Raw genomic sequence first — 230405 nt, 5'->3', positions numbered from 1 at the left:
TTTTGTGAAAAACTAGTTTAGTTTTCTAAAATAAAATAATAATATAATAGAAATTAATTATTTTCTATATTGCAATCAAACGCGCATTGGCTGAAGCACTGGTAAATAAAATTAATTTTACTTCACAGATACTATCATGTGTATAATATATACAAATATATCAGTGGTCGACAAAAAATTTCAAACAACCGGTTTATGGATTATGTGAGTTATTTTACATGTAATGGATGGTTGATGTGTGTTATCAAAAGAATTCGTCTTTCGTTGGTGCAACGGTTTTTTTTTTTATAAGGTACATGCATCTTAAGTTGGCTACGACGTGCAGTCATCAGTTCGAACGGCTTAGTATAAAATATATTTTACAGAATTAATTCTGTAGTCTCTCTTCCTTGCCATCGTTTTGGCTCCTCACCGGAACAAATCCACTGGGAGTAAAGTTCACACACGATATAATTATCTTTTTAGGGAAGGGGTACAAGTGATGCACTCAACTTTACCCTCTCAAGTAATAAAGATATCAACAAAGACTTATGACGATCGTTTCGATAGGGGGAAAAAGGTGCACACGAATCCATTCGTCTGTACCGACTAAAACAGAATTAGTAATATATCTTCTAATATTGTATTAAATGCATATCGCATATTGTTTGTTTTCCGTGTACCTACTTACTTATTCGAGAAAAATAACAACAAAATATTTAACAATGTCGTTTGACGACAGATGCATCGATATGTATACAATAACGCAAAAAAAAAAAAAAAAAAAGTGTTTGGATTTTATGGTAAAAATAAATAAAAACGCGTACTCGTGAAACTATCAAAATGCCAAGAACAAAATATGGCAGTGCATATCAATTTATTTGAGTCGCTTTTTACGTCTGACGAAATTATTCGTGATACGGATCGTTATTAAAGAAAAATTAGAAAACCCGCGCTTGAGATACGCTTTTTGTGAAAGCAAGTAATTGCTTGTCTCGTTCTATCGCACGTACGTCGTACTAATTTAAGTAACTTGACTTGCCGAAATTTATCGTAAATTAATTTATACTGTGTTATTGTAAACGTTTTTATTTTATATTTTTCATAATATAGACGTTTTAACGACCGAACGCGTTTTGGAAACAGTCTGAACAAATAGAGATGTGATGAATTTTAAAAACTTCTGTCATGCGTTTAAATATTTTTTAATTGAAACTTTTCAAAATACCCACGTCTTGAGAATCATTTAGACTGTTTATTTAAATCTACCTGATAGAATTATGGAAGCCAATTTTAAGCAGTTGCCCATTAAACGCGACAAAATAAACATATATATATATATATATGTTGTTCTAAATTTTCAAATACGAACGACCGGCGATTTGAATGTAGAATAAATTTATATTGACTAAAACTCCTTTCCACATCATATGAGGTTATTGGAGCATATTTAAATGACGCTAATTGTCCTGGAATTAAATTAATATTAACATCTTCTTCTTCCTCTTTATATTCACCGTTTATAATGCTACGAATTTTTAAAAGTGTTTTGAATTCTTTATTTTTCTTTAGTATGAAATTCATTTTAGTCTTTACCAATTCTGCTACTCTTCCGTTACATTTATAAAGTTCATTTTTCACATTTAAAATAATTTTGAAGCCTTCATCGAGAGATAGTGTTCTTTTTTTCTAGATTAGTAATAGCTTGGGTGAGAAGATAAAAATTACTTTTTAAATATGCTAAATCATTTTGTAAATGTTTGTCTTCAAAGTATTATTTTGATTTTTTAATTGATTATGCTTCGTTATCTAAATGTGATATAATAGATTTTATTGAATCAAAATTATCTGAATAATATTCTACTGTATTTAACCATGACCTCATCTAGTGATAATTGGTTGGGGCGGAAAAGGTACATCCGGGAATAGTTTACGTAATTTGATAATTCGGCTGGGATCTTTTAAAAATAATTTTTAACCGTCGCTATTAATTTATCAACAGCAGAATATTAATTTCCGAAGCATTTGCTAATTCTATGAATCCCATGTGCCAAACATGTTAAATTCATTATATTAGGGAATAACATAGAAATCCGCGGATTTAACCATATATGGCGTCAGAAATAAAAAATAATACTTTATCATACTTCACTCTTGATGGCCATAATAGGTGCATCGCATTATTAAATATTTTACCGATAGTTTAGAAATTACATTTTTCAAGTTCTGCACACATTAATAGATACAGCTTTAAATAATAAATAATAATAATAATATTAAATAAATTATCTTTGTGGAGGAGACCAACTATGACGTTACAAATATGTCGACCATCAACGTCTGTTTTCGCATCTATTGAAACCCATATTGGGCTATCACCAATTTCCGAACGAATACGTGAAATAGTATTGTTATAAATTGTAAAAACATAATTTTTCCGAATTGTAGATTGGTCAAGAACACATTTACCAATATATTTTTCTAACAAATTTTTAAATGATGGATGATTTAACTTCCATAAAGGTATATCAGATTCTAACATTGCTTGACATAAATCTAGAGGAAAATTTGCTTCTTAATTTTGGTTTTATAAAATATATTTATTAAATATAAAATATAGAAATTTAGAAATTCAAAAAGAACGTGAACACCGACAACGAGACTTCCTGCAGCGATATAATGATGACCGAAAATGTTATTTATCAATGTATATATATATTTTCATTCTCTGTAAAAATAAAAACTATTTTATTCTGTAATCAATATATGACTACTACACTACCGGTTTAAAAAGTCAAATAGTACAGAATATCTATCAATATACCTAAGTTAATTTTAATTTTTTAAGTGCTCATTTTAAGAAAATTGTGTTGAAGATCCATTATTTCTAAAATAAAAAAACATAAGATTCTCGTTGATGAATTTATACGTGTCATAAAAAGCTGTACGGAAATTACCAATGCATCTTCCAATAATATAATACAAACACTTATGAATCTTATTTGGTACATATGTAAAATATTCGATGGGCATATGTTACATGCCTTTCAAGACCGAGTCAATTATTACAATACGGATAAATTAATATTTTTCATTTTATGCTTTATCATGTACAAGAATAAAAAAAACTTATAAAATGAAATAAAAGATAATAGATAGTAAATGTAAAAAATAATTGTTGATTAAATTAAAGTAATAATATGTTGTATAATAATTGTTTAAATTAAATAAATTACACATTGGTTAAATATATTGAACTATACTGTACATGTGAATTATTAATGAAAAATATTTAGCAATTCTTCTTGTAGATCAAATAGCACTAATATTTGATAAATTTAACGGTTAATTGAAATATAATGACCAAATAGTATTTATAAAAATCGATGCTTTTTGGAAAGCCGACATACACTGCAATCGTTATCATATCTACATATTTAGTTATAATATCAACAGTAGTCACATTGTCATATTAATTTTGTACAAATTATAATAATCGTTTATTTCAAATACATATTTCGACACATAAATACTATAAAAATACTTAAATAAATTAAATACCAAAGACAGTGATTTTTTTTTTTGTTGGCTTTCATATATAGATACATTTTTTTCTTTGTTAAATTTATAATAAAAATATTTTTTTTTATACATAACATATGTGATATAAGATTTATTCAAGGGCGGTAGAAATATTTTGGGTTCTTTAAGCGGAAAACCTATTGATTTACGTTTTTTCATGCACTGTTTTTTATGATTTATAATCGCCACCATTTGACGTTTTACAATGAGTGTCGGAAAAATCTACACGGTGTTTCTCGTTGATATGTAAAATGATTTGAAAAAAGTTTTCATAACAAGTACATAATATAGTATACATAAAATATTCTAATTTAATATTAGTGTATATTTAGGTACATCAAATGAATAAACAGAAATATCTAATATAAAACGAAAAACATTTTAAGAAAATTATAGCGCATAAAATCCCTACCACAAATACTAAATACTTAAATAATTATTCATTAATCGACTACTTTAATGAGTAGGTATCCAAAAGATATAACACACCTATACAGCAAAACCTTTGTAAACGTGTACATACATCCTTTGTCGGTTCACGTTTTATATATTGATTGAAAACACTCATCAATTAAAACATTACTACATAAAGCAACGTATAGTCGTAGGTATATGTTTTATACATATGAATTTTTATTATTTTTCCATTAGCCTATTTCTTGTGACGTTATCAGCTACAAGTTTAGTTTTCTTGGAATTAGTAAAGGCATTTTTTTTTCTATTTTTTTTTTTTAGTTGGTTACTTTATCTGTAAATGATTTTCATTTGGTGAATATTTATTTGAACACTATTATAACTATGATAAAAGACATATGTTAGTTTATGAAAATATAATTTTATTTTATCTCAAATGAATTATTAATTAAATATTCTCCAACGAATGCGATATAAGACTCAGATAAAAAAAAGCATAAAATAACACTTTACAAATACTCCAAGTGTTTAATATTTATTACGAATTGTGAACTACAGAAATTTTAAAGTCACCTCAAGAATTTTTTTAACTATAAATATTTATCAGAAGTAAAAAATGTATTGATCAGTAGGTCTGGGATTTATATGCAATAAAAAATTATATAATATGAATTTAATTTACCAAAATATGCAAACACAAATTTTTATTATTTATCATATCTTGTTATTATTACACTAAAAATTATTTTATACTAATATAGTTTATAATTCATACTAATGAAGTTAAGTACTTCTGTACTATCACACAATATAAATACTAGATACCTGCATGGGCCAGGCCCTTAAAATTTAAATTTAGGCCAAGTCGGGCTTTTTTAAACGAGACACAAACCCCGAGCCAGGCTTTTAAATTTTTAATCCAATACTGTCCGGGCCGGTTATTTTCAAAATGTAAAAAAAAAAAAATTTTACAAAAATTTAATTTTAGTGATAACACATTCATTAGGACCGAACCCGGTTTTAAAAAATATCTTTAAACCGGACCGGGCCAGGCTTTTATTCTTTAATCACAATTTCGGGCCCAGCCGGGCTTTGAAAATATCCATAAGTCTTTAGACCCGTTTCTTCACAGCCGAACGTTCAAACGCAGCGTTTTTCAACTTACATTGTTTAAGTTCATATACGCTGATCGCAAAAATCCATATGCACTCTCATCAGTTCAGCGCGTATGAACTTAAATAATGTAATTCAAAAACGTCGCGGACGATACACGCGGCTGTGAAACGGGTTTTATATGTTAGCAGAAATTCAGGACCGGGCCTAACATTTTTTACCCGTGCAGACTTTAAATAAATACATCGTTAAATAATTTGTAGATATTGGGTTGTCCGACCAAGATAAGATTAGATATGTAGTATATTTACGACGATTCGAAAAATAAACGTTCATTAAATAAATACCATTTAAAATTAATAATATTATAAAAACTTGAAAATTTAAGATTAAAAATTAACAAAACTAATAAGATTCTTAAAAATCTTTAAATATATAATTATATGTGATACGTTTAAAATATGCAAACATTTATAAGAAAAATGGTTCTATTTAATCGGAAGTATACCAAATCGTGAACGTACTGACAACCAATAAATTTGGTCTTAAGGAAAATACATATAAATGCATATAAATCCTATCCCTAGTGATCAGTATTTTGAATTAGATTTTAATATACTATTAATGATACTATATATAGTAGAAACTATAAGCATTATTAAACTATCATAATGTTTTTATAACTATTCGTGATTTATATGTTTATAATATGTATCGAAGATAAAATCAACATAGTCATCCCATTTCTAAAACAATCTTAGGAAACCACTGTATTCATTTACCTATATGTAGCTAATAAAAATAAAATGATAATATGTGGCTATTAAAATGGTATTATATTTTAATTTTTAAATATTAATGTTGACATGTTTTCTTAAAATATCTAATTATTTTTTTTTAATATACTAATCAATATATTTATCTGGTTCTCACGGTTTAAATTACTTATTGTTATGATAAATAAAAATAATGGGTAGAAATTAACCAGAAAAAACACATTTTTTGGATTATAATAAAAACTGAATGGAACACAATATTACAGTTGACAAAATACATTATGTTTCATATTTTATTGACATATAATAACGTTGAGTACCTACACAACTACTTTAAACCGTAACATTTTTCGACACCGTATTTTCAAAATAATTAAATTTGTTTCCAACTTGCGAAGGTTGCCCTCAAATATTATAATAACTGTTAACCGTGATTTATTTAAAAAAATTTGATACGTAAAGGAAAAATTTAATGTTCTGGAAAAATGAAAGCCGAATAATTCGATTATGACCGTTTTGTTAATTCGTTTCTGTATTATTATAGTTTAACATTATTATTCAGTGTGAAAAAATAACAGCTAACACCAAGACATCGTTAAAAGAATATGGCACGGACTGGAGGGACACCAATTCATGACGTATAAAGAGCGTACAATTACAGTAAAATGTATAGGCGTTGAAACCCTTTTCTATTATTTATGACAATATTATAGAGGAGACGTACAAATTAAAAACATTTAAAACGGCTTCCACATAATATGCACGGTTTCAACGAACAATTTTAATTTAATTTTCCCATCTATACTTAGAACTCGATAAAGCCCTGCAAATAGCATTCTCATATCCATATTATATTCATCATATACCGTGCGTGGTAAAATAATTGTTCGGCAATAATAATACAATATAAAGTCATATACGCACAGAATTCGACTGCAACGTTATTAACGGTGGCAAATTCTGTTTTCCATCATAGAGATATTGCATTATGTACACATGCTGGCAAAGTGTTTTGAACTTAGACGCACACGATTATCCATAATATAAACATTGTTGTATGTTGTTTATGTGTTCGTTCAATCGATATCATTGTACTCCGGTTATGAGACGGTATAATACTTGTATGTTATTATATTTCAGCGGTAAAAACGTCTGACACTCATAACGAAAAACAAATAATTGTATTCATTAGAAACAAAAAAAAAATAATAAATATAAAATGACGGTCGCTCGATAAATACAGTCGAAACCAATGACGATCCGAACATTTTTTGACTGTTCTTGTAATACTCTTTCCCACGCCCATTTCCGGTATCACTCCCGGGTACGTTGAATTTCGTGATTTCAAAGGCCCGCGGAAACGTTCTATTCCGACGGGCTCGGTTCAAATCGACGACATAGTAATTATTATGCGGATGTCACAAGACGACGATAACGAAAACCAACGTTCCGGGCCTATGTTAGTGTTCGCCAAACCGCCCGTGCGCGTTTCCGTATGAGCGTACAGCGATCACGTCGCGTTCGAAGAACATCGGTCGTCGTTATCGTCACACGATCATAAAATCATAAAATTGTATGACATGCACAAGACGACGTTATTATTGTTGCGCGCACGCACACGTTGGTATTACGTCCAACGCAGTTTTAAGCGAAGGCGGCGGAGAACGCGTAGCAGCGATACTTGGCGAGAGAGAGAGAGAGAGAGAGAGAGAAGAGAGAGTGTGTGTGTGTGAAAGAGAGCGAGAGAGAGCGAGAGGGAGTGGGAGAGAAAGAAAGAGAAAGAGAGAGAGTGAGAGAGAGCGATATGGAACGTCGAAAAAAAAAACACGCGTGGCGGTGAAAACGGCTACATCAACCGGTGCGCACCGGAGGCCCGTCGAGGAGAGCAGATGGAACGGAGATAGCGGTCTCGTCGAAAACTTCGTTCCCGTGAGTCGCGGCACAGAACTCGGTCGGATATGCCGGCAACACGACATCGTAACGTTTTTACTGCTGAATACAGCGGCTCGGGGATACATAATATCGTTGTATTTTAATACATTTTTTTATTTTTTTTTTTTATTTCCAGCAAGAGTGTATCGCGCAACGTTATACAATAGTATACGCGCGGCAATCGTCCGACGCCGCCGTTACCGATATCGGACGATCACCGCCGCCGCCGCCGCCGCCGTTGTAGGACCAATGAACGATCGCCGTCGGGTCCTCCCGTCGACGTCGTATCCCCGCCACCGGTTTTCCCGGCGAGACCCTTCGGTGGCGGCGACGACGGCGACGACAACGGCGATGACTACGCCGTACGAGCGGCGGACGAACATTCCGTCGACGGATCCCGAACGAACGCAACTGCATACGCTCGCGCGCACTTACCGACGCACATCGCCGCATTCTGTCCGCTGCATCACGACGACCGCGACGTCATGACCGACGAAGACGGACCACCCGCGCTTTCTGCCGCCGATGCCGAGCAGCTCGGCGAACAGCTGTTCCGCAATCAGGTCTCGCCGCGCACCGTCACCGAAGGCGGTCACGTGGGCCATCTGGTTCGCGGCTCGACCGGCAACGGACAAGTGGACTACAGCCCCCGGTGCCCTGCGTGCAACCCGTTGCTCTTCGACGGCGCAAGTGTAAGTAATCAAAACCGTTCTCGCCGTCCCCGTCGCTTGTCGACAACCCTATATTGTTATGGTGTACGAACACGGAGCTTTTTATTTCACGCTTATAACGATCGTATAGCGTTCTAGTCCTGTTCGTATTCAATACCATTATTATTACTATCATAACCAGGACTCATAACTTATAACTCTAAAAAAAGTAGTTATAAGCTCTATAATAAGCTATTAAAAATATTCATATTAGCGCTTGAATATGTAGTAAAAATATAAAAATGAGCAAAAATAAATATAACATAAAAATAAACAATTTTCATTTATTATTAAAAAAAACGTATGTATAAAAAAACAATTTTCACGTATCATGTATAAAAAAAAAAATTTAAACTTATATTGTTAAAGTTCTGATCGCGTCGCTATATGATACAAAGAAATATATAATTTAAACCAAAAGAAAAATAATTAGTTAATTAAAATTAATTAATTACAAATATAAAAAATAATACTACTATAATAATTATTACTTGTTATTATTAAGAAAAAAATGTTTTAAACGCTACAGAACTGGAAAGGACTTAAAAAAGCAAAATACACAGCAAATAACAATTTTCTAAATATGCAAAAATAAGTCTGGAAAATAAAAAAAAAGCAAAATAGCACTTATATTTTGAAATATGCAAAAATATGCAACATGAAATTTCATATTAAACTTCTTAGTTATATAAAACAAATTTATAACTGATAAAGGTATTTCTAGGATCTCTCAACAAAAATATGTAAATGCTATAAGTTATGAGCCCTGATTATAACCATCATAATTGTTGTTATAACTATTATTAATAGAGATGAGAAATTATAGAAATTCGATTATTTTGCTTGTGTTTTCTATGTATAGATAGGTTAGTTAAAAATCTGTTCTATAATCTTGTGAATTCGTATTTGTAGTTAATTTTTTGAATATTTTGGTAACTTTTTCAAGATTGCATATTAATGGTTTTCCATGCATATAAACATATTTTTAGTAAATTTATTTTTAATATGGGTTAATATCCTATAAAATAATTGATGACAAAACCTGTAGTTTCAATACAGCGTAAAAACCAAAAATCTATAACGTATATTTATAAATCGTTTATTATAGAATAGTATTTGAATTGAAATAAAATAAAATATAATTACTTATCAAGACATCGGTTATTTTTATCTTATCTGAATATTACGCAATTATTTTTTCTTTCACAACTTTCAAAAATAAAATTTAGTTTTTCCGTCGTATATGCTCTAGTTTTTATTGTGTTTTCGTTATTGAGTATTTAATACCGAAAGTACTTATCTAGTTAAAAGAAATACGCAGTAACCAAGTATTGCACCCGGGGTGAAACTTCAAAATTCTTCTATGTATTTTTCACTTAAAAATATTTTAATTATTCTATATTATTTTTAACAATTACTTAAAGGACATTATAGTTTATGTAAATAAAATATACAACATTGACGGTATAATTTTGAAAATAAAATGCAAATTTTTCATTTTCGCGCCAGGTGTTGTGTCCAGGGCGTAGGCGCTTCTCGTCCAAACAAGGGGGTTGTTACGGCCCCGGAAAGACGTAACAGAATTTGATGAAAATATTTTTGCGATATTTTATTTTGTAAAATTTGTGAGGTCAAAGTAGTAAAAGGTTTACGGCACTATAAAACAATCAGACATGAACGATTGGTGGTGATTCGTCAATATATTTCAAATTTTAAAAAACAACAATTGTTTAGTATGCCTATTTTGCAATATTACCTCCCATAACTTCTAATCTCTAATTATTAAAATTATTATTATTATTATTATTGTTGTTGTTGTTGTCACATTTTAATGCATTTAATACACGTTAGATTATTTCAGATATTTATCCCTGATATTTCAGTCGATAATTTGAACATTTTACTGTTGAAAAAAAAATTAAAAAATAAAAACAATAATTTCATATGTTTGGCAAAATAAACGAAAAATATTATCACAAAGAAAAACTGCAATATATTTTTAGTTTTTACCATCCATATTTATCGTTTATTCCCTCTGGTATACTTTAATTTAAATATGAAGTTGATATGTATACCTATATGGTGTTATAATTTATATTTTTTCGTTAATTCAGTCATTAATAAATAAAATTAGCTATAAGATTTTTTTTCCTTTAAAGATCAGTTTAAAAAATATTGAGATACTGCTTAATTAAATACATTTTAATAAAATAATTAAACGTAATAGTCCATTAGAGGATATGTATTAGGAAAAATTATATGTATTCTCCTGTAAAATATTTTTCATCGCAAGATGTTTACCGCAATTTTACAGCACTGTACGAAAATATTTTTCGTAATTTAACCATAACATTAATTAATCTTATTTCGATTAACTTTTTAGTTATTAATTCCTAAATAAATGTATACTAGTGATCGTATTTTACACACCCTAATCAGTTACAGATTTTGAATAACATAAAACTATTACACTCGTTGACAAAAAAAAAAAAAATAATAATAAAAACACATTTTTATACGTTAACATTATTTTTAAACTAATAGGCTTAAAATACGGTTGGTAATATATGAGTATAAAATGTTTTATATGTTACATGTATAATATCCCGCGAATAATACGTATAAAACGTATTATTCACTATTAGAAAATTAAAAATACTTCCTGTTTCAAATATTTAATTAGGTTTTTTATTTTTATACTTAATAATTTTATATATCATATAAATTATAAAATAAATATTTTTGTTCATAATTTTCTTCTCTCATTCTTTCTAATCTATCTGAATAGAAAATAATAAAAAAAATCCTACAGACACAGAATATATTATGCATATATTATTACATTGATATACTAAAATAAAATTTAAATGTTGCCAAAAATATTAATAGTGTTATAAATGTCACAAGTACAATGAATTTACTATAAATACGTCTGTAACAAGATAATGATAATTATTAATAATAAATCTTTAGCACCACGCTTGTCTATTTATAATTTATATTTCCTTTTTGAATAGTTAGTGTAAATTATTAATGTATTTTTGTTTATAACGGATTTTATTTTCTTACTATATAAAACGTATATAATTATGTGTAGTCATAAGCGTAACTAGGAGGGGCGACTTGGAGGGGCTGAAGCCCCCTAGAATTCCTTGGAGCCCCTCCAACATTTTTTGGACAAATTTACTTACAAACCGCTATAGTATATAATAGTATTAATTTTAAGTCTCCGGCAATGTAGAAATGTTTCATATGATAACGAATAATAGTTCGAAAGCAGTTTCAATAGTAAGGTTATCTGCACACTACAGACTTCTTATCGACCGATAGTTTAGTCGGGTTGGTGGTGACTGCGCACACCTACCAACAGTCGGCCGATCATTGCTATCGATAATTTTGTTATATAGTTATTATATTAAATGATATGTATTAGTTGCTATTGAAGAAAGTGGTCGCGTGAAAATGAATGACAAAATTTTTTCCAGGAATGTAATTATAGAATATATAATATATTAATATAATATAGTATATATAATATATTTGATAGAACGGAGAAGAAGGATTAAGAAGAAAAGAAACCTAGAATATTGGGTACTTCCTATCTACACTGATAGATTATTACAAAGAAAGTTCTATACAACACATTCAAAATTATTGAACGCTGCTCTTTTTTCGATTTCTTCTATTAAATTTTCAATAGATGATTCGATAAACAGCGACATATTTTAGCACAGCAGTAACTTCCTGTGTCGACTTACCTTCTATCGGTCTAGACGGCCAACTAATTAATCAGCATGTGTGCGGGCGATGGGAGAACGTCATACTGATTAAACAGTCGACCGATAGTTCGCCGACTGTTTAGTTTGAAGGCAATCGTACAGCCCATCAAACTTATTAATCGGCCGATACCAAATCGTTTTAATGTGGGCTCTTACATCAACCTTCATACAATTTAAAAGCCGACTAAACTATCGGCCGATAAAAAGTCTGTAGTTTGTGGGCTCTCTAACAATTAGTGATTTGTAATGTTATTTGATAATACATTTGGATCTATTTTTAAATATACTTATATTATCTAGTTGGCGGTAGAGAGATATTTATATTTGATTATAATCTAAGTCTATTTCAACCATAAAGTGTTTATTCTATTTATTATCTGTGATTCCAACTAAGAAAGTTCTTCGGCGGCTGCGAGTTTTCGCAGAAGTCTGTTGATAATAAATTTGAAATAGAATATGATAATAATTAGGGCAGAGGACTTGTAGATATGCTTTTAAAATACCTATGCATTTTAAAATGAATTTTTTTAAACAAAAAATAAGAATTTTTCTGTAGGTATTTAATATTATGAATACATTTTATTTACAACTTTATTTAACAATTTACAAGTTACAATTAATTAATTGGGTTTATTTTATGGGTTTTCTTATTTGGATACTTACTTTAGGCATTTTTTATAATTAATAGTAAATAGAACGTGTTTGGACTGTTGAGAAACGATTACTAAGCGATTACTGAAATATGAATATGTCTGATGTCGACGGTAGACGTCCCCGTGGCCCGTATCAATATTTTGTGCGTTGAACAATATTATCTCATCTGTCTATAAATAACATGAATAACCCGACAATCAATCTAATCGACAACTCTCGAGACGTGTTTTTAGTAAAACCGTGATGGGTCTGGGAAAAGTCAAAAACCATATTAATATTATGATCAAAATTTAAAATCATTTTAAATTCAACGTTATTTTGTTTGTATAAATAAATAAATAAAAATGTTGACAAAAAAATATTGATCAAATGATAAATTATTTAAAACATGTATCTAAAAGTATAAAACGGAAGAAATATGCCCTAAAACCAAAAAAATGCAAAATATGCATTTATATGCACAATAAAATTTCAAAACTAGTTTTATGGTAGCATGAAACGTATTTGTTTTGCACTCTGCTATTTTTGTTACTGTGCAAAAAAATATACAAATGCTACAAGTCCTCTGCTCTAATAATACTATATATAAAGACAATATCGTAGACACTTTGGACTGTATTTATAAAGGTAAAAAATCCCGGAAAAGCAATTTACACACATGCCAGTCGTACTAGTACACGGCAAACGTATCTGCATTCTACTCGTACACTCGGTACTTACATAATTACATATCTCTTTTTTTTATATTTTAATTTGTTTACGATACTTGTACTGTGTAATTTGTTTTGGTGTTCAAACTCCAAATATGTCTAAGTCTAACATCGATAAATAGTGTGCTTGTGGTAAAAATCGGCAAAATATAAACCCAACAAATTGGCAAAGATATCTGGATCATTGTTCAAAAATAAAACAAAACAATCCGTCATGCGAAAAATAAAAACCTAGATCAGATCTAGTATGGCCCAGGATAGATTTACAGATGTATCCATTTTACATATTGAAAGATATTTCAAATACTTTTAAGACGGAAAATATTTTAAATAAATTTGTTATGAAAAATAGACGTATGGATTTGTATTGTTTATAATTATATTATTAAATTTCTTATTTCATTTTGTGTACATTTGATGCTAAGTTTGTTTAAAAATATCTGAATGAAGAAATAAACTCATACATACAATTTTTGATACTGAGTATTATTGATTATTATTTTAGGTACCTACCCCATATTATACATTATTTATTTTTATGGAATTTAGGTGAATGTGCGAAACAAAAAAATATTATGCATTATTAATTATTAATCAAATTAAATGTTATATATTATATTATACAAATTCAGAAATGTTTTAATCGATTGATCTTGTCATGTTTTTAGGTAATTCATATAAATTAAGACTATGTGGACCGTGGGGGTAATTATTTTCTCATGCCTTATTTTGCTATAACATTTTATAGAACTCTAGACTCCCCTGATGTAAAGGCCTAGTTACGCCTATGTGTGTAATATATTATACGTTTTATACTTTGTATACATACATGTTTATCCCGTATTAAGGTCGATTCCCACTGGTCCGGGCCGGGTCCGAGCTTGGTTCATGACACATAATGGCACGTCCGGATTGACTCGGATCAGGCATTCACACTCGTCCGGGCCCCATCTGAATTAACAATTTTGTTTTATTTACAACTTATAATTTTACTTCAGTCATCAGTCTCGAACGAATGAAAAACCACGTGGTTTGTCTTTGTGCATTTTTCTAATATCTTAGTACTAAAATGTTTACCTGAATTAAATTTTTAATTATAAAACTAATACTCAAAGCAAATAAATTTTAAGTAAGTTCTAAACTCATAATATTTTTCTGAATCCATAGTTATAATTTAAAATATTTAATTATGAACCAACAGCTTTTTCGAAATTTGTATGACATATGACGAATGGTGATTAAATGAAAAACACAAAACATGGACACGGCTCGGTTCTTCATTCACATTTGTCATGACGTGTCCGGACCGGCGTCAACCTGTCCGGGAACCCAGATAGAGAATTGTTTTAAACAATTATTTTTTGACCCGGATCCCGCACGAACGCCCGGCCCGGGTTCGGTCCGGACAAGTGTGAATTGTCGGAATAAATTCAATATGATAATATTTTTCTAAAACCCGCTTGGGCTCCGGCCCGGACCAGTGTAAATCGACCTTTATACATTTCAATTCTGATTTAAAATAATTAAATTATTATAATAATATAATTACGAACTACCTATATTTTTTATTGTATTTAAATAATTATATTTAACTAATATCTATCTGCATATTTAATAATTGGTATGTACTACATTTCATAAAGCGTGAAATTATTTCATACCTTTTGCTGAAATTCATGACTTTGTAATCGTCTTTTACTGTCAATCATATAAACATTACAATATTAGGTACATATACGTAGTGCCGGATTACCCATTAGGCGGAGTAGGCGCCCGCCTTAGGGCTTCACTAATTTAAGAGGCCCTGTGAAAATGGAAAATTATATATTTTTTTATTTAATAATATCTGTATTTTATTTACGAATTTACGGGACAAAAGTCATAATGAAATATAATTTATATTAAGTTGTAGATGTTATATGCAGTAATAGTAATACAATTATTTTGAAAAAAATAGAAATAATATAATAATTAATTAATTTTTCTTTCAAATAAAAAAAATGTTATAAACATGATTTTATTTATTAATAATATTTAGTTATTATTAAAGCTGTTTATTTTAATCATTGAATAGTAATATTAAAGATGTATGTAAAAAATAATTTTACAGGGCCCAAAATTTGAATTGCCTAGTGGCCCACAAATGTTTAATCCGGCATTGCATATACGATACCTATTTAATATTTATTTATCAACTATCTCAGTAGCTTTCTTTTGAATTAAAGTTTAAGTTGTGTATTTTATTTAAGTATTTTTTTTTATTTTATGTAGTAATAAATAATGTTTTGATAAATTAAAAAAATAATAATCATTAACAGTATTAGACATTTTTAGAATAAACGAAGCATCTGAAAGTAAAATATTATTTATAATTATATGTAGTAAAATCAAAAATTAGAAATAAAATATTGAAATTTAAAATTGACAAGATGCTACAGTACATGAAAAACCCATATTAATGTTTTAAAATTGCTATGTTAATATACATAATTTATTTCAAAGGTTTGTTTAAATTATATTAATAGAGATTTCTATAAAATTACTGCATCAGTAAACTTTCTAATTTGATAAAATGAAAAAAACATCAATGCGTACACCTGCAATAATTGTATTAAAGTTAATTGTTTTTTATTAGGTACAAGTGACTTACATCGATGAATACGTAGGATCAGGATTCAATACTAGAATGTCATCGATGTTCATAGTTGGTGAACTGACTGGAATAGGAATGCTTGTTGCACCATGGGCAGTAGTGAAGTTGGGTAGGTCAAATTATAAAAGTTTGATCGAACTTTACCAAACAGTAACGTTTATTACTTATAAATATACAAAGTGATAGTGGCTTACAAGTTTAAATATTAGTAGGAAAATTGTGTGAAATAATAACACATTTTTAACATACTCGTATTGTAATAACATTTGTACAGGTTGGCTCGGTTTCGTAATGTTGGCGGCTTTCGCAGTCGCAACCGCTTATAGCAGTACTTGTCTTGGAACTTGTTGGTTGATACTCGAAGAACGTGCAATGGAAAATAGACATTATCCAGTTAGAGATCCGTATTCTACTATAGCATTTCATTCGTTTGGAAAGATAGCAAGGTGAATATTCAAATTCGAGTTAAAGTCAAAACGAGTAGAATAATTTAATATACAACTTAATCTCAATAAATATTTTAAATAATTATTATTTGTTTTCTAGTATAATATCTACAACATTAATCAACGTTACACTTTTTGGAGCCGCGACTGTATACCTGATGCTAACCGCCGAAGCTGCCCATCGGTTATTTTCAAGTTCTCATCCAGAGGCTACCTTTTGCACTTGGCTGGTTGTATTTTCCGTTTCTATGAGCTCATTAATGTTTGTAGAAAACCCAAAAGATTCTCGGTACTATATGTTTGTCTAACACGCATTTAAAACAAAAGAATGTAATATTCAGTTATGCATCAATGCACCGTTTTATATTTATATTGTTCATTATTTGTTTAAAATCATGATTATATGATAATAAACATAAAAATAATTATTGATCTATATATATATATATTGTTTATTTGTTTATTATAATAAAACGCAAAATATACTCGTTTAATACTAAATCGGTGGTTGAACAATAAAATATACAATAACAATTTTAACAGAATATTTTATCAATCTATTCTATTTTTATTTTCGTTTTGATACAATATTTGATAAAGTGGTTGCATTTATAACGTTCGCTTTGCTAGTTCTTACCAATTTAAATTCTCATTGGCTATATTTTATGTCTGAATATTCTAATAATGAATCTTAATTATTATTTGTTGATATAGCATTGTAGCCCTCACAGCATTATTGACCGCGTTGACCGCATGTTATTTAGTGATCATGCAAATATTATTGGACATCAGAAACCAAGAAGGAAATTTGCCAATGTTGCATGATTATGAATGGAACACAGATCAGTTCTTCTTGTCTTATGGTACAATATTGTTTTGTTATGGCGGAGCAGTCTCGTTTCCCGTTGTACAGAATGAAATGTTCAAAGTAAACCGATATTCACGCAGTCTTATCACGGTTTTCTCTAGTGAGTAGCACCTACAATTATATCTCCATCACAATCAGAATTAAGCATTTATTTATTTTATAAACGTTGACCAACAAAAACGTTTAACAATATAAAAATCAAAATTCACATTGATCGAGAATATAATAAATGTTAACTCTGATATTGAATTTATTTTTATTTAATAAATTTCAAACTTTAATCGTAATAAAAATTACTTTAGTGTAATAATTATCGTAATTGTGTTAAATCTTCTATATCTGCTATTTCAATTCTTATGTATGTTGAATAACTATTGAAAGAAGTTTGACTAATAATCATTTTATATAAATTTATTTTATTTTATATTTAGAAGAGCTATACAACTCTGTATACAACATAATAGATCTATCAATTTTACATTTAAAAATGAAAATTACTTGTTGTTTAATTAATTTATATGTTTTATTTAGTGATGGCTTTTATATTTGGAACAATTGTTGTCATTTCATACGTTGCCTATGATGTGAAAATTGAACCAAACCTCTTCATGTCCCTTGGTGACTCGTGGTGTTCCATCGCAGCCATTGGTTTAATGATTGCTCATCTCATTCTTGGATTCATAATTATTGCGAACCCATTATCTCAACAATTGGAGAACTTATTCAATACTCCCCAAGAATGTAAGTACAATTAATTATTTTAAGTTAAACGTGTTTAGATATAAGGAAATATTAATTATTACATTAACATTACTTTTATTTTAGCCTTCAGTTTTCAAAGATTCATTGTGCGCATGGGCATGTTGGTGGCTATGATCTTTCTTGGACAAATTGTACCAAATTTCAACTTTTTAGTATCTTTGATTGGCAGCTCGACTATTTCATTTACAACATTTGTGCTTCCATCACTATTCTACTTGAAATTATGCGTAATGCAACATCCCAATTGGCCTGATAGGTATGAAAGTATTTTATAATGTATTAAATTTATAAAATGTTTATTATGTAATTATAAATCACTCATTTTATGTAAAACTTTTTATTAAAAATAGATCTTTTAATACTTTTTTTATAATTGTTTATAATATTAATTTACAAGTACTCAAAATCAATTATATTTGTTTTTTACCTATTTTAGAAATGTAGACCTGTAAATTAAAAGAAAAAAAATTAAGTTTTTCTTTTTACTTTTGGATTTTTAGCAAAGAGCTGTTAGGCTTTTTTAACTTATACTTTTTGTGTAGTAAAAATGTTACAAATATTTAATATATTTCTATTAATCAATAAAAAAATTAGCCTTAGAAAATTTTTAAGAATCCCATTCTCTAAAACCAATTTTAAAATGTGAGTAAAATAATAATCTTAATTTAAATTATTATGAATTTTACTCAAAATTGTATTTCTATCCAAAAGAATAACAGTTTAAATCACTTTAAATTAAAGAGATTTATAGCCTTTAAACTGAAAGTATAAGGTTGAATAATTATATTTTATTCTTATATTAATATGCAATACTCTGTACAGAATTATAGACATTTAATAAATATAATTATAGATAGTCTAATTCCAATTATTTAGTACTGTACATTATTAATATTTTATTTATTTTCAGGTCACTGCCGTGGAAAGCTAGACTGTACTTTTATTTTGTTATTACTATTGGACTTATGGGAAGTATTCTATCCATAATTACGGCTATTTGTAGTCTTTTTAATTTACATTCCTATTACGCACCGTGCTTTTGGTCTTTGATGTTCCCTGCTAAGACTTTTATTAAATAAGACTTATGCTTCACAACATTATAAACTGAAAACAATTAAAATTTCAAATTTAATTAAGAATTTAAAGAATTTTTCAAATATTTTATTAAACTTTTAATTAAATTAAAAAATTAAAAATTAAAAACAATAGGTAATTTTATTGGGTAAATGTAAGTTCTCATACGAAATGAAACAGGTAAAAATCATTCATATGTAAATTCTGACAAAAAAAATACATCTAATACATGCACATTCTTTATAAATACAAATTGTTTTCTTCATACTTAAAATGTATAACTTAAATTTGTGTATTTTTGTGTTTCATAAAAAATATAAAATTTAGATTATAGAGTATGAATATTTAAAATAAAGATGAATAAAAATTATATAAATAATTAAATTTAATTTTAATTTTATAACAGAAAATCAAACACTTTAATTATTTAGTTGTTATCTAATATTTTATTCTAAATATATATATTTTAATTTTTCACTAATTTTTTTTGGGATTTATTACAATCTAATATTCTTTATTGATACATTATGTATTTGTTCAAAATATTTTTAAAACATTAATTATATATAATAATATATTAAGATTATTAGAAATGTTTTTATCTATATATCATCATCTTACATGTAAAACTAGATAAATATAGATAACAATTATTAAATATACTGCTATATTTCTATTACGCCATATTTAAATTTATATTCTTGTAGGAACATAAGAATTTTTATTTATTTTTTGTCATGTAAAAATTTACGTATCAGTGTTTTTTTTTTTGTCAAAATTTACACATGGAACTGTTTGTAATGATGTTTCGTATGACAGCTTACCAAACCACATCTCACCATTATATTTAAATATAATCCATATCCTAATAATGTTCTAGAGTGATCTTTTTCATTCCTATAAATAAAATGCCATAAATTATTAATAATTTGTTTATCCCGTAAATATTATAATTGATAGAATATGATCTCTTTGCATAATAAAAGACTTAAACACTATTAGTGAATAGTGTTAAAGATTGAGTTTTAATTGTTGCTCAATTTTAAAGCTATAATTTAAAATACAAAGTGTATGTTATGTATTTTACGTAAGATATTAAGCATTGTAACAAACAAAAATATTGAAAAACACTATGATTCACAGATAAATAATAAATAATTAATGAATAATATTGTCATCTTATGCTTGATTAAAAAAATATAGACACCAATAATTGTTCCATTAATTTAACATTTATTGTGTTTGTTATTAAATCATTATAATTATTATATTAAAAATAATTTATTATGAAAAAAATTTTTCTTTAATAATATTTTCCTAAACTTCATTTGTAAATGTTTTGGTTTTACGTTAAATACATTGTGACCATATATATTTTTTTTGTTTATACATGTTTTATTAATTTTTTTATGTATATTAATTTTAATAATATCTACATTATATTTTTTTTTGTTACACATTTTTTGTTTATAGTATACCATAAGGTATTCCTGTTGCATGTAAAAATATTATATCTATATTGTTTTATAAATATAATGTTATTTACTTTTAATTATTTTCAATATTAACTATACACTTTTAATATACAAAATTTGAATTTAAAACTTATTATAGTATGTATTACTTGTATATTTTTTTTTATCCATGTCATTAGTGTTTTCAAATAAATCAAGTAGAATTCAGTATAAAATCTATTCGTCTAGTTTCTATGAAATATTAATTAACATAATTTAAAAATCAATAGGTACCCATTGTTTAATGTTGATCTAAGCTTGAAATATATTAACTCAGTTGTTAATTCAGTAAAAAATAGTACTTGATGTAGTAACTCAATTGTGATTAGTACAAAACTCATCTCATACACCATACTAGCCCAACTATAGCTGCTATACTCATAAAAAATAAAAGCACATACACTCACAATTTCATTATTTTTAATAATTAATCATCTAGTTTATATTAAGTAAAATAGATAATTTATTATTTTTAATTTTATTGTCAATTATCTCAAATTATTTGCTATGTATATTAATTTCCAAAACTTATTACAAATTCATATTTTGTTTTACATGAGTTACTAAAGCATAATTAGTGACAACCAATTGTTCAGAATAACCATTTTTTATTTTTTGTTTCTATTTATCAAAAAAATGTTACTAAGAAAAAAATTAGCAATAGATTATAAAATATTATTTCATGACCAACTTTTTAACTGGTCAGAGTTGACAGTAATATATATGAAAACAATATCTTATTAATATTTGAAATGTTTATAGAAATATGATATTTTAGATAACACTTATGAATTATTTGATAAATTATTACTATAAGTTTTATCATTGATTATAAATACTAGTACTTATAATCAATGGTTTTATGTATTCATAACAGGTTAATTAATTTATTATAAAAATTATAATAACTAAATGTTCTAATAAGATATTTTTTTCATAATTTGTATTTAATATCTTAACATCTAGACAGTTAAAAAATATATGTAATATATAAAATATAATCTAATAAAAATAATAATTTGTACATTGTATTTATTCATCAATATTAATTAGAAATAATATCTATATCAATATACTCGTGTACATCAATTAATGGCATATGATGATAATATATACATGTGTAATGAGATGGCAAGTTAGTTATGTACTTTGTTGATATTGATGTTTGTTAATTTAATCAACATTTCATGTGCTATGTATAAAGAGTTGATAATATTTTTTTTTTTAAATAAATCATTTAATATTTTAAAAACTAAAGATGTTGTATATGAATATATACATATAAATATTTAAATTTTATATATGTAATCAATACTTATATGTCCCATCCACAAGTCAATATTTTCATTAACTAAATGTTCACAAAATGAAGACCTTCAATATCATGCTTTTAATGAACACTAAGTTTTATATTTATAATTAGAACTTACTTATAGTTTATTATTATATTAAAATATAATTAATCAGTTTACAAGTTGCCTAATTAAGGTGACGAGAATAATTACACATAAAATTATTATTGACTAGGAAAGGAATCATATGTACATAAAGATACACAATGAAGACAATATTTACTATGTGGATGCGATATATATACAAATTATGACATATATTATAAACTAATATATATTTAAAATTAGTTTTAATATTATCTTATTGCAAACAAATAATATAGGTAGTTTTAATTATATCTTAGTAAATCTCTACAAATTTGAAGTTAATATTATTAATTTCAATTGTAAACATACGATACCTAAATATACGAACATTGTAATTCAGTTTAAACTACTACAAAACATATATTTTTGTTATTATTTTTTTATATTTTTATCAAACAGAACTTTTGTTATAAAATCTAAGAGTCATAACTCACAAGCGTCATGTGGTCAGAGTCGTATTCAGTGTTGGACAAGAGAGCATGGGCCAAGGGCGAAATTCTAAAAAAAGGGCACAAATTTCAACATTACTTATGTAATATTTTTCACGAAATATGAAAAAGATGTAGTTAAAACAATTTCATTTGCTAATTTCATTGATAAATTTGCCTTTATAAAAGCCAGAAAAGTACCATTGTAATAGGTATTGTATTAAAATGAATTTAAAATCATCTAACACAATTGTATAACAGAATCATTTGAAGAAAATTACAAATTTTTATAATGTATTGATTGTTTATATTTAAAGTAATATAAATAGTTATTAAAGTTTATTAGTAATTATTAGGTACCTTTTTATACTAGGTAGATATGTTACATGATTTACATATCTCAAATGATTTTTTGTGAAAAAAATTCCCATTGGAGGGGGGGGAGGGGTGCAAATATAGTGATTTGCCAGGAGCGCCACCAGACCCCAATACGGCCCTGCATATGGTTCTTAACGTTTTAAAAATGAATAACATAACAAGTACAATAGTAAAAAGTTAAGTACCGGTGAATAGCCTAACAAATAAGTTAGAATGTACAAATGTACAATGGTTAATGTATTATTTCATTAAAACTGTACTACTTGTTAAATAGTTTTCATTTAATTTTATAGGTTGATGCATCCAATAATATTATTATTCACAATTGACTCAACAGTTAAATATTCATACCATGTAATAAATACTTTTAATAGATCTAAAAATAAATAAATGACACTTAGTTCTTTTATAATGCCTTAAATTATAATGTTTATTATAAAATTGCCAAAGTTGAGTAAAAAAAATGATACACTCCTTATATAAATACATACGTATATTATATATTATTACATATACATATTATACATATAGTACCACGTTTAATTAACACTTAAATAGATAATTTATCAAATTAAAATCTTCGTGCCCACTAGCTTTATAAACATAAACAATTTTGAAGTAGATTTAATAAATTGTAAAAATTAAAAAAAAAAATCGAATATGTAAGAGCTTATAAGAAAAATATGTGTACATAAATAACCAATTATATTCTATAGTTATATAGTTTAATGTTAATGTTAATTAAATTGTTTACAAATCTCTTAAATCAAAAAAAAAAAAATATGCTCTACAAATAATGATAATTTAGATTTACACTATACAAGATATAAAAAACATAAAAATAAATAAGTTTTTTAATTTCTAAGAATTTATAAATTATGTATTTAATTTAATTAAAAAACAAAAGAAATTTAATTTATAAAATACAACTTTTTAAGTAATAATATAGTCTGCGAAGTCATAGTATATATATAGTACCTAATTTGCACAAAATTATTATTTAAATAGGATTGATTGTGTCTTTTAAAAGATATTTGACCCAAACGAAATATATTCTTAAAATTTATTACAAAAAAAGTGTATTTTTTAATAATACTTTAATATCAAAAGATTTACAACCATTATCGTATTTTTCATCTAATTTTTAATAAAAAATACATTTCGATACATATATGTAGTCTAATTTAATTGGATTGTTAAACTAGGTAATAGAAATACAATTATTTATTAAAATTATTTTCCAATTTTCAAAATTTCCAATTGTTCTTTGATGTGTTTATGTAGCAAAATTGAATTGTTTAATATGTTAACAGTGAATTAATTAGAATTTATGAACGTCAAAAACCCTAAATGCTTAAATTTCATTATTTTCTTGTATCACTTCGATATTAAATTATGCATTTTATATTAAGATATTGAATTTAATCATCGAATGACAGTCGACTAAATCAAATAGAAAAAATAATAAAATTAATATATTTAATTAATAAATTTTTTTGTTATAGAATTTTTTATCTTCATAAATATTAATTTATCATATTCGCACTTAACATACATTACTTATGTTTTAGATTTACTACATAGTCTATCTAGGATAACATTTATTTATCAATTTAGGTTTTCCAAAGATTTTTAATTTGTTTTTTATATTTTTATTGTAATAAAATATAGATCTTTTTTAAAATAAATAGTATGGTCATTTATGTTTTCATATTTTATTTTATATTGTATTCATATCAAAAGTTTTATTATCATGAACGTTTTCTTCAGTTTTAATTTTAGCCCATGGTTGTCGTTCTCCTGATGCAAATGTGGCATAGAATATTGCTCCGAACAGATATATGCCACTAGCAATTAAAAACACCCAATGCCATTCTTCTGCACTCTAGAAGTATAATAAATATTTTAGTAAAAATTAATGGATCGAATAAAAATATTAAGACACTAACTTTATTTTTTACAATAGCACCAGCCAGCATAGGGCTTATAATTCCAGGTATTGTTGCAAATGTATTGGAGATTCCCAAAATTATGCTAGCGTATTGAGGTGCTATGTCCAAAGGATTAATGCTATAAAATACAATCAAATGGTAGATAGGTATTTAAAATATACTTTTGTATTTCGAGTCAAGAACTACCTGAATCCAGACCAAGCAAACGCCCCAAGTCCTACAGCCAATGTTAGACAAGTTATAGATGCGACTTCAGATGTAGAATTCGCTGCCAAGCACATGAAGATAGTTTGACTCACGAAAGCACCACAGTTAAAAATTTTTCTAACCTATGGAAGGAAATTTGACGCTAAAATATTGTATGTTCGAATTGTAGCGTAATTATTTATCGTTTAAATACATACTTGTGTAGTTGTAAAAACGTCGTGTTCCCTTAGCCAGTCTACAAAAAATCCACTGAATTGAAGAATAATAGACATAACTAAGTATGGTAAAGCTGACAGTAAACTTCCTTTTTCGATATCGAATTTCAATACATCTATGAAAAAAAAAGTGATAAAAGTTCATCATAATGTTCGAGTCTGATTTCTTATACTCGTAGTTACCGTTCATGAAGCTTGGAAGTTGCGTAAGTAAAGTGTAAAAGCCCCAGTTTTCACAAAAATGGGCACACGTTATTGCCCACACTGGCGTAGATGTAAGTATATCTTTCCATGGATAATTTAAAAAACCAACTGTAGACAAAATATTTGTAAATTATTTATACATTTTACTTGAAATCGAAAATGTTATCGAATAATAATGCGTTTACGTTTCTTGTCACCGGTTGGCCCAATCGAATCGATAATGTACATGAGTTCCTCTTTCGTAATGTATTTGTCTTCTATCGGAGATTCAGCGATGCACGTTAACCAAACAGAACACCATAATATGGCTACAAAACCTAAACATCCCAAATAAATATTTATCTTTTATTGAAACTCACTATGTATAAAAGATGCCTGTGTTCATTACCTGGCACATAAAACGTGGATGGCCAACCGTAATTTGCGGCTAACCATCCGCATATCGGGTAACCTATCACAGTGCCCACAAAACTACCAGAAAAAGCAAACGACCCCAACCGGGTACGTTCAGCGGGTGGGGCCCATCTGGACCACACGGCATGTATGCCAGGGTAAACGACTCCCTGGTTTGATAAAAAATAAAACAAGCTATAGCAGTTATCAATAATAAATGTGCGTAATGCAAACCTCAAACACTCCCTCGACAACTCTGAGGAAAATGACGAGATAAACTGAATACCTGGCAGCCATAGGGGTAAGGATGGTGAGGACTGATGTACCTAGAACGCCAATACCGATCAATTTCACGCCTCCTAATTTCGATCCAAGTAAGCCTCCAATAAGTTGAGTAGAAATGTACCCGTAAAAGAACGAACTCAGGATCGTACCACGAAGTTGTGGACTCCAATCAAATTCGCTCTTCTGTAAACAGAAGAAAATAAAACAATGATATACTACACATTGTTTTTTTTTTTTTTTTTTTTTTAATAACAAGCCCAATTAACTGATTTGACGGATTAAAGGTGGAAAAAGTGTACACAATAATTTGTATAAATTACCGACATAATTAATAAGTAGTCTGATAAGTTATATATAAAGAGATACATGATAAGAATATTCGGTTATAACATTATACTGCTGCTCTATTGCACAATGTGTTCGAAATTTTAAATAAGTTCTATAAAAACTGAAACAACGAACTAATAAACTTTGTATAGCGTTGATTCAATCTCCCATTGATAAATATCTTAGAAAAATTTGGGAATAGTAGTGATTTTTATCGATTTATTGGTTATAACTAGGCAAAATTAAAATTTGGGGGAAATGCATCACTTTCGTAACATGAAATCTTTTTAGTCATTACCGAGTGCTCAACACGGTTATTGTTAATAATAATAATTTATAATTACGATGTTACATAAGAACGTTGATTAAGTTGAATTTTCACTTAAAATATTTTGCTTTACAAAAAATTGTTTCTAGTTCCGGTATTATCTCATAATATATGAATTTATCTATACATTTTCAATACTTATTATTTAATCAGTTCTATCTGTAACACCTTTGTCTTTCCTATACCGACTTTGCATTTTTGCATGCCGAATCGTTTTTCTTTATCTGTGTTCGACGAAGACTGTATTATATGTTATAAGTCATATTTTACCTTTGATAAATATTACAAAATGAGTCAATTGACCTTTAAGACACACCACGTGTGATGAGTAAATTAATTTTGGATTGATTACAAAGAGATAGTTAAAATAATGATATAGATATCGATGTTTGGATAAGTACGAATGTATCAAACTAATATTCAAGGTGATGACGATTCATTTGAACGAGGAAATTCAAACACGAGTTTATTGACTTTTTAATTAAATTATTAGGAATAGTGTAAACAAAGGCGTGTGCACGAGAGAGGGAGAGTGCCTATTCATCCCCTCAAATTTTATGAATGGGGCCCTACAATTTAAGTTTAAGAGTATAGGACCTATATTTTAACTGATGTTGTCTAATTAAATGTAATTTATTCTAAAAAATTTGGTAAAACATAATTTTTATGTTTCGTCATAAAAAAATTAATACTACATTTGCTAAATTTTCGTGCAAACACCTATCTTCATAACAAAACAGCTACAATTTACTACAAAAGTACAAATCATAAATAATTGAAGCTTTCTGAAAAAAATATACGACATTCAAGAAGTACATATTAATTGGGACTAATATACAGCAATATTAAATAAAAAAAATAAAGTTATGTGTATTTAATTATTTATAATTATTCCTAAACGTTTTGTTTATATAGGGCTCAAAAATATTGTAGTTTGAAATACAGGTCTGTGCATGTCCATGATTGTAACTAATGTAAACAAAAACTACACAACCATTGATAAAAAATAAGAAAATTATTGAAAATAGCTTGAGGTAAATGGACACCACTGCTTAGAGCTTAGGCGAATAAAACCTATTGTATTTATTGAAAATATAATTTTATTTTATATACTTTAATTTAATTTATGTAAATTACTTTTTTAATATTTTAAGAAAACCAGTTCTGCCACGCTTAAAATCGATTTAGATTCCTCAATTTCAGTAATTCATTGTTGAGAAATAAAATAATGACATCGTAGAATAGAATTTAATATATTTAACCATTTTACACAAAAATAATTCATAACTTGTTTTTTACGTAAAAGTACTCTAATTAATATATTACATTTTTGAACATTAATTTAAGTAATATGTTATTGAACAAACAGAAAATAAAAAAAAGCCAACCGTAGCGCGTTGTATTTTTGAAACTACGAAATGTTCCCATACGTTAAAAATTTAATAAATTTCAATTTTTTTTTTATACTGCTTTATTGAAGTTTTTTAAAAAAATGTTCAAAAAAATTTAAAATTTAAATTAAAATTGTTTACGTTATTTGAATTTATTTTAATTCGTAAAATTTTAAATTTTACTCAAATATTGCATTAAAAATTACAATAATATTCACTGTTAATTATGAATTATAGTGACCGACTTTACAATTAATTAATGTACGTAATTAAAAACATATAAGTAATTTTTAATACATAATAACCAAATTTTTTTAGAATTAAAAAAAAAAAAAATTATTAATATAAGAATATATTTGTTATTTACCTACAAATTAAATTATAATTTTAATTTAACTTGTAATCTTACATTATAAGTAAATACTTTATATACCTATTCTAATATTAATGGTTTTTTTTTAGAATTCTGTTTATTATGTGTTACGAATTACTTAAATATTTTTTATTACGTATGTTAATTAATTGAAAAGTCAGTCACTATAGTTCATAATTTACTACGAACATTCTCTTGTGGAATTGTTTTTAATGCAATACTTAGGTAAAATTAAAATTTTTACGAATTAAAATAAATTAAAATACCGTAAACCAGAGGGCGGTATTTAGGTATATGATGGCCTTTGAACGAAATCCATTGTAGGAGTCTCTTATACATAAAGAAGAAAATATATTTTTTTTAATCTATTAAACAACATTAACTATTATATTTGGTAGTTGTAACAATTAATTTCTTCTTTAGTCATAAATATTCATAAAAACAATCAAATCGATTATAAGTAACATTATTATAATAATATAATTGCTTTATAAAAAGATGAATTACTTAAACTATGTAAACGTGTCATTAAATTATGAGTAACATATATGTTACTCATTATTTAATGACACATTATTTATAAATAATAATGTCAAGTGATTAAAATTAAACGCATGGAACTTTTATTTAGATTTTAAAACACTATCCTCGATAAACACAAATAAGATATATATTTTATAGGTTAGGTATATAAAAGTTTATATTTAAACGCCCAAATAAAATTCAATAATATTCAACTAAATATATGTAAACATGGATAAAATATTTTTTCTATATCCTAATTAAAATATTATAAAATTGTAGAGGCCTCTGAGTTGCAATACACTCAGCCATTTCCTAAATCGTACCCTGACGTAAACAATTTTTTTTTCAATACTTCGATAAGGTATTTAATTAAATATCAAAAAAATTTGAAATGTATTGAATTTTCAACGAATTAAAACATTTCGTAGTTTTAAAAATACAATGCCCAGTATGTAATACATACAATACAATATTAATGTTATCGAATTAATTAATTTTGATTACGTTATAGGATATAATACTATTATAAGCTATTGGAACATTGTTAGTTGCAATGTCTTTATCTTACCTACGTGATAATGAACATTTGCATGAATGCTTTCCGTAAATATACCAGTATTGAAACTGATCGAAAACTGTGTAAAATGACACGTTAAATATAGACAATTATTATTATGTAATTATAATTATCAGTATCCAAAATTACTCAAATATTTTCCACATATTTAAGTATAATGTGTTCATACATATTTTTTTTACATCTTATACTTGGGATTAGATAATATTATAAATTAACTATATTCTAAAATATATTTTATAAATTTATACCAAAAAATTATATTCTCCACTTAAATTTCATGATAGAAGCTAGAATTACAACTATCGTCTTTAATTTATTAAAAATTATTGTTAATATTTCGAAACAAAATATACATTTGCTTTGATTATTATTTACGTTTAGTTGTAGACTGTAAGACTTATTTTCATAGATATTTCTTCCATAACATTTTTAATGTTATACTTATTTGTTTTGTTAAAAAATTAATTTAAATTATTGTGATTTACTAACACATTGAAAAGTATCAGTTACAACTAATAAGTATAATAGTATGGTATACTAGTATGCATAATGCGAATACTGACGATAATGTGCATTAATACAATACATTATTTCGTTTATATTTTCATTAAAATATTTATGTAATTTAACTTTCATTTAGAGTGCATTATTTCAAATTGTATAATAGGAAGAAAGTGTAATAGTATCGGGTTCGAATTCTTAACCATATCGTTATGTTTCAGAGACAGAAAATAATTGCAAATTAAATACAGAAAATAATTGATTGTACCTTATCCTTATAATTAGCGGTTCGTATAGTATATTTATTGGTGCAAACGTACGTGCATGTACTGACCTTATGGCGATAACATTGTACACGTTTTCACTTTCATTTCCAGAGGTACTGAGCCCATTGACTACAATTTACATTTGATCTAATGTACCACGTGAAATGCGTTCATTTTATTACGATAGTCGATTACTGCTTTCAATATAACATCGAAAATATTTATGTATATCTATTGAAACTCAAAAATTCATGCGAGTTTTTTAAAATATTTTATAAATAAAACACATGGGCTGGAATATTGTTTAACTAATAATATTATAAATATATTTTAATTTAAAAAATAAATTATTGTCTCAGTGTATGGTTGGAGGAGTTAAATAAATATCCGTTAAATGTTAAACACTCACCTCGGTATCTGTCGACGAAGTCATGGCTACAATCCCTACACTTAAGTTTACCCGAAGGGTATAGACATTAAAGAATCCCAGAAAGGCAAAGAGCCCAACCATGTTACGGCGTTGTTTCCAAAATGAAGGTTGGCCATCGCTGCTAAAAAACAACACATAATAATCTGAGTTTGCACACTTTTTTTGTGTGGATAGTAAAGAGAAATAATACCTGAGGTTTTTGGGTGGCAGGTCCATGACAAACTGAACGTGCTACAGTGTCGAACGACCGGTTTAGAATGTTTGCCACTTCCTATAATGTTGATATGATTATGCTGTTGTATATATAGTTGATAAGTGAAACGTATTCTAATGTAATTATATGATTGGATCGTCGATATTATTGATAAATAAAAGACACGAAAAAAAAAACAATGATTCCGTTACATTTATTTATTATTATTAATAGCTTCTATAATAAAACAATGTCGTCCTGTGGTGCATCTAAATCCTGTGCCACAAAATATGGATATTGTTGCATGCAGACACAAATGTTACACGTACTGTGATATTTATTTTCTATATAACCGATTCCGAAATAGTTATTATTATTTAATTACTTTAATTATTTATTAATTAATTAACAGTTCTATATTTTAACTTATCGTCAAATCTGTAAACGCGAATAACTAAAATTAAAAAAGAACCGTACGTTACGTATAGTAAAATTGACAAAGAAATATAATTCATACTTAATAAATTTGCTAAATATAAAAAAATTATATTTTTATTTTTTACGTGTAATATATTTGTATTATATGGTAAAAATCATTTTTTCATAATATGAAGATTACATTTTCATACTCTCTTAGTAAACCCAGTATCACATTTATATATTTGTGTTGTGCAAGATCTGTTAAAAATGGTGCACACAAATTACGTACCAAAATAGGTAGGCGAACCTTTTTGAACAAATTGCGTCCCGGATGCAATTCATGTTACTTTTTCACTTAACCTTTTTTTATTTTTGAGGTTTCCAGTGGTTTAAAATTTAATTTTAATTTTGACGTTTTTAAATTTTTTTTTTTTAAAAAAATAATAATTAAATATTTATCATTAACATAATATTATTATACGAAAACTTGTTTTTAGTGATTTATACTTTTATGCCGGAGCTATACACGGCGTATTCGCCGTGTTTCGAACACGTATTCCGAGGCGTTTTCCATCTAACTAAAAGTAAACCAATACATTTTATACCTCATTTACATTCAGCCATTGCCGCTGTTCCTCGCGTTGTTGTATTTAATCTTCAAAATACTTCAGTGGCAGCATCGTAGGTAGTGAACGTGCTGCTAATGTGTGCTAATATCACGATATCGGTTAACCTGCTGCTGGGGCACTGCTCAATTTACCGCTCTTGACGATGATGCAGCGACAGTGCGAGGAGCGTGAACATCGTGAGTGACGTATTTACATACTCGTGCTGCCCACTTTCCAAAGGCGGGTTTAAGGAGGTGGCTAAGGGGGAATTAGCCCTTCCCCCTTGGGACTAAGCTAACTATTTTACAAAGCCAAGTATTATGATATGTTGATATATTTATAATTATTATAAAATATCGTCAATCGTCATTGATGAATTCGGTACTTATTTTATATATATTTTTTGCTGTTATATGTGTATACCTATATTTTTAAAATTATTTCAAATTAAAATCGATACCAATAATGTAACTATTTAAAATTTTATATGGATTGAAAAAACAACTAACTAAATTCTTGAACCTCCATTAGTCCCTCTCTTGGTGAGTGATAAAAATCGGCCATGCCACTTTCATGTCCGGTTCCCCGCTCACTGCTACGAAAATGGACTGAATACAAAATTTAATGAGGTATTAGTTTGACGGACAGCGCGATGGAATACAACGTGTACCTATAGCTCCGGCTTTATGGATATATATTTTCGATAAAAATATTAGGAACTATATGGACTACAACTATAACTATCGATTACAATCGAGACATTAAATTATAATAATATAAGTATACTAGTTACGGCATAATGCATCATGTTAACACCACAGCGATTAGGTGAATTCAGATATAACAAATAAATGTAATGCCACCAGAATTTAATGCCTACATTAACCAACCTGGCATATATTTATTGTAGCTATTTCGCTTTAGGAATCACTAAAAGTAATTAATTGTGGACGAAAAAGTAAAACAAATTGCGTCCGGGATGCAATTCGTTCAAAAAGTTTCGTTTACCCGTTTTGGTATGCAATTCGTGTGTACCCGTTAAAAAGGTCTGGACATGTCTATGCACATAGGCAATATTGCAATCTTAAGTGTAATAGTTTATTTTTTATTAAATAAAATTAATAATGTTATTAATTAAATACATACCAGTGGCGATGGTTTTGGGCGTGAGGAAAGTGAGGCACTGCCTCACTTGTAATTTTCAGGTAAATACAAAAAAAAACTGTTTCTTTATATTGGTTTCTTATACTATTTTCAATTTTAATCGTATACTTTAATTTTAATTATTATTTTATTTTCGTATGATCATAGGGAATGCAAATACAGTATTACATATACCATATAGTATAGATATTAAAAATTGTGTTAATCTTAAATCAGTAAAATTAAATGAATAGTTTAAAAAAAATGGTAACAATATGTCAGTTAATTATAATTTAAATTAATTTTTTCATCGTTGATGTTAAATGTTCACGTTCAGTCTATCTAGCCATAGTACTGCCTCGTCCATTGCTGCATGTAGATCTTCAAGAGTTCCAGTGAACCTCCTATTTCCGCATTCGCTGATTATGTGATGCATTATCTGGGCCTCCGCTCCGCGGTAACATCTTGGACCCTCTTTTAAGCGCCACTTGTACATCGGCCCTGGCCTGTATGTATTCGGTTCAGTCTAGTCCATAATCTGCGAAAAGGGACGAATCTGATTGTTCTGAGTAGATATTTTTGACTAAATTCCCGTTAATAGGGAGATTGCTTTTCCATTCTTCTTGCCACATAGAGGGTTTTAGACGAAGTTCTGCTTTTATTGATTTCACTCATTCTAAAGACGGATATCGTTATTTGAGTCTCGGATTCTCGACTCCATATTCATGGATTGATAGGTTTGTGTTACACGAAATTGTTTCAGCAATCCTCAGTATAGCGTTTTGTCTTCTGATATGTGGAGGTTCAATGTTAGCTTTAATTAAAATTAAAATTTATTTTAAGTTTTTAATTTAATTTAAAAATGTTAGTTTTAATAATTTTTATCTATACTATTTCGACATTAAACGCTTTGGAATTTAAGTTTAACAAGCAACAATATTGAATATTATTTTTTCGTATAGAACTTGTACGTACGCGAGAACGGCTGCGCGTCGCTGTAACGTTACTTTTGAGCTATTACAGCCGTTTCCTTTAAGGTACGTTTTCCAAGGCGCGACATATCGTCGCGACACGTTGTCAATATCTGTTTGCACAAAAATAGTATCAAATGTTTTGCAAGACGCGACAGGTCGCGACAACTGAACTTTGGGTCACCGCGACCGACGACACTACTGCCCCGGGAGCAGTGTTACGTGATAAGTCGCCGCGACACATCACAACGACTATTGAAACAATAATAAAAATGAAATAATATTGTTAATAGGAGGCGCTTTTTCCGGTTCATATTCATAAAATGGATTTTTATTTTCTCCAGATATCCTTTTCTAAGAATATTATTATTTTTTAAGTATCTATTAATTAATATTTCGTAAAAACCTTCAGTATCACGATATTTAACATATTAAACATAACTGTTTTCTTTTTTTTTTGACTTTAGATGGAAAAATATAAAATCTTCTTCATCTAATAACAATGTCAAATTATTATTATTATTATTATTGTATATTTCAATAAATGGATCCATAATAATTTAAACAAAACTGTATTAACTAAAATTATTTGTATAAACTACACGTTACACCTGAACACATCAGTACTTGGACAGGTTTTCAACCGAATTGAGAACATAACTACCAAAATCGCAGCGACATGTCGCATCTAGTAAAACACAAGTCTTGGTCGTCGGTTGCGGCGACATGTCGCGCCTTGGAAAACATACCTTAAGCGTTGCGCTATCACCGCTCAAGCGTTATGATCGACAGAGGCCGGTAGCCACCATCGCTTAGGATTGTACGTGCGAGGTGAGTTCACGTACACATGTGTAAGCTAGTAAAATAGTGTGAATAGCGTAAAATAGCGCATGCGTAGACAAAAGAGTTGGAGGCGACTAAAATCAACTGCACAGTTGTACCATAAACGTTGACCGCCGCCCGCCGGGTACGTATTATGTTACATATTATGTACTACATAAATTTGAAACCCTAATTTTAGTTTTTATAAAAGTGTTTATTCCCGTGCTATGAGACTAACAATAATACCTCGTTGTTGATATGATTGCCTATACCAATTATCACAATATAAAATACTCCTGTAACAATGCTAATTCAAAGGAACTTGAAAAAAATTTAATCCAACAAGGAATGAAATTTAATTCCATATTAATAATATGGCGAAAAATACTTGAAATTAATTGATCCGTTTCAATTCAAATAATATGAGTTAATTAGAATATTTAATACAATGCACCATAGTTTTAACCACACCTCAAAATCTGACATACCTATTTTAACAACGTCCATTTATACATATAAATATATATATATATATCTGTGTTAGTATGGATAGGTACACGAAACGCAAGTAATTTTTAACTCAATCTCTTTTAACTATCTAAACCACTGCAGTAAATAATAAATAATAATAATAATAAATGGTATTTTAAAACTAATTATTTTAATAATACATCTATATGTTTTACTATTCACTGTTACATATAGTATTCCAAATTTAAATTGATTTTATTTCTTCTTTGCAAGTACAGAGGTAGAGTTTTTTCCGCTACGTTTACCTACATTCAACTGTGTGAGTATTAAATATTTTATTTATGTTATTGTATATTAGACTGTCTGATATGTTGTTCAAGCTTTAATTTATTAAAATCCGGCCATGTACGAGTTTTACACTTGCATACCCAGGGTTCCGAATAAATATTTACGGTTTTCAGATTTTTGCCTATAGAAAGATGTGGTATAAAATATATGTACCTAGTTTTTGAAATGTTCGATAGTTTCTTTTGTAACTCTAACTTTTATCATCACAATTTTTTTTTATGTTAGCATCAAAAATTAAAAGAATAAAAGAAATTGGGGCGGAATAAGATAGTTATAAAAATATAAGTATCAATAAGTAGGTTCAATTACCTACTTAAAATTAGTGTTTACACTAAGGCATTGTTTCTCAACCTTTTTAGTGTCATAACCCCCAAAATAGGTATAAAATATTGTCAATCACTTCGCGACCCCCCCACCTTCATCTATATTAGGTAAAATTTGATTTGAATTTATATTTTGTAAATCAGCGGTTTATTATTTTTGACCTACGTGATCTCAATTCAAGGTGTTCATGACCCTCTTGGGGGTCACGACCCCCTGGTTGAGAAACACTGCACTAAGGTAATATATCTAGGAAGGGGGATACAGCCCTCCTATCAAAACTTTTTGTAATCTTTAGATCACCTCTACTCTTATATACCATATTAATATAGGTATTTTAGTCGGATTTTCTGCAATATAACACTACTGTGAATTAAGTATGCTGTTTGCAGTATGCCATGTATAACATGGAATATTTATGGGGGAGAGGCTAATCCCCCTAGCCAACTCCCCATAGTTGCACCTATGCCTTTGTACCTGTTATATCAATGGTTAAAGTAAGAATTTTGTATTAATATACGTGATTGTAAAACAAATACATTTTTTTTTTTTAATTTAACTTGTATAATTCAAAATAATGATGTCTGTTTTTGCCGAAAAGTTCTCTAGAATTAATGTATATAATGTATAGTATACATTAAATTGAAATACCTAATTAAGGGGGCGACAATATTGTCTTCCGCTCCGGGCAGCTGATATCCACGCTACGCCACTGTTACAATAGCTGATACTTATATATTATTTTTCTGTACAACTTTGATATAATTTAGGTTCGTACTTGATTGATCGAAAACAATATACAACATAAATTTAGAATCCATAGTTATAAAAGTAATAAACCAATAAACTAATAACTAATATCTAATCTTATAAAATATATTTACTCTTTGAAATAATCCTAATTTTGTTTTATATGCTCTACGAGTACTATAGTATACTAAAACGCTTTATCTCTTTTACGAAAATAATAACATAAAAAGTTATTTCACCAAACATAAAAATATAATTAAAATATGAATATTTAATGTAATATTTATCTCTGAGAGTCGTATAGAAAAACGGACTTTTAATTATTTTCGCTATCCCATTATCATAAGAGATATGTGCATATCTTCGTAGTACACTCAGTATAAGTATTATTGGTATAATTACAAATTTTTACTTAATAAACTTTGAGTTTGATACTTGGGTGTGTAGTGTAACTTTTAAACCATAAATAATTTGTACAGTATTAGTCAAGTTTGTGTATTAATTAATCCTTTAATAAAATATTTTAAAAACGAAAAATACAATTAACAGTTTTATTCATTTTGAATTAATTGTATTCTATAAATGTTACCTACATCATTTATCAATTACCAGACGAGAAATTGCTGAAATCAAAATAACCAATTATTCTAATATATGAAGAAATAAGTGTATTCATACTACTCAATACCCATAAAAATAAGTTTGATAAAAGGTTTAAATATCGATTTAAGTACCTACTGATTTTTTCGAATACAATTATTGTTTATATTTTAAAATCGGTTGTCCACTCATTATAAAATATTACTATACTAATTTATTTTGTTTAAAATGTTTATTTCAACTTACATAATGTATTGAACATTATTATTATTATTATCAACACCTATTTATGGTTAGATATTTTTAAAGTAAAAACGTTTTACTACCAACAAAACATTGAAAAAATGAAGTGTATGGTTTATAATAAGTTTTATAAGAATTGTTGAATAAAATGCTGTTTGAAATTAATTTTTCAAAATATTTGGAAGAATCAATGCTTCAGTTCGATATGTCATGACATCATACTCTGGAATCGCTAATGAGATATCATTTATGTTATCTATTTTTGTTCGGATCATTTTTACTAGAGTTCCGTTAACTAATTTTAAATTGAATCAGAATTAAAAAATGTACTTGGACTGATTTCTCAGCAATATAATTTTGTGTGATAACCATTAAAAGACTAAAGATAAGCAGACACGATATGATTGCATTTTACTATATTTTTATTAATAGGTCCTCTACTACAACTCATTCAATATTCATTTGAATGTAAACGGATCACATAATTTACGACAAACCTATTTGATTGTACACATTTGCGTTGACTGTTGGAATAGTTGTTTGTGTGATTTGTATCCTTTCAAAATCTGTTTTTACAAAAAAACATGAGCAAAAAAAATGTTTTAGAAAAAAAAAAGTAATAAAGGTACGCTTCAGTAACGGACGATTGGTGGGTACATATTATAATTTATACGCGGCCACTCGGTATTCCTGAACCCTCTCCCCTTCCATCAACGAAATTCGAACGATATCCGTATCAGGTACAACAATTAATGGTACGCCGTATTGTTTTCGGTGGATCGACCGGTATTGCCACGTCGTGTCATTATAAGTATGTACAATTATGCATAGTAAAGTGTACCTAATACTCAACCACGGCTTGAGTACAACAGTGAACGTGCGTGGTTCTGTTGCAATACCGAGGTGCCGATTAACAGTACGCATAAGTTGATAATTTTTTTTTTTTTTTTTTTTTTTTTTATAATCAAACGAAACAATAGAGAAAAAACGTGCAAAAAAAATAAATAATACGATCACCACAGCTGTGCACAATTACGACGTACCACAGGTGTCTTTCGCAATTAGTGTGTTTTTTTAAAATTTTTTTTTTTTCATTTTTCGTTGTTTTTCGGTCGGCGTGTTCACGTCTTGGCCGCACTGGTGGCCCCTCCGCGCACGGAACGCGAACAGCTCGACTCGCAGAACGCGTCAGATAGATCCGGCGGAAAGAAGGGCTCACGCGGACGCTTTTTTTCCTCGACAGCGGTGGCGGCAGCGGCGGCGGCAGCGGCGGTGGCGGCGGAGACGGAGCAGCTGCTGCAGCCGGTGCAGTAGTCCACAGGTACGCGACGCGTTTGGGTGGCTGCATGTGTTGTGTGTTCGTGCACGCGCGTACGTTATTCGCCCGCCGACGATCGATACCGGTTGTGTGACTGACTGCGTGACGACACGTTTACCGTCTTGTCCGACCTTCTCGATCGCGTTCGGTTATGTCGTCCGTGTCCCTCGTCGACGTTTGACCCGCGGTCCATGTGCAATCCCTCCGCGCGCGAAATCCGTCCGCGACAACGTCCCTACGTGCTGAACCCTATCGCGTCCGTCACGCGATCGGCGTCGTAGCATTAGGTGTGCCGCCGGTACGGACAAGCGGACACGCAGCGCCCGTGCCCGTTGTCCGCGCAGTACGCGCGCGTTCGCCAACAGGAATCTCTGCAGATCGACGCGCGGACGGACCACGGTTTGGACGGAGCAGCACTACCGAGGCGTTCCGTCACATGGTAAGCGAACACCGTCATCGGTAGAGAAACTATGATCGGGAAAAGAGAAGAAAAAAAAATAATTAACTTCGTTCGAAATCGATTATTGTGCGTTGCTGCACGTTTGGGGCCCGCACGTGCGGGGCCCGCGAACGTACGTTGGAAAACGAGTTTTTGTGTTTTTCGTTTAGTAATTTTTCCGCTGCCGATTAAATTTTACGACGTGTGCTGCCGCCTTATACTGATAGGTAGTAAATTTATGATTGTCGTTTTTTTTTTTTCGTAACCAGTAGAAAATTAAAGCGGTCCCCGGACGTGTTGCTGATCCGGATCATCGTCGACTCGCACGCGCGCAAATTATCGTTCGCTTTCGGAGCAAACGAGTAGTGATTGTAATTGTATACATTGCGCTTAGCGGTTAGGTTATAAATACATGGTACTCGGGAGTGATATTTCCGCGCAGACGGATACGGTTTGAGTTTGTGTTTCAATCGTTGTAGATCGAATAAAAAAATCATAAAGTTTAGCCAAAATTAATCGAATGAAATTGAATTTAGAATGAACAAAATATAACAAAAGGTATTTAAATGTATATAAATATTTTCCATAATCCATGGATAAAGTGTATAATTAAACAATTAATTAAAATATTAATATTTTATCATGTGGAAATATTTTGAAAACAATTTGATTTATTACAAACAGATCCAATTATGGACATAATATATTATGAAAAATAAGCTCTAGCTATTCTTATTTTACTTTATTTTTTATGTTTATAGGAACATTTTTTCTCAGTAGTTACTACAGAGTATACCTATATAATTAAAAAGTGAGTTTAAATAAAACGAATTCAAATTTTTACATTTCAAAAACGATATCCATATTTTTAATGAAGAATTTGATAATATATTTTTAACAATGCATTGGTTAAAAAATTAACAATTTTATTTTACTAAGTTAAATAATTTTAAATTTGTTTTGTTTTTTAACTTCATGAATATTGAAATATTTAGAAATTCTGAGTCAAAGTGTATGGTTAATTCAATTTATGATAAATGTAATTTCTGTATGTTATTCTCATTTAACGATTAATGACTTATTTTTGTCAGTCAACTAAAATACTTATACGATGAATACCACTTGTTTATACATAGAAAATATTTATAAAAAAAAAATGTATACGTACCTATATATATCTGGTAACACATTAATTTTAACTACCACAATGTTGCATAATTAATTGTACTTTAAAATAACATATTTGTACATAGTAATGATTATTATTAGGTGTAGGACATGGGTATTTAAATTTCAAATTTTTCAAATGTTATTAAATAATATTGTAAATATTTCAGTTTTAAATCCTTTCATAAGACCATCCTAATACAATATTTGATATATCAAAGTATTGAACTTTGTAATTGAAAGGTAAAACGATTTAAATGTGTTGTTATCATGTATATAAATAACCCTAACTATAGTAATTTGATTGTTTTATACTTCAATATAAGAAATATACATACTAATGACAAAGTACTTTTTTGAAATTATTAAGCCTTGTCATTCCAAAGTATTAGGCACTTACAATACTAATTCATTTTATAGTTTATACCATATTGATTGCTATCTAAGTCTTCCGGATTATAAATGGTTGATTATTTTCATAATTTATATTTTACACTTGGTTTTAGATTTCATCACAGAAAGCACATAAATTATGCATATTATTTTTGATTCTATAATGTAACAAAACTATTGAAAGGATAGTAAAGTATAGATTTTAAATAACTTTTAATACAAAAGTTTGTCAACAATTGTGCGCTCAACAATTTTTAGTTCCGCTCAATACAAATGTATTAAATGAAAGACGTAGCTGATTTTTACGAGTAAAAACAAATATAATTTCATTTGTTTCTTTTCCGTATCTATATACTTCAATTGTTACTATTTAGAATATGGTTCATTTGTCATAGAAACCACATAGACTTTCAAAGATATTATCTTAATATTCTTAACTGTCAAGTGGTAAAATTTGTACATCTATAAATATTACAAAACCATTTTTCATTACTATACTTTAATTTGCGGTTGGAATTAACAAATGAACAATGGATAGCTACATACACCTATATTTAATGTATTAAGAAAAATACAAATACACTTTGAACATAAATTTAACCAATTTTAAATTTTATTTTACATAAAATTAATCAATTTATTTAGATCATACAAATTGATTAACATTTGAATATATGTAGGTATTTACGCGTTTAAATTAATTATTCAATTATTATTGATTAATTGGATTATTAATTCAATATTTTTTCAAAATTAGGCTTTGGTATAGAAATTACTCAATTGGTATCAAAAAGATGCAGTCGACAGGATTTAGTTATTTTATTAGGACTCAACTTTCCCAATACATGAGAAGCCATACAATAAAAATAATACACTATAATCATTATTTATTATCTAATTAGGTACCTTTAACCTATATACTGTTATTATACTACTCAGTAGTATTAAATACTACTATTAGTTTTTCATAAGACATTTAATTAATGATAATTTTATTTTATTTTATATTTTTATTTAATATTATTGAGACAATGAAACGTATTGCTTATAAGTTATTAATGTTAAAATATTAATCAAATGTTATTTTAGTGAAATGCATTAAATCTATTTAAAAATTACCTAAAACTTTAATGAACTTCGTGTTGCTTGAAAATAAATTGTAATCATTATTAAATTGTTAAATAAAAATAAAAATTTCCAAGATTTAAATCTTTGGAACGTTTAATTTAGTAATAATGTTTTTATATATATTTTATATGTACATTATATTTCGTATGACAGCAATTTTGGTACAACATAACGACATAACATATTCTACGTGGTAAACAGGACATTTAACATATTTAATTTAATAATTTTCTTACAAAGACGAAAGAGAAGAATAAGAATTTTCTAATGCAATATCATGGTATTTTTAATATGAGATTTTTATTAAATTTTACTTATGTTTATCTAGATAATTATTATACTATAGTGAATAAGAAAAAACTGTTTAAAAATTACAAAAAAACTAAAAAAATCAAAAATCTAGTAATTGTAAAAATATATAAAATATTTTGTTACGTTTAAAATGTATCTATAATTATAATATTTTTTGTTATATTGTTTTAAATTGTTAATTTAAAAGACAATAAAAATAATATTTTAATAAGAAATAATACTTTTTTAATAATTTTCTCAACAGTTTACTTCATACATTTTTATTGTTCATCGATAATATGATTGCAAGCTTATTCTATGTGTGGGCTTTAAGTCCATGTACATTGTCCACAACATTTTTCAACACTTTTTTTTTAATTCTTTTATCTCTAGGTTAAGGTTGTTTTACGTTTTACATTCTTGTATCAATTATGCTCATTTGCCTATAATTTCCAATAAATTGTATAACAATTACGCTTATATTAGGAAGGAGGGATATTTGTGAGTGATATATAAAATAAAATATATAGACTTTATCGTAATTTGAAGTATTAAAAAGTTCAAAGGAAATTCCGCCCTTGGCTTGAATAAAATATGTTATTAATTTTATATTTTAACTAAGAAAAAAAATTAAAATATCTTTTACAACCATGCAATATCATCATCAATACTTACAAATTCAGACATTATTAATATATAACCAACTCTTATTTATTTATAAAATATAAACAAGAATGTGAATCAATTCAACTCATTCTTTTACATTGTAAGCATTTTAAAGTTTGACAAAACTGACAATATATTTGAAATATTGTTGATTTTGTACTAGTATTTTTTTGTTGTATTATACTAATATTTTTTATTGTATCATTATTTTAACCATTTTTCTTTCTAAAATCATGAATTTAGATGAAATATTTCAAAACTTTGGTGAGTCTATAAATAAAATATTTACATGCAAGTTTACTTACGAGTTATATGAATAAATAATAAATAAATTTGTTTTGTAGAATTAATATAATATTGAATTTAAATATATAATATATAATTGAATAGCAAATAATACATTAGTTGAAAATAAGTTTAAAAAAATCAAAATAACCAAAATAATAAATTTTTTGTCAAGGACTTAGAATATTATACGATTACTTATATGTTACAAAAACATTTTTTATATTTTTTGTTAACTTTACATTTTAATCAATAGATTTATTTATTACATCATAAAATAAAATTTAATTATTAATTATTATTTTTGTAATACTATTTACTTACGACATAACTAATGTAGTTAAACTTAAATTTTATTATAGGTAAACTGGGACTTGTAATTTATATTCATTATGATTATAAATATAATAATTTTTACTATTGTTTAATTTATTTATTTTTGAGTAGTTTTTAAACTGTACCATTTCTATTGTGAATTGAGATATTACAACTTCGATTTTTTGCATTGGTATTCAAAAGTATAATATAATTTAGTAGTAATTAAATATTAACTGCATCGAAATATCAAATATAATTAACTCGTTTAATATTTTAAAATTCAATATTTTGTCTTTATGTTTAATATGGTGACGTTTATTTTTTAAATATTTTCTTTATCTAGTTTTATTAAACATAATCAATTTTTAATTGCCATACATTTTATTTTCTCTAAACTGATGAACTTCATTCATACCTTTATTTACGATTTGAACTACATAGCTACGAACAACTATGATAAAATATATTTTTACGCATAAGCAAGTTGGTTGATAAAACGAATGTTATTATAGTTTGATTATATTTGTTTTAATAATTGCTACATCACTAGCAAATTTTGTATTAAATGCATATTTTAAACATTTTACAATAACTGCAGAAAACATATTTTATAATAAACTTAGTAATATTGATAACAAACACTTTAAGATGAATATTTATAGCAAAATTTCCCAACATCACATTTTAAAAATATTAATATAACTTCTAAATATCAATGCCTACGTCACGTAAGCACTCGATGCCAGTTTACGTTATGGCTTATTCCGTTGCATATGTATTGTGTTATTAACTTATTCAACAAAAGTATAATAAAATTCACTCACACGTAGCTATGTGTGTAGAAGTATAATTTCTAGAAAATTACTTATATAACATTTAAGCTTGTGTCAGGTCTTAAATTAGGATACACACGTGTGTATACAAATTGACTTTAGAGATGATCCAAGATATTAGTAATAATTTAAAAACAATAATGTTTTTTTTTCGCTTGGGTCAGAATACATTTGTATATTAACTTATATTTTTTTCTTCAATATAGGTACGTTTGAAAATCAGTAAATAATTCAGGAAATACAAAAAATTTAAAATTCCTCGTTTTAAAAATAACAAATCCAAACTGAACCATGATGAAACAATATTTGAAAAAAATTTTAAAGTAGGCAAATAATTATTTTGTTTTTAAATATATCCAATAATTATAATAAAGCTACATAATGATTGAAAATTTGAGTTCTAAGTTGTAATATAAATTGTTAAACGGGTCCCATCTATACTATACTACTACTCTTAAATAAGAATATTCGTAAATTTCACAATTTAATTTTATATATCAAAAAAACATAATTTAATGTCAATAATATCATTTTTCCAAACTAATTCTTTATTTTATGTATAGAAAATTTAATATGCCCGGACAACTCTCTGTGTGGCCCGTATGCCTTTTCAGTGTCAGTAAACCAGAAATTGGACGAATCAAGAATTCTCATTCTTCCTCAAAAAGGTATTTTTCAATTTATGTCATTAACTCATTGTTTTTGAAAATTCATTTTTATTTAAATCATCAATATAGATTAATGCTAATGCTTGGAAACCAATATAAATTATATTATTTGGGCTTTTTAAACAGTGCATGGTGTTTAAAAAATTAAAATGTATCAAAATACTAAAGTAAAACAATGCAGTAGTTACAATACTGAATTTTATACGCTTGATTAACTATCAAAATTTATTATTTCAATGTTATATAGAATCATTAAAATTCATGATTTTAGTTTTATAATTTACTTATAAGATAGGAAATATTTTCCTTTTTTTTTAAAGAGAACATAAAATGGTAGTATCAGTTATTCTTTTTTAAACTAATGAAAATTTAAGATCTAAGTGGTTCAAGTGGTGGATAATATATAAAATATTTAAGAGTAGAAACAATTTTTTAAGACAAATTACTTAAAAAAATTAAATTGTCTTTAAATTAAATAATTTGCTTGTACCTCAAATGTAATTGTAATTGTAATAAAACATCTAGATCTGATAACAAATGAACAAATTCTAAGTTTATAATTAATTAATGATTTGGGACGAAGGTAAAAGAAATTAATAACAAGATTGATGTCTAAAATGAATTCATGTTATTTTAGCTTTAAAATTATAAAATAAAAATATTAAGTGTTGCAGATATTTGAATTTTTATATACTGTAATTTTGAGTTGTTTCTTTCTGATATTTTTTTCTTAAATTATAGTTTGGTTCGTTTTTTAGAACAATATTAGTTATATTATTTATCTAGTAGCTGGTTAATGTATTAATGAAAAACACAAATTAAACATCATATCTAAAGAGTAATAATTTATGTATACGTATAATAGAATGCATCTATACCTAATTCTTCGAATTCGAACACATAATATTATATCCTATCGTTCCTACCATTTTTCTTTACATTTTACTTAATGTTTTATTTTTATCAACTTCACGCTTGAAGCAAAACATGATTTCAATGCAAATTTGAGTAGAATATTAAACACTATTCAACAGGCAAACGAGTATATAAATACAGAATATGCTAACGCATCCCGAGTATAAATCGTTTAAATTTGACATTACACAAAGTAATAAGTCTCATGAGTTAAGTTTACAGTTATCTCAAAGAGCACTGTGCAACAACAACCATTACACAGACTATACGATTAAAACATAAGCCAGATTTATTTGACTAATGATAGGTAAATGTATACCATACACCTTACATAAAAAACGTATGTTGGCACAATAATATCTAATCCCAGTTTTAATCTTGTACTTTTTGTGTTTTAGTAAAAGTAGTTTTTAGTAATTGACTGATATATTTTAAACTTAAATTGCCCATATTCATATGCCAAATTTGTGGTCATGATCTTAATGTTAAATAATATGGAATTTATAGGGTTATAATGTATAAGTACATTATTTGTGTATTTTTCTCAGTTCTTCTTCAATAATATAATACTTATATATTATCGAACACCTATTATAAACATTCAATGAATAATTGCATTATAAATTATATGTTATAGTAATATTTAAGTCAAGATAAAAATAGTTGTTGGGAATGTTTAACTTTTTTAATTAACAAAATATATACACAATTTAAAGTAATAAAAACCACCAATTTTGTAAAAATAAGGCATGTTCAAACATAATAGCGCTATTTAGACATTGATAAATGAGTTATTACAATAGCAAATTAACTACAGAGTACATCCAGAGCCGATACAAGGGTGAGAGGCGATCGTGGCATATGCCTCAGACGCCAATGCCAATACATTTTAACTTCATTTTAATTATCAAAATAAAATAAATCCGTTCTTTTGGCTACTTTCATTAATAAATAATCCAATTACTATACTTAAACTGTGACACTAAACCACCTAAAATATTTACATACAAACGTTTATTTTTTATTCGACATTGATTTGTTTATTAAACTTATTAGTTATTGATTAATAATCGGTTTTAATGTGCACTTTTTAATACACATCACTTGTGTAAATAGTAATTTTTCTTTCAACAAAATCCCCGAGGGGCGTATACAATGAAAATTAATCTAATATGTATAGAATGTATTTTTATTTTAAAATTTATAAAAACAAATAAATCAAATAAAATGAAACAATATTTTTATAAAAATAATAAATTACTTAAAATAAATTACTAAATGAGTGATCTAAGGAGGTATATCAAATTAAATTGATTTTTTAATACACCTGTAGTTTGTGTTGAACTTTTGACCGATACAATTAGTTGTTTGTACGAATTACAAAAAAAATAAAAGTTTTTACTTATTTTTTTCATTCATAAATTGTATTTTAAAATTCGATAGAAAAATTAACAATACATCCAAACATAATATTCTCTCTGATTCATTCAAAACTAGAAATTTTTTAGAATATAGAATGACATTTTTTAATTATACATTTTTGTATCATGTTTGATACCTACCTAATTTTTATAAAAACTAGAAACTATAAATGTAATATGTAATAATTTGTGTAAAATGTATATTGTATGTATATAAAGTATATTTTTTATATTTCAAGACATTTTTTTCTTTTTTTGTAACTTTTACAGCACATTCAGGGTCTTCGCTGCTTCCGTTATTTCCCGTCACCTCTCCCTATTTTCACTTTTGTTTAGCTCCGTGACAAATATTTAGTAATAAATTATTATAAATAGTCATATATATATATATATATAAAAGTGCTCTAACTTGGAATTACTGGAGGTTTGTACCTTTCCTCTGGAATTTCTTCCTTTTTTTTATGGGCACTTTTGTGTTTTTCCTAGCACTTATAAATGTATACTAATATATAGATTTAGACATAGAATCAACAGTAGATATTTTTGTTCACAGAAAAGAAAAACATTTAAATTTTAAATTGTACATTTAGAATATAATTTTAATAAAATTATCTTATATTAATTAGTTAATAATTATAAATCTGTAGTTTACAATAATATTAATATTATTGTTATGTTAAATGTATAGTGTATAGTATAGTTTCCAACAGTTGTACAGTTAATTAAAAAAAAAAAATTAGATACATGAACTTTTATTGTTTACAAACAATGGGGTCATATAAAATAATAAGGTGATAAGTATGTATTGCAAAACTAAAGAAAATAGTTAAATAAGTACCCCCACAAAAAAAAAGTGTTCGACTATGGCACTGGTATAGGTATATGTATATATATATAAGTTAATGTCTAATCACGTATCAAAATACAGTAAAACCTCGGTATCTCGAAGTCGTAAGGGACAAAAAAAAAAAAATTCGACATATCGAAACTTCGAGTTAGCGAAGGAATTTAAAACATAAATAAAATTTGAAATGATAATGTTTAATTATTGAGAAAAATGTGTATTTATAATATAGAATGTATTTATACATTGCATACATATTATGTATTAGTATTCGTCATTTGGATAAGTATACATCATTTTCTATGAAAGTAGAAAATCTGTCATTTTTGTTTGTTTTTATTTAGTATTAGAAGTATTTTCAATAAAACTACCTATAATATTAAGTGCAGAAAAAATGTTGTCAGAAACTTCTGACTATTATTGGACGTATCTCCGAAGTTCATGTAAATAGTTTTCAGCTTGGGCACCATATATGTAAGGTTTAATAACAATTTCTTCCTCGTCGACTGCTTCATAGACAGAATTTGTCTTTCTTTTTATTAAACTCATATTGCACAGGTAATGATTTCACGTTATTAAAACATCTAGGCTTTTGATATTTACCAATGACTAAAAGTTTATTTTTTTCTGTGCCAGCCATATTAGCACCTAATAAAACTGTGATTCTTTAGATTTTTTTCCACCACGGCATGGCTTATCTTTGAACATTAAAGTTCTGTCCGGTAAACATTTAAAAAAAAAGACCGAGTTCGTCAAAGTTAAAAATATCTTGCTCGCTATAATTTTGAATTAATCCTGATAAAATGTTGGTCACGTAATCTTCACAATCGATCTCCGATACTGCAGCACTTTTCCTGATTATTGTTTTTGAAATAATTCCATTTCGCATTTTAAATTTATGTAACCAACCTAAACTACCGTGAAACTCAAGTCCAAGTTCTTGAGCAAAATCTCTTGCTTTTTCTTGAATCTGGGGCTCTGATACAGGAAGGTTAAAATCTCTTGCTCTATGAATACACTTTAACATTGCATCCTCAATCTGAGGAAAATTTGAAACTTTCAATTTCTTTCTTTGTAGTGAACACGAATAATCTTCAATATTTTTTACAATTTTATCTTTATTTTTCAAAATTGATGACAAAGTGTTAGCAGGAATATTGAAATCTGCCGCAATATCTTTTTTTCTTTTCATACATTTTTCAACTTCTTTTATAATTTTTAATTTGTTACCAACATTTAAACACTTCAAAGATCGTTTATTTGATACTTTAAAGAAAAAACACACGTCTTAATAAAATATAATACAAAATGTATAGGTAATATAATCACGAACAAGTACAAACAACAGAATTACGACTAAATAAAATCAGAAAAAATAATATCCGTGTAACTTTATTGCCGTTATCGATCACTAGCTAAACTATATAAATATCAACGTTATTACTAAGGTCCGGAATTGTACGCATTTGCATATTTTTATATATTAAACTAAAAAGTAGCTAGATAAGACAGAAACTTGAATCTTGATCTAATGTGTTGGTATGTGAAATTAAATTTGGCATATTTTTGCATACTTGGAGCATTTCAAATTATTATGCATATTTTAGGATTTTTCGAGATATAATGCATATATAGAAAAAAAATATTATAAAGTTATTAATGTTATTTTTTATTATTTAGCGCATGTCCATCGTAAATTCCATGAATCGTGCAGTTATATAATTTGATTTTTGTGTTATAATAAGATAAGATAATGTTTGCTAAAAGTACCAATACGATAGTAACTCTCCAGGTAACTTTTAAAAATTATAAAAATCCGCTTGATTTTGTTTAAAATGATTTTTATTTGTGACTTTTTGTTTAGATGAGTGAGTGTTAAAAATACAAATTAAATTTAAATACAACATACAGTTCCATTCAGTACAATAAAATATATAAAATGCAGTTGATATATTTTAAAGTATTATATATTTTTTGTTGAATATTAATTATTTAATGAATTGTATACATTTTAAAATTAAATAAATTTAATAAATATAAACATGCATTTTTGTTTGCATATTTCCGTATATTTTTGCATATTTTGAGTGCATATTTGAATGATAACCATAGCATAAATGCATGCATATTTCGTGCGTTTTTAGTGGATATAATTCTGGGTCCTAGTTATTACATACAACGTTGTGTGTATTGGCCCTGTCTTATATTATTTTTATTGTTTATCTTATATTTAATAGTTTGGGCATTTTATGTGTTATCTAATCTATCATATATTTGAGTTAGTGAATCATAATAAGCGGTGGGTATCGGGTAATGACTTCGACTTTATAGAAATATTCGACATAATTCGATATACCGAAATAACTAAATACGTAAGTCCAATACTGAATGATCGGGACTGAAAAAAAATTCGACATACAGAAACTTCGTGATACCGGAGTTCGAGATACCGAGGTTTCATTGTAATAGGTTTTGAATTTTGGCCCGTATGATTGACCACTTCACGATTTATTCGATTCTCACAACTGACTATAGAATGACAAACATTTATAAAAATAGAAATAAGATATTATCATATTCATATCCAGTGTTCACATTTGTTCGTGCATGAATACATAATTAAATAAAGTTATATTTTTTAATCATACAATTAATAGACTCAGCACGTGTGGTTGAAAAATATCGTCGTGTCACCGCGAGTGCTGCGAATTTATAATGCACTAGCCGGGTAAATGTAAGCTTTACAATAAGTTTACAATCGCCCCACTAGGCAATACCGGTGTAGACCGCAGCACACGATTTGTGAATAATGTCATTCGATGCACGTGTGCGCAGAACCTAAAGGAATTATCTTTTTATCATCACGTTATTGGATTCGTTAAATTCACATACAAAGGTAACCGTCGTTTGCCCAACACTCCGTATAAACATGCATCTAATGCAATCGATTCCCGTTCGGTTAACCATATTGTTTGGCTACCGGCATCCACGAACATTTTATTTTTCGTAATTCCGGAAACATACGTGCGAGATGATGGAGACGACAGACCATCACCGAGAGACTGGCGTGAATTCGAGGGGAAAAAAAGTGGCGGAAACATTTCGATGATAACCGCTCGGCCGTTGACACATCGTAGTTTTATTATTATTATAATTGCATGATTTCATTGGTCAACCAGCGTCGGTGAAAGGGCAGGGCAGAATTGGCATCTACTCAGACACCACCGTTTCCGGGGCGCAATGCCCGAGTCTGCGCTTTTCATAGAATATAATCTTTTGTAAGACCATATTATTTTTTTAAAATTAAACAAAAGTTCCGCCGTCATGTGAAATGTATGGTAGTAAACCTACGTGAATCCTTCCGTTTTCCGCCGTATACTTAAGTTTTTTCTTACCGTACATGTTCCGTGTTGTCTTGTCATCGCGCAACGGGCAGCACAAGTAAACAATAAATGCAAATCATTCGACCAGCACGACAATATTATAATATAATATAATAATAATAATATTGTTGTAGTATTGAAATAACACCGGGTCGCGCAACAGAGCTGCTATATTGTTATCCTTTAAATCGATGCTCGGTAATTATAACAAAACAATATCAGTAACAATTATTATAATATTGGTCAGTAGGAGGTTAGTACAAGGTAGCGTACGAGAGAGACAGGCGCGCGCGAGCAATCCGCGACGTATTATTAATAATTAATATTGTTGTGTTGCAGTACGCGCGTGTAATTTTTTTTTTCTTCTCTCCCACTCGTTTCTGCATGCACGTTAAAACCGGCAATGTTTTTTTCCGATACCGTTGAACCCGGACCGCCTCTACCACGCGGTATGGAAAAAAAAAAAAAACAAAAAATCATCTCGTACACGCACCGGGATTACACACGTATGTACATGGATGTATGCGTACGCACGTATCAACAAACATTACGTGTATCGGAATAATAATAGTACAAAACTCTGACGAAACCCTTTACGTAACGTGTTTATAATTTTTTTCATAAAAACATCAAACGTTCGTTAAGAAACGTATTCGTTTAACCAATTAAATGTGTATTATTATTTTACGATTTCCACAGCACTCTTTTTTTTGTGCTTTGGAGATTTCGATAATATTTCAAAATAAAATCTCGTAAACAACAAGCTGCTTTCGATATTATTCGTCGTACGTTTCAGTGCACTGAAAATGTACTATGTACCGAATAATGTTCTTAATTCTTTGAATAATTACAAACAGTTCTAGGGTTTTATGACAAAAAAAAAATATATACGCTACGTATACACATTATAACGTATCTTCCTACTAACATATAATATAATCTATATTATTGATAATCTATTACTGAACAAAATTATTATCATTAGACATATTACAGTTTATCGCTCGCAAACATTCTATCTATTTCTTTTTTTCTTTTTTTTTTTAAAATTAAAACAATTACATTTCTGTCCAATAAAATTTATATTTAACAATTTTTTTTTCAAATAATCATCAAGTTAGATGATCCATCTCCGGGCGATCGAACTCGGACAACACCGACCTATACACCATCTCCAGTCATTAATCCTTACGATAATGATAATTATATGATATACTGCGGTACGGTGACGTACAATGGTCGAGTACAAACCGTGGCGGAGAGTGCGACCAGTACTCGTATAATATATACCTACTGTAATTTCTCGATACTAGGACGCTGCGAAAATCTCATTATTTAAAAAAACGTATAGAAATAAACATACCAAACCGGTCGGCATAATTATTTTGTTATTAGCGGCGACGACGGCGTGTAATATAATCCCATCGCTGTGCACACGCTCGTCGCTCTCTTTTATTTTCTGTTCCTCGTACACGTACGCGAATACACGCACGCACACACACACACACATATACATAAACACACACATGCGCGCGCGCACGATTTGCGATACCTCAAAACAATATAATAATAATTTTTCGGATACACCCGATCGTATGTTGTTTAGTATTTACGTATGCATCGCGCGCACTGCAGTCGCGGCACCTAATAATAATAATAATTATAGTTACGTATATTATTTAAATATATAAAATTGTACCAGCGAAATGTTCTACTTACAAGACCAAAGTATTATAATGTACGCGCGCGTTCACTGCCGGCAGCGCCGCTGTCCTTTTACCAACAATAATAATAATAATAATAACAAGTCTGCCGATGATCAATTAATTGTCATCAATTAATTTATCATTATTTAATCGTCATGGTCATCGTCTCTTTTAGCTCAAATTGATATTAAAACTTTATAATAATACCAGCGAATACATAGTATTTATTTTAATATACTTTATGTTGTGTACGCGTCAAGTTGTCGAAGACCGCTGGTGTGTTCGCGCCAGTTAAACTACCACTGCCGCAATCATTGCTACTAAATTAATGTTAAACTGATACATATATATTTATATTAGTTAATGTTAATGAAAATTTAACAAGAAGAACACGAAACATCTACTCGACTCGTTATATACGCTAAAAAAAAACTCAAAGAGTTGATGAATAATATTAAAAAAGAGATATAATATGTGTTCTTATTTCTCAAAGAGAAAATAATATTTTTAAAAACATGTTAATGTTTATTATAGTTTTAATAATTGTTTAAATTTGATCGAAGGAATAAATTTGAAAATATTAAATACGTAATTTTCTACAAAAACATGCAAAACATAAAACAAAATTTAAATGGTAGTATAAAAACTAAAATCTGTAAAAAAAATGTATTCTTTATTTGTTAACTATGCGCACAGTAAAAAAAAACATAAAAATGCAATAAAAAGTTATTTTTAAGTTATTGTTAAGTTCTCATTATGTATATATATTATTTTTATGAAAACATTTAGAACTTACCACCGGAAACGAATAATATATATAAAATATCATACCTAAATCGTATTTTTTTAAATCATTACTCATTTCTTATATTCCAACAATGCACTTCACTCCTCTCAAATTCCAAAACGGTTGTATTTTTTACTTTCATACATGAATTCTTGGACCATATGGTGAACTACACTTGAAGTCTAAGTACAATTTTTTACGTACCATTATGAGGTAACGACGAAAAACAAGCAAATGTTTTCATTATTATTCCATCGCAGAAATAAACAAACTTTTAATATCACGCCCGTGTTGTGAGCACTATTTTTGTATTCATGAAACGTTCTGGAGGCAACTACAAAATATTTGTTCGAATAATATTATTTATAAATTGACAAGGCGGAATAAACATGATTTATTTTAATGATCTCTGATTTTATTGACCAGAATTAAATGGCGTTATTTCTGTTGTAGCTAAATGGAATAACTGATAATGAAAAAAAAATCACGTTTTCGTATCAGCGTAGACACGCATAGAATTTTAGTAAATGAGCCACTATTACAAGATTTCCAGGTCACAAAAGTATGGCTACTTCTTATTCAGACCTACAGCAAAATTTTAATTTATGATAATATAATGTTGTACATCAGTTGCAGATAAATAGTAATCGAAAATTCGAAATCCATGAATCTGATTATGTACATTATTTCCAACAAGCATTTTCTTGCAGTTTTGAGAACATAATAATATTATGTTAATGTAAATTACACGACGGTCAATGCGATCTACACGAGCACTATACGACATCCGTGTACTGTTAAGATTTGTCAACGTAGGTGTGTCGAAGTGAGTATGTCTCCTATCGCGCAGTATAATCAAGCGCAACAGATTTCTCTTGCGCCAAAATTGAGTTTACTCTTGTCCATTCTGATGGACACATCAATTGATTGAATACAAATCTTACGACAGGATTAACGCTTTCTTCGTGCTGCAGATCATATCGATTGTTATTTATCGTTAGTCATTCGCGTGTACATAGCTGAGCAAAACGAACGAAATGTATTATACGCGCATTATTGTGCAGCTGTTGTTATTTTCTTATACGGGGCAGGTAAAACTGCCGAAATTAAAATGACGGTAAATATTTCATGCATACACAAAACGAGGCAAGGATACATTGTGATGTATACCAACGATAAATATTATATATGATACACAGACATTATAATATAGATAATGGCGGGAAGACGAGGTCATATAGGAGATATTTATACATTCTGTATATATACTTAGTATTTTTAGTACCCATTATAATATAAAGAATTACAAGTTCAAATTATTACGAAAGATTTATATCAAAAAGATAATTGTTTTCCGGATATATCATGTTGTAATATATGTTTACGGAACATCGCTGAAAAAAAGCCTCAGATGAAATAATATAAAACTAAAAATGTTTTATGCTAGCATGTGTATACATCTATCAATAATTAAAATTAACAAATCGCAATCATAATAATATATTTCTGTTTTTATTGAAAAACTTTTCACAGTTTAATACTTTATTGGAACCACTGTTTACAAGAAAATTTGACATAAACTCTAGGAAGGTATAATATTTTTAAAGTGATAAAAAATGTGTTATTAATATCGAAAATATATCGATTACAACCAACATAAGAGAACAAAAGTATGCATTATAAAATGAGTAAATTACTATGAAAACTTACGTTGTCACTAGAATGATAAAATTAAAAAATAATAGTATGGTTACCACACTTTAATAACATGAACGTAAGTACATGCTACTGTACGAAACTGTATCGTGGTTTTAATGTAATCGTGGTTTATGATAAATCAAAAATAAAATATATCAATAATAAATAGTTTTTATTTTTAAATTTTAAATAATGAAAATAATGTATTGATTTAAGTTCATTTTAATTATTTAGTAAACACTTTTCACGTTTTTCTAATTAGATAAAATTGCTATTTACATTTATTTCATGCAGCAATTATTTTAGAATCTTAAGTTTAGATGAAATTGATCGCAACAACATATATTACAATTTTATTAGTAACTAATAGTTTATCAAAGTGTAAAAAAAATGTAACACATATGTAATACGTTTCTGATTAGTATAATAAAACATTGAATACATTACATATTTTTAAAAGATTCAATTACCCTTAATATTGGAACTGTTATGATTTAAATAATAAAAATAAAAACCAATTTTAATAAACCAACTAATATAAATATGATTCATATTATATAGTTTTATTATACTTGTATAAATTCTAGTTTTTAATATTTATTTTATTTTATTAAATTTTGGTTTCATACAATGAAATACTGTTCTTAATAAGTTAACTGTATTCGTTAAATATTATTAAACATTTAATTCCTCAAAATGTGTCATTTGATTTATATTTTTGTGTACATAAATTATTGTAAATCTGTATGAATATTCAACAATAATATAATTAAATTAAATAATCAACAAGATTTCATGAAACACTTAAGTTACAATTATTTTTAGATAAATTATTCAATATGCATATTACTCTGACCTTCGCTCAAAATCATTTTTCGAATGTAACGATTTAACATTACTTTCAAATTTATACAAATAATACGACCTAGCATATTCATCCAGTTCACGACACAAGGTTTTGAAGTATGCATTATCCTGTGTATATACTTAACTACATCTACCATCAATATCCTGTGTGATAATCATATATTTAGACACAATTTATTTAAATTTTTTTATTCAACACGAATTTCAAAAAGTATAAATAACGAATCAATTCATATTATTTTTAATTTAAAAATAAAAAATCTCATTTGAAAAACAATGTTAAGCGTAACTTGGCTTATTCAAATAATCGTCAACAATTTGTTTTACCCTCTTTTTCACGACTTTCAGGGAGATTACTCAGAATATTTTCGAATTATAATTCTGCTTTTGTTTTATCTTGTTGAACATAATACATTTCAAATCCATTCTTTTAAAACCTTTAAATCAGTTATCTTCTACAATTGAGTATCTAAAAGTTATTAGATCAGTGCTTCCCAAACTTTTTCGACTCAAGGCGCCATTTTTGATCCAAGGTTTTTTCAGGGCACCCTTCTCTAAGTCATAGCATGACTAATTATAAGGAAAATGTTAGAACCGATAGTATTTCATGACGGCGTGGCGCCCTTATACATACATCACGGCGCACTAGGGAGCCACGGCGCACACTTTGGGAATCTATGTATTAGATTATTTATTGGAAGATTATATTTTTCCATTGATGCAAGTATTATATTATCTGTTTAGTATAAATTTATCATCACATAATGTAGAGTTTAAATTAATATTGACAATATTGACTAGTCTATTAAAAAAAAAAAAAAATTAATTTGATAGCAGCAATAAATTATTTTAAAATAAATATATACATATACACAGGAAGAACCTAATTATTATTTAAATTATAATTGATGTAAACGTTCCTAAAATTCTGATTATTGTTCACTACTATTCGGAAAATTTAAAACTAATTAAACTTCTAAAAATAATTTAAATACATTTCCAAAGAATCATATGATATTAATACATAAATTTAATATAATTTATTTAATTGTAATATTGTTAAAATAAAACATAAAACTATTAAATTTAGAAAACTAGTTATTTAAATTGTTTTAATTAATTCTCGGTTTAATTGGCCCAACATTCTAATTCTTCACAAGTAAGAAAATTAAAATAAATTTTAAAGGCGTTAAGAAATAGGCAAATTTAAAACTTTTATGTGAATTTAGTATAAAATAATAAATCTACGGACTAATAACTAGTAAATTGTAATTTAAATATTTTTGACAAAAAATTTAAATGCTTCTATAATTTTATAGTTTCAAATAAAATGAAACAATAATGCGATAAGTTATCACGAAAACGAAATCAAATTTTACTAATCTGCTGCCGATTTCATATCTGCTCCTGTTTTAAGCTCCTGTTTAAAACTTCAGATTAAGAACTGTTACTCACCTTCACTAAGATTGCTGGGGACCGTTGCCTTTCTGTAACTCTAGCATTCGTTGTCTGTGTTCCGCTTAATCCCCGTCTATTTACCAATTTTCACCTCGTATCCATGGTTCTAACATCATTGCCTATTTTGCATATCTCATGCTTAGGTTTCTCTCGTCTTCGTTCGATTTACCTGTCTTGGTTTCTACTCGGTTGCTGGGTATGACCTCATGTTTCTAGCCATGGCTTGAGCAGGGTAAGCTGATTTTGTAGCGATACCAGCATTTCCTGTATTTAGCATTGTTATTTTTCTTGCTTCTTTTTCATTGCTTCCATTGTATCTTTAATATGTTCCAGCTGTTCACGTTGTTATCAATGCAATTCTTTGTTCTTTGTATACTGTAGGACCCGCAGCCTTTGATCAATAGCGTCTGTGAGCTGCACTTTGCCAATTAACTAGTCCACTTTAAGAAGGTTCCTAAAATTCCTACCTAGGTCCTTTATGCCTTCTTTAATTTCCAATTTCGTTTTGGTTGCCAATGCTACTTCCTTTTCCACTTGCTCCAAATGTCTGGTTACCTTTTCCAAGGCTTTTCGGTAAGACTCTTCTGCCTGTGATCTGCTTATATTTGTATTTTGCCTGCCAGAACTTAACGCCAAATCGGCTGCTTTTAGTTTTATATATAGTACCCCTTATCTGCGTGCTGCATTGTCTCGGTCTGGCTGGGAATCAAATTCTATAAATCAGCTAGTTCTGCTACCTTTGTCATGCTTTGTCCATCATTAAGAGTTTCCAACGGTTTACAACTTGGGTGAATCACTGCAGTACTATGTATTCGTTGCGCATTTGACACTCTACGTATAGTCTCGATTTGGTGTGTGGAATGGCACGTGCCGTAGAAAATAGACCTTTCCCCGTTATCTATTAATGTTCGTGTATAGGAAGATAAGTTATGTTGCTTATGGCTTAATTACGGTCCACGAGGTGGTTAATAAGATAGCAATAGTAAAATTACCGATTTAGCCAGCAGAGCCTGGTAAAAAATGATTGCAATTTACATGTGCTCCCGAGGGTAGAATTTTAGTTAGGCTGACTCAAAATCGACAAAGGCTCGATCGTGCACTTTTTATCTGTTTTTTGTGGCTTCGAGAAAAATTAATCGGAATACGGTGTCTGCTTTAAAAGCGTTAAACAATACCTCAACGCGTAAACATGTCAGTCTACCTCGGATGCACGTACACGACTAGGTTATATTTACTTATATTAATTGATAAGTATAATTAAATTTAAAAAAATAATAAATAAAATTGATTATTACTTTTATATTTATTTTCACAAAAATCATGCCTAATGTATTTTATTGTTAGCTCTTGATCAGTATTTTTTATCTAATTTATTTTCTTTTAAATGACATATTCTATGATTAAAATTTATTTTGTATTTTTTTGGATTTAATTCCGATTAAAAATGCTTTATCCAATTAAATTAATGCAATTTGTTCATATAAACAATAAAAAGTTATCAAACTTTTAAGTAAATAATTATTAGTATAATTTTATGGTTCTTATAAAAAGTAATGTTCAATTTATGGACAGTATTTAGTGCAATATATAATGGTTTGAGATAAGTAATATAGCATTGTAATTTTAATGATTGTTTTCATTCAACCTAATCTTTAATTTTTTTTTTTTTATCTAATTCACTATCCGTAAAATCATATAACATTTTACAACTTACAATAATATTTTATGATATTATTTCATTATTTTGTCATAATTATTAGTTGAAACAAAAAATGTCACCTCATAATTCTTTAATTATATAAATTATGTAATTAATTTAGTGTTGTTTTATTTGATCATAAATATAATAAATAATAATGCTCCCAACATTTCCCTAGTCGTATAATATACGTATAAATTGGATATTATCCAATGATTTATAAAATAATAATGAACATTTATGTGTGAAAACATATTATATTATGTCTGTACAACTAAGTATGGTGTTTACATTTGCCTTTCATGATTCGTGTTCATTTCACACTTTTTCTACCTTACGACAAACGACGATTATTGGTAATTGCATGTGTCGAATGTGTGTTGGTAAATATTGTAATCTGAGCTGTTCACCATATTTTTTATTTTTCTCTCTTTCTCTCTCCGTCACGAAATAAATATGTTAATACTGTTAAGATGCGTTGATATGGTTTTTCTCACAAAATTGTATAAATATATGTATCTATAATATATATATATATATATATATATATATATATATAACATTTAAGAATGTTCTATAAAATAAAAGACAACCCGCCGATATCAATATATATATATATATATATATTGACCCAGAAAGTGCCTAGAGCGTGTATGTGAAATGTCATCTCCACTTTTGTCCACACATCGCACAACACAGCGTGCACAGCAAACGTTGTCAGTTGTTTTTTTTTTTCTTTGACCAGAAGATCAAAATGATTATGTCCAACTTAAAAACTAATTAATTACAGACTAAATGACCATACACGCCAACAGTGGGTGTCGCGACGACCGCGGTAATAACCGCACTGCGAATTATTTAAGCGGACACCGACCAAATCTTTCACCGGACGTTCATTTGCATTTACAATAATACAAAAAATAAATAAATAAATGATCCGTTCGTCCAATCTCTAGAAGCGGAAATTGATTTTCCCACTCGAACTCGGATCGTATTGAACAAAATACTCGGCGCCCCGAAGTCATCTCATCCCATTGTCGGGCGGCTAAACACGCGCTGCAGTCCACGTTAACAGTTGCGCAGTACTGACGTAACATCGGCGGGGAAAATAAAAGCTCGTACCGAACCGATGGCCGAACAACATATCGGCGGCGGTCTCGCGAACGCTGCCGCCGCCGCGTGTTGTCGTTGCGAATCGCGCGGTCACAGGCGACCGCGACCGAGCGGATGTGTGACCGACGATCGCGCGAAACGATCCGCCGTCGGTCGACTCGCGTGCACCCGCGTTCGGGCCGATGACGACTCTCACCGATTCCAACGCCGGTCGTACAACGCGCGCGCGAAACCGCGTCCACACACCTACGTACGCTCTGCGCCGGTCGCCACCGTGAATCCGTTATCGGCGCGCGGCTCGCCGATCCCTTTTCCTCCGGGTGGCCGGCAGCGCGTTTACACGTAATGATCGTTACTACTATTATCGTTGTTGTTGTTGTTGTTTTTGTTGTCGTTGTTGGGCCACGGTAGCGGTACACGTTTCCGTGCGACAATAGTGAACGAACGTGGCGAATCACCGCAGTGCAGTGCGTACCTCGAAACCGTAAACGCGGATTGCGTGCCAGAGCGCAAACGGTTTTCGTCTTTGAAACGTGTTCGGCTTTTATCTCTTTTTGAAACGCTCGTCGGCCACGTTTCGACCAGACGGCTGACCGGGGACTTACGGGTCCGGCCGGGACGATCGCACGACGTGCCCCCGCCGATGACGGAACCCGGCGACCATAGGTTGCCGCCGAGCAGCGACCACGTTGCCATCACCCGCGGTCATTCCGGTCGGTAAGTAGACGGTCTCTTCCAGGAGCGAATATAAATGTTTCCCGATTGTAGGCCTGTGGAAGATTGCCGCCCTTAAATAACTAGAATATTAGACTAGATTATCGTTTATTTACTATAAAATATACATTGATTAAGTAACGCATTTTATTTAAATAATAAATCATAATCCCTTAAGAGTTGAACATTTCTTATTGACAATTAATAACTGCATAAAATAAATTCTTCGAACTCGGATATGATAGTTATTAATTATATCGGTCTACGTCGACATCTGGTCGTAGCAAAAGTGTCGATTAAATCTTCGAAATTAAATTATTTTAATATTCTCTATTAGTAACAATGCTAAATTGTTAATTTTTCATCAGTTTGAGACGATCATAGATAGTCGAATAAAATATTAGTCAAATTACTTATTATATCACGTAGAATCACTAAATTAGTCACACAGTATTACTAAGTCGGTAGGAATTAGTCACTTCTGCCCATCACTAGTAGTCACTACAGTACTTTTACCACTACAAGTAGTAGAAGCTTTATTTTAAAAAAAAATCAGTCGATTTGTGTTTAATTTAAAACATTATGCAAATTATCACTCTTTAGTTTGGCAATTTTTTTAACAGTTTTCTACTCATTTTCACAAAAAAAAAAAAGGATAGTAAAAATAATCAATAAAAAGTTAGTGAAAAAATAAAAGGAAAACGATTTACGTACAAAATATTTACACACACGGAAAGCTAAAAATAGACCGAGTTCAGAATAATTGTATGTTGCTAGATATTTTTTTTTATAAAAATTATCGATGATTACTTTCATAAATATTCCCAAATCTTATATATATATATATATATATAGACGATGATAAGAAATTATGAAAATTGATATCTTGTTAACTGTTGATGGGGAAAGCTATTGTCTATTATTTTTTCATATAGCAGTATATATAACATATTTTACAATATTAGAAAACCTAAAAACGTATATAAATATAATAATATGTAATATCGTAAAACGTAAAATCTTCAAAAATTTGCCGTCCCTCAAAATGTTCCGCTATAGGCACGTTATAAGCACGCCTATAGTGCATGCATATTAATACACCACTGGTCTCTTCTACGACATTCCACGTCCAGCTAGTGAATACTTTAAGGAATTTTTTCTGTGCGAAAAAAAAATGTCCACACATATAATAACAAAATCGATAAAATGAACATCAACAAAGCATGAAAAACCCATAAGAAAAATAAATTTCAGTGCAAGAAAGTTTTTCAAACCGTAGAAACTCTAATAATATCATTCAAACTCGTAATGGTATATATCAATGGTCCATAACCTTTTCGACCCGCGACCCACTTTTCTTACCAAACAATTTTCACGACCCATGTTAACTTCGTTAGCCATGAAAATCAAATAAAAAAGTTAAAATTGCTTAATGTATACATTGTAGAAGTTCTTTTATAACTGAATAAATTAATATATTTTTTTTTCTAGGTATCTAGGTAATATTTATTTTTTTATTTTAAGTAATAATACAAAAAAAATGCATGTAATGATACAGAAAAAAGTATATGTTATTATATAAAAAAAAATTAGTGCGATATTTGTCCTGGACTGTTTACACATAAAATACCTCCACATCGGCTCAATTTCAAACAAAGCAGTTTATAGATACATGAAATGTAAATGAGTTTTATGGATTTAATCAAACTATCGCTATACGATTACTTCATTTAATTGTTCATTCTTTTTTTTTTTTTGTATTTAAAAATTAAGGCTTCAATAGCAAATATAATTAGCTATTAGATGTTACATATTATAGGTGTCAGGTTTAAAATTACAATATTACATATTTTATAGGTAAAGTTAGGTTTAAAATTAAGATTTACTAGTAATATTTGTGATACTTAAGAATGTGATAATTTTCAAAGTTTTACTATTGCAAAGTACTTTTACTATGTTGGATGACATGTTCAGGTTGGTGCGTGTTGAGTTATATTGTGTACACTATATGTGTACTCCTCCACTATGTGTTCGGCAGTTAATGATCAGTGGCATGTATCGCATATTGGTTGAAGCTTTTTTCTAATTAACTATGAGTGTGTGAGAAAAAAGTGTTCATTGTAATCTTCTACAAATATAAAATAATATAAAATAATACGGTTTCGGGTTTATGCGAAAATTGTTTTATTCGATATCATATGACATACATCGTATAGTTTATATCGGTTTTCCATTGAAGGTATTTTGATAATCAATATAATTTATGTTTCAATTAAAAATCGTTAAACGAAATGATAAACAAATAACATAATCAAACGTAATAAATGACTACTATCAAATAAAATTAGAAAATAACTAAAAATGTTTAAATTTTTGCCAAAACTTCGTTGTCGCCCTGTAATTAGAGATACCATTTTCTAGGCGACTATTGTGTCACTCAGTATATTAGTTAAAATATGTACCACGTTATTCTCGTATGGTCGCGAGGGGCACTCGGGAACTACTAATACTAAGGTACTGAAATGCGTGCTCAAGATATTTCACCCGCAGTGGACGAGAGATTTTTGCGGTTTCAAGTTTTTATTTCCTACTGCCCTACCGTTCCTGATGATAACGTTTAGCTACGCGTCGGGTTAGTACGACCATTGATTATAAATATTATAAATATTTATAATCAATGGTACGACGATGATATGTAACAGAAGGAACAGCATTCGACAACGTTAAGTTATTTCGCGAGAACGACGGGGCGCCCCTTGAATCCATCACTGTTCGAACGGCACATTCGTACGAAATCCGATTCCAAACGACCGTTTCGTATCGGTAAACGGTTAACTCGACACGCACGATTCCGCAACAACACACTGCTGTGCAACCATCATAAATTACACCGGCATTGTATTTATTTCGCAGAACTTCGTACGAAAAAAAAACAGCCACGGACGCGCATATTTATTTACACGTATTGTTCAGTGATACGTATTTGTATAGTGCGTACCTGTAGTAGTACTACTAACAGTATTGAACAAAATTACCCGTTTTCGGTTAAACACGCTATTGGACTTTGTCAACTATGAACACGTAAACAATCATAAGCTGATGTACATAATTGTACGTAGATTAATCGAACATACGTACTTGGCTTGAGTTCGAAATTCGAAAATTTCTGAAAACAATTTGATTTTGCCGCGTTGCCCGTAAGAGTTATCTTAACGTTACTACGGTAAAATGTTTTAACACACACGTCGGTATACAGTATAAACCATTATAATATTTGCTTGTTTGTTATTTGGATAATGAGCCGATCTACTTTACTATTATATTACTTTATTTTCTGTTTCGGTATATATTATTATCACGTAATGTTGAGTATTCAATAATCGTGATAAGTGTAATGTGTACTTACACAATCAAGCAAATTATTTATTTTTCGTTTTCAGTTTTCCATCATTTCAAAAGCATTTAAATGTTGAAGAATAATGTAGAAGACCTTAAACCATATCAACAAATTACCGTGCAATTTAAAAATTGATGTTTTTATAATATTTTTTCAAACATCCTGCACTCGAATAAATTAATTTCTAAAGATTTTTTTTACGAAACAGCTTTTATTATGTTTGGCGTGTTCAAGTACCATTGTTCTATTTAAACAGACGTAATATTCAACATGATATTACTATTATTTTTCCAGAACCAAACCGAGTTTTCACACGAGTTTTCATATTTTATAATAATTATTATATATGAGTATTTTGCAGATTGTCATAGCTCGAATCGTATTCACATTTGTAGAAAATTGCACCACATTTTTGTATACATATAGGCTACAATATATAGTTTTAATTTTGTATTCCTGATTTCTTGATTCATGATTCATTGCCAAAATCTTGTAATGCTATGTGAGTGTAACAAATACGAGTAACTATAATATGAAATAATGATCTGGTATTATCGCGTTTATAACTTTTCTTAAAAGTCTTGCACCTAACTCAATTATTTATACATTTATAAGCCTAATGTAAAATCTACTATTAAAAATAGTATTCACGTTAAAAGTATATCACAAGCCGTTTGAAGTATTCAACACGTGATAAAATTAATAATTATTATTAAGTTTATTATGTCAAATTAGTAATTATCCGTATATATATATATATATTTTATTATTTTTGTGGAGATGACAGTTAAAAAAAATAATAAATCATTTTAAATTGCTTTTCCTAATCAAAATTTCAATAACTGTACGAAAATAAAACTATTAAATTAGTTGAAACTAAAATAATTATTTTATTACGAGTATAGAATGATGGAGTTTATCAGGATATTAAGAATGATAGCAAGGATATTTGAGTTTTATTTATAATTGATTGATTTCTCAAAAATAACTCGAAAAATTAAAGCAAATAATTTCGATTCCACTTATTGTGACACATTTTATATGTATTTGGTAAAACAACTTACAGGAACTTCTCACATTTTTAGCAAATAAGTTTTTACTTATTTTAAAATTAATTTAAAATATTTTTTAGGCAAATATGAACTAAATTTAAATATCAGTTTTTACATACCTACGATAATTTACACAAACTTTAATGGATTTTAATAAAAATGGCTGAATTGTGTGAAAAATAATTTTTTCGCTTGAAGTTCTTGTATTATACTTGATGATGTATTTAGATAGTTTACCTTTAAATTATATTGTATAGATAAACCGAATGGGTAATATTATTTGATAACCTTGATGTTAAACACGGTTATTATATCTATTATAATTTTTACTACATGCGTATAGCATATTTAAAATACATACGTAATTACAATGGTTATACTTTTCGTTACACCAATCGTTTTGTTCTAATTAGGTCTAGACATTTTAGAAGTGTCAAAAAAAAAATTAATATACATATACATATTTTAATAATACCCGGTTTTGTGATTTATGTGTTGTGTGTATTTTTTTTTTTTTTACAAGACCTGTTTAGTAGTAAACTTACCAGTTAATATTTTTTTTAATGTATTTACTATCTAAAACTATCGAATGCATTGTTTTATCGTAATCGTGGTTTGTATTAATTTGAAAACAATGGTATTTTCTATAAAACTAATTTTCCACATCATATACGATCGATTTTAATGACTAAAATTTTATTATACATATTTTATATTTATATATACAGGCTAGAACATTAAAAACCATTAAAAACTTATATTATTAAACTGCAAACTGGCGATAACCACAACTCCCTATATATAAATACTTATTCAGGTATTTCAATATTTGACCTATTTAAAAAGCACTACAAATTAACTACTGAGATTTGCAAAATTTCATTTTTTTTTTACATATAAAATAAATTATTCGCTTAACACACGATGTTCTCTGAGTGTCAATTTTGAAACGCCTACTTAACACCAATAACAAATTCAACTTGGTACTTACGTCAATAATTCTTATTTTTATTTATTTATTTTTCCTGGTAAATATATCTCAATGATTTATATGGTTGGAAATACAAACATTGTCTAATTTGTACTTCTGTAAACGAGAAAGATAGTCGTATCTGTGGTTTGTCGTCAGCTTGTTTTTTTTACAATAAATTAATTTCAAAAAGAAAATTCGTACATTTTATGAATTGAATTATAATAAATTGATAAATTAATAAAAATGAATAAAGCCTTATATTTAAAATTGCTCAACTGTAAATTTCACTCTCGATTAAAATGTATTTTTAAATTAAAATTACAACCAACTCGCATTGACATTGTCTACTATTAAGTAGAAAAAAAACATTCAATGATCCGGTGTGAAGTGTTCAATTTTGACGCTGCTCATATGACTTGTCTACAACACATAGATGGAATTAGTATCTACTTATATATTATATGTAACATATTTTTAACCGTAAGTCAATTAACTAAACAAATATATTTTTAGTATTTATACGCTTACGTTGCCATAACTTAAATGTCCCAAAAAATTTCAATTTCAGTCATAAAAATCAATCTTTGTATTTCCCCATTAAAATAATGAAATATTGTAATTTTTATTTTTGGTTTAGAATAAGACTTAACGCTTACAAATATTTTCGCACATATTATTCGAATGCAAACAAAGTTCTATGTAATATTCGAGATATTTATCACATTTTTCATTACGTCATTACTGTATAAATTATTGCAACAATAAATATGATATCATTAAAATGAAAAATCACCTCATAAAATTATTTACTAAGTAAAAAATTGATAATATTATGCAACTTGCATCAGTTTTGCACTTGGTAATAATACGTGTACGTACAAGCATAATATGCTATTATAATTACGTTTTGACAAATTGTATTTTAAAAGTTGTTTTTTATTTATAGTTTATATACTAATGTATTTTATTTAAATCTTACAGTATAACAAAATTTGATTTATATATTTTTTTATGACCCATCACTTAATACTTTTTTAACATTGTGTGTATACGTCATCGATTTTGCAATACTATATTTCTCAGTAGTAACAATCGTTTTAGTTTGATAATCATACTACAATATAAAATATGGTTATTTTGCAATCTGTTTATCGGTTAGTCTATTGGAAAAAATGTCATGAAATCGATCAAATTGCTCCGAAACTTGAAAACTTGTTTATGTTTTCTTATGATATATTGTTTTCGAATACCGTTTTACGTATGTCCCAAAGTATAGCAAACGCACACAGACACATATACTCGTATATATATATATTACCAGCGAAATATTTTCAAATTTTTTGAGGAAAGGTTTTAAATTTTTCTTTAAATTAAATGATTTTATAAAAAATACATATAAGGTATGAATTAATAATTATACTATTGTATTATTATTATTAATTTATTACAAATGAAGAATTATATATAACCACATGATAAAAATTAATGTTCTTTTTTGGGTACCTTCGTATTAAGTCATTTATGACTTTTGGACCTTTTTTTTTTCTTCCGGGGAGGAGATCAAGACCCGATACCCCCTCAAAATACGCCACTGTATATAACAACATTATTAACAACATGTGCCGCCTACCAACATCATGTAATTTAATTCATAATTTTGATTTTTTTTTTCGACTCCTTAACTAAGTTAAAAAATTGTATTTATAATTTAAACATTGATGTTTAATTTGATTTAATTGTATACAATTTGTCTTAATTATTAATTTAGCGATATTTAGTTACACTCACTGTACTCTTACTCTTTGGGGTGTTAAAATATTTATTTATTTCAATAAATATTATTATTATTATAACGCGTCTACTTTTACATTTTTTCATCGATCCATCAACACTGTCATGATATTGTTTATGCGTAGGTATAAGAAAACGTTCAAGAATCGATTTTTTTTAAAAGATCGTTCGTTCCGAAAAATGTGTTTCGAGTCACTTCAATTTAAATCAATACACCCTATACGCATAATAGCTAAACTTTTACGGTCCCGACGACCTATTTAAAGCCAGTTGACAATACAAGCGTTGTAAGAAAAAATAAATAAAAATGTTGGAAACGTGTGATTTCTACGGAGCACGCGAAATCATGACACTGCTGTACTACAGCACGACGCTGCGTGCGACATAAACGATATAAAGACTTAAACCGCATTGTGTGCGCATTACCAACGGTCGTCGATCACACGGCTGCGAGTAGACGCGCGTGCGGCATTAGCTACGGGTACACCCGTGCATAAAATATTGCGGGACGACGCGCGAAGAACTGAAATCAATTGTTCGTGCAGTCTTATCGCCCCGAACATGAATATGAAATCAATGGAAAAATTATTAAAATAAACAGGAAATGTGTCTTTTAGATGTGCACGATTAGTTCACACGTAACGTTTTTTTTTTCCACGTCTGTATTATTTTCCTTTACAACTAGGTCACGTAATCTTCGAATGGAGCGCACTCGTCAAAGTTATGCGACATGATAGTATCGATTCACCCGCGTGTGCAGCCTCTATTTTTTAGTGAACCCCGACACATAGTGTGTAGGCCAAAATCGGAAATGTGCACTGCGGATTCGAGAAGTGTATGCCTACTAAATACTCGTAAGAAATAAGACGGGCGATGCCCGTTTCCACCAAAAGTTTATCATTCCTTTTTCCACCAATATCCGTTTCCACCAAATGAGATACTGACCACGTTTTTACCAAAACATTTGCATACTACGCTTAAATTAAAAGCTATAGCACAGAAATAACTTTATTTAAGACATACATACATAATTCAATAAATTTAAAAGCATTATAAAATATATACTATATAGATTGGAAAATGTTAAATTTTATTTAAAAAAATGGTCAGATATAAAAAGATAAAAAAATAATATATTATGATATACGATACCTTAGTTATGTAAATTGTAACTATATATATAATTAGTTGATATTTATTAATTAAACTGTGCCATCTTTTCATTTGTTCATAAAGTATTTGACTATTTAGATATTATAATGGTTAATGGACATAAAAGTACATGCATAAGTACGATAACAGTTTAACATACAATTAAATTAAATACAATAAATGTACAATATACATTGATTATATTGTGTGTATATTTATATATATTTTACATCAATCCAAAAAACTCATGAAAAGTATAGGTATTTTAACTTATTTGGTGGAAAAGAGAATGATACACTTTTGGTGGAAACGGGTATTGGAAAAGGGAAAGGTCTACTTTTGGTGGAAACGTGTAACGCCCAATAAGACTACTATGAAGTTGTTTTTCAAGAAGCCAGTTTAAGCAAGAAAGATGATGACTTAAATATATCTATTAAATTTTAAATTATACATCTCTCATATTAAAATAAATAATTTGTTAATAGTTTTCAGATTTATACCAGATATAAGTACATTTTCAGTTTAAAAAATATTAACAGATCGATAGTTACCTAATTATAATGTGCAATTCGATTAATAAAAAAAACTATTACTGACATTGTACTAAAAATTATAATCATATGGAAGTAGGGTAGAGTATCATATCATTTTACACTGAAAAATATGTAGTACGATTTTTTATGAAAAAAATAGGGGCTGCGCATGTGTATATGTACATTTTCGTATACGTATTGTACACCTAGTCATCTAATTTACTTTCAGTACCTATGTATACTACAACGTTACGGATCTAATTTTACTACATATTGCCTAAACGGAACGGTACGCAACAGCTCATGTGCAGCCGATAATGAAAATCACTAATACTCTATAATAGATATTTATCCTAATTCAAAAATGTACCAAAAAAGATTGAAATCGAACTTTTGTGCATTCATAATGTACATTTACATATCCGTTATTTGAACGTTTAATTTGTTCATTTAGTTTTCTAATACTAACAAGTCCGAATAGAAATACGTTTAATTCTTTCTGAATGGTATTCACTAATTATAACCAACAACGAATACATACAAAAAAAAATTCGGATCAGAATATTGCGTCAACAACATAAATACACAAATAATATGCATTTGTGGAACACGCATACATACACATATTAATCGACTTACTACAGTTGTCTTCGTTCATTTTTATTAGTGCGGCGACGTTAACGGCGCACTTTGCATGAATATAATAAATATAACCATGTATCTACCATCCACAAAACGATAAAATAACATCGATGCAACAGATATTATTATATGTAATATAGCTGACACCAATTGTGTTTGAATAATAATTAATGTTTGAGTTATGAAATGAGCGCATATGAATCATTTTCAATACTTCGTCTGCTTAAATTGTGCTAATAAAAAGTGATTGCTCTGGCGGACAATTTTTTTTTTTTAAGAGTAACTAATGACGTTTTAATTACTTTACACTTCATACATCGACGCGTAACCCAAGTACCTTGGATTTTATATAATGATTATATTATTAATTTTTCATATTATATTGCTTTTGACTAGATTATATATAAACGGTATAGTAAAATTATGCTGTACGAATATGACGACGATAAATATTAGTAATTAATTTCAAAAGTTCGCTCGTACTTGTGGTTAATGTGAAACAATTAATATCTATAGAGCAAAACGTGTTGTAACAACGCAATCACCAATTTGTTTGTGTACGATAAAATAATTTCGAATTACGATTGCATAATTCTACTAAAGTGCAATCAACATACTGGGCGTATTTCACATAATTTCAATTTAAAATACAACAAATACGTATGCGAAATAGGTGTTTCAAAAGTTTCGAGTACATAACATAACAGTCGACTGACAATCTCATCACGTTGGAACATATTACATTGGATTGGATTGTTCTTTGAACTTGCAATAGGTTTCAAAACAAATGTACCGAAGCATACATTGAAAAAAAAAACCCTGTTAGATTTAATCAATCAATAAATTTATCAAGTCGTGACGCCATTGTCGTTTTTACTAACCATGCGGGTGTTTCGTACGCAGGTGTAATGAAGCGCGGCGCATGTCCGAAGGTGGTCTCGTCATGCCTTCATGCTTGGCTGCCAACTTCAACAACAACAACACCACCAACAACAATAACCGATCGCAGCAAACTGGCGTTCTCAGACGAAAGTTCAGCTTCCCCGCGGTGCTGCAGTCGCAGGGCCTACATGCTGAGCTGGGTGGTATCGACTTCGGCGGCAGCGGCGGCAGTGGCGGTGGTGGCGGCCCGTCCATGGCAGTGGCCACGGCACGCCGGCGGTTCAGCAACGTCAGCGATGTGGTGTCCCGCAAACTATCGCACACGATCGGCTGGCGGACGGCCGTGCCGACGGAGCAGATAGCGCGACAGGGCAGGGCGCTGTGTGTGCAGTACGTGCGGTGGAAGTTGAAACGGGCCGGCGCATACACGAAGAAATGCGCGGCGGCGCTGCGTTGCGCGCGCGCCACGGCCATTGCGTCCACGGCCACGGCGGACGTTGCCGGCGGGTTCTTCATACCGCCGCTGCAGGTCGGCGGCTCGGCAGCGACGGGGACGGCGAACGATCGGGCGGCGGACGGGTTGCGCCGCGAAGTGTTCCCGGCCATGCTCCGGGTCGGGCTGCAACTGGAACGGCTCGACCCGAAACTGTACGCGACCGGCATGACCGCGAACGACACGCCGATGTCCACAGCCGCCGCAGCCGCGCTCTCGCACCGCCTGATGCAGCGGCCGGCGTTCAGGAGGAATGCCGCGGACACGGCCACCGCAGCCGTCGTCCTAGTGTCTGTTTCCCGGGAGCTGTTCCGGGCCGGCGCACAAGTCACCTGGGCCAAGGTCGTGTCGCTGGTATGTGTGGCCGCCGGACTGGCCGTCGAGTGCTCGCGCCGCGGCCGCGCCGAACAACTGCCCGGCCTGATCGAGGCCGTCGGCGAGGTGATCGAAGACGACTTGGCCGCCTGGATCCATTACAATGGTGGATGGGTCAGTATACCGTCAACGGACCACGATTAACGCGCGTACGATATATGCCACAAACGCGTTTCGCTCCATCGGTGTGCACGCCCGCAGGGGGAGGGGGCAAAAGGTCCATTGCCCTTATTGAAAATTTCTGTTTCAAAACTATTGTTAATTTAATACCACGCATATTAATTATAACATTATTTTATTAAGACCCATTTATAAAGATTAGTAAAATTTATTATATTTTTAGATAATCTAAAATGTATAATCTTGAACGAATTTATTAATTTACAATGTTTACGCTTGACTACATATCGCTTAAAATTATAAAGTCTCCTGAGTACCGATTTCTATGGTATTTGATTTTGTTCTCATCTATTTTTAAATACAGGTTGTTTTGGCTCTTAGAATTGTAATCTTGCCTCGGGTGGGATTTTATCCTGCGGGCGCATTCGCTCTATCGGTGTGCGTTTTGCGGGCAACGGTTAAGTGATCTGGGCTTATTGGGTATTGATAACAGTACATACGGTACGATCGAGATCTCGGTTTGGTTTTCGGGAAAAACTAGACGTTTTTGGATTGTCCCACGGATCGCTTTCGTTATAATGTTTTTCGGAATCTACTGCTAAATATTAGTTACATTCGAGCCGATTCGTACGCGAATGTGAATCACGCACGCACAGTTTTTCCAGATAGCAAAAACGTTCATAATAAAAACCCACTCGATCTTGATCGATTATAGGCGCGTTTACGTAACAATGTACGTTATTGCTGACATATATGCATGTAATAATATGATGGCACACGCATATTATGTCCATACGTTTTTAAGCGAATACGAATCTCCGTACGGTTTCCAAGCTCGATCCGGGTACTGAAAATAATAATTATACGATAGCATTTAAAAATTATATTAATACTCAGCAAACATCTGAAAAAATTAAGTAAACCATGTAAATTTCTCGTCGTGTTAAATATTAGCTCTGGGCCGTATAATCTTCCATCGGTATAAAAATAAGAAATTTTATGGTAAATGAATACATTATTAATTGTAGGTATATATTTACGTGAAATACTTTTTAATGCAATTTCGTTTTAATCGTACACTTATACACAACAATTTGCGTTGGTAATTTCGTGTATAATAACGGCAATAAATGTTATGAAAATAGTGATTAAACGCACGGTTGAATGTATGCATTAACACTATTCTCGATTACAAAAAACATTAATGAACTCATTACAAAACGTGATAATAACAAATCGTTTTACTAAAAATGTTATCGTGAACAGTGAAACTACCACTTCATCCGTGTATCGGGTTAAAGTTTTTCGAAATCAAATAAAACAATTCAACAAAACGTGTTTTGAAAAATGTTCTTGGTAGCAATAACTACTATTCGGTACGTAAAAGTCATAAAACCCGATGCTCATTTCTCATAAACAAATTGAACCGCACACATGAAACGAACTTGGTCAATATTATCTGAACAACTTTTAAAACTTTTTTTTTTAATACTTGTTATAATACCGATTAGAGAAAATGCATCATTTACACTTAAACCTTCGAATATAGTTCTAAAAAAAAGGTCATAATTCTCCGTAAATTTTTATTTATTATTACATAATGTAAAAATATATATGATAAAGTATGAAATAGGTAAAATATACATTTTTAAACGTACCTATATTTAGAGGTATTGTTCACAGCGTTCAATAAATTGTTTTAATTTTTTATTTCTTCAAAGAGATCCGAACTATGTGTATATGACTAACTCCGAATTATACGTTCAGTTATTTCTCATAACTAATTCGGCTTTAACCATATCACTACTAAACTACTATAACTACTAAACGATTGCGCTCTCCATCCACAAACTATTCACTTGGTTAAAAATGCGTTCAACAAATAAATTACTACACGGCATAGTATAAAATACATATACAAGTTTGAAGTCATTACGATTATACGATTAACTGACAGCAATATCTGATAATCAATTTCACAAAAACGATGAAATATTAATAAATTTAATCGAAACTCTCGATCAGATAGAAATATCGGCTTTCTATAATTCGGTGCACATGTGATAGGTTAATACCAGTAACCAGATTTTTAAGTCTAGGGAAGTGAAATACCGGCCGGTTCGCAATCATAATGGTAATGTAAAATAAAACAAAAATTAGTAAATGGTTTACTACTAGAGTAAATTATTTACTCGTAAATAATTATATAAACAAATTATTTATACGTAGAAATAAATAAATAAAACGCTGAACCTGGAGTATTAATATATGTGTATTGTAAAAAAATCATCACTCTGTGTTATGGTTATAGTTAACCGGGAACGAAACTCCCAAAAACCGGCACCCTCCACCCTCCAGGGACCAAAAATAATGGCATTAAATTTCCTACACAACAATGTATCCCACAAGGAAATTACAAACGTAATACGACTGATCTCGATAACCGTTTGGCCAAGAATCGGGTCATGTTATATACGCCACCGTTCTGGAATTTATAAGACTTAGTGGTCTCTGATTGATCTTTACGCGTGGCAAAGATGGTCTGTGAATTGCATTTTAAAGACCGGCATTATGTCGCATAAGCTCACTGCTTATCATCACGTCGTGCCATTCGACACAATAGTGTAATTTTATTTTCTTAATTCGAATATCCATCTTTAGCTCGCCATACACGAGCGGATTTCATGACGGATTTGGTCTGACGGACTCAATCCTTAGGTCCTCTACGTTTTCAGACGACTTAAGACGTTCTGAAAGATCTGCGGATTTATACGACGGACTACAGCTGGTTTATCAGTTATTATTGTTGGTATCACTATCATCTATAAATTTGTGTTAATTAAATGTTATTTTACAATCATACATTTTAAATATAGAATTGATATAACATACATTTATATCAATTATATTTATAATTTTTATTATAATTATTAGTATTATATAATATATTATAGTAATAAATAATCATAACAATATGCCTCCTTGATTATTGGGTACCATTATATCTCAAAAACAAAAATGAGACTTAAGTGGGTCAAAACCTGGCTTGCTATAAAATACTTGTTTAGTCACATGCCACTGAATGAAGAGTTGAATGAAAATGAACCAAATTATTTGAAAAACTATCAATAAAATAAAAATGTCTTATCAAGGTCCGTCGGACCTGGTCTTTTAATCTAATTTTAGCCAAAGTGACTTGATCCGTTGGACTAAATCCATCGGATCGTTCGATCTGCCAGATCGCATCCTTAAAACACCACACACAATAGGACTTTTTAGAGGATTTAATTCGCCACAGACCAAATCCGTCGAAAAATCCGCTCGTGTATGGTGAGCTAATCGCACGTGTTAAACACTTGTACACGAAACGTGATCAACGTACGTGTCGTCTCGTAATGATATGCGCAGCTTGTAACAGTATAAGTTATTCTGGTACGACCGGACTGTTCCCATATTTAAAAATTATGTTCCCTACGTGTAACATGTTTATTATGTTATAATTTATTGTGAACCCACCGCGATGCCCATATTTTACTTGTTATAATATCGACACGCATCTAATAACCGTCCATTAATTTGCATGCGCATACCTGCGAAAACAACAATTACACATGTACAATAATACTACCCCACCACCCGTATAAATGTACAATAATAATAGTACATGCAATTCGAATGAGCGCCCGCGTGCCTGTTTCCGGGAGAAAATTTATTGAAGGCTCTGTGCAACATGATGTGACGCATATAATATATATACACGTATATAATACCATTCGACCGGGTAAAAAAAAAAAAAAAAACATTTGATAATAATTTCTTTATCGTGGGGTATTATTTTATAATTCTTTATGGCTATTATTAATAATTATTGCCGTTGATTATAGTATTTCACTAGCTTCTAGATTATTTCATACGACCGCAGATTTTTTACGTGGTATTTATCGACCGTCATCAGTGCCTACTACTGTGTGAAACCAGTAAAACATATATATTGCAAGGGCGTTTGCATCACCTCATCTGAAAAATTCCAAGTGCGACTAATTACAACGTACAAACCTGAATAATCGATCGAATTCCGAATAAAAATAATGGTCCGTCGACTTTTTCCAGCTGCTCAATCATTTGATAATTATTTTAAAACAATGTCTTAGTACCTACATAAAACCAATCGTTCATATAAATGATCCAAATAATTATGTACTCTACACCGAAACGGAAATAAATTACGTAAAAAATCAAGAATTATTCAATTAATGTTTTGAATACAAGAGAACTAAAAAAATAAAATAAAACCGTACACTTAACAGAATTAAACAATTTCTGCAGTCGCATTATATTGCTCATTATAGAGAACATTGAGATTACATTATCGATGTTCTCCAAACATTGGAAATTATAATAAATCGGAACAATCGATATTATAAAATACGGAAAATATTAAAAACGTTTCCCGCAAACGTTACGGCCAAGTTTTCATAAAGTATGCGCCTATGATTTTATATCACCGAGTCTACTCGCTTAGCACACGCAATCGTTTTTTTTACTAATCCGCATGTTACCTACTAATAACTGATGACAAAAAGTTACCCGAATTCATAAGACTTGTTTATGAGACACTGCCATTATATTTTTTTAATTGTACGATGTTATTGCATTTCGTACCGTTTCCAAAAGTAGTAAGGAATTTTATTATTTTCATCCTGGTACACCGAAAAATTCGACAATTAATCTTCGTGAATTATATTTGTTAAAAAATTTAATCAAATTACTGAAATTCGACGAGTACATTGATTAAACTACAAATTATTATTCTTTTTTTTCACCCTTACACGTGCGCTGTGGTCTTAAACATTATGCAATATGCAAATAATTGAACGGCTCACTAATTTATCATTTGTTTTAGATGGGACTCCAGTCGTACTGTAAACCAATTGTCGTCAACGTCGAAAACCCCATTTCCACGCAGATCGTGTACCTGGTATCATGCCTTGTTGTCATTATATTTTTTTTGTTGATGTTGAGATGGTTTGACTTCATATCTATGTTCCGGTGAAGTAGATCGCGCATAACATATTAATTTACAGGTGTACAATGTACTTATAGAACCTATACAGCTTCAGACGATTGTTTTACCACGCATTAGATAATGAAATGTTAAGGCATAACGTAATACATGTAACTGTGTAAGTTGTATTATTATTTGTACCTATACCTATGCAATTATATTATTTTTATCTGTAAAACCGATTGTTTTCGAGAAAAAAAAATGTTAAAAAATAAATAATAATTGATCGATTATCATTCTTATTTTCTTATTAATATGCTCCACTTATCTATTTGTAGGTTTCAATGATAATTAAAAAATAAAAATATAAAGTAAATAGTGATGATTTTATTGTCCATGTGTAAATGTTCAAACATAATACACCGACTAAAATCTGTGTTTAAGTAAAATCTACTATTATTCAAAACCATTTGACTGAATCGAGCAAATAATTTATTACATTCAACTAATAATTATGCTATCGTAAAACTTAAAAAAATGAAAAATAAAATAATTAGCAAGAATAAGAAGTTATTTGATGTAAACGAATTAACGAATACCTACTTTAAGCATGTGTAAACTAATAAAAAGTGAACATAATTATTATTGTGGCGCGCAAATGTTCAACGAATTACATACCTACTATTTTACTTTTTGGTTTTATAAATCACCGTAGACTTAAATCAATAATAAATTAAATATTCAAAGTAGATTAAATAGTTAGATCGATACATTTTACCTGTATAACGTTGAGATGGACTCTCGCTCAACTGTTTAGTTCCGCATGGAATGTTTCTGACCTTAACTACCTAACCTAACTAAGAATTTGACTGAATATATTTCATTAAAAAGAAAAAATTATGGTCTCAGCTACATGTAGAAAAACCGATCAATTTAAAACAAAATTTACCCGATTACGTAATGATATGCGGCAACAGCAAACGGCATAATTAAAAATTGATTTGGTACCGCTTATAGGAAAATGCATTTTAATTGATATTTATACATAATAAATCAATGTAGTGGTGATTAAAATAAAAAGAAAAACACTATTTCAACACATTTATTCGATTAATTTTTGTAATCGTATATCGCAATGTCGTGGGTCGGATTGGTGGTCTATGATACGCGTGCCAAACATTGCACATTGACTGAATTTCAATGAAACGTGGGAAATAAGGAAATTAAATATAAATACCTTAAATACGGATTACACTAAAATAGTTTTTTAATAATATAAACAATCGTATACATATGTTCTGGCACGTGAAAAGTTTCCAAAATTTTAATCGCCATATATTAGTACAGTGGTTTTCAACCTTTTTAACAATGCGGTACAATTCATTTACAACAAAGTTTTCGCGGCACACTAATCCATATATTATGTGAACCATATTTATATATATACTGTTTACAGTCTACTCTACTAGAGGGTTATTTATTGAAAAATATATTAATACAATCGATCGATCGAGGCGGCTGCGACGGGCATACTTACAATAAATAATATTATATGTATCTACGATTAGTTCGATTAGTTTTCATCTCGAATATCAGTAATAAGCTGGTAAATACATACTTATAAAACAATTTATTGATTTATCACGGCACATTTAAAGGGCGCTCGCGGCACACCGGTTGGGAACCACTGTATTAGTACGTACTAAGGGATCGTAGTCATACACAGTTATAAGAATACACGTGTACACGTGATCCAGATACACGTCTCAAAAATATATTAAGATCCGTGTTTTTTATACACGATTATTTTTTACCGATAAACGTGTATTAACACTCGTTGGTCTTTACCTACCTATGTATTTATTATATGTATTATACATTCACGGTTTATTTGAAAATATAATGGCTCATCTCTATATTATTTTAATCTAATAACATTTACGATACTATAATTTGTCTATTTTTAGGAATGATTGCTCGGGAACTTTTTGAACAGACTTCGTTCACGGATGATGTCCGGTACAGGGGTAGTATGTACGTGTATTTTAATTGCATTGGCCTTAACCCTGTTTCAAATAGGAATACGCAAACTTGTGTAATGACAAGTACTAGTACGTATCGTGGGAAAATAACTGCCACCCCAAACACTGTCTAATCATGCCTAAAAAAGAATAATTTGTGTAAAACGTATAAGATCTTGTCGCAAATGACAATACAAACCGATTCTGATGCGGAAATGCCACTCGAATAACATTTATATTCTAGGTTGTGCATATTAATGTGTTGTACATCGCTATAATATTATTATGTAAAACATGTATTTAATATGTACACTGCAACAATTTCAAACGGAAACATGACATTATTATAATACAAGCGTATACGAATTTTCCCGTCATTATACATATATTGTATACAGCAGTCTTCTATTAATATTACGTCTTGTTTTTTTATTTCTTGTAAAATTATAACAATAAATTTTAAAAAAAAAACTTCCGCCTAGGTTTAATTTATTTTTTTGTTGTTTTTTCATCGTAACATTAACATAAGCTTATAAAAGAACAATAATATATTAACAGGAGGGAAAAACGTCATACTAAGGTTTAGTAGTAAGTGTTCGTTTACGAGCACATATTAAAGCAGTTAAAGTTAATGACTCATCGATTTCGATAACATATCCCCTAATAACGAGTACAGATACGTACGTATTGAGATTAATTCAGAACTTTCAAATCACGAGAGAGAGAAAAAGAAAGAAAAATGGACATAGAGACATGCGGTCTTATCATCCAATTTCATCAATCGAATCAAGGCTAGTTAAAATAACAATAACGTAAGCTCAACGTATATTGCGTCTATCGCCCATCACGTACTACTATTTTGTTAACGTAGTTAACGAGTACGATTCTTGTACACAAACGCCTTACTCTGTAGCGATAATTTTATTCAATTACATGTACGGTATGTACTACAGTATGTTGTATAATATGTTAAGATTATAGTTCGAACAAGACCGAACGCTGCCCTGAACGAACCAGTGGATGGATTTGTTCGCGTTCGGCAGAGTTCATAGAATGGTACGAATAAAGAAAACCATACTTGGGAATACTTAGAAGCAAATACGAACGATTAATTTATACGGTGCAGTCAGACGTCTAGGAAATCTAACAAATTTGTTTGATAGTGTTCGCGTTTGGACCATAGTCGAAATGCGCTTTTTTTTAATATTATCATCCGTCGTTGAAGCTGGTAATGTTGACTGTATTATTTTTCGAAAAACATATTCTTTTCAAAATTATTAAAATTATTGAAAACGCTAAGGGTGTTCGATAAAATAGCCAACTATATTATAGGTACAGACACTATTTGTAGTTAGGTAATAACAAGTTGAAAATATTTATGCTAAAATAGATGCCTATAAACTGTAGCGGACTCACTGGGTGTGGTGTGTTACTATTCCATAACACAGTGGGCTTCATCCGGCATTATAAGTTATGGTTCGCTAGCTAGATATATATTTATTATTAAGAATCACTTATAAAATATATACATAATGGCAGCCAATATTGATAATATTACATATCACCCCTATGCAAGGCCGTAACTGGGGGGTCTAGGGGTCCGGACAATGCATGCTTATCCGGCTCTGTATTTATCTTACAAACTACTTATAACATTTTCAATATCACAAGTAGGTTGTGAGCGTAGCTTTTCAAAATTAAAATATGTTAAAAATTATTTGAGAAACTCTATCACTCAAGACCATTTAGAAAGTTTCATCCTCATGAATGTAGAAAAAGAAATTTTAACTTCTATTTGCCCTGCTACCATAATCGATAAAGTTGCTTTAAATAGTGAAGCATTAAAAAAGTTACTACTGTATTAATTTAAATTAGTAAACAGTTATATATACCTATTCAATATGATTTTCATCATTAAAAACTCTAAATAATTAGTACTAATTAACTAGTAATTGCAAGTACTATGAGCAATTTGTAAATTATTATGTATTAAATTGTAATATAATATGGTGCGAGCGAAGCGAGCGGCTTATTTTTTATGGGGCCTAACCTTTTTAGGCCCTTCCAATTCCTTCCCAGTAAAAAAAATATATGCCTATCCGCAACTGATCATATGTGTAGATTTCACTTCCGGTGAAGTAGAGTAGAGCAACCAGAGCGATGACAGGCGAGATAACCTACAGAATAAATTTTGCAAAATGTTTTTTGCACTAAGCCGAGTTCGAACTGATGATTGCGCGCGTCGTAGCCAACTGTTTTATCACTGCACCTCACTTTTCCTCAATATTTATAAATATATTATAAATAAATACAATTTTATATAGTATTTCAGCATTTGAATTATTTTTTTTTTTCTGTCTTTCATAAATATATTGCTTGTAATGAATACATGAAGTAACTAATAATTTTACAAAATATGGATTATAAAATCGGAAATACATTATGTACTTAAAACTAAATTAGACCATTGTAATCAATGAAACAAATAACCATTTGACAATATATTTTAACATTTGCATCACTATATTTTTACAATATAAAAATTGTTTCATAGAAAAAACATGAAATTGTAAAAATTAGGCCCAGCAAATTTTTTAATAAAATTTTTGTTAATCCAATAAGTTTAATTTTTTGAAAGAAACCTACTGAGATAAATTAGCGTTAACTACCATTTATACAACATGCCATTTTTATTAGTTAAATACTTAAATATAATGTGTAATTTGAGTATGAATTATATAAATTATATCAAAAAAATATATTGGACTTTATATAAGACTAGAAAAATTAAACAAAATAATAATGTATAGAAATTATTAATAAATATTTTTTTTATATAGTTCGGTATACTATAAATGTTGAATTTCCTCGACAACCAACTTTGTTTAGTAAAATTTTGGTTTGACCAAAAGGCAGTTTCCATTCATCTCATTAACATCGTGACACTTACTTTTTAGTGATTTGTATACATTTAATTGTATCGTTGAAATATATTAGGAATTGCTTAGATTGATTTTCATCATGGTAAGTTTTTATAATTAACTGTAAATATTAAAGTTGATATTAATTAAATAGAAAATAATAGTTTACTAGAAATCATTTTTGGTTACGAATATTGTGATTCTCGATTTGATCGAACATAATATTATTATTGTATTTCATTTGATGCATTAGCGTGAATGTATTTCGGTACACATCGGTCAGGCTGGAGTGCAAATCGGTAACGCCTGTTGGGAACTTTACTGTTTGGAACATGGCATCCAACCGGATGGACAGATGCCTTCTGACAAATCAGTGGGTTGCGGGGATGACAGCTTCAATACGTTCTTTAGCGAAACTGGCGCCGGTAAACACGTGCCTAGAGCCGTGTTCGTCGATCTAGAACCTACTGTCGTGGGTAAGTTTAACCATTCATCCATTTCAGCACGTATGTATTCAAGACATGAAAGAGTTGGTTGAAATATATTAATGTTACATTTTTAGGGCACAACATTATTTGTGTCGTTTAATCACGGTAATGTTTTATTTTAAGTTTTTACTTTAAATTTAAAAATCCTATGACAAATATCTAGATGTACATTAAAAAACTTACTCGTTGTATATTATCAGAGCCGTGTCAAAAATTTCAGCGCCCCAGGGCAAAATTTTTTCTTCGGAGCCACTGGGTGCAGGTAGCATATTAAATGCAGATAAGGGCGCCCTCTTACTTTTACAAAACTACGGCGCCCGTGAGCAGTGGCGCACACAGGGAGGGTCAGGGGCGTCGTCTGACACCTCTCAAAGAATTGGTGGATGGCTAGTTCTGTGTGAACTTGTATGAATATTTGTTTAATTTAATACTAACCCATATTTCAGCTAACCAAATCAACATACTAATTATGTTTACCCAAGAACTAAATCGCCACATGAGAATAAGTAGTAGGGCTCAATCCCAAAAATTATACTATACAAACTTATAAATTAATACCCAGAAAATTGAAAAATAATTAATATTAGTTTTATTTTAAAAATTATTATTTTTAGTATCTTTGTTAGTAAGAAAAAAACCAAAAACACTTAAAAATAAGAGTTATACTATGCCTAAACTCAGATTTTACTGGTGGGGGTGGGTGGGTACCTCGAAATATATATTTTCGACACCCTTGACAAAAATCTTCTGTGCGCCACTGCCCGGGAGTAATTGCCCCCTTTGACCCCCCCCCCCCCCTTAACACAGTAACTGTAACAACAATAACTGATAGAAAATATATTTAAATTTTTAAAATAATAAAAAATGTTTTTTTATTATTTGCTTGACATAAAATAGGCATTTAATCATATTCCTAATCATTTAATTACATGACTAGGCATTTAACTTTATTTGATAAGACTATATACCTACCTACGACATATACACCATTTGATATTATTTTGGACGGATTCGAAATATTGAATCGAAAATTTTTTTTGCTCAAATCATTTGATGTGATAGTTATTTTAAAATATTTTTAAACATAAAATTATTCGTTTAATAGTGTTATCCAAAAATAGAATTAATTCTAACTTATAAGCTCAATTATCTCCACAGGCGATTCTAATCATTGAAATAGCTGCTGGTTTCATAAGTTCCTATCCAATGTTATGCTCTTTTTTTTAGTGTACGATTTTCCAATCTACGTCAAATAATGTGTTGGTAAATTTTTTAATAAAAAAACAGTAAGTGTATTGGATGGACAGTCAAGCCGCATTTTATTTTATATTGTTTTTCTTTACAAAGACAATGATTTATTAACCAATATGGGATAAACAGTGTCAAGATGTTTTTTGAGTTTATTAATTTTCATTGATTCGTTTGATAAAACTTTCAAATAGTAAACACATTGAGGCAGTGGCGTAACTTGGAGTTAATCCTGGGGGGGGCAAGCAGTAGTAAAACTAAAAACATGGTACCATGGGCCTTTAAACTTATAAATGGTAAAAATAAACACGATAATAATCTTAGTTCGCATTGTGCTATTGTGGTAGTAACTAATAACCCGCCATGCTATCACTGTCATCTTTCTACAATTCCTCGTATTACGATATGAAGGCACTCTATTTATAATGATACTATTAATAAATAATTAACTGAGGCACTCAAAAAGTCAAAACAATAAATCTATTATTATTAATTATTATATAATCCAGTATGCTGTTTAATATTTCCATGATAAAATAGAAATTGAATTATAAGTTATAACTTTTAAAGGGGGGCAAAACGATACTATTGCCCCCTCAATAAAATATCTGGAGGGGCAGTTTCCCCCTCTTACTAACCCCCCCCCCCCAGATTACGCCTATGCATTAAGGACGCACTATACCTGAACGATCTATAGTACTCGTAAAACCAAACTTCAAAAATTCGTCTTTCGATCAAATTCGTGTAGACCGTTGTTTTTCAAAACTAAAAATAATAAAAAGCTATTTACGGTCTACAATGACACAAGACCACAGTTCAATTTAAGTGGTCTTATCAATCGAAGCTGAAGTAACTGCTTCATTAGACTTTGAAAAAATTATCAATGATTTTGATACTTCCTAATCAAGAAAAAAAGTTTTACATTTTTTAGTTTATTAGTTTTTCCTTTATATTAATTTAAATTTCATACATTATAATATAATATTATGTATGAAATTTATATTTCTTATAATGTATATATAATGTACTATGATTTATATTGTACAGAAATCGTCAACGAAGTCTTAATAGTCACTTATAAATTATAATAAAAATGAAAACAGATTTCAAATCCTCAGTCTAGAGAAAAGATCTATATTGTATAACAATAGAAAAAAAATGGTTGATAATGATAGAAAGTACAGAGCCGAGAAGCTTAAATGTTTTTAAATTACCTCATATTGCTTAAGCGAAAACAAATTAAAACTATAGACATCATACGGTTTTAAAACGATATATATATATGCTCTCATTACGCAATAGTTATTAACAAAATTTAAAAGATTACGATTTTGAAAACGTCACTTGTGTCAATGAGTTGCATCTGATGATGTATCGATGTCCTCGCTGGGCCGGTAATCTGTTTTTCGGACTATTCCGAACTCACTTTGATATGGTCTGCGGATGTAATAGGGAAAATGAACAGCAAAACGACGACAACACATTATTGTTAAACTTATTGCAGACGAAGTGCGGACCGGCACGTACAGACAACTGTTTCACCCAGAACAATTGGTCACGGGCAAAGAGGACGCAGCTAACAATTACGCGCGTGGTCACTACACCATCGGCAAAGAGATCGTCGACCTGGTGCTAGACAGGATCAGAAAGCTCGCGGACCAGTGCACCGGGCTCCAAGGATTTTTGATATTCCACTCGTTCGGTGGCGGCACCGGTTCCGGTTTCGCTTCGCTGCTCATGGAACGGTTGACCGCGGACTACGGGAAAAAAAGCAAACTGCAGTTCGCCGTTTACCCGGCGCCCCAGGTGAGAAGAAAAAATATTTTGGCACTCGTGGGATTGCAGCACCGTCAGTCCGTTCCTGGCCCGAGACATAAGTGCGACCAGTACTGGTTTCGCAGTGACTACCGTTAAGCCTGACCCCGCTAGCCGTCGACGCATCATAACTTTCAATTATAATTCGTTGTCAACTATATTTCCTACGTACGTCCGAATAATATTGCACGAGTGCACGAATCGATTTACATACAACGCAAGGCTTTATTGATTACGATCTACGAACCTTGCGTACGACGTACATTCCAAGCTATGCTTGGATAACGGTAACGGACGATTCGATACTACAAATAACCATATAGCTGTCGAGTTAGTCGAGAAACGGATAAGATGACTGATCACCGTCTCGATTCGCATAGATAGGAGGTAAAAACAAAGTTTGGGGGGGGGAGCTCAGCCATAGACGTGGGCAATACATGTATTTTGTTGCATGCTGTCAGTTCAACCGTTGAAGAATGGATGTGATAGGATAAATTTATTAAATCACTAGACTTTGAATACTTACTATTTATCAACAAATTATTCTAAGTTCAAAAATATTTATTAACTGAAATCATTTTTAAGTACAATAAATCATTAATCTATCTAGCGTGAAGGTGCTTGCTGAACTTGGACTAAAACATATATAAATATTGGTCTGTTCGGGACTGTCTTAAAAACCCCATTTCTCATAGTTGACCCGGACCTAGTGAATGCTAATCCATTCGTCTTATACGATTCACCTTGGCATTTTAGATTGATGCTACTTGTATTATGTGCGCCTAATCCTAGTTTACCTATGTAATCAGTTGGCCTCGTGAATTCCGCATTTTGCATACATCATACTCATGCCTTTATATAGTAGTTGTTTTTAATATTTATTATGTACTATTTGTCTTCTCTACAATATAACTCGTAAGGATCTACATCTCCGTAACAATATATCATACTGATACCTTTCTATAATAGTTGTTTTTAATACTACACTTTGGAATGTAGCCATACAATTCATATATAATATATTATATATGAACTATATGGCTATATGGCATATATATGTGTTTGTGTTACCCTCTGATTTAAATCAATAATTTCTTTCTATTGTTATATTATTTATAATCATTTCCCGATTTCAATTATTTATGATTAATATGATCCCTCCTATTTAGTAAGAGTCATAAGGACCTAAATCTATCTATGTCCGTAACAAATTTCAGCGGTTGCCTATACAATACTTTTGGGCCCTGTATCAACAAAACGGGTAGGTATAACGTATAAATAATTGAATAAACATGGTGATAAACATTAATTTTGTATTTGATATTGTAGTGCATTAGTGCCAATAAGTATATATTTCTTGAATGTCGTTTATTTTTCTCAGATGGCTTCAATTGTTTATGATTTGTACTCTTGTAGTCAAACCGTTGTGTATTATCATAAGAAAAACATTTAAAACGCATTATGTTTTATTTTTTCTATTACGAAACATTGTTTATTTTTACCAAATATTTTAGAATAAATTTAAAAATTTAATTTAATTTGAGTAACTTCAGTTAAAATATAGGCCCCTTACTCTTAGACTTAAATTTGTAGGGCTCCATTCACAGTATTTTGGGGGGTGTCCGGGAACACTTAGCACGATATGGGTAACCGAACGATATGATGGTTGAAAAACTTATAACGAAACATAACATCATCAACAAAAATTGGGTCTTTATCGAACGGTAAAAAACGTGAACAGCATAGATAAGAAGTGCTGACGATTTATTTACTTTTGATTTTAAGCGAACGGAAATATGTAACAGACTAACTCACCCCTAAACTTATTCCACGCGCAGGTGTCCACGGCGGTGGTGGAGCCGTACAACTCGATCCTGACCACGCACACGACTCTGGAGAACTCGGACTGCGCGTTCATGGTGGACAACGAGGCGATCTACGACATATGCCGTCGGAACCTGGACATAGAGCGGCCCACGTACACGAACCTGAACCGGCTGATGGCGCAGATCGTGTCGTCCATCACGGCATCACTGCGGTTCGACGGCGCGCTGAACGTTGACCTGACCGAATTCCAAACGAACCTGGTGCCGTTCCCGCGGATCCACTTCCCGTTGGCCACGTACGCGCCGGTCATATCCGCGGAGAAGGCGTACCACGAGCAGCTGTCCGTGGCCGAGATCACGAATGCGTGCTTCGAACCGGCCAACCAAATGGTCAAGTGCGACCCGCGGCATGGCAAGTACATGGCGTGCTGTATGCTGTACCGCGGCGACGTGGTGCCCAAGGACGTGAACGCCGCGATCGCCACCATCAAGACGAAGCGCACCATCGTCTTCGTCGACTGGTGCCCGACCGGGTTCAAGGTGGGCATCAACTACCAGCCGCCCACCGTGGTGCCGGGTGGCGACCTGGCCAAGGTGCAGCGAGCCGTGTGCATGCTGTCCAACACGACGGCCATAGCCGAAGCGTGGGCTCGGCTCGACCACAAGTTCGACCTGATGTACTCGAAACGCGCGTTCGTCCACTGGTACGTGGGCGAGGGAATGGAAGAGGGCGAGTTCTCGGAGGCGCGCGAGGACCTGGCTGCCCTGGAGAAGGACTACGAGGAGGTGGGCGTGGAGATCAACGTGGAGGAGGGCGAGGGCGAGGGCGACGCATAACCGCCGCGCCGTTCTCATGCATTCGCGTACTGTTAAGACGAACTTACCAGTCCCGACGCATCGTATCGTGATCAACGAGTACCGAATGCATGCATCCGTTGCTGTAATATCTATATATTTATACATACGTAATACACGTTCAATCACTCTTTACCCAGATTGTGTTCGTTTTTTTCTTATTCATTATTGTACCACGATCAAAGGGTATGGCTGGGGCGTATACAAAAGGGGAGGGGTACAGATCCTCCCTTAGGCCTTTTTTTTTTTTTAAATTTTAAAACAGTCTTCTTAACATAATAAAAATATAATATGCAACCATAAATAAAAACCAAGACCATGAAAAACTTAACAGACAGAAAGTAAATCTCATGACGTATTGCATGAGCGACCAGCTGATTCGCCGTAAGTTAGCTAAATCCGGTATTGAAACCGTAGGTGCTCAAGATTTATGTAAAATTATAAAAAAATACACACTAGTCGGTGTAGTACAGCACCAATTTTGCACACAACATTGAGCCGAAACTCTTAAAAGATTAAAAAATTATAATTTAATAAATAATCGGGAAGAATTTTTTTTATTTAGCACAGAATCAAATTTTATTGGATTTTCATGAGATAGTGATTTGGAAGTACACATTACATTAAACGAAAACCGAGTTTATTGACAGTACTTTCAAGAGTTGTCTCAAGCTTTTTTACCATATTTTTCAATTCACTTTGTAAAAAAAAACTACTATGCCCTTCTGGTTTTCTTTTTACTTTCAAATGAAACTAGTGATACGTTTACAAAAGCTTTTTTTTTTTTTTTTTATTATTTTTGATTCAAAAGTATTAAAATCCGAATAAAATACATGTGGACTTTGAAAGAGCCATTTACGTAGCGATCTCTGAAGTATATCCTTTAGCTTAATTAAAAGTTTGTCGATTTCACTTTCAGCCAAGCATGGTTGAGAAATATATAAAAATTAGGGTATTTAAAAGAATTCAAAAGTAACGATCCTGAAATAGGAAGAACATTAAAATAGTTTTTTAGTTTATACTTATTATTGCCCGAAGAAGTGAACGACTGCTATACTTACTAATGTTTAGATGACATTAAAACTGATTTATGAAAAGCTTAAAGTATTTCTTGATTATATAGTAGAAAATTATTATACCGAAAAAGTTAACTCATATCCTCCAACAATGAAGACTGAACATAAAATTAGTACCTATAGAACGAACAACTGATTTCTGTGAATCGTTTCACAGCAAATTCAACCGTCGTTTCTATTCCGCACATCCAAACATCTTTCAGTTCTTCGATTTATTAAAATAAGTTCATCTTGAAACATATAAAATTGCAAAATACAATCAAGTTACAGAATTTTAAATCTATAAATAAGGAAATATTTATAAAAACAGAATTGAACAAATATAAAAACAATGAAATACACAGAATAGAACTTATTCAAAATATCTGCTATACATTATTACCTCAGTTATACATAGTATTTACATGCTTATACAAAAAAAAAAAAAAAAAAAATATTCGATTAAAAATAAAAATAACATGTTTTATGTAAAAAAAAAATAATTTTTAACCATACCTGCAAAATATGTAAACGTACTTAGATCAGGTTTGTATAAAATGGAAAAGGAATTTAAAAATGCTTTGACCCGGGAACCAATTCGTATATACCCGTGTTTTCAGTATACATTTATATCGAGAATACACTTTGAACAGTTTTATAAAAATAAATAAAAATATTAGGTACTTGCCTATAATAACTATTAACGACCTGTGGGTTTTTCATTGGATTTGCGTAAAAAGTGTGAAAAACGTAAAATGTTTAATTTAATTGTTTTCTATATACCATGAATCTCTTTCTAATGCGTTGCAAATTCAATCTGTTTCAATATATTTTTATCTCCAAAATATCACCAGACGCCAAGCAACGAAATATCTTCGAAACCTATCACCATCGTACGCGATGATCCAAAGCCGTAACTAGGGTGAGGCGAGCAAGGCACTGGCCTTGAGTGCCTGAAGCTGAGAGGCACAAAAATATTAAATGATTCACTTATTTTAAGAAATGCTATTTCTTGTTTTGCTAAAAACCTATTTACAATTTTTCAAATTTTTCCGAATCGTATTATACATATTAAAAGTTGTGAGTATGACAACCCTACAATCCAAGGAGCGCATTGCTTCAATTTTGCCTCAAGATAAAAAATGGCTTGGTATGGCTCTGCGATGATCCATTCCATGCACCACTTTATAAATAGGTTCTATACCAGTATCCACGAGAGAAAGATACCGTTTCACGCAAGTAGTCGCATAATCACGGTATCGGTCAGCGGCTGGTGTACCAGTTCTCTCGTGGAAACGTGTCCATGGTCCACGACGCGAAAACTAGCCGTCGACCACCCCCATTAGCCATAGTTTCCCGAACTTGCACCCAATGACGTATACATAACTTTTTTATGGGAGAGAGGGGTCATTTGCAAACGAATCATTATTTTTATTTTAAAATTCTTTTTTTTTTTTTGCGATTCTAACGCCCTTCTCGCACTGAGAACATTATTTTACAACATTATCCATCTATAACTGGTACCTATTTAGTTTCAGCAGGACAACTGGATTGTATTATGGATGGATCGTAACACGTGTATGAAGTACCTATACGGTTATTGATTTTATACATTATGCTACAGACATCTGTAACAAACATAGTGTGTTGCATCTACGTTTTTGAAATAGGTTCCCTGAATATTTGTGTATTTTCTCTTGTGCTTGAATTAATTTGTGTTCTCGGATGTATTAAAAATGACTTTTAACAATAGTGATACCCGCAGCCAGAGTAAACAAATTGTTTATAATGTTTATATATTTTTAAAACAACTGTTATCAAAATTGGACGAAACTGTCGATTTTTTCTCAAAAATGCTCAAATATGTACCGCTAAAGCTTGAGGGTTGTCAGAACACACCGTCAGACTTATTTTCTCTGAAGCAAAACATTCAAAAGATGAATCTGATGAATCAAAATTAGTAATGACATTCAAGTATCCACGCAAAAGCTACAAATATGCGAAAATTGTATCAGACCTTGAAGATTTTGATTCAGATGTCGTTAGGAGAACTGTGCACGAGTTCAACGATCGTGGTGAATACCCAACTGCGAATTTGATATTACATACTTTAAAACAGAAATTAAATTATTCTGGAAGCTTACGTTCTAGGCTGTTGAAAAATGAAATTTTTTTATAAAAAGTGTAATACGAGGAGTGACAATTAAATAACGAGAATTTTAAATTTTAAAACATTTATTTAATATTTACAACGATTTATGCATCCAAACCTTCACAGTACTCTCTTCCGAGTCTAACGCATTTGATCTAATATTCTTCCCATTTCTGGAAACACTCCTGGAAGTCTTCGGAAGTTAGGTTCTTCAATGTCGACGTTACGGCACGTTTAATGTTCTCCAAATCTTTATAGCCATATCCTTTCATTGATTCTTTCAACTTTGAAAATAGCCAGAAATCCAGTGGAGACAGATAAGTGCTATACGGCGGGTGGGAGAACGTTGTTAAGTTCCAACTGGTTAAAAACTATTGAACTTTTAATGATGTATGCGCATTATGAGCAGGCGCATTGTCATAGTGAAGGACTCAACCATTTTTGGCTAATTCCGGCCTCACACGAGACACTTTTTGACACAATCGAACTTCAATATAAAATACTGAAGTCACCGTTTGTCCTTGACAGTGGCGTAGCCAGGAACTTTTTATGTGGGAGGGGGAGGTTCAGAAAATTTATAACATATATATTTAATCTTATCACTATAATTTTGACTGCTATTTGTATTGATCTCGGCATTTTTAATTCTGGTTGACATTAGTTTTTTTAACTCGGGTAAAAAAAAAGAATACATTTTTCTAGTCTGCTTATTTGTTAGAGAATTTGCCTATAATAAATAATAATAACAATTTAGGAACTAGGAACTAACATAGGAACATAAATATTAGATTTTCTGTCCAATCACTTAAGTATACTAAAAATTAAATTTAAAAAATCTTACCATAATGGAATGTTTAGACATCTTAGAATGATGTCAAATTAAAATAAAACGAATATAATGGAATACAAATGTCAAATATAGACGAATAAACGAGTAGTAAGTAAAACAGTGAGACACCAACAGGCAACGACTAACTATTAACTAATAACTATTAGTTTTACACAAAACGTGCTTGTGTTAAATGATCGGCGAGCCGCGAATACAATAATTATACCCAAAATAAATTTTAAATACAGACAAGATATCGCTTTTATCTCAGTTATCGGGACCAGACGACCGATTTAGAATCAACTGTTGTAGAAAACCTAAATAATATGTACCCAATCAAAAATTATTAAAGTAAAGATAAAATATCTAAATATGATCATAATACTATGACTTATGTGTATGTGTATGTGTGTGGGCAATATGTGTTTAATATGTTTATAGTGTTCATACAAACTATTAATATGATTTCCTAGTCAAAATTCTAAAATATAAAAATTTTAAAGAAAAAACCGTGTTTCATGTGAAAATTAATTTATAATTTACCATCTCAGGTTCGTGAGAGGGTTCTGACTCCCAAACCCGCCCATGAATACGCCACTGGTCTAAGAAGAAGAAATTCAGCATCAACATTTTCAAACTTTGAAATTTTGCCTAGTGTGCACGATTTTAGGGGCACCTGACCTTGCATCGTCTTGCGTTGATTCTCGGCCTGATGCAAAACGTTTGGCCCATTCGTACATCCGTGGTTTTGATAAACAGTCATTACCGAACACACGTTACAGTTTACGAAAAATTTCGGCCGGTTTTTCGCCAGATTTCACTAGAAACTTGATGACGATTCGTTGCTAGTTTTTCATGTCACACTTTTTTATATGTCATGACACTACACTACTAACTTTGAAAAATCGCAGAGCACAAAATATTACACCGATCACTATCCTTAGGGTCGTCTTAATGAAACCAGTAGTTTTGTCCATATTGCCCGATGATAGCGATCGCAGTGATAATGAAGAATCAGATATAGAGCAATTCGAAAAATTAATATTGATTAGGATTTATTTTGATTTTATGCATATACTCGTATATATATTCGTAAAATATTTTGTTAAACATTATTGACAATAGTTAATAAATATATAATATTAGGTATCTACAGATATCAAAGTTATTTTTTTTTTTTTTTTTGACTGATTTCCAATTATTATAACTCCAGGCAAAAACTATTGTTTTTTTAGTTTTAATTTTCATTTATTTTAATATTATAAGAAATATTTAATTGATTGTTAAGTTTGTTGTACTACATGCAGTGGCGTACATTCGATCTTGCTCGGGGAGGGGGGTGTTAATTAAAATAATCGTTATCTTTTTTTTTTCGTTGCACAGATAAATAAGATAAATAACTGCTATAAATAGATATTTTATACAACTTTTTTCCCAATTTATAGTTTACTTTTACAATACAGTAAATTAATAGCTATTGGAATATAAAAACAGAATAGTTAACAAAACTTTTCAAATACCTATCAATATAATTATTTAATTATCATAATATTTGTATAGTTGTATATTTTAAGTTCTAAGCGTACTAATGAAACTACAAATATACTACATGTCATCAATAATAAAACAATTTTCTTTTTTTTTCGGCCCTGGGGGGGAGTATTTGAATCCGGAAACCGCTCCCATATGTACGCCTCTGACTACATGTAATTATTTTTAAAAAACACAAATTTAAATAATTTAAATAAAGTAAAATAATTATATATGTTATTATTTATATTTAAATTGTACATAAAAAATGTAATATGTTATACATAATTCACAAATAAGAACAGAAAAATGTATAAATCCTTTGTTCTGGATATACAAGTACTTTTATTAGTCAAAATTGTTACTTGAAAACTATGTATTTAAGAAAATGATGCAAGGAAAACAATATTTTTTTTTTAATTTTGAACCTATTATAAACATTGGAAGACTGTTACATCTAAAAATACATAAACTACTATTCTTCAATGAATAATTAAGAAAAATTAAAAAACAAATTTCGTGTCTTATATAATTTTATTGGTATGACTATTAATAGTTAAATTATGTCTTGTTACATATAATGTATAAATATTCAATAAGTATAAGAAAAAAATATTGTTAAAAAAAAAAGATTATACAGCGAATAATAATAAGTATAATCAGAACCCAAATTCTTCAATTTTGATTTATCAAAGTCATTAAATAGGAATTATTAACACCCAATGAAATGAGGTTATCATAAATATGTGCTGGGTAGGATAAGATATGAATGATATGAACAACTGGGTCATTGCTTCATTGCTGAAATACTTATCCATAGTTAATTTGACATTGGTAGTTAATAATAATAATGCAATTCAGATGTTTTGGCCTACACTTTAAATTCACAATAAAAGATACTTTTTAGAAAGCAAATATTACAGTAATAATATTATTATTATAAATATTAACATTAAAATTAATTTTAAATTTTAAAAAATTAACATTACGAATAATCATAAAAGAAAATTTCAATAAAATTATTAAAAAAAAATTATAAATGCTTAGAATTTTTTAAAAGAACCTTTTTAAAACTAGTAAAGTGATTGTTTAATACCACTGTTTGTTGAATAGAAAGATACTTGTTCAATCTTTCAACAATACTATCCAAGTTCGGAAGATTCTTGCATGATTCTATATTCAATAATGTTTTCAATATATCGCCCCACATAGTCTTGTCTATATATCTATAATATATAATTGTATTTAATTAAAATCAATGAAAATAACAATAAATATAATCACAATTTAGTTAAAAATAAAAATAAAAACAACAATAACAACAAAATGATCAGTAGAATAACTGATAAGTTTCACTTAACAATATTTTATCATGTAAAAGTAACATCATCGACTATCAAAACTTATTTTAGTTAACCAATATTGTTATAAATGGTTTTTACTGTATTATGCAAGGCTGTAAATCCCAAATTAATTCTTTTCGATTCAATTATTTTAACAGTTATTATTATACAAACTACTGCACTTATTTTGTCACACAGCAATACTCAATAGGTATTTTCTTTGTTAAGATTACGATTTATTATAGAAAATATATTAAATTAGAGACTTCTAGTTCTTATTTTATACCTAGATTAAAATAAATTATATTTTAACAATAATTTATAAATGTATAACTAATATAACAATATGATTCATAATAATTCATATTATTAACTTACAAGTGTACAATTATATTCCACTCTAAATTAATCCTTTTATTTATATTTAATATCCGAAAATGTATAGTTTAAATTCAATGAAACAAAATAATATATATACATAATTGATTTATATATAAAAAAAGCTTAATTTTTTTTTTTTTACTTCTATGTACAATTAACTTGAAGTTTACAAGTTATATACATTAAAAAGTAAATCATTGAATTAAAAATTAGCACCAAAATAAAGTAACAAAAAATTAATTTATTTTATATTAACTTAATTTTAATTTTTAATTCATAATGCCAAGCCTTGAATACATTAAATTAAAATAAAAAATGTAAATAGTAAAATGGATTTTCTTACTGGGCAACCTCCCCTTATGCTATTGTTATTGTCATTTGTTTGAAATTATAATAGGTCACACTAAACAGGTTCTAAACCGAAATAAAAAATTAAAATAAAACTTCTCTTTAAATTATACATGTTCTTTTTATAATTATTAAGTTATATATACAAAAAATATATATAGTAAATATTTAATTATAATTATGATTAATAACAAAAGTTAATTGAATTACTAATGTTTAAAGCTATTCTTCATCATCAGACAAAATAATTAAACTATTAAATTTTGACTTAAGAGTGTATATATAAATGTAAAATTTGCTACATCAACCTCACTGTTATTATCAGACATCAATTATCACTATGGTGCACAAAGGTCAGTGGTAAAATATAAATAGTATCTAATTCATTTTTTAGTATTTTATTATGGTGGAACTACTGTTCTTAGTATCTGGTGCACTTAGTACAGTAATTCCACCATAATAATAACTACCCAATAATAATTCGCAAAAGAATATTCTCTTATCGCATCACTAGATCCAACATTATAATGTAATTATTTAATAGATCACATTAGCTAATTAAACTTATTTTGTTATAGAATGTACATTTTCATATTTAAAATATTATAATAATAAAATAATATAAGATAATAGATTAATATTAATTACAACATACCACTACCATAAGTTATTAAATAAATATAACACACTAAAGTATAATTGTATAACATGGTTACCTTGGAAGTGCTTTAAGGATAACCCATTCTTTGTGTATTTTATGGGTCTTCATATAGTCAGCTTTGAGAATCATGTAAATTATTCCAGCTAATCCATAGTAATCAGTCTAAAATAAAAAATTGGTAAACTTAGTAAACTGGTGGAAAGGAAAAACAAGGAAACTACCTGATAAGTCCAAGGTAATTTTTCTCTCATTTCATGGCAAACAAAATCTACAGTTTTAACAGCATATGTAAAACTAGTGTCAGGAGGAAACAATGTCATGTCAATACTACGACCAAAATCGATTAATTGTACACAAGGTAGAAATGATTGATTTGGCCTTAATGAAAAAAATAAAATAATAATAAATTGATTAAATTAGTCTAAACCTTAAAAATCTGACTTACAATGATTTTAAAATAACATTGTCTGGTTTTAAATCTCCATGGATGATTTGACATTGGTGTAAGTATTTAACAGCTGATGTAATTTGTGAAACCAATAAAGCAGCTATTGGGACAGGGATGGATTGATTCTAAAATGCAAAAGTATTTTTATTATATAAAACCTAACAATATATGAAAAATTTATACATGATATAGATACATTAATATTTAATGACTTACAAATGCCGCTTTATGAGCTAGAACAACTGATAATATTGTTCCATATATAGAAAATTCCATAGAAATTATTGACCCATTTTTGAAAAGGTACATATTGTCCATATTTATAAAATAACATATCTAAAAAAAATTATAACAATTACTTTATATGAATATCAAACTATAATTTTTTTACTTTTTCAGAATCCTTAAGACGGTGTTGAATTTCTTTACTTATATACCATTCCCATGTACAAGAAGGTTTTTGAATTTTAAGCGCTCTTTGTTCAGAATTTTTGTCAGCTGTTCGAGTTCTTACCACTCGAGCATATGATCCTTTACCAATTTCACCAAGGAACAACATTTTACTATCACCTATGCAAAACATTATATTAATAATAAAATAATATTTCTAACTACAATTGAAATGACAGTATATAAATTAAAAACTATACCTAATTTGAATTCAGATCGCATACATGGCATATCTGATTTATATTCCCTATACCCAGATAAATGACGCTCATTAGGAAATTTAATAACTTTCCGTAATAATTTCGTTATTAATTCATCATCAAATGGATTGATGGAGTCCCCTGAAAAAATAAATAACATTCATTAAAAACAGGTATTACTAATTTCATAATTATATTCTAATATAAAATAAATAAATAAATCATTTTCTTCTTCTTCACCTTTCTCCCAACTATTTGGGATCGGTCACCCTTGTTCAAAATCTCCACTCGTCTCGATTTCTTACATTCTCTACGCGCAAATACAACAACGGCCCTCATATATAAAAATAAAGCTTCTCTTAAATGAAATAAATATTTTTTTTTTTTTTTTAATACAATGACGTTACGCGTTTTTTTTCAATTGCTCATTATTTATTGAATAATGTGAGTAGAAACGTATAACCTATACCATTATTCTTTAAATTGAACATTCTTTTAAATAAAAAAAAAAAAACATATTTTTTGTGTTATGTGCTCCTTTAATTATAAAACAATAATTTATAATTTAATCCTAATGATTGAGTGCATATTTACTTAATAATAAATATTCAAAATTAATTATATATTTAGTATACTATATATACTAATACAGTTAACTCGCTTAAGATGATTTCCCGCATAAAACGCTGTTTTCCGTCGATCCCTAGACATTTCCTATACTAGTCAATGTAAAAACTACTTGTTAAGACGCTTGTTTAGTTTTTCTCTAATCGAATTAGACGCTCTTTTGTTCGGTAAATAACAATAAAATTCAGTAATTAAGTGAAAACATAAATATAAATTTTACTCGTTTACATGCACTTCGTATTGATCAGTTTATTTTATCATACTACAGTATCATAACAAGCAGTTACGTATTTCATCATATTATGATGTTTACGACAATAAAGAAGAATGTTCCAGGGAAAATACAGAATTGATTCTTAAAATTACTGCTGATTAGCAATACTTATCATAAATTCGAAAAGTATTGTTCCTTGTAAAAAATGCCGAAGAAATGTCGGGTTATATAAATAAAATCGAAAACATTCTTGCTGAAACACATTTTCAGAATCTTAAGCAAACAAAAATAAATAATTTTATTAATATATAATAAAATAGAATAAATAATAATAATAAATATGTACATCGATAAAAACTCAATAGCAAAAATATATGTGGTTATAATTCATAAATATGTTACCTATTTAATAGTAAAAATTTCTGTATAAGACGCTCTAGTAAGATGGTTCCTTAAAGTGCATCTTAAGTGGGTTTTCATGTATATAATATAATATTGTATAATAATGTATAATATATAGTTAATATAATAATAATAATAATAATAATATTATACTATAAATATATTTATATAAAAATCAATATCAATATTTCTATATAAAAATGTTTTGTTATGGATTCATTTATTGCACATATACAATCGATCAATCGAGACGGCTGCGACGGACATACTTTCAATAAATAACATGATATGTATCTACGATTAGTTCGATCAGTTTTCATATCGAATATCAATAATAAGCTGGTAAATACATAACACTTATAAAACAATTTATAGATTTATCACGGCACATTTAAAGGGCGCTCACGGAAAACCGGTTGGGAATCACTGTAATAAATATTAATTTAAAATTAATACTTTACCAAAATCAATTGTAGAAGGGTGTTCCAGTTTTGATATAATTCCTGATGAAGAACTACTATTTCGTTCTTTGGATGCTTCTAATATCATACTCAAACTTTTCCCTGATTTAAATTCTTCATTTTCATCATTTTCTTTTTCTTCAACTAATCTATAAGAATTATAATAAAATATTATAATCAACCTAATATATATAAACAATATTTTCTTCTACAGTATTAAAAAAATAAAAACAACAATAAATTCTATAATACATACATGAGTGGTTGTTTTTTATTTTCAGGAACACAACTAGGTTTTGTTCTTCCAGGAGCTAATGGTGTTGAACTGGTCAAAATAAATGCAAATGCTTTAGTTGAACAAGTCATATCATCATTAACATCCTAAAAATTACACACATTATTCTATTAAAAACGTAAGTAAGCACGCATACACATATCCTATGAGCTATAAATAATTAAACAACAATTATAAAATCTTTAATTGTTCCTTTTGAAAATTCGTATTATACTAATTAAAAGTATCAATATTATGTAAAACATATGACAAAGTTTATAAAAATTACATTTAAGTTACAAAATCTTTAATAAAATGTATATTATATCCAGCAAAATAGTAAATGTATTGATAATAATTTTTTAATTTAAGTATTAACCAAAATTTATGAGCAGAAAATGTTAAAAACTAATAAAAAAAACCATCTTTTGAGAATAAAGCACATTTATATTAAAAATAAATTATTCATCTAAAACCATTTTCTTAAATATAAATTTCTATGAGACTTCAAATGTATGCTAGTTAAAGAAATACAGAACACATATGTATAAACATATTGTTAAATTACTTACATCTTGATTATTTTTTAAAGTTGACAAACTGTTGGACATGTTGTTAGTGATTTCTTTAATTTGATTCATTTTTATTTCATCATCATTTTCACTTTCATCTTCATAAACTTGATAATTTTGAGCTTTAATACATTGTTTATTTTTTTCATAATTTAAAATTTTTGATTTAGCAATATTGTTGCTGCCAGTATCTTTACTAACATGCATTATATCATTTTTTTTGGTATTTAATTTTTTTAACATTTTACTATTATTCATATTAACATCAGGTGTTTTAAAATTTTTAAATGAGTGTGCATTATTTTCATCATTATATACTTCTGGAAGTTTTACATTGTTTATTTGATTTTCATCATCATTATCAACATATACTTTTGGAATTTTTATATTTTTTAATTGATTTTCATCATTATCATCAACATATACTTCAGGAATTTTAATATTTTTTACTTGGTTTTCATCATCATCATCAATATATACTTCAGTAATTTTATTAGTTTTTACATGGTTTTCAATATTTTTATCAATATATACTTCTGGAATTCTTATATTTTTTATTTGGTTTTCATCATTATCATCAACATATACTTCAGGAATTTTAATATTTTTTACTTGATTTTGAACATTATTATCAACAAATGCATTTTGCTTATACATTTTTGCATTATCATCATCATCAGTATAAATATAAAAATCGTTTATAGTTTTTGCCTCTTTTGGAATTAATTTGTTTTCTTCATCTTTATCTATTAATAAAATAAATTAAAAATACATTTCACTTAAAATAAAATCTATAGTTTACCTGAACAAGGACTATTCCACATTTGCTGAACCAAATCAATTGCAGCTCTTGTGTTGACAGTAACAGATTGACTCAAAGGATCAGACTCTGTAAGTAATGGATGCGGAGCCTAAAAATATTTTAATTATTAAATTGAATTGATATAATCATATACTATATGCTGTTAAAATCATAATCAAGTCAAATTATATTAAGTTGTATAACATTGTTTTATTTTAAATGATGAGTTTGAACATTTCAACAATAAGTCAGTGAAAATGATGATGTCAGTCAACAATAAAAAGTAACACATCATATATTTGTACAATACGTTTTGATAAATAAAATAATTTTGTTTAATTTTAAAATAATAACAAAATTATATGAATATTTTACATGGGGCATATAAATATTTACATTAATTATTAAACATATATTTTTGGTAAGCATTTGCTACTTGAGTAAGCTAAAAAATATAACTAGTAGATAATTAATCTGTTTATTGTTATGTTACTAACAAATTTAATTACCTTAACATTATTTGCGTTTTTATTATCATCAGGTATAATTACTTTCTTCAAAGGTTTAATTGCATTTTCTTTTGTTGGTGATTTTATGACGCAATTAAATGAACATGCTCCTTTCTCTAAATTTAATATTTTGACACATTTGAGAACAACTCATATATTTTTAAATTTCCAGCTTAAATTGTTATACAAATAAATATACTAACGTTTATCTTTTTCTTGTTTGAGAAATACCTCGTACCTAATTTCTTCAAGCTGTACATCTCTCCCAGCAGCATAAACCTAAAAAATGTGTATGTTAAATCATAACAATAATATACATTTGTAATACCAACAGAATAATTAATATATTTTAGTTTGTAATTATATAAAAGAATTTGAAATATAGTTATCCTAATCAATGATGAACTACAGGACTATAGAAATAAAATATTACTGGAATCATGCAGTGGTAGTTGAATCGGATACACTATGTAAAACTGTATTAATATAAAGATTATAACTTTACAAATGGGTCATTCAAATGTAGATATCTTAGTGAGTCATGCACAAACACTTATACCACATTATCATATAACTTTTTTTTTTGTTAATTATAATCGGTTTCATGCATTTTGTAAGTTTAACTCTAAAATGTTTAGGCATTATTTAAAAAATAAATCATATACATTTATGAATAAATATTTTTTTATAAGCCATTAAGTTAGGTTAGCCGTTACCTTTTTTCTTCTGTTGTGCAAATATAATAATTTCAAAAAATAAAAATATAATTAGTTATAACAAATCTTATTATTACTAAAAATATTATTAATGTTCATTGAAAAAACTTACTTTATCTTTACAATACATGGGTTTTTTGGTAGGATCAGGAGGTTCAAATACTGCAACTGGACAGGAAATATTTGAACTTCCTTTGATACTACGTAAAGCATTTGGTACTGTAATACCAGGTAATTTGGTTACACGTTCCACATTGTTATCTTGATGCACTAAAACCATATAAACAATAGTAAATAAGAAATGATAATTCTATTTAATATTGTCTAAATCTTAAGTAAAATTTCAGTAAAGTATTTGTTCACTTTATAACTATCTAATTAAAAAAAAAAAAAAAATAAATAAATAAATAAACAAATCAATAATTTAACTCAAACCAATCACCTTTTATCATAAATAATTCATATTAAAAGTTTATCTTAAATATTGCATTCATCTAAAAAATTGAATACAGAAAATAAATGAATAAGAATTTAGTATGTATATGAAATAAAAAAAAAACTAGTACTGAGAGTCCAGAAGTATTAAATGAAATCCAGAGAACAATTAATTTTCATATAAATATTAATAACTAGTTATTATTAAAAGGTTTAATAAAAATTACAAAAATATTTATAAAGCAACTGATAATAAGATGTACCTATTGATATTATGTTTAATAATCTAGATTCAAATAATCAATAATTTATTTTTAATTTTATTAATCATAATAAAATTGTATGAAATTAAATTTATACTCATTGTTATGAAATTCCATGTAATATATTCAATTTATTGAAGTCCTCAACAAGTTTCACATAAATAAGTAATGTAATTTAATTGATTAAACTAGCTATGTCAAGATGCAAACAAATATGTTAATATGTTACAATTAAAATATAAATTTGATGCTTAATAATCATGACTTACCTTCAAAATTTATTGAAGACACGGGCTTAACAAATTTAGAACGGCTTTTTTTAGGTTTTGACCATGGTCCTGGTTTAACAGTATTTTCTTTGTTCAATCCATTTTGAGCAAGATCACAATTATTACCATCTATTCCAATCAATCCATTTTCATCATTGTCCTATATTTATAACACACAATAACAATTATATTAATTTTAATTTCAATATTTTACTTCTATAAAAAATATTAATACTTCGAAAATTCTAAGTGTAGATGATTTTCCATTAACATTATTAACTTGAGGTACTTTTCCAACTATACCACCTAAACCATGTCTAATGCCACTGCGTGTTTCTGATGATTTTAAAACACTGAATGCTTGTCTTTTTCCAAGTTCTGAATTTTTATCCTCATCATTTGATAACTGTCCATTTAGAAGTCGTCTAGCAACACTTAATTGAAATTGACTAAAAATAATTTTGAAACAATTAATATTTAAAATATTAAATATTTAAAATAAAATTACAGATGAGCTTGTTCTAATTCTTCAACAGGTTCAGCCTTAGCATTAATCCCCAGCAAAAATATTTGATCCACACGTTTGAAATCATTATATCGGTCCAATAAATCAGCCCATGCTCGATAAAATATTGCACACATTGTACCAATTCCTTGATTATAAACTGTCTGATATAACTCAATAGCATTTGTTTGATTTTCAATCTAAATTTAAGTTTTAAAATTACATTTATTTATTATATATTATGACATTAAATATAGGTGATATAAGTATCAATTATATGAAATAAAATATAATTACAAAATTGATTAAAATTTGAATAAATCTTGGATCTTGTTTGTATTTTGGATCATTTTTAAACCTTTGTACAGTTTCTTCAATTAGAGGCATTAAATTACTTTCAGGTCCATGTTTTAGATATATTTGTTCCAACCATTTGACATATTCAAAACGTGGAGCTAAGGGATCTTCACCTTCATATGTACGAATAGCATGTTCAAATTTTCTGCAAAAATAATACAAAAGTATTTTTATTATCATTAGTAAAAATAATATAAATTTTATTGCTATAAAAATATAAGAAATGTATTTGAGCATCAATTGATAATTTTATTTATCGATTAGATATTGTGTATGTTTACTAAATGCATAAATTATTTAAAAATATCAATTAGATTTACAATTTTTTTTAAATAAAATATGTATGAAATTCTATGAAGGGAAAAAAATATGGAATTTCATACATGTTAAAATTGTTAACTATTTTCTTCATAAATATAATTTAATTATAAATGTTCTACTTACTCTTTATCTTTATTCAACTGTTGTTGAATTTCTGAGTTAGATTGAGCTTGTAAAGCTGCTTCCAATTGTATTGGTTTTCTACCTTGTTTTAAAGGTCTAATATTTTCTTTGGTTAAATCCAAAGCATCAGAAGTATCTACTGTATTCATTTTAATCTAAACATAATAATACAACTTTGAATAAGTACATAGCAGGGGTCGGCAAGTAATTTACATTGGAATCCTAAAGTTTAAAATAATAAATCAATGAGGTCTAGAGAAAAAATTTTTTTTCAAATCTTCATATTTCAAAAATAGTAGCATAAAAATAAAAATAATTATTTGATTATTACAATTAATTTATATTGAAAATTACAATATTAGAAGTATGAAAATAAAAGTTGACAGGGTCCAGAGTATTACTTTCCGCGGTCCGGATCTGTACCGCGGTCCGCCAGTTTCCGACCCCTGGTATATATTGATTGCATAGATTGAGATGATATTTAAAATATATTAAAATTCAAAATCCAAATCGTTAAAAATATTTAAATATTTTAAAACAAAATGTATCTTTTAATTAAGTGAGTACATGCTACACTAGAATACATAATTTTGTTCTGGTAAATTATGTTAATGTCTAATTAATTAATTATGGCTTAATCACAAATATTTTCTAACTGTCCATTTAAGTCTATATCAATAATATTAAAGCTAGGTTAGATAATAATATTCTTGAATTAAATATTAGTAAATCTAAATATATTTTTTAATAAAAATAAATCAAAAATTCAAATACAGAATATCACATGGTTATTATACATGATTTTTAAATAATTTAGAAGTTTGTTATTATTATTTGAAAAAGTTATTAAATTAAAATATATAGGTATGTACAGGGACGCCCACAGAAATGTAGCTCAGGGGGGGCAAAAAAATTGTAAGTACCTAAATACTTATAGGAAGATTTACTGCTACATATTTCATCTACTCATATTTTGTATTACTATCATTAATAATTTTTTAAAAATCAAAACTCATTTAAGTTTATATAAAATTACATTATTAGTTATTAGTTTTAATATTTATAAGAAAAAATATAATAAAGTTTAAACAAATAACAACTTTATTTGATTGAATTCGCATCATATTTTATTATTTTATTCAAAAAATAATGACAATCTCCTTTTGTTTGAATCAAATAAATTAATTGAATCATCTTTTGTTGATTAAAAAAATGTTAGATACTTATTAGATACAAGGATTGTAGAATAGTCACTGAATACCCAAGATCAGCTTTATGTAAAATAACTTCCAATTTTGTAAGTGACGCGAAAATCTCAGGGGAGGCAATGGCCCCCACTGGCCCCCCCATCCGGGCGTCCCTGGGTATGTATTATACTTGAGTCTAGTTCTATTCACCGAAATCTGTTCATTTCACCAATGATGATCAAGATCATATTCGCCGATGTGTTTTTTTATTTTTTGTTTATGTATATCATTGACGTGAACCCGCACGGCAGCTGTTACCAAAACGGCCGTCGCCGACCGTACCCTTACCTCTCTCATTAACCACCAGTTCGCGGCACACGACGTCGCCGCGACACCTCGTCTTCCCATCCATCACCGGATAGGGGACGCGCGCGGTCGCGACAACGTTCGCAGGTACCACCATCTGAACATAGCTGTTTTTCCGAGATCGCGTACGGAGACACATCTCGTGGTCAATCTCAATCTCTTTTTTTTTTTTTTTATATACAACAATTGTTATACTTTGTGCACACTCATTTTTCTTTTATTATTAATATTATTAATTTCATTGTTCGCGTGTGTTGATTAATAATATCGTTTTATTATTATTTTTATTATAATATTTTCCACCACCGTGTTCACCGCACACACCACCATCACCCGTGTACCGCGTCAAAATGTCCAAGTAAAAATTATCCTATCAACAATTTTAAGGGTGGTTTTCGATAGCAAATGTTGTCTAGTGGATTCATTAGAAACTAGATAGGTAATATTTTCAATTAATCAACAGTTATTGCCATTGTAGCGTGCGATCTACCGCTTACATGTGCTCTATCCATTACTATACAGTTCTTTATCGGTAAAAAAGAAAGACGTACCTAACTATATGCTTCAATTACATTTAGATCTGTATTGTTGGAAGGTGTGGGAGAAAAGTGAACCAGATTTGTTCATTGCATTTTTTAGATTATATGCGTGCTACATTCATAAATAATGACTAAAACGAAACTTTTATTTTAAATATTTATTTAACGAAGCTTATATTATGTGGATGTGATTTTGAAATTGTGGTTTTTGAAATACGTGTGAGCCCACCTCCTCGTGGTGTATTTTGGGTAATGCTAAGCAACTCACAAATCGCGTTCACCAAAAACAGGCTGGTAGATCGCACTCTACACTAGAAACGAGCTGGTAGATCGCACACAACACTAGCACCTGACAGTTTTCCTAACAATTACGTAAACACCCAACTTCATCAAAATTTAATTTTCTAACGCTTATAACATATTTTGTGCTTCTCCGATAAACTTTTTTGACTCACTGGAAAGAGCAACATCCCTAGTATATTATATTACCTACATTTTCAAATCTTAAGTGTATATATTAAATTCATGGGTGTAGCGAGGGTGTGGCAGAGAGAGGGGCACTTGCCCACCTCTGTGCCTCAAACAGAATTATTTTTGTTTATACCAAACGTGTAAGTTTTACATTAAAATCTTAAATTAAATAAGATATGTCTAAAAATAATTTAGTGGGACCGAGTGTTATCACAAATGTAATCGTTTTGACGTTTTATGTGTTATCCAATGGTCTATCTGTAAATTATTTGAATAACGAGTTTAACACTAATCGCTTTGTTTTTGCCCCCCCCCCCTAATACAAATCTTAGCTACGCTAATGATTAAATTGTTTATCAACTTTTAGTTACTAAAAATAGGCAAATTTCGTGATTTTTATCAACATTTTAAATTCAAACGCTTATTTTTTAAAATAGTGACATCAGATTTTTGATATTTTTTTACACGAGTAAGAATAATGTAAGAGGAACATTGTACCAAAAGTTCAAAATTTTGTAGCTAACCAACATTTTATCATTAACGTCTTACGAAAAAAAAAAAGATAGAGGCGAAACGAACTAAACCCATTATTTTTACAAAGTATCATCATTATACAATTTCAAACTTTTGTGTTGAAAGTACAAATACCTTTTAAAACGTTTGGAAAATTACAAATTCTTACAGATTCACTTTTTTTACTAAAAAATTTGAAATTATTTTTACGTTACAAACATAATCCAATTAAAATTGGTAAGATTTATGTAAATTTAAATCATTTAAACACTTTAAAATAAATTTGAATTAATTTTTCCTTTATGAGTTTTTTGTGCTGTTCAAAATATTCATTATATTATTGTACTACAATTTTTAATTATAATTTATTATTATTATTATATTAAATGTTAATTACATTTTATTTTAGGTATTGTAGTTTTATATATATATATAGAACTATTCATATCACAGCCATAAGCTTTAGTGAATAAACTAATAATTTTATTGGTGATTTTTAGGGCTCGGATTTTAAAGCTTTATAAATAACAAAAATAGCACAAAATTGTTTTAGTAAAGCAAAAATGAAGAATATTTATTTTTAAAAAAATAATCAACAAAAGAAGAAAAAAAAAGCAATAACCAAAAATTAACATGGAAGTAGTTATAAAACTGAATAAAAAAAAGAATTAACTACCATATATTTTGCAAGATTCACAGTAGTATAACTGACTCTATTATCTGATTCTGATATGTTTGAAAAACTCATCACCAAATTTGAACACATTTGTTTTAACTTTTGGTATTTTTATAAATTATAACACTAAAATTTAAATTTTGAAATAGTCAATATTGATGTTATAGGAGCACTGACCATAGATTATACAGGCTATATGTAGATTGATAATTTATATGTTTAATATATTTAACAATTAAACTGATAACAATAACCGAGTTTTCACATTTCTTATTAATTAAATTAATTTTTTTTTATTACTATAGCATAATTAGCATTAATTCCACAGATGGAATAACTGAAAAAAAGCAATAAAAAAGCATTTACACAAAAAAAAGCCAAAAAAACAAAAATTAATTGTTTTAATTGGTATAAAAATAACATAAAACAAATTTATGTATAAAAATTGGATTTCTATCTCATATATATATATATATATATAAAAAAGAAGCATTTGATTTAAAATCCAAGCCATAGTCATTATATTTTTATTATTATAAGTTAGCAGAACCCAATCTGCAAACATGCCAAATTCCAAGTTTTTCGACATATTTGAAATAATAAACTATAATTTCATAAATAGTAAAAAATAATTTGACAACTATTAAATATTTATGTATAGAAATCTAAATAAACCTATAGAGTTTAAACTAGTTAAATATACTAATATCTTAAATACTTTTTTTAAATTTAGTTAATATGAATCTAAATTAAATACTCATATTTTAACTATGTACTAATAAATAACATACTGACGTACAGATACAACAGTAATATAAAGAGGTCTACATTTATGTTTAGAAACCTATAACTAGAGTAAAAAATTGTATTAAATATTTGATGACCTGTAGTTATTTGTTTAATGTACCAATATAAATGTAAACTTCAGAAATAACTCCAATATTTTATTAATTTTTAAAAAATAATTGGATTAATTATTTTATTATTTTCTTCAATTATTTTATTTAACACCAATCTATTTAAGAATTAATTGTCATTGGTAACTTATTACAAAATCATGAAAAATACATTTTAATTTAGACCAATTAATTTGATACAATAATAAATATGACAGTTTTAGGTTGATAACAAAAAATAATATATTCTACTTAGAACTCAAAATCAATGTAAACATTTTAAATAAGTAATGTTAATTATATTTAAATGAAGTAATCATAACTTAAAATAAAAAAAAAAATAATAGTATAATTTATTTATTCCATCAAATAACTACGAGTAAATATTAAACAATTTTTTTTATTAATATGATGAATTTCATCAAAAGCCAATGACTGTACATGAGAAGAAAGATTGATAACTAAGTTTACAAAATTAAAATTAATTTGATTGACTAGACTAAGTTAACAACAAGAAAAATTAAGGCATTCGTGAAGCAAGTGATCTATCGGGGGGTGGGTGATCTGCGAATTCAGGATGAGTGATCTACGTTTTAATAGTATAAAAACATTATATTTTTTACTACGAGTATGTCATATCATACAAATATTCGTCAAATATAAAAATAAAAAAATTATTAGACAAATATAACTATAATTTCAATTACAGTTAACATTTTATAAAATTCAGATGCATGCATTATAGACAAATTCTGAACAACGAACAATTTGAATCTAACCTATCCAGCAACATTGCTAACTCATAGTTATATTGAAAATGTCATTAATCGTTATCGTAATACTGTCCCAACGCGGTCTACGATAATGTGCGTATAATATTATAATTATTATAATGTATAGGTTATAATAATTGTAGATCACAAACTACACCTTGTATAATACAGTAGGTCACCTGCTACACGAGGTGACCCGTCATTTGATCCAATAAATTATATCCGACGACAAATGATCCGCGACATTTGGTCTAGTGAAAATATCCGATAATATTTTTTATTCTTATGCAAAATATGAACAGTTAAAACAAATAATGAAGTCTTATAATCAAACATTTTTTAAACTAAAACATGTTTTTTTTTGTAAAATATTATATATAATTCATAATATAAATATCTCTGTCTTTAAACTATAAAATTAAAAATTAAAATAATGAGCGATGCTTACCGCTGTGAGATTTGGTTTTCAAAACCAAAACATAACGGGTATCAAAACGACGCGAAATTAACCAATCGTGCGAAGGAAAACGCGAAGCAAACGGACACGACGTTCGGAATGACAAACACACGGAGAATGATGAATACACTGCGACGAATGGCAAATGAAAGAATGGCAGACGAAAGCAAACGGACACGAGGTTCGGATTGACAAACAAACTGAGAATAATGAATACACAGCGACGAATGGCGCCGAACGATAAGAATACGCCGCGTCCCGTTCAAAACGCGAGAAATTTTAACGTATTTTAACAGTTTCGAAGGTCTGTTACACCGTTGCGCACCGCGGCGCATCGGCGCTCCAGTCCAATCGAATGGTTTGGTGGTGCAGTAGTGGAGAGGAAAACGAAAGTACACCTTGGACCGAGAATGTAGGCAATATATACACACACGTTATGGATTATTTATTATTACTATTACTTTTTTTTTCACAGCGTCTTCCGCATAGCCGTAGGTGTAACACGCACATCATTATCATTATTATACAACTTTATTTTTTTTTTGTACTTTGCCACACATACAATTGATATGACAACATAAATTTAAATTGTAAATTAGACGACAGAATGGGAACGGAAAAACGGAATATTTAATAGCCGTCTCGTAAAAAGGGTCGTATAATACGCACGGATAAGGTTAAATGATTTTTATGCATTATTAATATTAACAATCGATGTTTCGATGTTTTTGGTGGGTAAACGAGCGTAGGTCACACCGCAATATCGATCTACAGTCAATTTTTAAGAACATACGTGTATATATGCGTGTTTTGCTTGCTTTCCACCTCCACCAACCACTACTCCGTTGCAAAATAATTAACGATTGCACTTCAACGAAAACGTTATCAAAAGTACATTAATCGCAACATCAGTTCACATTAACTCGTAGTCGTGCACGTAAAAAGTCGATGATTCGTACGAACCGGCCGGGAAACAAACACTCGTGGATATTGAGTTATTCCATACTACTATAATCACACGGAAGCTCTCCTACTAAACATTTTTTTTTTCGTGCTTCTCACGTTGTGCTATAGTTCGTACTTGTGAAATTTCGGTCAAATTTATTAATATTATTTATTTCTCCGTGTAACACACATTCCTTTTACCGCGAAGACAACTGATCGTATTTAACTCGGTTTTCGAATAATTAAAGTTGCTTATTTCACATCCGGTGTACATAATTGATTCGCGAATCGCTACAACAAGTTTTCGCGATAATGTCTTCGCCCCACGTTGACGACGGTGTGTCGGACATCGTGGACGACGTTTACACTATAAGTTTTTGGGCCAAGATATTGGTGAACTGTGGTCTCGTGGCCCTCATCACGTTTCTCCTGATGAAAATATATAAGAAACGCAATGAGCCTCAAGAAGAAGAATTGGAGGACATAGTGCTGCCAAAAATGAAAAAGCGAGATTTCACCATCCAGGAGTTACGGGAGTTTGATGGTACCAAGGGTGATGGGCGTATTTTAGTCGCAGTCAATGGCAAAGTGTTTGATGTGACCAAAGGGAAACACTTCTATGGACCTGGTACACACTACCTACATATAATAATTACATACCAAACACTTGGATTTACATTTGTTTGTCATGCTGTAAAAAATTGACATCTGATTCGTAGGAGGTGTATATTCTACATTCGGTGGACATGACGCTTCAAGAGGGCTAGCTACATTTTCTGTTAGTGGTAAAGATGAATATGATGACTTGAGTGATTTGAACTCATTGGAACTTGAGTCTATGTTGGAATGGGAGACTCAGTTTATGGGTAAATAAACTTTTTTTAAATCAATAGTTTTGTTTTAGCGTTTATTATTATGGTCTTATTTTGAATTTCAAGAAAATTAATGGCTGATTATTATATATATGTACATATTATAATAAAACAAAGATTTATAAATATGATAAAAATCTAGCAGGTTTAAGAATTCAACACTTCAATAGTAGATGAATATTAAAGATAAATTCAAATGATCAGAATAAAAATGATATTAAAATATTATATTAAGGAATCATTATAAGTACATATTATTGATTTATTTATTTATACCCTTCATATTAAATATTAATTATGAAAGCTAAAGCTATAATTTAGTAATTTAATACATAAGCCTTGTAATATATAATTAATAGGTAATAAGTAATGTATATATGATAAAAACCCTTTAAGTTAATGAAATTATAATGACATTAATTAACAGTAGAAATCATATAAACAACTTTTACTGATTCTTCTTTTCAATTAAATTACAATGAGTTTTCTAATGTAAATCAATTTTTTAAATCTTTATTAATCATAAGTATATATTTTATTTTCAACTAAGCAAAAATATAAACTTAGATGACAAATTATTTGTATATATAAAACATTAATTTTTTATAAATATGTATCTACTTGATTAAATTTACATTTTTAGAACTTTAATTTTTATAATTTATTTTTGTGTTTTTAAGTTTTGAAAGTTTAGAAAATTATATATTCTAATTGAGTACCTTTATATTGCATTTAATAGAAAATATTATAAGACACTTAAATAATAACTTATTGGTTGTAACTTTTTAACTAATAAATAAAAAAAAATAGGTCATTATGGGTCATACTGATAATAATAAAAAAAAAATTTATTTATATAATATACTCTGAATATTTACATGTTCAAAGGTACCTATGTTTGTTTGTATGTACATTTAAAGTGTATTTATTATATTCATTCATAGATAATATTTAATTTAACTTATCTTTACATTTTTTTTTAAATCATAAATTATTCATTGATTTTATAAAGAATATATTGACTGAATTATAAAAATATTTTATATTACAAAAATATACATTTGCATAACAGTGACATTTCGAATTTATATAATATATATTTGAGCTCTTCCTTTCAATGTAATACTTTTTATAACTGTTTTTAAAATTTAATAATAGAAGTCTACCTATATAATTTTTTATATTCTCAATTTTATGTTTCAGAGGTGTATTAAACCATAAAACCTTATAAACCATAAAAAAAAAAAAACAATAATATTTTACTCTGTGAATGTAATTATAAGCAATTACCCTCACCTATAAATTATAATACTGTATTCCATATGCTTTGCATATTATATTTTTATCATAAACAGTTACAAGGTTATAGGTATTTTATCATTTTATATTGCAATATTCATGTTATTACTTTAAAATTATCATGAGTTAAATTATTTAATAACGATTTTGCAGTTTGTATTAAAACTAAATTTTCCTGAAATTTTATTTTTAAAAAAAAAAAATTATTTTTATTGATACTTGATAGGGAGTATTTTAATTATTTATGAAATATTGTAATTTTGTGTTTAAAAATGTTAGCTTTTACTTGACCAACTTCTTATAAGCAAATAAATTAATGATAATTTTGAATATAATAATATATATTTTAATAATTTTTTTATATTTGGGCTTACAAATATCTTTGTTAATTATTGATTATAAAAAAAACTTATAACATTTTATATTGAATGTAAATTAAATATTGAATGCCTATAGGAGACAAGGAAAGTACAGATACCTTAGTCAATAGTAACTCTTAAATGTCTGGGACCTATTCTTCACTAATGTGTTGCCTCAAATATTTTTGTATATGTAATTTATTTACAATTAATTTTGTATGTTTTTTATTTAAAATAGAGAAATACGATTATGTTGGACGTCTTTTAAAACCAGGAGAATCTCACAGCTATTATACAGACGAAGAAGAAACTCCTACAAATAAACTTCATTTGGAAAATCCAAAACAATGTGAATCTGAAAAACCTAAAACTGAAACTGCAGACCAACCTTTAGATAATAGTAATGAAAAACAAGATGAAACCAAATCTTCAAATGGTTTAGTCAAACAAGATGATAATCAAACGCTTCAGAAATAGTACAAATTATTCAAATTAACATCCCAGTATTTTTTTCAACTATGGGGGACTGAAGAGTTACATTTGTAACGGTGATGGGATTCATAATATACTATAATGGTGTTAAAGTCTTTTGTATTTGTACTTAATTATATGACTGAATTCATTTGTTTTTGAATCATAATTGTTTTCTTTTTTGGATCTTCATAATACGAAGAAAAATGAAGGCAAAAATCAATAAATATTCAATATCTTTTAATGCATGGTATTTAAAAAGTTTAAATAAAGAAATGAATTTGGTTTTGTTCCTTTATTCAATTTTTATTGGATACGATCAAAAGGTAAACATTTTATTTTTTATAACTACATATTATTAAGTAATAAATGTATGTCATTTTTATCTTGTAGAGGTATTGAAATGCATTCAATAATTATGTAATAAAAATGTACCATTATAATATATTATGGGGGAATGGAATTAAGTATTTTTAAAAAAAAAAAAAAAACTACCAAAACTAAAGAAGCATAACTACTTTAAAATAGCAAAAATATTTCAATACTATTATAGTTTGTATATTTTGCTAATTTACATAATATAATTGTATAGCATGCACAAAATTTACTTTAAAATATAGCTTATATTGAAAACGTATTTTAATGTATAAATTTAACCATTTTTTGGAATAATATATACTTTTTATTAATATGGGTTGTTATGTGATGAACATTAATAATATTTTTATTTTTAAGTTAACTGAAAATTTACGATATTTTCTTGTACAACATATTGGATTCTTATAATGTTGGTGTGTTACAATTTATAAAATTATATATGTATACTTATAATATATTTTTCTTATAATCTTTCTCTGAAAATACTTCTGTAATGTTAAAATTAAATGTTAGTTTTTACATAAAGGTTTCATAAAAGTAAATAAAAGCGTTTTATATTTTATTTTCCTATAATGCTTTATTTCTAAATCAAAATTCAACTTGAAAGTAGCAAAAAACTAATGTAAAAAGTGAACTCCATAATATTATTGTTATAATAATAATATCATAATAATATTTACAAGAAAGTCTTAAAAGGTTATACGGGTATATGACACTTAATTTACAAAAATGTAATTTTTGGTTGTAAACTTAACAGTTATAAATTACAATTGTATTATTTTGATAAAGTATATTGAATAGATGATGTTATAAGATATTGTATGATTTATACAATAACAATTATATAAAAAATTATAATTATAAAATAATTTTATATTTAAAAAGAAGAAAAAAAATTAATTGAGCTATATCAATACTTGATCAGGAGATAAAAATGGATATTGTTGAAGTATTATAATAAAAGCTATAAAATAAAAATATTACAATATATGTATCAATTTTAAAATTTAAAAACTGTAAATAGATGAATTAAAAATATATTCGATGATAATATTCTTATCAACTAATTTATTTATGACAAACTGAATATAATAGTCATAAATGACAAACATGTTTAAATTAATTTATATCTAAATTGCATATAAGTTATAAATTTTCTCTGTTATAAGTTATGACAAAAGTAAATACTTGTTTATTACTTTATAATACTTGCTTACGGCCATACCTATAATCTTATTAGTTTAAAGAGGATAAATATTTAAGACTTACATTTTATCTAAAAATTGGAATAAATATTAATTTTATAGGAAGCTGTATTATTGAAGTTGCTCAAAATAAAATGTAAGAATGTTACAATGAAAATGTGTTTGCTTACTATTCTGATAACCTTTGGTATATCTGATGGTATATTTAGATATCAATTCTGATACCTAAATATTAAATTTTATATGCATACACTGTAGAGTTAATCTTTCTGTAACTTTATACGCATTATATGTATAATAGTAAGATGATTCTATATTTGTAATAGAGTATATACAGTAGATGTTTACTCAATGTTCATATAGATAGGTTGGTACTTAATTATGCAAAAAACTACAAACTCAGTTCAATGGAAACCTTGATAAAATACATATGATAATGCAGGGGTAAGTAGGCAAGTAGGTGGCCATACCCTCCAAAAATTGTTTGCTTGGGCCTCAAGCTATATTTGTTCAGGTAACATGAATTGCTTGTTTTCTAGTTTATATAACTTATGCCCGCCTAAGCTTTTAGGCCCTTAGTCCACCCCTGTTAGTATTAAGCAGTTGATCATTAATGAAGTGCAAGTTTCTTGATACAAAATACCTAATGCAAAATCAAAAGCTAAGAAAAAAAAATTGTTTAGGCACCTACTATAATATAGACTTTGATAATTGGCACTCGTGGATATACCTGTAGTTATTTATTAATTCGATTACCTTTATTAGATGATAATTTATTGAGCAAGTTATAAACAACAAGAAATTATATACAAAATCTCGAATCTAATAGAACACTTGTTATGGTATTTATGTTTTAATATATATATTTAATACCACACCAAAAGTAAAACGTATACAACGACCGATAAAACGCGGTGATAGGTGTCTTCACACGGCGCAATACCGCACAATTGGTATAACCAGTCTGAGGAATATTCCATGAGAGAATTCGTTCTACTTTCGCACGAATCGTCTTGGTGCATGGGTATCGACGATAACATAAATAAAATATGAATATGGTGAATTATGATTAATGAATAATGATTATTGAAATTATTAATGATTTATTATTAATGACCCTACTGAAAATTCATTGAAATATATTAGAATATCCACGCGCACGTAACATAATTATAAATAATAAATCAAAATCTATATAAATAAATGTGAAATATTTATCTCTCAAATTTTCTGAAAATACTCATCCGATAATCATGATTTTTTTTTTTTTTTAATTAAATAGTTCATCGCGGAACAGATTTTGAGCTTGATTATAACTAAATTAATTAAATAATTATCTATTTGTAATTGTTTATATTTTTATACCTCACGGCGTAGCGTGAAAATAAAACTCAGACGTGACCTCAAATAATATACTCCATTAGTAAGCAAGAAATAAAATATAAAATTAAACGAAAAAACGTTTAAATATTAAATAAGTGGCGACATCGCATTATTTCAGTAGGTACTTTTATCTTTTTATTTTTTTTTCCGCTATTTCATTTAATATATGTCTCGGTTCTCTTATGTCTGTTAATTCCAGTCGGTTTCCATTAAGTGGACAAGCGATTTCAGGTAACAGACATTCCAAATAAAACCTGAGGATTTTATGAATTATAATGAATGTATTTTTTTCTTTTTATTAAATTCATTATTTAGTACTAGATTAGGTATAATGACTATATTTACGTTTTCAGTTTTTCCTCCATTTTTGTTTTCCAAAATATTTCATTAAATTAAATATTCTGTACGTTTATCTAGTTTGAAGAATAAATTATAAAATGACAATTGATACTATTTGTTATCCGCAATTGCCCTATAACTTTAAAATAGTATTTATGGTCCTTTTTTAGTTCTACTACATTAGGGTGATGAGATAAAATTAAAATAAATCCGGGACAATAAATTCTAACTTGACCTAATCGTCCTATCTAACTATAACTACTTAATATTTTTATCTTAACATTTTTTACTATTAGGCTTCTTTATGAAATATTAAACACTAAATATTAAAATTATAAAAATAGGAAACATACTTTTATTTTCAACAAAAACTAATTTTAAAATTTTAAATACAATTTACATATTTTTGTACCTACTTCATAGTGAAATAGTGACAGGTAAAATTTTCTAAGCTTTATCTTCAGCTGTCATCGTGTATTTTTGCACGATGTTTGCATTGTTGTATTTTATTAAATCATAATTTTTAGTCATAATATAAAATTAAGTCATTATTATTCTTACTCGTTTATTTTCTACGGTTTATTAATTGTTTTTGTTTCTCTATGGACATTTTATTTCAATTATATTATTTTCGTCGATAAGCCCATTTCACCAAATGTACTTATTAATTATGGTATAATTAGTTGTATATATTTATTTTTATTTTGAATTATAATTTAATTTATTCATACCTGGACTAATTAAGATCAATTTTTTTTTAACGCATCTTAGGTAATTTTTTGAATTTAATGCCACTACAGATGCTTCGACTCTAGTAGCATAGTTTTTTTTTTTTTATGTAAAGTTTATGCGTTTCCCTCCGACATGTTTGTTAATTAAACTATTTAGTTGCTCGCAGGGATTATTCCCCAAAAAAACTTTCAAAAAGTAAAAAAACGCCAGCTCAAAATTAGAACAATTTTATTCTTGCATATCAATGAGCATAATGGAAACGAGAAAATTAATAACGCGATGTGTCAATAAAGCGCGTATAGTGTCACAATTGAAGAATTATTATCATCGAAATAAAATTGACAGTCTTTAGATAACGCCGTCAACAACAGTCCAAATTATTCACAGATTATTCCGGGAAATCTAGTTTGAATGAATTACGATAAGAAATAATCTAAAATCGTAATATAAACCTATAATAATATAATACATACTACTATTGATTATAGATAGTATATCTATAATCAATGATACTACCTAAATACGACTGTTCCGATTAGTAATGGTAAACTGCTATTTTGTAATAACAACTGATAATTATATAAAAGTTTAATATAATCTATGATAATATATTATATAATGCTTATCATTAATTTTAAATTTGATATTTTAATAGCAGCTTATGTGTATCATACCAAATAGCAGTCTATTAGTTATATATATATATGTAAGTGGCGTATATAGGGAAGGCCTAGTGGGTTACAACCCCCCCTGAAATGTTTTAAGAAATTTAAAGATTATTTTAAACGTATGTTATATTTTAATTTATGCTTATTGAGAATTTACGTCCAACGTCAAATCGTTTTGGGACATTCTGTAAATGAAATGTAGATAAGTACCAATTGTGTCTGTTAGTAATTCTTATATAGTAGTAGTAATTTAACTCTGTCCATAGTCCATAGCCCTTCCCGAAAATATTTTCTGTATAAGCCACTGATATAAATATATATTGATATCTAAGTATACCATTAGCGTCGATAACACGCGAATTATCAATGATCACATGTCACAGATATATAGAATAAACTTATTATATCTGTGAATTACGTCTTGCCAGCCGCCAATATGCTACTGCTATTTTTCATATTATATTGAGTGTTCTAACTTTTAAAATAATAGCGAGTAATATTAAAATAAAACAGAGTAGGAAACTAGGAAAACATAAAAACCAAAATACAAAATTTAGTAATCACTGCTATTGTTGACACTGAATAGCAGTCTGCGATTGCTATTGTAAAATAGCAATGCTATTATTTACTGCTACTGCTATTTCTTACTATCACTAGTTTCAACCCGTCGTTACGGTGCTGGGTTTATATATACAAGGCAGTTTTTTATTTATTTTTTTATAACTTTTATTAATAAATCTAGCTAAACAATTACAAAATATTAACAATCAAAAGAAAACTGACAAACTGAATATTAAATAATATAAAGTAAAATATACTAAAAATAACAATTTATAGTATATAATAAAAACAATCAGATGATTAAGCCAGCATCCTGAATAAAATAAATAATTATGATAATGAGATAGAATTTAAGAATTCTAATTATGAATTTAGAATTAAGAAAAAAGGAATTAAGAGATTGTAGACAAGAAAATGAATCTGATGCAATTAAAAACTTTTTATTTGAGAAGAAACAGATACAATTAAATTAAACAAATTACTTAGGTAAAAATAATTTGGTTCATTCATAATCCATAATTATTTAGTTTTCATCATATAGGTTATATATGTACATACTGTAAACTACTACTGTTTTGCATGACATGATACTTTAATTTTTTTTGCATAAAATACCATATAAAACAAGTGAAATATAAAATACAAAATTTTACATCACTAGATACTCATGTCAATAATCACTATTTTACAATGTATAATCTAGCAGTAAATATTATATAGCAAGTTAAATCTACTTTTCATTACAATTAATTTTTAGTATATACCTATCTATAATATACTCAGGAATAATAACCATACTGTAGCTTATAATAAATATTCAAAATTAATTAATTCATACACCTACTTCATATAAATATATTAAGTATATAATACAATTACAATAGAATAAAAGTATTTATTCAATGTAATAAAACATTATTTTTCCGTATTATAGGTACTTATATATGTTACGGGCAAAGTATACAATTTAGGCAATATAGATAACGGATGATATGATTTAATGAAATATTATAAATCGTAAAACATAGTTAAAATAAAGTCAAATTATTATCTAAAAATTATTATCTGTAACTAGTTTGTTTGTTCTTATCGTATTTTTACAATGGGGGTGTCCGCTTGTCCACATACTATACGCGTGTACGTGACATAATATATTATTACTATATTTACTGATTTATAAGTTATATTATAGAAAGTTGTAGTGATTATCGTGCAGTCGGCCTTTTACCTATTCTCAAAAATAAACTATTTAGTACACGTGAATCGTTTTTATAGTGCAGGTTAATTCATTTAGTGTGTACCTAACTACTTATTCGAATATGGAAAAGTTTAATGAAGATTTAAACAATTTGTTAAAAAAAAAAGTTCAAATATTTCATTTTTTACCAAGTTAAAATTTTATCAATTAATTTTACATAAAAATCAATTAAAAAACAATTCAAAGAAAAAAAATGAACTGAATGATTATAAACTTTTAAAAAAATATGACGTGTTAAAAATTTCTGATGTTAATAAGTTAATTGTACCAGTATCTGAAAACAACGAAGTTATATATTATGTACATAATGAAGAATTATTTGATGTTATATATAAGGTTCATTTATCGATTGGACATGGTGAACGAAACCGGATGAAACACGAGGTAAATACAAAATATAAAAATATCATCAAAGATATGATTATGCTATACTTAAATAGTTAAGAATCATGTAAAAGAAAAGGAAGCACAGCCAAGAAATGATTGGTGGTGCAATCAATTATATCTACTGAGATAAATTAATCAATAATATAAATGTATGTCATACATACATTATTCATTGATTTATCATATTTCATTAAATCATATCATCTGTTATCTATATTGCCCAAATGGTATACTTTGCCTATAACATATACGTAGTATATCCAAACGGTAGATCACACATTGTAAGGAAACTATACAATTGATCATTTATAAAAATTATGTACTCTTACCTGAATTAAAAATCCATTTTTTACGAATCGTTTCAATTTATGCAATTTCAAATTCTGGTTACTAGGTACGCGCAGATTTACCACAATCCATGTACACACATTTATTACCACTTTTACGAGACATATTTTAAAAACTAAAAAATTAAAGAGTATCAAAAGAAGTAAACCTACCATTAATTCGTCAACCGTAACTTAAAAAATATATAAAAATATAACAGAATATTGGTTATGATCAGAGTGATAACTGGGGGTACCATCAATTATTGATGACGCTACTAACGCATTCAGATTTCAGGTTCCCAAAAACCACATTATATGAATACAGATGGTGCACTTCAACGATTTCTCAAAGAGTAAACAAATCGTGGACACTTTTATGGAGCGTGACCAACTTCTGTGATCAATGTGACCACATTCAAGAAATAAGTACATGATTGTACCGAACATTTTACCATAATAATGAGCCATATTATTTACTTAAAAAAATTACTTAGAATTATGGTTGACATTTCGTGGAACCACAACAAAAGTCATTGATGCTCGTTTAGAAATAATAAATTATTATAAAGAAATTTATTTTTCTACTTGTGGACACGCTCCTTAAAAGTGTCCGACTCTTATCGCTGAATTTACTAGGGAGTGCACCATCTGTGCCATACTATAGTATGAATACAGTGGCGGGTGCAGAGAAGGGTTTTGGGGGTTCAACCCCCCCCCCTAGAAATGAATGGATGATTAATTTAAAATGTAGTTATCCTACCTTATGTAACTTAAAAAAAATGAATTGTAAAAAATACGATTAAAATATGTTAGAAAAAAAATGTTTTGTTAAGAAAAGTGAATTTGTAATAATTTGTAATTTTCCAGACGTTCTAAAAGGTATTAGTATTTAAAATTCAAATTTTTAAAATTCTATGATGGCAATACTTCGTAAAAATAATGCGTGTTTGTAAGTCACTTATTATCAGTAAGTAAAAATAAGTAAATATACGTAATCGATATAATATTATTTACAATGGTACATTATGATTGACGGTTTCCCTAAATTTTGTGTTGTATGGTCATGTGATAATGATCGACAATAGTCAATCTATAGTCAATAGTCAATTATTTCAAAATAACGGTAATCAGGCCTTAAGTATAAGAACAAATCATTGTACACGATTTTAATATTTTTATTGCCAACTGAAATGTAAAAATAATAACCGTTACACCACCAAAATGTTTAGGGAAATCCATTATGTTAATTACGGACGCAACTCGACACAAATTAAAACTATGTCATTGAAAAGTAAGAAGTTGTGGAATTAGACCTATATTTATTTATATGATCATTTTTTTTTTTTTTATTATTTTATTAAAATGCATATTACGATCTATACAATGTGATAACATTGATAAAACGATATCATCATTTTCATTATAATTGCCGATTATTACAGATAAAATAATAAAATTGTAAAATAATCAAGATTAATTGATAGACACTGGATATACTATCCATAGGACTATCTGCTGAGTTAATACAGAATAGTATTAAAGTATATTAACATTTTTATTACTCTCATATTTCTCCATACTCTAAGTTCAAAGTACCATATTTTAATCTTTATTGAACGAGAAGGACAATAAATTAATTGTAAGATACAGCAGTACTAAATTATGGCACCAAAATTAAATTCTTAAATTAAGGTTTACTACAGCTGATAGAGCAAAATTGACAGGTAGCTTATTTTATTTTATATAATACTATATCTACTACTATCTATACTGGTTCCTATTCAAAGAGTGAGTTAATAAAACATTATGTAAGATATTAATTAATAATTTTACATTGAATTGTTTATAACTTGTATATTATATTATAATATAATATATTGTTATATTATAATATATTGTTGAATTATGTAATAAATCTAAAATACATACATATTGAAAGACCAATTTCCCCATCGTTCAAGCTTCAAATGATAAATTTTGTTTTTTCCAAAATTGTACATAATAAGTACTTTTTCCCCATGATTAGTACTTCAGAACCATTATTAACAAACTAGTACCCACCATACAAAAATCCTAGATCCACCACTGAACCTTTTAATTTCCGATAATTTATTGTTTTTTATTATTTCTAATTTATAATCATTTATTCAGAAAAAAAAATCAAGTACATTTTTTCTAGTATTATTACTTTAATAAATAAATTATTTAATTTTGGTACTTATAGTATGTTTTTTTTTTTTTTTACTCTATTTTATTTGGTATTTGTACAAAAAATTGCAATTACTAATTAATTATGTACTGAATAATATTATTGGAAGGTATAATAACCTACTTCGTTATTATTTATTTAAATATTTTATTTTTGTATATTTATTTAAATATCAATTGTAAATTTTTATTTTTATTATAAACAACTAGGTATAGTTTTTTTAATAAAGTTTTGATTTTAGATTATCAATTTGGTCTTTGACTATATGGTACAAGAGATGCTACCACTTGTGACGTGCCAAAAACCAGCTTTTAGAAAATTAATTATGGGCCTTTCTGGAGTATCAGGTACATCTTTACTCCCAGATTCAAGAGTAATGGGCAAGGAATTAAATAGATATGAATAGATATGAATCTTATGTGAATATGTTAACCGATTTAATGTCTAAAGTAAATTTCATTTATATAACAGTTGACATATGGTTTTGTAAGAACAAAATCTATCTAGATATGACGTGTCACTTTTTTGATGAGAATACTTACAATAGGTATTCATTTAGTATGGGTTGTTGGCGTATAAAGGGCAGTCATACTTATATAAATATAGAACACGTAATAGTTGAAATTATTAAAACTTTTAAAGTTAACAGTTCCAAAATATCTCACATAGTGACAGATAATGCCTCTAATTTTGGAAAAGCTTTTCGAACTTTTTCTTCGACACCTACAAATAAAATTCAGAGTAGTTCAAGTTCTCTAAGTAATTGGTTTAGTAGTAGTAATAGTAGTGATGATGAATCAAACATGGTAGATAGTGATTCTGACAGTGATGTTGATAATGCTAAAATTTCTGACTTCTCAAATGTATTTTCTCGCTCTGAAAATAATATAAATTATAATGATGATGATGATGATAATAATATTTCTTTACCCGAGCATCTAACTTGTGCTGCTCACACTCTAAGCTTGATTGCTACTTCTGATATTGCCTACCTAAATATGAGAGTATATATATATATATATATATATATATATAATATATCTGAAGAAGATTTAAATATAAAATTATATAAATTAAATCAAATAATATATGAAATTGAAGAAGATTATGAGTTGTTAAAAATGAATAATAATAATGTTGAATGTAATTCGAATAAAATAAGTTGAATAAATAAAATAAAAAAATTAATACGTACCGAACACATGAGTGAAGAAGAAAAACAATCAATAATTGAAATTTGTGAACAATATTCCGAAATATTTCACTTAGAAGGGGATCACTTAATTTTTACAAATGCCCCGGAGCATGACATTAAATTAAAAGATAATCAAACACCAATTTATGAAGATTACCCTATTCGCAACAAGATAAAATAAATTCACAAATTCGGAAAATGGTATATGACGATATTATAGAACAATATATGAGTCTGTGGAATACACCTTTATTATTAGTAAAGAGGAAATCAGACGCGAGTGGTAAACCGAAGTTTAGAGTAGTTATAGATTTTAGAGGTAACTTTAAATGAATTTCATCCACTACCTAACATAACAGAAATATTAAATCAATTAGGACAATGTTAATTATTTAGTGTAATTGATTTTGCGTCAGGATTTTATCAAATTCTATTATCAGAATCATTTCGGTAATCGTATTCATAGAAATTATAGAATAACGTTTTATGATATTGTTCAGACATACTCGACAGGATACGAGGATATAGATACCTCGTAGGTACATCATTCATTAGTAAGTAATAAATTAGTAATACATTTTAATAATTATATATTATGTATACTGAATTTCATATATTTCAACTATTATTTAAATAACGAATCAAGTTACTCAATAACACTTATTCAAGTTATAACACTATATATGCAGCTATAACACTTATTCAAGTTACAGCTGCATTTTTTTTTTTTTTTTTGTATCAGGCTTCATAGTGGTGACTATGAGTAAGACTAGAGTAGTTTTTATGACTTGCTTACAATTTAAAGTATAGATGTATAAAACAATAAAACAAAAAATATATGTATATAAAATGAATAAATAAATAAATATGGTAGGGTGAGTGTCTCGACTAGATGTTTCATTTGCCTAAAACTTGGCCACGTCCTTGGCTTTCTGATTGGCAGCTGTTAAGTTTTCCAGCGTGCAAGGTTCTGGTGCCAACGGGCATATCAATTTATGTGCCATCATCTGAGTTGTTCCACAGTGGCAAAAGGCATTCTGATCATTAAGGTATCCCCATTTCAACAAACTATCTTTAGACCTTCCAACTCCCTCTCTCAGCCGATTTAATAATAATTCAATAATAATAATAATAATCCATCAATTATTCATGGATTATAACTATCTTTAAAATCAGTTTGGTAAAAGGTAATTGCATCTGATACATCAGTATAGTTAGAATTAATCACATAAAATGGCATAATATGTTGAAGACTTAAAAGAACTTTTTTATGTTTGGTAAATCTGTTAGTTAATGATATAAATAGCTTATCAAGATATGGAATAAATAAACTGATTCTAAAATACACTTCTGGAGAATAGTTTTGTCTATGATTTTGGTACCGACAATTTTTGGCATAAATTTTGTAACGCCGAGGTTATTAGCTACATTAAGGGCAAATTTAAATAATTCTTTAAATTTTCTGTTGACATTTGATCTTATCTCACTGATGACTGATTGAAAAACTTCTATACTTTCAACAGCTGTACATAAATCAATATTAGGCTTTTGAAGATTAACAAATAATTGGTATGTTATACTTAACAATTTGTCAACAGTAAATAGAGTAATAATAAATTTAAAATCGCACATTTTTTTATGGAAAGAGCGAGCCATTGAACCATTGTCTTTATTGTCAGTTATTATTTGTTCTAGAGGAGCTATAATAGGAACATATTATCTTTATTATAATTTTATACCTCAACAACAACATACCTACTAACATAGAACAACAACAATAATAGTGGGTACGGGCCATGGTATCATATAAATATATAATTATATAATGTAGCAATATGTATTAAATGTTTTCATTGAATCTGAAATTCCACCATGGGGCCTGGCCTAGGGCCCTTCTATATACGCCACTGGCTTAAAGATGTCGACATTTGACGCAATATCCCGCAGCTACGGCAGTGCCTTAAATCGCTTTGTGTTTTTAAACGCGTCTGTTGTTGTTCCCAATGAACGATTTCGAAAATCAAAAGTGTTATGCATAACTTTAATTGATTAACAGTGTTGTCTCCGTAAACCGTTTAATACGATTGTTAGTTTTGCTTACGGCCGGCAATAACACTAAAAGAACATCGAACCGTATTATGATCACGTAAAACGGTCATTTCACGGGAACATAATGTTATCGTGTACAATTTATTGTAACAATCGTTTTTAAACTGACTGCCGACTGGCAACGACATTTCTTGTTTTAGCAAAAAGTGAACGTAATTTAAACATTTTCCGTTAGCTTTCTGGAAGGGGAGAGTTTAAAAATGTGTTAATTTGGTTGTTGCGTTGAAGGCCTATTATGTCAGTGCGTGGCTGGAAAATAGTTGATAGATGATTTTGAAATAATTCCACTTTAATAGAATCAGAGATAACTAGTGTTTTTGATTTTTTTTAAAGGTAGAGAGGGATTTTTAAATTTGAGTATTTTTTTTGTTTCTTCCCAGAGGCTGTCATCGGCTGTAGAAAGTTTTGATAATTGTTATTCAAGTTCATTAGATTTTAGTTTGGTTATGGTATTTTTTAAAGAATCAGCTAACTTATTGTATAATAATATGATTTGTGGGATGGTAAGCGTGTAAATTTGATACTGAGCTCGATCCCTGGGTTTTTTGACTATAAGAGAGCGGATTTGGGCTGGTAGTTGTATGAGAACTGGAATGCATTTGAATGGGTTTATTTGTTGAAGAACCTGCAGCCGAGTGAATTATTTTCGTAAAATTGTTTACTGCTTCGTCGATATCAGAATTACTTTTTAACCTAATTATGTCAAACAATATAATATGGTGTTCATTAAGCATGGTCAGTTAGCGTATTTTTATATTTTTATTTGAGAGAAAGAAGAGGTTGAATCCCGAATGGTTAAATACTTTCGGGTTTTTATTAGTGCACATAGTCCTATACAGCGTAAGGTCAAAGAAATAAAGTATTCGGTAAATTAATTTCTCAAATATACTATAAAACATTCATTTAAACAACTATTATATATTTTCGAATAATCATAATACATTTTGACACAGTTATATAACTCCAAAAAACGCACAAGACACATTCTCATCAATCAAAGAACACATTAACTCCCTTCATGATGTTACAAATAAGTCAACATATGTCTAATAGCATAGTTTTGTGACAAAATATTATCTTGATAGAGTGAATTGGAACTAATAAACTTTCATAGTTAAAAATAAGAAGATTGTATAAGATCTCAGATTACATTTTTTTTTAATGTTTTTATTAAACCGTTTTCCAATGAAACGAATACTAATAATGAAGCAGAGATAGCACAATATAGTTGATAATATTATAAGATAGAGTAAAGAATTTATATTGGCAGCAAAGGGCTTAAATAGTCTATAATGCTAAAAAAAAAAATATATCATAGGAAAAAGTAGGTATTGGGTATCGGTATCAAATGCTTGACGAAATACGTGCATATTTTAATGTGTCAAACTAAAACAATTATTTGTCTTTTCAGTACAGTGTTCATTCTATAATGAATGATTTTTCTTTTCGCTATATTTTCACCGTTGTAATAATATGTGGTTTAAATTTGACATTTTTTTTGTTGTTTGTCATTGATACCATTTTAAATAATCAACCATTGATTTATCCATTATTTCAACCATTGATTTAAAGTTTTTTAAAATGCGAATTTAATAATTCAAATCATTGCACAATTATTGTACGTTCTATCAAGATAAAATTGGTGATTATGATTAATTTTTCCATGAACTCATGTACTGTGATTTAAAATATGAATATATTTGACATAAGATTTATTAGTCATTTGATTTATAGTAAGGCCGATTCTATACCTCATATCATCAGGTTACATTTTATATACCTAAGATTGGGTCCCATAATAAACAGATTTTCGAAATCAACACTTGTAAAACAAATTATTTATGTAATGACCCTATCAAACGTACATGATGGACCCTAGTCTCCCAGATATTTAGTCCAAGTGAAGTATATCTTAAATCTTAGACGCGGACCACTCAATGTTTTGTTTTTAATTTTTTTTACATGTACTTTATTGTTATTTATATATAATTTAATTTTTATCCTAAGACATATTTTTCTTTGTAAATTGCTATCAAGCGTAAAAATATATAAATAAAATAAAATAAAATGAAAAAATATAACACATGATATATTACATTTTTATATTAAAATTAATAGCATGATGATTAATATTTTACTAATTTATCTATGGCCAAAAATAAGAACTTGATTATTTTAAATAATAAATCTATACACAATAAATTCACAAAACCATGTGATTTAACTCGAAATATATAATTTTAACATAAGGCCATAATAAAATATGATCTATTTTATAATTTCGAAGTAATGTAAGTGTATTTATTTTCTAAAATATTGTATAACACGAGAAAAAAATATTTCAATAAAATTAAGGAAAAAAATACTTTACTGATCATCTATCAGTGAACAGCTAGTAGCTAATACTAAAACAGTACATATATTGCATTGAGTTATATTCTTTATATCAAAAGAATATTTCAATGAAGAACTTTTAATTAAATTAGACTAAATAAATAAAAAATATTGTATCAGATAAACAAAAATTTCGTGGTGAATAATTTATTATTATATTTTAACATATTCTAGTTAATAACAATAGTAACTAAACGTTAAAAAAAAAAAAAAATATATTTAAAATAAACACAAACCAAAAAAAAAAAAAATAATATATATATATAAATTGAATAGTAAAGATAGTTGATTAGAAGCACCACATCGACACGAATAAATGACTAAATTTGTTTAAAAAATGACTAGGTTTTTGGTAATTATACATTATTACATTATATAAGAAATAGAAATAAACAAAAACAAAAACAGAACATTAATTGCAAATAATATCCCAAAGTTTATAAACTTTATTCTCAATTCACAATTTCATATTACACATTGCATATGTTTGTCTAAAAATTATGTGAATCTAAATTCTTAATAAATATAATTTTCTAGAACCTTTTCTTTTTCTTAGCTATACAATTAAAAACTGTAAAACAGATTATCAAACTCAAAACTCAAGTCTTATTGGTTATTTTAATTGTTTTTATAAAAAATTAAAAACTATTAATACCAGATCACATACAAATTTGATAAATATAATGAAAGAACTAAATAATATTTTAAAATTTGTTAAATTCTTAATTAATATTTTGTTTAATCTTAGTACATGATTTATAAGTAACAAAATTTATAATTTTGATTCGAATAATAATAAATATTTCAGTCTTTTTAAACTGATATATTTTTAAACAAATAATTAAATGAAATAGAACCAACTAAAAAGCATGCTTGGTATATATTTTGTCTGCATATGTTTATATTTAAATTATTTCATTTAAATTTAATGTAAATAATATATCCTTAATAATATAACCAATAATCTGACCATCAAGTTTGACGACCTTAAATACTGATAGATGTATCAAAATAAATAAAAGTCGAGTAACAATAGGAACTTGATAAAAGTGCGTTTTTACGAGCTGCTTTTAAATGGTTTATCTATTTTATAACTTATTAGTAAGTATGCATAGAATACAAAGAGATCTTTAAATGTAGAGCTAAATTTTTGTTATTGTAAACAAATGTGTATAAACAAAAATGTTATCACCAGTGCAATTCGTAGTATTTATTCCTTGAAATGTTTATAGAGCCTGTTAAAACCTTAGAATACTACTTTTATCACAGCCTTTAGGGGTTGTTGACAATATTTAAATAAATTATGTAATGTACTAATAATAAATAAATGAACACAAAAGACATGAAGCAGTATAGGTGTATAAAAAAAATCGTATACAACACACAAAAAAAAAAAAAATCAGTGAAACGCAATGGTGTACATTCATTTAGGCTTGAAACTAATATATAAATTCCATTAACAATATTTTATTTAAAAATTGAATAGTTAAATTGTATGATTTTTATCCATGATTAAAGTTGTTTTTAATGATATATAAATGTATTTATTTATTTATGTATATAGAAGTAAATAGTTGTACATTAAGAACACTAGTACTAAAAAATATTGTTAATTTCAAATTAAATATAAACAGTAAATATTTCTTGTAACACTTATATGAAGTAGAACCAAGAGGTAAAAAACAATTTAAGAACTGTAATAAAACTAAATTAAATATTAGAAAAATAGGTAGTTGTAGTTAATAAATTAATTGAATTAAATGGAAAATTGTAGTATGAAAATAAGCCACAGTGAATAGTTTGGTCTTTCTTTAATTCAGATAGGCATCTTCTCAATAAAAACGAAATTGTAATATAATGTTAAAATTAATAAAATATAATATGATTTATAAACTCAATTTATGTGAAATTCAAGTTTTAACTAAATAATCAAATATACTGAAAATAGTTTAATACCTTCAATGAATATATAATCTATTAATTTATAATTTAATATTATTTTAATCCCTCGCAAGCTCAGTAGGTTTAAAAATTTGATACCGACGACATCTGTAAAAAAAAATTCCAAAAACAAATAATTTAGGAAAATAAATTTATTATAACGTGTTCATTGAGTAAAAATTAAATTAAAACTTCACATACCTAGCATTATTTTCAACAAGATTTTGTACATCCGACGAGTACATACTCGGCGGCGGTATAAGGGTAGGAGATGATAAAATATCAGTCTCATAATTTCGTTCAAGACTTCTACTCGATGATCCTGACACAGGTCTATAATTTGAAAATAATCCGGTATTGTCATCTTGACTACCAGATAACCTATAAATTTGTTTAATAATAATAATTTCATCAATTGCCAATACTTATAAAAATAGATTTCATATTTTGTCAATATTAATTACGCTAACATGAAATGAATGGATAAAAATATATTATTCTAAAAATTACAATATTGAATTTACAATATGCTTAAAAAAAAGTCTTTAACTTGATTTAATTATAAAATCTAAAAATACAAATTCATACAAACATAAAACAATTACAAAATAACAAAAATATTGAATAACAATTTTCATGTACTAAAAAATACATTGTTAGAAAAGGTTTGATAGGAAATTAAAAAAAACGAGTAGTATCCGAGTGCAGAGCTATGTATGAACATTAACTTTGTTTAGTCATGACTATATTATATTAAGCTGTCTGTTAATTTATTCATTATTTTTAATAAATTTATCAAGCTAGAATAATTTAATTGTTTATGATAAGTCGTTTAAAACAACAAAATATTAAAGATTTTATTAATAAACCTATATTCTGGTCTTATTAACATTTAGCTGTAAAAATATTAAATTCCATGAGCGTGAGTATAAAATTATATTTGTTCATACATACTAAATTCCATAATCAATAGCCAATAAAATTAAGATAATTAAAAAAAATTTTAATTTTATTATAATTTATATTATAAATTCCTTTTACTCCAATTGAAATTCAGTAAAATTTCAAAATACTCATTTACCTAGATCTATAGTATGATTCTCTGGACCTTCTCATTTGAGGTCTTTGAAATCGTAAATTTAATTGAGATGGATCAGTAACATATTTATCTTGAAGTTGTCGACGTCTTCTAAGACCTGGGGTATATTGATCATCAATATCATCAGAAGCAGGTGGTGGTTTACTACGCACATCTGTGAGTAAATTTTGGCCACGGCTTTTCAAAAGTGCTTCTGATAATTGTTTTCCACTATTACTAGTAGCACTAGATTTGGATTCATCACTATAAAAATAAAAAACAAAATTATAAATCACACTACTTGTACATAATAAAATTTGAATAAATCAATATTAATATACTATTTACCTATACATTGCTATATTTATTTCATTCGATTCAGTTAATTTCAAGTTGACAGGAAGTGGAATTTTACTGTTTTTATTGAGTATTGTGGGTTGAGGTGGTTTTTTACTTCTGTAATGGAAGACATAAAATACATTGATTATTATATCATTAACTATAAAAAAAGAATTTTTGAACAAAAAATAATTTACTAACATAAAATCAAACATTAAAATATTTACTATATACCTATATATATATAATTAAATAATTAAATAAATAAATGCTTAGCCTAGAGTATTATACTTGTAGAGTATGACCAGTTATAAAATAAAAATTCATCATCAGCTATGTATAAAATAAATAAAAATATAATGCATTTTTAATTTAAAACCGGTCATACCTTACAAATATATTAACACTCCAGGCTAAGCATTTATTTATTTGAATATTAATTTACGAGTATAAACCATTTCCTAATTTTTAATTTAAATTAAATTTTTTATTATTTTTTTAATAAAATATTTATTATAAGATAAAATTATAAAATTTCTTAACAAGATGAGTTATGGATTCTCAAGAATGGATAAAAACTGAAAGTAAAAAAAATTATTGAAATTTCTTAATATTTGTATTTATATAATATTCTGCATCATGTATTATATTCAACTATATTCAACTATAAAATACCTGCTATGATCTGAAATTTTATTATTTTGATCGGAAGAGGTTAATGATTTAATACTTATGTTAGATAATTCGTTTTCATCAAAATGCTTTCCATTAATATTCATAGCATCACTGTTCCGGTTTCTAGCCCATTTTCGGTGAGCTGTAAATAAATCAAGCATTGTTTTTTTGTTTTTGTTTTTTAAGTTTTGTATATTATAATTTAAATTTAAAAATACTAAATTAAAAACATTCAATCACACAATAAATAAATAATTAATAATTATTTTCAAAAAAATCAATGGCGTTATATTGAAAGAATAAATTTATATTCATTACAATATTAATTAAATGTTAGAATATAGTAAATCATAGCAAATTAAGTGCATAAACATAAACTGACATTAGTTATTTGTTAAATTGTTTAAATTTACAATTTTAACAACAGACCTTCATCGTCTTCTTCAAAACATACAGTTGGTTTTGAGTTGGTCATATCATAGTAATTATCATTACCATTTAGATGACGATCAACGACTCTTATTTCCAATTTTCCAGAAACTGTTTCCATGGGACAATTTTCAGACACATCATTTCCTACGTACGTTGTAATTTAACAAATGATTTTAAATTTACTGAAGAGTTATAGAAGAATTAAAATTGAATTTTTATCAAAAACAAAAAATAAAAATTTTATAATATAAAAATATTGATACTATAAATACTAATTAATTATAAATTGTTTTAAAAATAGATAAATAAGTCCAAAAATATTTTAAATAACATACTGTAAAAGGGTTTATGAAATATTATTTATTTATATTGAAAAATACATGAATATAGTGTATGTTTTAATTATTAGAATAATTTGTAATAAGAGACTTGAAATTTATACAAATTTTAATCTAGCAAAATAAAAAAAAAAAAGTCGATGTACATAAAATATCTTCAATATTTATACATTCAATTATATATTTATAAATGTTTAAATATAGAGCAAAAAGTCGCTTTCAAAAATATTTATTTAATACTTACCATTTTTTAGAGATTCATCGGCAAATAATTTCCCCGATAATTCATCACCATCATTGGAAGATCTGGTTGTGTTAGTGGTAACTTGCAATGAAGGAACTTTTAATTTCATTTTTGTTTGTCGTATAAACTGAGTTTGAAATTCTTTTTTAGGAATAATACTCATACTAATATTCTATAAACCATGAATAAATATAAACTTAATTTTTTAACACAATAACAACATTAATCAAACTTGGGATGGCACACGATACAAAGAAAACTTACGACTAAACTGACAGATCTTTGTAATTTCTTTGAAATACTTTTTTCTGAGTTCCTTACAGCTATATTTCTGGTAGTATCAAGTTCATACACAATATCATCAAGTACAGCTTCTTGTAACCACGGTGGTTCAAGGTTTGTTCTAATAAGAAAAACATTTTTATTTCAATTGTACATTATTTCATAAGTATACTACTAATATTTAAATTATTTTACCTTATTTTGGTGGCAATTTGTATTTCACTCCAAGCTCGAGATAAAACTGAATTATGTAATAAATTTTCATTACATTTTGAAAAACATTTTACTAACTGATCCCTACCAGTTATCTTATCTGGAGTTTTACATAAACTGTTTAGGTAATGAGGAGAAGAGTTTTCTTTTCCACTCTTTATATATATATATATAGAATATTGAAAATATTTTAATTAGAAAACTTTCATACGGCTTAATAATGAAAATACACTTACGAGAGAAACACCATGTAAACTCAATCTATGTTCAGGGCTTTGAAGATGTTCACCTTTCCATTCGTTATCAGTTTCTTCAGAATCATCAAATTGTGATTTCCACTGTGACATTAGAGTGAGTCCTTCATAAAATATGTCAAAATATTTAATTATACAGTTAAAACAATGAGAAAGTTAAACAGAAATTGTATATACCCCCTCCGCCTCTTGTGACTTGTTGCATAGCAGATATATTATCATCATCAATTACTGCAAACTGAGTGTAAGTAACATCTCTTGTAGTAGTAGTCGACTTTAAAATTTGTCTATTAGGAGTAGCTTGACGACGAGCAAAATGTAAACTGCGTTGTTCTTTTTTTATTTGGTTTATAATACTATCTGCTTCAACTATAGGAGAGCCAGCTGTTGTAACTGAAATTTAATTGTATTATAATATTTAAAAAAAATGTATTATAGTTCACATTGTTACCTTTGTTAGCTTCTTGTGTTGTAACCACTGATGTTGAAGTGTTTATATTGCCTACATCTGAAGTAGCAATACCTTCATTGTTTAATGGTGTTGCTGGAAATCCAGAATCTACAGTAGTTTGAGAAGAATTACGTTTAGAGGCTTCTAAAATTTCTGTTTCTCTTTCCAAACCAGGCATAGAAACAGCTCTTCGCTGAACAATTTTCTTTGGAGAGCCTATAATAATAAATAATAATGTAATATAAGTAAAAAATTTATTATTAATCAAATAGTTATACTTTTGGGTACTGGTAAATGATCTAATGGTGTACTAGATGAAGCATAACAATTTTTATTAGTAGAAATAATTTTATTGGAACCTATATTAGTTGCATCAGTTTCAAGTTTTTGGGCACGTCGGTAAATTATATTATTATCACATTGTACTTGCTCCTTAAAAAAATAAAGAAATCATTATAATAATCATTCAATATATTAAATATATAATTTCAATAATTATATAGAATAATTTACCTCTGGAGTAATTTTTGTATTGTCTGGTTCTTCTTCTTGTTCATTATCTACTGTGGAAGTAACTAGCTGATTATTGATTTCTGCACCATATGATGTGCAAGTGATTGGTCTGGATATAATTGGAGTTGTATTATTTGTAATAACACTAACTGTTACTGCTGGTTGAACTGTTTCAGTAGGCTTTTCCCAATCAAATGGATCAGATTCCTTAACTCCACGTCGTTTCATACAACGTTCAAAAAGACTAGTCAACATGTTATAATCTGGTTTGTCCGCATATTCAAGAGACTAATAAAAAAAATAAAGCTTTATAAATGCATTGAAAAATTGTCACGGTTTATTTTAAAATTATGCCCAGTATAATACAAGGGTTCTATAGACATCTTTAAAAATTCACTGCATAGATTCAACAAATTTTTATTCAAATTGCTTACTTTTAATAAATATATCATATATCATTTTTAGTGTTTCAACAACTAAATAATTTTACTAAATGGTCCCTTAATTAAAACAATTTGAGAAGCTTTATCTTAAATTACTACAGTTAAACTACTACAAGTACTAAAATATAACAGTATTATATTAAAAAAAAAAGCTTTGAAATAAGCTCAACATTTATAAAAATGAAATAGATTATAATAAAATTGCACTTTTTTAATACTGTCAAATGTTCGATTTTTTTTACCCCAAATAGTTTCAGAATCATTAAAAAGCAATAAATAAAATATATTCTGTAAATTATTTTTTTTTAAAAATATAAAAATTAAAATATCAGAGTCTACCTGAATATGTTCCAGAAATTGACGTAGATCTGATGGAAGATGTTTAAGGAGAGAACGGTGGTCATAATTTTCTTTCATTACACCAACCTGTTCTTTATCTTTAATTTTTCTCCAAGGTAACTGACCATTTACAAATTCAGCCAACATATAAAATAATGACCATAAATCATCATGTCTTCCCATTTCCTAAAAATCACAATTGTTAGATAATATGAAATTAAAGACTGTTTATAAAATATAACTTATTTATCCTTTATTTTTTTATTTATTAACATTGCATTTTTTTATACTGTACTAATTATACTCAATAATATTTTATATTTTACATACATAATATTTTATCTTAAATTTAGAACTAACTAATTAAGGAAACTTACTTTATTTTTGTGAGCATTCAATGAAGCATATCTGACAGTACCACGAAAACCTGCAGCAGTTCTAGGAGTTCTAACTTCTCCATTAGCTGTTGTAAATTGCCTAGCTAAACCATAGTCTAACATGAAAACACATCGGGCATTTTGATAAAGTCTTCCGATAGCAAAATTTGACTATAAAATAAAAATTTAATCATAAAACAAAAATACTTAATAATTACATAACCAGTAAACTTACAGGTTTAATATCTCTATGTAAAAATCCAACTTCATGAATACTTTCTATAGCTTTTAAAATTTGAACGCCTAATCTTAAAGTAGTAGACAATGAAAAAGCACCTCTTGGTTGTGCCCTTCTCAACTCTGCTAAATTTTTACCTTGTAACTGCATTACAACATAATTGAAACGTTCATTTCTTCCACAGCCAATAAATCGACAAACATGTTCTTTACCTGCATTTATTTATAAAAGTTATGAAATATATATTATTTATTTGTTTCTTAAGTTGACTAGTATTAAAAGCCATACAAAATAAATAAATAAATTTAGTTCTGGTTTTAAATTACAAAATTAACTAGTTTAAAAATTCTAAAGTGTAAAATGTCCCTATTAGATTTCAGGAATTAAAAAAAATATACCTATTTTAAGGATTAATATTTATTTGATTTCATTCGGCAAAAGAGAGTACATTTTTGTTAAAAATGCATCAACGTAAAGTAAAATTATATTTTTTAAAAATAATTTCAAACCAAATTAAATTATTATGAAATATTATTCTTAGTTCTGTCATGTATATGTAATACAATATATATTGCATAACATAAAAATTTTGCTGTTTATCCAAAAATGCGCTGAGGTCATAATAGCAATAATACGAGTAAATAAAATTATGAAATTTTTTATTTAATATATTAAGATATATTTGTAGGGTATCGATAATGCACATAAGCGAAAATAATTAAAAAATAAATAAAAATGTGTACACTAACAGTATAAAAAATATAAACTAGGGAAGGAATGAGTAAAAAGGGCAATGACAAATTATTGATTTGTCGGTTCATTCAAGCTACTCCGTTCAAGAATAATAATTTTTTTGATTGTAAATTAATCACTCTGTAAGCAGACAATGATTTATTTTTTTTATATTTTAAAAGAATACATTTTTTTATTATACCTTGAAAATTGATTTGAAACTGTATTTATTGTATTTTCCTTAAATCATTACTCTAATTTTTATGAATAATATTATTTTTTTACGAAGTTGCTAGTGCGATAATAATTTAAAAATTAATATAAATTAAAAATGAATTTATAAAAGACACATTTTCTCTCTACCCAATGATCATAACTTTGAAATTTAAAGTGGACAGGGAAAGCATAGTCTTTAAAACAATTATTTTTGCATTAATACTTTGTTTGAAAGCATATTCTTCAAGTTTTAGTTAAAGAGAAATTTTTTGTCCAAGCAAGGTTAATCAATTTGAAAACAAGTAAATGGGAGAGGCATAGTCTAATAACAGTTGTAGCCTTCAATAAATTTTATTTAAAATTAAAAAAAGAAAATCATTTATTGTTGCATGGGATATTAGATCAAGGGGTACACAAAAGTTTCAAAAATTAATTGTTAAAACTGTAAAATATTATAAAATATTATAAATTAAAATATTTATTTAAAAATAAAACTTAAACCAACAAAATAAATAGATGACATTTTATAACTATAGATTTTTTTTAATATATGTGCCAATATTAAAATATACACATTATAAATATTTACCTTGCAATTTTTTTAATACAGCGACTTCCATTTTTAAGACCTGTTTTGGTTGGCGAGCAGATTCTACTTTTAAAGCTATTAATTCTTTAGTCACAAGATCTTGACCTTCATAAATTTCTCCAAAACCACCACCACCAATTTTTCTGGCCTGAAAAGTTTAGTTTACATTAATAAAATAAAAATTAATCAGAAATAATAATATATAATTTATAGCGAGATAATAATTTTAAGATCAAAATTATTAATATAGAATAATGCTGATGCTAATGAAACTATGCATGATTTACTCTAAATAAATTAACTTAATATATATTTATTAAAATATTATTTATTTATTGTAATAAAAATGTATATAATTCAAACCTTCCATATAATTATTTATAAAATAATTCATTAAGCATAAATTTAAAGAATCTAAATAAACTAAAATGTAACAATATATCTGTTCTATTAATGTATTTATTCATATACAGATTTATTTAGTCATTGTTATATTGTACATTATAAATATGCTTTTTAAAAATCATAACAAGATATTTATTAATTTATGTTATTTTAATAATAAAAAATAAGAATTATTAACAATAATGGGCTATTATTCTATCTTATAATAAACTTTTTTTATTATGCAGAAGAAAAGTTGAAAAAATAATTTGGACTTAATCCAAAACTGAAATTAAACATTGTTAAAATAGCTATAAAATATTTCATACTTTTGTTGGATTATGTGAAATTATTATAACACATCTAATTATATTTGTTTAAATTGAAGATTGATTTATTTTAATTCAAAAAATATAAAAGTAAATTAATTATTTTGTTTTTATAATAGTTATTTGTTATTTGAATTATAATTAAATATTAAATTTTATAATTGTTTAATTTGAAATATGACTGGTTTGCCTTCATAGCAATTATGTACATTAAAAGTTGAAATAATTGTATACTTTATTAATAATAAATTAAACAATTAAAAATTATTTAAAAAAAAATATAGTAAATTTAAGACCAAATTTAGAATAATGAATTTAAAAAATTTATATTATTATTGATTTATTTAAAATAATAAATCCTAATTTACTTGAACCAAATTACTTTTATCATTCAATACATACAAATTAAAAAATATAAAACATTAAAAATACATTTTAAACATTCTTGACATTTATTCTGTAAAACTCTCAATACTTAATATAATTACATTTTTTAAATATAATTAACTATAGGAAAACTAATATTTTATATAAGTTTTAAAATAAATATGTTAAACTCTTAAGTAAATTTAATGTCAGAATTTAAAAAATAAAATAAAAACAATATTACATTACTTAAAACAAAAAATAGTAGAATAGTGTTGACATAATGGACAATGAAAATTATAAATAGACAGTAAAATGAGTGGGAGACAAAATATTTACTTACAACTTTCCACCTTTCCTTTACTATATGTCCTGGTTGTAACAGATCTTCAGAAGACATTGTTAACTTATTTAATTAATATATAATACTCAAGTTACAATATGCTTTGGAACTGTTAGTTAAGTTTATAACTTGCTAGTTTTATTTGGTCATTACTGAAACAAACAAAAATGTAATAATTACACAAGGTTCAAAATGGTATCAATTTACATATATCATATATATATTAAATTATTAATTATGTTTATTGTTGAAATAAATAGTTATGATCTTATTTAAATAACTATATCTGACATCTTGAAATATTTAAACTAATACTGATATGAAAAAAAAATTTGATTACATTTTAATAAAATACTAAATACTCAATAAATGAAAACACATTTATTTCCAAAATAAGTATTGTTTTTAATAGTAAAATGGTATTATGAGCTGGCATTTATAGAAGATAAGGATTTAATTGAAATTAAATTCAACAAAACACTTGTTAACTATTGTATATTTACAAAGTATTATTCAATAATGTTTAAAAAGTCTGCTTAAAATTACTTGAATATTCTAGCATTAATATATTTGTTTAAATGTTAGGAACTAAAATAAAACTTTGTTAGAAATTTTATTTTAAAAAATTTTAATATTTGTTTTAATTTTGTTAAGTAAAAAGAATTTCACTTACTAATATATAAATAAAAATATACATTAAAATAACACTTAAATAATTTTTTAAGAACACAATTATTTTAATGACTTATACCACCACAGAAACTATTAGAAAATATATTTTAATATTTATACATACATTTTTAAAAAAATTATAATATTTTTATTGGCAAATGATTATGAAAATGTCATTATAAATAAAACGTGAAATATGATATTTTAAGAAACTGAATTAGGTATACTATCTAATTTATTAAAATAAAAAAACAATTAACTAACCTAAATATTTAAAAATGTAAATTTATACTGAATAAATAACTGAATAGATATATAATTTGAAATAATACACAAAAGAATTAATACTTAAAGCTTTTTAAATGCAAGAAAAAAATCAAAGAAAATTTATTATAATTTCAAATCATTTGTAGATCATATAATTTATTGAATTTATAAAAAAATTTTCATTACACATTAAAGAAATATATAGGATAAGTAATCTGTACTTTTTACAATGTTATTTTTAATAATTCATTTTTGTCAATTTTTATTTTTTATAAATTCGTATATCACTATATAAATATTATTTAAAAAAGAAAAAAATTAAACATCAAGTAAATTTATTAAATAATAGTAATTTGAGAATAGTTATAAGATAAGTATTTGATACTAATTTTTTCTATATATTTATTAAATATGAAATACAATACTTCATACATTATTATATTAAATTGTACAAATAATATATATCATATTTATATATCTTATAACTATTCTCAAATTACTATTATGTAATAAATTTACTTGATGTTTAATTTTTTTCTTTTTTAAATAATATTTATATAAATTTCTAAAAAATAATAGTTGACAAAAATAAATTATTAAAAATAACATTGTAAAAAGTACAAATTAGTTATCTATATATTTTTTTTAATATATTATGAAAAAATATTTTTATAATTTGATTAAAATTTTGCTTATCAAAAATTCTAGTAAACAATTAAAAGATTGCAATGCAGTAAAGAATGTCATAAAGTATATCAATTGGTAACTTTGTTGGGTCACAATAGGACAAATGTATTGAATTTTAGTTCAATCAAAAATAAAACTAAATAATTTAAAAATATATATATTGGCAAACTTACATTACCTATTAGAAATGAAATAGTTTAACAGATTTGTTAGGTTAATTTAATAACAATTATTGGATAACATATTTGTTTTTTGTAGTCAATGGATACTTAAATATCTCAATTTACAATAAATTGACATACAGTCTATTATATTTTAGGGAAATTTATGATAGATACATTATCATTTAATGAAAATGATTTAATTTTATTTGTTTATTATAGATTTAAATTTGTAAATCATATAAATTAATACATTTAATTTTTAATAATACTTCACCTATATTTCTTCTAATAAAATGTTAAGTCAACATATATTACATTATAGTATATACATGGGCAGGCGCGGATCTAGAAAAGAAAAAAGATGTGGGCTAGTAAAGTGAGTTACTGCCATAATCTATTGCACATGTTGATTTGTACGAAGAAAAAAAATAGTAATATTCAATAGAAATAACAAATTTATAATAAAAATAACAAACACTTTCAATGTGAAAACCAACAATTAACTTTGGCCTTTTTAAGTACCTACCTATTAAAAGTTTAATATTTACTTTTTACAAAAATACTAATACAACAAATGATATCATAATATCAATGTTAATTATTAATATACTATATATATTAATTTATTAGTACCAAAATTTAATTTCTTATACACTAATAGAGTACCAAATAAATAAATAAATTCTGTTCTTTTGAAAAGTATTCATGTGAAAAATTTTTGCCACCATGTCATATCATCCAGAAATTAAGTGTGGATAAGTACCTAATGTAATAAAAAAAAGAGTTCCTTTATGATTGTACACGGGGTAAAGAAGTTATTGATTTTAAAATAATGTTGGAATTGGTTATTTTGAAAGACATTTTAAGAAAATAAAAAAAGTGAAAAAGTTAATAAAACACTCTTATAAATAAAACATTCAAAATGTTAGATTACCTAAATTTAAATAATATGAAAATAAAAATAAATATGAATATATCAGATTTGGAAAAAAAAACAAAAGACAACAAAATAAAGAAACCTTTATAACTATTTGGCAATTCATCATATTTAAAAACATTATATTTATATATATATATATATAAGGCAATACCAATTTGTATTAATATTTATTTTGTTGTGAAATGAAGTAAACATTTATACTTGTTTTCAGTGTACACATTTATTATTCATATTCAGTATACATATTATCAGAGACATATTTTGTTTAATATTGATGTGATTCTACTTAACTTTTTAAAGTTATTTTAGTTGTTTTTATGTAATTTTATCGTAAATTATATTATATAATATTATATATATATATATATATATATATATATATAATATTAATCATAAATTACACTGGCAAATTGTTATCACAATAGATTTATTTAATGTGCCTAAACTATAAGAATATAATATTTTTAATATTTAATTAAAAAAAATTTGTATATGAATTTGGAAAGGGGGGACAGCCCTGGGCTAAAGTAAATTTATGGGGGCCCAGTCCACCCCTAGAAATGTATCTGCATAAAGGTAAGAGTTTTGTATCCAATAAAGTCCATTTTTTTTTTTTTTTTTTTTATTTAAATATTGATAAACAACATAATAAATTTAATTAAAACTTTGTTGAATCATTAAAAAATCATTAAAAGTTAAGCTCTTGATTAATAATAACATAAAAATAATAGTTTTATAATTATTCTCGGTTATTGAGATAACTATGAATCAATGCTATGTACTACCTATATTAATTTTCGTTTAAGAATTACATGAAAATATGTTACTTTTATTTTAATTGAAAACCCTTTAAAATACACTTATGAGAACTTTATATATACTTTATATAATTATTTAATTTTTCATATATATTATAAAGATTATTTTTGAATAATAATATATTATTTTAATGGATAAGACTACATAATCAGTCAAAATGTTTATTGTCATTTATAAGTGAAAATGAAAAGTACTGCACATTAGAGTTACCAAAAAAACTGATTGCAAAATTAAGCTATACATTAATCACTAATTAGGATTAGATATATTAGATTGTAAAAGTTGAATGGCCTCATAATGAACCGTTTCTCTATTAACCTAGATAATAACTAAAATGTAGTATTAATCTGGATATAAAATCAATGATATCAACTAGATTCTATTTCATAAAATAATATCTTAGGTAAAAACAATCTTATTACTTCAGTAAAATTAATTTTGAAAATTAGTATTCTATTTTAAAAAAATATTTATATTTACATATAGGTAAGAGTAATGTTTAAAAATAAAACACAACCATTAATTGAATGAATTTAAACAGAATAAAAATGAATTATAAAAAGAACCAAAGATTAAATTGAAAACTGCAAATTTATTGATTACTAAATGATTATAGCCAATATTGTAGTATGAGATGAACTTGAATTGAAATTATAATTTCATTGTACACATGTAATAAAATTTAAAAATAAATAAATAAGAATAAACATTTTATAGTAATTAGTGTTTTGAAATCTTCATATTGTTATCAAAATTATAAAAAAATATGTGAAATTAATTTTATTCACTGCAGATTTATAGTAAATTTTAGTGAAACCAAGAGTTACGAGAACACTGAGGAAATTACAAAAGTACCATATGTGAGTGATCGACGGTGACATGGTAACAATGAAATTTAATAAGAACATATGCCGTGAAGTCATCGACTAGTAATTAAGAACAGAGGCAGCAGCAGCACGGATATACGTTAAGAAAGTTACGAATAGGGAAGAACATTGTCAACAGCGAAATTCCCTGGAACCGTTTACAGCGGCTCGAGTTTGACGATGGGAACTACTTCCACCTGATGGTTGTCCCAAAAAAGATCGAGAGGACCAGTCGCAACATCGTGGTCGTAAACGCGATCAGAATCCTCCGGCTAAAATACGGAGAACAGGGACAACGGTTTTGTTTCCGGCTAACGAAACGACTGTTGGAGGTGGTGTTGTAAGCGATGGATTAAATGGAAAACAGGTACTTACGGGGCTTAAGTGTACAAGCGTATTGATAACGCGCCGCAGACGGACGGTGACCGGTTACGAGTGCCCGTTCAGCAGGACAACAAGTCCAGGCACGACGTACGAGCACCGTTGTCGTCGACCGCGACAGCAACAACAACGATAGCACGACGGCGACGGAACGTCGTCATGATAAGACGCGCGAGAAACTACCCCGTCGGCGGCGGCGGTGGTGGCGGCGTCATCGGTGGAACACCCGGGTCTCCGGTGGCGGCGGCGGCGAAACGGGTAGGGACTGTAACTACTATTACTATCGATAGTAGATAGTGCCTTCCTTAACTATTCTGACGGCAGTGATATATTATCGTCAAGAAAGGTGGCGGTCGCTCGCGGTCAGGAGCAGGGGAGTCGGGAGGGCGACGAAAAATTACGTGCACCACGACAGCGGACGTTATTATTATTTTCGATGTACGGCAACGGGACGCGCGGCCCGCGTTATTGATCGTGTCCGTCCGTCCGGTGCGTCGGTCGGTAACGTCGCGTCGTTACTGCGTGATCGGAGAGCGCGACGCTACGGCGTGCGTCAGTGGTTGACGGTGAAGCGGCGGCGGCGGCGACTATATAGGCGGGACGCGGTCGCGGCGCGGGTGTCCGATTGCACTCGGCGACGGACTATTATATTTTTATTATTATTGTAATGTGGTCCGCGCGCACCGACCGGATTGGTTGTTTTATGTTACGAGAAATGATCGGCACACCTGGTTACGTGACTACGGTAACGAGCGACAGAGAGGAGATGGCCGGACAAAAGGGAAAAGAACCGTTTCGCGCGGATCATTGATTATATTGTGTGCGCGATTTTTACCGTGGACGGGTTATCATGCGGTCGCGCGCACGCGTCGAACCGTAGCGCGAGCGAGGGGCGGGCTAGCCCACCCGCCAACCGTCCCCGGTCAGCTGTTGCCCCAATTCAGCCACCCGTCCATTATTGTTACGGTTATACATGTACAATAGACGTTACACGTAGTAGTGGATAAATCGATTGCCCGGGGCGGCGGCGGCCGTTTTCCTGTCGTGTCGGTCGTCCGACATGAATGAGACGTAAGTCGGATATAACCCCATATGTTTTCACGACGACAACGACCTACGCGCATGTATACGCGAAGCATCACATCACATCTCACGCACCCCCTACCTTCTAATACTACCCTACGAGAGGTTCGATCGCCGCCCCGATAATAATACGTATCGGTTTAGGTATCGGCCTAAAGACCTAAATATTTTTAACATAATTTTGATGTCACGTCTCCGATGTTCACGAACCGCATTGAAATTGGTCGAATACACGACGAACGTGAGCTGACGAAAACGCTGTCGTTCCTACTTGGTGAAAGGATAAGGACAGCGGTAGTGGCAATGGGGTGGGAGGGAAAGAAAAACCAATCGATTTAATTGCGAAAACCCCGTTCCAAACGGTTATCCTATTTCAGACCGTTATACTGTTGTACAACAAAAACGTAAAACGTGTGGTTTCGAAAAATTGTTATAATGCGTCGACGAACGGCCGGAGAGCGGACCGGTACAATAGGTGTAACGTAGAAGCGGCTCCAGAGCCTTGGTTAGGGGGGGGGGGAAGTTATAATTTTACAAAATCTTATAACAAAAAGAAAACAACAATTTAGTCCGTACAGTATGTCCGTCAGTACAGTCCGTATGCTACGCAATTCATGTTTTGAACATTATAAAATAATAGTATCATACCATAGTACTGCGGTTCCCAAACTTTTACGACCACGGAACCCTTAAGAAATATTTTTTGTTCCGTGGAATCCCAACGTCTTTAACTTTAACTTAACACCAATTCTGCAATTATTTATTGAAAAACCAATAATCCAAAAGAATTTTAAAGATAGTTCATTGTTTACTACAATTATTGTTCTCAATTTTCAGGTACATCTCGCGGAACCGTCAAGATTATCTCACAGAACCCTTAGGTTCCGCGGAACACATTTGGAAATCGCTGCCATAGTATATTTTATATTAATATAGTTTATTTATAGCCTTATTGGTTCTTCATAATATAAATAGTAGGTACATCGTACACACCGTCATACTGCTATGACTCCATCTACATACTTGTGCGTGTTGTATAATCAGTGTTCGACTCGAGGAGGGGGACGGAGTACTCCAACTAATTTTCAGAAATGTTAGCGTCCCCCTACTATTATTACGCCATAATCATAACGCTCAGCCAGTTTTGGAGACGTTCTTTTTTTTAAAGTAAATAGAGTCACCCTTCTTTAATTTTGCCAAGTCGAGCACTGCGTATAATAGTCCATATTATTATATGTATTTTTAACAATATCAATGTTTTTATAAATACGGTACGGGCTTGGGGGGGCGGCCCCTAGTTTCCCTCCTACAGCCGCTTCTGGTGTAACGATATTGTAATAGTATTATCATAGACAGCCGCGGTCTTTGGTCGTCGCAGGGAAAACGTGACGAAAAATGTGTCGCAAAAGGGATGACCGAGTCCGTGTGTGTGTCATTGGCACACGGCACACTAGTAGAGAGAGGAGACCGCGATGACGTTCGGTGAGTTTTGCATGTGTGTGTGTGTGTGTGTGTGTGCATGTTATCGTGCACGCGTATACATTACGCGCGTAATAAGGATGTGTGCGAGCGCGCGCGCGTGTGTTGGTACATTATTTCGAGAGAGAGTATAAAAATAATAATATACAAAAAACGACACGCTGTCTTTCTTTTCGCTCGGACGTCGTCCGTATCACTGTAGCAGTAGTCATGCGCACTTAAAAATAACCCTTTACCCGACCAACTGCCAGTGTACCGTTTAGTTTATTGCTATTTGTTATGCACAATACATATACAATATTATAATAATAAAATATAGCATGTGTTGCTGCTACCGTTGTTGACTGGGTTGTGGTTGGGTACTTGTTGTTATTATTATTACTCTATTATGAACTCGTGGATCGCATTAAATTGTCACACACCTACTATACCGTATGATAATGGTAATAATAATAATATTTTTTTTTATTATTATAATTTAATGTCATCTATCGTGATGTTTTATAAATTGTCGCGTCGTGAAAATAGTCCAAAGACACACGACGGCACGCATACCTACCTAATTTATAGCATACTCGACCGCCGCACCTTACATAGATATACGACGATATTCTTTTTTTCCGCCCGACCTACATACATTTTATTATATTATCATTTGTCACCGTAGTCCGTGGAAAACTTTTTATCACTAGGATTACCATCCGTTTGAACGTGATTTTAAATTTGATTTACTATAAATAAACCTTTAAAATAAATACATATACAATACCTTTACATGCAAAAAGTGTAATATTACTTTATAATACGATAGTATTTCAAATTTAAAACAGAGATGTACATACCTTTTTATTTCTATTTCGGAGTTTTACATTTGTTATTACAATCGGATGTTGAAGTTGAATACGACGATTTGGTGATAAATTATTAAAAAAAATTACTTACACATAATAAGCTACCGAATAAACCTCTATTAGTATACAAAATAAAATAAATTTACTGTGGAAACATCAAAAAATAATTTTTAAATGTTTCAATAACTTCAAGAAGTAGGTAGTAGATTTACTGATGTAAAAAGAATACCACAAAAGAATAATAAAAAATTGGTTGTTCTGTCAATGAATGATTTTAACTTCTAAAACCACATCGGTGGGCTTTAAATAAATCTCATTCAAATTAAACATAACGGTTGCAACGAAATTGAATAATCGACCAATGCATTAAAATAATATTATCACGAAAAAGTCACTGTCGTGATAGAAGCCCTGAATCTGCGAAATGCTATTATATCAATCTTATGACAAAATGGAAGTGTAGAAGTTGTGATAATTATTAAATTAATTAATGGAAATTGTTTTGTTCATGTAATATTTGCTCCTACTACTCCAGTCTAAGAAATAATATTATTAAAAATCAATATAAAGAGATAATAATGCATTGCAATAATAATCATTGAATTAAAATAATTTTAACTACACAGTCCAAAGTCAATTATCATTTATCAACAATAAATCCAGTCAATAAGTCATTATGCTATTGATTACAAGAAAAATGTACATATATAACTACAAAAAGCAAAAGGTAGAGTTTTAATTAAGTTTTATTATTAATTTAGTACTCGGAACATTCAGAAGAAAACCTTAATTTATTTTATAGATATACCTACTTAAATTGTACTTAAGTTATATAGTAGTAGTAAAATGTATACATATTTTTTTAATTATAATAAAAAAAACTCGAGTGCTGTCGCTAACGGTTTGATATATTAATTAATAATTGCATAGATTTTAATAGATTTGTCTTGTTTTAAAATAATAATTTAAAAGTAATATAAATATTAATAGTTTATGATTAACTTACAGACGAATTTTAATATTGTTCATCAACATTAGATATTTACTTTTACAGTAAATTGATTAATGAATAATTTATTTCTTAATAATAATACTAATAATAATATTTTTATTCAAATGTATGTGAATAAAAATAGGATGTAGTCTAGTGGTACAGATTAATTATAACTAACATTATATAACATGTAAAATATGAATAATATTTTTTAATAATTGCGGCTGGTTTATAATTATCATTATAAATACCTCCTTATTCATCAATGTAGTATTAAATTATCGGTATATTAAATTTTCAATTTAATTACAATAGGCAGTCTACAGTTCTATCATTAATTATATTAAATGAGTTGTATGCTATAATCAATAGTCAAAATGGGTTAAAAAAAAATCAATAGGGGTTTGTAAAATAATTACGCTGTTAACAAAAAATCTTAGAATAGACCCTGTTAAAATGAATTAACTTTGTATATTTTTATTGATATGCTTTTCAAGTGTCTAGTAATAAATACCCAAATTCCCCAAACAATATAATACGTCACATCGTAAAACCAATGTTTGAAAATAGTAAAAATACGTAATCAGAGAATGCTAATATTTTTTTTGCAAGGTTTTTATAAGATTAAAAATAGTTATTAGTATATAGGTAGTTGTATATATAAATTTTAATTAATATTTTCAAAAAGGTATTCAATAAACCTTAACTTTAATAACAATGGTTCTTTTTAATTGTTTGTTTTTTATTTTGGCACACAAAAATTGTTAAGTTTTAACTCTTGTCAAACTTTTATGTCGACAATAATTGAATAACTACCTACATGATTTAATGAAACAATTTTAGTCTTTTAATTTATTATAAATTGTTTTTTAGAGACATTAGTTTAATTAAATTTTATCGTAGATATTAGGCATTTTGATAAGACAGTATTTGTAGATTAATTAATGTTTTATATATTTTGTTTTTATAATAACAGAAAAAGAAAAGAAAATAGCATTTATTACAACGCATAGTTCATGTTATGTTAGTTTATAACAAATCTAACTCCAGACAAACAATTTTGTAGTACAGCGATTACACAGAGTCCAAAAGTGGACCGAGTCGGGAGGATAGCCAGTAAAATCAGCTAGGACAGAGCCAGTATGAGCATTCATAATCTGGGCCAATGTGTGGCTTATGCGTATAGATGCGAATATTCATTATATTTATTGTACTTCTTAAAACAAGTATTGAAATATGTAAAATATAAGAAATTAAATTGCCAATTTAATAAATCACACATGGTATATGTAAAATAAAATTTAATATTTGATATGTATCAATGAGTATGAAGTATAGGGAAAGGTTAGTTTACGGTTTTACGGTTTATTAGTTTTACGGTAATTCTTCCAATCGTGTACACTAATAGGTACATGACGTAAGTTTAAAGTTAGAAAAATATAAATATATTCCTCATTCAGTAAAATTTTAAAAACTGAAAAATAAAAAAATTGTTGATTAGTGTTTACATAGATTAAAGGTCCGAGTATACATAAAATTTTGGACAATGATTTTTAGCATAAAAAATCGTTTTCATAAAAATAAAATTGAATAAATGTCCTAAACTACAGTTAAGGCTAGAGATGTGACTTAATGTACCACAAAACCTCTGAAAATAATGCATTTAAAATATCAAAACTGCATTTAAAATCTCTAGTTTATTTCAAAATATTTAAGATATATTTAAAATATTAATTAATTTAGTATGAACAAATAAAACTTTTATATAATTATGTAATAATAATAAAAAGGTAAGAAACATTTTTATAATAACCCAATCATATTTTAAATCTCAATAAACATAAAACTATAATTAAAAAAAAGTGTTTCTTATATTGGGCACTTAACTTGTTGACTTCTCTGAGCGTAGGATAAAGTTGTATTTTTATTTTTTTATAAACTACTAATTCTGAAAACTGACCTTAGATAATTAAATAATATTTGTGTGAATTTTTGGCATTTAAGTTTTCTCTATCTAACTAATTCAATAATTTAATAAATTAGACTTTTAGATTACTTAGATTCTTATAACTTATTTTAACTAAAATTTCCTACAAAAAATATTGTACATTGGTACTCAGAATGAACGCAATAATACATAATCATGTACAATATTACTTATTATGCATGAACTAGAAATGCGATTGAAGTTACATGATTATTTATTTAATAACATTATAGTATAGCCTGTAGAGTGTATCAAATTGTTAAAAATGCACGGTTCGGTTCAAGGATATAAATTAAAGAAATCATTATTTTCATAAAAATCGTTGTAGTAACATAATAAAATGATAAATAATATGATTTGATTATTGTACTTATGTACATACGTCGCGAAATGTGTGTGTTACAGATATAAATAAATACAATGAATAATAATTTAACTATATATACATTTGAAATTAGTTACAATTTAGAATAAAGTTTTAAAATACATTTTTAATAAAAAAAAAATAATAAAGTTTTTAGACACTTATTAGTGTATAATGGAATAAGTTAAAATTAGTATATTTTTATAAAATTATATTTTATTATAGTAAATAGTTTGATGTTATCACTTGTTCACGTACGCCTGCGATATAGGAATTAATTTTATAATAAATAGATATTAACTGAAAGGATCAACCTGTAAATTAAAATATATTTATCAGTAATCACTGCTGCACTATAGCAGTTTTTATGTATGTTCAGTAGTTGTATTAAATACTATATTCATAAGCGTGCGCACGGAGGATGCCGGGTGTGCCCGGGCACTCCATGAAACGTTGTAAAAGAGGTCCTACTTTCGACAAGTCTCAGAGTAAGGGTCCCATATTTTAACTGATATTGCTCGAATTAAATCAAGTTTATTCTAAAATATTTGGTAAAAATTAAATGACATCTAATAATAAGAAAAATAAAACTATATTTTCTAAACGCTCATGCAAAAACTTATGATAGTATAACAGCTATAATTTACTACAAAAACACGTATAATAAATTTAAGCTACCTGAGGAAAATATACAAGATTCAAGGAAAACATATTCGTTGGGATTTTTATATCACAATATTGAATAAAAAATTTAAGTTATGTTTATTTAATTATTTATACGTTATAATCTATTAAATATACCTTTTACACGTTTTGTTAAGATTGGACCTAAAATTATAATAGGCACCCCTGAAATACAAGTCTGCGTACACCTATGATTTTATACAATAATATTGTTGTTTATTATTATTTCCGTATTATGTTCACTAAAAAGAAACAAATTACAAAATCAAAGTTATTTTTGGGATGCAAACTTTCACCCTTTGTGAACAATATAAAAATTCTAGGATTGATTTTTGATAGCAAACTTACTTGGAAACCTCATATAGTTAAGACTAAAACAAGCGCAACCAAAAGTATCAATATCTTAAAAACATTGAGCCATGTTGAATGGAGAGCAGAAAGTAATGTCTTAATCAACTTATATAGATTTCTTGTTAGATCTAAATTAGACTATGGATCAATTTATTACACCAATTCAAACCCCAACATTCTAAAAACAATTGATATAAGTCATAACAGTGGGTTAAGAGTTGCAACCGGAGCATTTCGAAGTAGCCCCATTCCTAGCATTTTATCCATTTCTGGAGAACCTCCCTTTCACTTTCGTAGAATCAGATTAGCTTTTAATTATATTGCTTGCATCCTTTCCTCCCCAGAAAACTCAAAATTACCATTTATAATTCAAATTCGTTTCGCAAATATATTTTGATCTAATTCCAATCTAAGAAAACCACTGGGTTTAAGGATGTTGAATGAAATGTCTCTTACCAATATTGATCCAAATTCAATTATCAAATGAGAATACATTGTGGTATACAATGTATTTCCCCCTTGGAGAGTATCATCCTTTCTTGTGGACATCAGGCTAGTAGATTATAGTAAAAAAAAAAAAACGTTAATTATATATATAAAAATTTGTTCAATGAAATCATGGGCTCTTCTCCGTCTTACCCACAAATCTATACTGACGCCTCCAAAACTAACTCAGGTGTTGCAATTGCTATCATAAACGGCAATCAATCCATATCGTACAAACTACCAGACCATAACAGTATTTATACGGCGGAATATTTTGCACTTTTGGAGGGAGTTCACCTAGCCATTCAACTGCCTGATTCAACCATTAATATTTGTACAGATTTGCTCAGCGCTCTCAACAATCTGAAGTATAACTTACACTCAAGTACCCTAGCAATTAAAATAAGCAACACCATTAAAAAAGCCAACAAAAACATACGGTTTATATGGACACCGGGCTATTGTGAAATAAATGGTAATGAAAAAGCTGACAAAGTAGCTCGTGAAACAGTTAATAACCCTCTGACCGAAATACGAACATACTTCTCACTCATTGACATCCATAGAAATGTCAGCACTATTTGTACTAATTTATGGGAATCCGAATGGCGGCGTACACTTAATAATAAACTAAAAGAAATAAAACTGACCCAAACCCCATAAATCTAATCGCAAAGATGAAGTAGTTATTAACAGACTACGTATTGGTTGCTCAAAGATATCTCATGGACATCTTATACGCAGAGAAGAACCTACAATGTGCCAAACCTGCGGAGAACCTTTCACTGTCAAGCACATCCTTGTCCAATATCGTAACCATATAGATACAAGAAAAAGACTCTAAATTCCCTACAACATCTTCGAAGCTCTCAACCCAACCAATGACAACAACAACAAAATAATCACATTTCTTAAACAAATTGATATGTATAACTTAATTTAAATAGCTATTGTACATTTACATGTGACAAAAAAGAAAAAAACCAATTTATATGTAAAATTTATTGAAGAACATTTTGTATCATATTTTTTTAATTAAACAACATCATTTTTTGTTACAAACTAATAACCTTAGTAGTTGAAGCTGTCCATGAATAATAATAATAAAAAAAAAAATTATTTCCACAAAAACCAAATGAATTTATCTGTTATAGGTACCATGTTTATTTACGTAATATTAAAATTTGTTGTTTATATTTGTTTTTGCTGTTTATCTTGATTCATGAGTCATTTTTAAAGTAACTTTTCTGAGTGTTTATAGTATTTCAAGAATTACTAAACAGTTTTTAAGAATATAAATTGACTATTATCTATATTTAATGCCTAAATGTAAAGTTGGCAAATTAGTCATACACCCTTTTATATATTTAATCTTTCAATCTTTTAATGTCACTACATGTTTTGGATATAATTTTTAAGGGTTCATTTTTAAGCTGTTTCAAAGGTAGGGAACTGAATCTCTATATCTCTTACTATATCTAGTACTACTTGTATATCTCTGAAACTGAATATACCAATACTTCAAGAATTACTTTACAACTCACAGTGCAATAAATGCGATAATTCTAAAATCAAGTTAATTTTAGTGTAATTAATTTATGACGTAGGTAACTTTAAAAATGTATTAAAAATAATAATAATTTAATTTACACAGTATAATTATTATATAGTTAAAATTTACATTTTAAAAACAATAAATAACTAATACTACCTAATTTGCTGAAATAATTAATAATTATGTACAATAATAAAAAACAAAATTTTTTTTTTAACTCGGTAATTCGAATTTGTTTTTGCTCTCTTGTTATTTCGAACTACTTAACAATTCGAACTCTCGGTAATTCGAAATTTTTCAACAGTCCCGTCAACTTCAAATTATCTAGAGTCGACTGTATTAATAAAATCCAAATTGTACGTAAAAAATAATGTGTATAATAGACAAAAAATAAAATAGGTCAATAAACTATTTACGTCTGCTACCAGTGTCGCCTTAATATTATTAGTTAAATAAAAAAAAATAAAGATATTAATTAGACAACCCGATCATTCAACGCTAAACACTAATCAATATATATATATAAAATGTATAGAAAAAAACTTACAAGCGTATTATCCTTGGTATTATCAATAAAGAAAAATAATATTATAACAATGAAAACACGAAAAAGCTATAACGTCATAAATACAATAAATAAATAAATAAATACAATAGACTAAAGTAACAAAAAAGTCACTTGAGTAAAAGAGCATATTTATCGAATATCATTAGTAATATTTTTTAATTTATTGAGTAAATTATTAATGAAACATTTAAATTATAAATCTATTTGAAATCTCAAAAATATAATTATCAAACTTGTTGAATTTTAAATTATTAGTGAAATAATCCCATATTAATCGTGTTTCTTATCTGTTGGTTCATAATGTAACAAGTAATAACTTATAAGTATTTAAAAATGTATTTAACAAATCATTTTCAGATTCAAAATATTTATACGATGAATCTATCGTTCATAATGTATCACATATTGTTTAGACCAGTAGCGGACGCAGGGAAGGGTTTTGAGCCCCCCCCCCCCCCCCCGATATTAATGAATGATAATTGCAAACGTAGTTATTTTACCTTATGCACATTAAAAAAAAAAAAAAAAAATGAATTGTTCAAAAGACAATTAAAATATGCTAGAAAAAAATAATTTAAAATTTTTTAGTAAGATAAGTAAATCTATATTAATTTGAAATTTTCCAAACGTTCTAAAAAGTATTGGTACTTTCAGCTCAAAAGCTTGAGATTGTATGATGACAATACTTTTCGTTTTGCCGCGATAATTCCGTCGCCAAATTATTCGCCGAAATCGTTTCACCGCCGTTCATTTCGCTAACGGACTATTCACCGTCGTTTGTTTCGCCACTATCCTTATTTCTTTTTTAAAACGCCAATAAAAAAATGTTGGTCGGCTACAAAATAGTGAAATTTTGATTCAATATTCCTTGTAAATTGTTATTACTCGTATGTAAAAAATCTCAAAAATCTGCAGTTACAATTTTTAAAAATAAGCGTTTGAATTCGAAATGTTGATAAAAATCACAAAATCTGCCATTTTTGGTAGGTAGTTAAGATTTGATAAACATTATAATATATAAACTTAAGACTTGAAAATATAATATAATGTAGGTACTAGAGAAGTTTCTCTTTCCGGTGAACCAAAACAGTTTACCTGAGTAGCGCAAAAAAATATAAGCGTTATAAAATTATATGAAATCGGGTGTTCATGTTATATGGATATTATATGGATGTTATAGTTATAAGGAAAAGTGTTGAGGAATTAAAAAAAAATATTTGTCTAGTTTCTAATAAACCAACTAGGCAACATTTGCTATCGAAAACCATCCCTACAGTTATTGTTAGGATAATTTTGAACATTTTAATTCTCTGAGTTTGTTTCATAATGTTTACAAACATGTTTACTCATCATTGGAAGAACTTGACGAGAACAGCACTAAAACTGATGAAGTACAACTTCATACTCTACCTCATAAACTACAAAGGAGTTCCCGAAACGTACTACCGTCGATCCATCTTTATTCCATTTTTAGACCATTTATTAGATCAACTCAAATTTAGGTTTCTCAATCATCGTGAATTACTTTCAAAAATACAAAATATTTTACCAACAAAGTGCTGTGAACTGACTACAGAAGAAGTAGTCGTAACAGCTAAAACGTTTAGAAAGTAGAAGCCAAATGACATAAAAGAATCTGTTGAAGATTTAGAAGCGGATATCACAATGTGGCGCAGGTAACTTTATTTCTTATTATCTTAGATATTCTTTGTTCTTGAAAACTTATTTATATTATTGTTTCAGACACTGTTCAAAAAAAACCTGAAAAAAAAGGTCAAAAATGTTTATTGATGTTCTAAACTTGATCTATGTTGAATCTATGTTATATCAGTCTATACATCGATTTTTGCTAATTGAAGCAACACTTCCTGTTTCAGTTACTTCGAGTAAAATATCGTTCTCTTGTCTTCGTAGATTAAAAACCTATTTACGAAACAAGACGGCGAAGAACCAATTGAATGGATGGGTTAGCATTATTAAACATATATAGAGACGTGGAGGTATCTTGTGAAGATATATTGGATATTATGGCAAAAACACCGAAGTGGATGAATTTGATTATATAATTGTTATAACTTATAAAAATATAATAAATAATTATTTCAAAATAACGATAATTATTCTTATTTTTTTAAAACCCCTCCTGAAATGTAAGCTTGCATCCGCCCCTGGTTTATACATATGTATAAATGTAATCGTTATAATAATGTAAAAATGAAATGTTAATTAAATATATTTATAAATTATATTTTACGTCGATCATTTAAAAGATTAAAGTTTAATACATTATATATTATATATAATACTTATATTAAGTATATTTGATCACATCATTATTACTGATTTTTTTTTTTTGTAAATGTATTAATTGTATTTTTACCTTTCATTATTTAAAAAAATTGACATATTTGTCTACCTCACATTTCATTGGTATTTGGTAAGTCTGCCAAATCTTAAATTTTTTTGAGACAAAGAACAACATTTTTATTTTTATACTTTTTATATTAAGTAAACATTTAAAACGATTAATTTTTTACCTCCTAGCGTATCTTTTAATACAACTTTAAATTTTTTGAATTATTTAAACAACAGTGTATAAAAATATGGTAAAAACTTATTTAATATACTACAGAGAATACTAAAATACACTGTACAATCGATTTCATGAAACGAATATAATTTTTTAGGACTAGGTTTTATTTTCAAAGGCGATATACTTATAATGCAGGCGCCTACACAAGGGTTTTATTAGATATTTATTACAAGGATCATATTGCTTCCGAAATGCAGGAAAATTATTAAATATGTTTTTATATAGTAAAAATGGTATATAGATTACATAATTATGAAAATACCATATACAACCTAAAATCCCTCCAGAATATATATTTTATATCTAAGGGCCTGCTATAATATATTATGAAATATACTGTTAAAACATTTAATATACACATTTTGTTTTATTTTAAGCGCCGTACTAGCACTGTGTTACTAAACAATTACTCCTACCAACTTATTCTTTTAGCTCGTAACATTTTTAGGGCACTAATTTCAAAATCGTAAATGATAAACACCTTTCAACTCCTCCAAATCGTGCAAGTTGACACGTGAGCGGCGATCCGTTGTATTAAAACGCCAAATCGTCTACAAGTGAAACACTTTATGGTGATTAGCATTACGTCATGTCGTCCTTGCGCTCAGAATGCGTTAATGGTTTGCATATTAAGCCAGGAGCATGATATCTTATCATCATAGCTTTAACCATGGCCAGGAGCCAGCTGTTAGTACTGTGGAAAACTCGTATTCCCAACAATAATAAATAAAAAGGTAGTCGAGACTTGGTATATTGATGAGTCAATTTTATTATTCTCAAAATATTTATATAAACAATAATGAAACGCGTGCGCGTGAACGCGTTACACAAAGATATCCGAGCGAGAAAGGCGAGGACGGAGAATACGACTAAACAAAAAACGGTACGCGGAGAAGTGTCGGATCGAGACGACGACGATCGAGAGCGAACCCCGGGCGGCGTCACCACGGACGTGGAGGCAGGCACGCCGCTATGGAGGTCGCTCGATCGGCGGTGCGTGGTGGCAGCAGTCGTGCTGCTATCTGCACGACAGTAATGTGGTTGAGCACGAGTCGTTCCACCACAGTACGAATGATGACTGACGTCACGGGAACTTACTACTATTTACACTAACACGTAGAGTGCCTCGATAGAGGCACTCTACTAACACGTATCCAACGCCTAGCGATACCGCCATTACTATCAGTAACTGCCCTTGAGTGTGTATTGCGTTCGTATTCGTAAAGCGACGATACTTTTGGAACATGGTGAGTAAAATTTACAATTTGTTTTACTGTTTTAAATGCAATTGCTATGCAAATGAGTCGATAGTTGTATGCACGAAAATAAATACCGATTACCAAGTATATTTACGGCAATTGAAACTATGTATATGCAGGCTCGCTCTAACCCATTCAGCTACCTTTGTTCTACAAATTTAATGTGTTATATTAAACATTTACTTAATTTTACAACAGAATTTATAACTATGAACTTGACAGAATAAAAATTGTATTTGCATATTTATGAGGATTGTAGCATGTAAGTATCTATATAAAATGTTATTAGCTGTCTTCCAATAGATTTAATTTAATTTAAATATAAAAATATATTATAAATTATTTTAAAATATTAGACAATTTTACTTCAATGAAATAAATTTGATAAAAATCAACTTGTTTTTCTTTACCTATAAACCTATAGTCTGGATATACACAATATCACTATATATATATATATATATATATATATACACTATACACAATAATCCAGTAATATGAACTTTAAAATAATTATAAGAACAAAACATTAAATTCAAGATGAAAAAAGTTAGACTTCTACTGTTAACAAAAAAAAAAAAAAAAGAATGCAGTATACGTAATACCATTAATTATAAATATATAGTATTTATAATCAATGGTATTACATACATATTATTTTATAATAATTTATAATTACATTATTCTTGGGTAATCCCCGTAGACTAACAAAATTTTAGAGATTTAAAAATTGTTAAATAACTTCTTACATCCACTCTATTGAAGCTATTGTAATATTGTATATAATGTCGCCAGTTACTATATTTACGAAATTCATGTCAGAAATATTGACAGACGATAGAGCTATCCTTTACCTATCATTGAATATCCATATATTTTGATCACTTGATATTTCTTGTTAGAAGTAATGTGAGAGCAAACCCCTCAGCGTCAAAATGCATCCCCAAAAACTTTGATATTAAAATTTACCGCCCCTGGAATATAACCAATATTTGCCGCCCTTGTTTTTCGCACACCTAGTTTGCGCAGCCCTGTTTATATGTGATGGTAGTATTGAAACAATAAGCGATAATTTATTTTATTTTTTAAAAAATTTAATTTTCTCGATTAAACTTTTTTTCAGTGATAACTGCAGTTGAAATCTTCCACAATGTCAAGATCCATGTTTGAAGATGGATTTGTTGAGCGACATGACCTGGAACAATATTTTTGGACCGAGGAGACGGTAAAACGTTTGATGAAAGCTCTCGAAAGCTTTTACGAACAATGCTGCTGCCTTACGACGCCTAGTTTAGCTCATGCGTGGCATTTGGAAGGTCGAGAAGAAGTGTTATTGGATATTGACACAAGGTTCGATTACTTACCCAAGTTTAAATATTACGACATCACTCATCCATATGAGATGGAAGATCAATTTCGTATCATCATATTTGATCCGCCTTTTTTTTATATACCCATGAAACAAATGTTCGAATCCGTGTGTAAAATAGTTCATAATGATTTCAACACAAAAATTATGATAGGATTTTTAAAACGCGAAGAAAAAGAATTAATGAAATATTTTGATGTGTTTAAAATCAAACCGACCAAGTTCTCATTGAACTATGCTACGGTCAAGCCTAATAAATGGAAAAACTATTGTTTGTACTCAAATATTGACCTCCCTGGAATCAAACGAATTTAAAGAGTATTTCTGTATTTGTTACAATTATATTCCAATAACAAATTGTCTTTTATTGTTTAATTGGTTATCTATTACTCATTCCAATAGAATTTATTTATTAATTTTTCAGTTTCTTTGTGTAGATCATTATGTTAGGTATTTTTATATATTATAATTTATTAAGATGTTATTTACGAATTATAATAAATCAGTATTGATAAGTTACCATAATTAAGTAAATATGCAAATATAATGATTAATACATAAATAAACAGATAGTTTACATATAGAAATAAATTATTTTCCTGGATTATTATTAAATTTGTAAAGTATGATCGGTTTCGAATTAAAAATGTATGATTAATTATAATACAAAGTTACTAAAATCGAGATTTTTTTTTTTTAGATTTATTTATTTCTATGTATTATAAACTTTGTTTATTTATTTATATATTAATTTATGAGTATTAACCATTTACTTATTTTTAATTTAATAAATTTTTATTTTTTATTATAGTAATTTTATTTCTTTATTACTTTTTATTTTAACTTTAAATATTTATTTCTATTATCCATTACATTTTAAACAATAAGTGTAAGCGATAAAAGATTTTATAACTAGAGTAACAGAATAAATTAATCTTCCTATATTTAAAGATATGGAAATATTATACAAAATAAAATATGTCAGAATTGTTCATTACTATTGTATTGTAAAATCATTAATATGTGGTATGTCAATATTTATCTATAGTTATTTGTTTTTCAAAAAATATATGAAAGAAGAATCATAAGTTATATAATAACAAATATTAATTTACTACACCATACACTGGTAGTTGCAATGTATATAAGTGTTTCATAATCAGTAACTGAGAACCTCAACAGCCTTGTTGAAATCCTACTTACCTATATTTATTTATCAGTAAAATAAAAATAATCTTTATTTATTTAGCATATTATAATTGAACAACCATGTTTTTTAAATTCATTTTGTATAGGTTTATTTGTAAATTGATTATTTTTTGAGTATCTAATCAAATGTGGACGTAAGGAAATTTAATGAATCTAGTCTTTGGGGCCCAGTGCCGGTTATTTATTAAGGAGTAAATCATTGGCAACCCGATGCACATGTTGAGTCAACGCCGCGGCACAACCGACTGTGTGTGAGAATGAATATGTTTATTAGTGTGAGTGAACCCCTCCACTTACTTCGATCACGTAATGATAGTACCTGATAAGATAATAATAATTGTCTAATGACAGTATTCAATATGATTATTATCGAGTGCGTGTGCTTTTCTTTCTTCCTATATATTGTTTATTTCTGTTCAATATTGGGGTCTATCGAAAATGTTGTAACTGTAGTATGCGTTCTACCGAGTGACTGTAGTCTATAGTATTTTTATAAAAATATTTAGACAAATATATTCTATATTATAGAATTTAATTCACACTTTATAACGTTTATATTGTTTATAAACGCATGTTATAAGTTATATTATGTATATAAGTAACATATATAATTTATTACTAAAATATATATTTAAGGAAGATAATATAATGGATAATAGATGGAGTGACATTTAAAAGAGTATAATTAATAATTACTAACAAAAAATAATTATTAAAAAAAAGATTAAATAATATAATACGACCATAAAATTTATATATAGAGAAAAAAATGTTTGTAATAATGTACTGGAGCCATAAGTATCCGAAAAGCAACTAAATTTTAGACTATAATCAGCACATGATGTATACTGGGAAAGTTCTTATAGCATTGAGAAAAAGTATAATAAATAATGTCAATAAACTAAATGTTATTAAAAATGTATTTGGCAAGCGGTTCGTAATTGACTGCAAATAACGGTATTGCAATCATTTCAAATTCTTAATCCTACGACCAGAGCCGGATTATAGTTTTTAGGGCCGTAAGCACATTCATATAAATGGCCTACACATAATTTTCATACACTTAAAAAAATTAATTTTATTTTCAATTATTTATTAGGTATCGCAAATAAAATTAAAATAATTATAATTTACATTTGAATCTACATTTAAAATTTTGAATTCTTATATTAATTTTCTTTATTATTACATTATTTAATTATTAATTCAATATATATATATATATATATATATATATATTAAATATCATCATTATTATAATTTTGTTTATTTAATATTATTTTTAGGAAAAACCCGAGTTGCGATATTATTAAACTAATAAACTTCTTAGTACTGATCACATCATAAAGGTAAATTAATATGAAGAAATATTTTTGGAACATAAGTTGGAATAAGGAAATAATTGATGCAAATCACAGTTACAAGTTTACAACAAATTTGATAACCATAATATTAAATTATTTATGATATAAAATCATAAATTCATAACTACTCATGAGAAAAAAATTCCTAAATTTTATTTTTAATATATATAAATTTGATTTTAAAAATAATGGGCCGTTAGCAATTGCTTATTTTGCCTACCCTTTAATCCGGCCCTGCCTACGACTAAAGAGATAAGTTTTTAAACAATAATAGTTATATGTATTATGAGGATGATCTGGTCTTCTCTTGGATTCGCAACCAAGATTTATATGTAACTTACACACCACCAACATATTTTACCATATATATATATACCCACTTTTCTGTGTTATAACTGTATTTCACTTTATTTTTTAAAGAGAAAATTACAATGGAAAAAAAATATGGGAAAAAATGTAAAACCGTGTCAGCCTTTAGAAGATAAAAAGGTAGAATCAAATCGCGGTAAGTGATAAATACTTTTTATAATATAAATTATAATACAGAGTTGGTGTGTGCATAGGGGATGTAGAAAATCGGGATGTGTGGAGGTTTAGGACAAAGGTGGCCAAGGGAGAAGGAAAAGAAAAAATTATAATACAGAGTCAAAATATTGATAATTATTAAACTGATATTAGTGAATTTATAAATTATACATTTAGTTTTAGTAAGTTGATAACAGATAATTCATGTGGAGTAACATGCTTGTCCACCCCATTTGAACAGGGAACTTAAAAAAAAATAATACAAGTAATTTAATTGTCGATAACTTAGTACCCTCAACCAGTCACGGATTCGCAGAAAAAATGTATGAAACTTGCTCAAATATTGAAAAAAAAGTAATTAATAATTTTTTTTTAAATTACATTTTTTTACAATTATTATCTACAATATTTTCTGTTATGACTCATTATAATAATAATCAAAGATACTTGAAGTTTTTACTAAATGTTATTATCAGTGTTTTCTTAAGATGATATAATTTTTAAAATATTTTGATTTTTTTTTTTTTGTGCTAGATAAATTATTAAAATTTCAATTATTTTAAATAATTTAATTTATTTTATAATATAATTTTTTTAGATAAATTTTAGAAGGCCGACGCATAATTAATATTGCATATTTTTTTGAAAAAATGTCTAAAATTAATCATCAACCATTTGAGTGCAGTTTTAAAAATTTAGTTTTTGTCAAAGAGCAAAAAAATGGTTTATACAGTGAATTTGTGTTCAATTGTGACATTTGCGGCAAAGAAGAAGTAATAGAGTCCGAGAACGCAATTACAGTATTAATGGACGTTAATACAGCAGCTGTTACAGCAATGGTAAATTCGGGTCAAGGTTTTGCACAGTTAGAAATCTTCTCTGCTCTGTTGAATATGCCAAACATGAGCAATAAATTATATCAAAAAATGCACGAAAAAATTGAACGTTTTACATGATACTGCTTGGGAATCCGTGTCTTCTGCAGTGGAAGAGGAAGCTAAAATAGCTATTGAAAACGGCGATATAAATGAAAATGGGGTGCCTATGATTACTGTAATAGCCGACGGCGCTTGGTCTAAAAGGAGTTATAGGACAAATTATAATGCCTTATCTGGTGTTGTAAGTATGAAAAATGAATTAAAAACTATCCATTATTTCTAAATATTCTTATAACATCAATGTAAATAAAATAATAATAGTACAAAAAGAAATATTTTATCAGGGGTATTATGTTTTAAAATGTGCAAATATATTTACGATTTTAAAATATTTTATTTAAAAATTATACATCAATAATAATTTTTTAACGTAGCCCATGTATCAGTTATATTTTTAATTTAGGTTTGTATAGTTTGAGCTAAAACTAAAAAAGTCTTTTTTTTTGGAAATCTGAAACAAATATAGTTCGATATGTGTAAAAATTCAAAAGGACTCCCAAGCATCGACTATAAGCCACCGGTGTTTTAAAAATTGGGATGGTACATCGACTTCTATGGAGTCGGATATTATTCTTGAGGGGTTCAATCAAAGTATTACCATGCACAATTTAATTTACCACAAACTAATTGGTGATGGTGATTTCAAAAAAGTTGAGCATGTCAAAACCTTATGGTCCAAATTTTCAAATAAAAATATTGAATGTAAAAATCATATATCACGAAATTACATGAATCGAATAAATGACATAGCAGGAAAAAGAAAATCTTCCAGTGGTACAGTTGTTCCAGCCATTCTAAGAAAAATATTAAAAGATAATACATTTAGACTGAGGTAATATATTTACATAATTTAATTTATACCTAATAATTATTACTAATTATTATTTACTAAATTAATTTAATCGTTTAGATATGGTATTACTAAAGCTATTGACCATTGGAAAAATGCAAAAAATCTAACCATAAATCAAAAGTTTGCATTTTTAAAAAGGGACATTGAAAATGGACCATACCATGTATTTGGCTCACACGACGAATATGACCCGTCAGGAAAAATATGTTCACAATTTATTTGCATTAGAAGAACTTTTATTTTAAATTATAAAAATTGTTTTCAAATACTTTTGTAATGCTGAACACAATATCCAGAACTATGTTCCGGAAATGGAGAAATGTGCGTTATGGCAAGATCTGCTGATATCTGCAGCCAAAATTTTAGTGGTATACCAAGCGGATAGCCTAATTTACGATTTGAATAACAATTATGTAGAATGTTACAACAATGTAGTTTCCAAGTTCGTTGGTGGAAAAAGAGTAAATTATTCTTTGAGAGGTAATTATTATATAATATATAATATAATCTGTATTTGATATATTCAAAATATAATATATATGTGCAATGTGCATTTATATTTGTATATAGGTTCTTATAATACAAGATGTATGACGGCGGTATCGTCGTTTAACTTTGGTTCTGATTACATATGTAGACTGCATAAAACAGCTACTAAAGAAAGTCCAGGAAAATTTACTAAATTATACATTAAAAAATTGGAAAGAGAAAAATTATTTAGGCAGAAGAAATTAAAATTTAAACTATACTTCGGCCCATCTACCAGGTTGATAAAATTTTAAATTATTTGATTTATTTTTAAATTACCTATTAATTAACTGATGTTGGTATGTAAAATATGATAATAATGACATTTAGCTCACAAACGAATTAACTAAAATCATTTTCTGGGTCTGATAAAGACTACGGTGATCTATACGATGAACTGGGTTGCGCTAATTTGCCAATGTCCGAAGAAGATTCTGATCTAAGAAAACTTAATATTTTAAATAGTTTAAAACTAAGTTAACAGGAGAAAAATAAACTAGAGAGAAAAACAATTGACCAAGCTAAAAGCGATGATTGGCATAGAAAAAGAAAACACCGCCTTACTGCTTCAAATTTTGGTAGAATATGTAAATTAAGGAATAATACCCCAAGAACAAATACAATTAAATATATTTTATACACCGAATTATTTACACCAAAAACACATGCAATGGCGTAGATTGTTATTAATATAATTAATAAATTATTAAAATGCAAAATTGTTTTTAGTTATAGAATACAACACGAACCAATTGCTAAAGACCAATTTGAAAAAATATATAATTTAAAAGTTTTACCAGCTGGTCTATTTATTGATCCAGAGTTAAATTTTTTGGCTGGTTCACCTGGCGGATTGGTGGGAGATAATGGTATAGTGGAAATTAAATGTCCTTATAATATTATGGATATGACGCCAAAAGCAAGAGTAATGGCTAAAAAAAATTCCTTGCAATTGATCAAGATGGAAATATAAAATTGAAAAGAGGCGATAATTATTAATACCAAGTTCAGGGTCAACTTAGGGTAGCCAATAAACATTATTGCTATTTTGTAGTATGGACTCCAAAAGGTATGTATTATTATAGTTTATTTTATAATTTATATTTTATATATATTTATATAATTATTTTATAATTTTTACTATAAATGTATATATTTATATAATACTAAAACTGATACTAAAATATATCTTTATAAAAATCAGTAATTACTATTTTTAAATTATATAAAATAATATTAATACACTTTTTACAGAAATTTTTATTGAAAAAATTGAACGCGATACTGAGTTTTGGAAGAACAAAATGGAAAATCAAATTATTGATTTTTATAAAAATTTCATGTTGGAAGAAATAGTGAACCCGAAGATATTTCGATAAAAATGGTTTTTTTATTGACATCTTTTGATTTTTTTGATTGCCATTCTTTTTATTTGACATAAATTGACAATTATATTAAATATTATTTATATATTTTTACTGAAATTTTACATATTTATTAAAATGTATAACTATTATTATTTTATCAATGACAGTTAATAAACGGACGAAAATATTACTTCACGGAAATAGTGATCACTCATTGTAAATTCAATATTTTTATAAATTTTTTTTTTTTAATTGATAAACAACAATATTATACAGGTTAGGCATTGAACTCCAATTTTTTTAGTTCCTATTTTAAATAGTGAAAAAAATATTGGTAAAAAAAGGTTAAATTTTAATTTTTTTAAAGTTTTCATCTAATTTAAATTATTTATATTAATGTATAATATTTTTATTTATTAATAAAAAGTAATAAATTATTATAACTAATTCTATGATAAAATAGGCTAGTTGCCCACCCCTGTTCTAGACGAACAAATCATCTTCGTTCAGAGCGAGTTCCCGTTCGGTTCTTTTTTTCGTATTATTATGTTTAGCCGTTTAAGTATGAAATCGAATAATTTATGGTTACATTGATTACGATTCTGGTCGGTTAGGCTATGGTTACTATGGATACAGATTCTGACGAAAATGTGTTCTGACGAATTCGTCTAAACAAACACATATTTTCCAATGAGAGTGTTTACATTGGCAGCGACGATCACGTCAGAACATACACGATATCGTCAGAAACAGTTGAGTGTTCAAACAAGTTTAATTTTTTCGTGAGAACTGCGTCTATTTCGATGTGATTGAGATTAGCAAATTTGATATTTTACAATTATTATACAATTTATTAATATATTAATTTATTTGAATTATGGATTCCGATAAATTAATCAGTCTCGTGTACGAGAACAGGTGTTTGAGGGACACGAGAGAAAAATATTACCATAATAGAGATATTTCTCTTCTAGAAAATAACTGGTTAACTTGCTCTGTTTTTTCACCATTTAACAATGATAACTTCATTAACGGACTTTCGAGAACATAAATTCATCAAGTTCGTCCATCTTTGCTGGGTGGCAGAAATATACTGTCAGAATATCAGAAAACCCGCACAGTGTAACCATCTTGTGTTCTGACGAAGATTTCGGGCGTACTCGTCAGAACACATTTTTGTCAGAATTCGCATCTATAGCCTTAACCGATTAATGCTGTGAATACTAGGTGGAAAAACAATCAGCCGATTAATTGGTGTAAGAATCGATTAATCGAAACAATCGCACAGTCCTATGTATACACGTGTTTATAAGCCCGAAAACGTCGCGTCGCGGAATGATAATTGAAAATAAAATATTACATTATTTATTTTTATACTCATATTGGATATCAATACGCGGAATACGATGTGCCGCGACCCACGGTTTGCGAGGTATTACTTATAATGATTAAATGAACAATTGGATGGGTGTAGAATGTTTCTCTCTATTAATGTAAAAAAAAAAAATATCAATTTGGTTGATTATACGGGACAGGATCACTGTTTCCGTAGAGTAAAATTTTGAGAATAAATCGACATTGGCACCGGACGCCTTAATATTATGTTTTCTAATTACTAGTCTTATAATATAATTTAAGAATTTAACTATTTGTGAGTGTTAGTTATCACATAATTCTTAATCACTCAATAATTACAAAATGTATTAAAATTTATGGAAGTGATAATATTCTTATTGGTTTTATGCGTTTATACTAGTGATGGGAACAATCAAGAGAAAATAGTCGAAATACTCGATTGTTCTCGATTGTTTTGGAAATAACCGAGTGATTCGGTATCGAAACCAGTTGAAATAATCGAGTGAAAAATGCTCGATTACTGCTCATACACTCGTCAGGGGCGGGTTTTATCATTAACCAAAGGAAGAGCTAATGGAAGTTTAAGAATTTAGTTGGTTTTTTAAATCTATATAAAATTTTAAATTACAGAATATGTTTTTGAACCCCTCGTAAGTAAGTCATTTTTTTCACAATAATGACAAAGTTTAAAAAGTTACATTATTGGTATCAATTTTAATCTAAAACCATTTTAAAATATAAGTAAATACATATAATTAACAACAAAAATGAGCTATTTATTTATAAAAAATATATATGAAATAGGTACCATATTCATTAATGACCATTGATGATATTTTAATATAATTATTAATATATAATAATACTTTGCTTTGTAAAATAAATAGCTTAGTCCCAAGGGGGGGGGCTAATGTCCCCTTAGTCAGGCTCGTCGCAAGAAATTTTCCGCCCTTCAGCAAACGTAATGCCGCCCCTTTCAATCAAAAGCTAAATATATTACAGTATACAATTTTATCATATTACTAATATAATGAATAATATTTTATAAATTGAATTTTAAATTATTATTGTATTTAATAAATTTTAAAAAGTTAATGCAATATTATTATTTCCATAAATTAATAAACGTCTTATAGGTACCTATAATGATAAAAATAATAATCTTATAAAGTTATAATATTAATAAAATAGTTATTATAAATATGTACTTCAACTTGAGTTAATGTTTACAATTTACAGTCCACAGAAGTGTACTAAACTAAAAATTAACTTTCCTTGCTTTTTTTGAAGCAGTCTTGAACGATGTCTTCTAAATCCAATTCTTGCGCCAAGTCGGACTCAATGGATAATAATGCTAACCCGGTTAACCTTTCATTGTTCATGGTTGATCTGAGGTGGTTTTTAATAAGTTTCAACTTAGAAAAACTCCTCTCAGCTGACGCTATAGTGACCGGAATCGTTAGAACGATTCTCAAACTAATCGTAATATTAGGGTAAATCTCTTCTAATTTTTTATTATAAATAAGCTCAAGATTTTTGTTGGGAGAACTATTTGGTTCGGCAAGTTGACAAAATATTTTTAATTCTTCAAATAGTTCTATTGCGTTAATATCGGATGTTTCTTTTATTGATAATAAAATAGCTAAATCTTTGCAATGATTTAATAATGTTTCGTGCTCCCAGTTTTTTAATAAGTTAATATTGTATAAGAATCCAAAATTTAAACAATGGTGGTTTAACAGATTAAATCTTTCTCGCATAGAATTAATGGCTGTGTCTATTATTGTGTGGAAAAACTACTTTAAATTTCTTTTCTGGATTATGAAGAGGCGTTTCATCTCTGTTTTCATAGCTGAAATATGTTTTTTTTTTGTCATTTACGTACTTGATATTATTCGGGAAATTGTCCTGGTATTTCTATTAATAGAGCAATTTTTTTTACAGCTATTTTAACTTTGGAAAACCCATTTTGACGGTATTTTTAAACTCTTAAACTCTACAATACTTGATACACTTTTAAGGGCCATTTGTATATCATAATCTATAGATTGCAATTGTTTACTTATTGGGTTAACAGCACTCAATTGTTACGGACATACATAAATGTTGGTCCTTTTGATCACCAATACATAAGGAGGTTCACATAAATAGCATTGGGGCTTACATTATAATATACATTATTGAATTCGCAATTACAAATTACATCATATGTGAAAACACCATGATATCTACGTGGTGAACATATATAATATATGTCCTTGTGAATACCCAAATATTACAGAGGAGTCACATACAAATAATTGGCATTGTAGTAAAAACCGAAACATCAGGACGTGCCGTTACAAGGTAATAAAATTGGTATCAACCAATGTTTGTAATAACCGAAACAATATATCCTTATAAGGTATAAAATTGGATAGTAGATACTTTTCGAAGGGGGTCTAGAATATTAATAATAATATCAAACTATATCCGGGTCAAATATCCCATAAAAATGGGGTATATAAGGTAGTCCCGAACAGTCTATTATTCAGATGTGTCTTATACGAGTTTTAGCGAGCACCTCCACGTCATATCATTGTCTAATTTATAAAATTACTTGTACTATTTTTCAATAAACTATTTAACTTAGTTTGAGTATTTTATTTGGAATATTCCTAAATCATCAACATCACTACGATTGAACGGCCGCACGCAACACAATATATAGTACCAATCAATGACAGAGGATATAAATTTAAAGTCACAGATATTTTTTAAGAGAGTACATGAATTAGATTTTGTCTGCAGACCATATGAACCAGTTAAATTCAAATCTTCTTTAATATGAAACAAAGCATCATATATTTCTCCAAATTGATGCCGTATTGGCCTTATTGCATCAATTCTTGATTCTCATCGTGTATCACACACTCTTTTTAGTGTTAATTTTGGCAAAAATTGTAGTAAAACTTTCCATTTATCAGTATCTGAAAAAAAACATAGAGTTTCTGAACAATGCCATAAAATGAAATTGCATCCACATTGCATTTCGCTGCGTCATTTATAACCAAGTTCAATGAATAGGAATTACAAGGTACATAAAACGCACGAGGATTAATGTTTAATATACGTTTTTGAATACCATTTTGTTTTCCTCTCATATTTGAGCCATTATCGTAGCTCTGACCACGCATGTCATTTATATTTATTTTCAAATCCCTAAGCTCTTTTATTATTCGCTCACTTAATTCAGCTCCCGTCTTATCAAAAATTTCAATAAACCTAATGAGATGTTCGTGCACATCACCTGTTGTAGTAAAAACAAGCCGCAGTATTATTGACATTTGTTTTCTATGGCTACAATCAGGAGTGTGCAATCCAAAATAATAAAGTAATACTTAACGTCTTTTACCATAGTCAAAATATTACTTTTCACTTTTTCAGACATTAAACTGATTAACATGTAAAAATTTACGTCGTAGTTATATTTTTTTTTTGTAAAATCACTTTGGAAATAATAATTTGTATATTTTATCATGTGGAGTATACAAAAATTGCAAAAAATTGCATTATTAAATTAAATAGAAAGACTGTAATTAATCTGATTCGTATACATGTTTGATCAGAATTGATTTACTGGGTATCAATAAAAAGTTGCAATATCAATTAAATCCGCTCTTTACTTATAAACGTTTAAATGTCCCAAACGGTAAACAGTTTATATTATTTTGATTTAAGCCCTACTTTTAAGTCTATACTTGGCGAAAAATCAAATAAAAATCAAGCGAAACTTTCAAAACACAGATAGATGTTAAAATAACTAAACAAAAATCCATTCTAAGTGGATCCGGCATTAGATTAAAAAAAAAAACCATAAATATTAAAGATTCACCTGATTTAAATATTACCAAAAATTTTACTTGTAAATTTTGAGCTTGAATTTGAAAAGAAAAAATTTGAGTCGCCCCTCCCCCTAGAAATAAGTCTAAATACGCTTATGGATGCACGTAAATATTAATCACTGTTGCGGAATTGTTTGAATTGAGAGTTATGTCGCGAAGACTGAGAAAACGACGATAACGGAACAACAAAAATAGAAAAAAACTAGGAATTGAAAAACGCTAGTCGTCCCGTGCGCGATAAGAGGTATATCATTATCGGACCGATCGCGTTCGCGTTGTATTCCGGGCGACGGTTTTCGCGATTCGGGAACGCAAAAACGCGTATATTAGCCGCCGGCGATCGTGTACCTACACCGCGCACCGGACCCGCCAACCATCACCGCGATAAAAACGAGTTCGGCTACACGGCGGGAACCGGAGGCCATCGACGTTTTTCCCCCGAAAGCGTTCGAATCGACCGGGACAGTTTTCGGTCCGCTGTTTGCCGTGTCGTTCTCGCAACACAAGTAACGCGCTTTTTTACGAGTAATTTTGTTTTGAACTCGTCCTGGTCTGACCCGTTGGCGAAATACATTGACGGCGGAGGTACGATTTACTGGTTCGCCAAGTGATATGTATATATAGTACCTACGGTGCGCGACGATGTTCGTCGACGATTTGGTTAAAGGGTTTTACGATGTGATTTTGAACAACGTAAGTTTTTTTTTTTTTTATTGAAAAACTGTTATCATTTTTGTTCGTACTCACTGCTGAATCGTGTTTCGTACACGTGCACGTTGTAAATCGGGCACGTGAAAAGGTGCTTATTCTTTTGGCGTAGGGATTTCCCCTTATTCAAAACGGTTGGAGCTTAAACGATGTGCAATAAAGTGGTATATATATATATATATATATAGTACATCTTAATTCGTTGTTACTGCAATACGATTATGTTATTGGGAAGCGATCGTTCCTCCGTTCCTTATCTAAACTACGTACCTACCTAGGCGTAATCCGTATTCGATCGGAAAACTCAATACTCGTGTTGTATCGCAATTACTTTTGGCGAACATCGAGATCATTACGAACGCAACCTAAAATTATAATACGTAGTGCGATACTTCTCAAACTTTTTTATCATGGGGCTTCCTGCATTTAATGTAAAAATGTCAAAACTCTCTCAATAAAAATGTTTTAATTATCTATTCCATTCTTTATATTAAAATGATGTGTACTATTTCACACAGATTAACTGTAAATATGCATAGTAAATTAATGTTTTTTTAATATACTTTTGAAAAAACTTTATTATAGTATTAAACGTCATAGAAGTATAAGTACTAACAAATTAAGGCCTAAAGAAAATAGTTAAGATAAAATAAATATTTTACGGCCTTGCAGTAATATAGCGATGGCCCTCTAGATGTCTAGAGGTCCAGGGCTCCCAGCTTGAGAAGCACTGACATAGTCCATCAAGCTGTTATTATTCTTAGATTCTGTATTACTTCACTCTAGAAATGGCGATAGTGATGGATACAATTCAATCACGCCTAGAACTTTCTGTTTTCTTCTGATCACTGTAGAAATAAATAATTTTTTTAATTAATTATGGATAACGATACCTAAAATTTTTTTTTTTTAAAAAAAAAATTATAATCTCAGTACAATAGATTGGTAATTGTAAGAATATATTATAATAATTTTATTTATCAAAGATAATTATTATACTGTAACTATCATTTTGTTATTTCAATGTGAAATAAAGTTGCAATTTGTCAACATTTTCCTATTATATGCTATTGTAATTAAGTACCAGTACACAGTGGTAAATTTTCAATTTTTTTGTGGGGGGAGCTTAAATTTTTTTAAAAAAATAAGTGATTTTATAATATAATATATTATAAAATAAATATAATGTATGAATTAATAATTATATTATTATAAATACAAATGAAGAATTATTTAAAACTACATGATATAAATTATTTTCTTTCTCTGTACCTTTATAGTAAGTCATTTTGTCTTTTGAACCTTTTTTCCTCTGGAAGAGGTCGAGACCTGGAAATCCCCCATGAAAATACCCACTGCTGGTATATAATTGATGTATTATGATTACAACAGAAAATTTTTGTCACAACTAATAAAACTTTTTTTATATTGTGGTACGATTAGTTTATTTTTAAAATGTATATGTATTTTGAACTACTAATTTTAGTAAGAAAAATGATAGTTGTTTTATAATATATATTTTATTTATATTTAGAAAATTTTAATCTTGGTGAACTATGATGTCGATGCAATTTGTGCTGCAAAAATACTTCAATATATATTACGTTATGACAATATTGTTTATGTACTTGTACCCATAAAAACAGTTACTGAATTGAAAAAAGTATACGATGAGCAAAAAGTTGATGTATTAATATTAAATTTTATTTTAAATTAAGTATTTTATAGTAGCTATTATAATTATTTTTAGGTTAAACATATTATATTAATCAACTGTGGTGGTACATTAGATATAATAGATATTTTAGAACCAGAAGAAGATGTAATATTTTTTGTATCAGACAGTCATAGACCAACTGATATTTGTAACATTTACAGCAGTAGACAAGTAATATTTTCTTTCATAACTGGTATTATTTTTAAAAAATTTTCACATACTATAGATACAAATTCTTACTATTCCTGAAGAGGATGAAAAAATCCCAGAATTCGAAGATGTATTTGTTGATAATGAGGTAACTTATATTAAATTTTTAAGTAAATTCTTGCAATGATTTACAATTTATTTAATTTCTGTTTAGTCATTAGAAGAAGATACTGATGAACTTAATGATGACTCAAATAATGATACTGTTGAGGAACTTCAAAATAAAAGTAGAATAAATCATCAAAACGCATTTATAAAAAGAAATAAAAGAAGAAATTGGGAAGAAAAAAGGAAAACCTTTTTATTTGATTATACTCAATTTTCATATTATGGGCGTTCAGTTAGTTTTTTATTTTTAACAACCATACAAATTTATTTACTCTATAATTTATTTATTTTTATTTTTAGACTGCTATATTAATGTATGATCTTGCTTGGAAATTACACAGAGAGTCTATTGATTTACTATGGTAAGTTAAATACTCTAATAATTATTTAAATGTTTTATAGTATACATTTGTTATTTTCTATTTTTATTATCTATGATAGGTGGGGTATTATTGGTGTCACTGAACAATACATTTTAGGTAAAACTGAGAATATGCGTTATTTAAAAGAAGTTGAGTTAATAGGTGATCACATTGGTCGTATTTGTGAGTCTGCTGTTAATGATTTGAACTGTATGTCACAATCTATTTCTAATCCTCCAAATGATTCTAGAAATTCAAGAATTGAATCTGAAAAAGAGTAATACATTTTAGATGGAAAATTTTTATTTTTACAGAAATTAAAAATAATACAATTATATTTTTCAGTTTATTATTAGCTTTATATAGACATTGGACAATTGAGTCTAGTATTCGATACTCTATGTTTACTGCTGTATCTTTGAAACTATGGACAGTTAAAGGCGAGAAACGATTGAAACAAATTTTGGCTGAGATGGGGTGATTATTATTTTTAAACAATTACATTTTAAGAACATTGATTTAAATAGTTTATTAGATAATATTTATAATTGTTATGCATGTTTCATTTAAATATAATGTTATTTTAATTTTTAAAGATTACCATTGTCAGAAAGTCGTCAAATGTATCGTTCCATGGATTTAAATTTACGTAAACAATTTTTTGGCATGATAGAAAAAATTTCAAATACCCATAATTTGTTACAAATAACTTATCCTTCTTTTATATTGCAAAAAGGATTTAAAACCAAGTACCAATGTGCTGATTATGTGTATTCAATGATAGCTACATTGGAAAGTAATGTAAGTATCAACACCTAGTATATTATACTATTCTAAATCAAAATAACAATTTAATAAAAAATTTAGTCTCACGAAAAGTCACCTATTGAATGTTTTTATAATACAATGGATTTATTATCACAGTAAGTATCAATAAGTATGAGGAAATTGAATTACAGTTATTTTAATCATAAAAAATTATGATATTGAAATCAATTTGCATAGATCCAAAAACAATTTATTAGATGAAGGAATAGAAAAAGCCAAATGGATATTAACTAATATGTTTAAACATATTCAAGCTGTATTAGATATGAAACAAGTGATATTAGCTGGACCATTTTATTACCTAATTATTCAAGAGGTAAAAAAAATATATAATTATACTGTTTGTTAATTATTTTATATTTTAAATTAATTATGTACATAATTTATGAATTGTTACAGGGAACTCTAAATTCACAACATTATTCCAACCCTCATTTATTAACTATGTTAGCTTCATTCGCATTGAGGGCTCAAATTGCATCATCGCCTAGAAATAGAATCACTCACTTACCCTTAATTGCTTCAGCAGTTCTAGATTTAAGTCAAGATTCTTGTGTAGTAGTTGGTATTCCTCCAATTACAGAATCATTGCCTAAAAGGTTGATTAAATTGTATTAAAAAATATTGATAGTTTGAATTATTAATCAACTAACATTTAAGTTTACCATCATTTTGTATTTAAAAGTTTGATTTATAGCCTATATTTAATAATTTGAATGTTTCAGTTTCTTTGGAAAAGCATTTGAACAAGTGGCTAGAAAAACAAATACGGATGTTTCATTTGATTATTTTGATTCATCTATTGCTAAAATGCAAATTAAAGACCGGCCAAGATTTTTTGATGCATTAACAGTTTTACTTAGTTGATGAACTATATATAGTATTATATTTATATTTGTATTTAAGTGAATTATGTTTTATATTCATAAATGGAATTTCTCATTTTTTTGTTTAGAATTTATGCATTTGAAATTATCATTAAATTAAAAGTGAAATATTAAATACCAAAGTATTATACATTTGTTTTATTAATATTAATATAATTATTTTTTGATAAGTGTATAAACATTTATTTTTATTATTTAGTAAAATTAAATGGAATTAAAAATGTATGGAAACGATTTGTAATTATGTAGTGGCCACTCCATTATTTGTTGTTTTCGTCTTACAAACATACTTTATAGTAAATCGTTATAAAGAATCAATTTTATGTTATCAATTTTAATATTAGAAAGAACAGACCTATTATCAAACTTAAAAAAAGAACAATAACAGAGCAATGGCATAAGTTCTTAAAGATATTTTAAGTTTAAAGGGAGGTATGATAATGTAAAATATACTACTTAAAGAGTTCATAACTAACTTAAAAGTAAAAAATAAAAACCAACCATCGCAAAGATAATATTTTTCTCTTTAAGTATCATGATAAGTCGGTTTAATATTTAATTATTATTATATGTAATGTGGCAACAAAAAATTGGTTCTATTGAATTAAGATTGGCAATGTTGTTTATAGGACGTAGACAATAAATGTGACGCCCCACAGTGGTCTGAATCGTTATTTTAGCTTGCAAAAACTAATACCACTTTTGTTTTAATTTAGATGATTTTGTAAATTATCTAACCTTACATAATTGGAAATGCTGAATCAAAATTTGTCATCCATTTTAAAATTGGACCATTAATTAGGGGGGAAGGGGGGCTAATTTTTGTATTTAAAATAAAATTTTCAAATTAGACTTAAATTAATGTAGTTATGCTGCTTAACCTAAAGTGAAAAAAATAATTTATTTTTTAATTCATTATTATTATTTTTATTTATTCATGATTATTTAATTTGTACTAATCATTAAGGTGTATTGAAGAAAACGATACATTTGCCATATTTAGATTAGTATCTGAATTGTCCGAATCACAATTGAAATCGTCACATTTTCATAGAGATTTAGCATCATCTGCTAAAGGAAGTTCAGTTTTTGAATAATATGTTTGTAATGTTGACACAATATAGTAATTTATGAACTAGATCCATATTGTTGTTTGTCCTCGAGTTCTTACGTGTATGATGTTGCCTGTAGTTCTTGAAATCTTTATTTCTACACTCTTGCGCTTCTTCTGAAAGTTGTCCTAAGGAAAAAATATCCTTTAAAAATACGTTTATACGATGAATCTAAATAAAATACTAACTAATTGGAAGAAGTGCATGTCGAATAACGTCAGCCCTGTACAGTAAGATTTTAAAGACACTATTTGGCATGTAGTACCATGGGTATAGCTTAACAAAGAGTCTTGCTGTCTCTATTCCATAAATTTCAAACGCATCCACATCTATTTCTTTTCCACTTGCCATAACTACTAAAATGGTTTAAAATCTTTTTATTAAGTTTATGTCAATCCCGGTGATATCTGATGATTTCTCTGGTTCCCTAAAAAATCTTCGAGATGTATTCCCATCATTTGTTGTACTGTGACCTTAAACAAATAAAGTAGGTACCTTTAATTTATATATTTTTTGTTTATTTATTCAAATGGTCAAAATATTACCTTGTAGTACAATATCAACTAATAAACCCATTTCGGATTTAAATCGGCCCTGAATTTCTTTTTTTCGGTGTTCCATCACAGTTTTATTTGAATCCGACTTTACCTAAAGATTACAAATTATTTAAAATAAAATTGTATTATACATTTATGAATATATATTTTTTTATAATTACCTTCCATGTTTTAAATGGTAACCGGTAGGATATGTGTAAAATACATTCTAAAAATCTTATCCATGCGTGAAGAGTGGACAATCCAAACTTAAAATTATCTGGGTTTGTCGGTATCTTTATCACTTTATCGATGTCATTAAAGTTTTTAGGTTTACATTCACATATGTAACACGATTGGCTAGATGTACTCGTCATTGAATTACATACCTAAAAAAAATCATTAAAACTTTAAAAATCTAAATTAATTTTGTATTTATGTAAAATGTTTACCTTTCCATCAATCATCGAAAATATCAAAGTATGTTTTATTTTGAGTAAATTATTGTCTTCTAATAAAATATCTGTTGGAAATATATTTTTCAACTCTGATTCGATGGTATTTACTTCTCTCTTCGTACTTTCTATTGTTTCCCTTTCATACAAAAATTTTATTGGACGATAAAAATGTGTAGACGAAGGTCGTACATTTTTCCACAAAACCACATTTTCGTCACTAATTGAACAGCGAAGTAGAAGTGGTACTAGTGAAAATATAAACACAGTGCTATCATTTTCTGTTGTCGAATCATTGAATTTCATTCTATACATCGACTGACCACTACTGCCGTCACATCCCCACTTATACAGCATTTCCAAATTTGTCATTTCATTTTCTAACTTTACTTGAGGAAGTGAACAAATACGTTTTGTGGTGTGGTTTAAAAGGTCTTGCATTGGAATTTTGCAGCTAGTTTCTGTAACATGCAAGTTATCCGGGTAACAGCGTTTCTTAGCTTCAATAACATTTTCATAACTTGGATAAATTTTACAATTTTTTTGTATAGCACCAAGTCTGATATTTATGTATTGCTGTTTAGTCAAACCATTTTCAATAAGAAAAGCTAAAGCTTCGTCTGGAGTATATGCAACGGGTAATCTTTCACAATTTTTTTCTTTTAATACACTCTTTATTTTTTTATCTCTTGTTGGGGTTGTAGTAAATTGATTTAAAAGAGAAGCAGCACATATTTTCCCTGAGTTTTGATATTTTGTTGAAAGGGCATATCTTAATTCAGGTGAGGTATGTGATTTTGTTAGAGATAAAACTTTAAACTTTTTACTTCTTTCCGTACATTCGGAAAAATTTTTCAAAGGTCATCCACCTTTAAAAGTTTTTGTTGCAGGCATCTCAAATTCAGTTTGTAGCCAAATTTGGTTTTTAGATTCAAATTTTTTATAATTTCTATAGCATGCGTTCCATTTTTTTGATACCGCTACACCAAAGTTTTTGACTTTGGTTCGAACCAACAGTTCATATTCTTTCGACCAATATGTATTCCCAGAATAGTTTTCCCGAATTTTTTTAAAAATAATGAGAATTGATTTTACACTTGTAGGACGAAATATTTTATCACCACGAATCAAACTTACAAGATCATTGTGTGAAAAATTCCGCTTAACACTACTACTTCCTGCTATTTAAAAATATACAATATTATTATAAAACTTTAATTACCTATCCACCCACATAAGGTACAATGTGTATGAGTATACCAAAATGCAATTGATTAAGATATTTTTTTTCTACGATTATGTATAAAATGTATAGTCTGTAATATTCCACTTAGTTTAAAAATAATTTAGCTAAATTTATTTTAACATTTCAGTAGTTTTTTGATACATTAATTTGTCGTTTCTCAAATAAAAATTATGGCCCAAAATATATAATATAACATTGTACACGTCATCGTCACAAGTGTTGTAAAGAATACCAAAAAATTGTATTTTCATCAGAACATTTAAATCGTTTAAAAATAGAGACGCAAGTAAACGCAAATGAAATTAAGATAGCATTAAAGCTGACCATTAGTACTATAATATTTTTGTAATTTGGACGAGAAACTTTCGGAAACTAAAAAGTAATTGTCTTAAAAAAAAAAAATACGTAAAAAACCTTATATTATATTTGTTCAGTAAATATCTAAAATATAAGAATAAATATATTGATATTAATATTTATGTGAGGGAACGATGTCCATTGTGTTTTAAAAATTAAAAAAAATTTTGTTATACGTATAATACTCACGATACGAGTAAAACTAACACGCATGCAACCGACGCATCGCGATGACGGTTTGTACGAGTTTTGATACTATTTTAACGATATTATCGCATCGTACATAAATATGGGTCATTTTATCTAATCAAATGTTCTATATAAGTTTCAATAAAGTGGTATACAATTTTATTTTGATAGTTAAATACGTATTTTTCATGTTTTCTAAAATTAGTTTTTGCAAGCTAAAATAACGATTCAGACCACTGTGGCGCCCCCTTAATAAATATACTGATGTTGTTTATTTTTTTATTTTAGAAAAAATTAATTAAACTATAAATATTAATTGTATTATTTAACTACTACTGTCAAGTGCAGTACTCCATAACTATCTTAGTAACATAATTTATTCCATCACATGAATTAAAAAAAAAAATGGTTTGAAAAACGTGATGTTGTAGATAGCATCTTACTCTATCCATTTAATCACTTTAATAAATAATCACTGTTTATCACACTACTATACCATTTTAATCATGAAGCTGTTTTAAAAAATGGTTTCTTATTTTCTAGTAATTTATTGTGTCTGCATGAAAATTAACTTTTTATTAAAAATTTAAGGGTTTAGTAACTAGTTTTCTTTTTTTTTTTTAAAATGTGAATCTTAGAGCAATTTACTACTATGATATTTTAATAAATTACAAAACGCACAAATATTTATGGTTGGGATTGTTTACAAAATGTATGGAATTTTATCTAAAACTTCAAACATTGAAAATGTAAAACCATATGTTTATAATATATATTGCGGGTTAGGTAAGAAAATAAGGAACGAATATGTCAGAAGTAGTATTGGAGTAGCATCTATAGTAGACAAGATGAGAGAAAATAGACTGAGATGGTTTGGGTTTATGATGAAACAAAAGGAAACAAATGCAATAAGAGTTGTTATGAAAATGAACAATGAGGGTTGTTGGTGTAGGGCATGTAGAAAATCGAGACAACTGAAGGTTTAGGACAAGGGTGGCAGACCCTAACTAGTTGGGGAAAAAGTGAAGGAGATAAAGAAAATTGGTATTGTTGCATACAGTGAATTCAACAGTTCACATGAGGATGTTTGTTAGGATAATTCCAATAAAAGTACTCAAACTAAGTTAAACTTTTTATTGAGATATTTCTAAGTACAAGTATTTATTTAAATTGATAATTAAACTGGTGTGAAGGTGCTTGCTATAGTCAGACTAAAACACGTCTCCTCCAGGGCATATTCAGGATTACTTTATATATCCGATAGACGCAAGTGTGTGTGCTATTTCCCGTCCAGCTCATAATTAATGATGCAAGGATGTGGTCACTATTGCTTTGATTGTATATTTCTTATTTTAGATTTTCTGTATAAAATGACTATGTAATCTACTTATGATTCCATAAGTAACCATAATATTTAAATTATCCACGGGTGTGGTTGTGATATTCATCTAAAATTGTCATTGTTATTATCTAATTACGCAACAATTGTATTATTGTAATGCAAATTGTTATAGCATTTATATATATATATATCTGTAACATTATGTGATAGAATGTATGCCCATACTGTGTATTAGTTTTGACCATAATAAAATAATTTGTTATTTGCATCAAAATTGACTTACATGTTATTTATTCAGTATTAATTGAATTTGCTTCGATGAACAAATTTATTAGTGTTTCAATAATGCGTTATTAATCATTTTTTTTTACCACTATACCGTCCAATTTACAGTTTGAAATAATCTTTATCAACTCCTATGGATTACAAAACTAAATAAAAATTTTTAATCCGTCTAATGCTGATTTTTTACTAAACAGACAGTTGTTTTTATGTTGTGTCTGAGTCTTGACTCTAACAACCTGATAAACAAAAACAAAATTGAAACAAAATCAAAACTTTTGTTTCCATCAAACGGGCTTCATTTTGTTCGAGTTTGGTTTTTGTATTCGATCCTTTTCCACTGGTTGTTACGAGTTTTTATTTATTATTATTATAATTATTTAACTATTAAGCATAATAATAATATATATATATATATATAATAATGAATACATTTATTCAAATACTTTTACTCAAATACTTTACAACAATGGCTACACACCAAATTATTTAAATTAATTATATTACTATTATATTACTACATTATTACTTTCGTTTACTTACTTAGTCTAGTATTAGTCTAGTATAGTCTAAGTACAGAATTCGTATTCAGATTTCGTAAATTCGTAATTTGTTTTCAGACACAATACGACCGTTTCCACTAAACAGACTCGAGTTTTAAAACACATCGAAACTTTTTGATGTTACCGCTTCCGAGCGGGACATGAAAAACAAAACTCTAACTGTCGCGAAACACGTCGGTCTTCAAAATGTTTGCGAAAAGTTCCAGTTTTGTTTTATTCGACACAAGTTTGTGTTTTGTTTATATTTTGTCCGTTTACTGGAAAACCAGCATAATGACGATATTAAGTTATTAAATATTATTATCATCAACGATCGGCAAAATATTTCGGTGATAAACGATTATCACTAGTAGTCGTGATAACGACCTGTTAACACTTCTGCCGCCGGGAAACTGTCAGAATCGCGGTTTTAAATCGCTCTCACAATAATCATTAATTTTAGAGATAACATTGATTTTTGGTTTTTTGATTTTTTTTAATTTAAAAATTTGTATTGTTAATATTAATCACAAAACTATTATCATTCTACCTAATTACTTTTCCTTGTAATTATTTTAAGTAAAAACAGTGTTTATGGTTGTAATTCAGTAAGTGAGAATAACATAACTAACGATGGACGTTTGACTTTATTACTGCTGTAATATAAAAATATATTTGATTAAACTTTCTTAAGTTGTTCTTTGAAAATGGCAAATCAATTGTATGACAACATGCAATCAGAGTATGTATATTTTTCTTATTGAAATTTAAATTATTTGTTTATTATGTTAAATGAAAAATATATTATTTGTGTTTATGTATTTTTGCAAGTTATATTTTACTTTCATTTCTTTTCACTAATGAAACATATAATTTCATATACATTTATTATACTTTTAATAATTGACAAACTAATATGTTTATCAAATAAATATATTTGTTCAATGTGAGCAGTGGCGGCTCTAGGATTCTTTTTTTTTAGGGGGCATGAGGAAAATCAATTTTTTTTTAAAACAGTTTTTGAGATCTTTATATCTATATATAATGATTTACACTTTGTATTGTATCTATAATATTAAGAGCTCATAAATAATCGCAGTGATCTTATTAAGTACATCATATTATTATTTAAATAAATAAATAAAAAAGTATATATATATATATATATGCATAATATATTGAAAAATTATATATAATATATAATTTTTACAAAGACTAACGAAACGTATAAACATAAAGAGGATTGCTCACAGCTTGTGGACAACCAATAGACATGGAAAACAGTACTATTTTTAGGTATGAATAGTAAAATGTATATGATAAAGTACAAACAAATTAATTGAAATAGATGCCTGGAAACTGATTAAACATTTGAATCAAAGTAAATTGTACAGAAAATAATGCACGTTGTGACAAATATACAGTAGGAATAGTAGGATGTATAGACTATTACTTATAAATATTGACAAAACAGCATTAGCGTTGTAGATTGTGACGATAAGAAATTTACCAAACTAGAATTATAATTATAATTTCTGATAGTAACCATTGACGTAGAGAACAACACATCAAAATAACAAACATTATATTATACTATATAAAATAATGTATAGTAATAAAACTGTAATAGACATAATACTAAATAACCATAGGTATAATTACCTTTTTTTTTTTTAGGAATTTGGGGGGGCCCATGGCTTCATGCCCACCCTCCTTACAGCCGCCACTGAATGTGAGCCTTATTTTTTTTTTGAAAAACTACTCTTTTAACAATTAAAATCTTAAAAAAATTCTATAATTGCTCATTGGTGTACTTCAAAATCATATTTTGAAACTAAAAAAAATTATTTTGTTGATTGAATTTTATAATGTATATATCAGGAAGTAGGTTTAAATGATGAAAATATTTATTGTTCAAATTTGTTAAACAATTATTATTGAAATTATTGTGAAGATGAGATTCAATTTTTATTTTCATGTGATTGATTTTTAGGGCCGAAAAGGAATTGGTTGCAATATTAAATGATAGTCAACCAGATTCAAATGTTGATATAGATCAAACATTGAACGATAAAGCAATGAAGAATCAACTAACTAAAAGAAATGTTAAGAACCTAATTAAGGTACTAATTTAACTATTATATAATTAAGAATAAGTGATAAAAATTATAATTTTTCTACCAACAATTTATATCTCTTATTAAAAATAATTTGTTTCATATAAAATAGTAAATACATTTTAATACTTATATGTGTTAAATGCTCAAAAATATGTTTTACTTTATAACAGGGATGGCAAACCTTTTGAAAACTGTGTGCCCAAAATTACTTTTTTTTTTATAGAGCGTGCTATGAAAAAAATATTAAAAATATTATAATTTTATTGTATAATTAATATATTAGTATAAAAAGGTTAGTTTAGGTATATAATAATAATAATAAATAATAAATAATAATAATAATAATTATAATAATATTGCTTTATTAATTATTTATATTATATTATAGGTCCTATAATATTATATATTATATAATATATAATAGTAAAACTTTTTGCGTGCCATGGATTTGCTATCCCTGCTTTATAATATTTAATTACAGTTATATTTAAACGATTTGTTTGATATACTGTTATAATGTTAAATTTCAGAATGTATTAACGAATGATGATGTTGCTATTATGTTGCGGCAAACTTTAAATGATGATTTAGATGGAAATTGTTTATACGAACCAAAATTAACTAGAGCAAAAATTAGGTTGATTATTTATTTTATAGTATCTGTTTGGTTAGATGAAGTATTGAAATTAAAATAATATATATTTGTAGAGAAATGTCAATAACTTACCCTCCTCAGTTGTCTCCGATTCAGCAACAACCAATCATTTCAGAATCAGAATGTAGATTATTGATTGAGAAAGAATTCCCTGATGACTCTGAGGATGAGGAATATCATCCAGATAAAACTTTAGAGGAAGAAGAAGATGATGATTATGATGATGAATCCAAATGTACAGAAATAAATAAATCATTTGAAACAGATTGTGAAGCAGAAAGTAGTGTTAATATTAAAGAAAAAGCCGTTGTTTTAAATGATAAAGTATGAGATCGTTAGATGTTTTAAAATTAAATTGCATTAATAATTTTTTTATATAGGAAACAATTGGAATGCGTACAAGATCAAAGTTATCTTTAAATGACACACCATTAGAAATTATTGAACAAGCTTTTATTCCACCAGATATTACTGAAGATATGTATGACTCGGCTTGTGAAAATGATGAATGGATGGAATTTCTTAGTGAATTTACAAAACCTTTAGGTATATATAAATAAATATTTTACTAAATTGTATGGTAATTTTAGTGTACGCTGGTGAATTACAACTGGCATTTTTTTAAATAGCAACACCTGTTATCAGCAACAGATTTAGATAGACCGAATATTTTTATCCTTTATACCATAGCTCTAAAACCAAAATTGACTTAATGACAATGATTTAAAGTTTTGATTAAAATTATTGAAGTATTCAACAATCATTCTAGAATTTTATAAATTATTATTCAATTTCTTGTTTTTTTATGTATTCGTAGATTTTTCAGACATCAAATCTTTTAAATTTAATTTGAGGAATTAACTAACTTCAATTACACTTTTGACATAAATTTTAGTCATGGTTGAAATCGACGCTTCACTTCTTTTTAAGTGGCTGCTAACATCTCCTTTTGAAGTTTTACACAAGCATTTTTTATTTTATTTTTGAGGTCATTAATATTTAAAGATGAAGTTGAATATGCTACATTTTTAAATGACACCATAGAACACATGAGCAGTAAATTAAATTTAAATTATTTGATAATGTCTGCAAACCTACGAATACAAAAAAAAAAGAAAATAAATTGCATGATAATTCATAAAATTCTAGAATGATTGTTGAATAATTCAATAATTTTAATCGAAACTTTAAATCATCATTAAGTCAAATTTGGTTTTAGAGCTATGGTATAATGAATAAAAATATTCGGTTTATCTAAATCTGTTGCTATTTAAAAAAAATGCTAGTTGTATTTTATATGCACATAATAAAAGGGTTAAATATTTGGAAATTGTAAAAATATGTATTTGAACTGTCCCTAACTATTTAAAAACAGCTCATTTAAATTCAATGTGGCTAGACATAACTATTTATTGATATCTTTAAAAGGAATCGCACTGTATTATATATTTTTTTACATAAATATAAAAGTATATATACTATAAAACTGTTGATATTTTGTGTTAAGACATCTGATATTCATAGTATTGTTATTTTGGTAAAAAACTAAAATGTAGACAAATATATCTAAAAATAATAAAACCTCAAAGTATGGAGAAAATATGTGAAGTTAAATTTTGTATTATACAAGTATTACTTCAATTTGTAGCTTATCTATTAAATGTTAAGTCCTATTTATCATATTAAGTAGTATATTATAGTATATATTATAATATATACTAAACAACTATTATATGGTAGTATAATATGAAATATTATAAATATATAATACTATGGCAGTACAAATTTATAACCGTATATTAAACCCTTTAAAGTTATTAAAAATAATTACAACTAACAAAAGTAAGAATGATTGTCTCTTCCGTAGATAAATATATATATATATATATATTAAATAATATATAAATGTTTTTGATTTACTTTAGAATTTGTTCAAAATGATGATAATGAAGATGATCCAGAGTACAATGTCCTTTGTGATGATGATTTTACCAGTGGTAATTATAAAACAATTATAAATTTAATTTTAATTAGAAAATCTATAGTGTAATTATTATGAAAACAATTTTGCTACTACTTGTTACATTTGATTAATGCTTTTCAGAATTTAGTTAATATTTTTGGATCATGTAAGGTTGTAGTATTTGCTTTTTCAATAATATAATTTGTTGGTTACTAACTATTTATTAACCCTTTGCAGCCTACATAGTGAAAGACATGAAAAAAATTTTTTTTTTATGATTATTAAATAGGGCTTAAATAATATGAATTGAATAAAAAAAATTCTTTTACTATTTTTTTAAAGTCAAAAAACACATGATGTCAAATGAGATCACTGGGTATTAGATAACATGATATTTTGTAGTTTGGATTATATTCTAGGTGAATAATAATATTAAGTATTTTAGACAATAACAACATACTTTATTAAAAAAAATACTGCAAAATATTTCAAATAAAAATAGTCACAATTCATATATATGAAAAATTTACTTAATAACTTTATAACAAAAATATATAGTTTTATAATAAAATGAGAACAGGAAGTTTGCACATTTTAAAATAACAATTGGATAATTAATTAAATTTTAAAATTCCTTAAATATTTCAGACTTGTAAGATACTTATAATCAGTCTACAATACAAAAAAAAAAAAAAGTAATGCTAATAAATAAAAACTGAAAACTTAACAATAACAAAAACTATAACAATATAATAAAAACATAAGATAATTATAATAAGTCTATACTTAAGACAAAAGAGGATAGTAATGATTAAATGAAATAAAATAAAATACAGTAAAATACAAAATAACAATGAATTAGGCATTTGATTAATTTAATTATTTGTTATTTGTTGTGAAAACTTACAAAACAGTTTTTGTTATTATTCAAACAAAGGTAAACATTACACTTTTCGCATTTCATTCTAGAATAGCTATGTTCTGGACAATGTTTGCACCTCTGTCTTTCACTAATAGGACATGGCCAATGCTCTATTTTGTCAAACTGTACGTCAGCACACAGTCTAGCAGCAAAAACTTTTCTTTTTTTAGGAGGTGTAGGATTTACAAAATTTATACTTGAAGATGGACGTCCCCTTTGTTTTTTTTTATTAAATCCAGCATTTTTAAGTCCTTCAGCAATATTAGTTTTGAATTGCAACATACTTTGATACTTAGTTATATGTAATTGCTGACAGTGTCTTCTGTAAAGTAACCAAGCATTTACAGTGCACATATCTAAAATATGGTGTATGATTCTTAAATAAGTGTTTAACTTTATTTTTTTGTCCTGTACAATTCTACCAGCATGTCATGCAGGTCAATTCCCACCATGAAGCTATTATATTCCTTCACACAGGCTGGTCTGACAACAGAAACATATTTTTTATTTGACACACTCCATCTTTCAACGGAATCAGTTGGTTCTATTCCCATATAGTTTGATATAATATGCACATACTTATTATCAAACCACTTACAACAAACTATTTTATTTGTAGAGACAATTTTCCAGTCATACGAGCCACGTCCACTTTTTTTCATTACAGTATCAGTCTCAAAATCACAATTACCCGTTCTATTTGATCGTACAGTTCCAATACATTGTAAGCCTGCATATTTTGTACGACATTGGAGACTGTAAGAATTAAACCAGTTGTCCACAGCTACTTTATAATTTTCAAATTTAGGTATGCATTCAGTTAATCGCATGACGATGTCTCCGCTCAGACCAAGTCCTGTGTCGAACAGTTGTACAGTACCCTTCCCAACATAAATTTCAAAGTCATGAATTATACCATTCTTGGAAGCCATGGCAAACATTTTGATGCCCCACTTATGCGGTTTGTTTTTATTATATTGTTTCATGACAAATCTATCTTTGAATGGTATAATTATTTCGTCAACTGAACTGTATTCTTCAACTGGTATTTTTTTCATATTATTCCTAACAGAATCTATAAACGGACGGATTTAAAAAAGTTTGTCATGATTTGGGTTGTCTCGTGGAAGTAAATTTTCATTATTGTTTACATGAAAATTAGATCGTAATTTGTCATATCTGTTACATGACATGTTATCACTTATTATTGAAAATCTGTTTAGTCTGTGAGCTCCAAAACATCCTATAGGATGGCATTTTTACGATACTCATATAAAAGTGTATTCCTATGTACTGTTCTATTTCAGAAAAATTAGTATTGATACTCGACCCATTTTTTTGACAAGAGTAGTAATTTTTAAACCTATAATCAATTACATAAAAAATAAAATAAAAAATTAACTGCAAATATTTCTAATAAGACTTAATGATGTCAAATCGAATCAATGGGCATATATAATTCCATTAAATATACAACACGATAAAAAGAAATAACCCAGTGATACGTTTTGGGATCATCATTTGAATATCACAATAATTATTGTTTACTTGGCACATAATGCTCTCAGACGCAAAATTAATATTTAATTATATATTAGAAACGTAATAATATTTTTAAAAATCACTAATTATGAATATTACTTACCTATAATGAACAGCAAACACGACCATGTAACGAAAATACAGTAACATTTTTTTTTTGAATGATTGATAATTATTGATAACAAATTACCCAACGTGATTTTACAGTATGACCACTCCATAGAAAATAATGTTTCCTCCTCAAATATACAATAAAATAATGTTTAGGGCCGTTACTTATTATTTTATATCACATTAAAGAACATGATTTCAAAAGGAGTCATGAGCCTTTTAAAGGCATACATTTTATAATCAAAAAATGTATTTATTAATTAGTAAATTGGTTATGAATTTTATAGTTGATCAAGAAGAATTTCGAATTGATAAGTCTGTGAGGATTAGTCGTAAGGAATATAATGATTTAATGAATGAGTTGTACGAATTTACTGAAAGCTATATTGAGTTCAATGGTGGTAATGTTGGCGAATTACTTGAAACTAATGCAGTTATTACAGATTTTGAAAATGATAAAGTAATTAAGTTTTTTTTTTTTTACTTTAAGAATAAAGAATTAGTTTGAAATTCATTTTTAAAATTGAATTGAACTTTAATTATTTTCAGAATACTGTTAAACCAAACCATTCTTCTCTATCTATGTCTGTCTGTACACCAAACAATTCAGAGTTGAAATCAAATAGCAATTGTATTATAAATGATAATGTAATATAATTTATACACTGATTTTAAATTATTTATTAAATTAAATAATTTGGTTTCATTATTATTTTCAGATTATTGATAAAAATTTTAGTCCATCTACTTCTGCTTATACTTTAAATGTTCTAGATTGGAAATCTAACACAACATGTTCTACAATTGATAATGTAATTTTATTTATATATGTATTAACATATTAAAAATTATAACATTTAAATAATTTATTATAATTTATAATCACTAATGTTGTTATTTATAGATTGAAGCTATATCTAAAGTTACTTATCCATTTTTTCCTGTTAATACTTTAAATTATTCTGATTGTAAATTAAGTACTGCTTGGTCTATGAATGATTTACAAATGACTGAAGTGGTTAATTATTCTACACAATTAGGAGAAGAACCAAATTTATCTGATCTTAACAATCATCAAATGAGTATTAGTGAGCAAATAAAAAAAATCTATTATTACTTTACCGACAATAGTATTGTATTTTGAGTCAAACACTGAAAAACTTAACAATAATTATTACAATGTAATTAGGTGCTGAAAAAACAAATTTAGTTCCTCAAAATATAATTGTTTGTGATAAAAAGAAAGGTATGTCAACAGAACAATTATTTTTATTAAAACAGCAACTCGCACAACATGTCCAATTGATAACCCAGCACTATATATTATGCACAAAGGAAAAATCATACAAAATTCTTTGCCGAAAATTAAAAAATATGTTGGTAAATAAATAATAAAATATATTAATTATAGCATTATAATTTTTATTAAGTATATTTGAAATACTTTCTTATATGAGTTAACTAATTTAATTGATTTTAGAACATAATTAAAAAAATCAGTGAACATAAAATCTATACACCAATCAACCTATCCACATCTTTTGAATTTATTCAAGAGTGGATTGAAATACAAAATGATGACATTGATACTAATTGGTAATTTACTAAATGATATAAGCTGAAAATATATTGTTTATTTTTTTATATAAACATATCATTTAAACTTATAATTAGCATAATGCTCATTTTTAGTATGTAGAACGATAATTATAAAAATAATGATTAATTTTCTGTTTTGTGTCATTCATAATTTAAACTTTTGCTATTTGTTTATAATTTTAGTTCTTGAATTCATTTATATTTTAAAATGTTCTCTAATTTTTTTTTAAATTTTTCTTCATATTTATATTCACTGTATTAAATTATATATTGCAATAAATTAATATTATAATTCTTATTACATTGATTTTCAGGAATAACATTTCCTTACCATTGTATCTGAAAGAATTTATGCTATTTTATGATAGACCTGTATTTATCTATCCTCATTTATTACCATCAAAAACTTTTAGTCTTGATTATGAGACTCATCCTATGGGACCTTCAGAAGAAAAGTATTTAATAATTTATAGTTATAACTATAGATTTAATTAGTTTTATTATTTTGTTATATTAAATTATTTTTTTAATTTTCAGAGTTCTGGTTCATAAAATTAATTATTTGTTTAAGAGATTAACAGAATTACATAGAACTCGAGCTAAGTATAAAAATTCAAATATATTTGACATGTTACCAATGATATTGAAAATTGTACAAAAAAGATGGTTTTCACATAGAAAGTTAACTGATTTAAAAATGCTGATAACTCGTCGAAAGAAAACATTGGAACCTAAGCCTTTGAAGGTATGTGTATTATAATCAATGTGCTTACTAATATTAGTATTTTCATAAAATTATTTTATTTAATTTAAATTTTTTTTTAATTCAGCAGTATATTAATTTAGTATAACCAACCAATTTCAGTTTAGTTCTATAATCTTTATCTTTATACATAGGCTTTCAAGCAGATCCGATATATTATTTAAACACTGTAGTTAAATATTTACTTGTAATTCTTGAAATATAATAAAGAAATATAATTGTTATTATTATTAATTAGAATACGTTGAAACTTATTTATTTATGAGTTTATTATCTATGAATTAAACAATTTTTAGTTAAAGGTAAAAAATGAGTAAATTAACGAATCTTGTTTATTTTTAAATTTAAATAATATAGTAATACATTATTGTAAATATTTATGGAAATGTATAGTTTAAATTTCATACCATTCTATTATTATAGTATAAAATGAAATATAAATATAATATTTTGTAATAACTCAAAAATAAAAAATAAGAATAAGTAGGAGAGAGAGATATATTTGAATGGGGTGAAGATGTAAAGGTGGTGAGATTTTATAATGTATTAAGGATTGTTACCTTCCTCCTTATTTAAGGGAGGGCTCTCAGGGTTGTAAAGGTTCGAGAGCCGATCAGCGCAATTGTACAGTCTGCTAAGCTAAATAAAGCAGCACTTACTTCTTTTCCGTAGACCTTCAGATATCGATGCGAGATTGTAAAAAGGATAAATGCAGAATTCGATGCACTGGAATCGGGTACTCTTCAATACTCGTACGGAGAACACAAGTCGAACGGATGAAAATCACACGTATAAACTCTCTCGTTAATCTTATGATCGGTGCGCATGCACAGACGATCGAAGATCAAGAGCTCCAGGAAGAGTTGTATGTCCCTGTTATATAGGGACGTATGACGGCATGGACCTTGGCCGGTCCTTTGAATATTATTGTCTTTATTGTTCGATTTATGTTGTCTGTAGGGGTATCGAAGAAACCATTATTTTTTTATTTAAAATAGTTTCAAATTACGTACATATGAATATTATACATTATTATAAAATATTTGTGCAGTATTTTACAAAGAATGATGCACATCATTACAATTTATAAATATGAAATATTTGAAAACATAATAATTTGTAACATTGTCTCAATAGTACTTTTCAAATATTTTGTGTTACCTTCTAATTAAACTAATTCTTTATTATAGATATTTATTTTTATGTATTAGTAGATTTACTGCAGATCTTGGTAATATTTTAATTGTGTTTTTAGAAATATTTAGTTGATGGAGAAATCGAAATACCTCGTCATATAGTTGACATTGGAAATCTGTTTGCAAGTAAATGTTTGCTGGATTTCGATATTAAACAATTTCCTACAAGCTGGAAACATTATGTAAGACAGAAGAAGTTTAAAAATAAGATAAATAAGATAAATAAGTAAAATAAACTGTTTTGTTTAAGATTAATAACTATAAGAATTACAATACTATAGATAATATTATAGATTTATAAGACTATTTTACATTGTAATAATATCCCAAAACGGGATTAATAATTCCCAAATTTTTATTTATTTCGTTATTATTTTTGTATTTTTTATTTATGGAATTGTTATTAAATAAAACATTTTTTTAAATTGAGATTAATTTTATCTTGTTAAAGTCTGGAAACACTTGTCAGGCAATAAAAACTTTTACTAAAATATACATTTTTAAAATTAAGTATTTCTTATGGAAATAAATACTACAAAATATAATAGTCAACCATGTACAGAAAGGAAGAAATAAATATTCAATTTTTTCAATAAATTAGCATGTTGGTGTAGATAACCCCATATAAATGTTATAATTTCATGTATTCTATTTATTTCCTGCTTGCTATAAGGTGTTGCATATTATTTGATAACCTATGATTCACTATTGATTTCTGATTTCCAAAAGAGCTAAAAATAAATCAATCACATTTGTAAATCACTCCTTGATCCAGATAGCGGATGTACATCCATTACTACAGAAACTAATTGCAAATTTTGTATAAAATGCATAGTAACTCCTAAGTAGCTTTTACTATTTAAGACATTAGTCCAGGCGTCTGTTGTTAATGTAATATTTTGAACATAATCGATAATATATATACCTCAGAAATCATATCATACTTATCATCTAACATCCTGGTTATAATTCTTCTGCTAGGTAACTTGAATAATGGTGTAGCAACTTTTGAGTAAGCTTGAAAATCTTCTTTTTCTGTTATATTAAGAGGTAGACCATCTTTGGCAATAATGAAAAGCAGTGCATTAGAAAGTTTTAAATACTTAGTACCTCCTTCTGAAATAAATTTATAAAACACATAATTATTTTATGTTACTTAAATTTGGTTCTTTAACTTTGTATAAAGAACTAAAATAGCAATATAATATTTAAAATTTCAATAATTTTACTAAATATATATAAAAATATATTACAACAAGAAAAAAAATACATTAAAAACTTATATTTTTTTACTTAAATAATTTCTTATCTTAAACAACTGGTAATATTCATACAAAAAAGTTGCAAATTTACTAAGAATCTATTATTTTTTAGTTTGATAATTATTTAAAGAATTTAACTTTGTGAAGGTGCCTCCCTAATAATTACTATTCTATACTATCATTTTTGAGTATATATTTTAATATTATTTATACTTAATAGGTACCTGAAAAAGATTCAATTGAACGAAATGTTTCATTTATTGGCATTTGGATTACCTAGTCTTTTCTTATTTGGTGTTACTGATGTTGTTGTTGTTGATGATACTGCACATCCACTAAAATATAAATATCGAGATACTAATTTAATATGTGTTAATTTTAATTTAATGAACTTACAATGCCAAAGTAGTCTTAGAGCCAGAAAATATTAAAGGATCATCCTCTAATTGTTCTTTGAGTTCTTTATGAATTTCCATATTTTTTATAGAATCTGGTATAAAAACACGGTTGTTGGAATTGAACTAAAATATAAATTGAATATAATTTTACTTTTTCTAGTATATTACACTAATTTACTTCATTTATATAATATTTACCTAAAAATATTTAATCCCGAATGGTTTCTTTCCAAATGTTTTTTTAAATTTGTTGTGTTTCCACTTGTTTTAACATTTTTAAAACAAATTTTGCATCTTGATGTCATCAAATCAATTACGTCAAAATTAGTTTTAATGTTTTTATATAAATTATTTTCACATTAAAGACACGAGTAACAATCACGGTAGATATGAACGGAATACAGAGAAATGATAATGATTTAATGAATAAACTATATTTTTACGGTCGCCAGGGTATAAACTACATGTAATGTAGTAAAAACTACAAATACATGTCTAATAACATAGAGAATGTTCATAAATTATCATTGTTGATTTACCGTTTAGAAATAGGAAAACCAAAATATGTAATCTATTTTTATCTACACGGACCTGAAATTATTGAAATTTAAAAAAACTGGTATCAGTAGGGCTGAAACATCGATAAATATCGAAATGTATAGGAAAAGAAATATCGATCCAAAATATCGATATAAATTTATTAAAATATCGATTTTTTTGCCCATCACTAGACTTTATTATGTAGGTACTTATATATATGTTACGGTCCAGGTGGAAAAATGGTCATTGTAAACACTAACCGGACAAAGTTTACAATGTCCAATGAAAACCTTGTCCATATTCAAGCCAAGTAGATAATTATTCACATAAACCAGACATTGTATACAACGAGTAGTACTACAGGTGCCAAGTGAACAATTATTATGATGAATTTATATTATAATGATCATTATATAATTTTATTTAATATGCTTTTTATGAGATTCGTAAACAAAATGGAGAATATTTTATTAATTATATTCATTTTTATTAAATAATCTATTTATTTTTACAAATATTACTATTATGGCATTTGGAGTTGCATAAAATTCTAGCTGCTTTACATTTGCATCTTCTAGTTTCACATTTTTGACTATAAGTGCAGCGGTCATAACTTTGGCCTCCTAGATTTGAAAACAACCTAGCTATTTCTCTTAGTGACAACTGAATATCGGGTACTTCATCAACACTTACAAACTTCTTCTTGCAAATGGTAAATTGATTTCTACTGTAATAATGTTTTAATCTACCTTTGGTTGTGCCTAATTTATAATTTCCGTCTTCCACTATATAAAATTTAATTTAGAAATAAAAATATTAAGTAATAAATAATAATGAAAACAGTAGTGGTTAAAAAACCTAACCCCCCTGTTTGACCACCACTGAATGAAAATGTTGTTGATTATAATACCTGACATAATTACTACCAAAATTGATCGTTAAGTTGCTTCGAGCTCTATCTACGTCTGGTATTTTTATTTTTACCGATTTTCCAATGTTTCCTTCACAAAATCTTCTTTCAGAGATAGATTTCATTTTATTTGCTTGCATTTCTAAATTATATACACATTAATTTCTTTTTGTGTGAATAAAAAGTTTTCTAGAGTTTAAAGCATCCTCAGAATTGTAATTTTTTCCATTTTCTACTGTAATCACTTCATTGTCCCTGTTTTTTCTTTATTTTCTTCTTCTTCAATAGTGTTTAAAGCCTTTTCTAAATCTTTTTCCGTGTTTAATTTTGTTACTACATGCATTGGGAGTATACAATTATTTAATCCAATTTTAGCTCTAGAGCTAAACATAGCTTCGTACCGTGAAGATTTACTTCGCTCCATTTTTTGGTCTTATTGTTTTGCAACTATGTTCCTAACATATTCTCAACATCTTGGTTGGCACGTTCTACAGAACCTTGACTTTGTTAATGGCGAGGTTTACCGTGTACTATTTTTAAGTCTTTCCACATGATACATAACTCTTCTACTACCTTGTTTGCAAATTCCCTACCATTATCACATTGCAATATAGCTGGGGCACCAAAATTTGTAAATATATGCAACTTCCTATGCTCGTTTATGAGTTAAAGGACGTAAGTTTACAAATTTAGTTAAATGGTCTTAGTAAACTAAAATAAACATATAATTACCATTAGGTTGTGCCTACATGTCAATTAAGTCTATCTGACATCGTGAGTTTATTTCTTTTGATATTATAGGTTTGACTACTAAGCCCTTTTTAATTGTACTTCCCTTTTTTTGGCATGACTCACACAAGTTTAGGTATAACATAATTGCCTCCTTTGTTATATTTTTACTATTACTGCTCAACCAATTGGATTCGAATGCCCACAGTTACTTAAGATTTTAATATCACAACATCATGACTTATATTTAAAACTAACAAAATTTAATTTAAAACCCAAATTCCACCATTTGATTCATTATCCTCATAATAAGGAACAAGTAAGTCCGTTGATTAATATTTGGTCCATGTGGTTTGAGGCCAAACATAAAGAATCAAAAAAAACTGCACGAGCAATATCGAGTAGAAAAAATATTTGTCATATATTATTGTTAAAAAATCAGTTAAAAATGTCATATAAATTTACTCAGATTTCAAAATATTCTCCGTCATTAACTTATTTAAAGATCGGTAGAAATTTAAAGTTTTCTTTGGACATAAAACAAAATTTAGCTTCTATTCTAAATCATCCGTGTATAGAAAATTCTAATTTTGTTTCTTGGATTGAAGTAAAAAATATACACTATACAACAAACAATAATATTTATTTGATATTAGATATTTTAGATTTACCAGTTTTTGGTTTTTTTAAATACAATTCAATATTGCCTGACCTTTAACTATTTTTGAAGAACTAAAAACAATTCATTTTAATGATCATTCACAATCATATTACATTGAAAAAACTCAAATTATTTCTTCTTCATATTTTACTGAATTGCCTGATTTTAGTCCTATATTTTATTGCATAAAACAAAATGGTTTATATTTCATACCTTTAATATTGTAATTATTAAATAAAATATTCCATTAAAAGTTTATTTGTTTTTATTAATCTAAAATCTATATACACACTACACAGGAAATGAATATAATTAATACTTAATTTTTACTCATTACCATTAAGTTGTAACAATTGAAATTTAAGTATATTAGTCTTGATCAATGGTGGCCGCAGAAATATGAACGAGAGGGGAGAGCAAAGTCAAAAGTAAAACATTTTTCTCTGATAAGCATATACTATTTATATTTTTTTTTTATAATTTAATACAAATAATAATAATAATATATATTTTTTGCATAAACAACAGGTGATATATATATATATATTAGACATAAATAAATTGCAGCACCTTCTATAAACTATAAATAGTATTAATTACAATAGCGGGGAACATGCCCCCTATGGGCGTCCTTAGTCTTGATAACTATATACTATAGTTAGAGTGATTATTGAGTTTAGTTACAACTACTCAATAAAAAGGCAAAGTTAATACTTCAAATACTCTTGACAACAATATTTTTAGTTACAATAACTAAACCAAACATTAGAGTAGCTAATTTATACAGTCCCAGTGGCGGCTCGTGAGGTTCATATAAAGTGGTGCACAAATAATTTGTAAGATATGTAGGTGGGTAAAAAAGTATTAATTTTAACATAGGTATAGGTACATATAACATAATTATCTATATATATATATATATAATAATTGAACCAAAAATGTATAACACTTCATCAATTGAGAACGGCTGAGCCGATTTGGCTCAATTTTTTTTTAAATTGTTCGTAATTGCCGGGGAAGGTTTTTACGAAAAAAAATTTTTGGAAAAGCGCATAACAAAATAACATCTATTGCTGATATATTAAACTTATTAAACTTAAAAGAACTCCCAAATTACTGGTGGTCAGCGATGAATTAGCATCAGCCGCTAACTATTATGATCACGACACATATATACGATGATTCTAACAAAACGGGCATAATATACAAAAATTATAAAAATAATGGAAATCATATAGTACTATACAACACCAATAAAATAAAACCTTTTAATATAATATAAACCTTAATAAAAATAAAATCAACAAAATCTTCCTCACGTGTACCAATGAAACATATAATAATTAATAATATAAAACCTTTAAAAACTATTTTAGAAAACATAAAAATTCACATAAAAATAAATAACGTTAAACACGATATTACAAATGATATTCAACCAACTATCAACAACAAAATTAATACACCAAACACACTAGCAAATGATAACAATCATGAATCATTGAGTATCAATAATACAAATAATACAAATGTCAAAGAAATAATCAGGGACAATGAAGGAACCCAAATAAATATATTACCACATCTTAGTCCAAATGAACACAAACAAGCAGTTGAATTAATAAAGGAATTCATACATTTATTTACAACGGATACTTCAAACGTAAAACCGGCAAATATAAAACCAGTTCAAATAAAAATAAAACCAAACTATAAAGAACCTAAATTTAATGCACCACATAGGGTATCTCCTCAACAAAGAGACGAATTAAAAACACAATTAGATAAATTATCAAAAGTAAATATTATTAAACCGATCATTTCCAACTTCGCTGCGCCCGCCTTTTTGGTTAAAAAGAAAGAACAGGGTACATACAGGCTAGTAGTCTCATACAAAGAACTCAATGAAAGAGTCAAAGTAGATCAATACCCTTTTCCCAGAACAAATAACCTTTTACGAGCGTTAGAAGGATCTAAATTTTTCTCATCAATTGACCTAAACAGTGGATTTTTTCAAATACCATTGAGATCTGAAGACCAACATAAACTTGCATTCACTTCAGTTCACGGTTTAATGATTTTTACTAGACTTTCCTAAGGTTTCAAAAATAGAAGCGCAATTTTTCAACAAAAATTAAACGAAGTATTCTCGGCATAAAATAAATAAATAAATAAAAATAAATAAAAAATAAATAAAATAAATAAATAAAGAAAAATCCTTAATTATCTACATCTTGCTTCTTATGGAAAAAATTTTAATGACGCATTACTTAAGACAAACTTTTATGATCATGAATAAAAATAATTTTTCAATAACAACTAGCAAATGTAATTTTTTCAACAATAAGATAGAATTACTAGGCTATAGCATAACAACCTCAGGAATAAAACCATTAAATAAAAATACTGAAGCAATTACAGAATTTAAACAACCAAAAACTCAAAAAAACGTGAGATCTTTCTTAGGTATGTGCTCTTATTACAGAAAACATATCAAAGACTTTGCCAAAATTGCACACCCATTAACAGAGTTAACAAAAGGAGACGTAAAAAAAATTGATTGGAACAACGAACACGAACAATCTTTTAATACATTAAAACAACTTTTAACAGCCGAACCTTTACTAAAACACTTTGATGACAATAAATCAGTATTTTTAATTGATGCTTCTCTAATAGATTTAGGTGCTTATCTAAAACAACCTCACAATAATAATAACATACTACATCCAGTAGAAACATATTCTTCAACCACCCTCGAGCTCTTAGGACTAGTATTCGATGTGACATAATTCCGCGAATATGTATGGGGAAGACAGTTCACTGTATTTTGTGATAACATTAGTCTATAATATTATAAAAACCTCAAAATACCATCGGCAAGAATTGCTCGCCTAACTTTAAAACTTTTAGATTTTAATTTCGAGATTTTATACAAAAAAGGTAAAGAAAATAAAGTAGCTGACGCCATATCAAGAAATCCAATAAATAACATAAATATAAATGAAAAAGTTGATAAAATACCAATACATTTTAATAACATAGAAGAACAATCTATTGACGAATTTTGCTCAAATATTATTAATGCTTTAATAAATAAAAATGAAAATAATATACCTACACACATAATAAGAAAATCAAGACAATTCTTAATTGATAAAAACGTTTTACACCAACAAAAATGTTATCCCAACATTAGTCATTCCTATCACATTAATTAATCAAATATTAAAATCTTATCACGAATCTCCAATAAGAGGTCATACAGATATATCAAGAACGATACACAAATTACAAAATAAATATTACTGGCCTACATTAAGCAAAGATACAACACTATATATAAAATTTTGCCACAATTGTCAAATAAACAAAAAAATGAATGGAAAACCAATAGGTCAATTACAACCAATAACACTAACCAATAGACCCTTAGACAGAGTGACATTCGATTATTTAGGACCATTACTATCTAGCAATAATAAACATTATATATTAGTAGCGGCATGTAATAATATAAAATATATTTACACTAAAGCAGTAACAACAGCCACAGGGCAATCAATAATAAATTTCATAATACAAATAATCTCTCAATGGGGATGCTTTAAACAATTTTCATCTGATAGAGGTACTCACTTTAAAAACAAACTAGTAACAGATACCTGCAATAACTTAGGAACAAAAATTGCAATGTCCACTAGTTATTCACCCAAGACACAGTGTTTTGGAGAAAAGATAAATGATGTAATTTGTACTGCCCTAAGAAATTATATAAATAATAACAACCAATCAAGATGGTATTACTATTTACCATACATAACGTTAAGCTATAACGTCACCCCTCATTCGGGAAAAAAATATAGTCTGCTTTATCTGATGCATGGTTTCGAACCACGTTTCCCAATTGACAACAAAATAATACCAGAATACCTACCTTATAACTTAAAACAATCATTAATAGAATTAAATAAAATAAGAGACACAATTTCTCAAACAAACGCCACAGTACAAAGTATTCGAAAAAAATATCATGACAAATTACATCAAATTATTAAATTTGATCCAGGTGACCAAGTATTAGTAAAATTTCCCTTTAAAGAACAAAGAAAATCACCAAAGCTTGCTCCCAAATATAGAGGTCCTTTTACAATTATAGAAAAAAATTAACGATTTAAATTATAAAATACAACTCATATTAAATGACGTAGAAAGCGAGGATGTTATTCATGTTAGAAGACTAAAACCTTACTATAAAAAACAAAATGATTAAAATTAAATAAATATATAATATTACAGTAATACCAAACTATCAAAGTTTTAATAAAAACTTGTCATATATTATGTAAAAAACAATCCAAGTTATACCTACACAACCATTATTTATTTATTTTATATGTAATAAATTATCATTTTTATTATTATAACAATTATGTGTACCTATATAGAAATTATTTGTATATTATTATAAATAACAAAATTATATCGTTTATAAAAAAAGAGTAAAGATACACATTTTTTTTTTTTTTTGTTTATTAATATGTAAAACCATATTAAGAAATATATATTTTTAAATGTCAACATATATTGTATAAATACTAACATTTTATTATATTCATTTTACTCAAACATATATTTACAGAATATTATTTGCATTCAAAGCCAACAAAATAAAATTAATTTGTCCATCATAACAATAATCTTAATCATAACACTCAAAATGTATACACACGGATTCATAGCATATGATTATGGTGGACCACAAATCAACGTGACAGCTTTCAACAGTATGGAAGTGGACGATTGTGAGATACCTATACCCGTGGAAATAGAGCACATTCGTCGTATCAAGCTACTTCAAAAGGCAGAAACATACCCAATTCATTTTCAAACATGTCTCATTTCTGTGAACTCTCTAATAACCAGGTGTTCCGTATTTGAGGACGCACAAATGGTAAACGGAGGTTACAAATTAGAAATAATCGAACTTGGCAGTGATAGATGTCAAGAAATTCACCAACATAGAGTTTACACAACAACTATAGGAAGCATAATTACGGATCTAAAAATTAATCAAACAATGTTAATCTCTCATACCAGTGGCGGAAAATTGGATAAAGAAGGTAACTGTGAGGGCAGCTCATTTACAAACTCAAGGGGTACTTGGAACAAAGTCATGGTACAAGCAAAATACTCCATACACTTATCAGAAGGTATGGCTATAGCTAATAACAAAGAAAATATTTTGATTTTACCATCTGGATCTAGACTAAAACTATCAAATTCATATGGACTGGACCAATTCAAAGGAGAAGTTGAATGGAACAATGAACGAGAAAATTGTAGTATACGAGAATATGACGTCTTTTATGATGGACCAGCATCACTTATAAAAGCTGAAGCACAAAACTCTAAAACAGAAACTTTTATAGTAGAAACAAACCACATTGCATTTGCATTAAAAAAAATTATCTAAAACATATGCATGCAGCGTTCCTGTTTTTCACACCGAAAACATACAATTATTAATTATAACTGACAGCAATTATTTAAACACCTTCACGCCCAAGCAAATAACACCCTTTAACACTGATCTTCTATCTTACCTCAACACTAAATTTGTATATCTCGAATATACAATAAAAAGAACAACAACCAAATTATATGAAGATATAACAAGAAAACAATGTGAACTTGAAAAACAATTATTACTTCAAAAACTATCTTTAGCTTTTTACAATTTAAATGAATTTGCATACTTAATAGGAGAAGGATCTGGATACACAGTCATAAAAACTGGTGAAATAATATACCTACAAAAATGCTTACCCGTAAACGTCAACATCAAATTACAAGAAATATGCTACAATGAATTACTAGTATCTATCAACAACAAAACATACTTCATGACTGCAAAAAATCGCATTCTCCAAACTTATGGAAAGCAAATAAGTTACAATGAATACTTGTCAGCTGCATTTGCAAGTAACACAAAACAATGGACTGCTTTAACCTAACCCCAAAACCACATAAAATAAATCCACCCCAAAAATTAAAACAAGCCACTACAATTATATAGACATATGAAAGTTCAGAAAATCTCATGACAGCCGGTATATATACACCAGATATATTAAATGCATTAAAAAAACACCTTATGTACCCTCAAGAATCGGAACAGTACAAAAAAAAAAAATAAGGCAAACAATGGGTCATGAAATTATTAATCAAGGCTTTGACACAAAAAATTTAATAAGTGAAAAAACAATTAATGGTTCAATCTGAACTTAACAAAATGTGGGGATGGTTTACGGGTATCGGAAATCTAACTTCCGGTCTATTAAGAATTTTTGTCATTTACAAAATAACAACCCTAACAATCAAAACTATAATCAACATCAACGCACTTTATGACACATTTGGATGGCGTATCAAATTAATAGCAGGCATTTATTCAAATCTAACACATCATATAATGCACAACACGCATAATAAAAAATATGAATCAGTATTCACAAACAATATAGAAATGGACAAAAATCCTCAAAACACTCATACAAATAAATATAAAAGCATTTATCCCAACATACGGAAGCTATCAGTATAAAATATCTATATTAGAGTTCCATCACATCACATGTTTATAAAATCCGCTCATTCCTTTTCAATTATATTCATCCATATATTATTCTTATTATAATTCTTATTATAAACAAATAACTATTATATAAGCTAGAAACATATTAAAACTATTATTATTTGTAAAAAATAAAAAAACCCTTTTGTCAGACATATAAAATATGTTATGAGGACATAACAAAAAAAAAAAAAAAACTGGGGTAGATATTATAATATTGTAAAACATAACATTAGTGACTCATATGTATATTAGTATTAGTAATTAGTAAATTAAATTAATTTTAACTATATATTAATATCTTTTGACATTTAATATAATAAAAATTCTATCAAAAATAAATCATTATCTAAAGCGGCATCAATAAACTATCAGATAGTTACATTATCATTATTTAAAAAACACATTTCATTTATATCAAAATCACCTCCATATTCCTAATTGATGTCGGCTAACATCACATAAAATAATCAAACAAATGTCAAAAGATAACACCAAAAATATTACATTATTAGTATTAGGATATTTTCTGAAATTGTAAAACCATTATAATAATCATCAATAAATGACGGTAAGAAGGGCAATCTTGTCAATATTCCAAAAGGCATAAATAGGCCTACTCGCCAGCAAGAGTATCGTTCGGTTACTGGTCACCATACGAAGAGGATCGACACGTTTTCATTGTACGCCTGCGGAGTATTGACGAGGTTTGTTAATCGGATCTGTATTTTAAATATTTCTTAGTGCGTTTAATTATTTTAAAATATTTGTCAACTCAAAGTCTATATGTTGTACGAGAAGTAAAATAAAGGTAAGAATTAAAAAAATTCACTTTTAGAACTCTTAAAGTTCATCCCATATTTAACCCTTTTTCTGTATTACTATAGTTTGTTTTATGTATTATTCGTAGTTAAAACGGAAAAAGATGTTGCTATCAAATCATAAGTTCGAAAATTTGCATAGGTGCATAAATGCATAATTTGCATGATAGTTTTTGTTAGTCTATAGATATACTCAATTTAAAAAAACCAAATCTCAAGGGGGGACGATCCACCTATTGACCCCCTCTTATAACTACCACTGGGTGAAATAAGGAATGCATATTTTAATACATATACGCAATAATCCATTTGTGATAAATCAAATACTTACTGTACACATATTTAAAAAAAAAAAAACAATTGAACAATTGAACAAAACTCGTATAAATCGATGATAATTGTATCATTGATATGGATAAAAACTTGAACGATGATATTTCTGAACAAATTGGAGCCATTTATTTGGACTTTAGAATTCTTTGAAAAATTGAATTGAAATTGAACAATTCTTTGAATTATTTTCACAAAATAGTTTTATTTTTCTCCAATCTCTTTAAATTTAGATAAATACTCATATATAAACTTAAACAACTATTAAAACAATAAACGATTACGTTCAACGCCTTTATCACGTCAGTTTTAAATAAGTAGAAGGAAATGTCTCGTTTTAGTTGAACATTTTTTATTAATGTATTATATTTTCCGACAATTAGTCGTTTTTGGGATCACACTAATTTAATTTATTTAAAACTTATTGAAGGCTTATTGGATGGCTTATTATGATTTAAATTAGACTTCACCATTACCGTGAATCAGCGATGAATTTGACGTTTCAGAGGATGTGCTTTGTATCAGGATACAAAATCAAGAAAACAAAAAAAAAAAAACAAATACTCTAAATAAGAATTTGTACAATAGTTTTTATATTACGAATAAATAATACAGCTAATCGAATAGTTTAATAATAATAATAAAATATTAACAACGTATAGCGAGCATTCGATTAGATGTTGTAATAAATATAATAATGAAACATGAAATATTAATTATAAATAAAAACCAACTACTATAAACGTCCATAATCATAGTCATCTTAGGTTTTTTCGATGGAAACGAGTAAGGGACGGATTGTGACTGGTATTAAAAAAAACTATTAAAATTCAAGGATTTTTCTAATAGGAAATGTGAAAATACCGATCATACAAATGACTCTGTCCAGCTGTTTTTTTTTAAATAATCGACTTTGTTTAAAATTTCTTTTGCATGTGTAATATTTGTAATGTTACATAGTTGTTCACCAAACGCACAGTTGTTTACTAATGCAGCGTTTCCCAACTTCTTTTACTTGCGGAACCCTTGCAGGAGCTTGAAAATTTTGAGAAACCCCCATATTTTTTCTATAATAGTAATGCAGACATATGTTTTGTACACTGAAATGAGTGGGTTTTTGGACACTTCCGGCATAAAAGTGTCATTAATAAAATTAAAAGAAAAACATAGTTTAGACGGTTTTAACATTTTATTTTGCTTATAACTATTACAGTATTATAAAATATAAATGATCATATCAAAGCTTAAAATTTAATATTTGTCTCTTATTACTCTAAAATAGATTTAATGAGAAGATTGGAATCTTTCCATAGTTTTCTTCATAATTGTTTTTAAATCTGGAGTTATTCCTGAAAGTTGGATTCGTAAGTCCGGAGCCGCGTTCAGTTGATTTAGAAACTTATTCTTGGTTTTTGTATACGCTGAAGAGCCAGTTTCACACAAGTAGGAAGTTGCAAATGGCAATAAAACGGTGATAGCCTTTATGGACAATTGTTCGTAATCACTTTCCATGGCGATCCAGAACTCCTCAATTTTAAGTGACTCGAACTTGATTTTCAATTCAGATGAAGATTTTACTTCAAGTAAACTTTCGTATTCAATGGATGATAGTTCTTTTGGCTTTTTCTGAATTAAAAATGGATTTTGTACCCACAAATTATCAGAATCTTCGTTTATTCTTGGAAAGTAGGAAAGTAATCCGGATTTTAAATTGATTAAATGGTCTTTTATTTCTTCTGAATTTATCGTTGTCATTCTCATTTTCATATAAGAATTTATTCAAGTTGGAGAAACATGAAAAATCATTATCTTGTACATATTTGACCCAAAAATCCAACTTGCCAATGAGAGCTTTAATCTTGTCATTGGCTTGAAAGATCGAAGTTTCTATTCCTTGTAAACCCAAGTTTGTTTCGTTTAACTTGTTGAAAATATCAGAGAGGTAGGCTAACTTTATGAGCCAATTCTCATCATAAAACCACTCAAAGATTTGTTTTCGTATGCTCCTTCAGAAAAATGTTTACCTCATTTCGCAATTCAAAAAGTCTTGTTAAAACTTTGCCTCTGGACAACCACCTGATTTCTGTATGTAAAAGAAGATTCTGATGGTCACTTCCCATTTCCTCACAGAGCTTCTTGAACAACTTTGTTTTTAAAGGGCGTGATTTTAAAAATTTCACACACTGAAAGCCTACGTCTAGTGCTGATTTAAGATATGGTGAAAATTTCTTGGTTGCTAATGCATGGCGATATAAAACACAGTGGCTGTTACTACATTTTGGAGCTACCTCTTTAATTCTGGTTATTACACCTTTTATTTTCCCAACAATTGTAGCAGCACCATCCGTGCATACGTCCACACATTTTTGCCATGATATTTTTTTTTTCACTAAGTACTTATTTAAAACATCGAAAATTTCCTCTCCTGTGGTACGCGTTTTTAAACTTTCACAAATAAGCAACTCTTCTTGAGTGGTTTTCTTATGAGTATGAGTAAAAAAAAGTAGTATGGACAACCCAGAAACATCGGTGCTTTCGTCCATTTGTAAAGAAAATTGGTTACAGTTAATTAATCTGAAGACAAATTCATCTTCAATGTGGTCAGAAATTTTATGAACTCGATCAGAAATCGTTGAAATCGAGAGAACTCGTACTTTCATCTGAAATATCTTTCTTCATTCTAAAAAATTCCAGATCTTTCCCTTTTAGATTTGGATGATTAGATTCCAAATGTCGCCTAAGCTTCGCAGGAACCAAAGAACTATTATTGAAAATTTTTTCACAAACTATGCACCTCACATCGGGAAATGTGTCTATTCCAATGGGAATAAATCTAAACGATAAATATTCTTCATCATATCGTCTTTTTTTACCTTTTGAAAAATTAATTTGAGTGTATTCCTTACTTGGAGATGCTTCATTTTCGACAGTTAGTTTTTGGGGAGGAGCTGCTTTACAGTGGGAAGTCGAGTTTTCCGATGGAATAGACGAAGTACTGCTATTACTTGTAGATGTTAAACCGGTCTTCTCTAATGATAATAATCGTCCCGTTTTGAGCCAATTGTCCATTATATTATATATTATATTATACCAGAAAATTAAAGAGTTATTCGTGATAGTAATAATTGAACACTAAAATTCACTGTTAGAAAAAAAAAAACGGTTTCTCACTTCGTCAAAGCAGAATGAAGACTGACAACTACAAATAAATATTTTGTAGTGGCGAAACCCATTGAACGACAACTCGTTAATGACTACAGATAAGATAAATGAATACCTATAGTAGGTCCTATTTATACGCAACGATAAATCGAAACTATTCAATCGTTACGATAAATTGCTAGCATTTATTGTTGCGTGTAAATCCGGTTTTATAAGTTTATAACAAATAATATATACAATATAAGATATTTTATCATAGCATAAGGAAACTAAAAATAATTTTTATATTTTCCCAAATTTCTCACGGAACCCTTGGCACCGGCTCACGGAACCCTTAGGTTCCGCGGAACACCAGTTGGGAAACGCTGTACTAATGTACATATATTACGAATTTGTCATCTACAGAACGGAAAATGATTGAAAATGAAAAAAACGAATAAAAACATGTGACTACAGCCACGGCAGCGTGGTATTGTGCGGGTTGATCGTTCGCCGACAGGTTTGCCCAGGTCAAGCTGCACTTCTCGGGGAAATCACCAGCACAGGAGTTTAGAACGATCCGGAGAGCGCCATGCCCATCACACCTAAAACGTATTATTTATCATTTTATTTATACCAGTAGCGACATGAATATTTTTTCTCCACGAAGTCATCCTTTTTTAAAAAAATGAAAACCCGCATCCGCCCACAAGTTTTGATTTTTAACCGTAATATCTGTAAAAATGGAATGGTTTCATTGGTAGGATACATATTTTGGCGTTTATAATTGATTACAAAATATATAATATGGGGTCATATGTATAAATATGTAAAGAGTAGCCATGTCGATTTTTACACGAAGTGATCGCTTCGTGGAATAGGTATTCATTTGTGTCACCACTGCACGTGATCGCGAGTCTTAATGAGAAACTGGCGGGACGTGATAGACGCTGAAATATCTTAATAGGAAAAAAAAGGGGGAAAAACATATGACTAAAACTTAATAGTATTTACTGTATTAGTAGCGCGTAGTGGAACCGATCGACCGAGCTCAACGCATCGCCGCCGCCGCGTTCTCTGACTTCTCCAGAATGTCTTCACTAACGTCTGCGTCATTCGTGTCGTCGTCTTCCATGTCGACTATCACTACAGATGACGATGACGACGTCAGATCGTTGCCACGTTCGTTTGACTGCGTTCGTTCTGTGCCGTCGACCACGGTTTGTTCGCCGTCGATCACTGTCGCTGTACCGTTCGCACGGGCGGCTACGGACGGTTCGTTGTCCCGCGTCGTCGACAACTTTTTGTACTTGGCGACCATTTTTCGAATAAAATATGCCAGGCCCGTGATGGCTCCTATTACGCAGTGCTAAGGTGGGAAAAATACGAAAGAATATACTTATGTACCTACATGGTCACAGGGACAGGACCAGTGGTGGGCACAAGAGGTAAATGCTGGTGTAAGTTTTTTCGAAATTCTTGAAAATTTTAGTTGGCCACAGCTGGTGCAACATCTCGACATCCGTGCCAAAAGGATTTCTCACTTCCGGTTAATGTAATACCGTGCGAATTCATGCTAATCGCGTGCTGATATTTAAAATAGAAAAATTCCAAAATTTTTTAACGGACGCGGTTGGCGCACGTGAATCAATTTCCAATACTCCTCAATGATGAATACACTACCGTTTCGTATTACATTTACCAGATAGACGATTGAAATCGACAAAAAGTTTATAGATAGAACGTATCTCTAATTCATTATTTTATTCATTTTAATTCATATGATTAAAGTTTCAATTGTGTTAAACATCGTTCGAGGAATGTTAAGAATTAATTAAGAATTATGCGAATCCATCGTATACTTCTTTTGACGGGCGTCGGGTTATTATAGATACTGTTGATTATTGTGTAGTACACACGATATACATTTTTCCATACAGGCTTAATAGTTGTATTGGGACTTTTAATGCTTGGTGTAGGTATACCTCGAACACGATGACAAAAGTTAGACGAGCCGCTAACACTTGCCATTTTCTGTAGTCATTATGCTCTGATTCAGCATCAGCTCCGTATCCTCTGTATCGGCATACTTCTGGTGCATTGACCATGTCTTCTGGTTGCCCGTAATAATATTCGCTTACGTTTCTTTCTGGACATAAACGAATGCATTAACAATCAATGGTGTTATTCAAAGCAAGTATGATGTTTAAAACGGTCAACGTACTCGAAGATAATGACCAAGCGACGTAGCCGTCCAACGGAGACATTTTTTCCGCCGAGATTTGAGAGTAAACGTACCGTGGTAGCAGGTCGCTGGTGAACGCGATCATAAACGCCTTACGGGGGGAAAAAAATGGAAAAATAATTAGCGAATCCGCAGGTCACAGTAAAGGATTATTTATTTTTTTTGTAGAATAGTATAGTTTTTCGTTGGGTATTATTATAGTTCTCGAAGTGAAACGAATTCGTACAACTAAGATGATATAGAAAGGAGAAATAAAACACTCGATTAAACTTAATTCTATAAAGATGGAAACATAATTTTATCACTTAAATTGCAATTTTGGTATTTCACAGCGTAAGTACAACGAGATATAGAAAGAATTTTCGGTCGAATATAAGTGTAACGAAAATCTGTTTTAAGAACAGTGTATACACGATGGACCAAAAGTGCGAAAATTTATTGAACTTCTATTGAACGCACTGAAAGATGAATATTTTTACTCGTAACTAAGCCTTACGGTTTGCAGGTGGAAATGAATGGTACCGATTTAAATCTAATTTTTATCCATATTTCCCGAAGTATCCTGATTATCCGGATTTAAGAATTTGTTTTTAATAGGTAAGTTATAATTATTTTTAATTTTTAGTAAAATTAATTATTTTACTTTTTTGTAACAACAAAATAATATTATATTTAATAAATTTCAGTAAAAAAAAAAAAAAAAAGTAGCAAAAAAAGATAGTAACAATTTATTAAATTGTTGAATTTATTTTATACCTCTATGACCTACAGTGATGGTATGACTGAATAATCGATTAACTTATTTCAACTGCATAACCTTTGAATGGTTATCGAATAAACTTTTCTGAAGATGGAGTTAAATTTATATTACAATATAATACAGGAACGATGCTCGTACAATAATAATTGTTATCGATTCGTTTACACGGAAAAGTTTTCTTACGATTATCAAACATTCGAGTAATTGAACACCGAAATCGAGTCAAACAACTCGGATGATGTTAATTAACATAAACGAAAACACGGTACTCACGTTGTACAGAACAGAGACGACGGACAACACTTTCAGCACTCGTATCCACGTGCCCAGCTTGATACAGTTGTCGCAGCATGCCGGGACTCGTGGCCGGGCATTGTCCGTGCCCGTGTCGGTGCAGTAGTACGCGGGCACGGGACGCCGTGTGGCCGCCACCATTTTGTACGCGTCCAACCGTTGTTCCAAAACGTTGTTGAGCAGGGCGCACAGCGGGGCCAGCGGGAACGCGGTGGTGAACATGACCACGAACCCGTATTGGATGACTGAAGCACACGACACATAATAATTCCCGGCAACATGTTAATCGTAAAAAAATAATTTAAACGTTTCTACACGTGCTGCCTAGCGTGCGGTGCAGCTTAACGGCATCGTTCAAACGGTTTTTTCAGGGTGCGCGAACATCATACGGAAGCTTTTCTTCCACGGTCGTCGGTGAACAATCCAAATGAAACCCGATTTAGAAAAGTTCAAAGTGTCGGTTTAACAAAAATTTGGCAGACGAGTAATCGGATTGAGAGGGAGTGCGAATAGGGGCGATATTTGGGGGGGGGGACCAGAGTGTGCACTCGTGTACTCTAAATTTTTTTTATCTTCAATTATTGGCTATTGGCTAAGGCGTCACTATCAATGTATCCATCGTCACAATCAATCACTGCTAATCATAAATGTTGGCCTGGCGGTGGAGAAAAATTGGCCTCTTTAACTGCTTGCACACCCTTAAAAAAAAACTGAAATGGCGTCCCTGAGTGCGAGTGAACACTTTGTTCACTACCCCAATTGACACCTCTGGACTGCACTACAAGTGTCGACCGTCAGTGTGCAGTCATTATTATTAGCGATGTGAAAGCGAAATTATTTCTGTTACTGTGATTATATTGATCGTGTAAGAATTACAGTCGGATACTTTTCAAAACGATGATGGCATGCAATCTAAATATCTATAACTACATTTATACGTGAACCGAACATTTGATATTCGTTTGTAATCTTAGGTGCCAACATTGTTGAGTGCTTATAATAATTATGTTTTGAGGAATAAAAGAAAAAAAATGATAAGTATTATGATAAGTGTAGTATGATTTAGTGACAGATTATTTACTGAGCCTACCTGGCTCTCGTTCTTCGTTTCGATATTGCACTAATTTCTATTCGTATTTTCACATAACTTTAACGATAAAGAGCAAATTAATAATTTATTTTCTATAGGTTTATCACTAATCAGTGGCGGATCTTATTCTATGCCTAGAGGCGGAGAAATATTACTCGGTATATATATATATGCTTTGTTTTATTTCTAGGCAAGCATCAAAATGCAGTATAAATAAGATTTGATATATATTTTATCGATATTTCGTTACTTTGAATATTTGCGATTATTCAACTATTAAAGTATAAGCTTCAATAACACTGCGGCCGAATCGAGCCAATCGACAACGTATACGGTCAAAAATGTTTAGGTGAGCATTACCCTTATGCCATTTACGGCAATGCTGTCATAGGAAGCGTAAAACCTCGCTTCGCTAGACAATGGGTTATTTTTAAAATCTGTATTTATCGTGATCGATTGAAGCTAAAGAATTCACGTTGACTTATTCATAGAATGATCGACGATACGGCAGGGACATTGGCGATTGGTGTCGGTGGACGGGATTGGTGCACTTGAAAAATTACTTAATGACGACGACGACGGAAAGTGCAGAGAGCGCGTGCACTTGTATGATGTATGTACCCATCTCCGAGTATTCCTGGTACAGGCCCAGCGGCCCGGTGTCTTCGAGCTGATAGTCAAGTTGCCACTGTTTCGGGTGCTTGAGCGTCTCGGCGATGGTATCCGGCAGCTTGCCGTGCAGTTTCTTCCGGCGGCGGCTCTCCTTGGCCCGCCATCGGCGCCACACGTTCAACGCGAGCCTGCACACACACAAACATACACGAGTCGGGAAAAACTGACATTTCTTAGTCCGCCTGGCCCGTCGGCTCGTAACGGGTACAGTCACGTGACTAACGGCATCGTCAGCTCGATCGCGTTGTCCACCAACTGTTTGCCCACCATTATGATGGCCAGCTGCGTGCACAGCTCAGGCACGCACCCCGTGCCCGCGGCCGCCGGGTCGCACACGTCCTCCCTGACGTGCAGCACTAGTGTTCGGAACATGGTGACCGGCCATACGTTTGACAGCCTCGACGGGGTGTCCGTGGTGCGTGGTCCTCGGCCTCCGGTCACGAACCGGCCCTGATGAGGAAAGTGTGACAGCGGTTAATTCATACCGTCCCGTTGCATCGCACGTGACGCGTACGTAAAACCGTTATCGATGTAACGCATAAGTACGTATACGTTCGTGCACGTTCGCAAATGGTTTTTGACATTTTGCACGCGGTGGGAAAGCACGATGTGTACAGCTGAACTTATTAAACCGTACAGCTTAACCGCTTATCTTTAAAATAAATAATCTTTGTTTGGGGAGGGGGAGGGCTTTTAAGGGCGTTAAGCTCATCAGTTAATCTTATTGGTGTCCATGTGTACTCGCTTTACGGGTCGATGGGTTAGTGCAGATTTGTACGCATGGACGCCGTATGAATCGTTGTTGGTAGTTCAAAAGTTGTGTTAAAAAACATCAAAAAATATGAAAATATGCAACTGTGGAACTTAACACCTAGTTCTGCATCATACCTACATATTGTTGTTATTTTTATTACGAGAACCGATCGATAGGACGTAGCGTGGAAAACAAACGATGTGAAGTCATGGGAACAATTACAGACAAGAAAAATACTTACTTACCTAGTGAAACCGAGCTGGTTGTATACTAATATGTGTAATATCTATTTCATTATAAACGATCTTCGTATAATGCTATTAGTTTGAGGGGCATATTATAAAGTTGTGTGTATACAGGAATTTAATACTTATCAATATTTTCTCCTAGTCTTACAAAAATACGCAAAGCCCTGCCAGATGTTTAACATAATTCAAGAAATTTCGAACCTCCTTAAAATCAATAATATTTTAATGTATCTATTTTTCGAGTATATTTTAAAATGGCGGTAGAAAAAAAGAAAAAAAAGAAATAAGAGGTACTGCGTCATCGTAATATTTAATTGTTAAAAAAAAAGTGTATAGGTCTCAATCGGTAAATATAAATTTTAATTAATTATTTTGTTGTTATTAATCTACGTCTTAGAACTTTCACGGTTATATGTAAAAATATAATGATATTGGGTATTTGTACACAATAATTAATTAATATACATAATACCTATATCACATTTACAACAGAGCCATGTTAATTGGGCTATAATCTAATATTAATTATAACTAAAAAAGCCATCACACTATTGTAATAATAGATGTTCGTAAACACATAACGCATGTTAGTCACCATTAAAACTAATAAAAACTAATAAAATAAAAAGACTAATCAATAATAAATGTGTTAACGAACACATATTAATAATTAAATTACTTTGTACATTACAATATTATATAATTTTAAGAATAATAAGTATATAAAAATATAACATAAGGTATCATTGTATTATATCTAATTAATAAAAACATAATGATGGAAACGCACAATAACATTAACAATTAGTGACCTAAAAGGCAAGAGAAACGTTTTACACACCATTTCTCGGCTAATCTTCATAAACAGTGTTATGTATCTCCATCAAGTATTTACCAAAAACGTAAGAAAAACATCAAGTAATATTTATTTCCTTAAAATTCTACTATTTTTCGTACAAATCAACTACGTCAAAACGAGGTAAGAAAATATGTTACACAGAAATACAAAATAATATTTCTTCCTGTCACAGGAAAAGTGTTTAACTCGTTTTAAATATTTGAGTCTCCCCTAATTCACTAAAGCTAAATTCACTAAATTACACTATGGTCTATAATAAACGTACATTTTTATTCCATACTTTGTTAACCACCTATTTTATAGTTCAGAGTTTTTGTTTTGTTCATGTTGATTATAAATATTTTATTCAATGTCATCGAATTTTGTTTGCACTTCAAAATTCATTTTTTATAAGCTTTTATTTAACCGTAGCTGAAATATAATATTTAAGTATTAAATACCCATACCCGCATCGAAATATATGCCAAGGATTTTTCAAAAAATTATTCACTCAATTTGAGTAGTGGAAACAATTTACTATTTAGCACCACTTTAAAGTGGTGTGCAATATAAATTCCTTACTGGTAAGAATAAAAATCTAAGTAATAAAGTTGTATATGTCATGTTTTTACGTGGTTGTATGCATACAAATCTATAAGCAAAAAAATTTGATTTTAACACATCTGAATGTAAAACGAAATAATTTTCCATACATTTAACCAAAAACAGTCGTAAATTCAGAAAAATAAACGAATAAATGATGTCTGTTATATTATTAAAAGTTAACCTGTTGCATTCAACTAAGCGATTTAGCAGTTCGACGGTTATTTTTCCGGACTTATAATTTAATATTATTCTAAGACCTAACAAGACTTACTGTTGAGTAATTAATTATACGCAAAGGTCTATTTCGAACGCATTTCCGATATTCATATATCAATTTTAGTCAGAAAACTTGAGAGTATTTAGTGTAGAAATAATTTAGTCAATTATATTATAGGGGTTTCACTATAAAACTCTATCGGTGGACATTCGAGATCGTTTAACGAATAGGGAATAATCACGTTACACTTGATGGAGGCGTTTGCTACGTACCAAAAAATCGTGGTTACAATTTTTTTCTTTCTTATGTAGTGTAATTGACTATCTACAATTTAAAATTCCTAAAATAGATAATTAGATATGCTTAAAAATACGATAATGTCATAAATAAATTAACATTTGTGACACTTTATAACTATTATTTTTAAGGAATGAATAATAATAAAATCATGTGAATAACTCAGCTCACGTAAATTAGGTTAGACTTAGATTGTGATTTAGTGGTCGATAATTTAAGTAAGGCAGAAATAATAAGTAATTTTAAAATCAATCGAACCATTTATTATGTATTAGTATTTAGTATCTGTAGAATTGTGAAGGTACATCAATGTAATTAAGTAAACTACTACTGTTAAGAGCATTAATTTCTTAATTTTTAATTATTTTACAAACGTAAAGTAAATATCAGTATATCCGTCAGAATATTTTACCAACTTAATCTCACTGACAATTCTAAATAATTTCCTACATTTTTAACACATACTGGACATTATTAGTTCCCAAGACTTCCTATGGGATGAAATAATGTCTCGGAGCATTATATCAAGCCGCAAAACGGATCGAAAAACGGTTAAGTTAAAAACAATAACGAACTACAACACTACAAAATGAACGTATCCGCACCTTGAAAAATGCGATGTAAACCAAACTGGAATAGTAGTTGACGGAATCGAAGCAAGACATGTATGCGGTGTAACGGCTCTGGAATCCCGGGTCGTACACCGATCGGTACGAGTACTTGGTCAGCCATTTGGCCACCGCGCTGTAGCCCCGGTGCACGGCCACGATGGCGGTAAGCTGCACAAACGCGGCGCACGTGGCGGCCACCGCGGTCTTCCAGTTGCTCAGCTCTCCGCTGTTGGCGTAGTTTAGTAGAAAGAAACTATGGTGCCGGTGGTGCACGGCCGCGGCGGCGTTCTCGCGGTGCGCGGTCGCTTCCTCCTGGTGGAACACGGCCATCATAAGCCAACCGATGGCCCGGCCGCGGTACACGACGATCAGTACGGGCACCGCGGCCACGGCTGTTAGCGTGGCGATAAACACAATGACCCGGAACGTGGCCGGCACCAGTTTGACTGCATACCACCGTCGGACTGCGTTGTTGGCCGCGGCCACTGCGGCTCGGCTGACCAAGAACCGTTGTTGCTCGGCTTGCGGCGGTGGCGGCGGCTGTTGTCCCTCGGCGGCCGGTACTCGACTTCCGGTCCGGCCGGCGCAACCGACGCGGCAGCACACGTCCGGGGCGCCGTCGTCGCTTCCTGTTTTGTCATCGCGCTGATCGTCCAGCTGCCAAGCGTGGGCGGTCCACAGTTGCTGGAACGCCGCGGCTACAATAACAGATAAAACGTGTTCAAGTTTTATAACGTTTAGGAGAACGGGTAGAGGACGAAGAACACCAAAGTGCTTGAAAATCGTTTCCAGAATGAAAATGATGTAATGTTAAAGGAACGGAGCGGAGAGGATTGTTTTAACACTTTAATTCAAAGGTGCCCGACGATTGACAACGAATCTTATAAATTCAAGTATGTTAGAGAGCATTTTTAGAGAAAATATAATTAGATGTTAGCCTTAAAAAATTTAATAAAATATAATTAATGTATATTATAGTGTCGCGTTGAATTTCATAAAAATGTTGCTCTCGTGGCGACTGTATGTCTCGGGTATTTTGTTTACTTAATTTTTCATACGTTCGACTCACCCCAAAATGACATGAAAACTGCGAATGCGACGGCACCAGGTCGATCGAAAGTCGCTGCAGACGTCCACCTGTACAGGCCACAAGTGTCAAGTACTCGAGTGAAGCCACAAAAACCAGCTTCACACTGTCTGGTCGGGCATAAAATCCATTCGGCCACTGGTGATTTCGGATCACAAATGTCCTGGCTAGATATACATGTCAAAAGAATAGGTAACAATATTATAATGTTTTTTCTATGACATTGTTCTTTAAATGTTCCTTACGTTGGTACATCGCTGCGCGTCGTTATCAACCCGTACAGGAACCACACCAGACCAACTATGGCAGGACCCACTAGCCACACGGTGTAGTACCGAAGCCAAGAAAAGTAAACGGCTACAGGTATGCCGTAGTATTTCCGGATCAAAGCAGTAATCCTTTCGTCCGATTTCAATTGACGGGGAATGATCAATCCAGGTCTTGCCCATTCTTCGTACAGAATCTGATTTTATCAACAATTTATTATATAATTAATAACTTAATATAGTTATAACTAATAATATAATGATAGCTGGCCCAGTTTTGGAATTTTACTAAAACCTTGAACATAATAATTTTGTGAGTTAATTATTCAAAGATAAGTTTCATAATAACCCTTTAAAAGTATATGTAATCATTAGAGGATGTTTTTTTAAATAAAAACTAACTTATTAAGTTAGGAAATAATATGGATAAATAAAATGTACTTGCTTGAGTTATTAACTCATTTGTCATATAGATTTTTCTAGCAAAGTCGTAAAGTGAAAGTTGTAAAATATTATTTAAAGTGAAGAAACTACATTCAGAGACGTATATAGATATTCTACGGCCTGACATAACATTTTCTTGATGTCCTCTACCCATAAATTGTCATTACTGTCGATTAGGGGTAGATTTATTAATTTAATAATTATATTAAATAACTGTAAAGCTTAAAAACTAAATTCTATTAATATCCATTTTCCAAATTCAATCCCAATAAGCGATTTAATTAAAATTTCTACTTATGATACTTGAGTAATGTTTTTTTGTATTAATTAAACAATCAAAGAATTGAAAAAAAAATTGTTAAACGATATGTTGTTACGATGATGTATCATAACGGTAATTTAAAAAACGAGTGTTGAAAACAGTCAGGAATAAATCGGGACGATCAAAATTATTATGAACAATGAAAAATATATATGTATATAAAATAAAAAAATAAAAAAATTTAATAGACGAAAAACATTGTATGGATTTATATTATTTTCAGAAAATATTACGCAGAGAATGCAATAGATATTATTATGCAATTCAAATTAAATCTAATAAGCACATGGCAAAAATTAGATTGGATTTTGGTTATTTTGTCCAATAAAAAAACCAGATAGCTTTGTAACCCGTCATCATTAAAACCATGACCAGATTATAAAAAATTAACAATAAAATCATGTTTTAAATGAAATCCAAAACAGTAAAATATTTCACTTTTTCTAAATATCTACTTTATCTATAAATCATTATCTTTATACTATATCTACTTTATATAGTTTGATTGTCGCATAACATATTTAATAAAAAATTATACGTATTAAATACTGTAATATACTATACTAATATATCTTCGCAGAGTAGTCCTACCCTGAATACCCTGAGCGCAAGCTTATGGTACTTAAATACCAAGTACCTACCGAATATCTGTGTGTGCAAATAATAGACATAATATAAATTATATACATGTCTGTGGTGCAAACAAGTTTTCTTTATTAAGTATTAATTTTCGTATTAAAATTTTCGTCAAAGGTAGCGAAAAATATGTGAGTGCAACTAAGTTGTGTTTTTTTGCACAGACCAATTGTGAAAAAGGTAAATGTGTGCAAACGAGATGTAGCCTATAATACAGTATATAACTATTTTTATGTTTAACATATAATATATATTATACATATATATATTTCTGATAAACGGGGTTATAACATATTTTTACGGTTATGTATTATTAAGGTTACAAATTATTTTACACTCAATATCAGAAATAAAAATCTCAACCAGAAATTTGATTAATTAATAACATTTCAATAATTGAAAAATTGAATATATTTTGATGTAAATTTTGTTAAAAATATGTGTCATATTCCTGACATACAAAGGACGTTGCAGACTGAGTAAAAGTCAATTAAAATCCATACCTTCGCGAACCAATTCAATTAAAACTAGTTTTTTGTGACAGGGATTTATAAATTTACAATATTTAATAGTTTATTGTTATCTATTATAGATATAGTAGTCACAATCAGAATCATCTATTTCGTTGGTTGTGTAGCATACTGTATTACAATAATTTAAATTAATTCAGTTGTTATAATTATATAAGAAAATAAAACCTCGTAAGACTATATAATTATTTTGATGTGAGATGCAATGAGGAATTTTTCGCAGTTATTGTAAGATTGACTCTTTAGCACTTATATAGCTAAATAAGATCATTTTTAATCGCTATGTTAGCAACGTGTGTTATTAATCCTACTAACGGGATTTATTATAGCAGTATCTCTTTCATAATTTTTTTCCGAGAAGTTCCAGAGTAAAAAATTAAAAATGTAAAAAACATTTTTTTCTATATTTACTTATCTACAACGTGCGTATACTTTCACTAACCACGATACCTATACTTCTTGAAAAAACAATATTCAAATTAAATTATTCACGACTAAATTCACTCACCCGTCTATCGTTCATGTTGTTCGGATCTTCCTCCTCGCCGAGCTTAATATTGCCATCGTGCACTGGATACGCGGCAGTAAATATACCATCCTCAAGAAGCTTTTCAAGGCTTATTACGCGTGCGTCTCGCGTGTTATCGAATCCTATTCGGAGTATGATTTGCCACACGATCTGAGTCCGTTGGGCTGATGTTAATTTTTCGAGATTTAAATTTTCATTTGAATGCTATTAAAACCATTTGGTTTTATTAAAACGAAGATTTTTTACAAATTTTTGGAACTTATATTTCCGAAATTATTGTCAAATATTAAGCATTGTATTATTCCATTTCGAATATTAAACCGGGATTGGACAATCCCACGTTTACTTAAAATATTTAGTTAATTTTATATTTCTCAACTTGTTGTTAGTTTTTTTTTTTTTTATATTATTATTCGAATAACTAAATATTTATAAATTAAAAAAAAATATTTATCTTAATATTATAAACGTTTTATTATACAATGTTTTATTGTAATACATCAGGTCATTTAAATTGTATGATTCAGTTTTTAATACACCCAAAACGAAGTTTGAATAACTCTATGTAGTTAACAATGATCTATTTGAATCCATATTATATTATATTATATTAATATTAAACGATTAAAAAAAAAAAAAACTCAACCTCAATTATTAATTAAAAATACAGTTTATCAAATTATAGTCCAGAGAAATATTAGCAATTTCATTAAGGACAACGTTTAATAATAAAATAATAAGATATTATGTCCTAAAAAATTTATACACAAATATTAAACAGTATAATAGATTGATATAAATATTAAACCGTATAGATATATCAATGATATTTTACTACCAAGTATTAATGTAATGTAAGCCGCACGATTATGTGTTAATATTAATGTTCAATGTAGTCTTAAGTATTTTATTAATTTAAATCGTCCACATGAAAAACGTTCAGTTTTATTTAGAAGACCACGCGAGGGTTTAATGCCCACTCAAAACCTTTCCATTTGTAATCTTCGTGTTATGTTATAAAAATAATATAATATGGTCAAGGTCGGCGTAAGGCTAAATGATGCCCGAGGCCAAAATGCCAACTGGTGCCTTTTTCATTCAACAACCCATAATATCATTATACTCAGAAAAAAATGTTGTTCGTGAACAGAAACAAGAAAAAATTATACATAGTATTGTGCTCAATTTGTTATCGTCTAATTTTTTAGTCGCGAGTCATGACAGTTCGACGCGATCTCGATTAAACGATAACAAATATTTGGGAATTATAACAACATACACGAAAAAATATTCTACCCTATACCATAGTAAATATTTTACTTAAAATATATTTTTATTATTTTAATATAAGGCTAAACGAAATAACTATAATTATTATCAATATTTCAATACAAAATTATTGGTGGTATTTTACATTAAAAAAAAAAAAAAAAAAAAAAACAATATTACTGACATATGTGTAAAGTTGTAAAAAGCAATTTCGGCACCCCCCTGAAAATGGCGTCTTAGGCAACCGCCCGAGACGCCTTACCCTCACGCCGGCCCTGAATATGGTAATGATACCTGTTGATGATTAACGTCTTTGGGATTGGTTGGTTCGTCCTCACTAAGATCGCCATTATTTTCACTGGTAGTGTGACATTTGCACCGGCATCTTAGGAGTCGCTGGGACATCTGTAGCAAAGCAAAAGACGTTCGGCCCGCATCTAGTGAACACTTCAATACCATTGCAATAGTTAGAATACTTTATCCGTTTGACACAACCGACTTACAAGGCCGTAACTGGGAGCAGGTCCAGGGGTCCGGACCCCCCCCCCCCCCCCCCCCCCCCCCCCCCCCCCGAAATTTTTTTCCAGTTACGGCCTTGCCGACTTATAATAATATATGGTCTAAATCAGCGTTTTTGTTTACCTGAATGTCATACATTTGTGCCGGAGGAAAAAGATAATATATCTGTTAAGGATTAAAATAATTGTAATCAAGCTATATCCGCCAATATGGAATAAAAACGAAGACTTATACTAGTTTCGTAAAAAAAGAAATCCAGTGTTGATTTGTAAATAATATTATAATTACTGATTACTGTAAATTTTCAATATAAAATGTCCACGGATCAATGCATAAAATGAAATACAGTGAAAAAAATCGACGGAATAAAAACATTTATAACAAACACGTAAAATTAACTATATGAAAATATTGCAAAACTGCATGTAGGTTTCGAAACGTATCTTCAATAGTACCTTACAGCAAATACAATGTATTATACTGACCGTTGGATCATCGTCGACATTCACCAGTATCCCTTGTGCTCGCAATTCATTGTAAAACCGTTGTCTTTCGGTTTCATCGTCTAGTTTACTGCCGTCCTCTTTAACCATAGATTTCCGTCGTCTTTTATAGGCCAACACAAAATCAGCAGTGTGGATTTGTCTAAGTTTCTCATGTCTAATTTTGGTTGACGAGCTCCGGTGCTTTAAATGATTAAACATTTATAAGTTATTATGCAAAGTCGAAGAAGACAAAAAAAAAAAATTACACGTTACAATGATCCTCAATTAAAATGTTTTTCTTGCGGATATTTATCCGCAGAGGTGAAAATATTTCATTATATTATAGTTTACATATATACTATATTTAGTACCTATATGTTATATAAAAGATAAATGGTAGGCAATTTCATACGATCTTAAATGGAAAAAAAATAGGTTTCACTTTAACTCCTAAAATTAAAATACACTTCAGTTTTAAATATTTATGATTTTTTACATTTATGATTATTTTGGTTTCGATTTGCTATTTTTCCGTTCATTAGAAATATTTTCTTCATTACAATAATTTTTTTTAATTTTTCTATCAAATAATTATTAGACATTTGAAACGAATAACTAACTTGAGTTATACTAAAAATAAATTTTTTTCATGAAGCAACTTTTTTTTTTATTTTTTGTATTAAAAAGTTTTAACAAAGTGTTTGATGCAGTTGAAATTTTAAAAATAAAACTAACTGAGAATTAACATATTACACGAATTTGTTATTCTTATCATCATAACTTTTGTTACTTCCATATAGGATAAATATTAAGAACCAATGGATGGACGCACTAGAGTTTATAATAGGATATATATGTATATCGTATATGATATATGATATATGAATATATTATAAAATTCAAAGATAACATTTTGCGCGTAGAACACGGGGTCCTTGAAAATCGGGTGGATAAGATGGATGGTATTCCGCGGGAGGTGTGTTAATATTATCCAAGGATTCCTACGAAACCAACTTCGGTAAAAAGTTCTTGGATGTCGTATCCACAACTAGTGAATCGGATATACTGTACAAGTCATTTACGCACATTATTTGAGGGGAGTGGGAGGACACACACACACACGTCGAAAGGGTTCTGCGAGTCCTCGAGTCTTGTAGGGCTGTTCTCACCCTCCTCGTCGCTCCGCACGTAACTGGCTTTCGTTTCGGAAACGTACCAATTGTGCAGGAAGACGTGATTGGTAGACGCATTCGGCCGAATCGGTACGTCGCAAAACGAATGCTTATGCGGAACGCGAGACGGGCCCGAAGCGATTTATCAACCCCGTTTTTCGGTCCGCGGATAACCGAAACCGTGGTACGGTGATTACCTCTGGTCGTGGCAAGTGTCCGACGTCGACGTCCGCTCGGCAAGTGACGACTGTCGGCTGCTGCTGCTGCAGGTCTTCGCGGCCACTGGCGTGCTCGTCGGGTCCGGGCGATGCGCGACTCGACCGTCTCGCGGGCTGCACGCCGGTGGACGACCGGTCGGCCGGCGACCCGTGGCCATCGCGGCGGCACTCGTCGTCCGGCCGCGGCGGCGTCGGTGACGGCCGTTGCGACATCTCTCGCGCGGACGGACGACGGTCTCGGACGACCAGTGGCGGCGAAATGACGCACCGACCGCGGCGACGAAGGCCGCGTGTGCACGTACGGCGTATAGGACACGGTATCGCGAAACGACCCTCGACCGCCGCCGCCGCCCACGCGACACGACCCTTCCGCCGCACCAGACGCGTTTCTCGCGTGCGCCGTCGACTCCCTTATGCGCGCGTGCACGTGTATACATCATACGCGCGCGGCCGATAAATTATTCAATCTGTATATAAGTATAACGTCGGTGCGCATCGCACGCGGGCAGTCGATTGTTGACCATCGGCGATTCAGTCGCGCGAACGTACTACGTCGCATATACATATATTACATACGTTATGTCGGTGTATATGTATACAGTAGTGTATATAGATAGTACACACATGCATTTATATACGTATATATATATACAATAGGTATATACACGCGTACGGGTGCGCCCGCGTGGAATGTATACACGAACTGACGTGGGACACGAGTGTCACGCAATAAATAATGGCTAATAAGTAATGTAAAGGATAATGATACGAAAATAAAATAAAAACCCTATTAAAACGTCATTGCTGGGTGGGGAAAAAATCCTTTTAAAACAGTCATGACAAAAATGGTACGATTCTCTACACCGCTGCAGTGACCTACATAGATGACGTAGGGTATGGTATTTTACCAAATCCACGATGGTACAAAATATTCGATACCGTGCAAGTGTAACCGTTTGCAAACCGCGTATGGACAAAAATGTATTATCAGTACAGCGGTCGAATGAAAAAATAATAATAATATATTGATGCGATCCGTTTACGTAAAATATTGCAGAAAATGTGTTGAAAAGTGTACGAACACTAATTCATAACGTTTTATTTTATCGTCACGATTTTCAAATCACGGTAATTAGATGTAAAACATATAAACCGGAGTTATTTAAATACTTTTTAGTAATGATCTTCATGCCGTAATTAAATAAATAACTCGTGGTTTCGTTAGTTTTACTCATTACCAAGTGAAATGAACTAGTTTTGTAGTCTGTTATTTTTTCTCGAATATTCTTTATTTAGTTTTATACACATATAAAGGGTTTTTTATTTTCATTGTAATTCAACGTTGTACGGATTTTACGTTTTAGATTGGTCAGTATTTAATTTAGCGGTAAACCTTTACAGAACATTTGAGAAACTGAACAAACAGTAAAATAAAAAATATACTAAAATATAATGTAGTAATAATACAATAATTAATAGCTATATGATATTATACATATAATGTATTATAGTTTGTTTAACTTGATTTTACACACATACGAGTAATTTAAGCGATCGGTTTCTGTTCAAATATTGTTAGAAACATCATTATTTAAAATACCAATAAACTATATTTATCAATGCTGTAACAAAATTAAAAATTTAATAGCACAAAAAACTACATAACATTTATAGAATCGTATTTTTCTTCCCGTCGAATGACGATCGATTACAACTGCATAGTGCCCAGTGACGACGTTAAAGTTTGCGAGGCTCTGGGCAAAATTAATGTTGGGTCTTATAATTTATATTAATAAAATATTTTAAGTTCAGTTAAATTAGAACCGCGGGGTTTTAATTATAATTTAAGGCACGGGACCCTGGGCAACTGCCCCTATTGTCCACCTCCTCGCGTCGTCCCTGATAGTGCCTACAAAATATCGGTCGATTCATATTGAAGAAAAAATATAATGAACTAATTGTGAATTCTTCCAGTGTATTAATTATTAAAAAAATGTGTTCGACATACTCATTTGCATCACGATAGCGCTTCAAAATATATTTCTTATTAATCATATTGCACGGATTAAAATGCCTATCGTGTGTTCACATGATATTAATTACTCTGATAAATATGAGATACATAATAGGTGATACGGTTTAAATTAATCATACGGTGATCACTCAAAATATATACATATAACCTAACTTTATAAAACAAATAATATCCAATGTTGACTTTTTAGAAATCATTCTGTCATTGTAAAAATAATAATTGCAGTACCTCACATGGATAATGTTATATATTAACATGCTTACGTATGTTTCTGGTCGCGAGCATGGTATAAATTCACGTATTAAAAATCATTTTGTTTCGAAAAAATAAATCTACTTGACTTAGTCAACTTTTTGGCACTGTAAGTGAACACAAAAACTTTCTATATGTTAGAATTGGATGAACATTTTTATCTACATCGTTTGGCAGACGAATATATAAATTATAATGGATACAACGGTTGGTGGATATTTATATTTTTTCCACAAATTTAATTTTCTAACGACTAACTCATATCGCAGCTAC

At 28.6% G+C, this 230405-nt stretch overlaps 16 protein-coding genes and 2 pseudogenes across 33 annotated transcripts; 10 read left to right on the top strand and 8 right to left on the bottom strand.

The window, feature by feature from the left end:
- The first annotated feature begins 7715 nt into the window (after window positions 1-7715).
- On the top strand, window positions 7716-19687 carry LOC112689746 (amino acid transporter AVT1J-like). Its single transcript, XM_025563578.1, has 8 exons — window positions 7716-8488; window positions 16285-16411; window positions 16577-16748; window positions 16849-17037; window positions 17463-17716; window positions 18148-18357; window positions 18442-18634; window positions 19289-19687. Exons 1-8 carry the CDS (start codon window positions 8282-8284, stop codon window positions 19455-19457), a joined length of 1521 nt encoding a protein of 506 aa, XP_025419363.1. The 5' UTR covers window positions 7716-8281; the 3' UTR covers window positions 19458-19687.
- Window positions 19688-24896: 5209 nt separating this feature from the next.
- On the bottom strand, window positions 24897-32512 carry LOC112689801 (vesicular glutamate transporter 1-like). 2 transcript variants are annotated; one of them, XM_025563654.1, is made up of 11 exons: window positions 32407-32512; window positions 31379-31459; window positions 31168-31309; window positions 26417-26650; window positions 26178-26352; window positions 25975-26106; window positions 25769-25897; window positions 25568-25701; window positions 25350-25492; window positions 25161-25281; window positions 24897-25096 (listed from the first exon to the last, which is right to left on the bottom strand). In XM_025563654.1, exons 2-11 carry the CDS (start codon window positions 31402-31404, stop codon window positions 24932-24934), a joined length of 1401 nt encoding a protein of 466 aa, XP_025419439.1. In that variant the 5' UTR covers window positions 31405-31459; window positions 32407-32512; the 3' UTR covers window positions 24897-24931. The 2 variants fall into 2 exon arrangements, with proteins under 2 accessions (XP_025419439.1, XP_025419440.1); XM_025563655.1 differs by having other exon boundaries at window positions 31168-31306; window positions 32407-32511.
- A 6595-nt stretch (window positions 32513-39107) lies between these two features.
- On the top strand, window positions 39108-78857 carry LOC112689803. 6 transcript variants are annotated; one of them, XM_025563659.1, is made up of 5 exons: window positions 39108-39126; window positions 39249-39835; window positions 45480-45584; window positions 72633-73593; window positions 78503-78857. In XM_025563659.1, exons 3-5 carry the CDS (start codon window positions 45490-45492, stop codon window positions 78650-78652), a joined length of 1206 nt encoding a protein of 401 aa, XP_025419444.1. In that variant the 5' UTR covers window positions 39108-39126; window positions 39249-39835; window positions 45480-45489; the 3' UTR covers window positions 78653-78857. The 6 variants fall into 6 exon arrangements, with proteins under 6 accessions (XP_025419444.1, XP_025419445.1, XP_025419449.1 ...); XM_025563660.1 differs by lacking the exon at window positions 39108-39126 and having other exon boundaries at window positions 39201-39399; XM_025563658.1 differs by lacking the exon at window positions 39108-39126 and having other exon boundaries at window positions 39203-39835.
- A 1377-nt stretch (window positions 78858-80234) lies between these two features.
- LOC112689802 (tubulin alpha-1 chain-like) lies at window positions 80235-89913 on the top strand. Of its 2 annotated transcripts, XM_025563657.1 has the most exons (4): window positions 80235-80638; window positions 83800-84022; window positions 86787-87088; window positions 88936-89913. In XM_025563657.1, the coding sequence occupies exons 2-4, from the start codon at window positions 83902-83904 to the stop codon at window positions 89758-89760; spliced, it is 1248 nt and encodes a 415-aa protein (XP_025419442.1). In that variant the 5' UTR covers window positions 80235-80638; window positions 83800-83901; the 3' UTR covers window positions 89761-89913. The 2 variants fall into 2 exon arrangements, with proteins under 2 accessions (XP_025419442.1, XP_025419441.1); XM_025563656.1 differs by lacking the exon at window positions 80235-80638 and having other exon boundaries at window positions 83457-84022.
- Window positions 89914-96362: 6449 nt separating this feature from the next.
- On the bottom strand, window positions 96363-112448 carry LOC112689736 (checkpoint serine/threonine-protein kinase BUB1-like). Of its 2 annotated transcripts, none has more exons than XM_025563564.1 (20): window positions 112365-112448; window positions 106026-106180; window positions 105522-105726; window positions 105228-105424; window positions 104955-105168; window positions 104720-104879; window positions 103865-104022; window positions 103240-103315; window positions 103037-103152; window positions 102528-102636; window positions 101726-102471; window positions 101136-101260; window positions 100880-101028; window positions 99176-99316; window positions 98917-99095; window positions 98742-98861; window positions 98523-98650; window positions 98299-98455; window positions 98133-98239; window positions 96363-96570 (listed from the first exon to the last, which is right to left on the bottom strand). In XM_025563564.1, the coding sequence occupies exons 2-20, from the start codon at window positions 106172-106174 to the stop codon at window positions 96378-96380; spliced, it is 3429 nt and encodes a 1142-aa protein (XP_025419349.1). In that variant the 5' UTR covers window positions 106175-106180; window positions 112365-112448; the 3' UTR covers window positions 96363-96377. The 2 variants fall into 2 exon arrangements, with proteins under 2 accessions (XP_025419349.1, XP_025419348.1); XM_025563563.1 differs by lacking the exon at window positions 112365-112448 and adding an exon at window positions 111895-112311.
- Window positions 112449-112745: 297 nt separating this feature from the next.
- On the top strand, window positions 112746-116093 carry LOC112689738 (membrane-associated progesterone receptor component 1-like). Its single transcript, XM_025563565.1, has 3 exons — window positions 112746-113476; window positions 113568-113714; window positions 115617-116093. Exons 1-3 carry the CDS (start codon window positions 113161-113163, stop codon window positions 115853-115855), a joined length of 702 nt encoding a protein of 233 aa, XP_025419350.1. The 5' UTR covers window positions 112746-113160; the 3' UTR covers window positions 115856-116093.
- A 16903-nt stretch (window positions 116094-132996) lies between these two features.
- Window positions 132997-147736, bottom strand: LOC112689749 (tau-tubulin kinase homolog Asator). Its single transcript, XM_025563582.1, has 20 exons — window positions 146903-147736; window positions 142113-142264; window positions 140691-140838; window positions 139151-139365; window positions 138916-139086; window positions 138539-138724; window positions 137757-138044; window positions 137522-137675; window positions 137244-137459; window positions 136970-137185; window positions 136775-136896; window positions 136521-136693; window positions 136308-136446; window positions 136044-136215; window positions 135459-135605; window positions 135030-135171; window positions 134364-134471; window positions 134019-134279; window positions 133139-133318; window positions 132997-133045 (listed from the first exon to the last, which is right to left on the bottom strand). The coding sequence occupies exons 2-20, from the start codon at window positions 142167-142169 to the stop codon at window positions 132997-132999; spliced, it is 3144 nt and encodes a 1047-aa protein (XP_025419367.1). The 5' UTR covers window positions 142170-142264; window positions 146903-147736.
- A 10912-nt stretch (window positions 147737-158648) lies between these two features.
- Window positions 158649-159436, top strand: LOC112689726 (annotated as a pseudogene).
- A 1561-nt stretch (window positions 159437-160997) lies between these two features.
- Window positions 160998-162920, top strand: LOC112689757. The gene is made up of 2 exons (XM_025563594.1): window positions 160998-161150; window positions 162286-162920. Exon 2 carries the CDS (start codon window positions 162313-162315, stop codon window positions 162844-162846), a length of 534 nt encoding a protein of 177 aa, XP_025419379.1. The 5' UTR covers window positions 160998-161150; window positions 162286-162312; the 3' UTR covers window positions 162847-162920.
- A 2826-nt stretch (window positions 162921-165746) lies between these two features.
- Window positions 165747-169372, top strand: LOC112689766. The gene is made up of 8 exons (XM_025563614.1): window positions 165747-165983; window positions 166228-166748; window positions 167034-167399; window positions 167478-167612; window positions 167686-167900; window positions 167991-168186; window positions 168678-169017; window positions 169203-169372. Exons 2-7 carry the CDS (start codon window positions 166732-166734, stop codon window positions 168919-168921), a joined length of 1173 nt encoding a protein of 390 aa, XP_025419399.1. The 5' UTR covers window positions 165747-165983; window positions 166228-166731; the 3' UTR covers window positions 168922-169017; window positions 169203-169372.
- A 5344-nt stretch (window positions 169373-174716) lies between these two features.
- Window positions 174717-179430, top strand: LOC112689764 (cell division control protein 45 homolog). The gene is made up of 13 exons (XM_025563603.1): window positions 174717-175248; window positions 176798-176950; window positions 177014-177151; window positions 177207-177278; window positions 177345-177530; window positions 177599-177660; window positions 177740-177937; window positions 178006-178137; window positions 178257-178461; window positions 178528-178583; window positions 178666-178804; window positions 178888-179087; window positions 179214-179430. Exons 1-13 carry the CDS (start codon window positions 175198-175200, stop codon window positions 179353-179355), a joined length of 1734 nt encoding a protein of 577 aa, XP_025419388.1. The 5' UTR covers window positions 174717-175197; the 3' UTR covers window positions 179356-179430.
- On the bottom strand, window positions 175782-185772 carry LOC112689765. 9 transcript variants are annotated; one of them, XM_025563606.1, is made up of 9 exons: window positions 185438-185772; window positions 181476-182659; window positions 181206-181412; window positions 181033-181135; window positions 180676-180960; window positions 180364-180615; window positions 179142-179242; window positions 179000-179080; window positions 177840-177927 (listed from the first exon to the last, which is right to left on the bottom strand). In XM_025563606.1, the coding sequence occupies exons 2-5, from the start codon at window positions 181917-181919 to the stop codon at window positions 180854-180856; spliced, it is 861 nt and encodes a 286-aa protein (XP_025419391.1). In that variant the 5' UTR covers window positions 181920-182659; window positions 185438-185772; the 3' UTR covers window positions 177840-177927; window positions 179000-179080; window positions 179142-179242; window positions 180364-180615; window positions 180676-180853. The 9 variants fall into 9 exon arrangements, with proteins under 9 accessions (XP_025419396.1, XP_025419391.1, XP_025419392.1 ...); XM_025563607.1 differs by having other exon boundaries at window positions 181476-181939; XM_025563610.1 differs by lacking the exon at window positions 185438-185772 and having other exon boundaries at window positions 180364-180443; window positions 180547-180615; window positions 181476-183139.
- A 91-nt stretch (window positions 185773-185863) lies between these two features.
- LOC112689793 lies at window positions 185864-196651 on the top strand. The gene is made up of 15 exons (XM_025563643.1): window positions 185864-186178; window positions 187430-187559; window positions 188087-188193; window positions 188265-188535; window positions 188592-188757; window positions 190137-190208; window positions 193037-193209; window positions 193299-193397; window positions 193469-193561; window positions 193654-193837; window positions 193939-194129; window positions 194230-194345; window positions 194663-194803; window positions 194886-195093; window positions 196367-196651. The coding sequence occupies exons 1-15, from the start codon at window positions 186144-186146 to the stop codon at window positions 196535-196537; spliced, it is 2157 nt and encodes a 718-aa protein (XP_025419428.1). The 5' UTR covers window positions 185864-186143; the 3' UTR covers window positions 196538-196651.
- On the bottom strand, window positions 191042-193008 carry LOC112689794 (piggyBac transposable element-derived protein 2-like). Of its 2 annotated transcripts, none has more exons than XM_025563644.1 (2): window positions 192742-193008; window positions 191042-192459 (listed from the first exon to the last, which is right to left on the bottom strand). In XM_025563644.1, exon 2 carries the CDS (start codon window positions 192152-192154, stop codon window positions 191492-191494), a length of 663 nt encoding a protein of 220 aa, XP_025419429.1. In that variant the 5' UTR covers window positions 192155-192459; window positions 192742-193008; the 3' UTR covers window positions 191042-191491. The 2 variants fall into 2 exon arrangements, with proteins under 2 accessions (XP_025419429.1, XP_025419430.1); XM_025563645.1 differs by having other exon boundaries at window positions 191042-191418.
- Window positions 196652-199866: 3215 nt separating the features above from the next.
- On the top strand, window positions 199867-201034 carry LOC112689724 (annotated as a pseudogene).
- A 9543-nt stretch (window positions 201035-210577) lies between these two features.
- LOC112689723 (zinc finger BED domain-containing protein 5-like) lies at window positions 210578-211138 on the bottom strand. Its single transcript, XM_025563554.1, has one exon. It carries the CDS (start codon window positions 211136-211138, stop codon window positions 210578-210580), a length of 561 nt encoding a protein of 186 aa, XP_025419339.1.
- Window positions 211139-211217: 79 nt separating this feature from the next.
- Window positions 211218-211664, bottom strand: LOC112689722 (zinc finger BED domain-containing protein 5-like). Its single transcript, XM_025563553.1, has one exon. The coding sequence runs from the start codon at window positions 211662-211664 to the stop codon at window positions 211218-211220; it is 447 nt and encodes a 148-aa protein (XP_025419338.1).
- Window positions 211665-212261: 597 nt separating this feature from the next.
- Window positions 212262-228058, bottom strand: LOC112689721 (anoctamin-1-like). The gene is made up of 14 exons (XM_025563552.1): window positions 227825-228058; window positions 226456-226656; window positions 225746-225898; window positions 224162-224386; window positions 221701-221918; window positions 221438-221622; window positions 220363-221066; window positions 217021-217247; window positions 216747-216925; window positions 215015-215280; window positions 213961-214072; window positions 213722-213885; window positions 212751-213105; window positions 212262-212341 (listed from the first exon to the last, which is right to left on the bottom strand). The coding sequence occupies exons 1-13, from the start codon at window positions 228056-228058 to the stop codon at window positions 212788-212790; spliced, it is 3186 nt and encodes a 1061-aa protein (XP_025419337.1). The 3' UTR covers window positions 212262-212341; window positions 212751-212787.
- Window positions 228059-230405: the final 2347 nt, after the last annotated feature.

This window comes from Sipha flava, unplaced genomic scaffold (assembly GCF_003268045.1).
Source record: "Sipha flava isolate LNK unplaced genomic scaffold, YSA_version1 46_pilon_pilon, whole genome shotgun sequence".
Lineage (NCBI taxonomy): Eukaryota > Metazoa > Arthropoda > Insecta > Hemiptera > Aphididae > Sipha > Sipha flava.
Note: the sequence above shows the minus strand (reverse complement) of the source record. Positions and strands in the feature narration are given on the sequence as shown.

What these genes read in the sequence shown, in the direction of transcription:
- LOC112689802 (XM_025563657.1), top strand. Translation starts at nt 83,902, where the DNA reads ATGCCTTCTGACAAATCAGTGGGTTGCGGGGATGACAGCTTCAATACG. An exon ending in TCTAGAACCTACTGTCGTGG is followed by an intron (nt 84,023 to 86,786) that starts GTAAGTTTAACC and finishes AACTTATTGCAG; the next exon opens with ACGAAGTGCGGACCGGCACG. An exon ending in CCGTTTACCCGGCGCCCCAG is followed by an intron (nt 87,089 to 88,935) that starts GTGAGAAGAAAA and finishes TTCCACGCGCAG; the next exon opens with GTGTCCACGGCGGTGGTGGA.
- LOC112689736 (XM_025563564.1), bottom strand. Translation starts at nt 106,174, where the DNA reads ATGAATACAGTAGATACTTCTGATGCTTTGGATTTAACCAAAGAAAAT. An exon ending in CCATGTATTGTAAAGATAAA is followed by an intron (nt 103,316 to 103,864) that starts GTAAGTTTTTTC and finishes CACATTTTTTAG; the next exon opens with GTTTATGCTGCTGGGAGAGA. An exon ending in AATAAAAAACAACCACTCAT is followed by an intron (nt 101,029 to 101,135) that starts GTATGTATTATA and finishes TAATTCTTATAG; the next exon opens with ATTAGTTGAAGAAAAAGAAA.
- LOC112689722 (XM_025563553.1), bottom strand. Translation starts at nt 211,664, where the DNA reads ATGGACAATTGGCTCAAAACGGGACGATTATTATCATTAGAGAAGACC.
- LOC112689803 (XM_025563659.1), top strand. Translation starts at nt 45,490, where the DNA reads ATGCCCGGACAACTCTCTGTGTGGCCCGTATGCCTTTTCAGTGTCAGT. An exon ending in TCTCATTCTTCCTCAAAAAG is followed by an intron (nt 45,585 to 72,632) that starts GTATTTTTCAAT and finishes TTTCGTACGCAG; the next exon opens with GTGTAATGAAGCGCGGCGCA. An exon ending in TCCATTACAATGGTGGATGG is followed by an intron (nt 73,594 to 78,502) that starts GTCAGTATACCG and finishes CATTTGTTTTAG; the next exon opens with ATGGGACTCCAGTCGTACTG.
- LOC112689765 (XM_025563606.1), bottom strand. Translation starts at nt 181,919, where the DNA reads ATGCAAGACCTTTTAAACCACACCACAAAACGTATTTGTTCACTTCCT. An exon ending in TACCATTTAAAACATGGAAG is followed by an intron (nt 181,136 to 181,205) that starts GTAATTATAAAA and finishes TGTAATCTTTAG; the next exon opens with GTAAAGTCGGATTCAAATAA. An exon ending in AGTTGATATTGTACTACAAG is followed by an intron (nt 180,961 to 181,032) that starts GTAATATTTTGA and finishes TATTTGTTTAAG; the next exon opens with GTCACAGTACAACAAATGAT.
- LOC112689738 (XM_025563565.1), top strand. Translation starts at nt 113,161, where the DNA reads ATGTCTTCGCCCCACGTTGACGACGGTGTGTCGGACATCGTGGACGAC. An exon ending in GAAACACTTCTATGGACCTG is followed by an intron (nt 113,477 to 113,567) that starts GTACACACTACC and finishes TCTGATTCGTAG; the next exon opens with GAGGTGTATATTCTACATTC. An exon ending in ATGGGAGACTCAGTTTATGG is followed by an intron (nt 113,715 to 115,616) that starts GTAAATAAACTT and finishes TATTTAAAATAG; the next exon opens with AGAAATACGATTATGTTGGA.
- LOC112689749 (XM_025563582.1), bottom strand. Translation starts at nt 142,169, where the DNA reads ATGTCTTCTGAAGATCTGTTACAACCAGGACATATAGTAAAGGAAAGG. An exon ending in TGAATGCTCACAAAAATAAA is followed by an intron (nt 138,725 to 138,915) that starts GTAAGTTTCCTT and finishes TGTGATTTTTAG; the next exon opens with GAAATGGGAAGACATGATGA. An exon ending in GTTTACATGGTGTTTCTCTC is followed by an intron (nt 136,694 to 136,774) that starts GTAAGTGTATTT and finishes ATATATATAAAG; the next exon opens with AGTGGAAAAGAAAACTCTTC.
- LOC112689723 (XM_025563554.1), bottom strand. Translation starts at nt 211,138, where the DNA reads ATGGACGAAAGCACCGATGTTTCTGGGTTGTCCATACTACTTTTTTTT.
- LOC112689794 (XM_025563644.1), bottom strand. Translation starts at nt 192,154, where the DNA reads ATGAAAAAAATACCAGTTGAAGAATACAGTTCAGTTGACGAAATAATT.
- LOC112689757 (XM_025563594.1), top strand. Translation starts at nt 162,313, where the DNA reads ATGTCAAGATCCATGTTTGAAGATGGATTTGTTGAGCGACATGACCTG.
- LOC112689766 (XM_025563614.1), top strand. An exon ending in TCACACGACGAATATGACCC is followed by an intron (nt 167,613 to 167,685) that starts GTCAGGAAAAAT and finishes AATTGTTTTCAA; the next exon opens with ATACTTTTGTAATGCTGAAC. An exon ending in TACTTCGGCCCATCTACCAG is followed by an intron (nt 168,187 to 168,677) that starts GTTGATAAAATT and finishes AATTGTTTTTAG; the next exon opens with TTATAGAATACAACACGAAC.
- LOC112689764 (XM_025563603.1), top strand. Translation starts at nt 175,198, where the DNA reads ATGTTCGTCGACGATTTGGTTAAAGGGTTTTACGATGTGATTTTGAAC. An exon ending in ACGATGTGATTTTGAACAAC is followed by an intron (nt 175,249 to 176,797) that starts GTAAGTTTTTTT and finishes ATTTATATTTAG; the next exon opens with AAAATTTTAATCTTGGTGAA. An exon ending in ACGATGAGCAAAAAGTTGAT is followed by an intron (nt 176,951 to 177,013) that starts GTATTAATATTA and finishes AATTATTTTTAG; the next exon opens with GTTAAACATATTATATTAAT.
- LOC112689801 (XM_025563654.1), bottom strand. Translation starts at nt 31,404, where the DNA reads ATGGACCTGCCACCCAAAAACCTCAG. An exon ending in ACTTCCAAGCTTCATGAACG is followed by an intron (nt 25,702 to 25,768) that starts GTAACTACGAGT and finishes TTTTTTTCATAG; the next exon opens with ATGTATTGAAATTCGATATC. An exon ending in GTGCTATTGTAAAAAATAAA is followed by an intron (nt 25,097 to 25,160) that starts GTTAGTGTCTTA and finishes TTATACTTCTAG; the next exon opens with AGTGCAGAAGAATGGCATTG.
- LOC112689721 (XM_025563552.1), bottom strand. Translation starts at nt 228,058, where the DNA reads ATGTCGCAACGGCCGTCACCGACGCCGCCGCGGCCGGACGACGAGTGC. An exon ending in ACAACATGAACGATAGACGG is followed by an intron (nt 221,919 to 224,161) that starts GTGAGTGAATTT and finishes TGATAAAATCAG; the next exon opens with ATTCTGTACGAAGAATGGGC. An exon ending in GCGATCGAGCTGACGATGCC is followed by an intron (nt 216,926 to 217,020) that starts GTTAGTCACGTG and finishes GTGTGTGTGCAG; the next exon opens with GCTCGCGTTGAACGTGTGGC.
- LOC112689793 (XM_025563643.1), top strand. Translation starts at nt 186,144, where the DNA reads ATGGCAAATCAATTGTATGACAACATGCAATCAGA. An exon ending in TGATGATGATTTTACCAGTG is followed by an intron (nt 190,209 to 193,036) that starts GTAATTATAAAA and finishes TGAATTTTATAG; the next exon opens with TTGATCAAGAAGAATTTCGA. An exon ending in GAAAATTAAAAAATATGTTG is followed by an intron (nt 194,130 to 194,229) that starts GTAAATAAATAA and finishes AATTGATTTTAG; the next exon opens with AACATAATTAAAAAAATCAG.
- LOC112689746 (XM_025563578.1), top strand. Translation starts at nt 8,282, where the DNA reads ATGACCGACGAAGACGGACCACCCGCGCTTTCTGCCGCCGATGCCGAG. An exon ending in TCTTATCACGGTTTTCTCTA is followed by an intron (nt 17,717 to 18,147) that starts GTGAGTAGCACC and finishes TGTTTTATTTAG; the next exon opens with TGATGGCTTTTATATTTGGA. An exon ending in CATCCCAATTGGCCTGATAG is followed by an intron (nt 18,635 to 19,288) that starts GTATGAAAGTAT and finishes ATTTATTTTCAG; the next exon opens with GTCACTGCCGTGGAAAGCTA.